The sequence below is a fragment of the Lemur catta genome, chromosome 1, assembly GCF_020740605.2.
Source record: "Lemur catta isolate mLemCat1 chromosome 1, mLemCat1.pri, whole genome shotgun sequence".
Lineage (NCBI taxonomy): Eukaryota > Metazoa > Chordata > Mammalia > Primates > Lemuridae > Lemur > Lemur catta.
Window position 1 is genome coordinate 150,547,611 of NC_059128.1, and position 288,358 is coordinate 150,835,968.

The 288,358-nt window shown below is 38.7% G+C and overlaps 2 protein-coding genes across 3 annotated transcripts; one reads left to right on the forward strand and one right to left on the reverse strand.

Moving 5' to 3' along the window:
* The first annotated feature begins 17,250 nt into the window (after positions 1–17,250).
* GADL1 (glutamate decarboxylase like 1) lies at positions 17,251–145,970 on the forward strand. The gene is made up of 14 exons (XM_045555740.1): positions 17,251–17,418; positions 21,983–22,109; positions 24,387–24,477; positions 27,908–28,014; positions 28,746–28,861; positions 34,689–34,768; positions 34,889–34,943; positions 39,780–39,896; positions 45,232–45,296; positions 45,623–45,704; positions 75,795–75,994; positions 87,585–87,636; positions 96,610–96,699; positions 145,776–145,970. The coding sequence occupies exons 1-14, from the start codon at positions 17,266–17,268 to the stop codon at positions 145,947–145,949; spliced, it is 1,509 nt and encodes a 502-aa protein (XP_045411696.1). The 5' UTR covers positions 17,251–17,265; the 3' UTR covers positions 145,950–145,970.
* A 29,067-nt stretch (positions 145,971–175,037) lies between these two features.
* On the reverse strand, positions 175,038–261,684 carry TGFBR2 (transforming growth factor beta receptor 2). 2 transcript variants are annotated; one of them, XM_045537553.1, is made up of 8 exons: positions 261,203–261,684; positions 246,553–246,627; positions 224,864–225,032; positions 219,958–220,148; positions 197,758–198,557; positions 195,967–196,108; positions 180,577–180,704; positions 175,038–177,706 (listed from the first exon to the last, which is right to left on the reverse strand). In XM_045537553.1, the coding sequence occupies exons 1-8, from the start codon at positions 261,294–261,296 to the stop codon at positions 177,527–177,529; spliced, it is 1,779 nt and encodes a 592-aa protein (XP_045393509.1). In that variant the 5' UTR covers positions 261,297–261,684; the 3' UTR covers positions 175,038–177,526. The 2 variants fall into 2 exon arrangements, with proteins under 2 accessions (XP_045393509.1, XP_045393518.1); XM_045537562.1 differs by lacking the exon at positions 246,553–246,627 and having other exon boundaries at positions 261,203–261,676.
* Positions 261,685–288,358: the final 26,674 nt, after the last annotated feature.

Consider the following 288,358-nt stretch of genomic DNA (forward strand, 5'->3'; position numbering starts at 1 on the left):
TGCTGCCTTCTGAGTACTTATTTCTCTATACAAGCAGCTGTCTGCCCAGGAGAGATTATGATCTCCATAGGTAGAATGCAAATAGAAAGACAGTTACTGTTTAGATTCCAATAGTCAAAATAGGAGTTTCAAAGCACAAAAATAGTTCTATAAGCCAGGCTATTGCCTTGAGGTAGGGCTTTCTAAGTTCTTTTATTTTCTTTTAAGATGACCTACTAGGCCTACAGGATGAAATTGTGGAGTTTTGTTCATAATGCAGAGAAGATACTCTTGTGCACCTTTAATGGTTATCCATGAGGGTAGGGTTGAGGAAAAGGAATATTTAATGTAGGAAAAAACACTGAAAAATCTCCACTTCTGGCATAAAGTGATAATGGGAGAGAAAGAAAGATTGAGGCAAGAGAGGCAAATGCTGAAATACACATTCTTGATTTCCTACCACTTGGGATCAAAGCCGGGACAAGAGGACAATGGATAGTTATATGGTAGTTTATGGAAACAGAAAGCAACAGCAGAGATCTTTACCGGCTCCTCCTGGAGGAGGCCACCTTGCAGACTTGTCAAGGCCAAAGTGATGGCTCACTGAAGTTGGATGGAGAGGCAGAGCTGCACTGAGATCTTTAGGGGTGGAGGTGACTCAGAGAGACCCTCTTGTCCTCAGAAGAGGGTGACTGAATTGAGGACCCTTTGCCCTCCCAAGGGGCTTTCTCTGATGAGGATGAAGGCAGAAGCCATGTGATGGACCTGCTGTTCTGGGGAGCTAAGGCAGGATGTGGCATAAGCCCAGAGGGATAACCATCACCAAGAGTCAAGGTGAGACCACCTCATCCAAGGAGTACCCCCATCTCTGACAAAGATGAGAGAAAAGAGGCCCTGAGTGTGCCTGCCCCATGACTGCCAGATGGGAAAGAAGTGAAGATGTAGACAAGTGAGATTGTCTTCCTCTACCCTGAAGTTGAATGAGACACACTTTTCTCCCCATGCACCTAGAAGCCATCAAGAAGAGTATTAAAAGAAGAAGGAGTGAAAATCTGAAATATGAAGCATTTTACACAGTAAAACAGATCATTACCTAAAGGGACTATTTAATTTATTATATCTGATCACATTTTAACAATTTTGGACTAAATAAAATAAATTGTTACCTTTTTTTCAGCAATGGGGGTTCATGAAGAAGACAAGATTAGTTAGATACCAAAATAAACATACTATATATTCTCTTCATGCTTGAGTGTCATTAAGGTAATGGCACTAAAAATAGCCTTTAAACAAATGGAATTGGATGCTTTGGCCAGGGCCATTGCCACTGGCTCTCTGTTTGGGGAGTGTCAAAGGTGCATCTGTGCAAAGCTGGGTCTCAGTTCTGTTGATGTAGTGTCCCGTGGGAAGTGAGGCTTAGTAGATAAGTTTTCCATTTTTTAAAGAGGGAAAAGAGATGGGTGTCACATGTCTGTCAGTCCCATTGTAATTTTAAGCCAAAGTATTTATGCATTCATTTCTGCCTACAGACTCTTTGTTTAAGCAAAATACTATAGAGATGCTTGACATAAAATAGCATTTCTGTGCCTAAAGTAGGCTCCATGGGCCTACAGACCACCCACTAGTCTTCTCCGTCACTTCCTCCCCTGAGCCATCTCCATGAAGGTCCTAAAACATTTTAGAAACTGATGGTTCTGCAGAGCACTGATGAGGACCACTTTTAGAAAGGATGAAATGTGATTTTGTTAATTACATGAATAATAAATTAATTAAAAAATGGGCTTTAGCCATACAATCATTGTTTGAGTGACAAGGTCTCTTATAGAGTATCATTTAACTGAGAACATCATTTAACCGGCGAGGTTAAAGCATTATACTTGCAGCCACGAGCTACTTGATGCCAGAGTCAGGAGGGCTAAAACTCTCCCCAAAAGAGTGTTCTTTTTGTGCATATTGTCATGACAAATAATTAAAAGTTAGAAACCAACCCTGAAAAATACTGACCAAATCAGAGCTAGAATTTCTATTTGTTTCTACCAGGTTCTGGGATTTCTTGGTGCAATGCTAAGAACTTGAGCATTTGGGACATTTTAAATGCTAAATATTTCAGATAAGCTATCTAGATTACTTGATGTCAGTAAGCCACTGCTAAATATTAAAATCTATTTTGGTGATTTTAGCCACAACATTCACAAATCTTAAATTTCCACATTTCAATTTTTGCCTATTAAATATAGGCAAAAGTCAAAGTCAGTGTCCTCCCTTTGAGATTTTTAGCTGATAAGACTATTCCTAATTCAGCACTCTGCATGCTGTGTTGTTTGATCTCCTAATACTTTGTATTGACTTACTAAATCAATAGAGATTTGGTTGTTGTTTTATGACATATCTGTTTTTTTGGATGCTATGTGGGCTAAAAAATATACCCAAGCAACAAATTTTCTTCATATGCATTTTCATCATGGTATATTCTGTCATTCCATCCACTCAGTTTTATTTCAGTACCTAATTTGTATGAAGCAGTGATAGAGGAGAAAGAAAATCTATGAAAAATTGAATTTCCTAATATTAGTCACTGGCCTTATTTTTCAAGTTGATGGCACAAGAAAAGAGAATTTCAGAAAGTAATTGTGGAACATAAGTATGGTGACAGTTTTGCCCAGAAGTGTTCGATACAATATGTCATCTTAGCACTTAATTGTTCTTTTATTGTTTCATGTGTGTTAGTCCAATCTCCCTGGTGAGAGAAGCTGCATAGTTTAGTGGAAAGAGAAGAGACGTTGCAATCAATCATAGTTTGAATATTAGCTCTATTATATCTCATTCCAGCTATGTGACCTCCATAGAGTTAATTAACCTCTCTGATCCTCATTTCCATATATGTAGAATTGGGTATGATACTTGCCTCATAGGATGTTATAAAGATTTGTGCAAAAACATTTTACCTAAGTGCCTAGTACAGTGTCTGTTTGGTCAACTGGCATACAAAATGGTAGCCGCTTGTTAGATTTAGGTTTTCCAGAAGCAGACTCTGAATCAAGGGTTAGAGTGAGTGCAAGTAGTTTTTAAGGTGCTCCCAGGGAGACGGCCAACAGAGTATGCATTTTAAAGTAGGGTGTCACTGTGGGTAACTAAAGCTTAATCCTGCTGGATAACTCAGGGTAATAGTGAAGAAGACACACTTCAGTATTATCCCATATGAAGAATAAGAGAGCTAGATATTTATGCATTATTTTTATCACTTAATGGTTGAGGAATGCTGAGCTATAGGTATTTATTTTTCAGAGCTTCATACTTGCCATGTGAGTGAGCCGAACAGGTTCTGACCAAAACAGGAAGGCTGCAAGCAGAGATGTGGAGACGTTAGCACTTGGGAACTAGACAGATAGTTTGTGCATGGGTGAGACACCCAAAGAAATGCCGCACCCATTTTTGTTAACTATTATTATATTTTCTCATTGGCGAACTTTTTTCATAGCTTCTCACCCAGAGCTGTGTTGGAACCACCTCGTATTGGCTCATAAGAGTGTTAAATATTCAGAAATATTGTAAGCCAGTTTTTAAATTGTTGGTACCATGAAATTAGCATGATCAGAGTCTTTACAGCATAGAAATAGGCAAATGCTATCAATTATAGTCTTTCTTCTTCAGAACCCAGTTTATCGGTACATCACTGTCCCTATCCTGTCTCTTTCCATAAATGGAAAATAAGGGTTACAAGCATGGGCTAGAAAATCAGATAGATCTAAGTTCAAATCTGAGCTCTGACACTTTTTAGCTGTGTAGCACTGGGCATGTTACCTAACTTCTCTGAGTTTTAGTGTCCTCCTTTGTAAAATGGAGATGTTAGTGTGTAACTTGTACAGCTGTTGTGAAGATGAAATACAGTAACATATTGTATGTGAAGAGCATTATGGAGTAAGAAATTTATCATAGGAATTAGAACTTACACAACTGTGGGAGGAACTGAGGAAGAAGAAGTCCATAAGGGAGAATTGGAAATCATAGGAAAGTCAATAATCGGCCTTTCTGAGATGGCAAGAATGGTCAAGTTGGAGCTTATAGGAAAACCCAGGAATCTGGACATGTCCAGTTGCCAAAGTGTGACTGAAAAATGGGCTGGAGAAAGAAACTGTTCCCTCTGTGTAGCTGACATCTCTGGGATCAATAATCAAGCATCTAGATGAGAACGTCCAGAAGAGAGTGAGGATAAGCAGCAATACGCTGGCGGGTCCGCATCTACTCATCACTGCATTTGACCTCAGAGGGAGGCTGGGCCACTGCTTTGCTTCTGCCAGAGGGCAGAGCCACAGAGAACAGTGAATTAGAAAACCATCCCAGAGGGCAGAATTAGAACCTGTGCAATATGTGTCCATCTGGATTTCTGAACTGCTGTGGACCAGTAATTGCTCTGTGCCTTCTTTTCCTTCCTGGGAGTGTCTATGGAAGTTACCCTGTCCTGTTTCACTACTGTATGTTGCATGTGGCATTTGATAACTTGTGTTTTTAGTTTATGGGTCCCTGGACCAAGAGCAGCTATAACTGAGCAGCCCTTTCTATCTCTGTCTGTAGACCTGATACAGATCATGAGATCCTGGACTTCGAGCATACTTCTATAATGGACTACGATTTTGGGAGGTCCTGGAATGGGAATGAGCATATTTTGTGGATGAAAAGAATATGAGTAATTTGTGGTCAGAGGTTGGACTATGATAGGGTATAAAAATGGTTTCAAAGTTCTTCCTTCCTAGTATGTACACTACTTTGCAATATTATGACACTGTCTCTGTCATCAAGAGATGAGATTTTTTTCCTATATCCTTTAATCTTACTGTCCTTATGATTTGCTTTGACCAATAGACTATGGCAGAAGTAAGGATGTGTGACATCTAATCTGAAACCTCAAGAGGCTTTGTAGCTTTTTCCTTCACTGTCTTCAATCCTGCCATCACTTTGTGAGGAAGATCAGTCTAATATTTTTGATAATGAAAGCCCACATGGAGAAAGAGATTCAGCTATCTCAATCTTCCCAGCTGAGTTTAGCTCCCAGCCAAAGCGCAAGTTGGATGCAGCTGTGTGAGTGAACCCAGGCAAGGCCAGCAGAATTAACCAGCTGAGCCAAACAATTATGACAAAGGATACATTGTTGTTGTATTAAGCTCCTAAATTTTGGGTCCTATTTTTTTTTTTTTTGGTTTAACTATGGATAACTGATATACCCTCCCAGTAAATTATTTTTCTACTTAACCAGGTTGAATTTAATTGTTTATATTTTTAGAAGATTGTTGTGTTATATAAATGTGCTACTGTTTACAAAGAACTTGCCAAAAATCTGGCATGTAGTAAGTGATAAATAAATGCTACTTATGATTATATGAAATAGGTTCTAGATGCTTATGAGAGGTGGACTGTGTACAACCCTTTGGAGATCTGATAAGCCTGTAGAAAGGATTACACAAGCATTCATCAAACAATTTGTGATATTAAACCTCAGTTCTCTCAAATTAAAAATGAGGACATTTGCTAAACGATCTATAAGTGCTTGTAAAGCTCTCATATCCCATTATCTTACGAAACATCTTTGGCACATATTCTAGGTGATTCCAAACTCATATCTCAGTGGGTCTTAGCTGAGGAATAATCCATGCCAGTGTCTTTATGATCTGGTATGCAGTGTTCTGTGACTATTTCATTTGTCAACATGAGAGTAGCACTGAGATGTGTGGGCATTCCCCAAGGTTCCTATATATGCCACTCCAGGAGTACCATCAATAATTCAGTTTATGTCACTGTAGTGACTTCCAGGCAGATTAAAATTTTTAGAATATTTGCTCCAATTTTATATAGAGGTGAGGTTGATTCTGTGTAGCATAAAGTATGAGAAAGAAGACTGTGGTGGCAGCCTCACTCTCTTCTCTATTTTGCTAAGCAATACAGCTCTGGCCCCAAAGTTGCATACCCTACTCAGCAATGCATTTTCCTTGCAGGTAACAGAGTCCTCCCTCCTAAGAAGGAAGTTTAGGCCATTAATTTTTATTTTAAGATGGCCCTTGGAGAGGTCTTATTGCTATTCTAAGCAGCTTCTCGGTATATTTTTTCCAATAGCATTTAGTATCTCCATAAAGGAGTTTTGATAGATACAACTTTCTGCATCTGAGGGTGGCCACATGTGGATGTCACAGCATGTGTATTGAGGTGCAAGAGAGCAGAGAATAATTGCCCTCTACTTACCTAGAAGATGATTTGTCAAAGCCCTAGTCAGGAGGCAGAACCCTGGGCACAGATAAGCCCCATATCCAAGTTAATCAACAGATCATGCAAATGAGGCACCCATTTATAGCATTTATTTAAATTTTCATTTAAATTGCTGGTTAAATGGAATACATTTAAAATCTCGAAGTCAACACTTGAGCAAATTGGTTTTAAAACTATATATCAAATTGCAGCACATTGCAATCTAATGTGTATTTCCAAGATAATTGCTTATTGCTTTAGGAGTACCAAATATGTGTCCAAATAGTTTAGTGTGGTTGATGAGACACAGAAAACAATATTTTCTTGCTTGCATTCTTTTTTGGAATAAAGTAAAATGTGGTAATTGTTAACATGGTGTCTGGACTCAGGCTGCCTGGCTTTGATACCTGGCTCTACCACTTACTAGCTGTATGACTTGGACAATTCTCTCCATCTCTCCAGCTTCAGTTTCTATATCTGTAAAATGAAGTTAACAAAAATATTTTCATCATAAGTTTGTTATGAGGATTAAATAAAATAACCCACATAAAGCATGTATTAAGTATCCTCAGTACCTGGTTCAGTGTAAGTATCCATTAAATATTAACCATTATTATTATTGTTATTATTATTATTGCACTTTAAGTGCAGTAATATTTTGGTTTCTTTTGTGCCACGCTACAACTAGAAAAGCTAGCAGAAAAGATAAAATTACCCAGGTGGTTTGCATCTGTGGCTTGCATTGTATTTCTTTTTGGCAGTACTGTCCTGGACTCTTTTTGCTAAAACAGTACTATACCCATTGACCTCAAGCATCCAAAATTGTACATAGGTGAAATGTTAAAAGAAGAGAAAAAAACACCATATTTATTCTCTGATGGTAACTGAGCAATCTCCTAGTTTTGGTGAACAATGTAAATAGATGAGAAACTCTGAGGGTTGAGAGAGTATACTTAATAAGGTGTGTCTATTTGTTTTTAACTTTCCTCAATGGCTACAGAATACAAGTTACACAGTATCAGTTATGATTCTGTAGTTTCACAGAGCGTAGAATGACTCTTGTTCACTAAAAGGGGGATCTATTGGGAGGATCTTGGGAGGCTTACAGAATTGGAGAGAGAGGTAAATATTCGTCTTGAAAAGACAGGAACAAAAGCAACTCCGGAGATCCAGAATACTTGGGACTTGGAAATGCCCACAAAAGGGGTCTTTACTTAACTTACAGTGTTATCAAGACTGTCCTGGGGAAGTGTGGTTCCAGTTGGAATGCTAATTAGGCCAAAAATACCCGTGAGTAAACAAGCAAATTAAAAATGGGCATTTTCCCTCTTCAGCCTTAAATCTCAGAAAACACAGGAGTGACTGATAAAGCAATGAGTCAAACCTGGTGTTTCACAAGTAGAGACAATTACAGACAAGAAGTAAGAAGAAGGATAAGAGACGACAAACAGCCAAGATGTCCAAGGGGGAAAATGCCAACAGGAACTGTGACTGCCAGGGTGGTAGTGGCTGCTGAAGAGGAGAGAGAAGACACAGTGAGAACAGCCGCTGGGGAACATAGGGCACCATGGTGCAGTAGCTTCTGCGAGCCAGGTTAAAGCATACGATCCAGCAAAGTTCTCCAGCCTGGGGCTGAAGGACAGGGATCAAATGTACTGAATGGGTATGCCGAGTCCTGTTTTCTCAGAATGCCCACTTGTAGGGGAGAGTGTAAAATACATGCAAGCCTACCACCCTGTCTACTATTGAGTTCCCTGTCCTCCCTCTCCCAGGCCTGGATTGTTGCCATCCTCCCTCCCCACCACCAATTCTTGATTTCCCATCCGAGCTCCACAGCAGTACCCACTTCATCTTTCTAAAGCCTCTTCTTACCCATCAGAAGTTCCTTGTGGCTTCCTGGGGCCTCCGCAGCAACATCTAAGCTCCTCAGTTCCTGCGTAAGTCCCTGCAAGATCGGCCTCCTTGCCTCCTTCTCCATAGTGCCTTTCCTCATTTACAGACCCTGCCCCTCAGACAAACAGTTCTTCAGGTTTCCTGGACACACACACACACACACACACACACACACACTCTCACTCACTTTTCTGCCTTAGTTCATGTTGCTTCTTCTGTCATGAATGTCCTTGGCATGACCTTTGTTTCTACCCTGTTATGACCAATTCTAATGAATCAGTAAAATATCTTGGTCTTCCCATGCCCCAGACACACACTTGCCTACCTGGCTCTTTCCAGCATTCCCCTATCAGTCCTTACAGAGCTTCACCATTCATCATCTACTTCGTTGCTCAGACCCCAAAACTAGGAGTTAACTTAGATCCTTTTGCTTTCTTGACCCCTACATCCGCTTCATCAGCAAGTTTTTTCAGCTTTACCACCAAAATGTCCCCCAAGTTGCACCACCCTGCTCCATCTCCACTGCCACCCTTCAGACCCAAGTCCCCATTGTCTACTGCTTGGACTTCTACAGTAGCAGCCTAGGCCATCCCCTTTTTCCACCTCTGTTGCTTGACAGTCCTTTCTCTCTGTGATATCCAGAGTAACCTTCTATAAATGTAAACCAGATCATGTTACTCCTCCGTGGCTTCCTCTTGCTTTTGGAAAAAAACACAACCTTGCTTGATCTTTTCCCGATCGGTATTTGTAAATTTTGTTCTATTCATTCCTTGCCCTTGCCCTCATGCTTGGGCCACGCTGATCTCATTCTATTTCTTAAAGAGACCAGTTTATTGATTATTTGCATATTCTGTCCCTTCATCCTGACCCATTCTCTTTCTACTTCTTTTTCTGTCTGGGTCCTTCTTTTCCATCTCCATTCAAATACCTCCTCTCCAGAAACACTTTCTCCCAACCATGTCTAAGAGAGCTCCTAGTCCTTATTCTATGAAGTCATTCAGGTAATTTCCTTTGGAGCATTTACCAGAGTTTGCAATTATCTTAATTATTTGTCTGTCTTGTCTTCTTGTTCATTGCTTAAACTTGAATGCCTCACACAGTGTTCTCTACATAAGACGCACTAAATAAGTATTTGCTGAGTGGCTGAAGGAAGGTCCATCTCAAATGCCATCACCTAGAAGGACTTAAATTAAGTCTTTTTAATCCTTTTAATAAAGGCATTTGTTCTGTGAAGTTTGGATTTGGTCCAGGGGCCGTGCTTGGGAATCTGGAGGGCTGCATGTGGCCTTGAGGCCGCAGATTTCCCACCTCTCCAGTGTTCCAGTGTTTTGCACGTAGTAGGAATTCAATGAAATAGTTCATGAAAGTATAAATAAAAGATGTGTCTACTTACTGTGGATTTCAGCTACAGAGAGTTTAACTCCAAAATGAAACTAAAGAAATGATTAGAATTTTCTTTTTCTTCTTTGTCTCTCTCATCTGTTTATTTATTTATTTGCATTTGGATATTCATCTTCAGCTGCCTAAAGTTGTACGCACAGTTTTGCCATTTACTCCTTTGAATTCATACTTACAGGTTGTACTGTGGAAATTGTTCAATCCCTAAGCAGGCTCTATTATCCTACCAAGTCACGAGGGTGGATCCAGAAGCTAAGTGCTACATTTGTTGCCAGTACCCAAATCTTCAGAGCTTCTGTGCTCATTGCCTTGTATTATCTTTATTATATTTCTTAATATTTATTTATTTCCTGTAGTCTTCTTCTCTGTAGGTTGTTCACAGTTACCCTCTCATTAGCATGTTGTTTCTTTAAACAGCTAAGATGACTTAAAAACAATTGTGAAATTCAAAAAGGATGTATACAATCTATGAGGCTGGCAGTACCAAGTATATCAACTAAATTAGGCATCTACTCTTTTTGAGCTTAGGAGAGACACCTGACTTAGAAAACTCTAGAACAGAAGAATGTGTCTTCAGTTTTTTAATCTCAATTTTTCTTTGCCTCAGCTCCCTAAATATTCTCTTTCTAGACTTCTAGCAACTTGAGAACAGGCACTCTATGTTGTTTACTTCTATATCCCCAGACACTAGGCTGGGTGCTCTCATTAATTGATTAAATCATACTACCCTATCTCTTTCCTCAGACTTTGCTTCTTAGCCTTTCCTGGACTGGCATACTGGGCTCTCTGAGTCCTGACCTTCACGCCTCCCTTGGTCCCCAATGTCTTTGGACTGGTTTTATGAAGAGTTCCTGGGCCTCTCAACCAGATGGCTAGATTCAGTTTTAATCCGTTGTTTCTCCTTTTCTGTCCTTTGAAAGCAAATATTATTTTCCTATTACTAATTTGCACTTAACAATGAAAGAGTCTTAGATGGGAAACTTGGCTCTTACTGGCAGACTTTCTGACAAAAGCCTAAGACTGCTAATTAAAACTTCTACCTGAGCCAACAGTGTAATGTCAGTGCCAAAAGAGAGTTCATATACACTCAGCCACATTAATAGTTGCCATTTATTGCGTTCTTTACACTGTCCTTGGCACTTTGCTCAGTGGCTTGCATGCGTCACCACATTCAACCCTCTCAGAGACTCGATGCAACAGGGACAGCTGTTTTCTCCACTTGCCAGATAAGAAAATGGATCACGTGAAAGTCAAGTAACATGGGTAAGGTCACAGCAGCAGAGTTAGAATTTCAGCAAGGATTTGCCTAGTTTCGAGCTTTGGAATCCACTAGGGTGTTAATAGAAGCTTTATTAATGGAATCATGGTGATCAGAGGATGGGAAAATATGAGTTCACTATATTTAGAGTTGGTGAGACCATGCCTGGAGTTTTGTGCTGTGCCTCATTCTAGAAAATAAAAGTAAACTGGTGCAGACTCAGGACCATGGGCTATCAGAAACCATTGAAAAAACTGGAGCAGTTTTAACTGGAAAACTAAAAGATTTGGATGAGAGTTGATAAAAGTCTTCATATAGTTGGATTGCAGTCCTGTGGGAAAAAAATAGATTTATTTTGTCTATTCATTTACTATAAAAGCCTGTAGAAATGACACAAATACATATTTGGAGTCACTCTAAGGAGAAGTGTTGTGACCATTCCAGATGTCCGTCACTGGAGTCACTACTTCAAGAAGTGATGAGGTTTTAAAATTATTATTATTTATCACTGCATATATTCAAAGAGAAGACAAGTCTTCTAATTCAGAAGTCTTTCCTGACACGTTTTCCTATAACCCCAACCCTTAACCCTAAATGTCTACATTTTTTACATTCAAAACATTTTACTGGTGTCTTTCTCATGGCACTTGGCACCCATTATCTTCTGTTTTAGTTATTTAATACTCTGAGGCTCTCAATTACTGAGGGCAGAACTGAGTCTAATTTATCTTGCTGTCATTACTAACTCCCTAATGTTGCCTTGCAAGTTGTAGATACTCATAAAGCAGAATCCCATTGCTCCCTTGTAGAACTTCTGCAAGTATTTAGTATTCAGTAAAAATTTACCTTGGTTTCACTGCACCCTAGTCTGTGACCTTGGGCAAGTCAATTAAACCCAATTAAACCTCTGTGCCTCAGTTTCCTCATTTGTAAAACTTACTAACTGGAGTTTCTGTTACAACTAAATTAATTAAATGCTGTAAAACTTTTAGAACACTGCCTGGCATGTAGCAAGCACTATATACATGTCTTGTATTATTGTAACTTTTTAGCACCTAACTCCCTAGTGAGATTGTGTTACTCGGGAGAGGATCCAATCCAAGTGACTCTTAACATGGTGTGTGGCACATGGTATGTGATTGATATGTGCTCGTTGAAATAAATACATACTTATTAAAGGATGAGAGAGAGACTAGACAACCAAAGGTGTGAGGTTTTGGAAGGACTTTAGAGGTCACCCAACCCCACTGCATATTAAGTATATTTAAGTACTATTAGTACTGTATGTTTAAGTACTACTAGTATAAATTGGAGTACTTGCTAAAATTTCAGATCCTGGGCTTCACCCAGGAACAGAATCTTTTTTGTATAGGAATCCAGGAATCTGAATTAATTTACCAGAAATTCTATGGCAGGCAGTCTAGCACTTTCCTCAGATGGCCTCTTATTTTGCAGATGAGGAAACTGGGGCACAGAGAGGCTGCATTGTTTCAGGATTAGAGAGCTTGGGGCGGGGGGACCAAGCATGACTAGAACCCAGATCTCCTAATATCTAGGCCGCTGGGTTGTGGAGGGGATTTTTGGATTACATTAAAAGATTACATAAGATGACTTCCAAGATAATATATAGTCAGCCAGTCAGTCCTCAGAGAGCTGTTGAAAGCCAGTCACTGAACTCTGTTCTGGGATGTTCAGCAAAATGAGACGTGGCTCTTTTTTTTCTTAAGAGTTTACAATCTGGTACAAGAAATAAAAACTCTACACAGATACCACAGTGCAAGGTGGAAAGTGACAAGTGGGAGGTCTGGATAGCTGCTTACCCCATGTGGGCTGAACTACTTGGCTGCCATCTTCTGTCCTGAACGTTGTACAGGCAGTTCTGCTCTCTTCATGGGGGAAACCACCTGCCATTGTGGCCCCTCTTTTTACTCTTTCACAGGGAATAATTCTCCAGCCACTTGGTCTAGATTTATTACCTTGGCCATTTGGTCACTCTGAGAAGACCTCCCTTTCTACTCTCAGAGCTTGCCATTGCATGAAAATTTCCATTATGCATTTATGTATTTAAGAAATATTATTTTACCTACTACTATGAGCTAGCATTCATTGAGTGTCCACTGTATATCAGGCACTATTTTAAGCCTTTATCTGTATTTATTCATTTAATCCTGTGTCAAAGGAAAAGACCATCTCTCAAAATCTGAAACAACATTTGGAGCTGAATTTGTTGTTTGTTAAGCAAGGGAGAGCTGCATTTCTTCCTGAACAAAGCAAAAGTTGAGCTTATGTAGGGTTTTGGTAGGTATGGAGGTGAGGAATTGGTGACAATGACAAAGTAAGAATGTTTAGGGATTGACTAGCTTTCAAATTTGGAAGTGTGGCTCCTAGAGTGAGACTGTGGTTGATGGACTGACTTTCAGAAGTCAAATGACTACCAAAGGGAAAAGGAGAGAAAGCATAGAAAGAGAGGAGCTGTACTAAAAAGAATGGGGAGGAGAGAAAAATGAGAGCCTTTCAGCCATGGTTTCCTTTAATAATCCAGAGACCAGAAACATACATCTGCCTAGCTGACTCTGTTCCTGAGGCTCTTCTTATAGCCCCCACTGTCACTTCCCTAACCCATTCATTGTGTTCAGTGCCTCCTCTGTCCCTAGCCAAGGTGTGTCCTGCTTCATCAGGTCCAGGCTCCCTGCTGTGCTATCAAATCAGAATGGCGCACAGATAACCTGCAGTGGCATCTCAGGGGAGGGGGGCATTGCCCCTGCTTGGTTGAAGGAACCAGGGAGAGCTTCTTTCATTTAATAGTAAGCAAATGTTTATCAGACTCCTACAAACTGCCAGCCACTTTCTTCATGCTGCAGAAACAACAGTGAAACCAGTGGATTCAAACTCATGCTCTCATAGAACTCACCCTCTATCGGAAAGACAGGTATTTAAATGACTACATTAATTTATACAGGTATTATATGTTACATGGTAGTCACTAACTCTGGAGTCAAAGCACACAAAGAAGGTAGTGGAGAGAGGTGGTTGCAGTTTCATATAGGGTGGTCAAGGAAGGCCTCCCTGAGAAACTAATGTTTAAGGAAAGAATCAAAGAATAGTAAAGAGCCCAGACATGACAGCTGGGTGAGGTTGGAGGCTCACCCAGTAATAAGACATGAGATCTGAGGTTCGTGTGCTACTAGGGAAAGGGGCTCATCCAGAGCCTTAGAGGTCATTGTCAGCACTTTTGCTTTTAGTTTGATGAGATTAGAAGCCATTGAATGGTTTGAGAAGAGGAGTCATATGTGATCTGACTTATCTTTTCAAAGGAACATAGGAGCTATTATGTTGAGAATAGTCCACAGGGCATGAGGAGCAAGGGTGGAAGCTGAGGGTTAGCTGGGAGGTCACTGCAGTAATCTGAGCATTTGATGGTGGTTTGGGCTTATGTGGTAGAAGTGAGGGTGAAGAAAAGCAGTCAGATGCTGGATACACTCTTCATGGAAGATTCCTCCAATTGAAAGACTTCTTTAGTACTCACTATAAAGTCCAGCAGTTAGAATGAAAATCCTGGATATGCATCCTCAGAAGATCACAGCTTGACCTAGCATAGAATCTCCAGAGGGTCTTTGCCAAGTTGCAAATGCAGGGGGAGAAAGAGGCATGTTATTACATCTGGCTGTAAACATAAAATGTATCTATCAAGCAAAGAAGCATAATGTAGACTCAATTCTTTATAATTTTTATAGTATTTTTTCTTAGATAATTGTATGAATTATGGGGATTTCTTCAATTGATTGCTGTGAAGACAGTGACAATTTAAATTTCTGTGCTATTCTGGTTGCGAGTGGGTGTTTGACATTTTTTATTTCATTTGTGTGTGTGTGTGTGTGTGTGTCTCGCTCTCTCACACACACACATAGAGAGAGAGAGAAAAAGAGAGAGAGGGAGAAAGAGAGAGAGAGGAAGAGAGGGAGAGAAAGGGAATGAGAGACAGATACAGACTCTGAGCAGGCTACAGAGCTGCTGCTACTCCCTGGGCAATGAAAGCCTGAAATTCTGCTAATGAGGTCTAAAAAACTTAACTTTTCTGTGTGCTTAATAATAGCACTGCCTACTGACATAATCAGGGTTCCTGGAATAATTGCCCTCTTTCACACTTTATTTTTAAGACCTAAAAATTTGGGGGGGCGGGCAGGAAAGTACCTTCAGGTGAAGAACATCCAGCTAAAAGCCCAATCCTAGTGCTTCAGCATTTGCCCCTAAACCATGTTAAATGCATCCTTTTAAGTGAAAGTGAAGGCTGCACCTGAAATTCATCATTGGAACCCTGGATGGTTTCTTTTTCAGGGAGAGGATAAAGATTGATCCTTGCTGCAGACTGCATCTTTCCCAAATTGGGGAATCTTCCTGTGACATTTTTATCCTGTATCTTCATGGACACCATTTGTGTTTGCCAGTAACAGAATGAAAGGGTTTATAAAGGCACAGAATTTTACCAGAACATTTAACTTTGAAGAGAAGATAGAGTCTAAGGTATAATACACATTAATACTGTTAGAGCCCTCATTAAGAACAGAAATATTTGAAATACATGTATTTAGAAAGCTTTTTAATAGACCATCAGCATATTTAAGGTGGATTTAAAATGTAAGGTGCTGTGTAAGTGCAGTGCTGAAAAGTACTTTTAAAAATTGTTTGTGTAAATTTTTATAACTAAATGAACGTGTACATTAAAAGGAAGAGAGAGAGACTGATTAGAAAAACAGAATGCAATCTAATCAAAACTTGTGGTGGCAGATATTGGTTGAATATCTGGATTAAGTTGCCAGAATTATTTTTGTGGAGGGCTATTTTGGGTAGGCAGTAACCTTTCTTCTCAGATATAGATTTTCATGTTGACTTTTAACCTTTAGTCACTGATCAGCAGTTGTACAGTCCTGAATATGTCCTGTTCCATCCTTCTGCCTGTGCTTAAACTGCAAGTTTGAAAAGTTTAAAGGTATTAAAGATGGATTTATACAAACCATTATGCTGCTTATTTTATTTTATCATCCTTTCTGCAGGAAATGGCTGAGAAATTAGAGAGGGGCTCTCAGGGACAAAAGTGTGTATAAAACTCAGGGTCATTTAAGCATAGGCTGAAAGTGTAAAATTAAGATTAGTGCCATGTTTATATTGCTTGTTCTTCTTTAGGAATGATTTATTAAATGGGAAGATAACAGTTGTTCCTAAAAATTACAAGAGAGTATGTGTACAGGACATAGACATGAGCTTGTGTTTACAAAGATCTTTTTGTACCTGTGTTTGAAGCGTGTTTGCAAGAGTAAGATGGCTTTAATTTACATTTATTGAGCTCCTTCACATTCCATGGTGATAAACAGGATGCTGCAGGAATGGAAAATAGAACATTTTTCCTATTTAGACTTTGTAATCTAGTTCATGGAGAAATTGACCAACAGCTACATGCACCTGAAGGAAGAGGATACATACATTTAGAGAAACATATTCATGTGTGTCAGTCTTTCAAGAAGGAAGCAGCTAGCTCTCTGCCTTTGAAAATTTCAACATTTACTTCATTGGAGGTGACCAGATGATCCCTCTCAGTTCCTTCCATAATTCAGATACATCAGAGACATGGATCTTTATAAAATTCTATTTAGTATTCCAATCTGGAAATGTATTATCGGTTGAGGAAAACAATTTGTGCATGGCCAGGTGCTGTTTTCTTTATCTCTGCACAGAGCTTCATCCTAGGGCTCAGAAATGCTAAGTGAATTTGCACAAGGAAATATCTGTTATATGATTTGTCTACTCAGTGAACCAGATTCTGAAATTAGAACAACTATTACATAATTTATATTCCAAGGGGATACTTACAGCACAGAGGCAGTGTTAATCTAGCTAAAATTTGAAGGGCTTTTTCCTTATCCTTTTCTCCAAATGCCTAATTCCCCTCTTCAAACTCGCACTCTGCTATGGTGGAGTGAGGATGTCTCTAAGAAAAGGACGTGGTGGCAATCATTTAATCATTTGTACATGTGCCAAAGTGCCAGTGAATGTTCTACTCTTTCTTACGGATGATTGCTTTGTAAGCCATCTCTCTCATTGTGGAAAGCATTATTTTTTCAACTTCAAACACCATCTCACATGGGAATTAGTATATGCAAATGGTACCCTTCCTGCTCAGACCTGCAATTATACTGAATAGATGGTCATCCACTCTATGTGCTAACTCAGCCCAACACAGAGGAACATATATAATAAGGTCAATTTACTTAACCCATAACTTGTGAACTTTCTGAAGTTTTCCTTAACTCTACCATGCCATTGGGTGCTATATGAAATTGTCAGTTCAATGCCCCAAAGGATGCCTTCATGTATGAAAAGAAGGAGTGGCATTTGGAGCTGGGATAGTGATCCATTTTTCCCCCCTGTATTTTGGTGTGTGATGTAATTAGATTATCTCTCAAACACAATTTGTTTGTGTGCTTCCAGGAGATAATGATCAACAAGAGATGGTTCCAAGTAAGAAGAGCGCTGTTCTTGTGGATGGGATTGTCCTGAATGGCCCTACAACAGATGTAAAAGCAGGAGAAAAATTTGTTGAAGAGGCCTGTAGGCTAATAATGGAAGAGGTGGTTTTGAAGGCTACAGATGTCAATGAGAAGGTAACAATGAAAACCTATGGGAGATCCCAGGAATGGGAAAGATAGGTTTTTTTTCAAACCTATGTGACTGCATGTAAGGAAGAGGGGAAGCACAAGCTTTCATTTCCTCTATATCTTTGTCCAGATACCAAAGCTTGGTCCCTCCCTCACCCAGTCTGCTGTCCTTAAAGGGTTGGCTGCTTACTCTTCTAGCCATCATTTGTAGGAAGATTGGCTGAGACCCTAGAACTTAATCAGATAAGGCCATGAAGCACAGGGATGAAGCTTCCTGCCCTAGTTAATAATAAGGATTATAAATAACCTTTTGATCTGATTTATACACTCTCTAAAACATACTTTGCTTTCCATTTTCTTGTGCACATTCTTTATGTTGCTAGTGAAAATCAAGCAGAAGATAGAAACGAGTGTGAAAACTTTTCTTTATTTGTCTACGTGTCCTTACCAGAAGCCTATCTGAGCTTAGACTGGAAATCCTGGGTTGTTAAATCTGATTCTTGACTGGTACTAATTACTGGGTCTAGGTTTCAAATTCAGATTCAAATTGTTATTAGAACTACTATAATGCTAATAACATCTGTTCTTAAGAGTACTTACTATGTGCTAGGCCCTGACCTAAGGACTATTCCCTGTGTATTTGTATGTTTAATCCTTACAAAAACCGTAAGAGGCAGATACCATTTATTATCTTCATTTTAGAGCTAAGGAAGAAATTCAGGCACAGAGAGGTCAAATATCTTGCCTCAAATTACACACTAATAAGTATCAGAGCTGGCACTAAAATCCAGGCATTCTGACTTCGGATTCTGCACTCTTACCTAGGCCTTCATGTGCCTCTCAAAATCGCTAAATTATCCTTATTCTGACATTGATCACTTTTCATTTTGGAACTGGATCATCAAAAAATGGATGTATGGAAGAGAAATTTATCTCAATTATATTAGTCAGAAATAAATGGCATTTTAAAAAAGATTGTGACTGTGAACTGGTATTTATTCTGAATTTTTGATAACATACGTTCAGGACAGCTAATAGGAAAATAGATTGGCCTGACCCATGAACTCAGAATAGTTATGTTCAAGGCAAAAATCTCTGATGGTTCTTATTCATCCAGACTGTATATTTATAATTACATATTTTCTGCTCTTCTTTGTACTTGTGAAATACTTTGGCCTGCTTTCCCTTGGAGCACAGTGCTCCTTTGGCAGGTTTTTTTTAATTGGCCTTTATTCAGTCATTAAATATTAACTGAATGTTAGCTATGGGTAAGGCATTATATTCAGCCCTGGAGGATATAAAGAAAAATACAATAGAGGCCCAGCTTTGAATAGAATTTATAATCTAATTGAAAGGATAAGTTTTCATTAGAAAAGAGAACAGGGGGTCCCAGTGAGAATGTGATAAATGCCGTGAGATTGGAGCAGACTTTGGGGATTTCACAGAGGAGTGGGCACTTTGAGCTTGGATGTGGAATGTAAAGGTTAAGTAAGATTATTAGGGCAGAGAGAAGTCGGGGGTTGGAGTGCTCGTTTCTAGGGAAGAAAGCAGGATGGTAAATAATGGAAAGAGCATTGCAAAAGGACAAGATGTATTTGACATAGCAAGGGGACCATTTTGCCTGGAAAGAAGGGCTCACGCAAGGAACTAATGGGATATATTAATAAAGTGAGAGGAGGAGGCTTAAGATCCTAAGTTATCCTAAATTATCAATTAAGGAAACACAAGTCAATTGCAGCATGGTAGATGTGCAGGTTATCCATGTGAAGTTGGATTGAAAGCTACGCTGGGGTTGGGGGAGGGAAGTGTTTATAACACTAAACTTAGTCTACTTTGCCTGAGGTCCCGCAGGACACCGTTAAAATGTGACCTACAGATACATCCCCACGCTTAGAATATGATCACTTCTAATGCCCTGTCCAGCAGATATTGTTCATCAGGCTGTTTTTTAAAAATTGAATTATAATATACATTTAGTAAAATTTACCGCTTTTGGTGTGAAATTATGAGTTTTGACAAGTCATTTAACTATCACCACAATCAAGATTTATTAATAGAACAGTTCCATCACCCCCCAAATTTCCCTGTGCTCCTCTTTAATCAACCCCCTGCCCTTCTCTCTAGCCCCTGGAAACCACTGATATATTTTCTTTCTCTATAGTTTTTGCCTTTTCCAGAATGTCATGCAGATGGAATCATATTGTAAGTAGCCTTTTGAGTCTTGCTGTTTTCCCTCAGCAAAATGCATTTGAGATCCATCCATGTCGTTGAGTGCACCAGTAGTCATTCCTTTTGATTGTCTCGGGCAATTTCAATTTACCTCTGCCTATCATGGGTATAGCATCAGAGTTTCATTTCATATCACTTGCACAACTTGACATTTCCTCCTGCTTCCCCCGACATCCCGCCTCCCAGTCTTCTCACTCCCTGACTACTTCCCCATCTCTCTCCTTCCCTCCACAGCCAAACTTTTTAAAGATTGTCTACACTTCCTCCCTCCCTCTATTTCTTCACCTCCTACATCTTCGCTTCAAGGCAATCTGGCCTCCACCCCCACCTCTCTAAGTCAAACTGCTCTTGCCAAGAACATCTCCTTGTTGATAAATCCATGAGCACTTCAGTCTTTATCTAATTTGGCTTCTTAGCAGTATTTGACAATGGTGACCATCTTCTCCTTCTTAAAACTTTTTTTTTTTCTTGGTTTTGGTAGAACTAAACTCTCTTAGGATTCTCCCTACCTCTCTGGCTTATTGTCCACAGCATAGGTGAGCTCCTCGCCTTTGCCCATTCCTTAAGTGTTGGTGTTGCCTGGGGGAGATCCTGCACCTCTCCTCTTTGCTGTAGGTTCTCTCTGAACCACATTGCCCATTCACTATTATATTATTATAGTGTATGCCTGGAACTCTGTCCCTGACCTTTCACAAGAGCCTCAGACCAACTATTACACCCCTTTTGGATATTCTAAGGTGCCTTGTATAATACTAAATGTGGTCCCCCAAAACTCATCATCCCCAGCACACCCCCAACCATATCCTTCTCCTGGTATTCCCATTGCCACTGTCAAAACTTATGTCTAAGCTAGAAACCTCAGGATTATTCTTGGCTCATCCCTGTCTCTCTGCCTCAACATCTAATTGATTTCCAAGGTCTATTGATTCTGCATTTTAAATAACTGTAGAAACTATATACTGCATTCCTACAGCATCAACTGTCATCCAGAGCACCACCTCTCTTGCCTGGTTTATTACTGTTACCTCCTATTTCCAATTTTACTTGGAATCTCCACACAGCAACTAAAGTTGTTGTCCCAAACACAAATAGGATCATTTCATTCCCTGTCGTAAACATTTCAATGGTTTCCTTAGAGCCAAATTCAAACTCTGTGACATGACACATAAAGCCCATCATGGTCTACATGAACCTTGTTTATTTCTCTGCTTATTTAATCATTTAGTGAACGTATCTTTACTGAACACCTGTTATGTGCAGGCTCTATGTTAGCTACTTTTGATAAGTGAGCAAACAGACCAAGATCTCTGTTCTTATGAAGATTATGTAGTGCATAACAAAGAAATGGATAGCAATATGTCAGAAGGTGATACATGCTTTGGGGAAAAAGGAGTAGAAAAGATTGATAGAGATGGGGTAATGGGCAGATTTTAATTTTAAGTAAAAGATTCAAGATTGCTGTCATCGAGAAGGTGACATTTGAACAAAGCTTTGAAAGAAGTGAGGGAATTAGCTATAAGCGTATTGGAGGCAAAAGCATTCAAGGCAGAGGACACAGACAACACAAAGACCCTAAAATGGGAACATGCCTGGTGTATTTGTGGAATAGCAAAAAGGCCAGGCTGGCAGGGGCAGAGTCAGCCAGGAGGAAAGCACAATAGTGCTAGGTGAGACTGGAGAGGAAGAGCAGCCAGGGGAAGCAGATCATACAAGACCATTTTATGTCTTTGTAAGGACTTCAGCTTTTGCTTTGAAGGAAATAGGGGGCCACTGGGTGTATTTGATCCGAGGAATGACCATGGCTTCGGTATAAGAGGATCATTCTGGCTGCTAGGTTGATAGTAAGTAGACTCTCCAGGACAGGGTACAAGCAGAGAGAAAACTTAGGAAGCAACTTCAGTATTCCAACTTTATTTTTGCTTCTCCCTTTCTAAAAAATCCATGTTCTAGACATACCAAACTTACTTAATTTTCTAGATATGCTATAGCATCCCTTATTCTTAAGCCTTTGTTCATTCTGTTACTTTCATCTAGAAAACCTCTCGTATCACCCCATGGCCTAACCTTTGTTTGATTCATTCTGTTCTTATTTTATATAACAACTTAGATATCAGTTTCTCTAGGAAATCTTTTGTGACCTTGCAAATCTAAGATGGAGCCCCTCATTTGTCCCATTGACATCTGTGTTACTATCATAACTGTTTTCGTGCTGAACTCATGAATGTTTAAATCCCCCACTTGCCTGGAAGCTTCCTAAGGGTAGGGTCCATCGACTCACATCCTCTCAATACCTGGCTCTAGTGGGTAGTCGACGAATTACGTGTTGTTGCTGAATCTCCAGGTTTGTGAATGGCGGGATCCTGAACAACTAAAGCAACTTCTTGACTTGGAGATGAGAGACACAGGCGAGCCACCCCACAGGCTGTTGGAACTCTGTCGGGATGTCATACACTACAGCGTCAAAACTAGTAAGAGCTTTCATTTACTTCCTTGATCTGTATCTCTGACAAGTTCCTACATTTTAAAGCATTTCTTTACCTCTCAATAAAGCTGAGTACGACAAGGTTTGTGGGGTGAGAAACCTAGATAAAAAAATAGTGGTTCTCATGTTTTTACAATGGTCTGTTTAATCTCTGATCCAGATTCCTTGTCAAAGTCAAAGATAAGTTGCTATGAAAACTGTTGGTGTTAGTGTTTGTACGTAAATATTGTCTTTGCCTTGCCAATCTCCATCCTCCATTTACAATTAAGACCATATAGTATAACTTCTACTTATCGTGTCTTATGTTGGTCCAAAGTGGCACATAATATTTTGATTACATAAATTTGTTAAAGGATTTTAAATCTTGATGGCCCAGAATATGCCAAAAAAATTTCAAGAGGGTATCTTTAATATGATTAATAGATTTATTTGGAAGACACTGATGAATTCTTGGCAATTGACAAATTTTAAATTATCTTATCAAATCTAGCAGGATCAAAAAATAAACACACTTAGGCAGATATAAGAAAAATGAATATGTGGTAAGTTTTTGCTGGGATTGTTCACAATAATGCCATAACCACTGCAGTCTTTTGTAAATGTGGTGATGGGCTGTCGTCAGTCTTACACTGAGGTACTATTCCAACTTGACTGCTAACATTCTGTTCACCCAGTGAGCAAGTTTCAAAAATGGAAGAATAACTTCCCAAAATATGCATTTCTCAGTGTGATGTAAAGGTAATCTAGTGCTTAAGACCATACAGGCATTATGCTTTGTGAATTTTGACACCAGGCTAAATTTAGTGGAAAGAACATAATAAAATTCTGGCTAAAAATAATTGGATTATATTCCCTCGAGAAAGTCTGGTGTATGTATCAAAAACCCAGTTAGCATTTCAAAAGCAGAGATACATATCTTATTATTATAGTGCATGTCAGAAGTGTAGAATGACATTTAATGCAGTAGATTTTTCAGTTTACTGGATATTTTCCATAATGTTACCATGGAAATCAATCATAAATTAGCACAGAACTACAAAAAAAAAAAAAAAAAAAAAACTCTTATTAAAATTACTCATAGCAATGCCTGTTTTTTTTTTTCCAGATCATAGGAACTTTTCCATGCTTTAGTTGAAAATACATTTTCTTTTGAGATTTTTATCTTTTATTGAACTCCTAGTTTAAAGAGGAAAAAACAAAACAAAACTAAAACCAAATGCTGTGAGTTGTAATGAAAGGTCACCAAATAAAATGGTTCTCGAATACTCAAATGTAGAAATAGACCTCCTGCCTCTTTCTCTTTTGTCATGCTGGGCTTCCTGAGACTGAGAATGTTAAGTCAGTTAGCCTGGTGTCTGGTGTGAATATTCACACTGTGGAAAGCCAAGAACCCTTAGGAGCCTTTTTATATGAGGGGGGAAAATTTAAAGCTGGAACTAGCAGTTGTTTGAGTCTTTAAAGCGACTGCATTTGAAGTAAGTTGAATCAGAAAGTGTATGTAAGCTGTATAATGAGTCACATCTTACTCCATCTACAAAATGCTAATTGTACTGGTCCAATTTGAAAAATGAAAAGGCCACTCATTGCCTGTAGCCTGAAGTGAACCCTGTTGGTGAGTGAAATGTATTTGAACTGAGGAAGTTACGACTGATATTTTCAGAACCAATGGCAGCAGGCTGTGATACCTACATACTTAGGCAAACAGTGTTCAAATAATCCATTTCTCAGGGGTTCTGGTTTGGGTGTGGCTCATAGAAAAGAGAAGCCGGAAAATCAAAGCTTTTAAAAGAGTGCTCATGTTTTACTTAGAAATATATATTTCAGTAGAAATGGCTGTGAGATGGGTCTTCAATATTTTTTCTTTGTACATAATCATGTTTTGAATTTTTAATTGAAGTATAATTTAAATCTCATAAGGTGAACAAATCCTAAGTGCTCAGCTGGATGAATTTGTACATATTGGTACATAAGGGGCCAGTACCCAGATAGAGATACCAGCCATTTATTTTTAGGACTCCAGAGGCTCCTTCCAGCCACTTCCCCATAGATAATTCTTTCTGCAAAGTACCTAGAATTCCAATCTCTATCTCCATGGATAGCTTTGCTGATTTTGAATGTTGTATAAATGGAATCATGCTATATGTACTCTTTTGTGTCTGGCTGCTTTTATTGTCTGTAAGATTCATTTATGTTATTGCTACATCAATAGGTTTTTTTTCGTTATTATTGTTGCATAGATGAATATACTGTTTTAAATTTACAGACCACCCAAGATTTTTCAACCAGTTGTATGCTGGACTTGATTATTACTCCTTGGTGGCCCGATTTATGACAGAAGCATTGAATCCGAGCGTGTAAGTGCCATGATACTGGAATTTTACACCAAACACAGATTTGAGATATTTTTAAGTGCAATTTTATTTCATAAATTTCAATTTAATGGTTTCTTTTGCATAGTGTCATCATAAATAATGGAATAGTCTTATGACACTTAGCAGTATTTAAAGAGCTGTTTGATTTGTGCAGTGGTACAAATGTGAGGTGGATGAGACAGGCATTGTTATCTCCATTTAACAGAGAAGAAAATTGATGAGGCTATTTTTTATTAGTTCCTGTGTGAAAAGCCATTATCTATGCTAAGTGCCTGAGAGACATTTTGAATATAAACAAACTTTGACTCTGCCTTCATGGAGCATGAAATCTGGAGAGAGAAAGAGATATGCTAATCAAAATGATCCACACAAATTAATGTAATATTCAAACTCTAGCATGAAGAAAAGGTGCACCATGTTATAGATATAAATGGGGCAGTGTTCCCTAGTGGGAGCTCAGGAAAGTGTACTCTGAAAAAGTGACAGCAAGAGCTGAAGCATGAGTAAACGGTAACTAGATGACAAGGGGAGGGATGAATTCCAAGTAGACAGAACAGCATGTATAAAGGCCCTGTGGCAGGAGACAGCATGATAAACTGTGTGAACTGAAAGGTCAGTGTGGGTGCGGCTGATCTGGAGACTGCAGTGGAGAATAAGACTGGAGAGACAGACGGCAGCTAGACACGCAGGGCCCAGGGAACCACGTTCATGAGTGCTGTGGAAAGCCACTGAAGGTTTCTAAATCGTTGGGTTCCATTTGCTTATTGAAAACATCTCTGGAAATATGGAGAGTTGATTGGAGGGGACCAGTAAGGAGGGCATTATCTTAGTCAGGTGACAGATGACAGTAGCTTGGACTTAGACAAAAGAAGTACGAACAGAAAGAAAAAAATGTATTTACAAGATAAAACAGAAAGGACTGGATAATATTCCATCTTGGAAATGAAGATAAGAGGGAGAATGTTTTGGCATGAGGCCTGAGTTTCTGGCTTTCATAGCCGGGGTGATGGTCATGTCATTCATTGACATAAGAAGCACAGGGAGAGGGGACCAGTTTTCAAGTATATGTTGAAAGAGCCAAGATCAAGAATTCAGTTTTCAGTTGTGGGCATTTGAATTTGCAGTGACTTCAAAATAGCCAAGAATATATATGAACTAAGCTGAGAGGTATATGGGCCTGGAATTCTTATTTCAATATGAAAGGTATAAATTTAAGAGTTATCAGTGAAATGATGGTAATTGAAATAGTGGGCATGGATGAGATTCCCCAAGTCAGTGATTCTCAGCTCTGACTACTCATTGGAATCATCTGAGAACTTTAAAAAACTATTGAAACCTTTCTGTGGGCATGTCCAATGCATTGATATATTTACAAAGCTCAACACGTGATTTTAATGAGAAGCCAATAAGAGGAATCACTGCCTGGGGGGCAGAGTATGGAGTGAGAAGAGAAGAGGACTTAGGACTGGGCTTTGAGGACATCTAACATTTAATGGTGAGGAGGACCAGGGTCACCTACAATGGAGAAAGAAGGAGAAAATCAAGGAGGTCAGCATGGAAGCCTTGAGGAAAGTGTGTCTAGTGTCCCATGTTGAGTATTCAAAGACAAAGACTAAAAAATGTCTACTGAATTAGCAACATGAATGTCACTGGTGACCTTAGAAATGTTTTGGCGGAATGATGAGAGCAGATCCCAGGTCACAACGGGTAGAAGAGGAAGTGGTAGGTAAGTCAGAAGAGAGTCCAATGACACAACTCTTTGAACCTTTTTTTATATATCCTCGGTTTTCTAACTCCTCATTTAGGTTCTTTAATCTGAAAAATTTAGAGGTTTTTGAAGAACTAAATCATTGCTAATCTGAACCATACACTCAAAATGTGCCCAGCCTATAAGTTCATTCTATAGCTTCCTCTCCTCTGCCTTCAGGGCTACTTCCAGGTTTCTATTATATTAATAGTTGAGCTAGTTTTCAAAGACAGGTTTAATACTAACTTTTTTTAATTACAAAAAAGTGAATGATTATTTTATTTGTATTTATAGGTGTACATGAACATATATAGTTTTTTCATAATTTTGGCTTGTGTAAACTGGTTTCATACTATGTTTGAAAACAGAACCTATCTAGGTTTTAAAATGATGTAGTATCTGTAGAGTGCTTGATAGAAAAGTAGGTGATACATAGTAAGTGTCCAACTTTTTTTGCTTCCATCCCCAAGCTTTCCCTTTCAGATGCTGAAATAATTGCATTAAATTCTGTGACTGTAAATCTAAATGTTGCCGCTTAGCTTATGTATTTGCAGTATGCATTTATTCAGATACATTTTAATGTAGTCTCTTAATTGAGAAGGAGATTATAGATATTTAGTCACCCTCAAGTTTTATCTGGAGAGAAGAGACTCAAACATTACAAAACAAGGCACGATAACTGTTGTAATTAGGGTTCCCAGAGAAGCTGCACTAGATGGAATTTAGTGAGCAGGACGTTCATTAAACAGCACCCTTGGGATCAGCTTGAGTGACCTGGGGAGTCAGGGAGGAGGATCCAAGAGCGTGTAGGAATGGGAGTCAAGTGGCCGTGTAGGCTCATGATGACCTTAGCTGACCCCATGGAGATCTCTGGAGCTACAGTGGCTCTGAAGAGTGGTCCGGAGCTGGGTCCAGATGGCCAGGCCTTTATACCTCCAGCTCCAGCAGTCAGCAGATGTGGACTGCCACAGGAAGGGGCGTGACCTTGGAGGAGGTGAATCCCTACAGCTGGGGCAATTCCTAAAAGGGCTAACACAGCAGTGCTCTCTGAAAAGAGCATTCTAGCCTGGGCCCACAAATCCTTCATTGACAGGGGATCTGGATGGTGCTTGATAGTAAAATTGTCACATAATAAGAGATATCCCACAGAACACTTCCCATTTATACAAACACGGTGTGATAGAGAAAGTCCTGGTTCCGGACAGGTAGTTTCCGTGTACAATATCTAGAACTAACTGTTAGCATACTCATGGCAGTAACCTAACAAAACCTGGTTACCATGATAATGGATTTACTTTGACCAGGCTCAGCATCCAACAGAGTAACCAAAGCATCCAAAGAGTGAAGAGCCACTGCTCATGGCTAATACAAAGAACCCAGATGCATTGCCTTTATCTCTCCTCAAGGAATTGAAAGTTTCCTCTAAATTAAGACTGCTGAAATAGCCTGCATATCCCTCAATCCACCCGCTATTGGCATTTATCTAACCATGAATAGTACTGTCACTGAAGAAGAACTTCTCTATTTCCAATGGATAAATTTCCAAAGACTACCTACACTTCAGCAGTCACTTGGTTTAATAAAATTCTATGTGCATTTCCTGGGACACCAAAGGGATGTTTTGACTCTAGTCATAGAAGTGAAGTGTTTTTTATATCTATCTAGTTATACGTATGAGGTGTCCCCAGTGTTTCTGTTAGTGGAAGAAGCGGTTCTGAAGAAAATGATTGAATTTATTGGCTGGAAAGAAGGGGATGGAATATTTAACCCAGGTGAGTACAATTAGTTCTTGTCATCACCCTTCCACTATGAGCATCTAAAAATGTATTCATATGAGGAACAACTCCTTGCAGATTTACACATTACAAAATGTTGGATATTAATAATGCCACTTGGTGAGAATACAGCTTGTGCCTTTCTCTGGAGTGATAATATTTTGCATTAATGCTAAATAAATGACACACATGCTTGACAAATAAGATGTCTACAATTTAGAAGTCACATCTAACACAAATGAATTTATCTGCTGTTGAGACTTTGAAAAGTCTATAAGTCCTCTAAATTTTTAAATCAACCTTACTTGAGAAGGTTCCTGAATCATATTTATTTATCCTGCAATCCTTTTTTGGAGCCAGAGATGAGCATGTGATATCATTTCAATTTTATCGATCAGGTGACAGAATATTATTAACCTTGTAGACTTAGGTACTGACCCTAAGTCCAGAGCTCATAGATTGAAACTTTTGGTTTGAAAAAACCCTGGGATGAAAGAGTAGTTCAAAATTTCTCTCTTTGCTGAGATTAAAAGTTCTGGAATTAGGGATTATGTAGTGTGTATATGGAATATCCACAGTAATGGGTGGGGGTGGTGTTTGGATGCCTTTCCCACTGATTTGTCATTCAGCTAGAGCAGCCATGGCCATTCATGTTTTCCCCTGTGTTTAGCACTTAGTGAGCTACAACTTCATGCTATAAATATGCCATTTTAATTTTGTTTTTGCAGGTGGTTCAGTGTCCAATATGTATGCAATGAATTTAGCTAGATACAAATACTGTCCTGATATTAAGGAAAAGGGACTGTCTGGGTTGCCAAGATTAATCCTTTTCACATCAGCAGAGGTAAAAAATTATTTTTGATATCAGATATAGATTTTCTGAGAATGCATATTTAAGATGGCATATTTGTTTGAGGACTCCTGATGTGATTTTATCCTATCCACATGTGACTAATGCTGACATGTAACATGGTATTTTATTCCAAAGGAAATTCTAATAGGTTTGATATTATAATACCTGGCTACCCAATTTTGTACATCACCTTTATTTAAAATTTATAGTCTATAATATTTTCTTTAAAAAAAGAGAAAATTTGAAAGTGCTGTCTCTTTCTCTGAATCTCTTTTTTGAGTGTCTTACTTGCTAGAAATTAAACGATCACTACTAATCTTGGCTATGTCTTCTACTCACATTTCCTTATAAAATTGATTGCTTTGATTGGCTAATATAAGGGATTTGTGTCTTCCTTTTTAAGGGTAAAAGGTACTATTTAATTACAATGAACACAACACACACACACACAATTAGATATTGTCACAATTCCCTATTTCTCTTATTTTACTCTCCACTAAAGTAGATGTCAGATTGTGGATAAGTGCATTGGCTTTGAGTCAGGCTGCCCGGATTCAATTCCTGTCTCCATCCCTTACTATCTGAGTGACTTTGAGTAAGTTGGTTAACTTTTCTGTGCCTCAGTCTCCTAATTTATAAAAATGAGTGTATCAGTTGGCTCTTGTGTCTAACAAATTATCCCAAAACCCAGTAGAATACAACTATATATACATTATGACTTACAAGTCTTGGGCTAGTTGGGCAGTTCCGCTGCTCTTGGCCGGGCTCCCTTCTGTGTCTGGGAGTTGGCTGACTGATGGCTGATCTAGGTGTGGCTCAGCTGGGATGACTCCAGTGACTCCTCTCTGCCCCATGTGTCTCTCATGCTCCAATAGTACAGGGGTGTCCTCATGGCAATGGTGCAAGTAAAAAAGAGCATGGAAACACCCCAAGCCTCTTGAGTCCTAGCCTCAGAACTGGCCATGGTCACTTCTGCCTCCTTTTCTTGGCAAAATAAGTCACATCTGTGGACCTATACCTAAGATGTGGGAAAATAGAATCCACCTCCCAAGGGGACCTGCTACACAGTCCCCTGGCAGAGGGTGTGGATATGAGGAGCAGTGGACAATTAGGGCCGTTCACACCATCTGGCAACCACATAGTGGTCATTGAGTAGTGAGTTGTTTAGATGATTGAGTTATTGCCTGTAAAGTGGCATCTGGCACAAAATAGACAGTCAAAAATATTGGATGTAATTATTAGCAGGAGGAGAATGATCCAGCTATAACAAGGTGGTTAGAAGTAGATGGCACGGCTTAGGTACTGTCTTTATATGGAAGAAATCTTTTATTTTCCTTTTCTATTTTTGTGTGACACCAGTGGGTGCCGCTGTCCAGTCTATCCCTGCTTCTTCCCCAGGTCTCTGGCAGGAAGAGTTTAGCTTCTTACCTTCTGTGGTAATACCAGGTTTCCTGTCAAAAATGTGAGGTGGGCAAAATCTAAAAGCTCTCTGCTATTTCCAGCTGGGGTTGCCTGTATCTATCATTTTCTTCCAAAAGCAAAAGTTACTTTATTATAGCAAAGGAACAAATTGCACACTCATTTCTCCTCAGTGGGAGAAAACCCGACCACTCCCATGTTTTCCTCCCGCCCTGTCTGACCCTTGCTTCAGTTAGTTCAGCGCTAAATGGAAAGTGAGAGTTGACTAAGGAGAGGCACCTGGGAGGAATCATCTAGTCTGAGATCTTAGCCATTTGAGGCTCTTCTTCATAAGACATTCTTTCTGTAGCAAGAGAAGAATGTCTGTAATGTAGACAGCTGGGAAAAATACTTGGTTATTTGGGATTATTGTGGAATAGAGTTTCTTTGTCTGAGTTGCAGCCTTGGATATTTCAGTCTAAGAACCTCAGTGGATCAGAGATGGAAAATTCCTCCTGTGTTTGGACTGCTTGTTCCAAGTCTGGGAAAGCTGATTAAACAGGGCCCTGGTTATCAGCTCAATATTTTTCAATTTTTTTCTTTTTCGTTCTTCATTTGATTTCAGACTTGCTAGAGTTCTTTTTTTGGAATAATTCCCCTGGAAAGGGAGAAGCCTAGAATAAAAGCAATGCTTGGGCAAGATCGATAACACAGGAGGGGCTGGTGAATTGGGAGTGAAAAGAAATTGAAACCTCACGTAGTTGTGAAACCAGAACTAAGTGATTTTTTTTTTTTAATTTCCAAAAAGAGGCAAAATGTATGCCTTGGCTAACATGCTAGGAGAAGTTGAAGCCAGAAAAATCAAGAAATAGATGTGAATTCCACAGAAAAATGCCATCACTTTGAGCACACTGTGTCCTTGAATGTACGTTTTCACCACACCCATCCAGACCCCGCTCGGCAGCTCTTTGCTTTCCCTGCTCTGCCAAAGAGACTCAGGTCATAGCATTTGCATCATTTAAATTCATATTTTATTGACCACCTTCACTGCTTATTGCAACAAATTAATCCATTTAGGTAAAAAAGAATTAAAGAAGCTTGTGTTTACTAAACAGTCTTAAGTCCAGTATTAGTCTTTTTGCTACACCTTCCTTGTTTTCTTTTAGGTGTTTGGTCCAGGGCCCAGTCATTATTTTCCTGTATGGTTTTATTAAGTGATCTTTTCCAAACTACCCCAAATTACTCCATCTCTATTTTGTACCATCAACTGCAGAATGTAGGCACCCACTGAAGTATGCGTTTTTGCATACTTCAGGTTTTGATTGTAATTCTACTATTGATAGAGACCTGCAAGACCATGACAGAGACCACTGCACTGTCCATATATCCTAGGTAGCCTCTCCAGTGCTAAGTGGGCATCAAAGAAAAGAGTATTTTTAGAGAGAAATAATAAAAGTAATAAATCTATGGCTTGATTAGCACTCAGATATAAATTCCTTGGGTGTGCAGAAATCCTAGGTTTGTAAAGTTCCTGGCTAATTCAAATAACTTTTGGAATCAGCATAAAGTAGTGATCATTATTTGCCACTAAAAAGAGAGGATGAAAAAGAAACTCTTACCTCCCAGGCCAGTGATCAGTTGGCCTAGTTGCTCTCTTGGCAGGGCCAGGGCTAGGGAGAGGCAGGTGAGACTTCTGGGGTGCACATCTCAGCGTTGTGCTCCCTTAAATTTTGTACCCTGGGTGCCTCATTCACTTTATCATGCTCTCCAGGTGAGACTGAGCTGGGCTGGTGGGTTGTCGTAGGCTTCTCGACGGGCAAGCACATGCTCCTTAGGAGGTCCTGCAGGCCATGAGGCTGGGTTCAGTCTCTCTGGATTCTGGCTCTGGCCTCTTTAGGAATTACATCAGCTGTGTGTTCTTGGAGAAGTCTCATGGCCATTCTTTTACTTGATTCTCTAAGATGTAACATTTATGTATCCTGTTCTCCCTGCCAGCTAATTTGAGCATCAAATTAGTCAGCACGACAAGGAGTCCAAGTGTCCAGGCCACAGTGTACACTGAGTGGAAAGCAGCAGCTTTATTGAGAAGCCCAAGGTCATAGAAAAAAATCCTTGTGGAAATTGGAAAGTAAAACTTCACCTCGATTCTGTGTTTCATGCAGCCACTTGCTATTTTATCTTTATAGAAATGAACACCCTCTGAGGTATTTTTCTTGTCTTCTGTAGATTTATGAAACCTATGGGGAGGTTGGATCTTAGAACAACTGACACCTTTTGCCAAGTGACAGGAACAGCCACCGTGTGTTTCTAAATGCAGTTGTTACTTCTGAATTCCAGCCTTCTAGGTTTTTCCTTTCCTTGAAACTACTCAGCATGTTTGAAGCATCACCCTCTTTTCTCTCCTTCCAGGGCTCTTATCCTTCTCTGATGCTTTCAGATGTTTAGACTTCAGTTTTGCAGACTTTTGAAAAATCTGCCCTTATCTATTTAAGATTGACATTGGGCTGCACTTTGCCCTGAGGTACTTAAAGATAGCTCTATGGTAGCTGTTATTATTCTGATTACAAGTTTTCTATTCGGTGTACCCATTGGTGTGAGATACCTACTATTTCTCAGGGGGAAAGCACCAGGATTTTCCTTACAGTCAGATGTCAGAGAGATAGGTCAGCATTTATCATTATGAAATCAATAGATGTTTGGTTGCCAGAGACTAAATCTCTGGTGAGAAATAATACACCTTAGCTATGTCCCCTTAGCTATGGCAGGGATGTTACCTCCTATCAGCATAGGTTGATGTAGCAAGTAGAAAATTAATTACATTTTTATATACATTATTACTCTTCAATATGCATATGTTCTTGTAACAATCTGAAATAAATGCATCCTATAGGCATTTTGAATGTGTCCTATTTGACATTTGGAAATTGATTATTTAGGATGGTTTCATTTTTCCTTCTGCATTTATTTTTACAAAGTTAAAAAAAGAGCTCTCAATAAAACTCTCTTGACAAAAGAAGGAAAAAATTACCACATTTGAGGGAATATATCAAGTTAAGTGTGAAGGCATGACTACTCTTTTAATATATTCATACCTACAAATTAAATTACCAAGGTTTTTTTGGTACAATAATGTCCTTTAGCACCTTCATTTTTCTGGCACGAAAAAGAATTAATTGACCACCTGTCCTCACTAATGTGTAAAGAGAGACATCTCCAATGTTTGAATGCTAATTATTTTATGGGCTTTGTGTAGTGTAGAGAAAAAGGCCCAACAATCTAAAGCATATACTACTATTTGCCGATAAGAAACAGACCAGACCTAATCCCAGAACCATCTATTAGCCTCATGCATGCCATAGCAGTTTGTCTAAAAATTATTATTACTTTATTCTTATGATTTTAACCACATTCCTGTGTATCTAATTTCAGCCTTACATTCAATATTAAACAAGACTGGTCAAGTGTCTGATCAGCATTTATAACCCATTGTTTGCTCTTGGAAATAATTAAATTCTTCTCTAGTCTGTGATTGCAATCCTTGAGAAAGTCTTGCTCTCCTTAGAGGGTTTTGAGTCAGCAGCGGACTAGACTCTAAGTTTCCGTTAATACTGAAGCTTATTTGTATCATCAAGAGAAACCTTTTCAACATTGTGGAAAGCAGTAGCCTCCAGTGACCTAGTCTGTTCCACGTGCCAGACTCTGTGCTAAGCCCCTCGCATATATTAACCCATTTCATCCACTGACAAGCAGATGGAGGCCGGGCGCTGTGGTTCACGCCTGTAATCCTAGCACTCTGGGAGGCCGAGGTGGGAGGATCGCTCAAGGTCAGGAGTTCAAGACTAGCCTGAGCAAGAGTGAGACCCCATCTCTACTAAAAATAGAAACAAATTAGCTGAGCAGCTAAAAATATAGAAAAAAATTAGCCGGGCATGGTGGCGCATGCCTGTAGTCCCAGCTACTGGGGAGGCTGAGGCAGAAGGATTGCTTAAGCCCAGGAATTTGAGGTTATTGTGAGCTAGGCTGACACTGTGACACTCTAGCCCAGGCAACAGAGTAAAACTCTGTCTCAAAAAAAAAAAAAAAAAAAAAAAAAGAGGCAGATGAAACAGGCATTATTGACATGACCTCTTTATAGATTAGCAAACTGAGGCTTGGAGAGTGCACATTATTTGTTCAAGATTCTGTAGCTGTAACTGGGACAAATTGAAGTTAAATCCTGGTTTCTGTGACCCCAAAGTCAATGTTCTCAACCACTATACTAAGGAGCCCAATTAAATTGCTTTTTTCTTTTTCTTTTATGCAATGATGACTCAAAGATTGTGCTCAGCCATAATGACTTACACCCACTTGGATAATAAGCCATACTTTTTTATGCTATGTATTGATATTTCTCCCTTCCCGCTGTCCCCTTTTAATTCAGTGTCATTACTCCATGAAGAAGGCAGCCTCCTTCCTTGGGATTGGCACTGAGAACGTTTGCTTTGTGGAAACAGATGGAAGGTAATGGGGACAGGATCCGGAAGCTTGGTGGGTGGTGAAAATTCATACTGTTTAAAAAGCAGTTACCATTGACTGTTAACTACTAAACATAACTGAAAGTCTCAAATCTGTGTCCCTTAGAGGTAAAATGGTACCTGAGGAATTGGAGAAGCAAGTCTGGCAAGCCAGAAAAGAGGTGAGAGGGGAGAAAGAAAGAGGGAGAGAAAACGTGTGTGTGTGCGTGCGTATGCGTACGAGAGAGAGAGAGAGAGAGAGAGAGAGAGAGAGAGAGAGAGAATAACAGGGAGAGAATGCAAACAGCCAAATCCATTTCTATGTGTGGGAGAGAGAGAAGAGCACATTCGAGTTAAAATAGGAAAACTCATTTGCAGATGTTCTATTTCCAGGTACTTGGCTCTCCATATTCTGTGGAGTTTCTCGGATGTTCTCATTCCCAGGTGGCCGGAGCCTATTAAAACACTGGTATCACTGTATTCAGGATTCTGGCTAGAATAAGCCCTAAGGATGAACTCAGCGTCTCCAGCAGGGTCCCAGAATCTACTCTCCTTATAAATCCTTTCTCTGAGAAATCTACAGGCCGAACCAATTGTCTCTGGGCTGCATTCAGGATGATTCCTGATTTCTTGGTCAACCTATCTTTCTAGGTTACCTCCAACCCAAATCCCATCCGTCACTACTGATGTCGAGTCTGGAACTAGTGTTTCAGTGGCAGAATGTCCTTTCTTCCTTAGCTGCTAGAATATGTCACAACTGAAATGCTAGAGAAGGGAAGGCGTGGCCCTGGTCGCCTGCTGTGCTGCAGCTGAGGCTGGCCCTGATGCCTGCTTTTTATTATAAAAAGGTGTGTCATCATTTTAGTGCCAGTCATTTTGCTTTTTGGACCAAAAGGCTGCTGGATTTGGGGCACCTACTTCACTGCTTCCCTCCTGCCCCACCGTCACCTCTACTGCTAATGGAGCTTCAGACCATTCTTCAGCAACTTTCCAGTAGGTAGCAGCAAAGTCAGGCGTGACTGCTGAAAAGTGAAACGCCCAGCTTCTGAGCTGGGATGTAAGTATATTTATCCTCATAGGAGTTCACACTCTAAGAAGGATGTGTTTTTAAATTTAAGTTTTAATATGACACTTCTGTTGTTGTACTCTTTATTTTTTTCAAATTTTCATAAAAATCACCTTATCCTGGGGCATGCTAGATCACTATATTTGGTTCGCATTTCTGTACTTAAAATTTCTGCCATTATTGCAGATGTATTGGCTTCAGGTGTGTGCCCTTAGATCTAGATTTATCTTTATCTTTTTTTTTTAACATTCCAATGACAAGTGGATTTGATAGTTATCTGGTGGTCGAGATATCAGATTTCTTTGACTGGTAAAAATCTGTATAACAACTTGTAAGGAGTTTGTTCTGTGAATTACAGATATTGTTTTCTGGTTTTAGTTTCATCTTTTTTATATACAAGTTCCTATAAAAAATAACTTTCGTTATGCTTGTTGGTGGGGAATATTGATTATGTTTTTTGTATTACTCATATGATTCCTTCCTTCCTTCTTCTCTCCCTCCCTCTCTCTGTCTCTCTCTCTTTTCCTCTTTCTTTCTCTCTCTTCCCCCTGCCCTCCCACCTCCTATATTTAAATTTTTCATTATGGAGTATTTCAAACATACCAAACTAATATAATGAATCTCCATCCATCCAGCCATCCATCCACCCTGAAACTTCACCCATCCTTAGCTCATGTTCCTTTCTATTTCATCCATCCCCCGTCCCCTCCCACCACCACTAGGGTAGGGTTTGATGCATACCCTAAACATCACATCATTTGATCTGCAAATAGTTCAGTATATCTGTAAAAGATATGTATTCGCTTTTAAAAAAAGTAATACCATGATTATATCTAAAAATAGTATTTTTTATATTATCAAATATTCAGTCTATATTACAATTTCTCCCATTGCCTTTTTAAGAAGAGTTGGCTTGTTTGAATAAGGATACAAACAACAGCCACACATTGTATTTGGTTGATATGTCACATAAAACTTTCTAATTTATAGCTTTCTCCTCCTCTGTTTTCCCTGTCTACAATTTATTTGTTGAAGAAATCAGGTTGTTTGTCCTGTGGAGTTTTCCATGTTATAGATTTTGTAGATCACATCAAGAGCTTGGGACTCTAAGTGCCCCCTCCTGTTCTCCATATTTCCTGTAATTTGGCAGTTAGATATTGAGACACATGAGATTTAAGTTGGATTTTTTTTCTTTTAACCAGGAAGGCTTCATGGGTGGCATTTTGTCCTGCCATTGGGAGACATCCCATGTCCCTTTTTGTATAGCATTGAGTCTGGTATTGTCAGTCCATCTATTAGAAAGACCTCAGTCGCCCTCTCAGCTCATGGGTTTCACTGCCATTGATGATCATTGTCCAGACTCATTATTCCTTTAAGTGATATTCTAATTCATTCTCTCATTCCTTCTTTATTGGCAGACATTATACTATAAAGAAAAATGTCCCTCATCCCTATTTGGTTTCCCTAAAGAAATAGTTTACACAGGCAAGGCAGGATAATGTTTTATTTTTTCCTTTTATTTATCAGTTTTTAAAATAGTGAGTTTGTTACGAGGCATCCCCCAAGAGCCCCCCCTTTTTTTTTAGTATCATTAAGAATTCATGTTTCTAGTTTAGTGGGTTTTATTCCACTTCAGTCATTATTATTTTTGTTGTTCAAATTTTTGTTTGTTTTGACAATGAAAGTACATGAAACTGACATAATCCTAAAGTTGAGAACTTGAAAAAAGAAGTTTTTATAAAGTAAAAGTTGCTGTAGGCACATTTTAAAGTAGGGCAATGGGGTTAGAGTTGGTGTGTCTCCTCAGTTTCTTTCAAGGCAGTTAATACCAGAACCTGGATTCACCAAAGACAAACCTTGCATCCACTGTGAGATAATAGTATGTGATGACTAGTTTATTTTTCTCAGTAGCTTCAAATCTAGTTGTTTTGTTGCAAGCTTCTAACTCATATTGTTTCAGATGTAAGGAATAAGGACATCAACTTTTTTCCTGCTTGGATTAAACTCCCTGGCCTTGACCATCCATTAAAAAACTGTTGAATAGTGACCTTTATTTGACGCTATTGCAAAGATGGTGAAAACCACAAAGCATTAGAGGTTCTAAAGTGCTTATTGACAAGCCCAAACTAGAATGACAACTGAATATCCAGAGGTATTTTTGCGTATGAGTGTTTGAAATGACAAACTTTCTTGGGGAATATAGCTCATCAGCAGCATGCAATCAATACTGTCTCTACTGAATTTTCTCATTAACAGCATGTGATTTGGGGAAGAAAAATATCTGGAAGGTTAAATCCAGATTGCAAAAGTTTAATTTCTGAGCCTGATATTTATGGCAAGATTTTTTAAAAGGTGAGGAAAACTCATTAATAGGCTATAATAGCTTGCCTGGATATTTTCTTATGACTGTCAGGATGTCATATAGTTTATGAAGAAAAGCCCAATCATTAAAGACACCTTAAATGGTTTTAGTAAATTATGTTTTCTATTGCTTTTAATGATTGATGTAAATCTGGTCTCATTTCCTTTAGGTCACTGGCACGATAAAGCCATAATCTGTTTGTAGTTGAGTGCAGAGAAGAATTTCCAAAGCCTGTGGTTTCCCAGGGGCTCTGAGAGGTTTGGGCACACTGGATTCTATGTGTCACAACTGTTTTTCAACAAGTCAAATGGATTTATTCTGCACCATCTCATTGATTCCTATGCATCCCAACTTGGAGATGTGGACCAAGTATTCTTGTTCTCCCTCACTTTCCATTGAGAAACAACATCTTTCTGTCAAAAGTCAGTTACATGGGAATGAGTTTGGTTCAAACACAACCACCTCTGACATTGAAGGACATAAAACATATATTGCAACAATAATGAACTTTATGATAAAACTGAGGGAAAAAATGTCTCCATGCTAAATGGAGATAAAATGACCTTTGTAGGCAGTAAACACTTTTGCCACTTAATTCCTCAGGTGCTCTAGAATTTTAAAGTCTTAGTTGCTTCCCCACTCCCCATGTCCCTGCAGGTTTTCCCTCCAGGGCACTTCCACAGTGAGCAACACATTTCTACCACCATATCGGGCTAGATCCATTTGGAAACAACCTCATGTACTCTTCCTCTACCTGGTTGGCACAGGGTCCTTTAACGGGGCCAAGGTGTCTGGCTAGCTTGGCTGGGATTACCACTCATCTCTGCATATACTCCCACATTCTCCCTTTTCTCTCCCATTTTCCACTGGCACCTGTTTGCTCTGTAAGATACAGCCATCAGCTATATAAGGAGGGATAATCACAGTAGGAGGGATGCAGGTTTTCTTTTTTAGCACGTTCCAATGAATTCCTTTGTTGGGACACCCATTTGGGACAATGTATCCCAGTGAGGTTGCCTTGTTACTTCTAATGCTGAATTTGTACCTGAGCACATTCTTTGTTTTATAACTGCACTTGCTTTACAAGGAGACAAGCAGACAAGCCTGCATGGTTTACCTTTGGAGCTGGAAATTTGTCTTCCAATCTTGTTCTTTTTTTGTTTTGGAGAAGGTGACAATGCTGGCATTATGAAGGTCCAATATATTCCTTTGGGAATAAATTAGGAATCATATAGAATGTCAGTTTGCATTGTGGTTGAGTTTATTCACTTTCTATCTGGGCAACCTATAGAACAGAAAATACTACAGAATTTCACAAATGAGAGTAATAATAATGAGGATGATTACTGAGCTGGGACAAAAGACTGCTGTTGTAATAGGATTTTCTTAGTTTCCCAACCTATTTTTATAAATAGTGTGGCAAGAGGCCACATAACAGGTAAGTTTAAAAACATCCATTGAATGAATGATTACCTTCAAAGAGACCAAATGACTCTCAGGGTGCATAACACTTAATGTTTACCAATCTATCACAGGACCAGTTTAGTGGTGAGAGTAACTATTCTCTTTATGTGTGTATTCTTCTCACAGGGGGCAGCACCATTTCTTGTCTGTGCCACCTCTGGTACAACTGTGCTGGGAGCCTTCGATCCTCTAGATGAAATAGCTGATATTTGCGAGAGGCATGGCCTCTGGCTTCATGTGGATGTAAGTTCATCTATGTGCACACATCTATTTAACTTTCTAGTCTTTCATAGCTTTGGTATAGAATTTTTCATGTTCTCAGAATCTGTATGTGAAGCCCCCTCTACTTTTATTTGTGTATGTTTCTAATTTAGGGAAATAAGTATGTCATTTTCTCTAAGGTATAAAGAAAATTCCAAGACTTCATGCAAATTTTGTATTAGTTTTCTGGATTCCATTTTATTTTCTCCTCTCTTGTGGACCAAATTCTTTGGTCCCTGAATCTACTGTCACTGAAGCAGTGTGTATAGGACACATTTTGGACTAGGGAGCCAAGGGGCTTTGATTTTGGATTCTAATATGCCTCTTCATTGTGATCTTAGCCCTTGGACGTCAGTTTCTTCATTTGTAAAGAGGGAGATGGTGGATGTGGTCTGCAAACTATCTTCTAGCTCTAAAATGATATGATTCCAATCAGCTGGAAAATGCAAAAATGTACATTAACTAATTGTGTGCTATAATTAAAGCAAGTTTTATCTGGGTCTGTCAGATAATTATTTAAGAGGGGTTAGGATAACATATTGTTCAGAATTTCTAACTTAGAGAATTGACTTTTTTTTTCTAATTAATTTTATAAGTCCTGGGGTTCTTCATAGTAATTTTTTTCATAAAGGTAACTTTTAAAATTCTGCTTATCCAGGGTTAAAATGTTAACTGCAGCCAGTTATGATTGCTTGTTAAACATTTTAGTTTTCTTTTCTCTTCTTTTTTCTTTTTTCTATCTTTCTTTCTTTCTTTCTTTCTTTCTTTTTCTGTGAAACCGGGAGGTAATTAGTTTCATTCTAACCAAGAAAAGGGATGAACATGCTATTAGGGAAATTTCCTCCAGTGGGCAAGTGGTTCAGATCCTCCTTATGAGAAGAGATATTTTTTGCCTTGCTGAACAGAAGGTAACTGAGCTTTTGAGGGGTATACCTACACATAATTTTGTAGTTTGGATGATTTTATGCATTCAAGGTAAAGTGTCCCTGATATGATTCAAGGTTTACGTTAAATGCATGCTAATATTTGGTAAAAGTAGTAGTAGTACAAAGCCCACTGGTGTTATTGACTCTACTGGAATGCCAATGGCAATATTTCAAGTAGATCATTTGTGACTTCTTTAACTGGGATTTTAATATCTGTATCTGTTCACATTCAACTTATATTTCATTGATTTTTATAGACTTAGGAGCACACTAATACATTATATCCTAAACGATAATATGAAGTGAGCACATTTATAACTGTGGAAATAAGAGGAAAAATCAAATACATCAGCAGGTATACTTAAATATTCTACTCTCATAAAAGAAACATAAAATATGGATTATGTAGTTGATATGAAACAGAGAAAAGTAAATAGTATATGTAAAACAGAGTTACTACAGCAATTTCTAAATTAGGAATGATATTAAGAGATTTATGGAACTTAGAGAGAATTGTAACTTATAAGTATGAATGAAAACATCTCTAGGTTCTCTAAAAATTAAAGATTTCATATTTGAAGAAAACATTTTTTAAAGGAAACATTTAAGCCACTCCAAATTATTCTATTTGTGCGTAGTAGGCATCTGGAAAATGCCTACAGAATTAGATCAAATTTGACAGCAGCCTATCTGACCTGTAAAGACAGTGTTCACCTGTCTGTGGTATTGTAAATGTCAAGTGGATAAAATGTTATTAATATTACAGGAACATCTAGCTTATCTTGAAGAAACTTCTTACATCATTGGTGGTTTATTTTTTAAAAATAAAATGTTAACAAAATTGCAGTAATTGCTTTGACCTGTTGGAAATCTTCTAAAGGAATCTTCTATAAAGATCTTTAAAAATATTAAAAACTGATATTTACTTTATCTCATTTTGAAAGTGAAATTATGATTACTTGTTCTTCTGGGTTTTCCATAAAACCAAGTTGCCCTGCATACATACTATATTTTAATCTAAGATGCACTTTTAAAAAATATTTTTAATATCTGAAATTGGCATTGTGATGTCATTTTTTTCTTTCTTAGTGATATACAAAAAATGGTGAATATTATATTTGATGATGTCTTAAATTTGGTTAATTATAGTGCATTTTTAAACAACTAAATAAGAAAAACTTTAGTTTTGCCTTCTTTTGCCTTCAGTACCATTCTTTCATGAGAGCAAATGGCATTTTAGCCTCTGCCTTGGACGAGAATGTCAGGTCTGGTCCAGTTATTATTTGAAGCAGAGGCTGTGGCTTCTGAGAAGCCTCACATTCTCAGCAAAGCTTCCCGATCTCTTACCCACTCTTCATGCCAAGTCTAAGAGAAGGCAGTAGTAACATTGTGTTTAAAATCACTGGCTTTTCATAAAAAAGAATGAAATCCTGTCATTTGCAACAATATGGATAGAACTAAAGAAGGTTATGTTAAGTGAAATAAGCCAGGTACAGAAAGACAAATCTCACATGTTCTCACTCATATGTGGTAGCTAAATATTAAAAACAATTGATCTCATGAAGACAGAGAGTAGAATGATGGTTACCAGAGGCTGGGAAGGGTAGCAGGCAGCAGGGAATAAAGTGGGGATGGTTAATGGGTGCAAGAATATAGTTAGATAATTAGATAGAATGAATAATCTTTAATAGCACAACAAAGTTGTGCTTATAGTCAATAATAAGTTAGAGTATACTTTAAAATAACTAAAAGAGTGGAATTTGAATGTTCCTAACACAAAGAAATGATAAATGCTTGGGGTGATGGATACCCCAATTGCCTTGATTTAATTATTATATATTGTATATACCTGTATCAAAACATCATATGTACCCTATAAATATTTACTACTATTATGTATCCATAACAAAAAAATAAAAAAATTTAAGAATAAGTAAATAAAAGAAAAATAAAATTATGGGCTTTAGAAGCTACCAAATCTTATTTCCACTTCTGCTTCCACCTCCCTTTCAGGATTGGTTCTACTATTAATTTATTAAATAATTAATTAAAAAGAAAAAATATGTCAAATGGTTTACCATGATGCCTAGTATATGATAATGACAGTCCTTATTAAGATGGAAAATCAAGTTTCTTGATCATTTAGATGATTGGTTTAATATTTTTGCATGTTCTGGAGTTAGGAACTTAGCAAGTAAAGCAAATTGAAGTAGGACATTGACATCAGAGGTATGTTTTTTTTTTTCTTTTTAGAAGAATAAATTTGTGGATAAGCTGTCCTTAACCCTGTCAAATCACTTTGTAAACCAGTGAACGAATGCTTTGAAAGAATTAATGTGACTTTAAAATTTAAATCCAGCTCACTAGGATGGGAAGAATACTCTTTCAAAGAGGAAGAGGAGGCAGAGGGTAGTGCAGGGGACATGACGGAGTAGAAGTCAGGGTATGGGGCAGGTGGAAGGAGTGAGAGAGTAAATGGGTGTGGCTGAGTCCTATTAACTAATCTTTCCCCTAGTTGTCACTGGTAGGTTCTCAGTGAGGTTGGGGGCTGAAAGAATTGAGAAAGGCAGGCAACTTAGCATTTACAGTGTGTGATGAAAGTAAAAAAACCTAATGTAAGTCATCTTAATGTTTGAGAGAATCAAGATCTCAAAATCCAGATCTGGGATCCTCAGTGGTAAGGCTAGAATAAAATTTTCCTCAATGCTGAAGGCAGTTGCCTTTGCAGCCCTGCCTTAGTGGCATGTGGTGTGTTGTGAATCCCAGTGGGGGAGAGAGTGCAGCAAGAAGGGAACTTGACTGGCAACTCCAAGTCATCAGTCCTATACCTGGGAACCTTGGGGATTTGCACACACACCAACCTTGAGAAACATCAGAACTCGCAAGCCCTTGGGGACTCCACCATGTTGCTGGAGACGCTAGTCCATGGGAATCAAGGCTGGTGCTAAGGTGAGGCATGTGGGGTTCCTAAGGCTTATATTTAAAGAAGTATTCACTTTGGGGCTATGCAAGAGTCCAACTCTGAGAGTGAGCTCCTCTTTAAATTGTGCACCCTAGTGACTCATTCGCCTCACACTAGTCTCAGCTCTGAATGAGAGAGTTGTTTTTAAATGAGATGTAAGGCTACAAACTGGCTTGTGCTGTACTTTCTCTTTATTGGTTACCAGTGGTCCCAGTTTTTGTAGTACTCTGAGGATCATGAAGATGTTTCATTTCCTTTACCTTCTATGTCTGTGGGGCATACAATCATTGCACTTCTTTCTACATAATATTGGTGTCTACCTATCTTTTAAAATTCTATAACCCAAAATAGGATAGCCTTTGCCTATACCTTAGGCAACTCCTAAACTTACCTACTTCATAAAGCATTTCCGTCACCCTCGATTTGCCACACCGTACTCCCCAATTTGGTCAAATTGTCATCTTCCTTAAGTCATGATGTTATGAAAAGAGAATGGGCTTTGAATCTGAGTCTTATTTTTATTACCTGTGAGACCTTGGACAATTTACCTAATACCTTAGTTTATGTATTAAAAATGGAGGTGAAAATCACTCCATTCTCAGTGGGATTTGTAAGGGTAAAATAAACAAGGAAAGCATTTAATATAGCCCAAGATATTCTCCTCAGATTCTCTCAGGGGAGTCATCCTTCATAGTCCTACAAATTAATATTTAGAAGTCTGCTCAGTTTTCAAGGAGCAAACTGACATTTGTATTTCCTACATTGATTCCCCCTTCCTTCCCTCCAGACTTGTTGACTGTGGGATTTCCTTTCTTCTCAACTCCTCTCTCCTTTGCTCATAAAATTTATCTCTTTAATGAATAACTTCCTTATGTCCCAAGCTTCCTCTCTCACTCTTCCATGTTTGATTTGCAAATATTTCTGAAAGACATTTGGCTAAAAGGATTTAATTTTTCATTAACAGGAGATTTTTCTAGCTAGTCCACCCTAGTTGGCCTTCTACCCACCTTGACAATCATATGCTTCATTCATTATATAGAATGTCAGCCCATGTCTCATCACACAGTGTGAATGGCAAAATGGCAACATTGTGAAGATGTTGTCAGTTATAGAGTCTAAGCTTCAATAGGACATGGACTTTTAACCTATTTTCATCCACACACAGCTCAACTGGTTAATATCCCAATTTCTTTATGATGTGTGAATTTAAATTCTAAGGGTCAATTGGGGGTCCATCAATTGTGATGAGGTTCTGGTTGCCTGAGTTGAGTCAGTCATCAAAATTTCCTAGAGTACAAATTAGTTAATATGACATAAAACAAAGTATCAGATAACACAGATTGAGATTGCCACTGTGGGTTTTCTATGACAACCTGCTGGAAAACAAAATTGAAATAACATTGTTTTGATTATATAACTATCTCAACAGGCTTCTTGGGGTGGCTCAGCTTTGATGTCAAGGAAGCATCGCAAGCTTCTCCATGGCATCCACAGGTAAATGTAGATTCCCAGGCTACAGCTGACTTTTATTTAGGCAAAGGGATCTCTTTGGACATTGATCATCCAAGTAATATTTTGAAAATAGGCAAAAACAAAGTAATAGTTTTGCTTAAACAAACAAACAAAAAAAAGAAAAAGAAAAAGAAAAAACCCTCCAAATTCACCAAACCACTCAGACAAGTAAATTTTGCAGAATGGTAACTTATATATGAGTACTGAATGTGGATCCTCCTAATGGTAGTGTTTTTTTCTGTAGAAATTAATTGACTCCTCTCCCTATTTTGTTTTTTTTTTTTTTTCCTCTTTGTTTAACACAATAGGGCTGACTCTGTGGCCTGGAACCCACACAAGATGCTGATGGCTGGAATCCAGTGCTGTGCTCTCCTCGTGAAAGACAAATCCGTGAGTTTTCCTCTTATGGTCCTTAGACACTGAGGGTGTTAAATTGCCATGTTTGCGGAGGACTCCATTTTTGCCTGTCCTTTGGTGACTTGGGCCAGATGTAGATGAAGGTCTTTGGAAAGTGTTGATGGTCTCCAAATGAAAGATAAATAATCCCAGAAAAAAGATTTAGTGTTTCTGCTCAGGTAATTTTGTGGATTTGATTTAGGAATTATATAATCTCATTAGTTACAGCAAAATGGTCTCTCTCGCCCTCATTTGGATTATATTTTAAAACTCAGTTTTAAACATTGCCAAGATTTTTTTCTCCTTGATTAAGTCTGGGATTTAAGTTATCTTGAAACTTCTGCTCACTGAGAAAGTGGAACAGATGTGCGTCATACATTAAATTGAATGCTTAATATGCTTAGCTAGAGCTTAACAGCCCGTTTATATGGGAAGATGTTAGTGCAGGGCTGATCATCGAACACTGATTTATTAAGGGATTGCTTGTCTCAAGTGGTTGGTACATAGCTTCTTTTGGAACATGGGGGAGAGTTAAAAACTAGTCTGGATTACTATGAAGCAAGTGGGAAAAAAGTTGTTGAGGTTTCTCTTGGCCAGAAGCATAAACTCTGTTTTCCATGGGTTAAATCAGGATCCTTGTGGGAAGTGGCCCAGGCTGGGAAGTGCTACTTCATTCTTAGAAATGCCTCCTCAAGATCTGTGTTCAGCATGTGGGTGATCTTTCTCAGCCATCTGTTTACATTTTTTTTCTTAGGGGACTCCCTTTGCCAATGCTAAAGTCATTTTCTGTTTTTAAGGAATTTTATTTCAAATGAAAACCATATTTAAAACTTGAAACCTAGTCTTGCATGTGTAGATATTTACAACTCTTCTTTTTAAAAAAAAATTATGATATTTGTATGTTAGTACCCTGTGTGTTTTGACATGACCAAACAGAATGCCCATCAGAAATAGATTTTGCATCTGTAGAAATAGACACTCTCAGGAATATGAATCAGTTCCTTAGTATTTTATTAGGTTGGCTATAGCTGAATATAACCAATATAATTTAATGGTTTTAATTTAAGTTTTAAAATTGTGTTGTGGCTGTATTTACAGCTGAAAGGTAGTTTAGGGTTACTGTTTCATTGGTGACCCAAAGAACATGATCAACTTGCCCACAGGTATGTATTTAGGGCATGACAGAGATAGGAGTAAATTAAAGGAGTTGTTGGTCTAAACATAGGAACAAAAACGCATCCAGCATCCTTTATGTGCCAGGCAGTTTACATTTGCTTTCTTCCTAATCAGCCAATCTGAATGACAAACTCATCTGTTGGTGTGATGCTCTCAAGAGTGGAAAAATTTAGAGCAAAAATTTTATGACTACTCTGTTAAATAACTTCTTAGCTTGGATTCACTTTTTCTTGTTGAATGATATCTGAGTGATTTAGCCAAGAATTGATTTACATTTATGTACTTGAGGCAATTTAAATTTTTCTGGATCATATAACTCCTTAACAGGGGTTAAAATTTTATGTTTTTAAAATAATTCATTCTTGTATCTCGATGACAACAATAATACCCATGTATACTCTCATGGCAGGAATTAAGAGGTTAGGAGAATTGCATTCACTGTGCAAACAATTGTGCACTTTCAGAAAATTGTCTTTTTTTGATGAAAGGACTGTTTTTAATTTAAATGGAATAGAAAGCTGAACCATGAGAAATGAGATACGGCAATCAGTTTTGTGTTGGCGGTTCTCTGTTTTGTACTTGTTTTCTGATTCCATTGTTCTCTTTCATAATCATTCATTCATTCTTTCAATCAGTACTAACTGATCTATGTAGGTCAAGCACTGTGCTGATTCTAGACTTACAGCAGTGAACAAGACAGACATACTCCCCATAGTCAAAGAGTTTATAATCTCACAGAGAAGACAATGAACAAAAATGTAAAATTTAATTCTTTACTTGCTGCACCAAAGAATAAGTGTACCAAATACTATCAGATCCTGTTGATTGTAAAGTCAACCACCATTTCTACCTCCTTTTCTTGCCCAACTCCCAATACTCACCTAACCAGCCTCCCTTGTGGCCACTATAAGACGCAGCTCTGGTGAATGTGATGAGAAAGATTTTACTCTGTGACAGAGGTGATGTACACAAGAGAACATTCTTCCCCCATTGTTCTGCTTTGATTGAAGTTATGTCAGAACATGATGCATGGATCTCTGACAGCCACCTTGCTGCCATAATGCAGTGACCCTAAATTTAAAAATGAACATGCACAGAATGGCAGAACAGACAAGGGAAAGTCTTGGTCTTGGATAATGATTTTGAAATGTTGCCTCAATGCTGAAAGTGCCTAATTCTGGACTTTTTGTGATATGAGGTAATTAAAATTAAATGTTTTTATTGTGAAATCCTCTCCATTGGGTAATCTGTTTCTTGCAGCCAATGCACCCCTATCTGATACAGAGAAGGATATGGGACTTTGAGAATACATAGCAGGAAAACCTAAGATGTACCAGGTGGAAGGAACAGCATGTAAAAATTCTCTAAGAAAGGAAGTTCCCCCCTTTTTTTTTTAATTTTAGAAACTGAAAGAAGTCTATTGCAGCTGAAACACAGAGAATAATGTGAAGACTGACATAGGCTAAGACTACAGGATTAAGCAGTGGGTAGATCGTGTAGAGACCATCCTAGTGGTATTAGACTTGATCTTCAGAACAGCGGAAGAACATTAAAACTAGGGAGTAATTTGAAAAGATTTTCATTTAAGACAATGAATGGGAGGGGAGAAAGAATGGAAGCAAGAGTAAGAAAATGTTTTGCGGTATCTAAGCAAGAGTTGATGGCAAGGGAGATGGGAAATTGTGAAACTGAAGATATATTATAGTTTAGCTGCCAGCTAGACAGGGCTGAATTACTCATTGTCTGTGGGAAATAAGGGAGAAGTAGGTGTCATGGTTGAGACTCTGCTTACTAATACAGCAGCTGTGTGAATGGTCTTATTTAGGGAGTGGAGATCACTGGGGGAGGAGAAGAGTTGAGAGTGAAATATCTTTATTTTAGCGTGGCTTAAACTAAACTCAAGATTCCCATGAGATATTCAGTGAGGGGTCATGTAGGCTGTTGACATATGGATCCAAATCTAGGAAAAGAGGCCTGGGCTGGAAAAGTCTTTAAGGAATTTTTGACATATAGATGATACCTAGGTCATAGGATTAGATTGGATGCCTTGGGAGGAACTGTGGAATGAGAAGAAAAGAAAGCCTAGACCTTAGACCTAAAGAACTTCAGAGTCTAAAGGTTGGATAGAAGAGAAGTAGCTCCCTGTGCAGGCTGAGTCAGAATGGCCGGAGAGGCAGCGGAAAGACCTGGAAAGAGTGATGCCAACCAAAGTGAGAAGAGAGCATGTAGAGGAAAAAAGTAGTCTATTTCGACCCATCACAGGGGTCACAGCTGACATTCCTATATCAAAAGACAGTTTAAGAAGAGAAAAGCGTAACAAATTTATTTAGCCAACGTTTCACATGACATGGGAACTTTCAAAAATGTAGACTCAAAGACCCAGGAAAACTGTATTTTTATGGATGGTTGTGCAGACGTGTGATTGAAGGACAAAAGGGTCTCCTCTAATGACAATAAACAGTGGGGGTGCTCAACAAGGCCCGTTTGTTCACCTTCTTCTTGGTCTCTGGGTATAGGGCAACCCCTCTGGAAGGAGGATCTTAGGACGTCCTTTTAGGGGAAGTAGGTCAGAGAATATTTTATGACCATGCATCAGGGAAGGAAGGTGAAAGAGGGTCAGAGAATGACCTCCAAGGTACTATATTTTGGGATAGTGTTTTCTGAGTCCCACAGAACATGAGGAGTGTGAATAGCTTTCATTCTTCATGTGACAGCTTAAATGTCACATTCTCAAGGAAGAGTCTCCAGACTTACCAAGGTAATGGGCACCTCCCCATTATTCTTTCTCAGGCTCTGTTCCCTCCTCCAAAATGTTTACAGTTACACTATTTATAATTATAATTTCTCATGTAACATCATTCCCCCCACACTAGAATGTAAGCTACATGAAGAGAAAGACTATGTCATTGTATTCACCACTTTGTCCCCAGTGCCTAGCCAAGTATTCATTCAAAAAGGAAAAAAAAAACTAATATGCATTCAAAAACTTAGTGATTAACTAAATACATTAAAAGTCCTCAGAAATATCTGCCTTCATGTCAGCAACAACTAAGAGTTTTCAATTTTTCCCTTGCCCGAAATTATTCCTTTGAGAACTCTGAGATACAATGATTAAAATTATGCTTGAACTCTATTGCCTAACACAGGGCTTGTATTAGGACAGTAATTGATGAATAGTGATTTTAATTTGGACTAACATCTCCTGTTGATGTAAGAGGATAACTCTAGTTAAAAGCAAACAAATTACTTAATAAATATTACTGCTGTTAAAGGAAAACTAATTCCCTAATTTGTACCCTGAAAGCCCTGACATTCACAATGATGTTTTTCTGATTGGCTGGTAGTGTTTCCATTTTTATTTCCTGTATTAGTAAAGAGGACTGCTTCAGAAACAAAGTATAGCTATTGCTCTGGAAGTTGTACTATCATCAACCCTCTTTGCATCTTAGAATTAAAAAGAAAATCAGAAATTAAAAAAAAATCTGTGATTATAAATAGGTTGACTTCAGATGTAAACGTAAATGTTGGATCTACGTGGGTGTTTTGGATCAAAGACAGTTTTGATGCTTTGATCTAAAATAAAGAGCATTATATCCTAAGAATCAGTTGCATAGAGAGAGAAAATTCTAGTATCAGCTTTTTAATTTTTAGTGTTTATTAGAAAGACTGTTTTAGTCAAAAAAACCCAACGGATACATGAGAACAGGAAACATGCTAATCAGGCTTTTCAACTGTAGATTATTCCCCTCTATTTATACCTATCATTATCATCCCATTTCAATTTACAAAGCCTTCCTGTTGAACCTAGAAGCTGCAGAGAAGTCAAGTGAAATATTTTTTTTTAAGAAAGATCATGTTGACACTATGGATTTTTAAAAATCGTGTCCATTTTTATATTTTTATTTCAGAAGTAATTCATGTTATCATAGATGAATCATAAAATTCAGATAAAGAGAAAGATGAAGAAAAAGGAACATAGAATATTAACACTTGGCCTTTTATATATTTCCCTATGCATACATACATTTAAATGTATACATAGGCACTGTACCTAATCTACAAAATTTGTAGGACATTTTGCTTTTAGCATGCATTTTCTATTTAACAGAACTGTGAACAGTTTTTCGTCTCAATATGCATTCTATTCAGTTTTTAATAGCTGCATAATATCCTGTCTTTGTGAAACAGTATAATTAACTTGGCCAACCCCTTATTACTGGCTAATTAGATGATTTTAATTTTTGGCTGTTACAAATTTGGTTGCCGTCTTTGAGGCTAAATTTTGTGTCCATCCTTTAGTCTTCCTTTAGGATAAATTCCCAGAAATGGAAGAATTATGGCTAGCTTTCTACTGGTTTCCTAATTTTTCTTCAAATAATTGTTTACATTCTCACTAGCAGAGTATGAGGGTGTGTTTGTGTGTGTGTGTGTGTGTGTGTGTGTGTGTGTGTGTGTTTGTGTTTTAGCCTTTTATATATCGCAGGGATATTTAGTTTCATCAATTTGATAGGCAATACATTTGTACACTTAAAAACATAGATGCAAACATTTTCCCTCTAATTTTACCTATTGGTATTTTATACCTCCTTCTCAGGGATCTTCTTTGGCTCGGGTTATTGACATTCAATTCCAGGCTACCTAGGTTTTAAATATGAGGCCTTGGAGATAAGCTTGCATTTTTTTTCTTTTTATCTTTATTTTAGAGGAAGCTCAGGATGTAGACCCAATTCTTCTTTAAGAGGAGTAGCCGGAAGAAGAGGAGTAGGATATTCATTCAATATGTAGTCAATGAGGATGTGCTATGGGCCACACACTGTGATGCAAAAAAAATAAAAAAGAAAAAGGAGCCTAGTGTCATTTCCCATTGTGGTTCCCACAGGGAAAAGCAAAGAATTTTTGCTGGAATACTACACCTGAGAAATGAGTCACTTCTCAGCCCCATTCTCATTTCTAATTTGAATGATAATTGATACTGCAAATAATAACTGTTACAAGCCATTTAAAAAACTGTGCAAGAAGAGAAAATATATTTTTTTATCAGAGAAACTGGAGCAAATCGTATCTGCTTCTGTGAGGATTTCTTTTTCAGTTGCTGCTTTTCTTCATAGAGTTCCCATGGAAGTGCCATTAGGTGGTTTGAAAATATTAAACAATCTGATCATCAAAGAAATCTTTTTCTTTCATGCCAGAGAGCACTCACACTTTCTGTATACATGTACATTATAAATTTCTTTAGAATGACAGCCTCCTACCTAATGTAGCAGAAAAGGTGAAGGTGGATGTTTAAAACTGATTGGAAAAGGGAAGCATCTGACTCGTAGGAGAGATATCAATCTCTTGTGCTTGGTGCTACCAAAACCATTCTCTATATCTTGAGTGTTCTTGCTTGAGCTGAGAAAATTCTTCCCAGACCTTTGAGTAAGGCTGAGAATTACATCACGCCGACAGAAATCATTAAATGCATGATTAGTAAATATCCCTTTTCTTTTTTAATTGCTGTGCTTCTAAAATTACAATAAGCAACAGTTAATTTTTTTCATGAGGCTTTTGGAAATTTTGTGTATATGTGGGTGCATGATATTTAAAAAAATGATGTTGCCAGGAATAACATTTCTGTCATTTCTGCTTTCCTTCTCTATGGCGTAAAGGAATATAATAATGTTATTAATAGAATCTCATGTGTTCAAAATCCATCATATATTTCTCCATCAAACAAATCAATAAAATTGGGTTTTAGGATTTATTTCTTGGTATTATTATACCATTGCCATTAATTTTAACAAGGAAATCTTTACTTTGTTTTACATCTATGCTCCATATAGCTTAGCATATTAATTCTATTGCTGACTATAGCTCTAAGAGATGTGTTATGATGTAATCATGATGGTACCACCTGATTTCCATTATTATTAATAGTTACCATCTAGTTGTAAATGTGCACAGGTCCTAATGTAGGGCTTGAGCAGGCCATCCTCAGAGCCCTTTCCACGGGTCTTGGAATCATCTATGTGGTAGACTGTGAGCTACTTGGGAACAGAATTGTCTTATTCACACTGTAGTCCCACTACTGAGTACAAACTCTGGCACTCAAAAACTGTTTCCTGAAGTAACTAAATTTGTATCTCTTTCCAATACCACCAAATGGTAATATGTTTTAAGTTTTGTTACCCACAGTGGGAAGTAATGTGTCCTTTATCATGCATCCTGATTTTTCAAGTCTCAAGGAGTGTCCCTTCTTGCCAGTACACAGGGATTTTTTTTGATAGGGTATGGAAATTATTGTTTGTGCTATCCATATGGTTTAATACATCCATTACCTCCTTGCATCCCATCTCATGCTGGCACTTAAAAAATCTTTACTCTAGGCTGTGCCAACATTTGGCCTTTTATCTACATGCCTTAGAGACCAATAATAAATCAGTGACTCATGCTTTCCTTTTTCAGAAACCATATTGTCTTTCCCCTAGGAAGTTATTTTTGTTTTAGTGTCTAACGATGCTGTTCTTTATTGGAGACTGGACAAGCGGAAGACATACTTGCTTTTCTAAGGTTCCCTGGGTCCTCTCTTGACCCCTTCTAATGAACAGGATGACATTCACAATCTGCCAGTTTGCTGGCAATGGCTGTTAGTAATATTGGATCCAGCATCTTGGCCAACCGTTTCCCAATTTCATCCTTGAGTTCCTTCAAAACCCTTGGGTGACTGCCACCTGGTCCTACTGATTAAACTACATTTATTTCGTCAGTTTGGCTCAGATGAGTTAGGTTTCTGCCCACTATTGGGTTTTATATTTTTTGCCTGTTTCTGGAGAACCCTGAGGGTGTGGGGAATCTCTCTAATGCCCTTCCAGGGAAAGAATTCACTCATCTTGGCAGTCAGCCCATTTCAGTATAAAACTTCAAATTTTGCTTCTCTGCCAGTCTCACAGAAGACCAAAAAAAAAAAAAAAAAAAGGAATTCTATCTTTGTGTCTTTTTGTCATCTTTGATTTGACAAAATCCAGTAGTTGAAATATATCCCAGAGAGAGGCTTCTATTTACAGACTGAATTTTTTCCACTCTACCTCGTAACAAAACTGATTAGGGTTCCATAATATAGGAAGATTATATAAATTAAAATCTAAAATAAAAGAAACATAAGGGTAAGGGCATAAAAAGAAACCTGGAATGAATGTAATGAAAAAAAATTATGCCATAATTAGTGGGCTACACCTGTCTCAGTGGGTAGGCTAAAATTTGGTTTTAGCATTTTTAAAGGATTCCAAGCATCTGCCTTTTTTCCCTTTTATTTTACTATTAGCTTGCGGCAACAAAGCCTTCTCTTCTATTACTACTCTCTGGTATGTTACTTGAGGCTCTTTTAACTTCTTGCAGTATATCATTCCATTTGTTTTTCTTTGTACAATTCTACTTGTCATATTGGTTTTTTTACAAGGAAGATTTCTAAAAGCCTACCTAATACTCCTAATTAGGCTTTCTAGCCTTTTTGTTTCAAGGCAAAAAAATTTCAGGGAGTCAATTTTTTTCTGGATTTTTTTCTTGCATGGTAATTCAAAGTGTTCAACACAAATACATGTGAATAAAAGAAGTGTTCTAATTTTGTAACTAAACCAGAAATGGTAAATGTAAATTTATTTCATATAGATTTTTAGTAATTGTACTTAAATACTAATTTGTACAGAAATTGTTGGTGGCATATAATAAAGAAATTAATTATGATGTGGGTAGAAAAATGAAAACTCTATAAAATAGCAAACTTATCTTTTAGGTAAGGATCCCAATGCCTACAGAAGCAATATCAGAAAACAAAAGTGGTACCCTGGTCTTGAACCTCTTGCTTCCAAGATGTGAAGGTGCATATAATTTATGCAAATAAGCACATGTGCATGCATCCTCATCCAGCAAACATACTTGCTTTTAGGTCATTATAATGTTGATGGAAAATTATAATTAAGAGAGTTTTGTTAATTGCAAAAAGAACTCAATATATTCCCTAGTAGTTCATTCTGAAGGCTGCTTAGGAGTTTGGAAATTGTTGGCTTTTCTTTAAAATTAAAAATTATTATTAAATATAAGATTGATATGAAAGCATGCATAAAATATAAATGACCAGCTTAATTTTTATAACATGAATAAGAAGGTCATTTCCACACAGATTAAAACTAAAAAGAGCCAGAAACCCAGAAATACTAGAAATACTCCATATGTTCCTTCTTAATATTGAATTTCTTGCATTTCTTATTAGTTTTGTTCTATAGTTACACATTCCCAAATCATAAAATTTATTTTTCCCTTTTTGAATTTTATATAAATGGTATTATACAGCATGTATTTTCTTGTGTTTGGAATTTATTTGTTTTTGCTCAAGCTTATTCTGTGTTTTTAAGATTTATCATGCTGTGGCATGATCTGATTATTTATTTTCAGTCTTTTATACTATTTCATATGAATATATCACAATTTGTTTATCCATTCTATTGTTAGTAGGTATTTGAGTTATTCCAATTTTTGGCTTTTACCAAAATGTGCTATGAACATTTTTATGCACTTATTTTTTTTTGCTTGGTATAGCTCTAAGGTTCCATCTGAAATCATTTTCCTTCTTGAAGAGCATATTTAGGAATTTCTTAGTGGGTCAAATGGGAGCATAATCTGTTAGATTTTGCTTCCTTGAAAATGTCTTTATTTTTTCCGGAAAAAGAATACTGTCAGTAATTTTCTTTCAGTGCTTTGATGATGTATTTCCCTTTTCATTTTAATTTCTTAAAAATTTTATTATTAACATTTATTTATTTATTTTGGTTTTTGGTGTTGTGTGTAACACCTTGACTTCCACACTAGGAAAAAAAAAATGTTTTCCCCTGGGGCCACAGTATTTTATTAAAATAAAACAATCCTTTCTAATTTGTTATTTTTTACTATTTTCTATGCATAAGTTATATGCAATGCAATCCACATTTTTAGAATTAAATTGTCAATATTAATTGTAATAATAACATCAGCAAGTAAGATTTTCATGAACCAACTGCAGAGTTTTGCTTCACAAGGTCCCAGGCTCAAAACTAGCGTGAATTAACTACAACTCACATGGCAGTTAATGTGTTTAAATGTTCACTATTGAACTGTCATTTCTTTGATGGTAAAATGACTTTTGCTCTCTGGCTTCTTTTAAAATTTTCAAGCTTTATTTAACTTTCTGCTGTTTGACTATCATGTTCTAAATATGAATTTTGTTTAGTTTGCCTAGCTTTAGCTTCACTGGGCTTCTTAAGTCTGTGGATTTATATGCTTCATGTTTTGAAAATTATTTGTTTAATTATTGCATCTGCTTCCATTTTTCTCTTTTCCTGGCACTCCAATTAAATGTATATTAGACCTTATTCCTTTCTTTTTCCTCTTACTCTATTTTGTATGTTCCATAAGTTTTTCTTTCCATGTTTCATTGTGTACAATTTCTTCTGACCTATCTTGAAATTCACTAATTTTCTCTTTAGCTGTATCTAATCTGCTGTTAAATCCATCCCTTGAGTTCTTACTTTGTTAATGTCTTTCCAGTTTTATAATTTCTAATGGATTCTTTTTCACCTGTGGAATGTCTCTAGGTTTTTGTTGACAATTTTAAGATTAGCTTTTATCTCCCTGAACACTGTAAACATAAGATTTACAATCTGCCTCTGTTAACTTCAATATCTAGACTCCCTTTCCTGCTCTTACTATTGTTTCCTGGGTTTGTGATTCCTGGCTCTCATATTGTCTAGAAAGATACTTATAATCTTTAATGTTTTACTGAATATCTTATTTGAAAATTTGCTTGTAAGGATAATTAGAGACAATCAGAGGTGAAGTTATCTTTCTTCATGAGGGATTTTATCTTCATTCTTCTGGGCATTGGAGGGAATTAGAAGTTCAGGATCAATGCTTGAAATTTTTCTGGCTCTCCAGGGTATAACCTGTACCTCCATTTCAGGATGGAGATCTTTGGGTCCCAACGAGAGAATGGATTGCTTTACTAGCCTTGACCATGAACACCTTTGAACTCTATTCCCTGAAGCCCCTAGGATATCTGCTGGTGAGAAGAAATAATACACCAGGTCCCTATACTTGGTGACCACGGAACCTCAGTCCTAGTTTTCTCACCTCTCATCATTCTGGTTCTTTTCTGACTGTCCTCCCCAAGGCCTGAAAATGTCCTAGGGTAGAAACATCTATAGTTTACCTCCTTGGGCTCCATTTCTCTCATTGTACCTCCCTAGTTTATCCTTGTCTTGTTTAGGTCTGCTATGCTTTTCATTAGGAGCAATTTTTATATTTTGTTCCAGCATTTTTTATTGGCTTTAGTGGGAGAGTTTTCAATTCATCTAGTCCTTTATTAGTAGAATCAATATGTGCTGGACTTTGGATTTTTAATAATCAGATGCTGTTTGGTGCTGCCAGTGAGGATAAGCATTTGTTAATTTATTCATCCTTTCATTCAACATGCAAATATGTAAAGTCTAGTATGTGTTCAATGAATAAAACATGATCTTTAGCCTAAGTTAGCTCAAAGGCTAATAGGGGAAAGGGATTTTAAGGGAACAATTAATATATAATTGTTATATAGTAGAGTGAAAAGCAGGTGTTTGTGGAATGTGGATCAGATAAGATAACAATGCTAAAAAGACTGGTCAAGAAAACTTAGTTGTAGCAGATGTGCTCTTTAAAATATCAGATATGGATATTTTTCCATATTTAAAAAGTAATAAGTGATAACAGTAGCAAATAGAGTTAAGTATAATGAAGAACATAACAATTACTTGTAATCTACCAGCCAATGTTAAGTCATTTAAAATTTTCTTGATAGATGCATGTTAATATATTGATATGTATTTTGCTTCCATAACCAGCATCTTGCTTTCTTTACCCACTCCTACCCCTTCTTGTGATCTAAGAAACAGAGGCTACTTGGGATTATATAATCTTAAAAATATCTGTTTAATCATGGCCACCATTACCATGGCAACAGCTAATCCAGCACCCTGAGTCCAGCTCAGCAGTGTGCATTGTATGAAAGTCCATACATGTTTTAGAAACCTTTTTTCTACTGAAAAATTTATAATACTTCTTCCCCTACCCCAATTTTCATCCAGACACCTCTTACAACCATAGCTGTTCAGGTTATCAGTGATTTTGTTGAAAAGACAGGAAGTTAAACCTGTCTCCTTCAATCAGGAGATATTGGTACTTGGAAATCTCATCTGGCTATTTTTCTTGTGGAATTTTGTCATCTTTTCTTGACATACATTAAGTATTCATCTATAGAGAAAAGTTTCCAAGTGAAACTAGACTTTCATGTGAGCAAGTCATCCCATTAGATGCACCAGATGAGACCTGACATTGCACAAAATCTATATATCAACTAGAGGAAATATGAAATAGTCTAAAGTGAAAATAGCTTTTTTTAAAATATAAGGAATTTCAAAATTCTAATAGTGCATAAACTGGAATATAAAAAGTAGCGGAATGTTAATTAAGGTTCAGAAGATTCAGTAAGGCAGGATCTAACTCGATATTCCATTTCTACAATATTAATAGCTCCATTCACCATTCACTAGATTGAAGTGCTGTTGATTGTTTTGCCAAGTCCACATTGCTGTAATTATTAATATTATGGCTTCAGAGTATGTTTCATCTAGCAGGATAATTCTTCACTCTTACAAAATGGTTTATTCTCATCTGTTTACTCTTCTGAACAGTTTTTGAAAACTTTTTTTTTTTTTAAGTTTAAAAAACTGACACTGGGATTTTTGCTTAGGGTTATATATATTAAACCTATGAATTAACTTAAGAAGATTTAACGTCTTTGTATTATTTCCAGCTTTCCATCTAGGAACATTTATTCAGAGCTCTTTTATTTCACACAAAGCTTCTTTTTAACTTTTTGTTATGGGAAATTTCAAACATATACAAAAGCAGAGATGAACTCCCATGAACCCATCACTTGCCTTCAATAAAAATCAAATCACGGTCGATCCAGTTTCATAACTACCCCATCCTTCTCTTCCCTATATAACTAAAAAAAAAAAGAAACAGCCACAGACATCATTTTACCTGTAAGTATATTTCAGTTCCACAGAGTTTCAGTGGTTTTTCTCAGAGGACCTGCATTTATTTTGCTAGAGTTATTTATAAGTGTTTATATTTGTTAGTATCATTATGTACAGTGGATTTATATTTAAATTTTAGAAACTTCTAACTGCTAATGCTGGTATAGAGGAAACCTTTTAAAGTACTTACTTATATTTAACTACCAATTTCTTATTAGTTCTGAGAGCTTTAAAGCTATTCTCTTGCATTTTCTAAGAATATAATTATATCAGGATAAATTGTTATTTTGTTTTCTTTCTAATATCTAAGCTTTATGTCAATTATACTGCACTGATAGAATTTCCGAAAATATGTTCAGTAATAATAGTGAATAGAAAACATTCTTGTCTTTGTGATTTTATTGAAGTTGCCTTAAGGCATACATTCTTTATAAATCCTCTTGAGAAATTATCTCAGAATGAGTATTGAATTTTGCCATATTCCTTTCTATTATCTAATAAGGTGATTCTATCATTTTACTTCTTGAACAAAATTAAATATATGTTAATAGATTTTCTTCACTACTGATTAACCTCACTTTATTGCAGTAAATTTTGTTTTAATGTATTGACAGATGTGAATATTTAGATTTCTGCCTCTCCCTAGGTATGATTAATCTATTTTTTGTGCTTGTATGTTTTATCTTAGTTGGATTATATTTTGAGTGCCAGTTTTAAAATGTCTTCTTTGTTTTAAAATAATTACTATAGCATAGGAGTCATCAGTTTTTGGAAATGCTCAGGAAATTTAATCATAAAATTTTCTAGCTGAGAAATTTGAGGAAAGGTAATTTTTTGATTGTGTGCTCCTTTTCACATTTTTATTGAACTATTAAGAATTTCCTATTCTACTTGAGTCAATTTTAATAATATATTCTTTCAAATATTTCATATATTTTGCTAAAATTTTCAAACATATTAGCATATTATATGTCATTTCCTTGTCATTTTTATCTCATTTTTGTCCTATGTACCTGCCTGAAATCTTAATTTGTAAATTTGTTTTCTATTTTTTCCTGATTTAGCTGGCTTATCATTTTCTCGTCATGAGGAATCATTTCTTGTATTTATTTTCCAGTTCATACCCTTATTAAATTTACTCAATTTTTCTTCATTTTCTCCTGCTTTCTTTATAGTTTGGTTCTATAAGAATGATTTTTTACATTTGAGGGTAGTTTTGGCTCAGCTGCTTAAATTTTGTTGTGGAATGTTCTCATTTAAATTATTTTCCAATTAATCTATAATAACGGCATTAATTTATCCTTTGAGCAAAGAGATTTTAATCTTTCAAGACCTTAAGTTATGTTATGAAATTCTGGTTTGTTTTACTGTAGTCAGATAATGATCAGAAGGAAACCAGAGGTCAAAAGTGACACATTTTTACATTTTAAACTCCAAAGCTACTCTTGAGAGGCTATCTTATCTTCCACAAACCATTTTCTGTTCACACTCTCTTTCCCAAGTAGATAAATAGTCTTCAGAGTTGTGGAGAGGAGAAGAGAGTCTGAAGAGGAAGCAAGTGTTCAGTATGAACATGCAAACCTAGCCAATCAAGAAAGAATAGAAACTCCCTGTAGGGGTAGGGCTACATGGGCTCCTTCCTCTCTTGACTCAAGTTCTAGCTGAGATTCAGAATGTTGGGAAGCCTCCCCTTCCATCTCTCATGTCTATATGGTAAAGTAGAAACTAAGTAGAGCTGTCAGAGGGTATATCTAGGCATGGAAGTACCTGAAATAGCCCCCATTTCTGCAGGCTGCAGAGTGGCTGGTGGCAGGGGGGTCATCCAAAAGTGACTAAAAATGAACAAGAAGACACAAAGGAGTCTGGAAATAGAAGCAGAAAGCTAGGAGCATGACTCATATGATCTGGCAATCAGAGGCCATGGCAGATCTTGAGACATAAGCAGGAGGATGGAAAAATCATCTTGGGGCAAGCAAGGGATGGAGCAGGTGGCCAGCATGGAGAAACAGATTTTAATTCCTAGTATAGAGTTGCCAAGTCCAGCAAATAAAAATATAAGAGGCCCAGTTAAATTCAAATTTCAAGTAAACAACATAAAATATTTTAGTATAAGTATATACTAAATATTGCATTGAACACACACTAGTATTTTTTTGTGAATTTATATGAAATCAAATTTAATGGGATAGTTTATATTTTAACTAGTAACCCTTCTCAACGGCATTTGTGAAATTCACAATAATATTAAATAGAGAGCAAGAGGAGAAAAAAAAAACTCTTAGAGGAAAAATCTTTATCAACCACGGTTCATGTCTGAATGGTCTGAGAAATCACTCAATTTGAGTTTTTCTAGAAGTGATCAGATTAGGTATTATATGTTAGAAATAATGGTAGCTCCAAATCAGAAATGTTTTTAGTTAAAGAAAAACGCAATGTCATTTTTACAAATCCAAGGTGATATAATTTTGAAACTTGTAACGGTTATATTTGCTTTTCAGTTCATGTGACAAGCAAAATGTGGCACCTCATAGTATGGTGTTTACATTTCTGTCCTAGAGACCAGCACAGGCTAAATTAGAATCCCCCAGTGTTAATTCCAAATGTCTAGTCTTCTCCATCTCTGGTCCAGTTGGCTGGGACCAGGGGGACAGGGTGGAGGAATGGTTCACTGTGCCCAGCTCCACGGATGAGAAGGGAAGTACGGGGTCATTGTGGACTGGCAAAGAGCCTAAATTCTGTCTACTATAAACATCTTCCATCTCTTGCTGTGACAACTTACTAATGGATTGCTGATTTTTAAACCTGGTCCAGAAACTGAAAAGGAACAAGAAAGATGGGTTGTTAACTTCCCCGTTTCTAGTTCCGTAGCAGTTGTCAGAAGTTCGTGGCTTCTTTTTTAGAGGGCTACTCTCTTCCCAGTACATTTCATTATGCTCTTGTCATGGAGTAGCACATGTCACTATCATATGTCCTTTGGATCTTATCTTGACATATTATTCCTCTGTTTTATTACCAGTTTTAGACAGCACCACAGTGCAGATTAAACCCTCGACATCCACTTACAGAAATACCGATGCATTCATTTAGAGCACTGTCAGAACCTTCGTGCCTTTTCAATATCCAACTTGCCAGAGATGTAGTGAAATGCAATGAAATACATAGCTGTTTTCAGAGCTTGTGAGAACAAAGAATTTATATATAACAAGAAAAAGATTATTTTTGCCTGTGAGGTAGCAACATCAAGTGTTAGAGAGTTAGCCACTCTAATAGGTTTCATTCCCCAGTTTTGAAAGTTATAGGGCCCCTTCACTTAAACGGTTCAATTGAAATCCAAAAGGAATATTTCCATGTCTCTTTTGTTTAGAAAGATTGTGATTGAGGAAATAACTCACTCATGATTAGTGGTGAAGTTAATGTCATGGAGCCAGAGTCATAAGTATGTTTTGGAGTCTGATATTGGCTTTACAATATAACAATAAATTAATGTGAACCCATGGGGGTTAACTTTCTCTGTATGGGGATATTTTCTCAATGCCTCTAGCTTTAGGCATTCTTAGGAAACATTGTCACTTCTAATCAAGGCATTTATCATAACTATTTAGAACTAAAAATGTCAGACATTGGTGCTGGCTAGATGAGACCCTGGAGAAGACGTGTTGTTTCTCATCATTGTAACAGTTTGATGGGTTTTGTGAGGCGACAGAGAAGGAAGATGTCTATGGTTCATTTTAGGTCACTGTGGGTGTGGTGCACTGTGTCTGTCAACCCATGATGACATTTTAGAGGGTATGCTGAGCAGTGACAGGCTTGGAGACTGTGTTAGTGATTGGATATGGAGCAGGTGTAGGGGTGTAGTAGCCTTCACCCTATGATGCTGTAAAATACAGTTATTCCCTGATTTTTGATAAGCACTAAACAATTAGAAATTGGGGATTATGGACTGGGGGTTGGGGATCGGGAGAAAGGTGATGTCCAGACAATGACATGTGGCAGGTGTCTGGGACTGGGGAGCGATGTGCTGGCAGTGGCTAGGAAGCAATTTCAGGTTGCACATGGGGGGCTTTGAACATCATATTAAGAGCACATTCATTTTCCTATAGGCAAGTTGCTCCCTCTGTGTGAAAAACCAGACACTTTCTTTTTTGCCTTTCTGAGTCCTACTTTTTCTCTTACAAAACTCAGCTCAAGCATCAACTTTTCCAGGGTGCTCTAGAGTCCTCTTCTCTAGCCAAGCATTTGCTAAGCACATAGCACAAAGTCCTCTAATGGTGGAGCCATTAGCCTGTTGTCTATACTGAACTAGAGGTTCCTTAACCGTTCTCATGTTCAATATAGGCCTGGGAAGTTCAATAGACAGATAAATGAGTGGATAAATGTAGTAACCCATTTAACCCACATATCCATCCCATCAGGTAGGGATATTACTCTGCCCACTGTACGGATGCGGAACCTGAGTACAGAAAGCATAAATAACATGTACAAGGCTACAAAGCTAGGGAGGGATGGGACCGGGATTCAAGGCCAGTCAGGCTCACTCTACAATCCATGTTTTTAAACACATAGCTCACATGTGCCTAAATCAAGATGTCAGGTCATAGATAAACCTCATTTCCTGCCTAAAACTATGAATTTTAAAGTTGCAATGATACACAGAAATGAAAATGTTGATTGTTTAATCCCTTTAGAACCTATACAAAATGAAATAGGAATCTAATGATTTTGCTGATTCTAACTCATTTCCACATACTCAGCCAGGCTGGTTAAACTGACCTATAAATTTCCTCCTAACTCAATTTGACCCCTAGGACCTAATCTGTGGGTTTTTCTCCTTATACTTTTCCTCTTCCAGCCCAGCATGTACAGAAATTCTGTAGATACAGTCACTCTCCCCCAGGATTTGCAGTCATGGTTGTTCTAAATACACCTAGTTCTCTTGTCCTTTTGGGACACTTGTATTATAGTTCACCAAACAAAGGTTTTCTTGTTTTGTTTGGAAACTATAATTCTCACATCTAGAGATCTACTAGGGGGCCAAAGAATCCTAGAAGTCATTTCACACCCCTGCTCCTGGCCCACCAGAGAGCCTTTCTGTCTGCCTTCCCTCCCTCCTTTTCTGCTCTTTTACCAGTAGTAGCTTCTACGTGCTGTTTGCATATAATGAGCTTTCAGTTTGAGATTCATAGTCCTTTCTGCCACATTATTTCAGCAAAGATCCATTACAAATGCCAAAATACAACCTTAGCATAAAACAGAAAGTGAACCCAGGTTTAACCAGTTTCATCACAGAATAATTTTTTTTTCTTCTTGGGGTGTTGGGGCAACCATGAAAATTAGAAATTATAAGCCATTATGTATCTAGATTTTCAAATACCATTCCCTGTAGAAATTGTATAAAGTGTTTCTCAAAACCAAAGAGGAAAATAAATCATGGCAATTTTATTTTCCAAATTTAAGTATCTTTGTTAGAAGCTAAATATTTTCTGTGCAAAAGGAATTAAAAACTTAATGAAAATGAAAGATAATTTCCTGTTCTTTTTTTTAATCAAAGAAAATGTCTCTGGTTTTGGAACCTCTGTGTACATGTTCAGCTTTTTCTACCTGTACAGATTTGGAAATGGTTGTCTTACTGTGTCTCCTCATGGATATGTCTCAGAACAGGAGTCTAAAACTTATGGCCTTTGGGTTAAATCTAGCCTGTCAACCTGTTTGTAAATAAAGTTTTATTGGAATGCAGCCATGCCCATTCATTTAAATATCTTCCTTGGCTGCTTTGGTGCCACAACCACAGATTTGAGTAGTTGTGACACATGGCTTGTAGAACTGCAAGTATTTACTATCTGGCCCTTTACAAATATTGCTTGCCCATCCCTCTTTTAGAACATCCAGAGGTGTGGGCTTTGTCTTCCCCCAGTCTTTAGGACTGTAGTTTGAACTAGGAAATTCTGGGATTAAGCTTGATTTCTCAGTGGGTAAACTAATCTATATGGACCTTGAAACTCAGGGAGATTTGTGTTTAAATTATGCCTCTGTTTGGGACAGTTCTTTGTGACTTTGACAGATTACTTAATCTTTCTGAACCCAATGCTTTTATCTGTAAAATGGAGACACCACCTATGTTGAAAAACTGTAATATCAAATGAGATAATGTTCAAAAGTGTTCAGTGCATTGTCAGGCATGTAGTGAGCACTCAGTGAATGTAATTTCTTTTTTTCTTGTTATGTCCAAATGAAGAAGTCAGCCACATGTAACTGCACATATTCTTTTGTCTGAACAAATGTCCATTAATATAATGGAAAGAATTCTTTGTCATTTTAGCACATTTCTTTATTTTATCATAAGTCTTTCAAAAAAAATACTATGGTCCACTATAACTTTGGTTCTATCCAAAGGTTTTGCCAAGTACTTCCTGAATTTTAAACTATAGATCGCTACCATGGTGATGGTAATATCAACAGTTTCCAACAACTCTTCAATGGATTTATACAAAGAAAAGCAGGAAACTCAGGTTTCAGAAATTGCCTTCTTGCATAGCATTTTTCTCTCTATTTAATCAATCTCTTACCTGTACTCCAGGCCTCAGAGGCCAGATCTCTAGAGGATGCTCAAACTCCAAGAAATGTAGGCCAGAGGCCTTGTTGCTGAATGTGTAAAATTCCATTTGAGAAGAAACCAGGCCCTCATTAACAGCATCACAATAAGCTAGAGACATAGATTGGTTTTGTTAAATATTGTGCTCTTGGTGTGGAATTGTTCTTCTAGTCTCAGTCCAAAGCAGCACATGCCCTCCGTGCCTGTTTTGTCCAATCTGAATGACAGCATTTCCATACATGTCTGCCTATCTGTTTTGGAGAGGTGCAATTAATCTATCTAGACTGAAGAAATATGTCTTGCATTAATAAATATTTTTCTCAGGCATTTAGTCAAAGGTTATACCACAAATAATCAAAATATCCCCAGGAGGTGGGCTATAGTGTAACATTACCCTCGATTTACAGATGAATGAAAATTGTCAATTTTCATGAAGCAAAGTGACGGAGTTGACAGTTACATGGTAAATGCACAGAGTTCAGAAGCAGCAAAAAACTACTGGATGCCTTTGCTGTGTGTTGGTTACCAGGTGTGCCAAAAAATTGACAAATACTATAATCTGTCTCCTTTCATCCCCCTTCTACTGTGCCTTTTGTGTGCAGACATCACGCCAGGCTTCCTTGCATTTTCTCTTGGCTTTGACCTCATCTCTTCTGCTCCACTTCCTCTTCCTTTTCTTTTTCCCACCTCTGTCTCCCCCACCTCACCCTCCCCTACCTCCCCCACCTTTCCTCTCCTTCCTCTTTTCCTCTCCTAATCCTACCATATTTTAAGCCATTTTAAATTTTTTGCAACAAAGTAAGATATAAATAAATATATATCAGATAGAATCTCAGAGACTCAGAGTTGTAAGTAATGTAGGAAGAGCAAGGGTACAGTTCCTCCCATCAGAGTTAAGTGAGCAAAGTTTTCTCAAATCCATGTTGATATGATAAACTTTGGAGAACAAATGATTCTTTCCCCATGTCACAAAAACATAGCAAATCAAAAAGCTGAATAGATTAGGGTTCCTGGTTTTGTTTGCATGTCACATCCATGCCATAATCCATGGATATATGTTTCATAGCTTGGAGCTTTTCTTTCCCCCTCTGATTAACACTCCAGAATGATCCACATCCAACCCACATTCTCTTTATTTGGGTGCATGGGATAAAATCATTGCTCACTTGCGTTCACACACAAATAAAACTCTGAGATTGGGCACTAATAACAGACACAAAAAGTCAGGTAATAACTTGGTTTATGAGTTCTCATAAAAACTTACCTTCAGACTTTTCTAATACCATCATGAATATAATGCTGACTGAAATTTCATGATTAGGATTCTTTAACGTGTTAGTAAGTTAAGACCCCTCAGAGCAGTGGTCTTTGCTGTACATTAGCGTCACCTGTGAGCTTTAAAGAACAAAAATAAAAACATTTTCCTTACCCCATATCAGAAATTTTTATTTTTTTTAATTTTTATTTTTGGTCTGGAGTAAGAACCTGCATTATTTTTCGGAAAAAACTCTTCTGATGATTGTAATACTATCCAGGGTTAAGAACCACTGTGCTAATTGGTCTTGAGTTATGCAGCCAGTTTCAAGCCACACCAGCTTTTTTTCCCTTTTAACAAACAGAAAAAAATAGAATGGGATAGAAAATATCAGCATGCATTCCATGTAGTAATGATGTGCACTATTCCATGCAACATTTGTTTCAGTTTCATGCATGTTAGGGTAGATATTGTGTCACTATTTAAAAATAATTTCTTACTATGGGTTGTATTCAAAGTTTTTAAAACACTATTTTAGGTAATCTTTAACAGAGAAGGTGTGCTGATAGTCGCCTAGGGAAAATTGTAAAATCTCCATCTGTCCTAAGAGAGAAGCCCAATTGTACTATTTTTAAATGTTTGTGGGGCATGCAGAGGTATTGGCAAGTGATCTCTGCACTATCAAATGTTTCTGACCTATTTATGGAATCAATTACACATGCTCTGAGAAACCGAGTCCAACTTTCGTCTCTTTTTTCCACTGTAGGCAGTGTCACAGCTTAAAATTATTAAATTGCATTTCTTAAAAATATCTTTTAGCTCAGGTCTCTTCATTTTCAAATTAGCTGATTCTAACCCTTAGTTAGGGGTATTTAAGGAAGATTTATACTTCAGGAGAAAATGTAGGATATCAGATCTTGCACTAAAATACTCTATCAGTTCCCTGGAAATTCTTATTGGTTCTGCAGGCCTGAAATGTAACAAAACTTTCTGGAATCTTCCAGGAGGCTATCTGGAAGAAGGGGCAGGGGGGTGGTTTTGGTATTAACAGCAAGTACTCAAATATTCCAGGGTGGTCAGTGATTTTTACAGATATCAAACTGATTCAGTGTCTATGATCTCTTAGCTGTTCATGTGCTAGTAATGTATCAATGCCTATCAAGGAAGCGGCTGCTCCCAGGCCTTGCTGCCCTGGGCCCTTGGAGAACATGGGGTGACGCTTCCCCTCCCCATCCCCTTTCATCTGTGCTGAAGGCTGTTGTTTCTTCCAGATGTTTTGCAGTGAAGCTGCTGTGGAGCAACCCGGAGGAAGAGTAGCCGGGGACACAAATGCAGAGAGAGGGAGGTGACCCAGAGCAGTCTGCGGCCATAACAGGGCTGGACTTTCCTCACCTAGGGGATCACCTGGGGACTTAGGGGTGGGGCTCACCGCACCTGCAGTGCCCCTTCCTGCCCCTTCTGCCTTGAGCTGGGCAGATCTGTAGGATCTATTTGATAACTTAAAACAATATACACAGTGGGAAAGTGATGATTTTTGAAAAATACCTCAAACTCATTAAGGAAAAGAGAGACTGAGCTGAGCTCTGCAAAGCAATTTAAGAACTCTCAAGAGAATTATCAACCTGAAGGAAAAAGGCGGAAGACAAATATAAGTATATATCATGTAAAATTTTTCTTTCATAGCTTCATGAATGCAATGACGATGTTTTCTCAAAGAATATGCCTTCCTGGATTACTGGGAAGTTAAAAGCATTATGTCAATTAACTGAAACAGGACAGGAAATCACATTTTGATGCAAGCTTAACACATAATACCCAGAAAACTTCTGGAAACAGCTTGAATCAGGCAGACCATTGAGCCAGTTTGGGAAGAGGGCTGACAGCACAGCAATTTTTGAGAAACTGGAGGCTGACGTGAACTTTATGAAAGGACATGTTGAAATGGCAGGACAGCAAGCTCAAATATGTCACTGTATGGCACAAGAGAGTCAGGCAGACTGTTCACCAGATCTTCAGAAATTCAATCACAAGCACTGTAACTATAAGCAAACTTCTATATCTAGCATGTTCCAGAAAATACAAGCAATGAGGAGAAGGAGGGGAGAATTGAAGAACTAATTAAAGACAAAAGCAGAGATTGATCTGTAGCTGCTGATACCAGTGACTGAGAAATGCTTGAATGGAATGGGAAAGAGAGTTGAATCAATTGATCAAAAAAATGATTCAGAGTTGATAATAGAAGCCCTCACATCAGGATTTGAACCTCCTGCAGATGTTGAAATATCCAGTGGAGCACAATGTGTCTGAACTTAGCATTTCAGATTGCAGAGAAGCTAAGAACTCAGATTTGGTAGCAAGTTCAAAGAAAAATTATGGTCACTTATCAAAAATAATAAGCTTTTTTTTCAAGCTGGATATAACACCAGATAATTTAAATAACTTTCTACTCTGACAGAGAATGAAAAAGCTACAACAGAAATAAAATGAATTAAATAAATAAATCCAAAAAAGACAAATCAAAGAAATGCCATAGGAACAATGAAAGGTGTTTGAAGAATCCACAAACGAAAGGATACCTGCTTTGGATTATAGGTGGACATAAATAAAACAAAATGTAGAAATACTGTGTGTATGGGCTTCTCTGCTGCATCCAGGCCCAATCCTAGCCCCACTTCCCTGGGAACACACCGAGTATGTATGTCCTGAGAATGAAATGGAAAGAAGTGGAGATGAAATAAAGCATCATCTTTCTTAGAAGGCCCAAGGCTGGGCAAGGTGGGCTACCTCTCATCCCATGGGAATCATGCAGCTGACTGATTGGGCACCGCCACCCCACCGAGGGTTGGTTCCCTTGTTGGTAGAAGACGTGGCAGGGCAGGTGGGCCGGATCATCATGCCTACCCAGTCACTGAGAAAGAAGCATGAAGAAGGAAACCCTCACATAATGGATCCCCAAGAATACTGTCCTTGATGAAGTGGGAAATGTTTCTGGGTGAGAAGGTTGACCCAGAAGAAGAAAAGTCTAGTCTAGTGAGTACAGGTTCAGGAAAATGAGAGCTGGCTGGTTAAAGTTGAAGGCAGATAACCAAGAATAAGCGAACAGATCTTGCAATAGAGTTGTGTGTATGAAACACATACTCCACCATCAGTTGATGCCTGTCTGGGCATGCAGTAGTCTGGGAAAGCTAGATGGAAATTACACAGAAGAACAGAGACAGGAGAGTAAGGTGAAGATAAATGCCAAGATTGTGATATTGCAAATGATTTGATGACCAGCTCTCATTCCTACCATAGAATGCATAAAGTGTTTTGTACCTTTGAAAGCCAGAAAGCAGGACCATTTGTGATGCTGAAGGAAAAACATAGAGAAAGACAAAGGTAGTGGACATAAATTTAGGGAAATAAAGATGGAGAGTTATATTCCCACTTTCCCAGTTCATAGACTCATGTCTATTTAGACAACAATGGCAAAATATTCTGAAAGATAATGGACTAATGTGAGAATCTCAGTGTGTTGGATGACAAACCAAATAGTCTTCTGGTTTCCACAAGCCTCAAACACACCCATTTGAACAGATGCCTCGAACTGACCTCTATTATAGCACTTGAAATCCCACCTTAGAATATTTCCATATTGTTCATTCTTTCTCTCTCCCCCTTCCCCTCCTCCTCTCCCTCCCTTCCTTCCTTCCTCCTTACTTTTCTTCCTTCCTTCATTCTCAGACTATTCATGGCTCAGCCTAATACACTGACTTTTTCCATGGTTCAGTCTGATTTGCTTCTTTTGGGGGGAAATAACACTGACATTATTGTCCTCTGCTTACTCTCCTCCCTCTGCCCTGCATCAACTAGTCAGCAGTCAGTCAACATAACCATTTTTCCCCTCTGAATAAGGTAACTGAAGACAACCAGACAAATTACACCTGGCAATTTTGTGGCTCCTTGGCCCTCAGTCCACCTAGTGTATGCCCCAGCCCACTCTCATTTCACACAATGCCTTTACTGTCTTCCACTTAAACCTGGTTGAGACTTGTAGAGAACCACAGCATCCAAGAAGGCCATCAGGTATGGGAGCTTAACTAAGGTCAGGCTAAGCTCCATTTGGAAGATGAAGAGCACGAATAACTCTTCCTACTGCTTTAAGATCTCTTGTAATAGCCTTGATATGTTCTGTCAACTTGATCTACTTCTATAACTCTATAACTGGCAAATACATCCCACTAAAAAGGGGAGGTAGGTGAGGGTTGTAATTTTCTCCTTTCATGAACAGTGAGAAAGTCTAGACCCGATATTCTATTCTGCAGCTTGCCTGGGGAAATAAGGAAACCAAAGGAAGAATGGGTAGTGCCAGCTGGGAGGGGTCGGGGGTACAGAAATAAGCAGGAGAGAAGGAGCATTGGGTAGGATTTTGGCCAAAGACTCAAGAGTGTTCCCAATTAACATTAGTTCATTAGATTTTCACAGTATTCATGTATGGTGGGTAGAATAAGTAACATCATTTCCATTAGGTTGATGAGAAAAATGAAGCTGAAGATGATAAGTGACATAATTTGAGCTTTGACACCAAGTGACTAAATCAAAAGTAGAATCCACATCTGCTGATTCTCACTTTATTCTGTCAGATCAGTAATGAAGTTTCAGTTGTAATATCTGTATGAACCTGTGAAGATTCCGTGACTAATCATTCCTATAGTGGCATTTACCATTCTTGGTGACTTGGCAACTTTTTACCTTTTCTGCCTGCACTCTCCAGCTATGCCCCACCTCACTTTCCTTTTAACTAGCCTCTCCAAGGACTCTTAATGAGTATGTATGGGGCACTCTCTTTCACATGTATTTAAGCACCCAATGTTGATACACGGAAGCAGAATGGGTTAGAGTTCAAGCTCTGAATCCAAGCATCTTTGGTTCGAAACCCAGCCCTACCACGAAGTAACTATATAACCTTAAATAATTAACTTGCTGTTTTGCAAACATGTACAATGGAGTTGACAAAAATAATAATAAATGGGTTGTAAGATAGAAACAAGTACACACACACACACACACACACATATATATATATATAAACACACAAACAGTGCCTGGAAAATAGTAAGAGCTCAGTAAATGTCAGCACTGGTCATTATGTGCCAGGTTAGATGTTATGAATGCAAAGAGTGAAAATGAAAGTTGTAGTTTCTTTACTCAAGTAGTGTGCTTGTCATTTGCCTGTTCCTCTTTGCTGTATAATCTATTCTTTGCCTTCCTCTGCTTTGTTCTACAAAGGGGCCAGACTCCTGAAAGCCACATTTTCCACACTCATTTGCCAGTTGGCTTCCTGCTAGGTTTGGCCAGCAGAAGGTTCAGATAAGAGATTGAGGTTGGGTGGCCATGGGCCTTTCTTCACGTGGGTAATGTTAAAGAAAGCCAGAGCCGGACAGTAGTTACAGTGGTAAAAACTCAATTTATTCAGGAACATTGCAATATGGGAAAAGAGACCTCAGTATAGAATTGGGCTCAATTCTGAATACAGCATGAATACGTGGGGATTTATAGCCAAGGAGCAGGTTAGGGGTTAGTGGGTGGAAAATTGCCAAGAAAACATGAGGAATGAAAGGGAGACACAGGTTACATAGATTTCATGGGGTTCTTGCTGAAGGCAGGCCAAGGTAATCAGATACCCAGGGCGAGGGATGAAGAATTTGGTCAGATATCAAGGGTGATGGGATATTGAAGTGGAGGGGGATCTCTCTAAACTCACTCAACAAGAGTCTTGCTATAATGGGGCAATACAGCCCCTACAAAGATAGATGCCATGGTGAATGCCTGGAGGGCTTAGAGGAGCCTACCTGACGTTTAGTCAAGGAGAAGACCTTCGTCAGTAGCATCCGCAGCAGAAGCTGTCTGTTCTCCACTTCCCATCTCTCTCCAAACAGAGCCTCTCTCCATGCTCACAGGTTCTACTTGGAAGCCCCAGTTCCCAGGCTTCCCACAGGCTTTCTGCTTAAGGAGTAAGGTCAATACAGAATACAATAGAACGAGAAGAAAAGGCAGATTCCTGATGATGGATGTTATTTAATCCTGGATTTAACTCTGCTTCAAGATTATATATGACTAGATTTTTAAATATATGAGTGTAAAAATACCCCCTTTTGCTTAAGCTTCTTTCACTTGCCACTGTACAAGTGCTAATACCATGTCTACTAATCCCTGAGAACAGTTTGAGTTAATATCACAATATAAAGCAATTTGTATTGTCATTGAATATTTGTCTCTGGAATCCATATAACTAGTATTTATTGTCCTGCCAGGATTATGAGTATGAAGATGAGCAAGATAAATATGGCCCTTCTCTTTGATAGCACAATAATAACTAATTAAATTTTTTCAACAATGTTAACTTTTACTATACTTATTCCAAAATGTGGTTTTCTCTGGAGATCTGAGCATCTTCTCTTAGTTGATGTATATCTTAAAACCAAAGGACAGCTCATCCATTTTAGTACAAGGATATAAACTAAAATGCAAAGCAGAAACTTTAGGAGGAAGGTTCATTTATTTTTGATAAAGTAAATCCCCAGCCTCTAGTTGTTGTTTATGAAACCTTCCCAAGGCAGGAGGATTTTTCAGTGCAATGAAATTAACTATGTCACTACTACAGGACAATCGCTCATTCTGCTATGTGCTTCCGTGGCTTTCCTCTTCTCTATTTGCCCATGATGATGTAATTTGTCTTCTGATAATGGATGGGCCTCCTCTCCCTTTCAATCACTACCATAAGCCTCTGAAACTTACTCAAGATATGTGCAAAGTTCATTTGCTTTGGGATTTTTTTTTGTAGTCTTTCATGGTTGATAAAAGTAAATTTATAATCATGATGCAAATGCATGTGTGTCGGTGTGCACCTGTGTTGTGAATGTGTGTGCCTGCTTTGTCCATAAGATATATGCAGTGGCCTTTTAATATTATAATATATGGTCAGACTGTAGTTGCTAGGGAAACCAACAACTGAATTGCCTGACCTTTGAGGGTAGGTAGATGCAGTGGTGGAAGGTGCAATCAGAGTATAGAGACCTAAGATTTAAAAATAAGGGGCTTTTCCTATGTTAATGTTCAGGTTGGAACAATCTACTCTTCCCTTGTCTCTACCAAGAATATCCATCAGAGCCAGGCTGGAAGTATACTAGCATTCCTTTCATTATACTTTAGACTCAGGTTATTGTGGATACTGAATGCATGAGATTTTTGGAATTCTTGATTACATTTGGTATATAATTTTTTACATAGTATAAAATCATGCTTTTAGTAATGGAATACGTTTAGATCTAGATTAGTGTCCGTATAAGACAATGTTGCTATTAAGACAGCAAATTTGTGCTTTGGTTTGGAATGTGGTACCTTGAGATTTTCTTTTCATTCTTTAAGCACAAGCTGATCACTCAAATGAAGCACATTTAATACATTCTCTGATTAGAAAAGACTATTTTCTAGGACCCCCTATGTCTACTGGGAAGTCTCTTTGTAGCTGCTTGTGCAGCACTAATAGTTTTGCATTGCTAAGGTATGGAAAATGCACCCAATGAGAAGCTCATGTGCCTGTATTTATTCTATTCATACCACACATCAGGGGAATGGGAGAGAACTGTGATATATGGAGGGTGGCATCTTTGTCCTGATTGCTTAATGAGGGTACTCTGTGGCTGGTACAGTGTTAAGCTCCAGGGATGGAGATGGATAGGAAATGATTCCTGCCCTTTAGAACCTGCTTAGTGACACAAGGAGAAAATACATGTTGTGAATTTTCACTGAGTGGGGAAATCACAGGAGCGAGGCCAACAAACACAGCCAAACATCAAAGGAAGAAGTGAGCCCAATAGGATGGGCAGATAAGGAAGTTGAAGGGGAAGAAAAACTTGAGATGGGACCCAATAGGAGGGCAGACCTAGAGAAAGAGGGAAGCCTGTGTTTAGTGTCAGTAAACATCACAACTTATAAATCAGCTATATGCATTCTTTGGAATGTCTCAAATATTATAATAAAACAGAGACAAGCTGAAGTGAATGGTGTGAGCAAAGGTATAGGTGGGACATGATCTAGTGGTTCAGGGACATTGACTAAATCCATTATATTGGGGAGAAGAGGGTTCTGATAAATATTTTCTTGGAGTGAAGGTGCTCAGGGAGTGGTGAGGGCTGTGAATGATAGGTTAGGAAATCTGGGCTTTTGTAAACATCAGATGACATTGAAGGCAACATGCCTTAAACTCTAATAATTTGGGGTCAAGGTGAAGACCCTGTGGTGGTAATAAACAAAGTAAATTGTCACACACTTCTTGGTGAGAAGTAGCCAACCAGTAGATGCAAATGGAATTTGGTTGCAAATAAAGCCAATGTGAGACAAACACAAAAGACCCTGTGGGATTGTAGCTGACAATGCTTGTTTTGTGGTGGTGAAAACTTGATCTTATTGAAGTCTTCCATAGCTCTTTCCTTCAGCTGTCATCCCTGGGTTACTAACATGTCTGGCTTTTTCAAATGGATATTAATTGAGAAGAAGGGGGTTTTAAAACCTGGCTTTTTTGTGTGTGTGTGCTTATAAAATTGCATAAAGTATGTAAATATGTCAGGGGTTCTTTTTTTTCTCCCAACATGGAGCTTTGAGTGAATTACAGACTTATCCATCTTGAGAAACTTGTCCACCTTGATGTCGTGGAGATAATGAAAGTGAAATTCTCATCAGTGAAATTATGAAGATGGATGTGAAGATGCTAGCATTGTCAACTCTGAGAGTTTTTTTTTTTTTTAAGAAACAAAATGAGTAATCCATATCTCAAAGTTAATGTATACCAATTGTGTCTGTTGGAGGGCAGTCAGAAAGTAAGATATACCCTTGGCACAAGTACTAGAATATCATGCAGGTTTTGTTTATGTGTGTATGTGTTTTAAAAATCAAATACATTGTAAAAATAGACAGTAATCTTTCTTTTCTCTTTCTTGAAGGATCTTCTTAAGAAATGCTACTCTGCCAAGGCATCTTACCTCTTCCAGCAGGATAAATTCTATGATGTCAGCTACGACACAGGAGACAAGTCTATCCAATGTAGCAGGAGACCAGATGCATTCAAGTTCTGGATGACCTGGAAGGCCCTGGGTACTTTAGGCCTTGAAGAAAGAGTTAATCGCGCTCTTGCCTTATCTAGGTACTTGCCTCTCTCTCTCTCTCTCTCTGTGTGTGTCTATTAATAGAAAGACCCAATGAATGTAACATGTGCAAAGTCTGTACCTGTTCTTTTATTTGTGCGTTCCTTCTTTCAACCAATAAACATTTTCTCAGTACCTACTATCTGTTAGGAATTGTGGACAGAGTAGTCCTACCACCTGCCTTCCATGAGCCTACCCTCCTAAGAGAAATATTTAGGTGAGAAAGCAAATAAAATACAAGAGATCCTCCTTTTTGGTAATGGGAGGTCCATGGTGCTCCAAGACCACTCAGAGGGGCTCCCCAGTGTGTTCTGGAGGTGCACGGGCAGAGCCTTCTTGCAGGAAGTGACATTCAACTGAGACCTAGTGAAGAGAAGGGGAGAATGATTCAGGAAGAGAGAGTACCAGGTCCAAATCTCTGGATGTGAGGCGATCCAAAAGTCTGCAAGTCTAATTTTAAAGACCTGAAAAGCAGATCTGTAAAAATGTGGGGACAGCATAAAGGCTTAATGGGAAAGGTAATGTGGAAATAGCATGTTTGCTTGCCTTGTAGTAACATTAGAGACAAAGCTGTTGTCACCACTTTCAAAGACATTGGAGAAGCTCTTGAAATATAGGTGCCAGACACGTGCCACCTGAACAGGGCTGAACTGCTAAACTTAGATCTGTGGGTGCAAATGGACAGCCCCCCACCCCTGGCCAAATTTAGTTTTCAGTGTGTTTTGTTTGGCTTGTACTGCACAGGGTTAACTTTCCTGCTGTTAAAAATTCAAACATTTAAATATTTAAAATACTTTAAAAAATAGGGAGTTTTCTCTGAAACCTAGATTTTTGGCTTTTCTCGAAAGATTGGAAGGCTCACAATCCCACATGGCAACGTCAGCTGAACGTGATGATGCCTGACTCTCTGGAGAACCATAGTCCTCACCACTTCCTACTTTTCGAAAAAATCTAGCCTATTTGACTATAGCACGGGGGTGCAGACAACCTGGATTCAAGACAGAGCAATACTGTTTACAAGCTACGTGACCTGAGCAAGTTTTTTAACCTCTCTGCACCTCATTTTCATCCCAGTCAAATGGACAGGATAATAGCACCTATCTCAAACTGTTTTTGTAAAGTATATATGATATATGATATCAAATATATGATATATTTGATATATGTAAAACACTTGGAATAGTGCCTGGCATATGCTACATGCTAGATGAGTATTTGCTATTATTTCTTACTTTGGCCATATCAGATTTTGTGATTTCTGGTTTGGACCATCTTTATCTCTTCCCTCCCTATTTACATTTTATTTGCAAAACCCTAAAGGATCTCCTTAGATATTTATAACAATTTCTTCTTCCTATACTGGGAGTGGTATGGGTCCTTTGAGCAACAAGCTATCTGAAACCTAGTGTCTTAAAATAATAATTATTTATTCCCAGAGGTCTACAGTTTGGCTACCATGGTTCTACCTCATGCTATAGTGACTGGAGGGTTTGGATCTACTTTCCACGTCTCTAATCTTCCTTGGACCAGTATGCTAGCCAGCACATATTCCTGTAATGGCCATGACTAAAGCCCAAGAAAGCAAGCCTAATTATACAAGCCTACTTAAAACTCCTGATTGTATTATATCTATATCTGACTGCATTAAATTTCAATGGTCAAAGCAAATCACATGGCCAAACCCAATGTCTACAGGCAGAAAGTACCCTTTACCCTTTTGGAGGAAGTACTACAAAGTTGCATGGTAAAGGGCTTGGAATTAAGGATCTGTAAAGACAGTTTTGACACTTTCAAAAGACTTTTAGAAGTCAGAAATTCTGGTGATTATAGTTTAAGAAATAGTTTGAAAAATCTGTGACTATTTTATCAGGACTCTTGGTGGTAAGTGACAGAAACCTTAATTCAATGTATTATAAACACAGGTAATTTATTACCTCATGTTATTTATAAGACTAGTGTAGTGATGACTTTGGGAATGGCTTGGTCTAGGTGCTTAAATAATATCATCAGTCCTCAATCCCTCTCCATCTTTCAGCTTTGTTTTACTTCATGTGGGGTTTATTCCTATTTAGGAAGGTGGCTGCCAGAGTGTCAGATTTATATTCTCCCAGGTTTAAGTCAAGGTCAAAAGGAGAGAGTTCTTCTCTCTCAACAATCCCAAGGAAAGTTTATTTGTGAGTGAGGCAAATGTCCATTTCTGAATCAGTCACTGTTGCTAAGGCAATATGATGCTCTCATTGGTCATGCTGAGTTACATGCTCTCTTGGCACTGGGGACAGTATCAATTCCTCCTACAGAATATGTACTGATACTGGATGAGGAACTTGCCTTTATTAGAAGTAGGGTTAAAGTGCCTCTAGTGGAAGTGGGAAAATAAAAACCCAGTGGTTAAAAAAAGAAACTGTTTACCATAAATTTTCATAGTTGCCCACTAAATTAGAAGCCCAGCAAGCTCTGTTCCCTTTTTTGTATTTCCCTGTGCCATTTAAGTATGGTAAAATCTCTGTATTATTTTGTCTAAGCTTCAAAGTAATTCAATGACAGGTGTCTTCAAATAAGGCTAGGTATAAATATTTTATGATTGTATTTATTATGAAGTTAACATTCATCTCAGGGTGGAATTTAGTTTATAGTCTAAGAATACTTTCTAATTTTTACAGAGAAATATCACAGGAGGATAAATGTTAACATTTCAATTCAATTCAACAAACACTTATTGTTTGTAAATGTTTGTCAAGTTGAATTGAATTGAATTAACATTTCAGTGAGCATCACTGCAGACTCTGTGACCTATATTTAAATATTTGAAAAATAATCCCTCTTCCTTCCTGCTGTTACTCATAATAGTATTCTTGCCTTAACTTTCCAGACTCTTGATATCCAACAGTCTATTCGTGGGGTGGGCAAAAGTCATCCTCTTCTCCCACCCCCAAACCTAAGAAAAAGGTCAAAGTTCTTTTCTGCATGTCTGTTGGTATGAATGTGAAATTAAATATTTGGAGAGAGTTTTTCTAGGATTAAGAAGTATAGTAAATTAGCAACAGAAGGGCTTTATTTTCATGATTTATTTCTTTTCAAATTCACTAATTGATTTGTGGTTCTGCTCTTTAGGAAAAATAGAATAGTTCCTCAATTCTGGGATCTATTCCATTTGTTGGAGCCGACACACAGTGATGTGCTGGTAAATTGGCTCTCAGGAGGAAAAAAAAAGCTCCAGTTTGTAGTGTCTGCCCATTTCCATGGTGTAAATATTCCTGTCATGGAAAATTGCAAGATATCAACAGTTGCAGTCTGCAAAATTTCTGAATATTTAACAATAGGCTTTCATTAGCTGCTAGAAACTAGTTCTAGAACACCACTGATTATGTTAGTCAGCATAATCAATTCAAACCACTGGCTGGAATAGTTAGGATACCATTTCCCATCAAACCCACTGACCCATGACAACTTGCTTCAGAGTTTACCACATAAAAACAATTCTCATCCATGATCAGAAGGCTCTACCTGGCATAACTTATAAGTATAGTAACATTGTTTTGTTTCTAAGAAGTATAATTTCCTTCAGTAGGTAACAACTCTAGCAAAGTAAATCTGCATGGGATGATTGTGTTACTATTTGGGGAGCATATCTATTGGTAGGCTATTGTAGCTAAAATATCCATTTCCCTAGGCCCTAGGTCAGGTCTTTAAAATACTGGAAAAACTGTGCAATTCTTTTCCCCTGACATATTACAGGAGGGACTGTAATATACATTGATTGCACTGATTCCATAGAAACAATGTTTCCATGTTCCTGAATCTAAATGAAAGTTAATTTTGAAATTTATATGTTGACCATAAGGTTTAAAGACCGGATATTAATAGACCAGGGATCACTACCCTGATCAGATAGCTCTCTCCCTCTTCCCCTGGGAAAGTAAGAGCAGGTGCTTTTAAGAGGACAATGATTCTGATTTTGTGGATTGTCAGAAATCCATCAAGAAGGAAAAAAAATCGTATGTAGTAGACCTCTAAGGCTTTCCCTAATTTCCACTTAACCATGTCATTCCAATTGAAGAGAGAACATTTCTCTCAGGAAATATTCATGACTAAAATGCTTTTTTCCTTTGGTTTTTTTTAAAAATCAGTGACATCAAGAGCCCAAAGTAACATGTGATTATTGTGTATAATTGAAACCCAGAGTGTTGCGGTTTAAAATCACCACTTCTGGCACACAGCCAGTGATTGTGCATTTCTGATATCTGCATAGGGAAGCTGAAAATGTTTTAGCGTACCCAGGGTTACTTGTTGCTGAGGGCACCTTCTCAGCCTTTGTTATGGCATTCAGGTTAAATGGATATCCACTAAGGGGTAATTTTTAAAGCAGGCCTACAAGAATCATGTGTATAATTCTTTTCAACAATAACAAACAGCTCAGGTACTCCCATTCTGCTACTTTGTTTGGTCTCCAGTGTATCATTTATCCATTCCCTTGACACACAATCTCTGAAATCTCTCAGATGGAATTCATTTCACAGACTTGCATGAATACTGAGGGATTTATTGTTATCAGTATGGAAAAGGTGAGCAGTTACGCAATGGTGCTTTTGTGCTAGTGTATTTCTCTAGGTGACAGGAGAGACAGAAGCCAGAAGACTATGGAATAGTCAACATTCTAATTTTTTTCCTTGGATTGGTAATTTTTTTAAAAAAGATCACAATTGCAGTAGAATAGAGCACATGGGTGTCTGTGGTGAATTACGCAAACCATGTGATACGTTCTGATACATGCTGAGCACACAGAAAGCAGATGGAAAATCTCAGGCATTCTGGGAGGCTCAGTGCATCAGAAGAAATTTCAAATGAGAACATGAGACTGGGAGGGAAACTTGGTCCTGAGTGATCCAGGGAGACTCTAAGTGGCTGGTGAAGTAGAAAAAGGAACTGGAAAGGCTAATATCAGAAAAGAAACCATGTCTTGCAAAAAGACAAGTGAAATCTAGAAAATTGAATGGACTTACATAACAAATCTGAGAATTGAGGGTCTCTAATGTGGGAAGCATATTTGTAAGTAAAGGGAGAAAAACTGTTTTGGAGCAAGTTTATTATTAATGTATACTTTAAGATCAGAATATTAATGTTTTTACCCCATTAGAATGAGTTGAAAACTCTTGCTAATGTGTATTTTTTCTCTCCTTTCTTTTATGCCAAGCTTAGTGGAAGGGACAATGATGAGTTCTATGAAGTTATTATTGCTTTTTGAGTACACTTAACCTGGATGTCTTTTGATAGAAGTAGTTTATGGTTTCTGCATTATATTCAAAAATTGAATGTACATCTTTTTTTCTGGCTTCCACCATATACGAACAGTTTTTAAAATGTATTTTATCTTTAAGCTATTTCCATCTCTTGAAAAAAGAGTTGTGAAGAATAAATCATCCTCATGATAGGCAGAGGTGATACAAAATTTGCTTGGATTTCCTCCTAGCAACTCATTTCATTTAAGCATTTATTTAAGAAGAGGGTAAGGTCTTCCTATAGAAGAAGCACTTCTCAAGTAGCATTTATGAAAGTATGCTCTGTGGGATAATAGACTTCCAGGAGATCTGAATAGATGATCTTTTGAAAAATGGTTTCATGGTCAAATATGTTTAGGAAATGCTAACTGCTATATTATTCGTCTCTTGGAAATTCAAAGTGCTCATTAGGGCATTAAAGGCTTTGAGATGGCCTATAACATAGAAACATTTTTAACATTACTTTAATCAGTATGCAGATGCTGTTCATTGCTCACCCAAGCACCATTGTCTCTTCTTCCTTGCCCACAGAAACTTGGTTTTGTTTAGGTAGCAATGTTCTAGCTGGGAACATTGCTTTAGCCAATCCCCTTCCCCAGCAATTAGTTTACCAGGGAGAGGAGTGTACATGACTCATTCAATAAGATGTAGGAAGGATTTTGTTGGGAAAAATATTCATACCTAAATAGAGAAAGGCATATATATATATATATATATATATATATATATATGTGTGTGTGTGTGTGTGTGTATATATATATATATATATATATACTTTTGCTCTAGACCCCTCTAATCCTTCTTGGGACACTGTTATGTAAAGATGTGATGTATGGAGCTAGGGTAGGCAGCCTGTGAACATGACTGGCTGAAATGACAGTAAATACCTGGTTCTTGGTGACATTGCTGAACAATCCAACCAGCTCAATAAATGGCCTTGTGAATTAAGCCAAATATACTTCTAAGTATAGACAAAATCAGTCTAATTTGTATGGCTAGCAGTGCCAGCCGTTTTACTTGGAAAACCTATTAACATGGTGTACCATGGGGCATAGTTTGAAAACTCTGGAGCTAGACATTTGTTATCATAGTCATAGCAGCATCCCTTCTTCCCTCAAGTCACCTCTACCCTTAACTCAGTTGGAGTGTTGCTCTGGGCCTGATAGCTCTGAGAGTGACTATAGTAGGGACATTGGGCCCAAGATAAAGCCCATGTCTACATGGTTAGCAAAAAGCAGAGTTTTAACTGAGATAATGCAGCCCTGTTTTAGGATACCTTTCCCCCAGGAGCAGCTTTAGCCAATTTGACAGAGATATTTGAAATTGAGACTATGATTAGTACGTATAAGTTTCATACAGTCATAATCTGTTAGGGAAGGATTTTACCAATTTTGTTCCATGTCTCTATTAAATGCATAAGGAAACGGAGGCAGGCTCAGGGCAACTAAGGAATTTGACTAGAGTCACAAAGTTATTTAGCTGCACAATTAGATTCTTCTACCCTAAAGTCATTCCCAAGATTTCTGGAGAGGCAAAGCCTTTCTCATAGCCGCAGGGTGCTCGGAATGAAATCACAGCATAGGCTTTGAGTTAGCAGATTGCCAATACATTTGTGCCTGAGAAGGTGAGAAAAAGGCTGGTTCAGAATCTGTCCTCACATAGGTTGAGCTCGTGTATGTCTATTTGTCTTGTTTTGCACTTTACATGTTTTTTCTTTCATTAAGTTCCTTTTCAAAAATTACACAACTAACCACACCTATGAAACTTTGAAAAGAGACATAAAAAGAGAATTGATAACTCTTAACCCCATTGCATCCTCTTTCCCCCTCCCGCAGGTAAACATTAACAATTTATGATGTGCCTCTCCATGCTTTACTCTGTGCTCATGTATATGTGAGGCTAGAGATTACCTTTGTTTTCTTTTTTTTTTAATTTCTTTACAAAATGGAATCAAATTATCCACATTTCTCAATATCTCACTTTTATCTCTTGATAATACAGTATGAGCATCCCTGTGCATTAATTGAAAGAGATATAATCCATTCATTTTAACAGCTGCAGCATATTACATTGTGTTGCTATTATACATTTTAATTTACCATTCACCAATTTCTGGATATATTTATTTTGTTTCTGGTTATTTTGTATGGAATGCACACACACACACACACACACACACACACTCCACAGAGTTTTAGGTACAACACTACATATGTGCATATATAATATATATCTATGTATCTGTAGTCCTGACTATTTTTTTTCCTGGAAGACCACATTTCAAAAGTGATTTGTTTGACCAGAAAATATGAGTATTATTAATTTTGAAGGGTTTATAACAATTTCCTACATCATTCTTGCTAGCACTGGATGTTGTAACTCTTTAAAATTTGTTTCCAGTATCGTTTGGGGATTGTGGTTTAGGACAGGCATACCTGATTTTATTGTGCTTCATTTTATTGCACTTCAGAGATATTGTGTTTTTTTTTTTTTTACAAATTGTAGGTTTGTGGCAACCCTGCATCAAGCAAGCCCATCAGTGCCATTTTTTCCAAGTGCTTTTGTTCACTTCATGTCTCTGTGTCACATTTTGGTAATTTTCACAATATTTCCAACTTTTTAAATTATTATTGTATCTGTTACAGTGATCTGTGATCAGTGATCTTTGATGTTACTATTGCAATCATTTTGGGGCTCTGTAAACCACACCCATAGAAGATGACAAACTTAATCAATAAATGTTGAGTGTGTTCTGACTGCTCCACCAGCCAGCCATTCCCCCATCCCTCTCATTCTCTTCATGTCTATTTTCTGAGAAATACCAATATCAAAATTAGGCCAATTAATAACCCTACAATAGCCTCTAAGTGTTCAAGTGAAAGGAAGAGTCGCATGTCTCTCACTTTAAATCAAAAGCTAAAAATGATTAAGCTTAGTGAGGATGGTATGTGGAAAGCTGAGATAGGCCGAAAGCTAGACCTGTTGTTCCAGTTAGTTAAGTTGTAAATGCAAAGCAAAAGCTCTTGAAGGAAGTTAAAAGTGCTACTCCAGGGAACATATGAACAATGAGAAAGCATATCAGCCCCATTGCTGACATGGAGAAACTTTTAGAGATCTGGATAAAAGATCAAACCAGCCATAACATAATCTAAAGCCAAAGCCTAATTACATAACATAACATAAGATAACATAACAGTGCAGATGAAGTAGCAAGTACTGATGTAGAAACTGCAGGAAGTCATCCAGAAGATCTAGCTAAGACAATTGACGAAGGTGCCCACACTAAACAGATTTTCAATGTAGACAAAACAGCCTTCTGTGGGAAGAAGATGCCATCTGGAACTTTCACAGCTAGGGAGGAGAAATCAATTGCTGGCTTCAAAGAATCAAAGGACAGCTGGTGACTTTAAGTTGAAGCCATTGCTCATTTGCTATTCTGAGAATTCTAAGACCCTTAAGATTTATGCTAAACTTACTCTGCCTGTGCTCTGTAAATGGAACATAAAGTCTGGATGACAGCACATCTGTTTACAGCATGGTGTACTGAATATTTCAAAGGCACTGTTGAGATCTACTACTCAGAAACAAAGATTCCTTTCAAAATATTATTGTTCACTGACAATGTGCTTGTTCGCTCAAGAGTTCTGATGGAGGTGCATAAGAAAATTAATCTTGTTTTCATTCCTGCTAATACAACATTCATTCTGCAGCACATGAATCAGGGGGTCATTTTGACTTTCAAGTCCTATTATTTAAGAAATACATTTTGTAAGGCAATAGCTGTCATAAATAGTGATTCCTCTGATGGATCTGGTCAAAGTAAATTAAAAACCTTCTGAAAAGGATTCACCATTCTAGATGCCATTAAGAACATTTGTGATTCATGGGTGGAAGTCAACATATTAACAGGAGTTGGAAGAAGTTGATTCCAGCCCTCATGGATGACTTTGAGGGGTTCAAGACTTCAGTGGAGGAAGTCACTGGAGATGTGTGCAAATAGCAAAAGGACTATAATTAGAAGTGGAGCTTGAAGTGACTGAATTGCTGCAATCTCATGATAAAACTTTAATTGATGAGGAGTTGCTTCTTATGAGTTAGTGAAGAAAGTGATTTCTTAAGATCGAATCTACTCCTGGCAAAGATACTGTGAAATTTGTTGAAATGAAAAAGGATTTAGAATATTACATAAACTTAGTTGATAAAGCAGCAGCAAGGTTTGAAAGGATTGACTCCAATTTTGAAAGTTCTACTGTAGGCAAAATGCTATGAAACAGCATCATATGCTACAGAGAGATCTTTCATGAAAGTCAATTGGTGGGGCAAACTTCATTGTTGTCTTATTTTAAGAAATTGCCACAATCACCCCCACCTTCAGCAACCACCACCCCAATTAGTCAGCAGCCATCAACATTGAGGAAAGACCCTCCACCAACAAAAAGATTAACAACTCACTGAGGGCTCAGATAATCGTTAGCATTTTTTAGCAATAAATTATTTTTTTATTAATGTATGTACATTGTTTTTTAGAAATAATATTGCACACTTAATAGACTACAGTATAGCATAAACATAACTTTTGTATGAACTGGGAAACCAAAAAATTTGTGTGACTTGCTTTATGGCAATATTCACTTTATTGTGATTGTCTGGAACTCAACCTCCAATATCTTCCAGGTGTGCCTGTATTGTTGTTTTAATTTGCACTTCTTTGGTTACCTGTAATTTTGAGCACTATTTCCCATGCTTATTGAGCAATGGAATTGCTTTATTTTTTTCAAAAATTAGGCAGTGTGTTAAAGGTTCAAAAACTTTATAGCGATATAGCATCTCCTGAAAAAAATATTCAGGGAAAGGAATATGTAGAATATCAAATACTTTGTGAGTATGTGTGTGTGTGTGCCTGTGCTTCTATGTGTGTGGTCACAACATTATGGCTCAAAATAAAGGATCCATATTACTAGTTAATACTGGTAGAATTTTTATAAGATTTTGCATATTTCAAAGATGATATAATCCAAATACAATCACTAATATTTAACCTTATGTGAAAAGCTGTATAAATAAATTTGGAAAAAAGAATCACATCTTGTAAACTAGTGTATTCCATATTCACATTACAGGATGGGCATTTAGCAAATGATGGAATGAAAATAACCCCCTCTTTCCAGTTTGTAGTCAACAATTTTTCATGTTTATGATTTTATTTAATATTTTTTACAACAACCTTTTCGGATTGGAAAAGCAAATTACAGTAGTCCAGCTTTATGGGTAAGGGACTTGAAGCCCAAGAGGAGCCTTTTTGTGTGTCTTTAAATATTAATTGAATATATATGATTTAGTGATATGATTATGGTACAATAATTCCATAACTAGAATATAATTTTCAAATGCAGTCCTTATGCTGGATGTGATGTTTCTTTCTCTGCTTCTATTTTTTTAAATATATTACATATAAAATCACAATAATTGCTCCGGCAAACATATTTCTGCCAGCACCTCTTATCATTTCCTGACATTTGACACCTAAATTTGAAATACTGGGTCAAGTGCTGTGAACTTTTTAAGGGTAATGATTAAATGACTTGTTTTCAAGGCCAAGCATTTGAGACTTTTCTTTTTATATAGACCAAAACCAAGCTGGGAAGAGAGGAGTCAATGTTATTATTATGTAGAGTACTATGTTTTCAGTGTTATTTTAGTCTTTTCTTAATCGTGTTCCATATCTCATGTGTCTGAGGCCTTCACTTATCATGTGATAATTCTCTTTCCCCTGACATTGGATATGACCTCATAGATAGTCTATCAATGGCTACAGCCCACTTGGAACATGATACTGATTATCAGTCCTCTTCCCTGTGTGCTGACCATACAAAAGATATTGTTGATCTTCCTTGATCTTAAATGAACTTACAAGCAGGATTACACACCAAAAACTCTTTCCTCCAAGCTGGCTAGGTAATTTAAGTATCTAAGCTAAATCCTCATTTATGAATATGAACGTGAAACCCACATGTTCAGAGTTGTATATCCAAGCTACTCTATTTGGCTTTTCACACTGAGGTGAGAATTGGATGCTAACATGTGAGACAGACACCATCTCATCAAAAAGATGCATCTTTTTGCTCAGTCCCATGGGACTGCAGTAAATCAGGAGCATCTATCTGAGTCTGCCTTTACCTGAACCCTTATCTATATCTTGCTTGTTTCTAAGCCCTGTCTATGCATCAGAAATAACAGTTTTGTCATACATTCATAATGTTCCTGGCACTTTTAGATTGCAGATTATAAATATTATTGTGCCTTTTAATTTTAGGTACCTAGTAGACGAAATCAAGAAAAGAGAAGGATTCAAGTTACTAATGGAAGTAAGTGATTGCAGAATTGTGCTTGTGATTTTGTCAGTCAACAGTGATGAAGGTGGTAATTTTCTAATCTGTTATATTTCACTGGTTTTTGTGCTGCAGACTTAGAAACAAGTCATTAGCTTAATTCATAGAGTCCATTATGTTAATTTACTCTATTAGTGAGTAGGAAAAATTCCTTTGTCGGATTCACAGGGAATACACTTGCCTTTAAGTATTGAAAATTAAAATGCTCAATAATAATTACTAGGGATAATATTGAATAAATTATGACCTCTATCTTGATATATAAATTTCATAATGATTGTACTGCAAATATTCAACTGTGCCTGCATGTGAAAAATCAATTAAGTGAATGTACAATAATGCATACAGTTTTCTCTTTTTATAAAATCCTGAGAACACGCTTGAAGCTCTGACTCGGGGGGATGGGTGGTACATGGGCAATATATATAATCTGAACTTTTGTACCCCCATAATAAGCTGAAATTAAAAAAAAAATCATGAGAGCATATTAGCTTTCGGGCATTGGGAAAATAAGTCATTTTGTTGGTGATGTTGGATTATTTGCTATATATAAGAAAAAAGATGGTTACAAAGGTAGAGAATATTTTTTCTAAAACATATTAGCAAATATAAAAATATTATTTAATTCTGACTTTTAAGAGATATAAAGTATGATGTCATCTTAGATTTTGTTATAGTATATATGTTACAGCAGTTTTTAACCTAATGTAAAAATCACCTAGAGATTATAGTGTAGAAATCTGTGCTATATATAAGCAATCTAGTTAATTTTTGGTATTATTTTATTCAGTAAGATGTATTGAACAATTATTATGTATCAGGCACAGTTCTAGGCACTGTGCCTAGATAGGAAATGTCACTTATGGTACTTATATTCAAATAGAAATTGAAAGGTAATTAACAAGCAAATTAATACATATGAAACATCAGGTAATGAGAATTCTTAAGAAAACAACAAAACAGTTTCATGACATAACCTAGTATACAAATAAATAATTAGACAATTATAGATGTGGCAAGTACTATATTGACAAAAAAGGCTAAAATGGGGGTGGAGATGGCTTGTTTGGTTTGGGTAGTCTTGGTAGGGGATTTTAAGGTTATCTATAAGCTGAGACTTGAATGATGATAAACAGCAAGCCATGCAAACATGTGAGGGAAGGGCATCTAGGCAGAATGAATAAACAACTGCAAAGGCTTAAAGGTGAAAAGAGTTCTATGTGTTTGAACAGTCAAAAGAAGATGCATTAAACTGAGAGAGAAGTACAGCAGGTAATGTGGTTGGAGAGGTGGAGGCAGAGAATAGATCAGGTGGAATTCAGGTAGATCAGGGTAAGACATTTAGGTTTTATTTCAAGTGTAGTCATTAGAGGGGTTTTAATAAGACAAGAGTCTGGGTTCCATTTTTTAAAGATTATTTGGATGTCAAGAGAAAAGAGGAATATGACAGGGCTGGTGGTGAGGAGTGGACAAGAAAAGAAAAAATGAGACAAATTCGGAGACTGTTGCAGTAGCCCAGGTGAGATATGATAGGGGTCCACAGGTAAGCCTGGGAAACGCTGCTCCAGGGAATCCAGACCTGGCTTCCACCGCTGTCTAGAAAGGAAGTATCGGATTAGAAAGTTATAAAATTCACAAGTTCCTGAAAACCAGAGATATAAAGGAACTTGTATGCATACCAAAATCATCCACATTTGAATGACTTTCTGGTAACAGTATAAAGAAGCAAGAAGGCAAATTTAGAATGTGCGAAATTATATAGGACAGCTGACTGGGTTTCTTCAACAGGTTAATGACATGAAGAAAAATAAAGGAGGGAGTTAGGCTCAAAGAGACTGAAGAGGCATAACAACCAAATGCAGCATATGGACCTGGTTGGAATCCTGATTTGAACAAACCAACTGTAAAAAATAATTTTTGAAACAGGGAATTTTCAATATGAACTGGTTATTAGATGGTGTGACAGGATTGTTGATAATTTTGTTAGGCATGATAATGGCTGTATAACTATGTAAGAAATTGTCCATAATTTTTAGAACTGCATCTGTAAGCATGTAAGGGAGAGACAGCACTTACGTGATTGACTGGATTTGTGTTCGAGTCACTTTTTATATTTTCTTGAGTTTGAGTTATCTATTTTATTAAAATTGAGTTGCCTTATTTTATCTGGCAAGGGAGCTGTGGTGTTTATGGAAAGTCCTGCACACCTTGGAACTGCATAGTCTTTTGATAGAGCTAAGAGAAAAAGTGATGAGAAAAAAAGATGAGCTGATTAAAAAGTTACTTATATATTCTTCCTATAGGCTTAGGAAAATGAAGGAGGAACCTCTGTCATATTTAGGGAATTAGAAACATTCACATCCTTGTAATGAAAGTTAAGGTGGGCTTTAATCATTAGGCAGCCTTCTTCCCCCAGATATGTCATCTATGGGAGCCAGCTGGCCCATGAACAGTGAAGGCGGCTTCCTAAATGGTCTTCCAGAATTCCTACTATAAGGATTTTTGTGTGTGATCTTCATTTGTCTCTTTTGTTTTCTCTTTATTCTGTCTGAAAAATTAGAGTAGAATTAGACCTTGAATTTCACATGTAAGTGTCAAGTTGATAAGTCAGTTTTTGCTAACATATATGCATATATTATTTGTTATATATTTAACATATATTTAAATATATATATACATTAGAGAGAGAGAGAGTTACTGTTGTTTAGCAGATAGTAATGAGAATGTTAAGTGGAACACTGAAAACAGTAAATGAACATAACAAAACAGAGTGCCCAGTACTTCAATACCTTTTCCTGAAAAGAGCAAAAATAATGCATATTTTCTCAAAGATGATTGAAAGTTATCATTTCAAATGAATTCTGCATTATTCATAGACCCCTGAAAATCATATCTCTCTTCTTCTGTGTTGTATCTAAGATCTAATAGATATTTTCCCAGAGGTATATTCATTCTTATGATATCATTCACATATTTTATTTTGATCTCTTGGGAGAATCCTAATGATTCAACATTTTTGTTTTTCTTTTCCTGATTTCTACATTAGGAAAGTTATTTATGTTTCATAAACTTTCAGAGTTATAAAAGATTTTCAAGGACATATAGTCAACTTCTTGCCCAATGCAGAAACCTCTCTTGACAGCACCTGTAACAGGTGGTCCATCTCTGCTTGAACACTTCCTATTGTGGGTAATTCACTAGTTCATTCCTCTTCCAGGTGGCTCTAATTATATTAATACATATTCTCATATATATTGAACCTTACTATTAATATGTATCAAGCACATTGTGATTTATCTCACACTGTTACCTTGTTATATAGTTTTATTAGATGACAACGACCTCCTAATTGCTAAATCCAATGCACAATGTCATCTTGTTGAACTTCTGCAGCATTTTATGCTGTTATCCACTCCATTGCTCTTGAAACTGTCTGTCTTGGTTCCTTTGATTTCCTTTCTCAGTTTTTCTCCTTTCCATGTGAAAGGAAAGTCTCTATGTTATGATCTCTTTATCTAAGTACCCCTGAAATGTTCTTCCGCATACTTTTGTCTTTGGCCTTTTATCCTGTCCACATACTCTCCCTGAAGTGTCTTCTGCACATCCAGAGCTTTGCTATCAATAGCCTCAATATATGTCTCCATCCTTGCCTTGTCTCCTAAACTCTGGTTCTTTATATATAGATATATCCGGAAATTTTTACACAGACTCCACAGGCACCTCAAATTCAACATTTCCAAAGTTGAAATATAACCATTTTCCTTGCCAGGATTCTACACTCCTCTTTAGGTCAGTAGAGCTGTGGTCCACCCAAGTAAAAATGTTGATGTTGTCTTCACTATCTCCCTTTTCTTTCCCCTAAGTCTATCTTGTGTACTTAGTTTTCTCCACTCCTAAAGCCACTGCCTTCTTTCAGGATCTCCTCACCCCTCAGCTTAGCACTGCTTTTTACCTTGTCTCTCACTTCCGGTCTTAGATCCCTCCAGCCCATCCTCCGTGCTGCTACTGGAGTGGCCTTCCGGAAATGAGTCTGTTCCCTAGAGGAAAGCTCTCCAGTGTCTCCACATTGCCTCTAGAATCAAGCCCAAACTCCCAAGCATGGCGTGTGAGGAGTCCCTTCATAAAATGACACCCATTGCCACCAACTCCACCTGTCTTCAGTACACCCTGTCCTCTATTCATTCCAGGTACAGTGGGCCCTCCATATCTGTGGGTTCTGCATCCCTGTAGGTTCCACATCTGCAGTTTCAACTAACCGTGGATCAAAAATATTAAAAAAAAAATAAAAAATAACTATACAACAATGAAAATTAATATAAAATCCAATATAACAACTATTTACATAGTATTTACATCGCACTTGATATTATAAATAATCTAGAGATGATTTAGAGTATATGGGAAGCTTGCGTAGGATATATGCAAATACTACACCATATAATGGGATCTTAAGGGGCATTGCCTACATAGGATGGCAAACATTTGCATATATATATTCTACACACATCCTTCTGTAGACTTTTAGTCAACTAGATTACTTATAATGGCTAATAAAATGTAAATGCTATGTAAATAGTTGTTATAATGCATTGTTTAGGGAATAAAAACAAGAAAAAAAGCCTTACATTTTGAGTACAAAAGCAACCATCCTTTTTCCCCTCAAATGTTTCTGAACCTCAGTTAGTTGAATCTGCAGATGTGGAACCCACGGATATGGAGAGCGGGCTGTGCTCGCCATTATCCCGAAAACACTGGCTGCTCCATGTGCAGTATAGAAGCATTCCTTTTCCCAGGAATATTTTTTGGGTTACAAGAAATTTCCTTTTTTATAATTCTCCTTCCATTGTGTTTAACTGGCTGTACCTAGCTCTATCACAAACTGGTCTCTGAGTCTCTGGAAGTAAGTATATAGTGTAAACCATTTTCTTATGTCAATGCCTAGTTCAATATACATAACATATTAAACTTTGTTTATTAAGTTAAACAGTTTGGTTGCCCCTCTTTGGAGACTATAATTTTTTAATGTTCCCCTTCAAATATGGTACCCAGAAATTAATACAGTAATGTGTCTCTCTGGTACAGATTTTAATGGCACTATTAACCCACTTGAAAAGGACATCTCTTTCTACCAATATAGCCACAGATAATAGTCACTAACCTAATAGAGTGCCTGATGTGTGCCAGGTGTGGTAATGAATATTGGAAATAAATTATCTCTTTACTCATCAAACCAGCCCTGTGGGGAAGATAATATCACCTCCATTTTATAGTTTAAGAAGCAGAAACTTAGAAAGTTTGACACTCATCCAAAGATCTGATGAAGTTAGAATTCAAACTCACATCCTGTGGCTCCAAAATCCAGGCTTTTTGTGCTATCCAATGCTGCCTTTGAAATTTTTCTGTGCTTGAACCTTATGTTTAAAACCTATAAGCTTGAAGTCAATTAAAATTCACCATGCCAGCTTTTCCTTCACTCTATATTTGCATGATTGATTATTTAAATCTGTGTGCTAGATTCTGCATTTATACTTATTAAAATGCACAGTGCTAGCTTTGTTTTTTATTGTTATTATTCTTATATGATGACATTGTAAGCAAAGAAGATTAATTTCTTTTGATATGACTCAGTTTTAGGGAACACGAGCTGCTACCTCTTGGTGACCACTAATTTCTTTCCCAAGTGGTCTTATATCATTTGCTCAATAATTCTTCCTGAAATTCACATTAAAGCACCTTAGAATATATCTCTTTTATTTGAAAATCAGGATAGAATGTATGCATCTTTTCCTTAATGTCATGCCTCCTCTTCTTCATGAACTTTTTTAAAGATAATATAATGGCCTTTACAAAGTTTTCATACCTTCACTAGACATTTGGATTCTTTTTATGCCTTCCCAATTTTATGTTTTTTTAGAGAACATAGACTAACTGTATTCCTAAGACACCCAAGAGGTCAGACTTCCATATATATAGGGAATTAAAATTAAGTGGTGTATGAATGGTTCTACTCTGAAAAGTACTCATTAGTGCTTTGAAGTCTCTTGAAAAAAAGTCATTATATAAAATACAAGATACAGAGGCAGAGACAGGAAAAATTCAAATATATTTTTTATGAACATTCAAAGACATGTTTTTATCAACTCAATAATTTTGGTAATGACTAAAATGAAGATATTTCACCAAATGGAGCATCAAATTTCCTCCAATGAAATGAAGTGTCAGAAGGGCTTTACAAGTTTTCAAGTGTTATAATACTGAAACCATTCCATTCTGAAAGAGATTGGGCAAAAGGAGTTATAGATATGTCACTACCAAAATATCTAAACAGAAACTTATTAAAGAAAAGAAATTTAAAAGGTCTAGCAGATAAAGCTATTGTGAAGTGTTTTATAATGTTCCCATGTAAATGAAAAGGAATAATGGATTTGATTATGTATTAGGGTCCATTCTGAAGCTAAAAACTACACAGTAATTTAATGTGGGAATGTGTAATATAAAGAATTATTAACAGGGAATTGGAATCATGGGGGATTGCCTCATAGGAGAGAAAAAGAACCCTAAAAATACTCAGGAATAGCAGTTATAAAGAGCAGCCACTACTCCTAGAACTGACAGAGAGCACCTGAGGAAGAGGCCACCCCCTCCCAGGGCTGAGACCCAGACCTCTTCAGAGAGAGCATGACCCTGGCTCACAGGATGGCGGAGAAGTTCACGGAGGTGTCGCATTGGTGGGACTCACTAGAAATCCACCCTCTGGGGTGTTGAGGAAAGCCATCCACAGGGACGCGCTACAACTTGGAAATGACTGCAAGCTACCCACAAGGGCTGCCAGAGAAGTCATTTGAGGCAAGATGCCTAGCTGTCGTCACTCCCCTATGAAACCACCTGAGCGGGATATGCCAGGAAAAGCCGTTTATGGACCCCATCTGCTGGCATTCTGCTGTGATGCCATCTGAGGGGTTTGTGCTGGGGGAAGCTGCCAGGGGGCCACTTGCCACGTGCCACCAGTGCTGCTGAAAAGAGCCACAGATTCTGTAGGACACCCATAGGTGAGCACACCAAACCCGAAAGAGCTACCCCTTCCTTCTCCAGTGCCCCTCCAGCAGCCTGTGCTGACATAGCCTAAGATTGGACCAGATGACAAGGGAGAAATTTGCAGACTCCACCTCCATTATTACAGAACACTAAGAAAGGGTGAATTTCCACCTGAGAGACAATAAATTGACATAAATGGTATCTGGAAAAAAAAATGTCTTTGATATAAAGACATGAATTCCTAGAATCTAGTGATGGATAATTACTCTATTTTTCTTCTACTTTCTAGTCAGTCATAGTTACTTTACAAAAATTCACATTAAACGCTCTAAGAATTTGAAGCTCAGTTTGTTCTATCCTAGAGAAACCAAATCAATTATAAATCAGAAATCCAAATATGGATTGTGTAGATTTGTAAAAGCTATTGTAGTCTCATGACAAATGTTTGTGGAAATTGAGTTGAATTACATAGTACTTCATTTTTAACTACTCTATATTTTTTTAAGATTTTTAGCTCTTTTCTTGTCAAATCCAATAAGAGTGTTCAAAATTTCAAAGATGAAAGGATGATCAGATCAAGAACTTATCTTGTTGAGCTGGGAATGTTTCCGGGCATTCACTTGTGATTTAAAATCCATTAAAATCAGAACTCTATATAGTACAAGGCTTGATTTTAAGATACAAGATGATAGCTCTTTCCTCTTTCTAAAATAGTTTAAAACCTTATACCCACACTGGGGCAAAATTCTGATGGTTATTGAGAACTATTATAACAGTGGTAATTACCTACAAACTATATTTGTTGTGCAAAATGAAAGGCATTTCAAATTCTATCAGTGCTAAGCATCAAATAAGGAAGGTAGGTGTGACTCATAATCTTTCCTGGATACAATTCCCATGTGCCTAATTTATGAACCCCCAACATAATGTTCCAAATCACCTGGTCATTGAGTACAAGTCATATGATTGCCTTTGGCATGGCATGTCCTATGTTTTTGTGTAGTGAGGACAAAACCTTGTCCTTGTGGCAATGTCTGGGCTAAAGCCTGATAGAATGTTTTCTCATGTTTAACCAAATCATGTCTGATAGGAAAACAGATTAGTGGGGAAGATGACTTGGCTATGGCCACTTAGTTTACATCAGAGTTTCTCAAACATGGAGCATACACTACCCACTTCAGAATCACTTGACATATTTCATAAACTGCCAATTCTTTAGCCTTTTCTAGGTGGACTTAATCAGGCTCTGGGCATTCTGAGCACAGGAACTGAGAATCTACATTTTGAACAAGCCCCCTAGTTGATTCACATTTTACTGATGTTTGAGAGCCGTAAGTCAAGGTGATGCTCTTCCGCCCCTCAGCAGTATTGGCTAGGGTCCCAGCAGTGCTGGTTAGTGACCCTTAAGTATGCCATGCTGCTATCAACTCACAGGTAAGCAGGGCTTTTGCATTTGTCAGGTGTAGCTGGTAATAAAAGCCAACTTTTGCTGCCTTAAACAGAGAAAATATTATTGGAAGTGTACGGTAGTGTAAGAAATAACTTAAGGATCAGAGTTGAAGAGGGAGGAGCCAGGGCATCTCTAAGCACACTTATAGCAGGAGCTAACTGATGGTCAGAGCTGGATTGAGTCAGATTCAACATCAATATGTTTTGTCCTGATATTTGCTCATTCTTGATCTAGAGGGAAGAGAACCCTCTAGGTGTGCACAATGGAGAAGAAATTTTCCAGCAGGCTGTTATCAGAAGTAAGGTGGAATGGATGTCTATTCTATAAGATTCTGATTTGTTATCAAAGTTATACACACATGATAACTCTTAAAGAAGCTAAGAGTTTAAGAAATATGTATTTAATTGTATTCTAAGATAAATCTTAGGGTAACAAAACAACTTACAAATTTTCTTAATCCTCAGCCTGAATATGCCAATATTTGCTTTTGGTACATTCCACCGAGCCTCAGAGAGATGGAAGAAGGACCTGAGTTCTGGGCAAAACTTAATTTGGTAAGTAAGAAGTAAATTGTATTTTTCTTTTTTATGAAATGCATTCAATGTCTATTCTCTGTTGATTCTATAAAAATGGTGTACTTGTTAGAGCCTCTTGAAGTGGTGACTCCTAGTACATTAAAAAGTAATGTACAGACAGTTGTAAACATTGTTTATATTTAACAGATTAACACACTTGACATGTACACACAAATTCAAAACAATTATGCTGTTTGTAAGATAATTACAGAATTTATTAGAAGTTCTGATGCACAGTGCACTTCAAAAAGTTCCATCAGATCATGGGACACAAGGTTAGAGTTGTATGATGAGTGACTACTTCTTTCAACTCTGCATGTGCATCTGTGATTCTTGTATCACATTACTTGGAAATAATGTTAAAAGTGTAAGTTTGATACCCTTTGTGAATGTGAGACCTTCTGTCCTCTTCACCAACAAAGTCTCTGCATCTTACACACAAGGGGCTTACATGATAAAAGAGAAAACAGACGCTAGCAATGGGATTCCGCTGATCTTGGAATAAAATGTGCTTGGAAGTGTCTTCACACACAGCTGTTGAGGGCTGACGATCCAGAGTGAGGAGAAGCCCCAGGCTCCAGGGACTGTCAATTACTCCTTGCCTAGCATGGCCCTGCCAGTTATAATCCTGCTACTAATCCAGATTTCCAAGAACTATGGAGTCTTATGAGTGACACAACTTGATCCCACTCACCTGCTATATGAATATAATATATATTGAACATGAACCCATAGCAGATCCCCTGGGGATTATGAGGCCATGACATGTGGAGTGCAAGTTCTCAATGGTTGGTACCATCAAAGTTAGGCAATCCCCTACCCTTTGCAACTTCCTTCTCAAGGTAAGCACAGCTGACTTCATGACCCTTAGCTCTGACTTCTCCCTACCCTCAGTGGGGAAACAATGATTCTTTTAACAGTTTTTATGGTCCATATCCCTTCTACTTGTGCTTTAGAAGACAGAAAAAGCTTCCCAGTCAGGGAAGCAACCAACATTTATGAGTGCTCACTGTGCTATACACTGGAAATACGATCATCAAAAGGACTTGATCTCTGCCCTTGAGAGGCTCATTCTCCTAGAGACAATGAGTAAGGGGACAATCACAAGGTAACCAGAAATGTGTGACCCTGTTGCCGAGCCTTGAACAGTAAGTAGATGCCCTTCAGGGGACAGTTGCAAAGAAGCAGATTTTGGGAAGAATCACAGCATGAATACTCAGAGGCTCAAGAGAGGAGAACATGGTTGGAAGTCCACAGAGATGCAAAGGAGCAGTGATGGAGGTGAGATGAGAGCAACAGGCAGAGGGAGGGTCATGGGCCCTTGTCTTCCATGGCAAAGAGAATTTTTGCCACAGCCTAATGAGGAGGATGAGAGCAGAGCATGGCGTATGAGCCATGGCCATTGATAGCCTCACCTGGCCCTAGGTCCTTTTAGCCTCAGGTCATTTTCTGTTTAGTCATGGCTCAGTAAACCTCCTACACTGTGACATAACAGATGACAAATATATAAATAGTCTACCTCTTATCAAATCTGACATCAGGAAGCAAAGATGGGGAGAGATGGATGGTGTTGTCTGTGCCCTTGTGGAGACAAGCCGTTCATTACCCGTTTCAGGCAGTTAATGTGGACCTTGGGATCTGTGTTGTATTTTTGTCACACAACCCAAATAGCAAAGTGCTTAAGAATACATTTCAGATGGTAAGTAACCCATAAAAAGAGACAGAGACTGGACGATGATGAGGTTTGGAGGAATATTTTTCACTGATGGGATTCAACTGACAGTTTTGGTGGGGTAGGGAAAGAAACTGTTTCAAGTTAAGAAAGACATGGTTGCCATTTTTCTCCCTAAGCCAGAAATCTCTTTTTGATTGTTAAGAAAAGCAATCGAGAATGTGATGTTTGTATACTGACTCAGTACTGTTGCATAGATGGGGATCAGAGTAAGTGGTTAGTCTTATTATGTTTGGGGATATTTTGGACTTACTCTTTGTTTACTTTTTATTCTCAGAACATTTGAAATTGAGGATGGATATATTGAGCTAAACTCAGATAATTCAGAATATAATACACTTTTCATCTTAACTGAAAATTGAACATGAATTGGGACATTCTTTTTTAGCCTCAATATTTGCCAACATTGACTCTCTTAATACTCAATATCCATGGCTCTCCATTCCTTCATTTTGGAAATGCTTTTTGGCAATTAGAACCATGGTTCCCCTTGCTTGATCTGATATCATACAACTTTAATTGCTATGGTTGCCTCTGATTAGTAAAAATGTATGCTGCAGACAAACTATCATTGGTCCTGAGGTTCTTAGTTTCCTCTGATTCCCTCTCTGTGTGGGGGTATGAATTTGGCAAGGGGGAAGGGAGGCATACATATCTATTGTTGATCTATGTGATTTTATGCTTACTGTAGTATGAGAATGCAAGTATATGATTTATAACCTGGAGCATACTTAAAGCACACTAGAAATTTATTTCAGGGTTTATCTTGGATAGAGAATCACAAACAAATAAATAAACCGAGTAAGACTTTGCCCCTCTGATTCAGACTAGTGTCAGGTTGAGCTGTCAGATTTCTGAATCAGTGATGTGGTAAGTCTTCCTTTGGTGGCAGAAGGGGAGAGCGATTATTTTGTAATGAATTATTTGGTTGGATGGTGTAAGTGTGTGTGTGTGCTAGCAAGTATGTGTGCACACGTATGAGACTATTTTTGAGAACACAATCACTCTGTGGCCTCTCAACACTATGACAGTCACTCTTCAACACTCTATTCAACCACTGAGTTCCAATGCTCTAATTGCTTCCCATTCTCACAGCAGCAATTTTCAACCCTGTCAGACCCAAAGACCACTATTTATGATAAGTATTATATTAGAATACTTAGGTGAGTAATGTATCCTTTACTCTCCTAAAATGAAACCAATAGAAAATATGACATATCTACACACATAATTTTGTAAAAGGCAACATAAGACCTTAACATGTAATATGAAGGAGAAATTAGTTTATAATAAAAATGTTTCATTATATAAATTCCTGGGCATGACAATATTGGAAGACATGAGGAAGTGATAAGATTCTTACTCATATTCTTAGAAACAGGTGAACATAAGCCATATACAAATGCAGACTATTAGAAGTAGGTGATGTTGGTGACACCGATGACAGAAATGGTGAGGTATTAGTGATAACATTTTCAAAAAATGGTATACAACTTTTGGTAATGCTCTGAAGAAAATATTTTCCCCTAGCTTTACATGATAGTAGAAAACTTCATGTTTATTAAAAATGGGCACACAGTATTTGGCATTGATGTGTTAGATTCTGGGCTTGAATAATTATAATCAGACTTTTCACCTCATACATTTTCAACTAGCACATTTGAAAGTCGTGCAAGACATAGGACAGTTCTTCATTGCTCAGACCTGCTCTACACGTTGCAGGTAGCGGGCAACTCTGGTCCCCACCTACTGCCAGTAGCAACCTCCCCAAGTCATGAAAACATCTACCTGCGTTTCCAAAATACTCTTTTGTATATAGCATCATTCCCTTTGAGAACCGCTGGCCCCCAGGATAAAATCTAGTCTTGTCTATTTGGCATCCAGATCCCTCCATGTCTAATTCTTTTTTTTTTTTTCAGCTCATAATGGGGGTACATAAGTTCAAGTTATATACAATGTCCATGTCCTGCCCATCCCCCTGAGTCAGAGCCTCAAGCGTGTCCATTCACCAGACAGTTCGCCTGGCACTCACCATGTAGTCATACTTCCATCCCCTCCCCCCACCCCCCACCTCCCCGAGTCAGCACCCTCAGGCACTTTTCTGACTCAGTCTATTGCGACTTCCCCTGTTGAGACCCCTGCGTGGAGTAAACTGAGACAAGGAATTTCACCAGTCTCCCTACTAGATAGGAAACATGCTAGAAACTAGGTAACAGATCCCTTTCACTAATCAAATTGGAATAATCACTGTCACCCCTAATGTTGATGCCTAGTGTTGGTGAGAGTGTCAGAGGACTCCTATTAGTTGCTTATGGGTACATAAATTTGTACCATTTTTCTGAGAAGCAGCTTTAGAAAACATACCAAATATCTTAATTTTGTATGTATTTTCTTTTAGTGATTCCACTTCTAAAAAATGTATTCTTTGGAAATATTAATAGTTATAGAATTCAGGGGAGAGAAAAACTCAGAAGTTCATAATCATTATGTAAAATAGCAAAAATTATAGAAGAAAGTAAATATTCAGCTACAGGGAATTGGTTAAATTTTATATACACAATTTATTTACAAATTTATAAAATGCAGAACATTTGTTCCAAAATAATATATTTATTATGTATTATTAATTTAAAAAAGGTTTTTTAAAAAATAGCCACTATGGTATGACAGCAATTTTGAAAAATTATGTTTCTCACTTAAATACATATAAAATACTGTGTATATACTTAGGGGCAGATAATTACAGGTGATTTGTCTTTTATATTTCTCTGCGATTTCTTGGTTTTCTACAATTAATATATATTACTTTTGTGAAAATAACACTAATACTAATAAATTATAAAATTATAAATATAATAAAAATAAAATAATAAAAAAATAGAGTAATTGACACTATGAAGCCATAGATTTCCTTGAGTGCTTATCTAGACAAAGGGTTATCCGCATTTTGACTGTGTACTTTTCACAGTGTTTTAAAAATTAAGCATTTATCCCAATATAGTATGTGTTTTTCTGTTTTTAAAGTATCTACATTATACTTTGTAAGTATAGCATATACATTTTAAAAATACACAAAGTAAGTTTTTTTAAGGATGAATTTTAAATTTTTAAATATTAATAGATGTTTTCATCTTTTCATTTTGTACCACTCTTTGGAGACCATGATTATACAATATTCGATTAATTAGTTTGCAGACCATTTTCTCCCATGACATTTTCCCAGATATGGCATATAATTTGTCATCCCTTCCCATTTCTCTCTCTCTCTCGCTCCTCGTTAAAATACTCACAGTATCTACACTGGTTTAAATTTAGAAGCACTGTTTCTGGTGGTCATAGTGAGATCTTCAACAGACTTCCCAGGTTTCCCTGAAAGCTTCCAGCCTCGTGGTAGACTTACACTTAGCTTTCTAAAGCAGCTGCCTAAAGTAAGTTAATGTGTGTTTGTTTCCTCTGAAGCTGTCCCACAGTGATCAGATATTGAGAACGAGGAAGTTGGGGGTAGAATGCAAAGATGAACCGGGAAACAGAAGGCCCAGGGAATGCAACTGACCGTTTCACTAGCTTGTTTTGCCCCATCATTTCTAAATGTTCTGATGAAGAAGATCTCCTCTTTTGTGGATGTTTCATAAATAATTCTACATTATGCCAAAAAAATTTACATTCTTAAAAGTAATTATCAAGCTGTCTTTTTGTACTCATGCATGGTCATTTCAGCTTTTTTGAAATTTGCCGACCTGCAGATTTGTGACTAATATTATTTATAACTGTCTCCTCAATAGTAGAGGAGGAATAAATCTTTTAGAATCTAGTTGATGGGTTTGTTGTTTTATTGCTTATTTGGTGATGTGACTTGATATGATATTCCAGATATCTCTAGAAAGAATTTAGTATTTTCCCTGGCAGGTTTCTGATTAACAGTCCTTGAAGATGAAACTGGATAATCTTGAGTAGAGTGATGTGCTTCTGTGGAAGCCTCACAGCGAACACACCCCAACAGGCTGCTTCTTGAGATTCTAGGTAGGGTTTCAGTGAACCTTGCCTTGCCCCATTTGTTTCCGGAATGTTCTTTTTCACATTTGACATCTGGACTCATTTCTAGCCACTCTGACAGCAGTTTTGTATATAGCATCTTCTGGCTTCTTTGGAGGGGGTGCATGTGCGTGTGCACACATGTACATACATGTGCATGAGTTCATAAAAATGTTGAGAGCTTCTGTTTATTTTTGAGAATTCTGATTCTGATTGTCTTTTGATCACCATCTATGACATTAGCATATCCAGTCACTCATTTTTGAATTATGAATTTAAAATGCCTGTTTCTTTAAAGGTGCAGCAGTTTTTTTAAGAAAAATATATCTTCAGGTTCTTTTTAAACCTTGTGTGATAGAATTTATAATACATTCTATAACAGGAAACAGGAAAAATCCTGTCTCCTAGTAGATATCACTCATTTTCAAGCTTTACTTTCTTTGAAATTTATATTTAAAAAGAGTCTAATATAGAAGTGCCTTTTAAAGAAAGTATTTCTAAATGTGATTTGAGAGGCTTCCCCTGTTCTGATAGTGGATGGATGTAGATTTCAAAAATGCTTAGCAAGTGGATTTCCTATGTTTTGTAGATATTGTATGTTCTTTTCCCAAATGATTAAGAACTGAGATAAAATGTTCTTTTAAGTATTTTCTCGGGTAAAGATATTATTACATACAATTTGTCAGTCTAGTTGTAATTAGCTTTGTTCTTGTGTCATTCTGCAATTAAGGGTCAAGGAGCCACTTGGGTACTTCCCACGTAAGTATGGCCTTCTTCAGAAATCAGCTGAAGATGCTAGAGTGTTCCTTCGGCTGAGGCTGAGTGTTTTATCGTTTTTATGTTCATCTCTCTTCCCCAGTTATTTAGTTATCTTTCTGAAAAACTATACTCCATTGGATTTATAAAATTTCAACCAACAAAAGGTTCCAACAACATTGTTGTTGTATCTGCATGTACAATGAAGAAGTTCACAGTGAGTTTTCCTTCATATTTAATAGCACCTTTCAACATATAGATAAAATAAATTTTAAATTGTTGTTATTAATTACTTTACTTATTTACATACTTATATTGTTTTTTGCTCTTTAAACATTTGCAAACTCATAAAGAAGAATTTTTTATGGATGGTAACTTGAACCCCCCAGGAAAGCCAGGCAAATACAGATGTCCTCATAAAAATTTTTTTTCCTTTATTTTTCTTTGCTGAGTTTAACAGTCTCCTCTCTTATTTCTGTTGCACTGTTCTAATTTGCTGTGGAGGAAGTTCTGAATTTAGCCTATCTGGTGAAAATTAAAATAGAGCAGAAAGAAGCTGGCATCTCTGCAGGCTGAGGCTGAGCACATGGGCCTGAGGTCAGGATGAGACTGGTTCTTAAAGAGGGATTTCCATGAGGGTGGCCCCCAGGAGCCCACTCACACCGGCAAGCACCTGTTCCCTTATGACTGACTCATCCATTGGGCACACTCGATGACAGTCATGGAAAATGAGGCCAAGGAACATAGGTAAATCTGCACTTGACAAACATCTTTTTGCATGCTGGGTCTACTGTCCTGGATGCGCGCATGAGGCACGAGTGTACCCTGCTCTCTGCTGGAGTAGCTCTGGCCTTGTCTATAACTTGCACATGTGAGCCAAGTTTATCACTTAAATCTTCCCAGTTTCTTTAGTCTCTACTCATATACGGTCCAACTGAAATAATTCTGAATTTCCGAATATGTCAGGGTAAGTGTTGAGGAAAGGCAAAATCTTAATTAATGCTTATGAACCACTTACCACAGTGTCTCTGAGTATAATCTTATTTAGTTTACTCAGTCAGGGTTGCAAACCTAAATACCTATAGAAGCTAGACAAGTACCATAAATGAGAGAAGTAAACTGGGTGCAATACAATAGGGAGTGGTGGGGACTATGGTAAACTGCAAAGCACTGGCCCCAGCTAAAGGGAGCAGCCTCAACTGAGCTCCTAATGATGTCCTCCATGCAGGAATGCAGGTGTGGGTTGCCAGGTCTTCTTATTTTTTAAGAGAAGCTAGATATAAAGATGCTTATGTGAATGGTCCTTTGTTTTTAATGTTTTCAATATTGGCAAATGATTGAAAACCTTCTGACATACATTTGTCAATGGGATCTGGCCTTCAGGCATCTAGTTTGCAATTCTTACTTAAATCCATCAATCCTTGATCACCTGCATCTGTGCGTATGTCACTGGAAGCTCCTTGAGATGAGGGTGTGTCCCTTCTTTGTCTTTGCTCCTCCATGGCAGCTAATCTGATGGTCACCCCTGGCCCATCATCAACTTTGAGGGATGCTCGAGCTCTATGCCAGCTACCAGAAAAAGAAAACTCACTGTCTCATGCTGTCATACCTGTAAAACAGGTGCTTTAAGGGAAATAACCTTGTGGCAAATGCGGCAGCACAATTAAGATAAATGGATGTGGGTATATTTTGTTCTTGTGGTTCTCCTTTCCCTATTCTAAGAATTAGACAGGGCCCCTGGGCTTCATGTCTCTCCTGAGGTTTGTGTGGCTGCACATGTCCATCTTCCTAGATTTTCTGAAAGCCTACGCTGGCCCATGGTGAGACCATATAAGAAGCAGACAGGCGGGCACAGGGGAAGGAGGAAAAATTTTCTGCAAGCCAAAGGAGGGGTGCAGGAGTGATTCCACAGGTGCAAATCGTTCTCAGCTTCCCTGCTTTGGGTTCCCTAGGGAGATGTCTGGGCCTGTGTGTGTGTGTGTGTGTGTGTGTGTGTGTGTGTGTGTGTGTGTGTTCCAGACATTGGAACTTCTTCCCATACCCTGACAGGTAAGGTTACAGCACAGACACAAGTATACCAAGAAATCATGTTGGTTCAGATCATAAGTAGTTCACTGGTGACAAGGATGAACCAATGACCTAAACACTGGCATTAGCTAAGACTCCTCATTACCTCTTCAGGAGTCTTTGGGGCTATGGGAGCTGTAATAATGACTGAGATTGACTTTTCAACCTGGCCTAGTAGGACGGTGGCTTGAGGTTGGACTTAATTTTATTCAAAGGAAATAAAGTACAATGCTGTGACATTTCTTGTGCACCTGAGTTTATGGAGCAAAATTCGTACCCACAACACAACCATTAAGAAAATTGCTCTGGACTTGATGCCATATTTATTGTTGCAAAACAAAGAATGGACCCTGTGCTGAAAGAAAAAAAAGATTTTTTTTTTTTCCAGTTATCTTTGAAGTTTCTTTGCCAGTACCAAACCTGCCCCCTGGTGGCACCTTTGCTCAGTTTTCCTTTCATAGCTGGGACAAGACACACTAAATGCTGACTGAACAAATGCTGTTCAAAGGTTATAGAATTATAGCATCACAGGTGTCAGGACTACTTGTTTCTGCCAGACCAAGAAAGGCTCACCTGAATAAGAAAGTCTCAAATGATCATATTGTTCCTTTTCTTCACTTCAAACATGTTTCTGTTTCTCTTTCTTCATCTTCACTTCAGAGGGAAGTCATGTGTCTCGTCTCTACAGCAAACTTCTGCTTTTTCCTTTGAGGCTCCTTTTCTGCCTGGGACATCATTCCACCGCCAATCTCACCACTTTCTTCCTTCTCCTCCCCTCCCCTGCCCTCTTCTCTCTCCCTCTGCTTCTCAAATTTTCATTCTCTTTTCCTCTGATATTTTGCTCCCTTCAATGGAGTAAATATGTCCAGGCTTTGACAAAGGAAACAATTCCATAATTTTCTTTCACTATTGTTTTCCCCTCAAGCTACTTCACTGTCTCTTTCCCCAGCCCTTTGGAATAAACTCCTGAAAATGAAAGCTTAAAACGTCTTACCCTATATAATAAATAGTCTCCTATAGTTTATAAAACCATTTTCATAATACTGGGTGTTTAGGTTGTTTCCAATATTTTCCATTATGAACAATAATATATGAATTTTTTTTGCTTACTCCACTTTTGCTTTTGTTATTTTCAGAGGTTAAGGTGTTCAAAATGTAATTGCTGATTATGAAAAATCAGTGTGATTTTGAAGTTTGATTAGTTATATATTACTAATTTTTAAGAAGTTTGTATCCATTTATAATGTGATCAGCAAGAAATGAGTACACAGGGTTCAGTCTAACTGTGGCAACATTAGGTGATGCAGGGGTAGGGTTCAGAGGAGAAATTTCCCTCAAGGCAAAGGAGGGGTATGGAATTAATTAGGAAGGCAAAAATCCTATCTTGTTTGCCTTGCTTTATATTGTTTTATGTATATGTATATATTTATTAATTGTTGGTAAGGTAAACAATTTTTATTTTTTTCTTTTTACTGATTATTTCTCAATGTATTCACTTTTTCCATATTTAACATATTTATATTTTGAGATCTGGTGTTTTCCTTATAAATTTGAATGAGGGTAATATAGTTTGGGTTTTAAAGCTCTCTTTGTCACATGGAATGCAAATATTGCCCTCAGTATAATGTCCTTTTTATTTTAGTCTTACTGTTTTTTCATTGTACAAAAGTTTTAAATTTTTTATGTATTCAAATCTGTCAATCTTTTCCTTCATGATTTATTCCACTGCTTCAAAGCTGAAGTTACTGTTTTTTCACAAATCTGATAAATATTCTATTCCATCTCCTGCTGGTTTTTCTGTCATTCAGTTTTTGTATTTAACTCCTTAATCCACGTGTGGGTTATTTTGTGGATCTATCATTTCCCCAAATTGTTATGCAGTTATTCTAATTTGACTTATTAAGTAATTATTCCTAATACTTTTATTATGGGAAGCTTGTGTTATCATGTGTTACATTTTAAAAACCTATTCTATTTCTTGATTTTCCAATCTGTTCTATTGATCTGTCTCTGTGTTTGTGCCAGGAACCAAAGGATTTAAATGATATTGCATTATAATGAATTTTCAAATCTGCTAAAACTCTACCCTCCTGGCTGCTTTATAAAATGGCATTCTTTAATATTATATATTTTTAATTTTGCATCTGTGGTTTAGAACTTTTTTTTAAGTTAAAAATACATATTGTCAAGACTTTTATTGGCATTTAAATCACTGGTTCTGGAGTCAAATAAATAAAGCCTCTGCCACTCAGTGGCTGTGTGACCATGGTAAATTCCCTTCACCTGCATTTTTTCATCAGTAACATGGGGGTATTAAAAAGTGCCTACCTTATAGGATCTTGGTGGGAATTGAATGATATAATTCATGTAAAGTGCTTAGCACAGCGCCTGGCACAGAGTAAATGCTTGATAAACATTAGCTTTAATTATCATTAATCTTGTTACCTCATGACTATATGAGCCCCAAATGCCTTCTTCATGCCTTTCTATTTGTCCCTCTCCGAAATGTCTTATGCACTATGACAGTAATAGACTTCCTAAAAATCCAACCCTGATTATGTTATTCCCTCGTGTTTCCCCTTGTCCCATAGGAAAGAGTCTATAAATCATTCAGAGACTGCAATGATCTGATTTAACTAAACCTCCTTACCTGTCTCTCCTGCTAATCCTGTTCATGTCCCCTGCACTCTAGCCAACTCAGCCACCTGCTCCTGTCTTTACTTGGAAAGCCAGCACACCACTGTCATTGAACACATTGGCTTGGCAGTCAGAAAAACCCAGGTTCAAGTCCTGGCTTCATCACTTCCTTGTGGTGTGCCTTTTGGCACGTACATCACCACCCCATGCTTGCTTCCTCATCCATAACATTGCAGGAATATGGTATGCTGTGGATTTTCAGGGACTAAATGGGATAGTACACACAAACCACTTTACACAGTGCTGAGTAGGACTGGCTACATAATTTGCAGAGCTCAGTGCAAAATAAAAATTCGGGGTCCCTTTTTCAGAAATTATCAAAAATTTCAAGATGGTAATAGTAGAGCATGACCAAGCATGGGGCCCTTGTGAGCTTGGGATCTTGTGTGATGGCACAGGTTGCACACCCTTGAAGCCAGCCCTGGTGCTCAGTGTTGATAACATGGGGTGAATATTAACATTCTTATTTCCTTGCATTTTCTCACAGTGCTCACTTTATCCCGGGTGTCTTGCTGCTTCCTCTACCACCTCTTCATTCTTTAAGGTTCACCTCATGTGCAACCTCCTCATGTATATATATACTTGTTTCCTCCTCTGAAGGACTATAGCAATGATTCCGTCTTTTTAAAGCCACTTATAGCTTTTAACCTGGTATATAGTGAACTTTTATGTTTGACTTCACCTTAAAATTAGACTGTCAGCCCCTTGGCTTGCCCAGAAAGTATTTCCTGACGCCCAAGTGTGAGTACACTTTCCACATACTCCTGCTACACATTTGCTTCCGCTGTCTCAGCAGGTACCATAATATAGCAACATTTTGGGGAGTTGGAAAAGATGGTGTTAAGTGAGGGATAAGAGAAACAATGAGAAATTACCATAACAGGAAATCGCTAATGAGTTTTTGCACAGGGACGAAGCATTGCAATCCCATTATCAACAAAGATTCACTCATTTGTATTAAAGATACTGTTGATGGAAGGGGAAATGAAGATAGCAAATGTGTCATACTGGGGTTAGTTAGGCTTGAGCTTCAATTTTCCAAGCCTGGCTAGCACAGAGTCTAGTGCAAAATAAAAATGTGGGGCCCCTTCTTCCAAAATTATGCAGAATTTTAAGATGGAGATGGCAGAACATTAAATCAAGCATGCCCTTCTGAGGACACAGGTTACACACCCATGAAGCCAGCCCTGGCATTGACTGTTTAATAATGAGGTTGCTTGTTAATATTTTTACTTGCTTGTATTTTCTCATATTGTTACTATCACATAGTAGATGCACAATAAATATTTGCTGAATGAATGAATCAGTGAATTAAGGCATTAACTTATGTGTTACCCTTTTGGATGACTGGCTTATGTGCTTATAGTGGTTTTCTAGAGACATAGTGGGTTTTACTTTCTTTGCCCATCATCTCACCTATATAAGCTTTATATAATAAATATGACTGCTCATCCTGAGAGTGTGATTGGATTGGTCTGCAGTGAGGGCCTACGGTCACCTTTTTATCTGACTTCTGATGTGCAGGAAGGGCTGAGAGCCATCGCTTCTTCTGAATGATGATCCGTGGGGGAGATTTCTCAGGACAAGAGAGGCTTAATAAAGAAGATGTCTTAGGAAGTTGAACATTTGAATGGGGACTTTTCTGTTTTGTGTAAATCTAGCAGAGTTGGCATTGTAAGTTACTGTCTAGTTGTGGTTCTGCCGACCAAGTCATCATCAGTTCAGAATTCAGGGAAAAAAAAGAGTTGTAATTTACAGGTATGACTTAAGAGGACTATACCTCCCTCTGTCTTCGTCCAGACTTTTCCTACTATCTATCCTTGGTTCATGCTTTGTTTCTTATGAAAGTGTCCCCCTATCTAGGATGTCCTGCAAATGGCAGCATCTCTTGTTTTAGGGGGTAGGAATAATTTAAATGCTGGCAGCACTGTAGCAGAGCTTGCTTCAGTCAACTGTAATATCGACTGCCTAACTCAGAGTGGAGATTGTCTTCCAGTACAACCTGGGGGAGCCGATTGTTCAGGTGGTACTGAAGTGGACCAGAATATTGTGGCCAGTGAATTTGGTACCAATCATGTCTATCACATGAATTAACAATTCTTAAGTGTAAAAAGATGATCAGACACACAAAATTCTCATTTGAATTTGCCCATTCATGTAAAAAATATATATTTAGCAGCTATTGTGTGTCAGGCACTCTTCTAGGTGCGTGGGATACATCTCTCTTGTTGAGTCATTTTTATAACAAAATGTTCATCAGCTTGCATAGAAAAATTATCATTAGGGACCGGGGCTTTATGAAAGATTAACAGGAAAGATAAGAAAATGTAACTACTCTGAATCGCTCTTCTTCAGTTTTTACAAAAGAAATCTCAGTTTGGTTTTTTGTTTATAATGCAGTAGTCCTGCAGTTTTATTTTTCTTATACATTATTCTTCTCATATGTTGCAAGTGTAATCTAACAGAAATATTGCAAAACCGAGCTATCATTTCAGTTATAGGAACACCAGGATCTATCAGATCATGTCTTAGAAATTAGTTTCTACTGTGTATCTTCTTACAGTTTGAGCAAAGAAAATGCCTTGGGTGTAAAATATACTATAACTCTATTAAGAAAATTTTTTCCTTCATATCATCTGTTATTATCTAAGAGAGCTACATTTTTAAATGTCTTGCAAAAAAATCTTTCTTTTTTTATTGTTTTGGCATGAAGTTTAAATATAAAATTCCTTCACTAATTATTAAAGATAAACATTAATATATTAATATAAATATAGTGTATAAACATATATTAAATAATTACATCTTTATAAATATTAAACATTTTATGCTATTATCACAAAATAGCATCAAAATTTAAATTTAATTTTTATCTTGTTAAAATTTTTATGCTATTATCATAAATTAATATTAAATATAATATTTTAAATTTTGTCCTCATTAATAAGTTTAAAGTTAATTTAATTGGAATACCATATACAATAAAACTTCAGTTTTTTTGTTATAAAGAAAAAACATATCAATAGAAAGGTATTTTCTTTTGTATTATTGAACTTATTTATAAAGTAAATAAGATTTTCCTAATATATATAACCAAATTCTACATCATTTCAGAAAAGATATTTTTGATACTCTCACATTTCTTCATTTGCTAAATTAAAATTTTCTGGTCAAATGCTGACTAAAGATTATATAAGGTATAGATATAGATATAGATATGATGTAGTTACAATGGTTAAACTTGCAATTTTTTGACTTTACAATGATGCAAAACTGTTGCAACTGTGATGTAATATACAATACTCAATAAATTACATGAGATATTCAACCATTTATTATAAAATAGGCTTTGTGTTAGATGATCTTGCCCAGCTGTAGGTTACTGTAAGTGCCTGAGGATGTGTAAGGCAGGCTAGGCTAGGCTATGAAGTTCAGTAGGTTAGGTGTACTAAATTCAATTTTGACTTACAGTATTTTCAATTTACAATGGGATAGTCAGTATGTAACCCCATCATAAGTGTAGGAGCATCTATATGCATATAAACACACATATACATACACACACAAACATATGATCATTTGAATGTGTACATATACATATATTTATACACATATATAGAGAGATTATTTTTAATTGCCACATAATAATTATGGGTTAGGTAGAGAGATTTTTTTAATGACAAAGGGTATAAAGTGTATTAAATTTTTAAAAGTTTATAAGCTTATAAAAGTTTTTTTGTTAAATTTTAATCTCTCATTTTGCAGGTCAGTTTTTGAAGTATAAAACTCAGGTATGTTTTGTGTATTTTTTTTCATGTAGTGGCAATTTGGAAAAATAGAAACTTTGAATGGAAGCTTTGAATTTAGTCTTCCACAGGAACTTTCTATTCAAGTATTGAGTAGAAAAAGAAAGCTCTTGTAAACCTATGCCCTTACTCTTCTTTTCTTGCCTAGATTGCTGCCACAAACTATCTCAACCTGGACCCTGTGCTCCTAGCATTTCCTCTGCCCCAAGCCTCTCTTCATGCTGTTAATGGTCATGTGTAAACAGCCATTGAATCCTTTTGTTCCTCCTTCTACAGACCTTCCCACTTCTCTGTAAAACACAAGTTCCTAAGCAGGGCAGTCAAGGCATTTGGTGACATGAACTTCGCCTCCTCCTGCAGCCACATCTCTCACCTGTCCAGGTCACATCAGCAAGATCTGTGCTCAAGGTCTCAGCTGTCTCTTTTGTGCCTTAGTTCCAAATGTTCTCTTTTCTTAGAGTCTCACTTCTCTTGTGGCCCCAAATATTACATACATATAATTCCTATGCACATATACAAACTTCATGTTATATATCATGTGAAATGCAGCATTTTAACGTGTTGTACTGTTTCAAAATTGTCTTTAAAAATGTTAACCAGAGGTTTGAGCCTAACTGGTAGTGGTCCTGAGTGGAGGGGGTGCTCTATTGTGAGTATGGTGTAGAATAAGTGCTCCATATGGTTTTTTGAGTCACCGCTGGCCCAGTAACATCGTTTTCTCTCTGTCCACTTCCCTCATACACACACAGACGCCCCTGAAAGTCTCATTCCAGCTTTCTTTTTGATCACTACAACCTGCTAAGGATTGATATTTTCAACTGGATAAAGTTTGGTCTAGACTCAAAGACTTTTTGTGTAAAGAATAAGGGTCAGCTACAGAGTCAGGGAAGGAATCTTACCAAAAATCCATTTGCACAAAAAGTGTGGCTGGTGCAGGAGCTAAAATATACCAAGCAGTAAAAATAAACATAAATAACCCCAGGTTCTGCAGTTAATGGAATGTGAAAATATGTGTGTGCCACTGATACTGGGTGCCTGGAAGAAGTCTTAGCCACTTGTTTTGTCAATAAACCCCACATGTATTTGGTAAACTTAGTTGCTGTTCATGCCTAGAATTCACCAAATACTCCCTGAGTCAAATTTAATTGAGCAGTTTTGTAAGGAGCCCTCGTAGGCTCTAGCTGCCTTCTCCTTGGAGGCTTTTCTCAGAATTCTCATTGCTGTCCATGCTGAAACATCTCGCAGTAATGTAAAATGTGAGAAAAATTCAGCCATATTTAGGGGAAAGGTCATTTTTTTAATGAGTAAATGCAGCATACAACACGAAATTTATATACACGATCTCTTTAGAGGTTCTTCGTTAAATGCCTGTATGAAAACTGATAGTGTTAGAACCTTTTTGAATGGAAAAAGAAATCTAGTTGCAAAATATTTTTGTGGGCTGTGTTCTGCATGGTAAATTTTAATCCCCATTTTGCCAATTTGAGTTAACATTGCTTACCTTTTTTTTTATTAGCCATTGATTTCTTTAGTAGAACAGTGCAGGATATCAGCCTTTTTTGTGTGTGAATCAAAGTGGGAATGGCCACAGTTTCCCTATGTCTTCTCCCTTCCAGCAAATGATTTTATTTGGTAAATCTTTTTTATTAGTGTAGGTGAGGCTCCACCTTCTGTCCATTGTCACCCTGCCCTCAATTCAAGAAAAATGTGTAGAGTAAAAGTCCCTAAATGAGAGAATGCATTCAGACAAAGTCACATTACCAAGTCACTCTTTGCTATATAAAAATGATTCCAAACAGTAGTCCTAGCTACTAGAAGGTCCTCTAACCTAAACAATTCCTGTGGAGTGCTTATTAAGGCCACCACTCTTTCAACTGCACAGTATTTGGTGAGAGAAAGATAATTTTTTTTAACTGAGATTTTGTGTATGGGTGGCCTGGAAGATGGTAAATGGAAAGGGGAAATGGACAAGTAAGTTTGAAGATGTTGCTGGATGTGGTTGGGGAGTTTTGTATGGAGATATTAAGAGGAATGCCAGCTGGAGATGGTCCGATGGTAACTAGACCTCAGTGGCTACGACTTAAGGAAAAGTTTAGGGCTAGAGAGAAAGTTTGGGAGTTTTCCACAGAGAGTGGTAAAAGTTCCTAAAAATGGTACTTACAGAAGAGAAGAAAGCTGAAAGAAAAGAAGCAAAATTCTTGAATAACATCTATTGATAAGGCACAAAGAGTCGTAAGATAACATTACAAAGTAGCTGGGGCAAGAGCAATGTATATTGCTATAAAAATGAAGGCGATGAGTCTCAAGGAGGAAGATGGGTGTGAAGGAAAGGGGATGTGTTAGAGGAAAGTATTAAACTTCATACAAGAAGGTGGCTTCTCTTTTCTAATACATTTAATTTTCTTTGAAAGAGAGAATTTCCTTTCTCATGTTCAAGAAACATGACTTACTGCTACAGTAATACTGTGAAACAATCCCAAATTTTTAGTGACATAAAATAGTAAGCATTTATTGTTCACACATCTGCAGGGAAGGGGGAGATGTTGGGTGGCTAATTGAGGTTGGACTCAGCTGGGGGTGGCTCTGCTCCATGAATCTCTTATCCTCTTCCTTGAACTGCTGGACTATCTGAGGGATGTTTTTATGGCAATGACAGGGGCACAAGAGCACAAACACAATTGCACAAGAGCATTTCAAGAGTCTCTGTTGTGTCATGTCCACCAACATCTGACTGGCCAAAGCAAATTGCATAACTGAGCCCAACATTAAAATATGGTGGAGACTATACTCCACCATCCACCATCGTGGAGCCAGATATAGCCATGTGGACAAACCCACAATGGTGCAGGGAAATATATTACTCCCATGGAAGTGAAGAAGTAAGGATAAATATTTCTGAAGAATAACCTAATCTACCAGAAATAAAGATGGTCACTTTTAAAACTAGAAACTTAGGCATGATTTAACAAGATATAAAATGTGGAATAACAAAACCTAATTCAAAATTAGGCTTCAGCCGACCACAGTGTCATTGCGGGAACCTGTCTCAGTTAGATTCAGCAAATGCTTCGTGCCAAGCACTGGGCCAAGCACATGGGAAAATCAAAGATGAAGGTGACATCGCATCTTCCATCAAGTTTCCAACTTGAGGAAAAGATAAATGTATGTAAAGGTCACTGCAATAAAAAGTCAAATGTCACAAGAATTATGGGCAGGAACAACAAGAAGAATTCCTCTTCTAAGTAATTGCTTAGAGATCCAGTGCAGAAAATAGAATGTACTCTAGCTAATTTAAGAAGAAAGAGATTTATAGAGAATTAGAGATTTACGTAATCATTGGGAAGGCTAAAGGGACAAACGTCTCAAAGTCATGCGCCAGCACTGGGCTCTCCTGGGAGCTGAAACCCCTGCCCCATCTGAAGTGGCCTGTTGCCTTGTGAACCTGCCACAAGAAATGCCAGCAGTAGATCCAGCCACATCTTCACCGGCAAAATGGATTCCTGTCATTATACTTCTTCTCCCACTTAGCTCAATTTTGAAGTTATGGCTTAAGTGGGTGCATATGGTTGGCTAAATCTCAATCAGATCAGACTCCTGAACTTGAAAAGAGTTTTGGAAATGTGTCAGCCTCTGCAGTATAGGAAGGGACTTTAAAGGGAGATTGTATAGATGTCTTCCTCTGGAAGCTCAGGGAAGCAGACATCATCAAAAAGGTGACATTTGTACCAGGTCTTACAAAGTAAGGATGGCACAGGATTCTGTTTAGGAATGTGTTTTATAAATTGTGAAGCAGCAAACAAATATAAAGAAGACTTGCTTTATGGGAATACAATGGAGTCCTCTTGAAGGCGGTCACTGCGAAGATATTTTTCTCAGTAATAAAAATCCAGAAATAGTTTTAACTACCTCCTTCCACCAAATCTATGTTCATGGAAGGCCTGTGTTTATTTTTGGACATTTACTATGTTATCTTAAACTGTGCTAAGACTGTAACATACATAATTTCATTAAGTCCTCTCAGCCACCCTCTCTGAAGCAGATTCTGTTATTACCCTCACGGAGGGTAAGTTAACATCTCATGCTGGGCAGTTAGTGGCAGAGCCAATCTGATCCTAAAGTTCTCAAGCCCAGCCACTGTGGTTCTTTGCTGAGGGGATGGGGAAGGGAGGAAAAAAGATAAAAGGCAACATGAAGCAATATGTAGATTACGGAGATCTGATGGAAGGCAGAGCTGGGAGAGGCTGCAAACAGTGGGCTGGAGAAAAATCGTCAGCTAAGAGGGGGCTCCTTCAGGGAGCTGAATGCTCTCCCAAACTTTGCCAAGAAAAGGGATCCACAAAGAGAGATGAAACACTTGGTTCATGCAACTGTGTATGTGATAATACTTGGCAGATGGCAACATGTTGCACAAATATATCAGTTTGAAAGGCAAAGAATGTTGGGTGGAGCCAATGCTTGAGGTTTAAATAGTTGTGGAGAGGGAAGTTCTCCAGTGTCCTCCAGACTTAATTCTGCTCTTGGCTTTGCAAATTACTGGCTATGAAACTTTTGGGGCAAGTTACTGCATCTTGCCAAGCCTCATCTGTACAACAGATTTAATAGTACCGAATTCATGGAATTGTTGAAAAGACAAATTTGAGGTGATGAATAAACACCATGATGCTCAGTACATAGTAATGTGCTCAGTACATTTTATCTGCGTTTGCTGGTACTGGATACCTGGCCTTCCTATCTTAAGCTCAGATATACTTTTTGATTTTTGCCGACATGTTGATAGTCTGAGCAGCTTTACTGCTGGTGTATTCTGGCAAGAAAGAAGAGGAAGTCTGGGGATCCAGAAGATAAAGTCTAAAAAGAGAATTGTTTGAGCAAAGGTGGGGATATATTTGTAGAAGTTTAGAATGCCTTCAATTTTTTGTAATTTTGTGACTCTGATCTACTAATCATGAGAAATATTTGGATGATTGGAGTTCTAGGTCCTCATCCTCTGTTTATGAATACTCTATGGGAGAGGTCATGCCCTGGGAAATAAACAAAAGGCAAACATAAGGCAGAAATCCACTAATCCATGAGTCTGTAATTATCTCAGAATATTCACTACTGGCCTTACATTAGCCTTGGCTGTATATGGCCAGGGTTCTGTGAGCAAGGATATACTTACTCATAAAAAAGATTTTGACGGGACGCTCTCATCTCATTTTTAATTCCCTTTCCACTTTCCATGCAAATTTTCCTAAGCATTTATAGTATTTATAGGCTTCTGATGATCTAGCCTCTGATCTATTGCCTTTTCCACTTTTGCTAACTAATCCCTTCCTGCTTTCCTGTATCAGCTGATTTTTAAATGTCAGACTGAGTAGGTTGATTTCAGAAGCTATATTTAAAATGCAACCTGTCTGTGTATTTGACTCTTTATTGAGGCAGCATACTTAAAAGAGAGATTTGATAGGGTCCAGGAGGTCATTTCTTGTTTTCTTTTTTGACTGCACCTTGGAAGCACAGTTACAGCCATTCACATACTGTTCTGTGAATTAAGAATAGTCTCTCTGTTAAAGCTTTCAGCTTTAGCCCTGAGATCAGCCAGAAGTTGTAGCTAAAACCACACCCTGGAAATGCTGAAGGGAGCTGAAGGGAAAAGCTGAAACATACAGTTGTCATTGATTCTTAAGAACCGTGCATTGTCTGCCCATGTTACCCCTCCTTTCTGGACATGTTCCCAGAGAATCTGGTTGAAGGCTATAATGCTGTATCAGTTAGCAATTGCTGCATGACAAACTACCCCAAAACTCAGTGGTTTGACACAGTAAGCTTTTATCATTCCTCATGAATCTATAGATCATGTAGGTAGTTCTACTGGTCTTGACTGGTCTAGCTCTCATCCTGTAGTCATCTATGAGTCAGGTAATAAGCTCTGCTGATCTTGGCTGTGTTTCTTGCTATAAGCTGGACTAGGATGGCCTCAGCTGGGGCAACTGAACTCTCCTCCACATGATCTCTAGTCCTCCATCAGGCTAATCCAGGCTTGTTCTGGCAGGGTAGTTTCAAGAGAGCAAACAAATATATGCAAGAGCAAGTATCTTGAGGCCTCAGTGCAGAACTAGCACACAGTCACTTCTGTTTTCTACAGACCAAAGCAAATTGCAGGACCAGCCTAGACTGGAGAGGAGGTAAGGTGGAGGCATAGATACCACCTTTTGATGGAAGGAACTTCAAAGTCACATTGCAAAAAGTTGTAGAGGGATAAGCAGTACTATGTTTGTAATCATTCTACTACAAAGAAACTTTTCTTTATAACTTTACGCATTACAGAGTGTTTTATGGCTTGACAAGGATTTCCACATCCACAATCTCACCTGCCTTGCCTAAGAATCCTAGAAGGTCAACTCATTTTTGTTATCATTGTCATCTTACATATGAAGAAACTGAGGCCCAGATCAGTTAAGTAGCTCAGAGTTGCCAGACTTAAATTTAGTTCTCTTGTTGCCAAGCTCCATGTTCTTTTCATGATCTATGAAAACATGATTATATCAAAGGATGAAGTGAAAATAAATGTTTGTTGACATAGTTAGATCATATGTGTCCCAAGAGTGGTGAATCATTTCATCTCTGCTGCTACCGTTTCCCTGCTGCCACCGTTTCCCTGCTGCCCAGGGAGTGTGTGGGGCAGTTGTCTCCTGTACAATCCTGGGTCTCTCCTGCCAAGCCTAGGTGGGTAACTGTGTGGATGATCAAGAAGCTGAGGTCTTTACACACATACAGATATATAGAAGGTGGCTTGTATTATAGCAGTCTACCAGTGACATAGCAGTGGCTCACACAAGGGAAGCAACCATTTAAAGCTGACTAGGGACTATGTATATGATTGTTGTGCATACAGATGATTAACTCTCATTCTCTTTTAGTAAGAAAAAGAGTATTTTGGCACATGTTTAAGTTCTTTTCTATCATGGCAAAGCTTTGTGGACATTTACCTTTTATTTCATTCACTCATTCATTTACCAAATATTCATTTGGCATTTCCAGTGTGTCAGACACTGTTCTAAGAGGGATCCCTGCCCTCAATGAGCTTATAGTCTAATGGGGGATACAGGCAAACATAAAACATATAAATAACTGTAACATTAACCACCACTTGGTGAGTATATATTCTCTACAACTGCACACCCTAAAGAAAAAAATGGACAATTTTCCTGTCTTCGTGGTATTGCAAAGGAGATAGCCACTCTAGGACAGGCCCAAGAAATTCCCTAAAGGGAAAAGTCATCATCTGTCCTTCAAGTTACTGTATTATATTTTTAATCTGTGAATAATCACCTTTGTATATATTCTAGTGCTGGCTTATAGAAATATTTTGCTTATTAAAAATTCTTCTATGCAAATATTCTAAATTTTTGTAATGGTATCTTCTTCTAGGAGGTAGCTTGAAATTATCCTCTTTCATTATTGCTATTTAATAACAAGAAAAAGAGTCCAGGTTCCTTAACAAATCAGGATGATGATTTCATCATGTAAACATCTCTGTATATATCTTCAAGTCAATAAATAATTGTCTCCTGTTGTACACAAGACAAATATAGTTGAGATATAATTGGAAGTAAGGTAAAGGTTAGTTTTTGGTAGAAGTGCTAGTCATCTGCGTATCTTGCTAGATCAAACAGTATTCTTCATCCAAAATCCTCTTCAGAGATGCTTTAATGCCTAAGTGCTTCTTTTTGGTCTGGTTTCTCAGTGAAAGTCTCTTGGTTTTTTGTTTTTTTATTAATATATATTTGACCATTTTATGTGACTGAAAAATTTTTTAAATTCTTTCCAAGTAGATGAGAGACTATTTTCCAGAAAGGAAAAATAAGAAAAAGGAAAATAAACCAGTGCCCTGCAGTTGTTGCTCCTTCATAGTACAGGGTTAAAATTCATTTTTAGAAAAACATGCTGGGTAATTACATCTTCTACATTTGCCAGTTTATCTCTGTTAAACATAGTAAACATCTCACTGCTTAATTTGCTCTGTCAGCCACAGCTTTTAAAAAACTGAAGCTCTTAGGCAGTTGAGATTTTATGTCTGCAGTATAATTTCACAGGCAGTTTTTTTTTTTAATTTTGTATTCTTGGTTCATTTACAATCAAATATCTTCCACTCCATGAAGCTTAAATATTTAGCCACTGAGTTAATACACTCTTTGTCATCTGTCAGCTCTGCTGTGGAATCTGTACTCCATGTTCTTGCTGCTACCAGGCTCCTGCATTTTCAAGAGTCTGTCATGGGCATTCTTGGGAGGAGATTCTTCCATCTCCCTTTAGGATTGAGGCTTTGTAATGTTCATCATCATGACTGAATAACCTCTCAAACTGTAGTCCCAACATACTCCTTTTTTCTTTCCTGAAGCAACCTAAAAGATAGTATTACTTGATAACTTTTATTTCATCAGTTGGATAGAATTATAGTTTGTTCCCCCAAAAGGCTTATATGGGCTCCTCTTTACACATCTCGATAAAAACAAAATGGCAGACTTTCTGCCCCTACAGTACACTGGACTTGTAGCCCGTGGAGAAAGCAAAAAAGGGTGGAGCCATACTTCAAAAGCAAGTCATTACACATTCTTTTCTCTTTTTATTAAAAGGGTTTTTACTCATCTGAAGGTCACATTCGCAATCAGATGCTGTTTCAGAGAGGCCTGTGTGTCACTAGGTGAATTTATCACTTGAAGGTGGAAGATAGAGAATACAGTTGGTAATGCCAGTGGCCCTCAGTCTTCCTGGGGAAATTCTGTAGGTGGCCATAACTTTTAGCTTGCTCCTAACAAAATACTGATGTCATGTTATGCAACTTGCTTCCTCTTCTCAGTCAATGTTCTAGTTACCTTATTCACAGGACCCACTAAAACAAAGGTGCTAAGTGAGGAACCTCATAAATGGATTTAAACGTACAAGGAGCTAGTCTGTGTTCTTGTAATTTATGAATTAGATAAAGCCTACATAGAAAGACATGTCTTTACAGGTTTAATGGTTAAGAAGCCAATGAGGTTTTCATTATTTTTTTTTTGTTCATTTATATTTGGGATTCACATTGGTTTCCTCATATTATTACCAAATGTCAGTTGGCATCCCCTGTAAGCCTCATCCCACAAGTAAACACAGAGTTAAAAGAGTGAATTTAAATATTGCTTGCAAGGCAGACTAACAAGTTACCCTTTGAGGTCTGTTGGTCTTTGGTGGTTTTGTTGGAAGAACTCAGTAGTGAGTAGGGAAAAGGGTTTTTCATTAACCATCCTTCTACAAAAAAAATCCTTCCTTAACAGAAGTATTATAATTTGTTTTTTTCTAGATTGAAAAACTTACTATATGAGATAGCATAATATTCTGTTTTCCCTAAAAATTAAAATTAAGAAAAATTTAAAATAAGCAATAAACAAAAACCGCAATTACCAAAATAAATAAGCAAAATGTATATTGTGCACAAACCTGTCAAGGGTAATTTTAGAGATGTAGTTGGAGCTATGATTCAAAATACATCTTTTGAAGAAGGATTTCTGAATCAAAGGAATAAATGTCAGAGAAAAAATGCAGTTGTGTATAGAGCGTGTAATGTAAATTGGAACTGTCTCTGTTCACACAATCTGAAGGGAATTTCTTTCCACTTGCCTGCAGTCATGGGCGGGGTCTTTGGAGTGTGGTTAATAGTTCACACGATTACTTAGAAGATTGAAATCACAGTGGAAGTAAATAACTGTCTCACTGATAAGAGAAAACATTGCTTTTGTTTATTGACAGTGACAGTATTTTGTTTTTAAAGAGAAGTTAGTTTGAGAAGATGCCTATTACGACTCTGCTTTAGGAATCTGAATATACTCGAAATTCGAGACTTAAGTATGTACTGATGGCGTAGTGTTCAAAACTGATTGAAGGTGAGAATGAAGATTCTCTGTTCTCAACTGAGTTCAGGAGACCTATCAGTTTGTTGTCCCCTTTTCATACTGGTTTGACTCCCATTCACACTTTTTGGCAGTTATTTTTTAAGAACCTGAGAAATAATCATCCTATTAACTTAAATAAACAAACACTTTAATGTCTTCCGACAGTCTGGATTGTTTTAACATGTCATTTACATCTCTGAAATGCTAACAAGCAAATCTTTGGACTCATCATTTTCTAAATACTCACAAAGAAACTAAGAGATGAGGAAAGTCCTTCCAGAACAGTCATTCTGCCCCTTCTGCTACTGTCCTGGTGCCGTGGATTGTGCTCCAGTGATTATTTTCTTGTAACTCTCAGATGTTTAAGGGGAACAGGTTAAAAGAGAAAGGACAGAGTAAGATACACTTATAACTCCTTGAGACTGGGTTTTTTGAGCGGTTCTGGTGATTTAAAGAGCAAGCGATGTCCCCCAGCATCCTGGTCTCCAGGGCTAGCATAAATTTATAGCAACCGTGGTCACTGTTAGATGCAGGTCATTATCTGAAAGCTGAGACTGGCTGTGGCACAGACTCCATTGTTATTCCTGTCCTCTTTCACCACACATTTCTACACCTCCGTGCAAAGCGCACCACTTAAAGGGATTTTGTGCTTAAACTGCACCTTGTAACTGTCAGTGAGGCAGAGGTAGGCCCTGCAAAGTCTGAAATGAAAGTTAAGCTTTCTTTCATGCCAGCCTATGCTCGTACTCGGTTTGTGCATCTGGTTGCCTTTAAATTTAAAAGAAGAAAAAGCTGTTGATAATAACCCAGAAATTATCTGAGAAAACCTGATGAGCAGCATGGCATCAACGCTGCATCTTTTGCTCAAGTTTCTCAGTGAAGTACTCAGTCAGGTGCCTCTTTGTGTGTGGAATGAGAAACCACAACCGCGCTTTAATGAAATAGGTTTTGGCAGATGGGCCTGGGTGGCCTTTGGAAGCGTTCCGCCTGCTGGGTTTAATTTCAGAATCTCGTCCTATCTTATTCAGACAGCCATCAGCAAGTCTTTTTATTTTTTTTTATTACTCTTTTCATCCTTGGCTTCATTACCCTTTGCCATTCACTTGTTGAGGAGAGAGGGGAACAAAATTGGTTGGGGAATGAAGAGGAAAGCTAGATTTAGCTTTGCCATTTAATCCTACTTCTGTGTCCAGCCAGGGACAAAAACCTGTGCAAAGTTTCCAAAGGGCTTTCCTCTAAAAACTATGAGCCGTGAAATGGTAAGACCATTGGGGGGCGCCAGTGCAACAGATATCTAACTCGGTTTCTCAGAGAGTGTATCTTACTGTCAGTGGGACACAACTGTATTAAACACTAGATGGAGGAGCGGGTGGGTGGAAATTCTCTCTCACAGCATTTGTCTTTACATTTATTTTTAATTTCAAAATATTAAGAGGATACAAATGTTTTTTTTACATGGCGTGAGTCAGGGTTATACGTGCGCCCATCACCTGGATAGTGTCTACTGTACCTGTTAGGTAGGTTTTTGTCCCTCCCCTCCTCCTCCCCGCTCCTTGATGTCCCATGACTTTTACTTCCCTCTGTGCACACGTGTGCCCATTGGTTAGTTCCAATTTACTAAAGAGTACATGTGGTGTTGGTTTTTCCATTCTTGAGATACTTCACTTAGGATAATTTTCATACTAGCCTATCTTCCACGGATACCTCCGCTCAAACTCTGGGGGGCTATTTTTTCTGTTCCGCTGGATGTATTTAGTTCGCCTGTGAAATAGCTCTATATTTCTTTCTTTCAAGGCACTTCCTTTTACATTTGCTACAGAGGTTGACCTTGTGGTTCAGATAATGTCCTGTGTCTTCCAAAAATATGTAAAATACATAATGCTCTATTATAGGACCTAGCAGGGCCTAATGTTTGTTGTAAATAAAAAATGAGCCCTCTAAGTCAGGCAAATGAACTAGCACCTTTTGAGTAAAGCAGAAAGTAAATTAGTTTGAAGAAGATATGAATTTAAATTAAGTAATAGGAAACTACAGAATGAATTACATGTATGTATGTGTATATTTTGTGTATGTATGTGTGCATTGCCAAAATGGGCAATTAGTTGTAGCAATTGTGTTAAAAGAGTGTCTGCAAGGGGAAAGGAAGGGAGAGATGGGGAATTTTTATCCAGCAGGTTTTTCCATCATTTGAAAACATCAGTTGGTACCCTCCCCATGGCCACTATGGCATTTCACACAGCCTTAACTTTGGAATGTCATTTGGGCATCTCAGTAGACCTGGTGTTTTGAAAACCTAAGCAGAGGGAGGCTGGCAGTGATAGTGGTGCCAGTGGATGCTGACAGTGCATCCTGCCCACTTATGCCACTCTGCACTGTTGCAGCATTCATATGATAAACTGTTGGTACATGTCTGGTGACTAAAGAATGTATTGCCCAACTCAGAACAATTCTGAAAGTGAAGAAGATACTATTAATAGTCACACCAGAACAACACACAGAAATCAGGACTCCTCTGAGCAAACCAGCATCCGTAGTTATGTAATCTTCTGATTGTAATGTTCACTCCTTCACTCCCATTCATGAAAACATTGCAGAGCAAGAATGAGAGGGATATTATAAGGGGATAATCTGCAGAATTCCCTAACTTACTTTGAAGAAGAAGAAAGAAGGGGTTACTTGCAAATTTCTATACTTTAACCTGAATGATAATAACTTGCCTACACAACACACAACTGCTTGAGTGCCAGTGAAATCTCCTGACCTTAGTCTAAAGTAAAAAATCTCCTGCTCAAAGCATTCTTTTCTATTGATCCTGATTGTTGGCTGTAGAATACCATGTCTTAAGTCTCCATCACACTTTGTTCTTCAGTTATGATAGTTAACCCATTTTATTTCATATTATGGTTGTTTTCATGTTTTTTTTTCCCTTTGCCCCTCCCTAAGCATTGATGTGTTACTTCTAATCAGCTCCTCAGTAGAGTGCCTCAGAGGCTTGTTTGTGTTAGGTGCTGGGCTAGAGCGAATGACCATGGGCTGTGGAGTTCTGAACCATTAAACAGAGGCCTTCTGCCTGCCTTCAGGTGCTTCTTGGGTGTTGCCTAGCAGGTTGAGAATTTATTGCCAGGTTAAACTATTCTTCCCTATCAGAATCCCAAAGAAATTTAAGGAAAGCACTGTTGAAATGTTCAAACCCTCTTCTATTATCTAAGTTCAGAGTAGGTCTAATTGGTCTAAAGTATTGGCTTCTTAAAAAAATCCTCAAAGATTCACCTGTTAAAAATAGGCATGGATTAGTCAGTGCATTGTTGAGTTAAAGATAGTGACAGGTAAATTAGTCATTGGTCAAACAATGGAAGAGTTAGAAGGAGAAAGTGAGAGAGAGGTTAAGCATTCAGGTCAGTCTTCTTTTCTTCTGATTAGAGAGAGAAGACCAGGGGCACGATAGGAGGTCACTATCTTCCCCGTGGCCTCTAGCTGATGCTTTGGGACCTGAGGCTTCCTTGCTTCACCCAACAAGGAACATCTAAGAACCTAAGCAACACACATACAGCATTTACTGCCATTTACAACTAGCCAGAATCAGTCACTCTTGGAGACTAGGATACCCAAAATGGCAGGCTGACCATGTGACTTCAGAGCAACAGCTACAAGAGATGCAAACTTCCAATCAGGAATGGTGTAGTGACCTTTTCTCAAAGCCAGAATAAGAGGAATGAGGGCAAGATTAGTTAGGGGATACTGATAATTAATTGTAGTAAAAGTACCACAATATTGAGTTTCTGGGTTTTGTTGTTTTCTTTTGTCTTTTTCCCCTTCTGTGGGCAGTTTAGAGGCAATTGTGTATCATTTATTCAATGCTAAAAGCACATAGGTCAATGTCCCAAGGGGTGTGACATTGAAATACGGAGTTGAGAAGTTCAAAAACTAAATAAATTGAGGACACAGTTTTATATAGAAGAATTCAAAATGTAATGGTTGAATTATATTCAGCTTTCTTCCTGGGTTAAAAATTCTAGCTGCCACCTCTAGGTATTGAACAATGGTTATATTCATTGAGTGCTTTTTGTGTGCAGCACACTGTGAAATAGGTGCTGTTGGTACTGATTTTCTAGTGATAAAAGCTACTCAATTCTATAAAGTTTTTAAGTTTTTGATAGCCAAGGCCTCTTACACATACACTGTTTAACTGAAAAACACCCTGGCTGGTAGATACATGTTTGAAAATCTAGTGCCCTGACATCATTCTTCTCAAACCCTTTGGTGCCATTCTGGATGCTGATATTCTGACAGAAGGAAACTATTGATTACACTGACTCTGTGGGGCACTTCTTACATTCTTACTGTAGTCAATGGAACAGTGCTAAGAGAGGAAGCTGGCCATTCGATGCCAAGGCAGGTGGGATCATTAGCTGATTCTGATCTGTGCTGGAGTACACACTGGTCAACCTGTTTTTCTTTTCCCCTAACTTTAAAAAAAATCACCATTATTCATTTCAGAACCATTTAAAATAGTCTGAAGGGAAGCGTGAAACCAATTGAATCAGGATTTGACTTGAGATTTTTCGTTCTACATCCATGCACTTCCTCAAATCCTTCACTAGATGGTGTTCCAAATCAATCCATAGTCTCTATGCCATTGATTTGGTCAGGAGGAAAGTGGAAAAACACAAAGCCATCCCTCTCTAACTGACCTAACTTTCTGCCTCTGGCTTCAAGAATGACTGGACTTTTCACCACTCTCTGATGAGTAATTAGGTGTGCACGCTGTTGAATTTTTTTGTAGGCTGTACTTGTAAATATTTTGGGGGTAGTTCTGACAGGAAGCATTTTTAAGCCATTGAATGGTTTCATGTGATTGGCAGAGAGCTTTGCTAACCCCATCATTAGTGGTCCTAGTGATCTAGCTTGTGCTGTGAATTGGGAACAAATTCATTTTAATTCCCTGGTGAAGACAATCAGTTCAAACCACAGGCCACAATCCTGACAGCAGCTGGAATCAGGTTTGGAGAGCAGGGTGAACAGATGGGTAATAGAAAATATTTACAGAATAAAATAAACCAGTAAAAGTAGATAAACCCTGCACTCTGCTATTTAAACCTTTCTTTGGTCCACATTCTGTTAGATATGGCCATGTCTAGAGTCTTCATTTCAAAGGAAATGATAAATTAATTTTTAAAAAGTTACTGAAAAATTCATTTGATTCAGAAAATATATTGGAGACTGTTTTTTCAAAAGAAATTTAATTAGAGGATTCTGCAAAAATGTCCAAAGAGATATATGAATAGATGTGAATTTATCCTTTACCAGAATTACTAAGTGTGTCTGGTTTCAGACTCTATTCAGTTTCACATTTCTCTCACTCCCTCCTACCCTCCCTGTTCTATTATTCAAATAGTCAAATGCACCATCATTTTGACAGATATATATACAGTTGATTCATTATTGGCAGTAGCCAAGGAGACTGAATTTTTTCGTGACATATTTGAGGTCTGGAGGCAGCCCCATGGAAAGAACTTACAGACAACCCGAGGAGCTGGATGCTAAAGTCCCTGGGAGGGAACAACGGCCTGGTTATACTTGTGACCATTTGGCTGTTGACATGAACAAAACAGAGCCTGATTCTAATTGATTGGGCTGGTGATGTGCTTCATGTGCAAATCATTTAGTGCAGCCCTGTGATGATGAAAATCATCTGAGAACAAAAAGAAGCATGCAGGCACCTAAAAGGCACCATGTTATAGAGACATCCCTATATGTCTGCCATAATCCTACAAGGTACCAAAAAGGGTCTGTGAGAATACAGAAGGGACACTTCCTGGCCTAACTTGCATTCTTTCTCCAAGGGATCTCTTACGATCCTTCTGCCCTTGATGCTCAAACTCACGTGATTTCGTTTTCACTCTCTTGCATTGCTGACCTCAGGAACACCCAAATACAACACTGAATTTATGGAAAATGATTCTGTACATAAGGTAGATATGGTTATTTTTTTCAATTATTTTAATAGAAATTATTATTGACAATTATCTTAATGTCAATTTTTTTTCTTTCATCCTCACCTTATATGTCATTTGTATGTGTTGGCATTTCTGTGTCTGAGAAATGGCCCAGGATTAGGTATTGCCTCAGCTGAGATAAAAGCACAAAGTAGAAAGAAAAGGAAACATCTCCTAAGCAATGTTTGCCCACCAGTCACCTTGTCGCCCAATGAGATATGCCCTGGCACTATTTTCCATGCCCCCATGAAAATATTGATGGCAATGACTATTTACATCTCTCATGTTCTTCATGTTCCTTTAATAAGGGTGTTCACATACTTGGTTTCACATTAGAATCACAGGGAAATTTGGTAAAAATTGTATTTCCAGGCCCAACTTTTTAGAGATTGGTGGCTCAGTAAGTCTGCAGTGAGTGGTACTTTAAAGTCTGTAATTTTAACAAGCATATCCAGGTGATACCAAGGCAACTTGTCCATATTCTGGAAACACTAGATAGGGTGATTGGAAGCCTGCTGCAAATGCTACTGTCTCTCCCCCCCACCCGCCGACACTACATGTGAATTGTGTTAACAAGAGTATTAAATGAATATAAAGTCATTTCCCAGTTCTATACTCCCTTCCCCACGTGTTTATTCAAGCACATAACCTCAGAGCAATTTCACTCACCCTAAAAATCTCTTGTATTCTGTGAATAAGATAGAACTCTTCTTGAGCACATACCCAAATTTTACAGAAGAATATTTCTACCTTTCTCTTTACACCAGTTCAGGAGGGAGGTGCTCACACCTGGCCCAGTGTCTTGTGATGTAACTGTGATAGATTCGATGCGTGTCATGTTGTCCATCTTGTGGACACAAAAGACATTGTGAGGTTGTTATTAATAATAATGTTGATCATTCGGGAGGCTGAGGCATGAGGATTGCTTGAGCCCAGGAGTTTGAGGTTGCAGTGAGCTACAATGATGCCACTGCACTCTAGCCAGGGTGACAGAATGAGACTCTGTCTCACAAAAAAAAAAAAAAAAAGTTGGTCATTATTTGGATAATAGGGGAAATAGAAAGAATGGGGGAGGCAATTTTGGTATTTTAGGACAGGGTGAACTCTGAGAGGAGGCCTGGGAAGATAAATTTAAAATGTTATGTCAGACAGAAAACATATTAGAAAAATAAATATACTTTTCTCTGGTGGAATTTAGATTTAGAGAGTAAAAGGTGGTTCAGGTATCTCAACAATTGTCTCCATGACCCATGCACCAACGATGTTGGATATCGGCTAAGGGCTCCTGAGCTTGTTTAACACTAATTATTTATGACAGAAGACATTTAACAGAACATAGAGCAACATATTGAGATTCACTAGTTTTTGAAAGAAAATTTGACCTCTCAGTCTGAGTTCAATAAATAACAAAATTGACATCTATTTAATTGAGCAGCTTCTTCATATAGCAAATAGCATTAGGGTTTTATTTTCTATCCCTTGTCTATCCAGGACAGAGCTTTAATGCATGACTTTGGGAATTTCATTATTTTGGTGCAGAACACAGATCATTATTTTTTATTATTCCAAATATACCCCAGCATTAAAAATAAAGTATTATTTCCATGTCAGATCAATATAATTAGGGATATAATAATGGACATGCAAATCATGACATATATTAGTATTTATTCTTCATCATCATAAGTTTGTCTGACCAGACCAGTTTCTCAGCAAATGTTGACTCATAGGATTCTCTGCTTCACCTCATTTCTATTTGACCTTTTCATTACCTTGGCATGCATTAAATAGGCCTTCATTGAGAATCTACTCTATCTTAGTATAGTATACGAGGACAAAGAAAGCAGAAAGGAACTGAAATTCATTGTGCACTCACTGGCACATTATATGTAATTCCTACAAAAAATCTTATGAAGTAGCTTTTACTATCTCTATTTTTTATATGGAAAAAACCAAGGACTTATCCATGTTCTTCAGTGGTTACCATGTAGTTTTTAATGTTAAAATACTATAAACATGGCTGTAGAACATTGACCATTAGCCTTGGCTTTTTAGAGATTTGTGAGTTTTTTTCTGTTTTTGTTTTTGGCTGATGTTGGTGTCTCTCATGCTACAGCAGGGGTCAGTCTACAGGCCACACCCATTCCATTGCCTATTTTTATCAGCCACTATCATGTGTTTTGTATTACTTATGGCTGCTTTCACTTACAACCTGAGTAGTTGCAATAGAGACTGTATGGCTGCAAAGTCTAAAATATTTACTATCTGGCTCTTTAAAGAAAATTTTTGCCAACCCCTGATCGATACTATCTTGCTATGTTTCCAAACCACTTTTATGATGACAAATATTTGTCTAATTGTTGCCTTGACTTTGCCTACGGAAATCTAAGTGCATGGTATTCCCAGGGTCTGAGGGCTTTAGTCTCTTGTGTCTAATGTAGAGAAAATTATTTAGAGCCAAACTTTCAAACAAACAGAAGTTATCTAGATTTCCTCTAAAGAGGAACTGACTTGGTTCCACACCTTAGTCTGAGTCACATGAATTAGGTTTCACTTAGTCACGCTGCAGCAACAAGTGGGCCCCACCTCCCCTCAGTCCCTTCTCCCAGCCAAATCTCAACGGTTTATAATACGAAGGTTTATTTCTTGATCATGCTTCATGGCCTGAGGGTCAGCGGCAACTGTGATGTGCTCCATGGTCCTCATGCCAACATGGGGGCTGAAGGAGGAGCCCCTGCCTGGGACATGCCGTTCTTGTGGCAAAGGGAAAGGAGAAAGAGGCTGGCAGAAACACACAGTGACTTTCAGAGTTTCAGCTCAGAATTGGTCACGTAACAATGGCATGGTGATACGTACTCCTCCTACAGGAGACACTGCAGGTTACAAGGCAGAGGCAAGGAGGACGGAGGACGTTTGAATAATGAAGAACAACAATAAAATCTACCATGGGCCATAACAATCAGTCCCCCATTTGCCAAATAGAAGACATCCATCCTCCTAACCATCCACTGAGGGGATCAGAGTGTGTTGTACAATCTCAGAGTGGCTGCTTTCTGTAAGTGCCTCATGATCCCACTCCTCTTCTGGGTGGGTTATTTTTCTGTGTTTTCTTCCAGCCACCCAGACTTACCTCATCTCCCATACATGTGTTTCTGTTTTTCTTTCCGGGATGAGTGCCTATGACTTGACAAATAATCAATGGTGAGGTAAAAGCAGGTCTAGCTAACAGCTTTTGATTTACTTCCATCAATAGGTTCGCACTCTTCTGAGGCACTTCAGTTATTCCAGATCTCTGCTTTCTATTTGCTGAGGTTTTAAAATAGAAAGTAAAATCATCTAAAATGCTGCTTTGTGATATAAGTTTCAATTTCCTTTTTAAAGAAAGCCAACCCCTTTGTGAGCCCGAAGATAAAAGTTGCCTGTTAAATGCAGATATTTCTGGCTATTCTGCCTGGAGGTCAGTGAAGTAGAACAAGATATTAAGGATACTCTCCCAAACTGGGTCAGAACTGTGTTAAAAGATGAGAGGATTATTTCAGGAAGCCACACAATAATCCACTCACACAGGTTGAAAAAATTTATATAGCATTTTTGGACTCTGAAAAACTGTCTGAGGAGATGGATTAGTCAGCCAGTGTGGCACACAATATCATGCACAGGTTCCGTTTTTATTGCTTCATTCAGCAGAACACCATTATTTCAAAAGCTAAGCAAAAGCAGGCTTTAAAAAGCAATTTCATCATTTTCTCCCTATCTCTGAACAAGTAAATCAAAAAAGGAATCCAAAATTACTTCTCCCATTTAAATGGAGCAAAAAGCGGGGGGGAACAACATTACTTAGAAATTTACTAAAATACACACACTGAGTGACCTTCAAAATTAATATTAAGGCTTGGAGGTTATCTCATGGTTTATATTATTTTGTTTTCTTAAAGGATGTATTAGATTAATATGTATTAAACATGAAAAGCCTTCCATTAAACTCGGTAACAGATTAGGAATGTTCACCTTCCCTGCTTTGAGTTAATGTTGTTCTAGCAGTGCTAGCCAATACAATGACCAGGAAAGACATGTATTTTAAAGTATTTAAAAGGAGAAGATCCATATGTGTCCTTTTTAGATTGTGTGATTGTATATCTATAAAACCTAAAGGCACCAAATAAAATATTTTTAGCAATTGAATATAGTAGATGTATGCAGTTGAATATCTTTAAAAAAGGTTTTTTTCTTGCATAAAGAGTAAGAAATTAGGAGCTAGAAAATTGAAATTTACTTGAGAAGGTGGCTTTATAGTCAGAATAATTTTATCACCATAATCACAAAAAATATATTAAATAACTAAGAGTTAAGTTGAATAAAACTTTAAGGCCAAAAAAAAAAAAAAACCAGTGTTCTAGTAACAATTTCTGTTTTACAAATTACTCCAAATGTGGCAGCTTTAAGCAGCCATTTTATTATGCTCATGGATTTGTGGGTCTGGAATTAAGACAGAGCACAGAGGGAAGAGGATGTCTGGAGGTCTGAAGCCTCATCTGGGAAGGCTAAAATAGCTGAGGCTAATTTACTATCCGGGTTGAAATATTCTGGAAGCATCTTTACTCATAGATTTGGTGGTTAATGCTGGCCCTTAGCTGAGACTTCACTCAGGGCTGTCAACCAGAGCACCTACGGCCTCTCCATGTGGCCTGTGACTCCTCATAGCAGTGGGCTCAGGAGAGTTGAACTTGGAAAAAAATCTGTGTCCCTGAAAGCAAGATGGACACTGACCCACCTCTCCTGACTGTGCCGTGGAGGCCACACAGTGTGGCTTTCGCTGTATCCTACTAGTAATTAGCATGCCATGAGCCCTCTCCTATTCAAGAAATCTCATTGAGAGGAGTGCCAAAGTGTTTGCAGTCATATTTCTAAAATCTACTCATTTCAAAACTGGAAAACACCATAATTCTAGGTGAGATGATTAATTTTTTCCTAATTAATATATGGGCTTAATATAATTCAAATCATATTAATTAAAGGATTTTGGTTTTTTTTTTTAAAAAAAACTCATCAAAGTGTTTCTCTAGATATCACCTAGGAGACTAGGTTCATAGTAATAGGCAAGAACATTTTGGGAGGGATTAATAGTAAAAGGGCAGTTCTCTTCTCAAGCAATTTCCATATTATAGAACTATAATAAATAAAATTGCTTGGATTATTCTAAGAATAGACAGATCAATCTTATAGAATAGAAAAGTCAGGCCCAAATATTTATAGGAATCATACATGTTCCCAATACATACTGAGGAAAGGCAGGCTTATTCCATCAGTGGTGTTGAGATTGAGACTCCTAGTTAAATGTGGGAGTATAGGGAGTGTATCTCTAATTTATGCAAGGTACAAATGAAATGTTCAAATGGATTAAAAGTTTAAGTGTCAAAATCAAATCAGAAAAGAACACATATTTATTTAATCTTACTATGGACAGGACTTTTTAAGTATAACACCAATGTTGGCATATATATATGGTATATATACACACAGTGTTAGCATATATATGGTATATATATACACACACATATATGATAGATTTGGTTATGTAAATATAAAAAGTATTTAGGGAATAACTAAAAACAAAGTTAAAAGCAGATAACTTGTAACATGTAAAGCAATCAGAGTGTTAATGTTCTCAGTAATAAAGGGTTCTTCTAAATCAGTAAGAAAAAGACGATCACCCAAACTAAAAATGGGCAAAGAACATGAAGAAGCATTTCATAAAAAGGCATTCAAATGGCTGGTGGATAACTTGAAACCCTGGGCATACATATTGGGAGAGTCAGAGTGTAAGAATTGAACAGTGATTATGAGAAGCAAAAGAGCCCTTTGATTGGAAGGTGATAGTGCTTTGTTATGTAGCCACCTTCAGGATAGAGGTTCAATTATGTGAAATCACCAGTTATCATTATCATTACTCTATTTGAACACAACAAGCAACTTTCTCCCTTTAGACTTGACATGGAGGAAGAATTCCCTTAGCCATCATCTTGAGGACTATTTTCCAGATATTTCAAAATAAAGATCTTGAATAACAACAATAAACACATTACCAATCTAATTCAAACTTTGCCTTTTTAAACACCAGAGCACTTTTTGTCAAACTCTCACGTAGAACTCCAATATGTAAAACAGGTAAAGCAGATCTTGGTTAGGCAGAGAAAGGCCCTGCCTGCTTCGATTCCTTCTTGCCCACTGTGGTATTTTGGGATGCACTGGAGCTGAATAAAGAAGTGCAGTGAAACATATGAAAAGGAATTATAGAGATGCAAAAAGAAGGTATAAGGAGAGGTAGGAGCACATCCTATGCATGCAACTAACTTTGGGCAGATGATGAACACCTGTATTCAACCAGAGAAAAAAATGATCAAAAAGACAATTTAGTCTTCAGTTTATTCCTGAAGCAAATAATGACTGGGGGAAAAAACTATAAAGAAGATAAGAATTCAGGTGCATGGGTGTAGGCAGGTGGGCACAGGCAGCAGGGGCCAGCAGGTAGGGCAGGTAGCTAGTTGCACAGGAAGGAGGGTGCAGTCTGGTGAACAGAGGAATCTCACAGAGGCATAATTCGAATGTCTTGGCAGCCTGTGCAGAGCAAGATATCTCTCAGGTCACAGCAGTATAACAGGATGGGGTCATTTCCTTTTTCACCCCCTGCCTCATCAGGCCCCAGAATCTACTGTAAAAATCAATAATTGTGCAACTCAGTAAACTAAGCCTCCCAAGCCTAATATGCAGGTTCTACACCTTAAAATTATTGCTGTGCCAACACTGGGACCGCCTCCCACATCTGTGCCTACACCACTAGGTGGGGGTTTTGTTTTTATGTCCCGAAGAGCCTCACTGGCTGTCAGAAGCTTGTTAGTGTGGAATAAATAAAAGACAAAATTTCAGCTGTGAATTTCCCCAAGCCAAATACTGAAAGGGAATAGGATTCTCAGGGACACTTACCCTGAGAAAACCTGTGGGAAAAGGAACCAGAATTTTCAGCCACAATAGAGTTCATTTCAGGGGCTCCTCTTCTCACTAAGTGTGTGGGTGAGGTGTGAATACAGTATCCGTGTGGCTAAAAACTCGTGGATCTGATGCGCTTATTGCAGTAGGTGGTAGTGCTGGGACTAAAGCACTATGTCCTTGCTGAAATGGCCAGACGCAACATTCAGAAATACTGGACCACTGCCCATAGGACTTAGAGGGAAACCTGGGACTATACTGATCTTCTCCTCTCGGATGGAGTGATGCTCATTGAATATGTTGAGAATCTTTGGGAAACAATCTGAAAATCCTTTTAAGCTCTTAGGATCCCATTTGCCTTGCTCTGGGCCAAAGCAAGGTTACTGACTCCTGAGAGAAACTGAAAAGACCCAGAGGTGTCAAGGCAAAATGTGGAGGTTTCAATGGAGACCGTGGAGCTCCTGAAAATTGTGTCTCATCAGAGAGACTATTGGCATTTAGGGCAGCACAGTTCTTCCTTGTGCAGGTTTATTTCAAGCATTGTGAGGTATTTACACCCAGGATCCTCGGCCACTAAGTGCAAGTAGTACCCCACAGCCATTGCAACAATCCAAAATGCTTTGACTTATTTCCAAATGCCCCTGTGGAGTTGGTTTCACCTCTGGCTGGGAGCTGCTGAATTACTCCATGTAGGGAGCAATATAGGGATCTCCCAACATAGGCTAAAATTTTGGAGTTGGCCCACAACAGTTGCTCAGGAGCTATTAGCTCAGATGGCTGCTGCGACACAATTAGGTATTAAGCTTTTGCTTTATAGAGTGTGTAAAATGTTTATTGTGTCCATTCTTCAGCTAAAGCTTTCAGTTCAGTTTGGTTTGTTTTTATGACTCTTCATTTCAGCTGCCTTGAATATATGACTGACATTAGGTTTATTGGAATTGCTGTCATCGTCATTTCTACATTGTAAACACCAAATGTGAAGCTCACTGTGTTCCTCGGGCTTTCTGGGATTCTAAACTCTTTGTTTCTGTGGCTTTGCTCATCTGTATTGGAAAGAGCATGAGTGGGGCAGTTCTTTTATTTTGTGCATGTCTGATTTTCAGATATACTCTGAAGGAAAATAAGAGTAAAAATCCATATTTGAAAAAGGTATGTCCAGTCAAAGTGTGGATTATTTCTCCAAGTTCTGCCAAGCTGAAATGATCTCTTAGATGCATATGATTTCATGGGCTATAGACCACCAATTTTACATAATTTAAGCTTGAGAGACTTACACTAATGCATCTCACCTCTAAATTATGGGGAAGAGATATCAGGGAAAATAAGTAAGTGTCATGTAAAAGAGTAAGAGAAGAGTTAGAAAGTAAGGAATGGGAGAAAATATATTGAAAAAGGAAAATGCATTCTTTCAGCAATCAAAACTAAAAGTCTCATTGTTTTCTGGCCTCATTGTTTACTTCCTTCCTTCCTTCCTTCCTTCCTTCCTAATTTTTTTTATTTCAGCATATTATGGGGGTACAAATGTTTAGGTTACATACATTGCCCTTGCCCCACCCGAGTCAGAGCTTCAAGCGTGTCCATCCCCAGATGGTGTGCACCGCCTCCATTAGGTGTGTGTATACCCATTCCCTCCTCCCCACTCCCACCTGCCTGACACTTGATGAATGTTACTACTAAATGTGCACATTAAGTGTTGATCAGTTGATACCAATTTGATGGTAAGTACATGTGGTGCTTGTTTTTCCATTCTTGTGATACTTCACTTAGTAGAATGGGCTCCAGCTCCATCCAGGATAATACAAGAGGTGCTAGAACACCATTGTTTTTTGTGGCTGCGTAGAATTCCATGGTTCACTGTTTTGAACACTTTATTGGGTTTTGTGATTAACAAAAACGTTGACTAACAACTTCTTTGAAGGTCACTGGTTTATTTTGTTGCTAAATTGCCATAAGCAGTACAAGAAGAGGAGAGTCCCAATTTCCTCTCCTCGTCTCTGTCAAAATTGCTTTTCCTGTCCAAAATACCTCTTATCTCCCACCTAGACACTGCTCTCCCCAATGTCCTAGTTAAAAGACTGTCATTCTCCATTGTTTCCGAAACTTACGTTGTGGTAAGAGGCATTACAGTTGCCTGGTGAATATACAGACCACCAGGCCTATCCTGTTGAAATTCAAATTCAGCTCCTCTGATTGGGGCCTCAATCCAGGTGATTTGTATCCCCAGGTACATTTGGGAAACATCAAATACTGCTCTTCAACCTTTCTTTGACAAAAATACAAATGGCGGGGCAGCACAGGGAGACTGCACAATTCTGGAAACAGGCTCATGAATTTTAAGTATATGGACTTTTCACATGTCCAAAGAAAAAGTAACTTTTTTACTTATAAAATATTTCTGTATTCTGACAACTTATACAACAGGAATTTCTAGAATATAATAGAAACTCATCCCTGCTCACAACAAATTTTTACAGAAAGCTTCCCCCCAAAAGATCAGCCAAGATAATCAATGACTGTATTACTTTTTAAAGGAAAAAAAAAGTTAACTTTATCAATGTTGAGGAAAAAAGCCCTAGAACTTAAAAAATTAACATGAGGTGCAAGATTTAATTTCTAAAACTGCTAACTCACAATCTCTCTTAACAAATATTTAAATACAGTTTGGATGTTTTGGAGAGAACGAATAAATTACAAGTCATGCTTTTCACAGTTCTTGCTAATGCTCATGTCTCAAGAGAAAATGATGAAAAAGTGTAATAAAAGACCAGATGTGAGTGTAAATTGATGAAAAACAAATTCATTTTAAGAAATAAATACTAGTTCCTCTTACTGAGAGCCTAACAGATGGCAAGCACTGTGCTCACTGTGTTCATACATTATTTTACTTAGTTCCTGCAAGGGGTCACCAGTTCTTGAAAGAAGAGGAATAGGATTCCCAGAGGGGTCAAATATTTGCCCAAAGTCACATAGAATTTCAGGATGGTCCCAAGTCAGTCTAAACTAGTCTGCTAGTCTACATAAGGTCTGTCTAATTCATACAACATGTCACCTGAACTGGGACACTTACAAGAATAAAAAGAGTATTATTTATAAGTACAGGAAAGTAAGTATAAACTGGGTCTGTCCTGAGGAAACCGGACATTTTGCCACACTAGTGTGAACAGAGCTAGTTTATTTAACTATCAGGCAAAATAAGCATGGGAGGCATAGGAATTCAATAGGGGCATATAAAAATTTTTGCTAGTTGTGAAAAATGGCTCCAAAATACAAAAGGAAAACTAAAAAATCAAATATAACAAAAGGTTATGTTAACTTAGTCAACCATAACTCAACTGAAATCTTCTGTAATTATATGTGAATTACATTTTATAAGTATGGTGGGTATATTTAAATATACTTGACCTGATGTATAGTAGAGTCCCCAAAAAGCCTTGAGCCATACAGTTTCCATTATTTTACTCTGCCTATTGTGAAGAAAAACTTCAATTTCCACTGTGTCCAAAATACCTTCATTCTTTGCACTGAAGAGTGGTAGAAACGCCCCTTCTCATTTTTAGACCTACAGAAATTAAGTGCCTTGCTTAAGGGAATGCAATTAGTGGTAGAAATAGCACGAAACATCCCAATTCAGCTTCATTTCCTTCCTGCAGTTTGTGCTCTAGATTCTTCTTGAATAAGAATATTAATCTCCATCATGTGCTGCCTATTTGTTCACAGCATTGCATGCTTCACCTATAATATCATATTCTACCTTTAATCAATCCTGTGAACAGACAGTGCACTATTATTATAATCTCTTGCCTAGGAGTAAGGAAACTGAGGCACTGGGAGCTTACATTATTGCCTGATCTCATGTAGCTACATGTCCTCTCAGAACCTCTTTTGTTTTCTAAATTAATTCATTTATTAACTTTTAATTTGCTTACAGGTAAAAGTTACTTTTTAATGTGCACATCTCTGTGAGTTTTGCCATGTGCCTAGTGTTAGGCACCGGTAAGGCATTATATTAGGGTCTGAGGGATATAAGGAAAAAGAAGCCAAAGGCCCATCTTTGAACAGAATTTGCAGTCCCATGGTGTATCTGTACCCACTGCATAGTACTGTACAGAACAATTCCGTTAAGTTCCCCAAATTGCCTAGGACGCGCATTGGTAGTCAGCCCCTCCTCTCAGCCAAGGCCCTGGCAACTACTCATCTCTTCTCTATCCATATGATTTTGCCGTTTCCAGGATGCCACATAAATGGAATCGTCTAGTAAGTAGCCTTTTGAGTCTAGCATCTTTCACTTAGCCTTATGTATTGGAGATTCATCCATGTTGTGATAGTAGTTTATTCCCTATTATTGCTGAGTAATATCCCATGGTATAGGTATACCACAGTTTGTTTATCCATTCTGCAGTAGAAGTATATTTGTATAGTTTTGAATAAAGCTGTTGTAAACATTCACATTTCTTTCGTTATTAAGGCTAAATGCAAAATGCCTATTTAAAGAAGAAAGAGAGCCAATGTATTTGATAATTTCATTTGATTTGGGGCTTTGAAGAAAAATGTTCTAAATTCTTCATTGACAAACAATTGCCCCAGAAAGTTAAATTGTTCAGTGTGATGCCTTCTACACAGTGCAATGAGAGAATCGACTTTCTCTATTGCACTGATCAAGTAGTTATCAACAAAAGATGGCATTCTTTTGCTATTTTCTATTCCAAAAGGAAAAAGTGTACCTTGATAAAATGGCAGAGAAACAAGATCATTTTACCTAAGAGTAAATCAGAAAGAAAAAAAAAGACAAAGCAGAGAAATTTTGATGGTACCTGGACACAAACTAGGCAGGTTATAGTTTTTCCTGCTTTGAGTTGTCAAATGCTCTAAGAAACTTATATTTGTTCTGGCAAGTATGGTTTCTTCCTTGATGGAGGTGGAAACTACCTTTATAAGGAGGCACAACCAAAATTTCTACTGTTATGGCTTTGGACAAAAGCAAGCTGTACTGGGAGGGCAAATGTCTTATACATAGGATGGTTCATTTGGGGCAAGAGACAAATTACTCAGACATATTTGGAAATACAAAAGAAAAGTTTCTATATTGTGAGCTAGAAATTTTTTCTTTTGCATCAGGTGATACATTCAATTTATCTACATTTTAAGGATATAAAGCTAATCATTACCACAAAGTAGTTTTTATGTAAGACTTAAAAAAATCACTTTCTCCTTTGCAGTATAGTGTGTTTAGACCATAAGGAAACACTTTCTTTCAACAGCTATTCATTTAACAACAACCTCCCTGGGTGCCGTAGAGGTTACAAACTAGAGGACATATATTTAGCTGAATTCAAAACTAATTTCAACTCTGTATGTTGTGAGTTGTATGTGTAAAGGAAAATTCAGTTCATATTTATGGCCAGAAGACACCCAGATATGTAGTTCAAAGATAAGATTGTTCATTTATATTTTAGGAAGTTCTTGTATGAGACATATTGTTGAGCTGTTTCATCATCAGAAACAGACAGAATCCACTTTTCCACTGAAGAATATACATTTTAAAAAAATTGAAGCTAAAAGAAAAACAGAGATGTAAATCCATAGTTGAGACTGTGATCCAATATGGTTCTTCTGACCTTAAATTCACTAGTTCATGAAAGGGTAACCATGATGCTTTAGTTATGGAGATAAATACTAGAGAAATGAATAAACAAAGGAATTTCATGCTTTCTCACATGTCTAATTTTCTGTGTCTGCAGAACTGGGCATGCAAGACTGACTGGGTGATCTCCCTAGGTTGGTTTTTCTCAGATGGTTAATTAGCCTGAAGTTTTTAAGGACAGTGGCTACTCTCTCTTGAGCACAGCGAGGCAGGGAACACTCTGCTTCCTAGACTGCCACTGCATTGGCCTGCACTCTTCCTGAAGGAGAAACGGATGTGCAAGCCCATCGAAGTCTCCCACTTGTTTCCGCATACTAGTACTTTCCTTGGACTGGAATTCTTCCCCTTAAGTTCTGCCTCTTGATGCTGGGGTGCTGTCCATGCCCTGCAATCTGGCCCCTACCAGATCATAGTGCACTTCTACCTGGCCTCAGAAAATCTGAGATGACTCTAAACTATAGAAAAAAAGAAAAAGAAAAAGGTGACTTAACGGGGAAGGAATTAGGTTAAGTCCCAGAAACAGTTTTGGGTTGGGTGCCAGGTACAAACTGTGAACGTTTCCTGCTAACTTTTTCCATAAACTAGATTTTAATATCCTACTCAGGAGAACCCTCCTCAAGTTAACATGAAGGGTGGGGGATATTTGGAGCCCAGATTATTTGGGAAGAAAGTATAAAGCAAGTTGCCTTTTGTGATTGTTCCAGAAAAAAAACTGTACTGGAAACAAGCCACAGTAACAATCCCTACTCATCTGTGTTAGCATTCTGTGATAAGAAAACTATGGAAATCCAGAATTACCATTTAGAAACTTTTGTAGCAGCTTAATTTACTAACTTTACTCTTGAATTTAAAAATGAAAAACAAAATTAGGTTTGTGTTTTTTTATTTCATGTTTCTATTAATTAATTTTTATTGTATTTTACAAAAGTATTAGTCTGTAGTGCATTGAAAAACATAAAACTGATCCTTCCTCACAATTAGTTTCAAAAACACTTTGTATGTTAAAAAAAAAACTGTTCTTGTTAACATTATGTATGTAATACATTCTTAAAAAGAAATGTCATTTTGTGGACGTTCCCATTTTATTTTAATCAAAGGCTATGATAGTGACTGGTCAGTTGCTTTTTATCAAATTGCTGTACTTGGCCAGAGAGAGTCATTTTAATTTTTTTTTCTTGGGCTTAAGCAAGTTTTAAATATCAAATACTATTTTGTGTTGCAATGGTGTGACAACAAAATTCTGTTTAAATGACTAAATCATTCCTGGAAAGTAATTTAAGGGGGAGAGACAGAAATCCTACAGAAATGTGTAGATTAAGTCTTTGTGCAACCAAATAGAAATGTCAGGATCTTCCTCCACTTAAAATGCAGGGCCCAGTGCACTGAGGCACAAGAAAAGAATTTGATTTACAATTTGAAGGAAAACCAACAGTAAAATAATTGAGAGCTGGAAAGCAATCTCACTCCTGCCAAATTGCTTTCCTCCATGCATGCTCCATTTAAGGGCAATATTCAGATGCTTGCATTTAGTTCATGCATATTTTCTTTCCCCTGTGACTATTCCATCCTGTCAGATTAGGACTGTTTGTCTGCTGTGATCAGCAAAAAAAGAAAATCCAAATTACCCAGCATTGGATTATGCCTGGAGCTTTATAAAAGAAAATAGTCGATATTTTAAGTGCAAAGGTGGCAAGCTGACTGTTAATTAGAACATTCTTGGTTCCTAAATTGCCAAAACATGGGTTCTTTTCAAATAAGCTTTAATTTGAGTTTATGGGAATCAGACATGTGAAAAAACATTGCAAATTGTAAAGGACTGGCAAAATATTTGTTAACAATAACAACAACAGCTACTACTACTACAATAATAATTTGTGATAGAGATGTGATGAATATCGGCTTTGGTGTTGCTTATGGCTTTCTTTCCTGTGAAATATTCACAAAGGAGATATTCCCATTTTGCCTAGTAGTAACTGCCTCTGGAATTAATCTTATAGCTCATGGATACGTAACTAAAATGTTCGTTGTACTGTCAAACCCTTGTTAGCTAGTTCCTCGAGTCACATAGACATTCAGTCATTTCTTTATAATCTCAGAAAGTCAAGGACAAAATTTGGCTTAGAAGTTTGGTTCTCATGCCCTGTGTTTTGCCCATGGAAGCACATTCTCTTACGCAAGAGCAAGAATTTAAACATCCAGAGGATCTTTATTAAAACATCTGAGGTGCCCTCTTGCTTTTATCTTTCTTGTTCACATTGGAAAATATTTCTGGTTTTCCCACAAGCAATACAAACCTGACAGATTCATTTTGATGACTGCCTCATTTGAACCCCAGACACATTATGAGCTGGAATCAAAATTCTAATGCTCTCCAAAGGTAAGGCAGAAAATACAATTTGGGGGCAAAAAACAGAGGTATTGAAAAGTAAACAGGAATAGACTATGCAAATTAGACCTTAGCCAAGAACATGCCTGTTTTAAATGTAAAATTGGCTATAAGCCAGATCCAGTTATACCCTGGTACCTGGAGGACAATGGAGATGAGTATGAAGGAAGTTTTGACTTCAAAAATAATATCACCAGACCCACAAGCAGTAAACTCCAAAACTGATAGTCTGTGGCTCTTCTGGTCAGATATTTGGCTCATGTGAACTAGGTCTTCCTAATATTGATTAGCACCGGCACTGTTGTGGTTTGTTTCTCATGGCTTTGGGTTACATTGAATTAAAAATGTGCCTTTGTCATGAGCCTAAGTCAAACCATGGTTTGCATTGCTCTGTGACCAAATAGGGACATTTTAAGAGCAGTGAACGACATATGATGGGTTAGAAGTTTAAATTGCTTGTGAGTGTGCACATTCCCATGGACACATACACACATGTGCATACACACACATGTACACACAGACCCATTTATATCCACATATGCCACGAAATCTCTCCTACCTAATGTGATAAGGATTGGCCAGTTAAAGCAAATAGTCCTAGAGAAATTGCAATGCCTTCATAACCTAAATATTTTACATTTAACATATGTATTTTTATACTTAAATATTTTCACATCAGATTTATACATCTACATACATTTATTTCCCCACCTTTTGATGGAAAGGGTTTTTTTTTTCCCCATCAAGTGAGAATGTCCAAATGTTTTCCAAAAAGTAAGTAAGGCTTTTCTTGAGTAGAGGTCTGAAGGTTAGATTGCCCTCCACTATTCTTGCATAAACTACACTGTTCAAGAATTATGTCATATCCAGCTTGGATTTCTTCAAGTGAGTGAGTTCTCAGACACCTGTGTAGCAATCGGAGTGCAGAATCAGTCTGGACGCTGAAGATTTTGTTTTAAAAGCATTTACAGTTCTCTTACCACACCTAATTAGACAGTGATGGTGTTTAGCCATCCCTATTTAGTCTTTCCAAAGGATTCAACTTAGTTTTTGTGAAAACCACTCTCTTTTGGCACTCACAGTTCATTGAATTACATATTATTTTATTACATTTTATAATTCTAATAACAGATGCTACTTACGTAGACAACTTTGGAGGAAAAAGTCAACTGATCCATATGAATTCAAGGGGTTTCAAGCAGATATGGATAAGCACAGCAGAGAGTGTTAACTACCTTCCAGCTTTCAGCATCCACTGGACATTGTCACTAAGTTCTGCAAAAGGAATGGAGGGTGTTGTTTAACCCTATTTTTCTAATCTCTAGAAAGCTCAGAATAAAATGTGACACATTTCTAGAAATTTATAGAACCTGATGGTCCACATTTTTTCACTAACTTGACCTCTGATTTCATCTTCCTTTCCTACATTGTTTTACATTCATATATTTTTCTTTTCACATCTTGTTATATGGAAAGAAACCTCCGATCTTTTGCTAGGCTTGTGATGTAATGTAGCTGAATAGCTGTCTGTTTTTGTTGTTGTAGGCATGGTGTAGTCCAGGTTTTGCAAGACTTGGCTTCTAAAATTAGCACATGTGGAAAAAAAGTGTTGAGTTAAAATTACCCTTGAACATCCCTTGAGAGGGCTCTGCGGTTAAGTTCAACACTTTGTATCTCCAGAAGTCAAAAACACCCAATTTTTCCATCAGCTTTGGAACGGATCAAGATTGTGTTGAGTGTCAGATGAAGTAGTTTGGCTTGCCTTCAGGGGGCTGTCTGACAAAACATAGTCATGTACAAAAACTAGAGTGATGTGGGATGGTCACACTCTGAGAGAGAGGGGCTCTTGGGAACTGAGATTAATGCCCCTCATCTAAGGGCTTTCAAAGCACATTCTGCCTGGTGTTATTTATATTCAAATTCCTCCCTTCTGGATGAGCTAAGTCTCATCTTCCTGAGAAGACAAGGATTATATTCCCTTTCCACATATTCACACAGGATGTACTCAAAAACTTTTGGAGTTAAAATAAAGTTCAAATGGAAAAAGCTTTGCTTGTATTTGTAAGCTAGGAAGAATGCCTTCTTAATTTTTTAACTTGCTGTTTCAGAAATTAACTTCACTGTTTTGAAAGTTTACAGCCTAGCTCTTGGTCACATGACTGATTTGAAAATGGACCAATTTTCCATGTGCTTCTTAAATTGGACTAATTTCTTCAAACATTAAACTTTTAGAGAAATTTGTGCATTTGGATTATCAAGGCCTGTACTCTTATGTCAGCTATAAATTCTTACAATGTGGGCTTCCTAATTTTGTTACCACCTTTACACCTCTTGATAAAAGACAGTGTTTATATTTCATATATGAGGATAATATCAAACTTTCACTTTTTTCTAGGGCCTTTACTTTAGCCATATATTTTCAAAGCACAATAATTGACAGAAAAATATAGGCTCCTATTAAGAAACCAATAAAATGTTAGTCTTCAAAATAGAACTGCATGCATTATCCATATTAGTTTTTCCTTGGCAGACCACAGCAAGGTTTTCTTTTTTTCCATCTTTGACTGATTTTCTTTATTCATGGTACCTGAACTGAAGTGCTTTTCAGTTAAGATAAATTTGGGAATGTAACATTTGAACTTCTGGGACTGTGACTCCTATGCACCCTTGATTTGTTTTTAATGAAGCGGCATTGCATAATGATTTAGACTTCAGAGTATGGGCTTGGGGTGGAGACTGCATGGGACCTCCAGATATTTATTTAATTTCCATGTGCCTCAATTTCTTCATTGATAAATGAGCATATTAGTAGTATCTCCTTCATGGGGTGATTGTGAAGATTAAATTAATTAATAAGTCTATAGCACTTGAATCAGTACTTATATGCCATAAAATCTCAATTAATTATTATTATTAATGTCAACCTTGTGTACATGAGAAACGGAATCTATACCAGTGGATGACCAGTAAACAAGTGGCTGGTTGAAATGAAGTTGGAATGCTTTGGTGTCTGGCCTTTCACCTGCCCCCCTTCTCTCCCCATGCAGGTGGCCCCAGCCATTAAGGAAAGGATGATGAAGAAGGGAAGCCTTATGCTGGGCTACCAGCCCCATCGGGGGAAGGTCAACTTCTTCCGCCAGGTGGTGATCAGCCCTCAAGTGAGCCGGGAGGACATGGACTTCCTCCTGGATGAGATAGACTTACTGGGTAGAGACATGTAGCTGTGGCTTTTGGTTCCCCAGAAGCACAGATCCTGTCCTGGGGAAAGTTACAGATCCAGGAAATCTGGAGCCACATAGTAGGTTGCAGCCCTTCTGGTGAGAAATAGGAAATAACTCCCAGTCTAGGCCAAGCAAGTAGTATTCATGCTAAACAGTAGTAGTAAGTACTCTTTAGCTGCCTGGGCACTGTTATTGTTATAAAGGAGGATGTAAAAAAAATGATCTTCTCAAGGATTGTCACTAGGACACAGCCTTGAAGAGAGTTTAGTAAATACCATATGGATCCTGGATTCTAAGCTTACCTTGCTCTTTAAAGACCATATAAACTACCAGATTAAAGCAGTGGTTCTCAAAGTGTGGTCCCTGGACCAGAAGCATCAACATCACCTGGGAACTTAAAATGCAGATTCCCAGGCACCACCCCAGAACAACTGAATCAGAACCTCTGGGTAGGGGTCAGTATTCTGTATTTTAGCAAGCCCCTCACCCAGTGATTCTGATGCAGGGTAAAAACTGAGAAACACTAGTTTAAGAAAAACTTTATAATAACTGAGTACTCATTTTGAAGTTTTGCCAGCAAAGGAATATCTAATATTTCAGTAGCCCCTGAGCCAGTCTTTAGAAAATATAACTATGGCATCTGTTGCACAAATAAATATTTAAGGGCATCAGAAAGAGGTCAAAGCTATTTTTTAAAAAATAAACTACATAAGATGTTTATTTTATTAAGATGTATATTTTATGCAGGCTGAACATTCATCTCAAAAGTTAAAATTAACAATTACTATTCAAATTTATCTAAATTAGAGATTAAGATAAAAGGAAAACACTTTGTAGTGTATCCCATTCAATCAATTAGTAATAGTCCTAATTCACTTCCTGAAATCATTTGTGTTATTAGCTAGGAGTGGACATTTTATATATATGTGCATGTATGTGTATGTATAGATATCTACATATACATTTATGTTCCTATGTTTCTGTGTTCCTCTTTTAGCTTGAGGGCCCATTTCTTATCTTGTTCTCTGCCTCATAGGGAATACCTAGAATGAAGTTCAGGGTTGTACAACATTCCCTTTCCCAAGTTCAAAATGTCAGTGTAGACCATTAAGTGGTTTACATTAGGCAAAGAATCTGGGAATAAGAGGCCTTTCAGAGGAAATGTTTCCTCCATTTATCCTGGAAGTGGATGACTGTAATTCTATCTCTGATTCTGGTCCTACATTTCTAGGAGAGTTTTATTTGACTAAGAAATTGACAGAATTCAGAGGTATGAGTGTAGAGTTCAACAAGATAAGATTATAAATATAATTAAAGTTCTGCATTAAAAGGTGAATGATTGAAGAGTGTTCAAGTATTTGACTTAATATGTTCAATAGCCCTTTTGTACTCCATTGTTAACTCATGTCATTTAAATTTTGAAGAGCAAAAAGTAGATGTATGCTATTTGCTTTGATTGCATATTTTCATTTTAGCATGCTTGGTTTCTCAATATCTTCATTAGTCAAATAATATTTAAATCTTTCTCTGAATTACTTATAATTTTCTGGTAATAACTATATTGTGTGATTGGCATTTCTTATTGCCTTTCTGTTTTAATGTCTACATAAAATGTTACTAAAATTGATGTTTTCAATAATTTGGATTTGTGAAATAAAAAGTAATGCTAATAGACTTAGCGTTATTGACTTTTCTTTTTCTGTCATCCCTCTTTATTGGATTGTACCAATACATTTTAGAAGTGAACCAGACTCGGTTGACATTTTAGCACAATGGTTGAGGAAGTAAGTTGAAAGCTGTCTGTTTTTTAATAAACACCTGAATAAAATGGAAAAATCAGTCATAGTAAAGTATAAACTGCTTGTCTCTTGTTTAGTCTTTCTTCATTTACTAGGCAAACCATGGGAAACTCAATAGCCACAGCTCAGCTCCTGATGTACTTTTTTATAAGAGATGGCAGCTCCTTGATTGATGAAAAAAAAAAAAGCATTTCATTTCTACCAGATATTTTGAAATTCTATTATTTTTTCTTGAAATTTTTAGTATATACTGAATCAGGTATTTCACTGAATGGTCAAAAATAATTTTTTGATAAAAGGATACTTAAAATGCATTCATTTATTAAAATATTTATATTGTGCCCACTATGTTCAAAGCACTTATCTAGGTGCTAGAGATATGCAGTGAATAAAACAGACAAAGTCTTTACTATTCTAAAGCTTTTATTCTAGTAGTGACAGATAATTAGCACACAAATACATAACAAGTCAGGTGGCGATAAGTATTTTGAAGAAAAATTAATGAAAGTAAGGGGATAGAGTATGGAAGTGAAAGTAGTGTAAACTTTGGTATTGTGGAAAAGTTGTTTAAGCAATTCTGTTAGGTGATATTTGAGTGGAGACTTTAAGTAAGGGAGAGGGGCATGTGGGGAGCTAGGGAACATCTAGAAGGTAGGGTAAGTCGGAGGCCTGAGTAGTTGCATTCATGGTAGGTCCAAGGACCAACCTGGAGGTAAGTATGGCTGGAGCAGAGTGAATAATGGAGTGAGTTGTAAAGGATGAAGTGAAAAAAGTACTTGGGAGCCAGTTACACAGGGTTCTGTAGGTGGGGACTTAGATGAGAACACATCAGAAAATTTGAACAGGGTATTGACAATAATTCAACTTTTGTTTGAACCAAGACCATATTGATTTCTGTTTAGAGAATTGGGTGTACATGGGACAAGAGTGGATGAGAGAGACCGAAGAGGAGGCAACTGAAATAGTTCAAGCAAGAAATTGTGGCAGTTCTTACTAGAGTTGTAATAGAGGAAGTAGTGAAAAGGAGTCTGATTCTGGAGGTATTTAAAGTTAGAGTTGATAGAGTTGGCTAATGGAGTAGAGAGTTGAAAGAGAAATGAGGAATTAAAACTAGTTCCATATACTTTGGGCATGGGCAATTATTAGAAAGGAGTTGCCATTTACTGAATTGAGGACTGTAAGAAGAGTGGTTTTACCTAATGTGAGCCATGTAAAATTTGTGCTGTCTATAAGTCAGCCAACCACAGATGATATATCTGAAGTCAATTATGAATTTCAACTTCAGGGAGGAAATTGGAACTGAAAATATAAATTAACAATCCATCAGTGTAGGGATGTTATTTCAAATTATGGGATTGGATGATACATAGAGAGTGTTTTTAGATAGAAAGGAGAATCAGGCCAAGAATTGAGCCTTGGGACACCAGCTCAGGATGAGAGACCAGCAAAGGAGCCTGAAAAACAGCAGCCAATGAGGCAAAGGAAAAACCAAGAGAGGGTGGTTACCCAAAGTCCAACTAAAGAAACATCTTTCAGAAAGGATGGAGAGATCAACTCTATCAAATTCTGTGGATGGGTCAGGTCAAGTAAGAACTAAAATTTACTAGAGTTGGAAATGTACAGGCTATTTATTGTTGAAATGTTATTTGCTGAAAGTAAGAATTTAGAAGATAGTTTTTAATAATTCTTTTAGTAGTCATCAGACTTTATTCAATCAAAAAGATGTTAAATTCCCTTTCTGACTTTTTGACTTTTAATAATACTTCTTCTTTGGAAAAGGTTTAATAACAATAAAGAGATTTAAGCTTAAGAAATTATCATATTACTAATTGGATCAGGTTAAATAGGATGAGGTCTAACAGCATGTAACAGAATACTCAAATGACTGTGGTTTAATAAAAGAGTTTGCTTTTCTTTATTCAAAATAAGTCCCAAAATAAACAATCCAGAGATGGTATCTTACATTTGGTTACCCCACAGGCAGACGTGAGAGAAGGATTTGAGAGCAAGTAGCCTATTTGTTTGGTGATACCAGGAAACCTATTTAGAGTGGTGAAGTGAGGGAAGGAAAGAAAATGAGCAGATTATTAGCAAGCAAATTAGTGTTGGAAGCAACTGAGGCTCAATCCTGTTCATGGACTCTGGGAAGGGGTGTAAAACATTCCTTATACATGTCTCATCTACATGGTATACATACCTATATATAAGATATAACATACCTTATAGATGTCCCATCTATGAGGACTGAGGAAGATGGGGTATTAATCCATTGGTGGATAAATTGATTGATGACCGATCCCTGGGCCATTAGCTCCCTGGCAATCCATACTTTCATGGTCCTTGGAAGCCTTTGGGAAGAGAATACAGATGTTTGCAACTAAGGTCTTCAGCAGGACTGGTGAGTGCTGAGACTTGGGAAGGGCACTGACAGCTTTTGAAACAATGGATGATACCTGCACCATATAATCAGGAATCCAGGGTCCTTCTATATTTTTGCTCTGCCATCCTTAAAGATTGATTAAATCAAGAAGTTTTACTCATAGTTGCAATCTGGTGGTTCCAGCCATCTCTACCACATTTCAGGCAGGAAGAAATAGAAAGGAATTGTCCACATCCCCCCCACCCCCCCACACACACTCACCCCATTTGCCACATTTCTTTTCAGGAAAGACTAGAAAATGTGTTTTTTTGTGTTTTGTTTTGTTTTAGCTAGAGACACTTATGCCCACAACCATATCAGTAGTTCTGTTAGTAATAAAGAAAAGTATGAAAATGAAACACTAGCAGTCAACTCATAGTCTTCACCACCCTGACACAAGCATGGAGTGACAGCAGTTTTTAAAGCAATATTTTGTATTTTCAGACAGCTCAAAAATTAACCTGGATTGGTAAAGTTTGATTCCAATTGAATTGTATAGAATCTAGCCTGTCTTGTTCAAGCTGACCACAGCCAGTTTGCCTGGTTCATGATTATCTATTCCAACTGGAAATGGACTGATACAACTTGAAATATCTTAATCCTGCTGACTCAATTAGAGACAATTTTGAACTGGAAAAAATTTGATTCAATTCAAGCTCTTCATGACCAGTTTGGTTCCTCTTAATTTAAACTGGTCTGAACTAGCTTAGTATGATTTGAATTGTCCTGATTCCAGTTTGATATAATTCTATGTCTCTCTGCTTCAATCACACACCACTTGAGCTAGCTTGATTTTGTGGAAATTCATTTCAAGTAGAACTGGTTTGATTTGTGCTAATTGGCATAGAATGTTTTAGAATGTATAGAATGTATAGAATGTTTAGAATGTATAGAATGTTTTAGAATGTTTTATACAGCTGAACCAAAGAAAAATTGGATTAAATTACTTACTCCTACTGGATTTAGAAAGAAGTTTCCTTTTCACGAAGCTCTTGGCTTTAGCGGCAGCAGTGCAGTAAGGGGACTCTTGACCAGTTCTTCAGAAAAATCTCATCTAATGGTACAAAGGCAACCGCAGGTTGAATTGGAGTCACAAGTGAAGAAAAATGAGAAGTCTCAGTCTTCCTTCTTTCTTCCACTTCCTCTCTACTGGCATGAGATTGATCATTCAAAGCACTGGATACCCAAACCCTTAAAGACAAGACCCATGGAGTTGGGAGTGAGTTCAGGTGGGGGTATGAAGTACAGTAGCCAAAAGTAGAAAAATAGTGTATCTTTCCTGTTTCCTTAACCCTTTAATTATGAAGGTATGGCATTTCTCATGGCTAAAATTTTACAAACTTGAAAATTATTTAACATAGGAATCCAAAGATGATTACAACAATAGCCAAGGATGATTATTGAGTCCATACTACATACCAAGTACTATGCCAGGAACTTTACATGGACTTATTTACTTCTCACAAAACACTATGAGGTGGTAGTTGTTATTCTCCTAAATTTACAGTTGAGGAAACTGGGGCTCAGTTTAAGAAAATTTCCCAAGATTATCAAGCTAGCAAGTGGTGAATTCAAGAGTCAAATCTAAGTCCACCCCACCCCAGAGCCCAGGCTCCTAACTTTTTCACTTTATTGTAGCTATGGAGAGGAAAGACCAATTCTAGCAATCTTACTGTGTCTTGCTTTCACAGTTACTTAGCAAACAAAAGCATCATGAGCCAAGTTAGTCTCAGAAAGCAATAATTATATCACACTGCCATGACAACTTTCTCAAACCAGAATACAGGAATTTTCCTTTCTGCTGTTTGACACTAAAGCTGGAGGGCAGAAGCATAAAGGGCCTTTTGAGTTGAAATATTAGGAAATTTAAACAGGAACCACAGTAGAGGTGAGAATAAATATTTTCTGAGTATTCAGCCATTGCTTTGTTTCTCAGACCTTTCCTGAGCTCTGTGACCCCATGTCTAAATGCTTACTTGACAGTGCTACTTGAGTGCCTCAGAGACACCTCAAACTCATCATGTCCAAGACTGGCTCATGATTTTCTACTCCCAACCTCACATTCCTCCCCAAATATTCATTTGTCCATGCTTTCCATCTCAGTGAATGATACCATTTCTATCTGATTTGGCAAACCAAAAATCCATAAATTCATACTTAACACCTCTATCCTCCTCTTCCCCACTGTTGACAGGCCTTGTTGGATTTACCTCCAAAATGCATTTCTAATCCATCCATTTATCTCCACCTCTATTGTCATGTTCAAGTTCTAAGCTTCTGTCACCTTTCCCTGGACTGTAACAATAGCCTCCTTACCACATCCACACATTGATTCTGTGCTTTTTCCAATCTACTCACCAAACTGCAGCCAGGTTAAAACACAAAACTGATCCCATCTTTCACATTCTTAAAAATCTTTAATGGCCTTTTGTTTGCTCTTAGGATTGGCATCTACCAACTCTGCCAAAGACCACCAGAAAATCTGTTGATCGAGCAAAGTTAAGTCTATTAATCCTAGTACAGTAAGAGAAAAGACTGCCTTGAATGAGTCTTAGTAGTTTCTCAAAAAGGGGAAAGATGAGCATATTCATAGGCTTTGGGTCTGGGCACAAGTAGCTTAAGGTGGGTCTTTCAAGGCAAAGTGATTGGGATACAGTTTGTCATGTAATAGTTTAGGACTGGTGATCACAGAGTGAGAGTCTTGATGTGAGTGTTGATAAATATGCTACCATTTGATAAGCAAGCTGTTTCCACAGGCCAGTACTCTTTTCTCCTGATGGGAGAGAGGAGTGAAGTGTTTGTTTGGATAAACTGGTTGGCAGGAATTTCCTAAAGCAAACAGTAAAGTTATTCATTGATTTATAACCTTAACTTTCTTAGCAAGAATCTCCTGGAATAAACAGTTAAATCATATTGGTGTAAGTGATCTCTGTTCTCAGTCCTGATAGTTAAACTATATGGAGGCAAGTGATTCCAATTCTCAGGATAAAGATCAAATTCTGCAAGTGGCTGCCAAGGCTCTGCATCCTTCCAACTCCCATGAAGTTTCAGCTTTATGTTTTGCTGCCTTCCTCATGCTGAGGTCCAGAAAAGTCAATCTTCTTTCAGATCCTACCCTTCTTCTTTCCCCTGCATGTCAAAACCTTTGGATGTAGTACATATGCCCTTTTCCTCAAATGCTATTTTCCCCCTCTCTCCCTTAACTAAATTTATGCTTACAGTTCAGATTTCAGCTTGATCCCATTCCTTAGGGATGGCTTCTTTGTCCTCCACCTACCCAAAGGGTATCTGCACCAATATAAGCTCTCTATACTTTTTCTGAAATATATGTATTACTATTTGTAATAATTTTTTAAAAATTTGACTATAATATTCATAGGGAGCTTGACACACAATAATTAATTGCTCAATAAATAATTGTGTAAGTAAGGAAGACTGGCAGATGGGTACATTAATTTGCATTTGGAAATGACTTTTTTTCTTGGGGGAGGCATTTAGGTACATACATGTAAAACAACTAATCCATTTTCTTAGAGAAAACTCTGAAGTCACCTTTAATTTCAAAACACATGTTACAAACTGAGACAGTTTCAGACTGGTGTTCTGGTTGATAAATGTACCCCTACAGAAAAGGAGAAAAGTTTCTTCTTAAAAAATGAATTTAAATTGGCATAGCTCAGAAAATTTTTCTTCTTGAGATAAGCATGATTTTGATTTCTAAATATTTTCTCACAAGACAGTGTAAGACTAGAAGGCATTCGCTTTAAGACATCAGAAGTCATGATTGGATTGGTTAACATTTCACTAACACCGCATAGTGCAGACTCACTTTTGAAATATTCTGGAACTTGTAATTCCAACTGATTGCTGATAGCAATGTAGTACACAAATAGTTAAAACTATGGTTCATGTGAATAGTGAGTCCTAAACAATTTTTATCTGTTATTTGAAGGCTTTGAGGTTTCCTTGGGTAGGTCATGTTCTGCCAGAGATCAAGAGATGAGAAGATTGTTAAACCATAATGGAAACACAGCTATTCTCTCTGCAGGTGTAATCCCTTCTGCTGGTGGGCTGGTAGGGAAGAGGATGAGCAATGAATGTTTGAATAAATTTTATTTCCTTCTCAACTCCCTGATCTTGAGATACACTTAGGAACTCATACTAAATCTAAAATGATGTGTTTCATCTCATACACAAGTCAACATGTAAGTTGAACTTTTAGTTGAATGATTAGGTCAAGTGTTCAAGAACCAAAATACCAAGTTTTTCTAAAGCCTCTCATTTGTGTGTATAGGAGAGAATTTTCTTATTTTGGGACAACCATCTCCAACTCAGTGTTTTACCGGCAACTATCAGGAGCCTGTGAGTAAATTCTGATATTTTTTGAGTCTTTGAGGGCAGAGCCATACAACCTGACCTGCATGGCTTCTAGGGAGATTTTACATTCTTGTTATAGGGACTTGCTGGTTTGCCAGGCAAGAGCACACATGTTTTGAGAATTTTTAACTCTCTTCAAGCTTGGGATGTCCATGTGTAGCTGTGGCTGCATAACAAAGTCTAGGTGATAATTTCTGCATCACTTCTCCTAATGTCAACAGTCAAGGGTGAAGAACAGACCCTGGAGATTACCCATAAACTGTGTACGTGGCACCCAGGACTGCTCCACCAGCTAGCTAAACCACTGAAATCCTACATATTCATACTGTAGCATAATGTCCCCCACCTGTATTGGTCTGTGTTCTAAGATCATGGAAATGCTAACTTAGTGGATGTAGATTTAAGACATCGGCCCTACTTGCAGAATATGATGTATGTGCACAGTTATAGGTTGGGGACTGGATTACAGATTGAAGATGTGATGGTTATAGGGCTGGCACTGACTTGATGAGGATGTTGACCAGTGTTCAGAGAAGCCAGAAAGAGAGCAGAAGAGTTTCAACTGGCGTGCAGTGATGCAGCAGCACCACTATGCTTTATACCTTGGGATTGAATGCTACAAAGGCCAAACCTAAACAATAACATCCAATTAACAAGATGAGGAGTAAGGCAGAGTTAAGCATTTTGATAGAGCTGCAAACACTTGACTTCTAAATGAGATCAAATTGATACTAAGGTCACTGACTGATCACTAGTTGATGTTTGAGCTCCACCTTTACAAGTCAGCAGTGAAATATATGCGACATATGTGAATTCTACTATTCTAAGGGGCCAAGGTCATGGTGCACTGTTATGAGTAAAGGCATTTATAAAAGACTGAGGCAAGTCTTTGACTGTGGGTAAATGGAAAAAATTGTTGTCATTACCAGGGAAATTTAGAAGGGAGATAGTTAAGGTCTGGCCTCTAAGGGATATAATACAATTCAGAGAACTGAAACATGCTAACAATCATAAATTGACATTGTATAGGAAAACTGAAGAAAAACTGGGTCACTAGCCACTGTGCCAACTGCTATCTTATAAAAAGTACTTGGTAATTAGAAATCAGTGATTGGCATTTATGCTGCTGCTGCTGCTGATCTCAAGTTCCACACTAGCTTAGTGTTTTGTGAGGCTGCCTGCTGTAATAACTGAATGTATTAAAGTCTTAGGCCTGATCCTATCTAAACGATTGCCTTTGGTTCTTATTTTCAAAATTTAAAAAATGTTCCAATAAATATTTATCAAAGGGTTTGCTAAATTAAGAGCAGTAACTGGATGTTTGGATGACTTTGGACCCCATCACGAGCTTGATTGCTTACTGATGGTTTTCTTAATTTGAACAGTAATGGTCCCTGAAATCCCTTCTCCCTCTTTTCTATCCAAATAGCCAATAAGTCCTAAAAATGAGGAAAAAAGCACTCAGCAACAGTTACTCTGGATCACAGGGGGATCAAGCATATTTTAGGTCCTCCCAACATCGTGTATCAGTTTCCTTCCTGGTAGAGAGTTGACCCGAGTGAGATGCAGAGGTGAAGTGGGGCATCAAACTCAACTGGTTTAAGCTACTATGGGCTCCTCAAAAACTTAAAGGCCAGCTTGAATGACTGGAAAAGAAATGGAAAACATCCACACCATACTGAGAGAAAATGTATTTGACCTCACAGAATCACCAACCCTTCCAATTGTTGACATAACAAAATTGTATCTTTGTACATTGTATGTCCAAAAGCATAAACTAATAATTCTTTTAAATATGTTAGTCTCTTAAATTATATAGAAAAAAAAACACAGAATTACAAATCAAAGTTATAATATTAACTTTTAAGCTAATAATTGTTTTTTAAAATGTATTAGTTTCCTAAATCATATAGAAAACAAAAAGTGGAGTAACAAACTGAAGTTATAATAATACTAACTTTTATAATTTACCATGAGTTTACCTTTACTGATATCCTTATTTCCTTATACAGGTTCACGTTACTGTGTATTGTCCTTTCATTTCAACCTACAGGACTTCCGGTAGCATTTCTCGCAGGGCATGTCTAGCAGTTACAACCTCAGCTTTTGTTTATCTGTGAATATCTTCATTTCTCACTCATTTTTGAAGGACAGTTTTGCTGGATATAGAAGTCTTAGTTGGCAGGTTTCTTTTTTTTCTTTTAGTACTTTGAATATGTCATTCCATTGTCTTCTGGCCTCTAAAGTTTCTGATGAAAAATCTCTTGATAATCTTACTTAGGATCTCTTGTATGTGATAAGTCACTTTTTTATTGCTGCTTTCAAAATTTCTTTCTGTCTTTGACTTTTGACTGTTAGATTATAATGTATCCTGATTTAAGTCTCATTGAGTCCACCCTGCTTGGAGTTCATTGAGCTTGTTGGATGTTTACATTGTATTTTATCAAATTTAGGAAGTTTTCAGCCTTTATTTCTTCAAATATTTTCTCTATTTCTCTCTCTTCTCCCTCTCCATATACTCTACATTATGTATGTTGATCCACTTGATGTACCACAATCTCTTAGGCTCTGTTCATTTTCCTTAAATCTTTTTTTTTCTATTCTTCATCCACAGTAATTTTCATTGTCCTATTTTCAAGTTTTCTGATTTCTCTCTTTTGCTTGCTCAAATATGCCTTTGAATCCCTACTGTGAATTTCTTATTTTAGTTATTGTGACTTCCGGCTCCAGAATTTTCATTTTGGTTTCTTTTTAGGTTTCATATCTCTTTATTGATATTTCCATTTTGTCATGCATCATTTTATTGGCTTTCTACACCTTTCTTCCATTTTTTTAAATATCTTTAAGACAGTTGTTTTAAAACCTTTGTCTACTATATCCCATCAGGTCTTTTTCAGGGACAATTTCTGTCGGTTTATTTTTTTCTGTTAAATGAGCCATTCTTTCCTCTTCCTTTATATGCCTTGGGACTATTTTGTTGTTGAAAACTGGATAGTAACATCTAATAATGTGGTAAGCCTGCAAATCAGATTTTCTCCTTTTCCTGGGAATTTGTTTATTTGTTATTGTTATTTTATTGTTGTTGTAGGCTGTCTCTGTGCCAAGAATCAGCTTCAGGTGTGACCTTAAGGTCTTCTCAGATCTTTTCTTAGCATGTGCCTTTCCCTGGGCATGCATGGTGACTTTCTATTTCCCTCATATATGCTGTTACTTTTGAATGTCTTAGTCTTTAATTTCTGGCTCTCAAAAAAAGAAAGAGAGAAAAATGAAGAAGGAGCACTAGCCTCTTAAATCCCCTGGAAGTCACTTCAGCTGGAGGGAAAGTGGTTTGCAACAATGCTATCACCTCTTTGTCTGCACCTCTGTGATCAGAAGCAGTAATCAGCGATAAGAGCACAGATCCCCGATATTTGGAGGGTAGTGTTCATTTTTCCCACCCTGGCTCCCACAAGCTGTGTGTAAGCTTCTTTAGGAGCACTTGCACAGCAGCTTGCCATGGGACTGAGGGGTAGAGGATGAGAAGCTACTGCTATTGTAGGAGCTGAAATTGACTGAAATAACTGCAACTTACTTTCTAAGCCTTCCTCTGGATGTTGCAAGCCTTCAATAGGCTCCAGAGTTCCAAAGTAGTTACATCAGACAGATTCTGCCATTGTAATTGTCTGTTGAGGAGACATATTTCTCATGCTTCATACTCCACCGTCCTCCCAGCATCCTCTCCCTCCTTATGGTTTCACTTTGCATTTCCCTAATGACTGATAATGTTGATATTCTTTTTATATATGTATATTTTATTTGGTGAAGCTCCCATTCAGTTTTTTACCCATTTTTAAAATAGGGTTTTTATTTGTTTATTATTGAGCTTTAAATATCCTTTATGTAATATATTCTGAACACAAGTCTTCTTTAGGTATATGATTTACAAATATTTTCTCCCAATTGCTGGTTTATCTTTTTTATTCTTTTATCAGTGTCTTTCACAAAATAAAAGATTAATTTTAATTAATGACAATTTATCAAATTTTTCTTTTTTGGTGTCATATCTTAAAAAAAATAAATAAACCTCATTGCCAAACTCAAGTTCACACAGATTTTCTTCTATAAGTTTTATAATTTTATACTTTCTAATTTATGTTTATAACCCATTTGAGCTAATTTTGGTATAAGATGTGTAATATGTGTTGAGGTTCATTTATTTTGCATATTGACATCCAATTTTTCTAACACCATTCATTGAAAGGACTATTCTTTATCCATTGAATTGTCTTTGTACATTGTGTAAGAGTGAGCACAAATCTTAAAAAAAAAAAAAAATTCCCTCATGCCAAAAGGGAAAGGGAACTTCTACCCCCTTCTTTTCTCTTTAGCAATTTCTTTAGAAATATGACATTCTAAATAATTTCTCTGTCTTTTTAAAGTGTATTTAACTCTCTTTAAAAGCTAAATAAGCTTCTTGCCAGTTTTTCATTTTAGAGAATTTTTTCCTTGGGGATGTTTGGGCCATCCAAATGTATTTGATACCAAACCAGGCTCATTTTTGCCCATCTCATAGTGTGTCAATCTCTGAAATCATGAGTTTTGCAGCAGAGAAAGGGTTTATTCTCAAGGCAGACAAGAGAGGAGATGGGAGAACGAATCTCAAATCTGCGTCCTTGAAGACAGGATTTGGGGATATTTATGAGATAAGGGACCAGAGTGGTCTGAAGCATGGGGGAAGGTGACTGGAGGTAAGAAAGCTGGGGTGGTGGTCTGTGCAGGCATAGTCAAGCTTTATGGCTCTTCATAGGATGCATGTTCAGAAAATGGCAGCATTAGTATGATTTGAGGGTGGAGTTTTCGGCCCTCCGACATCAAAAGGTCACCCACTGGACACTCACACAGGCCCAGTAGAAGGGCTGGTGGCCTCAACCAGCTTAAATTGGACATGAGTTAACTCCAGGTTCCTGAAAAACAACTTAGGCAACCATTACTATAGTAACATCAGAGATGTTATTTATAGGAAAGCTAGTGGGAGTTTAGTGATATATTGCTTCTCTACATGACTTTTAGCTGTATAGCTTCTAAAATCAACTAAAAGCAAGAGACAAAGGTTAAGTTTGGCAGGCCTAATCAGGTTAGCCTTTGGTTTCATAAGCATCAAGGAGGATGATCCTGGTTTTTCTTGTCTCTGTGGAAATTTTAGCCTACGTGCTTGGTTCCAAGTTGTATTAGTAATTTCCTACTTGTCACAAAGATATGAGAAGTTTTATTTCTCCTTTTATAAAGATAATTAACATATATGTAACAGATTGTATCTGCCGTGCTATACAAAATGGTGTGACTTCTTTCTATCTTTACAATCCCCTTAGCTGATTGCCTGTGATGCACCTGACATTCTGGTTTAATGCCTTTTTTTTTTCTTTTGAGGCAGTATCTCACTCTGTCACCTAGGCTAGAGTGCAGTGGTGTCATCACAGCTCACTGCAACTGCAAACTCCTGAGCTCAAACAATCCTCCTGCTTCAGCCTTCTAAGTAGCTGGGACTGCAAGTGCATGACACCACACCTGGTTAATTTTTCTATTTTTCGTAGAGGTGGGTCTCGCTCTTGCTCAGACTGGTCTCAAACTCCTGGCCTCAAGCAATCCTCCCGCCTCAGCCTCCCAAAATGCTGGGATTACAGCTATGAGCCACTGCGCCCAGTCCAAATGCTTATTGAGTAATAAAACTGTTTTCTTTCTCTCCTACCTTTGTGGAGGGAGAAGTTTTATGAATTAACAAGATATTTTATTTCATTTCTTGTATTTAAATTTCCCCAATTATCAAAACTCAATTATTTATATTTGTATTGTCCATTTCTGGGCTTTTTATTCTGATGACTGTAGCTTTATAGTACATCTTGAAATCGGATAATGTGAGCCCTCTGACTTAATTCTTATTCAGAATTATTTGGGCTATTCTAGTTCTTTTGTATTACTACATAAATTTTAGAAAATCCCTGTTAGAATTTTGTTTGGATTACAAGAATCTATAGATCAAATTGGGGAGAATTGATGTCTTAATATTGAGTGTTCCAATTCATGATCAGAGTTTAATATTCTATTTATTTTTATCTTTTATTATTTCTTTCATCAGTTTATTATAGATTTCAGCATACAGCCCCTGCGCCTATTTTATGAGAGCTTAAACTGGTAGACTTACTCTCAATTTTAAGTTTACAATTAATTATGCTATTTTCTACTCCTTATGCTGTTTCTTCACTAGGTATATTCATCTTTACTTTTCTATGAGTTTTATAATCTCAATTGTTTTATTTCTGTTAATTAACCTTGATATTTTATATTCTAATAAATTAGATCAATTTTATCTACTTGGCACTTTGTAATTTTAAAAAACATCATTAAAACACTCAATATTTTTGAGTAAAGTGAATAGAGAGATTTTGTTATAGTCATGTGATAAACATTGCATAGCAAATTACAATGAATAAATTATACTGAAATGCATCCACATAGATGGATTTTGAAAACATAATTTTAAATGTTTAAAAAAGTGGGAAAGCAATATATACAGATTTCCATTTATATAAATTTAAAAGAACATATACGAAAAGTAACCCTCCAGATTATAGATACATGCATGGACAGGAAGGCTCCACTCTTAAGCCATAAAAGGGCTGGGCTCTGGGAGAGTCAGTGGACACAGGACCAGGAAGCAAGGACAGTTACTTAGATGTTATGTGTTTGTACTATTTTGTTTCTTTTTAAATGGAAGGCTGAGTTCTGAATCAAACATGACAAAACATATTTATTAACTCTGGATGTGTTATAGGACTGAGTATATATCAACTTTTAAATTTTTTTCTTAATAAAGTAACTTAGGATGAAACAAAAACTGTTTGAGAAAACAAAAACAAAAATATTAACAGTCATAATATAAAAAAATTTTTGGAAATAAAAAACACACATTAATTAGAAATAACATTATCTACAGCAGACTTGTACTGATATCTGAATAATAGAGCAAAATATTTCAGAACAAAGTTCTATTGCAAGGACAAATATATTGCCTCCTTAAGAAGTAACACAAGTCAATAATAAATGAAAATTTCTTATCTTCATCTCTACATTAAATGATGTGAGGGAATTTGTTTAGCAATTAGAAACATGTAAATAATCTTCCATCAAGGCCACACTATATACTGGAATAAATTCTGGAGATAATAAATAGTTAATTATTTTAAATAATGTTATAGAAAATCCTTAAGAAAATAGAATTGGATATTTATTGGATCTTTCAACAGATAATTCTCTTTTAAATATGAATGCAACAGGAGAATTCATAAGGAAATAGAATGAGTGATTTTATTCCATATATATTTTAAAAGTTGGATGTTTTAAGTACACACTAAGAAAATGAAAAGACAAATAAAAGTCTGGTGATGGGGTTCGGAATGTGCTACCTACCAGTATTTCACTTTGACATTTGAGGAAAAAGCAGAAGTGGGAAGGCTACACTCACCTTTCGCTTGCCCTTCTCCCCTGAAGCAAGTCATAAGACCTACAGAGATGTCCTCTTACTATACCCCGAGAAAAGGAACATCCTTATCTCTGAAGACTCAGGGGCACAGAGAAGAATCTGAACAAATAGGCCTTGCTGCGTTCCCCCTAGTTTATTAACATTAGTTCACACCCCCTTAGTTCCGTCATACTTCTGTACAACTGTCTACTCTTCATCAAACCTAAGCATAAAAATGCAAAGGTTTCCCTGTTTCTTTGAGTCTTCATTTCGGAAGGCTCTTGTGCCGTGTAAAATTTATAAGTAAATAAGTTTGCATACTTTTTTTCTTGTTAATCTATCTTTTGTTAATAGGCGCCTCAGCTGTAAACCTAGTGATGGGTGAGAAAAAAAAACCTTCCCCCATACATTGGGAAAGTGTTGTGGAAAATATTATAACTCATAAAATCATGTAGATATTATAAGCAAATATGTAAAGGATTGTCAGGGCTCAGAATATGATACTACAAACTATGGCACCTTGACACAGAGTACTTTAAGCTGAAGGAAACTGACAAAACCACAGAAGTAGGAAGGTCTGTCTCTGACTTCTCCCATCTTTCTCACTTGAAGGAGGCCATAAAGGAATTCCGGGACCTACCTCCCCTGAAGTAGATCATAAGACCTTCATTCCAGAGGGATCCTGACCTATACCTGGAGGCCAAGAAGACTCTGAATAAACAGGTTTTGCTAAGCACCCCCCACCAGTTTATCACATTGGATTACACCCTTTGTCTTCCAATCACACTTCTACACTCCATAAAAATACAGTTTTCCTCTGTCTTTGAGTCTTCATTTCTGAAGGCTCACGTTACGTAAAACTTATATTAAATAAATGTTATGCCTTTCTCTTGCTAATTTCTTTTTGTTATAGGTAACCAAGAATCTTGCAATGGATGAGGACTACCTTTTTCTCCTTACATGACATGACAGATAATTCTAAGCAGTAAAACTATAATTTCTAAACAAATATATGAAAAAAAGTTCAACTTTCTATGAATAAAAGGGATGTAAGTAATAACAATAATGATGTATAATTGTGAAATATTCAATTAACAAAAAATTGATGGTAATATGTAAAGCTGGTAAATGTTCTGTGAAATACGTGTTCTCATGTACTGTGGGTGGGAATAAAAAGGAACACACCACTTTTGAGAAATAGTTTTGCCAGAGACTATAAGAGCCATAAAAATTCTCATAACTTCTTGTAGTCTATCTTTCTTAAGGATATGACAAAAAACATACAAATACAAACTTGTATGAAGATATTCTTTGTAGCAATATTCATAGTGCTGGAAATAGAAAGCAATCTAACAAATAGCAATGCAAAAATGGTAGATTAATGAGCATACATAAGTGGGAGTAAAGGTGTTATATCTTTACTCCTCCACCATAAGGGTCATAGCTGATAACCCTATAACAAAAGACAGGTTAGCTAGAGAAAAACATAGCAAATTTATTTGATCAAAGTTTTACGTGATACAAGAGACTTTAGACTGAAGACCCAAAGGCACAGGACAAGTCATCTGATTTTATGCTTAGGTTTGATGAAGCAGGGACTGACAGGGATCGGGAGAACCCAGCAAGGTCTTTCTGTTCAGATTCTTTGTGGCTTCTCTGTGCAGCATGGCTTCCTCCCAGGTATTGGGCGGAACCCTCTCTGGAATGGGGTCTTACAACCTATAATCAAACAAGGTAGGTAAGAGAATTTCTTTACAGCTGTTTCTTACACAGAAAGGTGGGGGAAAGTTAGAGTAATAATTTTAAGCTTTATAGCTGGCTTTGAGAAAAAGGGGTTTTTCTATGACCTGTCTTGGGGAAAAGGGATTCTAGTTTCTATGACTTACCTCAGAAAAGAATGAGGCTGAGAGACAGGAGGGCAGGAGAGGGTCAGAGAGAATCTCAGTTTCTGAGGCTGTTTCTGATGCCTTCACTTTGGAGTATCATTTTATGAGCCCCATATACATGTGTTAGATATAATTTTTTAAAAAAAAAACAGGGTAAAATTGTACGTTTAAAATTATTCTTTTCAACTTAACGTTATATCATCAGAGCAGTCTACAAAACTTCCCTACATGATTAACCCCTGACTGTAATTTACTTAATCACTTCTATATTATTGCCCATTAAAATTTTGAGTGTTCAATGTCTAAATTTTAACTCATTACTAGTATTTTAAGAAGCTACATTTAATATCTATTAGTGAAGATTTATAACATGTAAGTGATTTAATTTCTTACCACGATACTGGTATGTGAATGATTTAATTTCCTAACACAATATCCATTTTGTTAACACAATACCTGTCTCATAAAACAAAAACCATAAGGTATGGCCTACATTAACAGCTTTTTCTTATATCATTGTGCCAACAGCAGAGACATTCCTTGCAGAAATGATGACTCATCACAGTCCATGGGGGAGCTATCGTGAAAAGGCATTTCAACAAATCTAGTTCTGTTCCAAAGGTAAGGTGTAATCACTGAGCAGGAAGAACTGGAGAAAAAATACTGCTTCCCTGGTTTTGAAAGAGATTTTCATCTGATTCCATTCAGTCCCAAACAAGTTCAAGTGTGAAGGTTGAGAAGCTGAGAGGATTTCATCTAAATTCTACCACCCTTATTCTTCTAGGTATCCAGTGCTACACCCTCCAACTCGAATGCCTCCTGAGTGCTCTGGGGAATTGAAAAGGGACTTACGCACACAAGACCTCAGATAGTGAATTATAGTCTGTAATTTACTTTCAAATAACTTAGCATATACATTTGATATACATGTGTGTATATGGTAGCTTTAATGTACATTCCTAGAATGGATGGCTTCTTCAATCTCAAAAATACTCCAGGAATGGTCAGTTAATATATTGTCAAAAGTCACACTTCAGAGACTGTTACTACAAGCATTTCACCTACTTTTATTTATCAATAGCAGAGGTTTTGTTAATTATCATAACGATTTACAAATGGGTGGTCATTGGTGAAATTACTAGTGTTTGAGATATGTCTTAGTCCATTTATGCTGCTATAAAGGAATACTCGAGGCTGGGTTGCTTATAAAGAAAAGAGGTTTATTTGGATCACAGTTCTGCAGCTGTACAAGAAGCATGGTGTCTGTCAGCATCTGCTTCTGGTGAGGGTATCAGGCTGTGTTCACTTATGGTGGAAAGCAAAGGGGAGTTGGTGTATGCAGAGATCACATGGTGAGAGAGGAAGCAAGAGAGAGGGGAGGTGACACCAAGCCATTCATGAGAGTTTTGCCCCCATGACACAAACACGTTCTACTAGGCCCCACCTCCAACACTGGGGATCGAATTTCAACATGAGGTTTGGAGGACAAACATCCAAACTATAGCAATATATGAATCGGTTAGAAGTAGTGTGAAGATTCTTTCCATTTTCACATGAAAAGAATCCACCTATCCCAGAAGTCTTGATCTTTTATAATGGTATATGGGGCCTTTATAGACTCAGTTCTTTGGGGCTCAGAAACTGAAACCCAAAACGTGGTATTTTTGACATGCTGAACTGAAGAAGCCTCAAGGTCTCTCTGAACTTCCTCCAGCCCCTGCAGTCTCTCCCAAAGCATAGGATAAGTTATTCTCTGAAGTTCCTCTATTTTCTAAAGTCTGGGTCCACTAAGGAGAACAATTGTTTTTCCTTCTCCTTTCTGTTATCATATTATGTATTGCAGAAAAAAAAAAACAAGAATGTAACCACGTTATGCAAGACAATGCCCATCTGTCAGACTCATTAACATTCCAAAGAGAACTATTTACTAGTTATTCTCTGTTCCCCATTCATTCATTCTCCCTAGTAGTCATTTATTGGCCCTCAGCACAATTCCTCTTCTCCCCCTTCCCATAACTTGTTTTGGGCCGTACTCTGAGCCCACATTCTTTCTGTAATTTCAAGATAGACTATAAGCTTCTATACTCCATTGGAATGTTGGGTCTTTATTCTGAAGGCTCCCCTGTATATACCTTAAATAATTTTATATGCGTTCTTTCCACTTAATCTGCCGTTTGTGAGTTGATTTTTTCAGTGAAACTTCAGAGGGCAAAGGGGAGTTTTATTACCAAAAATTCAGCACTTGTCCCCAAGGCTGCATCAGAAGAATGAGGACAAGTTGTTTGAGGAGAAGGAAGGAGAAGTTTATTAATTTGCCAGCAAATCAGCAAATGAGGAGGTCAGCAGACTCCCATCTTAAAGTACCAGTGTCCTGCCTCTGAGCAGAAGTACAGACCTTTTAAAGGTTCTGATTAATCCCATAATCCTATCTTTGGCTAAGACAATCTTGTGACCTCCGCCTGGCAATTCCCCCCCCTCAAGCCATCTTGTGGCACAAAGAACAAATGACACTATCCTGCTCCTCCCAACCACTGCCTGAGGCAGTGATGTGGTTTTAGTTCTCAAAGACGGTGAGGGGGTTTTGAAGAGGCAGAAAACATTTTTACCCTTTTTCAGGCCATTCTTCCTGTTACAGTTTCCCTTGGGCCCTACATTCTGAAACAGTACCCAGGGACAGATTTACTAAATTTTAGTCATTGGATACCAACTGTAAAGTGCTGCACCCCAACCTCTAAAATATCTTTGCTTTTGTCTCAACTGTGAGATCTGGTGATATTTCTTAAAGAGAGAGAATTGAGACTTCTTTGAGATTATGGAACAGGTTGCATGACCACTTTTTTGCAATCTGAGATTGTTTTAATTGAAGCCTGCCGGTGAGATTCTTGGGGAGGACACCTGTAGCCTTAATCTACTTCTAAGCATTAGAAACCACCAATACACAAAAGAAAGTAATAATTATGACTGGAAAAACTGAGTTAGGTTAATAACAGATGAGGCCTGAGAAGTCTCTGGGGCCACTGGAGCCACTATTCATAAATGTTAAGTTGTCAATAAGCTGCTATGGATGGGGGCTTCTTACCAAATGCTAGTGTAAGAGACTATTGCTGTCATTCCAGGGTGCAAGAAACATGATTCTCACTTGAATGGATCCAGGCAGTTCTAGAGTTTCTGACTTGGAATCCATACTGTTCCCATTCCCATGAGCTGACAATATAAAGTGTCACTCTAATGGGAGTTGGGTTTTCCCTAGACTATGACTTAACTTCAGTCTGCATGGTTCCTCCAGGTCTGCAGCACAATAGTCCCCAGTCCCAGGAACAACTTATTTCATCATAGTTCCTTTGTATCCCTTTGACTGAAGGATTTTACCTAGACTTGGCAGTGAACGGAAAAAGAAGACTTGTTCTGATTCTTCTTATCTTCTTCCTTGCTTTGAGTCTCCTCGCAGACGCCTCTTGATATTTAGAAGCACAAGCTTTTGAAATTTAAAAAGGCCTTTCCTGGTTTTCAGCTTTAACAATCCTACCTTAAAATCGTCATGCCCCACAATACAGCCAGAATGGTGTGGGAAACAGAATATGCCACTCCAAAATATGACTGTAAGAGACTAGAATACACCATACCAAAATATACCTCTTTAGCATAAGGATGATTTTGAGGTGATTATTTTGAGAAATAGGAGACAAAGAAGATGCTCTGGAAACAGTAGAAATAATCCTTTTCTAAGGGAAATTTACATTTATAAAGAAAATCTCCATTTATAAGGGTATCTCCCTCTCTGTATCAGGAAGAGAAGGATGGATAAATCACAACAGACTCTCATCGGTGGAGAAGGCATTGACTTACATCTACCTAATAAAACTTACTCTTGTTTGCTGTACTTTTCCTGGTCACATCCCTAGAACTTATCTCCCCCATTCTTATCTCTTTTATCTTTAGCTGAAGATGGTATGTAAGCCTGAATTACAGCCACCTCTTTGAGAATTACTAATGTTTCCATGGGTATCTCCCATACATACGTGAGGTATACATGTTAATAAACTTGTTTATTTTTCTCTTTTTAATCTTTCTTTTATTATTAAGCCCCCAGGTGAGAATTTAGAATGGTAGAAGGAATTTTTTTTCTGCCTTTGTAATGGGCACATGAAAAATATCATGAATAAGAAACATATATATGAATCTATATATCAATATGTGTATATCTGTCTATCTATCTATTTATACCAAACCCTATCCAAAACACTGAGAGTTAGATAGGTTTGGAAATCTAGAATTGTGGGGGATTTTTAGAAAAACAATATGATAGATATTATGTGTATAGAGAAGCTTAAACTTTCTCTCTGAAGTCTTGATAATTGAATCTGCTAAAATAAACTGACAATATACAGATTAACAGGAAAAAACACATACAAATCTATTAACAGGCAAGTGCACAGGAGTCACAAAAAGTCTGAAACTCAAATAAGAACCAGATGGTTGCACTTAAATTCCCTCTTCATAGTGGAAAGGGAAGTGGGGGATATAGACAATTTTAGAGGAAGAGTAAATGATTTTTAGGGGAGATAGATGAGCTTGAAGAAAAGACGATAGCCTGAGACAAAGTTCCTCTGGGCTCTGAGTGTGGTGTCAACTCTACTGTTCTTTCCTAAGAGTCAATCTTCTCTGTTTGATAAGATTCTGTGGAGGAGGCCCGAGACAACTGCATTTCTCCTGAAGGAACTTCCCTTAGTCAAATAAGGGAACCCTCTACATTTCCTGATCGCCAGGTGGAAGTCCAAAGTGACTTCCACATTTTCAACATGTGACACCCTACAGCATGAAGTGACACTCCCATAATCAAACACATTAAAATTTCTTTTATATAACATGTAAGTATTCACTCTAAAAGAGATAAAGACTGTTAAGTAGCATCACATCACTCAGGTCAGGTTTAGAAGCCAAATGATCTAGGAAATTTATTTAGATTTTCAGAGATTTTGAAGGTGAAACAGCATGTAAAAATTACGGACCTGTATTACATGATCCCAGCAATAACCACGAAGTCTGCAGTTTTTTCTCTCTTTGGCATTTCTTCAGTGTCATCAGCCATGAAAGAGGCTATTCTCCCATCAGACCCTGGAGATTTAGGAAGTAGCTGAACACAGACTCAAGAAAACTAGCTGATGGAAGTGTAATTTACTTTATTAAATTGGGGAATATGTAATGCATATAAATAAGCTTGATGTATCCTTTTGTAGTAGGATGTGAACATCACTCTTATTCTGGAAAAATAATTATTTGGTCCTTCTTCCCTTTCTATGAAGCACTAGAAAGATGGAATGCAAATATTTCCTTCTCCAGAGAACGTTTGAAGACTAAGTGAACTAGTTATTTGGTTGGCCATCACTCAAGCTCCGAGTTGATAAGCTATCAAGATGTGTTGAGAAAAGAGCAGGGGTATAGCCTGGGCAAAGCCAAAATCAGAGGGTATAGAATCCTTACGACTTGAAGGAGCAATAGTTGTGGTGGTCTCTAGAGGAGAGGGCACCTGCCTACTGCTCCCAGGCGGGGCCCTGAGGACATGGGAGATGTAACCGAGTGGCATGTGGGGCACTAGGAAACAAGCCTAGATTGCCAGCACTCTGGGCTCTTCCAAGAATAATGCCAAGCTCCCTACCCCCAACAAGGCAAGGAACCAGAGGAGAGGCAGACGTCCACAAACCGAGCAAATGGGGGTAATGGGCATGTGAGTATGGTCAGGTTTCATGGATAACTGAGAACCAGAGCTCCTCAACCCCTTGCCCCTGTCCTGAGTGCATGAGACCTAGAAGAATGGTGAACCCTCAGGAGTTGGTGGGGAATGTCATTCCACAAATAAAGGGCTATATTATCTGCCAACTCAACAGGATAGGGGATGAGAATCAAAATTAAATGGATTTATAGAAAAATAAGACATTTTTTTGTGCATCTGAGTTTGTAATCTGAGGTCAACAAAAACTATAATTTAATTAGAATATTAAATATAAAAATTTAATTAGAATACTTTATAATATGTTTAGTTATAATGACAACTGATGGCTCCTAAAAACAAGATTCCATAATGTCTTTCTGGCTTAATGTGAGAAAGATATTCCAAGATGATGTACTGGTGGGTTCACCACACATGGAGATACAAACACACAGAAAACAACTCTAAAAACATAAATATATAAAAAATTGGAAGGCTACTGAAACTGAGTTTTTTCCTTCTAATTTTATATAATACAATTATTTTTTAATATAAAAGAAAAGAAATGGTGTATACATGTTAATATGAGTACCTACAAATTAAGATAATTAAAGGAAAGTATTCCATAGACTATAAGCACTAGAGAAGACTTAGAAATGTAGTACCATTTTACAGATGAAAATGAGACTCACATAATGTAAATAAAGTACTTGCAGTGGTTTGAAAACATTGTTCCCAAATTCTTTGTCATGTCTCCTATTGAGAGGTAGGGAGCTATGTCCCCTTGCTTTGAATTTGGGTGACTTGGTTCAACAGAGTATGGGAGAAGAGATATTATATGATTTCCGAGGCTGTGTTATAAAGAGCCATGTAGTTTTGGTTCTACTGGTATGGTACTGCAGGGAGTCAGATGCCTTGTCAGAACTATGGCCCTCGCACTGCCAGCTGGAAGGCCCATGTGTAGGTGTTCTAGATGACAGCCACACCTGGGCTCCCAGCTAACTACCAGCATTAACTTCCAGAGTGAGACATCTTGAATGTCCAGCCTAGCTGAACCATCAGATGATTTCAATGGTAGAAGAGACTTCCAGTGAGAACTCTCCAGCCCAAGCCTTTCCCAAGTTCCTGACCCACAAAATTTGAGCAAAATAAAATTGCTGCTTTAAGCCACTAAGTTTTATAGTAGTAATAATTGGAATATCCAAGGTCATAGAGCTAACAGACTTAGTAAGAGGACTTGGGCTAGAACCCAACTTCCCCTTCTCAGCCAGGTTATTCCTGCGGCCCAAAGTAATCAGATGGGACATTGAAATAAGACACATATATATAGTTACATAGTCATAGTTTATTTCTAACTTTGGCACTGTTGTTAAATTCCATAATATTGTTTGGGTACCATTCATTGCTCCCTGTACTATGTCAGGGGCTGTAAAACACGGGGTGGCATCAAAAGAGGATACAAAGGGTGAAGAAAAAATTGCCAACTTCACCTCATTCCGTATTCCATAATCATAACTGCTGGAAAAATGATAGAGGTACAAAAATTATGTGAAATCATTGAAAGAAAGAGTATGATATTTATATGATATTTTAATTATTATACAGCAATGGTGGCTATAGCACTGTAGCCACATGGGCAGATGTGGGACAGCAGCCAGGCTCACGCTTGGAGTTTCTCCAAAAAAGCCGGGCATTTTTAGCTGTAGGTTGTTTTACTCCAAGAGACATTAGTGATTAGGACATCCTGATCGCATGCTCTTTGTTTGTATGGGTCTGTCTCCTTAGCTGGATCATGGACTTCTAAAGGCTGAGAGCCTTCAATTCTTTCTTCAGTGAAAATTTGTTGAAAGACTGTTGTATGTTCCATTCTGTGCTAGATGCTGGGATAAGATGCAGAGGAACCCATTCAAGATGCCAGCAAACCTTGGGTGGTACACCACTTTGCATTCAACTAATGTTGGATGGAGGAAATAAATATGGCTAAAACAATTTTAAGTAGTGGACAGTTTTGTATTGACAGAGACCTGGGTTCAAGTTGTATAAACTTGAATAAGATAATTTCCTTAACTATAAAATGGAGAAAATAATATCTACTTTATAGGGCTGTTAGGATGATTAGCATATGTATGAATATATGTCACACATAAAATATATTTAATATACTTCAAGATACCTGTAATGTTCCTAATGAATGAGTATAATGTTCTAGAAAAGTCTATAGCTTGCATTAATGATATTTTAGTACTTTTTCTATGTGTTTTAACTTACTATCTCATTTGATTTTTTCCCCAGCTTTCTAATCTAAGCAGGGCAGGGATAAGTCTCAGATGGGGCAGAAGTGCAAGAGACCAAATTCATAGAAGTAGAAGGTGGTGATAGAGATAGACAAAAACCTGAGACTTCCTGTCTCATGGGGCCCTGTATTTCCCACCACAGCCAGGCCCTTCACTTGGATGAGACAGCCCCTGAAGGAAAAGGGCTGGTCTACTCAGTTATAGGATAAACACAACTCATCTTCCTCAAGAGTCAATTTTACCCAAAGATTTTTGGGAGCAATATATTCTTAAAATATTATAACAACAGCTTCATTTCAGAGAGTGCAAAAACTTAACAATAATAATAACTAATGCTTATGTGCACTTGTCTCTGTTCTAAACACTTTTAAAAATAGTATCTCATTTAATTCTTATAATTTTCCCAAATAGGTCTTATCATTGTCCCCATTCTACACGTTAAGGAACCAAGAAATAAAAGCAGTTAAACAGGTTCCAATGTGTAGGTGAGCTAGATAAATATTTAGACAATTCATTAAGCATATTTTGATGACCCTAGGGTACCAGGGCTACAGTTATTTTATTCTGTTGTCTATCATTGTGGACATGGGACGACTTTGAGGAGAATTTCAGTAGCACTGTGCTACATGGGCTGTATACAGAAATGATATTTAGGGATCAAGTGTGAGTGTGTGTGTGTGTGTGTGTGTGTGTGTGTGTGTGGAGAAAGAGAGAGAGCAAGAGAGCAAGCATTTCACAGTGTGTGCAATTTTAGCTTAATTAGAATAGGAAGACTATTAACAAGTTATTTTTAAATGCACTGAAGATCAGGAGGTATATTAGAATTAAATTACACTGTGTGAGGCTGATTGGCATGCCATGGAATGTGGGCAAGTTCACAATCTTGTTTTTATCAGCACAGTTTGCAAAGTAGGCCTGAAATGCATGGCCCCAAACCCATAGAGTATGGAGCTATAATTATTCAAGTAAAAAAAAAAGAAACTAATTGGGAATGTGATAAGCAATGATTAGGCAGCCTATTTCAGGAGGAAAATGAACAAAATGAGCAGATGCCAACTGTGGTGGCTTTAGTAAAAAAGGATAGACACACTTGTTTAAATGAAAAGTTCCCCGTCTGTCACCTAAAGAAGGAATTTCCCGCAGGACTGGACTATTAGCATGTCATTTGCATAAAGAGCTTGAAACAAAAACAGACACCACAAAATAGAAACTCTTGGGCACAAAGAAAACCTGCATTCAAAGGATGCTGACTGGTACAAGGGACTGAGTCCCTGCTGAGGGCACTTGGGGACTAATTGCCAACTGGGAATGTTCCTGACCTTGCAGTAGCAAGAACTGAAATAACCCCAGCAAAACAGCCTGGCTGGAGGAGAGGGGTTAGAAGACCTTGGCTCCTGTTTTGGCTGAAGCTCTTGGGCTGGAGCCCAGAGCCCATGTGCAGGGAGCCCAGAGGAATGACTTTCCTTCCCTGGGCTCCCTCATGGCCGACCACCTCCCCTCCAGTGCTAACTGCGTCTACCTCCTCCACATTTGGACTAGTAAATCTGACCCTGGAACCCCCAACAGGCTCCGTGTCATTGCTGCCTGACTCCAGCTTCATCTCGTGTTCAAGGTGGGAGTCTGACCTCTGGAGTCCAGCTGCTTCCGTCCAAATCCTGCAGCTAACCGTGGGTCCCTTAGCAAGACCTCACTCTGCCTCGGTTTGCTCATCTATAATATGGAGGTAAGATTGTTGTGAGGATTAAAGCAGATAAAGAAGGTAAAACATAGAGAATTGTGCTTGGTCCTTACTGTGTGCTCTCAATAAATGTTCCTTAAATGCTGGCAATTAATATGAATTTGCCTTTTTGGGTGGAGCTCTCTAACTTCAATCAGTCATTTTCAGATCTCTTGTAGTTGTCATAAATAAGTACCATTATAGATTAATGTATTTTAAAAATCAATTAAATTTTTTTTAAAAAACCAACCATATTTCAAGCAATATTTGTGAAAGCCCAGGCTTACTTTGTTAGAACATGTATTGAAGGCTTTCCAAGTTCAAGACACAACTTCAGGAGCCTTGTGTGTAATCTTTATCACAATGGTATCTTGTACATGATGAGGTTCATAACATCCCATTTTACACATGTCACAATTGACGCATGGAAAGGTTAATTTCCCCAGATAACACAGCTGGCAAATGGAGGACCAGGTAACTACTAAAATTAGTAACTACTAACACTGTACCAGTTATGATAGGACTGTAACTAATGCTCACAGTACGACCACATCATCTGGTTCAGTGACTCTCAGCTGGGAGGGATTTTCTTCCAGGGTACATTTGGCAAAGCCGGGATAAATTTTTGGTTGTCACAGCTGTGGGGTGGGTGCTACTGGCATCTAGTGGGTAGAAGCCAGGAGTGCTGCTACACATCCTACAATGCACAGGACAGCCCCCCTCCTCCCACCAAAGAATTATTCAACACAAAATGTCAGCAGTGCCAAGGTTGAAAAATCCTGACGTAGGCACTAGTACTGAAGTCACAGAATCTCTAACATTCCAAAACGGGTAGCTTGAAATGCATGCAGAAAATCTCATACACTTTGTCACAAGAAACCCTTTTAAACAATGACCTGGAGCCAAATTCAGGCACATTCATCCTGCCATCAGATAAGTCAATGAAAAGCACTAAGTGGGAAGTGGTGGCTGGGTAGAAAGGAATAGGGAAGCATGGAACACGACAAGAGTAAAAAGATAGCCAACAGCCTGCTGGTATGAGGAATGGAGACAAAAGGAAAAGCAAGAATAGCTCTTAGCAGAAGCGCTGGCTGTGAAAACCCCTGGGACAAACAGCCACGTGCACAGAGGCAGCTCCTGGGGCACACAGAGGGGCACATGCCAGGACATCGGGATAAGGGGCAGGCCACCAACGGCACCTGGTTCACACCACATGATTGAGCTGTGATTGCTTTTTTTTTTTTTTTAAAAAAAAGGCCTGAGACTGTCAGTCGAAGAAGACAATAAATATGAAAAAGTTGGAGATTTGTCTGGTGACGTTTTCTGTATAAACTGCAGAAGAACGAAGTGAGTCAAGTGGGCTTAACTACTTGAATAGGAAAAGGAGGCAGGAAGCTCACCTGAGTATTTTTGCTTTATTGAATCTAATAAACATTTTATTTATGTAAAAGACAAACAATGCATAGAATGAAAATAAGTGCTTGAGACTTTTGATATAAAAAGACTATATAGCATTCACATTCCTGTTTTAATAAATGAGTACAGCTGAAGTGTTCCATAAAAGAATAAAACTTTCCCTTTATGTATAGTAGTGAAAAAAAAGTCAGTATGTTTAGGAACTACAGAATGTTATTCCTTGGTCTTTTTCTTGAATAAGGAAAAAAGAAACATAAAACAAGCCACAGTATCATCTGACACTACATTCCAGTTTACACTGATGATAACCCAGAAGTGACAATACTTTTTTGAATCTTGGAAGATCCCATGAATGGACCAGTATTCTAGAAACTCACCACTAGAGGTCAATGAGCAACAGCTATTGGGATGGCAGAAGCAAGCCCAAAGGTGCAAGTGGAATTTCTAGGTGCTCCCATGGTGTTGCAGCCAAACTGTCCTTAACTCTCAGCCCACCACACTGAGCAGGGTGCCTAAAGTTTCCACCTAACTCCGAACTTCTCCACGTATCCTAAAACCTCAATGACACGAGATCTTCCAAAATCCAAACAAAGCTGATTTGCTCACTGCCAGTCCCTCTCTAATATTCCTATTTGGCTGAAAATAAGTAGCTTCAAAAACATTTTTTAAAAAGAGATTACTTGCAGCATTAACACTTGTTTGTGGATTAACAAGTTTCCTATGGAGTATTAAAGCCCATTCTTTGTTCTTGTCCATGTGGACACAGATTTCTTAACTTCAGTTGGGACTCTGGTGTCCCACATTCAAGTCCTCGCTCTCAATTTCTGCAAAGTTGGGAAGGCTGGTGTGATGGAGACACTGGTCATCATGAGAAAAGCTTGGAGTAAAGAGCTTCCCTCTCTGATGCAGAGGGAAAAACTATTAACATACAAGCAAAGAGACTCCGGTTAACTGGACCCACTTAAAGGAGGTCCCCTTTAGTCCAATAAAAGGTCAACTTCAAATCTTAACATCAGAGAAGTAGTCAAAAATCATACTATGTAGCCAGAGAATGACTGCTTGAATGCACATTTCTTACAAGGACCCTGGTCAGGGGCAGTTTAATTCTTGGACTGGGGCGGGGGTGGGCAGTGGAAAGGGCATATGTTTACAGTGAGAAGTGAAACAGCTTTATAAGTATGTCCACACCTTCATTTTGTGAATGGGGACCGGAGAGAACTGGAAACCCTCTGCTATTCTTACCTGGGGATCCAGATTTTTCGGCAAAATCTCCAAATATTTAAAAAGTGGCGTAATTTTTTTTTCAACACTGTGCTGGCCAAGAAAACACATGTCCGGAGTGCCCAAGAACAGTGGCAGTATTGAGCCACTAGTTCAAATCCTTTCCAGTAGGCCAAACCATGTTTGAGCATTTAGGAGCCCAAAAAAGATGGAACCCACTGGTGTTTGCACAGAAAGCTAGAGAGTCACACCAAGTGTGATAAAAAGTTAAACACAATGAACCCCAGAGCAGAGATCTGTTCCCTTTTAGGGAAGGATAAAGGCTGCAAGTGGAGAATAGTATTATAGATATAGGGGTAAGATAAAAAAAAAAGAGAAACAATCTCTCATTAGTAGATGTGTGGCAATTTCATGGGTGGGGAAATTTGACCTTCTGATTTTTCTGCAGCCAGTGAAGGTAAAAAATGGGGCTTAAAATGTTCATGCTATTAGAGATGGGGCGGTGCTTCTGAACTAGGATGACAAAGGTTGTTCATAAATTAGATGTGGAGCTTGGAGCTCAAGTGAAAAGTCCTGGAAAAACAATGGCACACAGGAACCTCAGGAACACTGGTCCCCGAACAGTGCCACTGCATTTAGTTCCACGGCCAGAGGAGAACCCCTGTGCAGGGAATGATTGTTTTGCAAAAGCAAGTGCAATGTGGCCATGGCAGGCTCTGAGACATGGGGCCTCTCTCCTAATTCAAAGTCCCCCGTCATATAGTCAGAGAACCACCGCATGTGTGATTGTCAAGTGCTAATGCTGTCATGGGTCCCTTCCTCGTCTGCTCGGTTCTGGAGCTCTCCAATAAAACCAATTTCCTGGGAATATTTGATCTTTTTCCTCGTCTCTTTTCAGAGTATGGCTATAGATATAGACATATATAGTTATATATAAAACATAGCTATTCCATATTTATATACAGGCATTAATAAAGTGCAAATGTTATTGGCTATTGTAAAAATCAATCTCATTTCCTGAGGAAGTGCTAACACAGCTTATCCTATGACAACGTCAAAGGCATAGAATGCTTTATGTCACCCACTCCCTGCTGCTGTGGTTTCTGCGCGTCCAGCAGCTGACAGGGAGGGGAGTGACCCCCTTGGTTTTCCAGGAAGCATCAGTTCAGGGGCAGCTTCCTGCTGCCTCTGTTCTTTGGTGAGCGGGATGGCCTCTTTGGACTTGACCCAGCCTGCTCTGGAAGAGCTATTTGGTAGTGTTCAGGGAGCCGTCCTCGGGAATCTTCTCCTCAGAGCAGCTCCTCCCCGAGAGTCTGTCCACGTGCTCCAGCTCGCTGAAGCGTTCTGCCACACACTGGGCCGTGAGACGGGCCTCTGGGTCATGGTCCCAGCACTCGGTCAGCGTCTCGCACACCATCTGGATGCCCTACAGTGGGAGAGAGGTCAATGGGGCACCATGAGTTGGGGGGCTCTGCAGAGGGCACGGTGGCCTGCTGACCTTGTTTGTGCAGGGAAGGCTAGGTCCAAAAGAGCCTGCGCACTTCACAGGTGCTGGCCGAGTGCCTACTGCGTGAGGCCAGCCGGTTCCCTGTGAAATGAGGGGTCTGCAGGTGGCAGCTGCCCTTGACACCTGCCATAGCTGTTCGCTCTGGTCCTATCCAATCACAATAGGTCCAGACAGCACAATGACCCTCTGCTGGACTTCTGGGATACAGTACTATCCCCAATACCTAAAAATTCCCCATGAAGAGGCCCCTAATACCATTTTCATACCTTTCTAGTTTATTCAGAGCAGTTTAGGTACATGGCAAAATTGAGTGGAAAGTAGAGAGTTTCCATATACTCCCTCCCGGAACACGCACAGCCTCCCCCACCTTGACATCTTGCTTCTATAGGATACATTAGTTATAATCAATGAACTCACATTGACACGTTGTTATCAACCAAAGCTCATAGTTTACATTAGGGTTTCCTCTTGGTGTTATACATTCTATGGGTTTTGACAAATGTATGATGACATGTATCTGCCATTATTGTATCATACAGAGTAGTTTCTCTGCCCTAAAAGTCCCTTGTGCTCCACCTATTCCACCCTTCCTCCCCCTGCCCCCAAACTCCTGGCAACCATTGATCCTTTACCGTCTCTGTAGTTTCGTCTTTTCCAAAGCGTCACACAGCTGGATCACATACACTGTTTTATTTTAAAATGGCTGAATACCCCGGTTTCATTCTGTAAAGTCCACATGTTTCCTGGCACTGTGATTCAGTAGCAGCTTCTAAGAGCGGCCAAGGATGGCCTCTGTGATGCCCCATTCCTCTCCATCAGCATTAGGTTGAACCCTGAAAACAGCTGTCTTTGTAGGTCAGATGTGCTCGACTCTAGGCCATTTCATAGGGTTCATACTCACTGTAAAAAAAGCCCCATCCAATGAACCCACCCAGAAAATCCTGCCCAGGAAAGTGGCAAGAGTTTTCTCTCATTGGCTTAATTTTTATTTTGGAATGCAAATACTTTTGTTACCATTTCAAATCCTTTTTGGGAATAAAGCAGGCAGGAATTAAATAGATAGTCTGATAGGTAGAAATAGAGTGTGCTCCTCCCAATTAGAGGATCAATACTACCAATGGTGACCCCTTCCATAGGTGGCTGGGGTGGGACAGATAAATCCCAACACTGCCTGGGAGAACGGGCACTTTCCCTGCATGCCTTCTAATACCAACAACTTTCCAACACACCTAGGAGCCTCCCTCTCCCTCCCCACCTTGTGAGTTCATGATGTTGAATTAATTGCATAATTCACCTAAATGATGGTATTGATTGATGGCCCTGTTAAGAGTAGAGTGTTATTGTTGGTACACAGGTAACATTTATTTTATTCTGGCACTGTAATTATAGGCAGTAAATTAAATTAAATATTAACCATTAACTTGAAATCAATAGGGCAACAAATCTCATTATGAGAAAAATGTATTATGCAAATTCTTTCCAGAATTTTATCATTATGAATAATGGCTTCATTACAAGAACTGTACAGCAGAGGAGGCAACAGAGTTTGAAAGAAACATAACACTCTAGCACCATCTGATTTCAGAGTTTATGCAAAACCGTCTTGCATTTTTAGAGTCAAAGAGGATTTGCCCCAAACCTCGGAGAAGCCCTTGACCCAACACAGCCTGGTTCACTGCCGCCACCTCCCCACCCTGACTTTATTAAGGTCTGTCCACTGCAGTGGCTCCGGGCCAGGACTGGCTCAGACCAGGCTTCCTGCTCCATTTGTCTTCCCGATTGCGCCTGACTTGTTTCTGTTTCTTATCTGAACTTGCCTTGCCCTTAGGAAAACCTACAACTTAGCCTCAGCTTTCATGGATGAGGGAATTCATCCAAAAGAGGCAATAAAACCTTTTAGTCAGTAGAAAGAACACTTTTGTCAGTGAGATAGGAGTACACTGTTCTCTCTCCTTTTTTACGAAGGGCTCTTTCCTGGGTGTGTCAGACCTAGAGACAGTTCTTTCTCACTCACAACATATCATTTTTTTTACTTTTTCTCTGACCATTGCCATCATCGAAGTGCCCCCAAAGCAAGAATTTGGACAGGCCTCCCTGTAAGTTAAAACCACTGCCCTGCTATGCAGCCTTAGCTACCCTTTCTTGAAAAAATAAGAAGCCATTAGGATGTTCCCAACAGACAGGCTTCCTGTTCCTTCACTGGCACTCTCCTCTTCCTTGCTTTCCCTCACTCCTGAGCGAGGAGCTGGCCTCCTCTTTCCCATGCGTGCTCACGCAGGTCTCTCCCAAGTCTGTGTGCACAGCCTGCAAACACCTGTGCATGGCCCTCTGCACGCGCAGTCCCTTCTCAGTCCAGCTGCCCGACAAACCCTGCTTGTTTCACATCTGCTAAGTATTTCCTTCCGGAGCTGAAGAAGATTCCCAGCAGAAAACATTTGGAACCCAGAGGGAATGAAATGTAAACTCCCCATGTTAAAGCATGGGAGTGACTAGCAGAGGCTGCAAAGAAAATATTTTGACCCAGAACTAAGGAGGCTTAGAAAAGAGGATAAATGCCCTTCAAATGATTATCCATTGAGTTTTCTTTGAATGTTGTACATACCTGCTGGTTGAACTTATAATTAATAGCACCATCCACTTTACTGACATTTTCTTTATAAACAAAACCTAACAGGGTCATAGATCACCAAGGGACCTGCCCTCAGATTTAAGCCCAATATCCCAGAATTCCTTCTTTCCTAAGAGGCTACTTTGGATGAATCTTACTCTTCTAAATAGTCACTCCTTACCTGGTGGTTGAGCCAGAAGCTGGGAATTTCTGGTCGTCCTCGATCTCTCAACACGTTGTCCTTCATGCTTTCGACACAGGGGTGCTCCCTCACCTTGGAACCGAATGGAGGCTCATAATCTTTTACTTCTGAGAAGAAAGCAGGCAAATACAGGGTCACTGAGAATGGTGTGTGCAGCTGAGGGACATGAGTGTGGTGAGATGCTTGGCTCAGTAGCATGAGGCACTGAGTGTCAAAATACATGTGATTGGGCAATTTTTTATAACAGTGGCTTCAAGGAAGAAGGAATAAGTGGTTAAGGAAAGAGCCTGAGAAGTATTCAACAAATGGTTGTCGAATGCTTACTATGTGCTAGGAATTGTGCCACTAGCTGGGGACAGAGTGGACAATAAGACAGACAGGATCACGGAGCTGACATTTTAATGCAGGCATTCTCTACAGGGGGATATTGCCCCAAACGGGTGAAACGGGTTCTTGGAAAGTTGGAAACATGTTACAGTGGTTTGTGGCCCTCCAAAGTCCCATAGTACACAAGCCAGATTTAATATGTGATATTAAATTTCATGAGCATATTCAGCCATAAAAAGGAATGAAATTCTGGCACAGGCTACAACATGGCTGAACCTTGAAGACATTATGCTAAGTGAAATAAGCCAGACAAAAGAACAAATATTGTATGATCTCACTCATATGAGATACTTTGAACATGTAAATTCATAGTGACAGGTGGTCGTCCGGGGGCTGGAAAAAGGGGGACGAGGAGTTATTCTTTAATGGGTAAAGAGTCTGTGGAAATGAAAGTTATGAAAAAAATGGGAAATAGTGGTGGCTATACAACATTGTGAATGTACTTAATGCCAGTAAAATCAACACCTAAAAATGGTTACAATGGTTAATTTTATAATATGTATATTTTACTATAGGGAAAAAAATCACAGGCAGTAGTGATTAGGAAAATATTCTCTACACAGGCTTCTTACAATAGCAGTGATGAAAAAAAGGTTGAGAAATGCTGTTTTAGTGAGATGAAGGAGGGGATGCATTAACAATAATATCAACAAGCAAAATTTTAAAATGATAATTTTTCTTTAATGATACCTGCTATAAAGAAAATAACACAGGATGATGTAACCCTTCACCCAGGGCCCGGGGTTTCAATTAAGGTCAATTTCTTTACAGAAACTTCCTTGAATATCCCTCAAATCATTCTCGGTTAGAGTTACTGGACAGAGCTTTATTTTAGCATGTGTCATATTTTAATAGATTCACCTGCTTATTTGTCTCACTCAACTGAATGGTGAGCCCTTAGAGGCAGGTTAAGTGTCCCTTTCTCATCCTCGTATTCCCTGAGCCAAGGACAAGGGCCCTCCCACACAGCAGACTCTCAGTAAATGCTCTGTGAGTGAATGAATGAATGTATGAATGGGTCTTAGATCTTGCCCAAAGTAGCAGTGCATAAACATTGGATGAATATTAAAACAACACACGACTTTAAATGAGCAGACTAATATACATGTCAATGGAGCATAAGGCAGTTTAAAAGATAGAAAACATCCTGATACTATAATAAAACATGCCTGGGCTGGAAGGAGAGAATGGGCTGGATTTAACATTTTTCTCCAAAGTAAGTAGGATCTTTGGCCTTTGGCTTTAAAATGATCTTGTTTCATGAGTAAAACTTTCAATAATTTGCACTTCCAGGGTAAGAATCGAAGCAGCTTTCATGGCAAAAGGACATGTTGAAATGAGATGGCTTGTTTTTGTTCTTTGTTTGTTTTCTCTTTTCCCCTTTCCCAGAACCCTAATTGCATATTTATCTTCTTCAGCCTCACCCAAATAGAAGGATATTTTCCTTCTGCCAGGATATTTTCTTTTTTTATAGTTTTAAATACAGGGAAATTGTGATGGAAGCATCACATTGAGACAAGCACAAACTAGCCTCTGTGTGTCTGCTTTTGCCTTCATGTGCCCAAGCACTTAATCAACACACTGTTCTCAGGCTGAGATCTGAATTTTGATTTGCCTAACATTTATGTGTCTTATTTCTTTTTTCCATTCCCTATCTTCCACCAAACTGTAATTTTCTAAGGCCTGAGGCAGAGGCTGAGTTTTGTCTTTCAACTCCCTTCTCAGTCCCTAAAACTGTGCCTTATACATAGTAGGCATTCAATAAATATGAGTTGGGTTAAATTCAAGCAAAAGCAGAAAACTGGGAATCCAAGCTGATTCCCAGTACGGATTTATGCTGACCTACTTCCTCTCTTCTATAAAATGAATAAACTGAACTGAACAACCTCCATGTTCCTCCCCAGATTTATTTTGTAATCCAATCTAATAAAATAATATGATGTTCTTTAGTATGTGTAGTATAATATAGTATTATAGGATAGGATAGAATTTGTATATGATACACATTGCTCCTTGGATAATGTACAGTTCACGCACTCTCCATTTCCAACCGCTTTGGCTGCTGTGGAAGTTGTCACTTGTGCCTGCCCAGTTTCCCTTTACCAAGCCAAGCCTAGCAGACCTCAGCTGCCACAGGTGTTGGGTCTTAAGAACTCACACCTTCACTATTCTCTGAGGGATTGCCCATGGTTGATGGGAGATGCCGCCTGGAGATTTCCGGACATGACAGCCTTGCTTCCAGGGGCAGCCTGTAGCTGATAACAAACTGACAGGTGGAAGTTTAACAGTCCAACCCTCTGGGCTCCTGGTGAGATAACTCTGCAGTACAATTCAAACTCTAGAGCTTCCTGTGAGATCAGGCTGAGGCTAGACCGCTCCCAAAACTACAGGTTTGCTTAAACTCCTTGCATGCTCCTTCCTGCTTCTCTTACTTCCTTTTCCTGAGACCTTATTCTTGTCACTGCACAAAAATCTTTGTGTTACACTCTCCTTCTAGCAACGCTGGCCAAGACAACTGCCAAGAAAGTGCTTTTTCCTTTCTGCCCAGATCTCTGTGTCTGCTAAACTGCACCGTCTGATTATGGCTACAAAGCCACCTCGAGGAAGTCTTGATGTAGTCCCTTCCTCTAAAGCTGAAAGTACTAAACCAGGAAGAGCATTCAGAATTGCACACTGTATTACTGTTACTCTGGTGAAACTTTTTTGCCTTTTTAGGAAGCGTTCGTGCTTTCTCTTTTCCACCAAGCCTTTCGGAGAGTTCTTTCTCCCCTGACCATCAACAATTCCCATAGCCACACCCAGAAGTGAAGAGGAGGGCATGACCAACATCAGAGGAGGCAAACGCTGGGGTCAGGACCAATCCCAGCTGTCAATCTCACAGCGGATAGCCTTTGAGAACAAAGGAAAAGTTTCCATAGTTAACATTATAATCCAAAGCCAATTTATTCCAAGTCCTAATCTTCAAAGTCACATAAGCCACAGCAATTTATTTTAATTTTGTGAATTCTGTGTGGACCAAAGCAGGTTTCCAAGGAGAATGGGAGAAGATGGCACTGGGCATATTTCTATTTAAAGGAAAAGTAATGAGTGCTCCTATGGGGAGACAAAAAAAAGATAAAGGTATTAATCCTTTCCCAGAGCAAAGAGATTTGTAAATAGGTTACTTTCTACTTTTCCTAAACCGTTGGAAAGCTGTGAGATTCCCTAGTATGCCCAGGGGATACAAGGCCTGCTTCCCATCTTTGATTTGTGGGGATTTCATAGAGGAGGGAGTCAAGGTTAGTCTGCAAGGCACTGGCAAAGGGACTGACTCCTTGAGCCACACTGGGAAGATCCATGAATTCTCTGCCTCCTTCTAAGTTTAAAATAGACAAATGTGGGAAATCATCTTTTGACCCAAACTAACATACTCCAATCCCTTAATATTAAAGTGGTTTTTCAGATTAGGAATGGGGATGGAGATTTGAAGTGTGTGTGTGTTTCAAGCTGACCTTTCTTTAACTCCTGGGAAATGTCATATTTATATAATATATATACTCCAAAATAGCCACATACATGTTTGCTTTTTTTTCCTATTATGGATTCTTGTGATTCTTCTTTCTTTGCCCTGCTCCCAACATTTTGGACATCCTACTCTCGGCGCTATTTTTCTCATGCCCCGCAACGTGTAGGAAGGCGACTGACTTAAGGCTTGGCAGCATGTACACATTTGCCTCTCAGTCAACAGCTTTGATGTTTGATTGTAGCAATCAAGCAGTTTTTCTTGTTTTTCTCTTTTGTGGCGATTAAGGCAACATCATTCTTGGGGCCTCCATTAGGACTTGAAGGATGACCATTTACAGACATTATGGTGGAGGCCATTCTCTCCTGGAGGGCATTTCCTAGCTGCTCCTCCATTATTCTAAGTATCCCTTGGAATGTCAGAGATATTTGCTTTGACTCAGCAGAAGAGGGTGTCCACAGACCCCTGGGTGGAAGCCTGAACCCTGGTAGAGGAGATTAGAGGGCAGGAAGCCCTCTGCCAGCTGGGCAGGTACTGATGGTCCTTCCTAGGAAGAGACCTCGCACACCCAGATAGTCCTAGAGAACAGGGCAGAGTCGGTGACCAGCAACAAACTGGCGGCCTGGCCCTTTGCATCTCCAACTTCCTTCTCACAGTTTCAGACAGCTAGAAGCTGAGATGCTTCATCCACTTTTGCAAAAATCACTGGGCCAAAATGGCATATCTTTCATCACTACCTATCTGCATTTCATGACGGTGCTTAAAATATTTTGATTTTAGAAACTGCATATGATTAAAACAATGAAGTTACTAAATAAATGTGTATAGAGAAAAGTAAATCACTCTGGCACTCCTAACCCCTAGTTTCTTTCACAAAAGTGGCTTGAGTTGAATTGCAGGATTGAAAGTGATTTAAATTTTTCCCTTATTATTTATAAATGAGCACTTATCAATTTATTTTTTATAAAAGACCAAGTGTTTTGCCCTAAATTCACAGAAGATAAAGGCTTTAGTAAAACACAGTAGAAATGAATTACAAGAAAAATGAATTCCACTTGGGTGCTGTGGCAACATCAACTTGCTATTTAAGTTACTCAACACCTACTCTCAGTTTCTGTCCTTATCATATTGAAAATCTGAAACAAACAGTTTGAGAACCAGCATCTTCCACAGACCATACTTGGAGCAGCATTGTTCTGAATGTTTCAGGAGAAATATGAGTTGTATCTTGCCAGAGGAATAAGAATACAAGTTATCAAATGTATTTTAAGGGTTTCAAATGAGTCAGACAGAGAATGTTGAAGAGTAGTCTTTAGAGATGTGATCAACACCCTCAATTTACAGTTTAGAAAACCGAGGGCCAAAGAGTACCCAGGATTCTGGAAAGAATACTTAGAATTACATACTGTGTTACTGTTACTATGACGAAATCACCTTCCATTTTTAGGATGCTTTCATGCTTTCTCATCTCTGCCAAGCATTTTAGTGAGTTCTTTCCCCCTACCAGAGCAAGGACAGCTGAGGCAGCCCCCAGTGTGAACATGCCGGTCACAAATTTGACAGGTGTGTCCCTCTCCACCTTGGTGAGGCCTCCCCACCATATAATCTTGAGAAGGGGAAATTTATGGAATCTGTTAGATGGCTATCATTTGTAATTTCTGAACAAGCCATGCAAAAAAAACTTATTACAGCGAGCAGCTCTCTCTTTAGCTGCTATTATTTACCCATATGAAACACAAAGACTGTCCTCTCTGAGTTTAGGGAAGTAGGTGGGACTGGTAGTGGGGGACAATGGGAAAGAATGAGAATGTCTCACTAGACCAGGGCATGACTGGCAATAGAGTTACTGCAATATTTTCTAGAGTTCCTCTTTGCATGTTTGTTCAAATGATGCCCAACCTCGGGCCTCCCTCCTGTGAAGAACTGCAGAGAAAGCAAGTTAAGGGGTGAGTGGGTTGAGTCCAAAGAGAGTGCTACACCTGGCTAACCTATGATAAGAACCACCTTTTAAAATAATTTGGAATTGCCTCTAAGAAAATAGCAAAGAGCTTAGCGAGTAAGACTAAGTTGAGTGCTTAGGAAAAAAATAGCACTAACAATATGCATCATAAGTAGCAGCATTACTCGTTGTTTTTGCCATGGCTCCTTCATAAACCAGATATGAGGACTTGGAAAAGAGATGTCAAGACGTTGGGCCTCAATTTCCACATCCAGAAAATGAGAATAGTTCCATGTGCTCTCTGCCACTGTTCAGCACAATGTTACAGGGCCCTTTGCACAGCCCCTGCATTTGCTCTTCCTTTCATGCTGGCCCAGCTACTGGGGGCAGGCAGGGAGTGCTGTATAGTTCACCCTCCCAACATTGGCCCTAAGAAGCCCTCCACCAAAGACAGATGGGAGCTGGAAGATAAACACCCAGTTTCCTTTGAGCCAGGTGGTATGACACTGAGGCATGTGTTCTATGCTGCATGCACTTACACTCCAGTAGCCTGTGGTGGTAACCCACTTGGTAAGATATCCTTAAAATACCTAGGAATATATTTAACCAAGGAGGTGAAAGATCTCTGCAAAGAGAACTATGAATCACTGAGGAAGGAAACTGCAGATGATGTAAACAAATGGAAAAACATATCATGCTCATGGATTGGCAGAATCAGCATTGTTAAAATGTCCATACTATCCAAAGCAATTTACAGATTCAATGCGATCCCCCACCAAAATACCAATGTTATTTTTTGCAGATCTAGAAAAAAATAATTCTACACTTTGTTTGGAAACAGAAAAGAGCCAGAATAGCCAAAGCCGTCTTAAGCGAAAGGAACAAATCTGGAGGCATCACCTCACCAGACTTCACGCTATACTAGAAGGCTATGGTAACCAAAACAGCATGGTACGGGCACAAAAATAGAGACATAGACCAATGGAACAGAACAGAGAACCCACATATACAACCACCCACATATTACCATCTGATCTCTGACAAAGTAGACAGCAATATACATTGGGGAAAAGAATCCCCATTCAAAAGTGGTGGTGGGGAAATTGGATAGCCACATGTAGGAGAGTGAAACAGAATCCATATCTCTCACCACTCACAAAAATTAATTCAAGATGGATAACAGATTTAAATGTAAAGCATGAAACCATAAGAATTCTGGAAGAAACTGTTGGAAAAAACTCTTCTAGATATTGGCCTAGGCAAAGAATTTATGAAGAAGACACCAAGGGCAATCACAGAAACAACAAAATGAAATAAATGGGACCTGATTAAATTAAAAAGCTTCTGCACAGCCAAGGAAACAATCAACAGAGCAAACAGACAACCTACAGAATGGGAGAAAATATTTGCATGCTATACATCCAATAAAGGGCTAATAACCAGAATCTACAAGGAACTCAAGCAAATCAGCAAGGAAAAAATCAAACAACCCCACTAAAAAAATGGGTAAAAGACATGAGCAGAAACTTTTCAAAGGAAGATAGACTAATGGCCAGTAAATATATGAAAAAATACTCAATGTCAGTGATCATCAGAGAAATGAAAATCAAAACTACAATGAGATATCAACTAATCCCAGTGAGAATGGCTTTTATCAAAAAGTCCCAAAACAATAGATGCTGGTGGGGATGTGGGGAGAAAGGATCACTTACACGTTGTTGATGGGACTACAAACTAATGCAACCTCTATGGAAAACAGTATGGAGATTTCTCAAAGAACTAAAAGTAGACCTACCACATTTGATCCAGCAATCCCACTATTGAGTATTTACCCAAAAGAAAAAAAAAGTCATTTCATCAAAAAGACACTTGTACTAGAATGTTTATTGCAGCACAATTCACATTCGCAAAGATGTGGAATCAACCAAGTGCCTATCAATTCATGAGTGGATTAATAAAATGTGGTATATGTGCACCATGGAGTACTACTCAGCCACAAAAATGAATTAATACCTTTTGCAACAATCTAGAAGGAACTGGTGACCATCCTCCTAAGTGAAGCATTGCAAGAATGAAAAAACAAATACCACACGTACTCACTGTTAAATTGGAACTAACCAGTCAGCACTCATGTGCACAGATGGACATAAAACTCAATGGAAATCTGGCAGGTGGGAGGGAAGAGGAGGGGACCGGTGAATTCATACCTAATGGGTACAATGTACACTATCTGGGTGATGGGCACACTTATAACTTTGACTCAAGTGGTACAAAAGCAATCCGTGTAACCAAAACATTTGTATCCCCCTAATATTCTGGAAAAAAAAAAGATATCCTTTACTGGCTTCCTTCCCTTTCCTGACTCATTTCCCCATTCCACCGCTGTCATTTCCTGTGATCTCTTCCCAAATAAACTACTTGCACTCAAATTCTCAGCGCAGGATCTGGGGCACCCAGCCCAAGGCAGATGTCCACACAGCAGACTCATTTAATCAAAGCAAGTTCCTGTCTCACTCTCAGACCACTTCCCAAGCCAGGCGTACTGAGGTGGAGCACCTCAGTCTTCCCTGGAGTACCCCAAACAACATCTTTTCTAAGAAACCTCCTTATTTCATTGCTTGAGAATGACTTTCTTCCTTCTTTTCCCCTTCTCCTCCTGCCTCTTGCTGCAGTCTTTTCTCGGATGGAAGCCACCCACAACTGCTGGCTGGCCCTCGCAGCCTCTTTGAATTTGTCTCAGGAGACTTAAGAGAAACTATGCCTGCCTCTCTCTCCCCAGTTCTGCGACACTCCCAAGGCAGGGCTGCGAGACAGCAACGGTATTCCTCGGAAAGTCAGCATCTGGTGCACAGCTGTTGTTTTGATTATAGCTCCAACTTAACAGGGCGGCAAAACTGTCCACAGTTTCCCCCAAAGCAGTACCCCTGAGTCTTCATATCTGCTTTCTAAACTGTGCTCCCCTGAAATCCAGGAAGATGAAATGCTCCAATCCCAGTCTCCCTCTCCTCAGCCTTCTCTACTACCCCTCCCCTTTTTCCTCTTTCTTCCCGCCATCCCCTTTCCTTTCTTTTTGGTTCATTTGCACTTTTTGTCCACCTCACAGACTGCAGCAGCCTGACAATACGCTAAGGAGCCATTCTTGGGGTTGTGTTACTCCGTTCAACACTTGCTCAGCTGGCTGCCGTGTGTCAGCTTCTAGTCAAAGGCCTCAGCGGCAAGGGATTTGGAAGTCGGTTCGCTGGGGGCCACGCTGGCTGGGGATGACGTGAGTATTGCCCCTGCTGTGTTCAGCAAAGAGGACCTGAATAGGACCCCGCCTTCGCCTCCCACACACCACACAGACACTTGCATGAACACCAAACAAACCAAGAGCCTGGGACAGAGATTTCTTTGTAAAAGAGAGTCAGTCTCCAGGTCTGCCCTTGCCTTGCTGAATGGTGATTTCATGACTTTGCTCCCTCTTCATAAAACAGTAACACGCCATTTCTGTCCTATTCTTTCTTCAAACAACTCTGAAAGACTTGTGTTCTTGGTTTGCCTTTTGTATTCTTTCAGAGGATTGAAGTGTCTGAAATAATACCCTCTGCCATTATGTACCCCCTACAGCTACTTTATTTTTCTTTCTAAAATCATCACACCCACCTTCCATCCCACCCCCAACATTATATTATAAATCTCTTTGTTTATTACCCCTCTTTCTAGATTATTAGCTCTTCACTAGATTCCCTGTCCCTTGGGGAAAGACACTTCTTTCAAAACTGCCGTATCCCTGGCATTTTGAATAATGTCTGCCAAACAAAAGGTATCTAATAAGTACTTTTTTGAGTGAATGAATGATGGATACATCTCCTGAGAAGTAAGAATAAGCAAGTTATCTCAGACTTTAAGGCACTGATGCTGTGACATGCTACAGAAATGAACAGCTTTGGGATTCTGTTAACAGGGATTCACCCAGAGAAGTGAGGCCATCACTGGATGTTCCTTCAGTGTGTGACAGCCTCACCACGTCTGCTAGAAAGGCTTCACACCAACTTCCAGGATGCACAGAGTAGCTCTGACTATCCCACTCATAATAATAATGGAAATCACAGCTACTATTTTTTAAACATGTTCTCCACTGGTCAGGCCAGCACTATACCAGGAAGATTAAGGCCCATGGGCTATAAAGTCAGACAGCAGGGCTTTGATTCCTGGCTGAATAACTTTCCCACATCTTGAAGCCTCAATTTTCTCATCTGTAAAATGGGGTTAATAGCAGTACAGACTTCAAAGAGTTCTTGACACATTAAATGAATTGATCTATGGAGCAAGTGCTCAAGCAATGGTAGTTATTATTCCTTTGTGGCTTGCTTTATTGGGACCAAACCTACTCCCGATAGGAACCCTTTTTATTTTGACTACTGTCTTCACTTATTACAACCCATCTCTTGAGCTCTCCAGTGGAATTTAATGCTAAATGAAGCTGTACCACCTGGCTTCAGAAGGGCATTATTATTATCTGTTTAAATTTTCTCACCCAAGGCTTCTCTAGTATAGTGCCGTATCTTTCTCTGTTTCCCTTGTGCTGCTTTGCACAGAGGAGAGGCCAGTAGATAAAGAAGTAACTCAGAAGGACACCCCTGAGTCTTACTCTTCCTTTAAGAGCCAACTTAACCCTCCTTCCCTGACCCTAGCACAGCACTCCCTTTAGAGCAGGGGTCCCCAACCTATGGTGAGTTGTATAATTATTTCATTATATATTACAATGTAATAATAATAGAAATAAAGTGCACAATAAATGTAACATGCTTGAATCATCCCGAAACCATCCTGCCCTCAACTTCCATGGAATAATTGTCTTCCATGAAAACGGTCCCTGGTGCCAAAAAGGTTGGGGACCACTGCTCTAGAGGACCTAGGCATTCAGTCCCCTGTGCCCACTGCCTTCCCTTGCTGCAGCATTTATCACAAGGGCATTTCACTTGCCTGTTTAAAAAGTCTATTTCAGTGTTCCAGTGCCAGTAAATAGCATGAGACCAAGCGCAAAGGAGAACCTAAAAGACATTCATATTGATGAATGCAAAGTAAGAATACTTTGGAGATGTGCCTAGAGTTGGGGTTCAACATCCAGGTAAAGAGTTTAGGCTCAACCGTATGAACACAATGGAGTCACTTAAAGGCAGGAGAGGTGGGATTTCACATTCTTCTGTGAAGTCTTCTGTCCCCTAATGCTCAGTATCCTGCTTCATTCAGGTAGATGATCTGCTACTTAGAACATTTTTTTGAAGTACTGAGTAGTGTAATGTTAACATCCAAGAAAGTAAAAGAACTAGTCACCTCTGAGGCAGCTTATTAACAACTGCTAACAGACAGAGGTCAATGTTCCAGAGCTTAAAAAAAAGTATCGATAAAATTGTGGCCCCCTTAACTATAGGATGGGGTGCTGTATCCCTATTACCAATGATGGTCACCCTAAGAAATGCAAGCAGCCACAGCCACCTTCCTTCAGGGGGCAGATCCACTGTAGTTGTCACATAGATCAGCTACATTGTCACTGGAGACTCAGATCCAACCGTCTTCCTACACATGGTAGAGGTGCATTGTACCTCCTGAGGAGGCTTCTCTACAGGTGCTTGGTAGGTGGCTCGATGGGCCAGATAATAGGCCTTCCAGCTCATAGCAGTGTCCCTGAACCATGACCCCATAAGCATACACACAGCCAGAACTACAGAGATGACCCCCAAGATCTGGTTGCCTTCACTGTCCACATGGTTGTGAAATAAAATATTGACCTATATAATTCATCATACTAAGGTAAGCATATTCCACGCTTCCTTTTTTGAAATGAGACCGGCAGTAAAAAACAATAAGGACAATAAAAATTGTGTGTATTTCAAGCCGCAGAAAAAAGAAGTTTAAACTTAAGGAAAAAACTTCAACATCCCTTCCTCTTCTTTATACTTTATAAATGAAAGTCTAACATCGACTAGAGGGATTTAGTATCTCTTTTATTTCTAGGGTAAGAAACATATCTGCATGTATAAATTTTTTAAAGACAAAGGAGAAAAAAAATAAACGCCTATTTCCAGTTGACTACAGGCTTCTTGGGGTCAAGGCCTGTCCTTGCGTCTGTGTTTCCACCGCAGGGGCACCAGGACGACACAAAGGCTCACGCTTGAAGGAAACGCGGCTGCCTTTAGGCTTCGTGTGCTTTCCAAAGGACTTTTTGAATGTAAAAGAAAAGTCTCTGAAACTAAGACCAGGCTAAAAATCTGTCTTTAAGGTTTTTAAGACATATCAAAAAAAAAAAAAAGAAAAAACAAAAACAAGGATGCTTTTAAAAGAAGCAGCCACAGGCGGGGCGCGGTGGCTCACGCCTGTAATCCTAGCACTCTGGGAGGCCGAGGTGGGAGGATCGCTCAAGGTCAGGAGTTGGAGACCAGCCTGAGCAAGAGCGAGACCTGTCTCTACTAAAAAATATAGAAAGAAATTATCTGGCCAACTAAAATATATAGCAAAAATTAGCCGGGCATGGTGGCCCATGCCTGTAGTCCCAGCTACTCGGGAGGCTGAGACAGTAGGATTGCTTAAGCCCAGGAGTTTGAGGTTGCTGTGAGCTAGGCTGACGCCAGGGCACTCACTCTAGCCCGGGCAACAGAGGGAGACTCTGTCTCAAAAAAAAAAAAAGCAGCAGCCAGGAGGTGAGGTTGCAGGCTCAGTCAAGCAAAGGGCTTTGTGTAAAGGGAAGATGGAGAGATAACATTGGTGTCTGCAGCCTGAGTGGGGATGGGAGAAACAGCACCGTGGGCTTATGATCAAACACAATGAGAACCAGGATGGACTCTTTCCGGTTCCCCCAGAGCCATCTGTTCTTATCCTAAAGGTTATGAAAGATTTTTTTGAGACTAGCTGAACAAACCAGAGCCTGTTCCTTCCTTGGGAAAACTTGTTTGTACTGTATCCGTTTTTAGACCTCGTAAAAGTTGGTGAACTTGGTTCTTCCCTATTAGCCTAAATTCTTCTGTACTCAGCAAATACCAACAGGAAAGGGCTTTAGTCAGAGATAACAGGGAAAACGGGGAGCTCACCTAGGGCCTTAATAAGCTGGCTGCACTGACAGGGGGAAAGACAGAGACACGATCTCCAGCTCATGTTTATAGAATAACAAGTTTGAAAGGATAGGAGAAGATACCGAAATCTAGGTAAATTTATTCTGACAGTGACACAGCATTGTCTCTGACACAACTCATACCCGTCTGAAGATTCATTTTGGAACTGTCAAAGGTTTCAAGCAGAAAATTATTCGCAGTCGCTGAAACTTGCTTAAACAAATTTCTCTGTGCAAGGAAAAACAAAGTTACTTTTGGAATTGTTACGGGGGAAGAAATCTCAGGCAGGAAACCAAGAAATAACAGCGTCAGCCAGATAGGAAGTGCCATCCACGTAAAGGGGCCCAGGAAAACAGGTGATGGTTCAGCAAGATGCAGGGTTGGAGAGTGACCTGGACCCACCCTGGCGAGTTGGCTAAACGTGTTCTGAACCGGATGAAGAATCAGAATCAGCAATGCTGCCAACTCAATCTTCCCTGGGCAAAACACTGGGGAGTTTGGCCCAGTGACTACAACTGTGGCAATCTGAGTAACAACATAAATAGTGACAACATTGGATACCCTTAGAATACAATAAATTTTCAAAATTCCATATTGACATAAATACATAATTAATAAATAACAAGGGTTAGTAAAAGAAGGGACAGATCTTCCTTACAGTTAAATGCCTATTAAATGTAGAAGGAATAAGAAAAATAGAAAATCTTCATTAAGCAAACATTATATTAATAAGTGTTACAGGCAAAGAATTATTGATGGATCCTTAAATTAGTGGATAAAATTATGAAAAGTTTCTAGTATCTTTACTAAAGAAGTGTTTAGTATTTTTAGAAACATGGCCAAGTATCTTCCCAAAAGGCATGTGTTAATTACAAATGGATAGACAGTATCTTTACAGGGAAGAAATCTGGCTGGTCCCACTGTAACCGAGTGATCAAATTTAACATCAATAATCAGACATAAGGGCATCTTGTACCCCCCAGATATCATGCACTGGGAAGGGCCCACCATCATTTCTGTGGTATTCTTGCTCAATAATCTCAGTCTAATCATGAGAAACCCAAAGTGAGAGACAGTCTATAAAATAATTGGTCCAAACTTTCACAAGTGTCAAGGTCATAAAATACAAAAACAGACTGAGGAACTGTCACGAGGTGAAGGAAACTAAGGAGGCATGCACATTACATCAATTTGGGATCCTGGACTGGATCTTGTTCCAGAAAAGGACATTACTTGGGACTTGGAAGTGCAAATAAGGTCTACAAATTAAGAGCAGGTACCAATGTTAATTTCCTGCACTATGGTTTAGGTTGGATGTTAACACTAGGGGAAGCTGGGTTAAGAGTACATGGGAACTCTCTGTACTATTTTTGCAACTCTTCCACAACTTTAAAATTATTACAAAACAAAAAATTAAAAATAGAATTGGGGTTAGCTTGGCTTTATTTGGCAGCCAATCGGGACTAAGGTGGGATTCATACATTTCTCAGGTGAGACCTAAGACTCTGATGGAAACTACTGACAGGAGCATTAGAAAAGGATACAGTAATGTAGATCTCAGCCATTCTCAACCTCCTGGTTAGACAATCCTCTCTAGAACAAGGGTCTTGCTCCTGCACCCCAGGTGTTGCCAATCCTTATCTACATTCTCACAGTCAGCAGCAGGAATAGCCTCTAACAGTGAAAAGGACTCAGTGTGCAACTTGCAGAGAAGATGGAGCAGAGGGAATCTGGGAAGCCCTAGCAGTGTTGTCAGGGAGAAATGACTCTAGAAGAGAAAAAGAAAGTAGGTGGCTGAACTTGGGGGAAAAAAGAGCGAGCCAGATGGACCACCTTGGGTTTGCAGAGGAAAAGCGGGAGAAAAGTAAGTCTCCCAATCAGTTGTGGAGGCTTAACTAGAGAGAGAATGACCTTCCTCAATAACCTCTTTACTAGATTTTTCAAAATCTAAACAACGACATCAAACCATTCTGCTTGTTTTGCCCAAGAAAAGAAAGTCATGTCCATAAAAGTAAATTTTGAGTCAGATCCTTTTCCCAGACTTTATAGTTTAGAAAAACCTTAAAATACAAAAAGAAACAACAGTCAGATGCTTATCTGAATACTATTATCCAGTTGATAGAGATGATTCTTATAAATATTATTAGTACTCATCTCTTGCCAGATACCTAAACAACTCTGGAGAGATGTGTCAGAGAAGAGTAATTATGAAAGGATTTATGAAAAGTATTTATGAAAGGATATATAGAGCTTTATGCTCCAAACATGGCTTTCAGCTTAGAAACCTAGACTCTTTAGCATAATCTCAAATAACTCCAGAATGGTTGTATAATACCAGATCTCAACAAGCTCTTATTATGGAGTTAATTGCTTTGTAACCCTGGGGAGAAAACAGCATGATATTATTTTGAAGATGAGTCTACCACTACACCAAGACGGCGGTCTGTACATACCTCCCACCGCGTTACAGCGAGATGTCATTTCCCAGAGCACCAGAGCCATGGAGTAGACATCAGTCTGCTTGAAGGACTCAACATTCTCCAAATTCATTCTGGATTCTAGGACTTCTGGAGCCATGTATCGTGCAGTTCCCACCTGTAGCAAAAACAAACAGTGAGGCCCATTATTTAATTTCAGCTGCAGTTTTGCTTGCATAATATAGCTGATGCTTGTTCCTCACAGGTGCAGATGATCGCCTAAAAAAATCACAGTGCTGTTTTAAATAAAGGGAACTGCACAGAAAGGTACAGCATAAATGGTTATTTTAAAAAATACGTATTCTCTGCCTGGAAACCCTCTAAAGACTATAATTAAAGCATGCCAAAAATAAGGAAGTGCCAAGTCCCAGAGCTGCCTTATCTAGCCCCAAGATACATGTTATCACATTTTTCAATAACATCCTTAGAGATAACCTGGGAGATAATATTTGTGATATTTTAGATGTTTCTTTTTGCTTTTGAAAATTAAATATTTTTTCACTCCTAGTACTCCAAGACTTATGCTAAAAATAATAATTGCAATCAGTTTTTATCAGTTAAGGATTGAGTCTTAATCTTTGTTTACCGCACGGCACACTCCAGTGATTTAAGGATATAGTATAATTTCATAAAATCTCTATGAAATTAAATTGCATAAAAGTATGTTCACAGTAAATGATCAAATCTGGATCACTTTGTAACTATGATGGGTGTGCCATGTAGTTTTATTTTGATGTTTAGGCCTGTACTAATCTCTGTGACTGATAATATGAAAACAGATCCATAGGAAAAAGGAAAAAAAAATATTTCTAGGGAATGGATCACTTAAATATTTGATATTGTAGTATGTATAGATCAACTAAATAACAATAAAGTCCTACCTTCCCGTCTAAGGAAGGCCAAGCAAGTTGATTTATCAATCCAAGGAATGTTTCTTATTGGCATGTATTAGAAAAAATTTTTCTTTTTAATGGCTCATTGCATGACTCACCACTCTGGCACATTAGTCTCCCTGTGTTTCAGTGTTTACCCCAACACTGCATGCGCTGCCATGGACACAGAGGTGGTGGCTGAATGCTTCAGAAGCATGCCCTGCCACCTGGCCACAAACAACAACGGTGCTCTGGATGGATGGCACTGTGTGAAAACACAAGGCCTGTCATTTGTAAAAGATGTCATGGTAATTTCCAATCACTTTCCAATAGTTCCTTAGCCAAAAAGGCTTCCATTTTTATCCATGAGAACGTTTCAGAATGCAATTGCTCACTCGCGCTATGAATACCTATTGGTCACTTTCACTGTTCAAGGTATTGCGATATATATCTTGGGTGATCATACGGACGTAGACTTGGACTTCAAGGAGATTGCCCTCTAGAATGGTTATATTAGTTTCTTTGTACCATAGTATAGAGTAGAAAAAACTGAGTACAACCACAAGAGAGTGAAAAAATAAAGTACTAACAGTGTTTGAAACAAAGAAAAAACATTTGCAAATGGAAAAAAAATGAGGACTGGCTCAGGGAGAAAAATGCCTCTCCTGAGTTGGGAAGGATCTGAAGACAGGAAGAGAAATGCTATCCATTAGCAAAGGTATGTAGGCAGGAGAGAGAGAGGTTTGCCCAAGGTAGACTCCGTACTTTGGCCAGATTCCCGAGACAAGTGCCCGGGGGGCAGGGCTGTTTGAGACAAGAGGCAGTGGATACGGATCAGGAGGCGAAGGAAGGCCAGGGTCAATAAAAACAGGATCTAGCACCAGCTCTAACTTACCTGCCCACTGTTAGCCAGGTCATCCACAGACAGAGTAGGGTCCAGACGCAGGGAAAGCCCAAAGTCACAAAGGCAGCAGGTCAGGTCATTTTTCACGAGGATGTTGGAGCTCTTGAGGTCCCTGTGCACGATGGGCATCTTGGGCCTCCCGCACGGGGTGTGGTCACTGTGGAGGTGGGCAATGCCCCGGGCCAGGGAGCTGCCCAGCTTGCGCAGGTCCTCCCAGCTGATGACATGCCGCGTGAGGTACTCCTGTAGGTTGCCCTTGGCGTGGAACGCGGTGATCAGCCAATACTGTTTCCCTAACTCTGTCTTCCGCTCCTCAGCTGTCAGGAACTGGAGTATGTTCTCATGCTTCAGGTTGATGTCCGAGAAGATGTCCTTCTCCGTCTTCCAAGAGGCATATTCCTCATACGGGAAGATCTTGACGGCCACTGTCTCGAACTGCTCTGAAGTGTTCTGCTTCAGCTTGGCCTTATAGACCTCGGCAAAGCGACCCTTCCCCACCAGGGTGTCCAGCTCAATGGGCAGCAGCTCTGTGTTGTGGTTGATGTTGTTGGCGCACGTGGAGCTGATGTCGGAACGGTCATCTTCCAGAATGATGGCACAGTGCTCGCTGAACTCCATGAGCTTCCGCGGCTTGCCGGTTTCCCAGGACGGGCTCAGCTTCTGCTGCCGGTTAACACGGTAGCAGTAGAAGGTGATGATGACAGCTATGGCGATTCCCAGTGGTGGCAGGAGGCTGACACCCGTCACTTGGAATATGACTACCCACAAGTCAGGATTGCTGCTGTTATAGTCTGATATGGAAACAAAACAAGGAGAGGAGGAGTTGGGTTCAGTAGGCAAACACTATCAGAAAATGGGTCCACGCCTCAAGCATCTATCCAGCCTTCCCTGCCTCTGGCCATCCACTCAACATTTCCTACTCTCCCCCCGACTTTCAGCTTAAATGTCACTCCCTAAGGGAAGCCTAGAAAAACTTGGAAAAATGTCTTATGTTATACATCTCATAGCACCATATACTTTTCCTATGTAACAATGCAGCACAATTTAAACTAAATAAGTATAACTCCACTTACTGGTTTTGTATCTGACTTTCCTTACTCTCCCCAGCCCCTGCAGACTGGAAACTCCACACTGGCAGGGAACATGTCTTTCTTTTTCACTACTGTAAACCATCCTTAGCACACAGCAGGTCCTCAATATTGTTGAATAAATAAACAAAGCATTTGCTGAGTGTTAACTAAGCCCAAGGCATTGCAGGAGGCATTGGGTATATAGAAGAAATGACACAGCTCCTGCCTTTAAAAAGCTGGCATATATGCTATCTGGTAAAAATAAAGAGACTGCCACAGTTCTGCCCTAGTCTTTGTTTTTTCCAAGCTCCAACTTGTTCTGCTCTGATAAGCATCCAGGCTACCTTGGAACATCAACTCTGCACCTATGGGTGGTGGGGGGAGGAGTCTGTGGAAAGGGTCTCTTTGGAAAGTTGTTTTATATCCACTCAATATTCCTCCTTGCAGCATGCATGCAATTTGTAGTTTCATGGAACTGAAATATCTAACAGCAATAATGGAAACACTGCTGCAGAGGGTAAGAGCAGTTAAAGATGGCAATGCAGGCCGGGCGCGGTGGCTCACGCCTGTAATCCTAGCACTCTGGGAGGCCGAGGCGGGTGGATTGCTCGAGGTCAGGAGTTCGAGACCAGCCTCAGCAAGAGTGAGACCCCGTCTCTAGTAAAAATAGAAAGAAATTATCTGGCCAACTAAAAATATATATATAGAAAAAATTAGCCGGGCATGGTGGCACATGCCTGTAGTCCCAGCTACTCGGGAGGCTGAGGCAGTAGGATCGCTTAAGCCCAGGAGTTTGAGGTTGCTGTGAGCTAGGCTGACGCCACGGCACTCACTCTAGCCGGGCAACAGAGTGAGACTCTGTCTCAAAAAAAAAAAAAGAAAAGAAAAAAAAAAAGATGGCAATGCAGCTAGTGTTATGACTTGGAACACTGAAGCAGGCCCCTGTGGGTTGATGGAGATGAATCCTTGGCACCAGCTTCTAAATACAACGTCTTGTACATCAAACTTTGGTTCAGGTGCTAGCCTCATTGGCTCTGGTTAAACAGTTTTCCTCTAGGGAAGAAGGACATGAACAGAAACATACAGTAGGCAGGAGATAGCAAAAGACAGTCATAGTTTAATGAAAGCTTGTGCTGGGCTGCTTCGACTGGGCAAGAATGCCAGAATTTTATTACTTTTGTGTCATCCCACTTGCCCTCAAAGGCATCCACTGACAAGCAGGCCTCACACTCAGATGCTAGATTTATTCATTAAATACATTAAGACTGAGTGTCTATGATGGGCATGGCACTGCCTTCAAAGAGTACCCAGTAGAGGAGTTAGGGCATATACACAAATACCTAGAATATCCAGTATCTGGGGTGGGGGCTAAATGTGTGGCACAACCTAGGTGTTGGTGGAGTGTGGAAAAGCTTAGAGAAACAGGGAAGGTGCAGTGACAAGTACTGCCTTTGAATTGGTCTCTAAAGAAAGGGCAAAGTCAGTGATGGGTGGAAAGAGTGTTCCGTTAAGGAGAAAGAACGTTTCTCCCAAGCTGACTCCTCTGCACGGGAGAATAGAAAAGAAAAGGTTGGGTAGGTGATATGGAGCCAGACTTCATTTCAGAGAAGAGTTTTGTGATTACTCAATTGTGGGTTTTCACCTACTGTAGGTGTTTGACCAAAAAAAAAAAAAAAAGAAAAAAAAAGTGATGAAGTTGATGAGGTGAGGAGAGTACATTCCAGGTGGAATGAGGACAACCATAATCTCTTGCAGGAAACCCATTACCTACATGGTATTTGATACCATCACTTAACAAAACAGTGAGAAATGAAGCTCGTACATGCCAATCTGGAATGTTTACGTTTAATATAATTCACTACCTTTTCTTAAGGTAAGTTTAAGTGGAAATGGCAACTTGCACTGACTGTACATTCTAGATGAAAATCTTAGGTCTTAAGTCAACTTGATGACACTAAAACTGGAGAAGAAATTCCAAAACATCAGAATTTCAGCAATCAAGAGAAAAAATACATTTTTTGAAAGATATATTAAAATATTTTAAAAATAAAGGGAAAGAGGTAAAAGTTGGATCGGGACACAGAAGAGGCAGGACTAGGGATAGAAGTGGCAGTGGGATAAAGCAGTTACAGAAAGATCGGAATGCAAAAGAATAAATGCTCTTGTGGAGATGTACACACTGTCCCTGCTCTCCAGCAAAGTATGACCCTGGAGAGCAAAATCAAGGGGACAGAAGAAATCATGTTCAAGTGCAACAGCAGGTCACAGTGTTCCTCCCTGAAACTCCACCTCTGTTATCTGAAGTATCCAGTGAATGTGTTTGCTTAAAGAACACACTTGTTTCAATTCCCCAAGTCTGTAACTACATGAAATGTCTTACAATGATAAATCGGTTTGATGGTTGACCGATTGCTTCTTTCATGACAGTCAAGTCATGGCCAGGTCTATTTTGATCACCATGATACATGCAGCACCTGGCACAGAATGGGGCAATTTATGGGACTCAACAAATGTTTTTTGTAGAAGTTAAATGTATGATTACTTATGTAGAGTAATATTCATCAGATTTTTTTATGTTCTATAGCAGGGATTGGCACACTATGGCTTAAGGGCCGATGGCCTGTTTTTGTATAGCCCTGTTGACCTAAGAATTATTTTGTTTTCATTTTTAAAGAGTTGTGTAAAAGAAAAAGAACTAAGAAGTTCATGCAATAGAGATCATATCTGGCTTAGAAAGCCTAAAATATCTGCTACCTGGCCCTTCACAGAAAAAGGTTGCTGATCCTTGTCCTACAGGTGTTGTTTTAATAACCTATAATACATTGGCAGAATTTGGAGAGAATTCACTGGTCAAATGTGAATATTTGGCCAAATGTGAATGTGCTTTTTCACATATGAGGAAAGTAATTAGAAAATTTTAAATATTAACTGCATAATTACTTAGCTGTATCTCCAATTCATTAAAACATACAAATGACTTGTTCATTTATCACAATAATTTTGTAATTCCTTGCCATATTGAAAAGGATCTTCCTTGCTAGTTTATGTTCCTTTTCAGGCTAAGGGAAACACAAGAACAAAAATCCCCTGAAGTTTATGTGCGGCATAGACTGAACCAGATTTTAGAAATCCCCAGTTCAATGTCAGAAACCAAAGACTCACTTTCCCCTCAAATTTCCTGTGATTTCTTTTTGAAAACCTACATGTAAAAACTTTCGAGGGTGGGCAGGAATTATTGAATAACATCTGTCAATCATGAAACTTCAAAGAAGTAGCGAAAAACCCCAACAATAACAAGCCAGGCTGGAAGGAAGCTTTGGGATGTGGCTTTATCTAAACAGGAGCCACCCACACCCTGTTGCAGTATTAACCCTTGGGCTGCTGCTAGAATAACCAACAGCTGTAGGTGCAGGTACACGCTGGCATCTCCTTTACTCAGAGACCAACGGGAGATATGTCTTCTTACGAACCCCCAATTACAGAGAAACTTATAAACTGAACCTTTAGTATAAACCTGGTTGTATACTAAGGATTTTACATGATATGTAAATTTAATTGACAGAAAAACCCTAGGATGTTGAAACTGCTATTATTATAAACCCCATCTTACAGATAAGGAAGCTAAAGATCAAACAGTTTAAATAATTTCCCAAGATCATAAATTTAGGCAACAGCAAAGCTGACATTTGAAATTATCTCTACCTGACTGGAAAGACCCCTGATCTCAACCCCACGCCCGATCTCTAAACTTCACACTGTCAAATGTCGACAGCCAATTAAGAATGACTTCAGGCCGGGCACGGTGGCTCACGCCTGTAATCCTAGCCCTCTGGGAGGCCGAGGTGGGTGGATCACTCGAGGTCAGGAGTTCGAGACCAGCCTGAGCAAGAGTGAGACCCCCCCCCCCGTCTCTACTAAAAAATAGAAATAAATTATATAGAAATAAATTATCTGTCCAACTAAAAATATATATACAAAAAATTAGCCGGGCATGGTGGCGCGTGTCTGTAGTCCCAGCTACTCGGGAGGCTGAGGCAGTAGGATCACTTAAGCCCAGGAGTTTGAGGTTGCTGTGAGCTAGGCTGATGCCACGGCACTCACTCTAGCCAGGGCAACAGAGCGAGACTCTGTCTCAAAAAAAAAAAAAAAAAAAAAAAAAAAAGAATGACTTCATGTAAGCCCTCAATTTGATAAAGTTGTTTTCTTTATTGGGCAGGGGCTGGACTAAGCGATTTTATAGCCATCCAATGAGTGATGTTGTCAATTCTTGGAAAATGTGTCTACAGTGGTATATTCTCGGTGTGGAGACTATTTCTGTTGGTTCATAACTAAGAATGACAGGTTAGTGGTGTTCTTGCAAATGTGCATCTTTTCTCTGCCTAGGAAGAAAAAGTTTTACATGAAGGAGAACCTGAAAATCTTTCTCGTTCTTTCCTCAGGGCCTATCTCAGGGCCTAGAACATAGGGGGACTCAACACATAATTGTTGAACTACTGGAACTACTTCTAATAGTGACAACATCAAACTAGATACTAATACTCTGAAGAGTATTATCAAATAAAGGTTGAATTTCTCCGAGGTTCATAAAAAATAAGGCATTACACCATAATAGTAAACGTTGTTAGCCTGGGCTCCGTAAGTAGAGTTCAGCAGGTCCGTGAATTTAAATAGGCAAAAATTGCATCTTTTTATTTTTTCTAACCTTTAATTAAAAATTAACATTTCCAATTATTATCTGGGCCTGTGGCTTTGTCACCAACAGAAACCACAGCATTTCCATACCGTATTATATCTGTTGTAGATATCTCAGCATACTTACCCTCACCACTTAGACATTTCAATTTTTTTATATCTGCTACTGTATCTTGTTATTGAAAGCATTACTACAGAAACACATATTACTGTATCATGAATTCATTTTAAAAATATTAGATCACTATATTTCAATGTAATTGGTTTTCTTTGAAATACTGTACGTTATACTTTAAACGTTTAGAAACATCACTCTGAGAAGCGGGTTCCACAGGCTTCACCACTTCAAGAAGTCCATGGCACACGCTCAACAAAAAGCAAAGTGCCCTTGCCAGAGTGAAGGCATTTGAGCTCTGGTCTCTTTGCCAGGATTTCCTAGAAGAGATTTTGAGATTCGTTCCTTTCTTTGGGAAGTTGGTAACTTGTGCCTGTGGGAGATCCCTCTGTCTTAACTGTGTTGTGCTCCACAGGGACAACAGTGATTCCCAGAGCTTCTGCCCGGTGTGAAGGGAGCTCTGCAGTGGAGAATGATGGGAAGCCCTCCTTTGAAATCTCTTAACAGTGAAAAAGATAACTAACATAAAATGTCCTTTACTGGGTTGCACACTGAGCGATTCTGGGTTGCAACTGAGCAATTCATCTTCTAATCATCTTACTTTATTTCTCCAAAACTCCTGAGAGTCAGATGCTGTTATTACCCCTATTTTACAGAGGAGGATACTGAGCCTTGTTTACTTCTACAACATTCTTGTTTACTTAGTAAATAAGTATTCTTACTAAGTAAAAGCTGTCCCTAGTAGGTGCTCAATAAATGAATGCTGTCCTTTTAATGTTATAATTAACACAATGACTTGAGACAGGAAGTTCTTCCTTTCCCTCAGCATATCTCTCTTTAGCACGATTTCCTTCTTTGGATCTCAGCCAGTTGCACATATATTCTGTTGCTTTAGGTGAACACACTGGTGTGTGAACACCTTGTGGTTAGAGCTTTACTGTCAACTTCACAAGAATCTTTTGGTATGTGATGTTCCTTTAGCATACCAAGGCACCAAAGTGTGTGGAAAACTATCATCTGTGTCCCCTTCTGTTGCTCAGATAAATTAATATCTTAGTAAATTTTTGCCCTAAGCTCCTTTATTGAATGGAGGAGTTGCCAAACTAATTCAAATATTAAAGTAGGAGTCCATCTCTCAAATTCAGCTGTGTTGATTTGGTTTTTTATCAAGATGCATTAACTGACCCACTTTGGCTTTTTACCATGTTGGCCTTAATTTAGTGTCTTTTTTATTATACCAAGTGATTTTTTTATTTAAAATCATGAATTAGAGAGGTTCAGTTTTAAAATCCTTTTAGAAATAGTGTTGGCATAACAAAGGATTTGAAAGAGGCTGGGAGCAACCTGTTTTCATTGGCCCCTAGTGTGTGTGTGTGTGTGTGTGTGTGTGTGTGTGTTTGTGTGTGTGTGTGTGCGCGCGCACATGCGCAGGCATGCATACACCCATGCTCAAGTTAATATAAGGCAACTTGTTTACTTTTCAATCAATCTAAAGCAAAGTATACCATGGGATTTCCCCGTGAGGTTTTCTGCCAGTGTTTTTTTTTTAATGGCATACTAACATTTATCTTTGGGAAACCAAGAGAAAAAAAAAAAGGAAAGAAAGAAAGAAAAAAGAATTTGACATTTGTCTTTAAAAAAATATTTATTTATTAAGACTCTGACATTTGCAAATGTCTCCTTATTTTGCAACTAAGTCTGGCCTCTCTATGTGAGACATAGGTGGTTGGAAATTTTCAACATTATTAAACAGAACTCTAGATTCACTGTTAGGCAGGCAGCCTGGTGGTATGGAAAGAACAAAAGCTTTGGAGCCATTCAGACCTGGGGGAAAAGGGGCTCCACTTGCCAGCTGGGGGCCCCTGAGAGAATCACTGTAACTCCTAATTACTTACCCCTAAAATGGGACTGATATTTGGAAGGCGGATCCTGAGAATGAAATGAGATTACACATTTTAAGTTCCTGGAACATAGTAGGTGCTCAAAAAATAAAAAAGTTAGTTCTCCCTTCCTCTTTCCTTTCTCCCAGGAGCATCTGAAATCATATATTTAGCCCAGGAGCAAGGCATGGCCTTCATAAATTATTATTCTGATTTCTTCCTTGTAGAGAACCAAATTCACTCCAAAATAAAACACAGATACAGAAAAGTACATAAAACAAACGTCTGGCTTAATGAATTATTATAAGATGGACACTCTTGTGACTACTGTTCAGGTCAAAAAATATAACTTGGCTGGCCACCCTAGAAGTCCCTTCAATTTCCCCAACTCAATCACAGACCCCTCCCTCCCTCCAGAAAGGAACCACTATTCCTGACTTTTATAGTAATCACTTCCTTGAGTTTTTTTTTTGAAATGGTTTATCATGTAAGTATGTATCTGTAGTTTCCTTGGTACAAATAATATGACTGAATCTTCCTACAATAAAAACACCAGTAAAATCCTATAAAAATATTTAATCAGAAGCTAATCAAGTAGGAAACATCAGATAAATACATGAAGTCCTTCTACAATATAAATGAAATGGCCTGGCCTGTTCAAAGTCAATGTTATGAAAAACAAAAAACATACTAAAGAAGCAAAACAATCAAATTAAATTTGTGGTCCTTGACTGGATTCTGAATTTAAACAATAGACTCATAACTTTGGGGAAATTTGAATGTGGACTGTAAGATATATATATATATTTATGTGTATATACATGTGTGTATCTGCGTCTGATACACAGATGGTGTTTGTATACATACATACATATACACACATACACATATATAGAGAGAGCGTGAGAGCCAGTGAAAGAGAAATCCAAGCCATGACACTATATATATGCTCTGCAACTGTAGAGTTCAAAGATCTCACCACTGTTTTCTGCATCTTTAAAAAGTTTTGTTGGCCTGTCGCAGGAAGAAGAATATCTTGTTATTATCTTGTTGAATATCTGTTATTCAAAGTGTGGTCACCAGACCAGCAGCTCAGCCGCAACAGGGAATGTAGTGGAAATGCAGATTCTCAACCCTGTCCTCAACTAGCTGAATCTGCATTTAGAAGTTTGTTAGGTGATTCATTTACGCATTAAAGTTTCAGAGGCACTGCTTTAGCAAAAACAGAGGCTTGTTCTTTGGTACTCTGCCACAGAGAAGCTTCTCTCTTAAAAATAAATTTCTTAGTGGCATTGTTTGCAAAGCTCTGGTACAACTGTCTTCAGTACTAGCCAGAGAGAAAATGATCCCTGAGAATGTTCTAGTCAATTAACTGGTGGAGGAGTGCAAAATGAGATATGATTCCCCATCCGTCATCCCAACAGAAAGCAAACAAACTCAGGCAAACAATAAAAAATCGTTTAAATTAAACAACACAAGGGCAGTGAGTTCACGGGGTATACAGGATTTAATTTAACTTTCAGCACATTGACAGTGCTGTCTGACATTCTGGACAGATTTTGAAAATATTTTTTCCCCAAATGATGGAAGAAGAAGTCTTCTCTCCAATCAATGTGATTGTTTTATTCCAACTGCACATATTTCAAAACTAAGCTATTCTTTACCACTCCCAATTCATTCCACAGTCTCTTTTGTATTATTTCCTTCCTACCTCTCTCCCCAACAAAAGAGTTTTACATGTAGTCTCTCACCCAGCATGACAACCTCTTCTGGAATATTCCTGAGAGGTAGGGGTAAAATCTCTGGCTGAAAATGTTACAATAGAGGGACACCACTCCCCTGTTATCAAACCATAATCAAATTTCAATATAGCTAAGTGCAAATCTATTTGGGTAAAGTCTAAACTTTGGGGTATTTAAAAAAATTATTCCTTATATTAAGTCAAACATAGCTTCATTGTAGCTCTACTTATTGCTCCTCATGCTGCTCTCTAAAGCAAAAGACAACAAAATTATTTCTTCTTCTATGGGATGAGAGCTCTTAAACTCCTGTTGCACATTAAACCGATATCCCTAAATCATTTCTTTTTCAAGTGGAATATCTATGTTTCCTTTAATTACTTTTCAAAAGATATATTTATCAGACTCTAAAGTCGGATGTATTTATCAGACCCTAAAGTCAGCCTGCCAAGCATACAGCACCCAATAAATGCCAGGACCTTTTTTCTAAGTATACAGTGATCTATTCTCTGAAACCATTCTTGCTATTTAAGATTCTCCATGATGTGTTTTGCCAGACTCAGTCACAACAGTTAGAATGTAATCTGTGCAGCAAAGATTACAGTGAGACTCACACCTCCTTTTCTACCAAGTGCAGTTTAAGAACATTGACAGTTTGTTTTTTTGTTGTTTTGTTTTGATTCTTTCAACCAGATCATCCTGATTTCAGAATGATCTTAACCCACCTCTAAACCCCTGAGTCTTTATCACATGAGCAGATGCCAAGCCAGCTTTTTGATAAGTGCTCCTTTGCAATTGACTGTTGACTTTACATCTATCTGTGAAGTTTCAGAAAACTGGTCATTTCAGGCAATTAAAACCCTGATTTGGCCTTTGCTGGGTTAGGCATCCCTTCCACTGTGCTTTTCATCCTTCCTGCTCTTCTCCAGGATATAAATTCCTGCTACTTCTGTTGCTCTGACTTTAGAAGGAGGGCCCAGCATTAACAGGGTGCCTACCAGATGCCAGGCTCTGTCCAGGAGAGATGGCACATCTGTCCCTTCACAGACAGAGCCTCGGGCCTGATATATGGTCTTTGGAGCACAATTTTTTCATTTTCTTCTCTGTGTTACAGTCTCCTGACTACTAAGCTTGAATTTTCTTAGGATCCCCCACTGGCCCTGATGCTTTGATTCCTTTTCTGGCTGCCTCTCTGGATGGTATCTTATTGTCTGTCTAGAGGCCCTCACATTCTCAGGAAACCTGAAAGCAGAGATGTATTTCTCATTTCCGCATCTTCTCCAACAGGGAGACTAGATGCTTAGGAAAAGCACATTAATTATTCACACTATCAATACCTGTTGGGCCGCCAAAATACATCCTCTCTTTTCTTCTGGCTTTCGATGGGAACCAAAGGTTTCTGCGGTGCCTTCCCCACCTGCGTATCTTCACCTCCTAAAACCATGCACACTGCCTCCCTGGTCCCTGCCTTGTCTTTGCCAACAGCGTGGCCCCCAAACCTTGCCATCTAACCTTTGGACACACTAAGGTTTAAAATGTGCTTTCCCTTAATGTAGAGAATGAAATTGGTTTTAAAACCTGAGATGCCTATTCCCAATGAGGCCCTTGACCTCGTTCTGAAGTAATTGCTTGTAAATTGTAGAAAACACAATAATATCCTGTAGTAAAGAATCCTGTTATTCCTCAGGGATGGGGTAATATCGGTGTGTGTTTGGTTTTCTCCTCTTCTAACCTTAGAAGGCTGAATTTCGGCTACTTCCTGTGTTGGTTGCCATTCTCTAATTGTTACCTTCCCTTTCCAGGTTATATGGGGAACACGGTGAAAAATATAAAAAGATTTGGCAGAATAAACTGTCTTGAGTACAGTGGTTTCCACTGTTGGCTGCATACTGGAATATCTTGGGGAATTAAAAAAAAAAATCCTGATACCAGGCCCCAGACCAATTAAGTCAGAAAGTGTAAGACCCAGTTAATGAGTAGTTTTTAAAGCTCCTCAGGTGTTTCCAATGCGCAGCCAAGGCTGAGCATGACTACATTAGCCTGGCGGGAGAAACAGGTATTTTGACTAGGATGGGACCCAGAAAATGGAAGGAATTTTAATGATTGAATTTTGGATCAATTGTTTTTAGCATTGAAACCAACTATATCCTCTCATGAGGCAACAAAAGATACATATATTTTTTAAAGTAGAAAAGCAAATATAAATTATTTCTTTGAAGTTAACTTTTTAAAAATAAACATAAGAATTGATGGTAAAATTGATAATTTACATAGCAGGCAACATACAAGAGTGAGTTAGGGTCAGAAAAGATTTTCTAAAGGCAAGTCAGCCAGATGTCCAAATGGTGGTGAATACAGCCACAGGAGTTTTTAAGGGTGAAAATGAAAGTCAACCTCACAGTGGCTAGCTAGCTCCCTGAGGTTTTTCCTTCTGGTGGGACACTGGAACACTCACAAAGTAGCAAAAAGTCTCGGTAGACCCTTTTTGCCATTGCCCACTGGTGTGGGGTTTATGGAACACATGGGAACCGCAGTGGCAGAGACATGAGACTGCAGAGGAATCCCCAGAACCTCACCGCAATGCCAGCAGTAGGCAATCCAATTGCTTCATTGGCCACTCATAGACAGTGGATGGAATTCAAGACAAACTGTGTCCACACTGGATTTCCCTCTGCCATGATTCATATCAGAATGAGATTCTAGAGGATAAACATTCACAACCAGAAATCACATCTGGTCTCAGGACATCTTTGTTTACTTTGCTGTTTAAGGGGAAAAAAAAAAAATAAAAAAAAGTGAGTTGCTTTGCCCTAAGTCACTTCAAATACAGTCTGAGTTTCACTTGACTGAGTCACAATGCCGTCTAGCACGCACAAGCTTTATTATTTCCTTGGCCAGACACGGGCCATATTGACGGAGTCAAAGCTTGCTTTCTAACTAAAGTTTGTTCACAATCAAAGGCTCCTTGAGCTCTGAGTCATCACCTCAAATAACTGATTTCTCTTCCCTGGAATGAGACTAGTGACTTTAATCCACAATTTTCTTCCTCTTTTAACAACTTTTCTCAACCATATTTCCACACTTATTTTTTTCTTCTGCATTTAGACCGGAAAGTAAATCTGGTTTGTTTCTTTTGAAACAAAAATGCACAGCTGGCAAGCCAGCTATTTTGAGGAATGAGTGCACAGTTCAAAGGCAGCACACCCAGACTCCTCCAGAGCTGCCAAAGCACCATTTATTCTATTCATTTCTTATATACAAGAACCAAGCGTTTCCCCAAGAAGTGAGCTCCCTGATGCTGGAGCTGAATAAACGCAAAATGAGATCTGGGAGAAAGAGAGCATTTCTAAGTCTTCCCTTATGCAGAAAGCAACATAAGTCAACAAAATGTGCAAGGCATGTGATCGATACACAGAATGGATCTGCCGCATGGTATGCAGCAATGACATGAAGGTCACACGGGCCCAGAGGGAACCAACTAGCTGAGATGTTCTGCTAGCAAGTTAAACATAGACAGGAAACCGCGTGTCTGATACTGTAAAAAAAAATCATTTGTCTTCCTGCCAGAGTCAGGCTTGCAAACCAAAGAGGCTGCTTTCATTTAAAAGAAATTCTACAACAATGAGAGAGGGAGGAATGAAACTTTGTGGCTACGAGAAGTCCTCTTCTCCTCCCTTCTCTCGGCTTCACAGCTTAGAGAGCGTGCGTCACCATGCTGACTGCTAACACCTGCACGTAACTTTCAGGTCAGCAATGCACACCACTGGGTGACAGCGTACATCTGATGGTCTGCTTCCCTATTTAACCACATAGGTTAAAATTTGAGGCAGAAGTGGTTTCTACAGTCCTGGTTTCTAAGCTAGCTAGTTATAATTGATGTATTTGCTTATAGTCCTATCCTGTTACAAAAAAGAAAAAAAAAAGACATTAAAAAGATCTCATGCAACCTACAAATAGACACAGTGAAAGAAGATAGAGGAAAAGTCAAAATAGGAGCTGGAATTATAACAAATGGGATATAAATGTGAGAAAGCAGGGGTAAAAACAGACAACCAAGCAAGGGTGATATCAGTATACAAATTGCGGGCATACATACCTGCTAGAAGCATGACTCAGGTTTGACCCTAAGTTTTTCTGATAGTTAGAGTTTAAGAGGGAAATACAAAACACAAAATTACCTCTATCAGGGATTGGCCCAAGACCTGTTTTTGTAAATGCAGCTGTATTGGAACACAACCACGTCCAATCGCTTACATACTGTCTGTGGCTGCTTCCACAGCAGAGGTGATTAGCTGCAACAGAAGACTCTATCCCCTACAAAGCTGAAAATATTTATTATCTGGCCCTTTAGGAAAGAATTTTGCCAACCCCTGCTTGATATGCTTCAAAGGGTCCTTAAGATCAGAAGCAAACAGGTCCTCACGAGGAGAACATCTTTCTAAGACAGAAAGTTAAAAGAAACTTCTCCTGGCTTCCTCATGAAGATGACGATACAGTGCAGTGAACAGCACCCTCAACATTCTTTACAGTCAGCACGTCACTCTGATTCACAGGACTGCTTATGACGGATAGCACCTCAACACCATTCACATGGAGGAATTTTCAGGAAGGAGGAGAGTATGTGATGTTGGTACAAAACTCCTCACTCATCTAGCTGAAGCCAAAGATAAGACATTTCAATCTAATGGAATAACAGTAACTATTTACTGCCAAAATTTGTTGAATACTTGCTCTGTGCCAGGTACTGTGATAAGTTCTCCACACAAATAAATTCATTCATCCTCAAAATAATCCTATTTAAGGTACTCATTATTTCTAACCCCATTTTTCAGAAGGGAAAACTGAGGCAAAGTAGTTTACCCAAGGACAAAGAGTTTATGAATGGCTGAGTTGGGATTTGAACCCAGATAATCTTACCAGTGAAACCATGTCTTTAACCCCTACCCTATGTTGTCTTCTCAAAAGATGAGTGTCCTGCTGAGCAGCACGTATGTCATCATTCCTCACAGACACAGGAACAGCGTTGCTGTTCAGCACACAGAACCGGGAGCCTCTATGTAAGGAGTGCAGCCTCCTGCGGCTGTAAGACTGATCAAAAAGCACACACACTCCGGCCATGGGAACGTGGAAGGGTCAGGGTATTCCTTGAAGAAGACATAAGATTCTCTGATTCTTTTATGGATCTTCTACGGACAAAAGGTGGGGAATTCAAGCTATTCTCTGGAGACCCACTTCTTTGTCATTAAAACGAAAAGCTTGGATAAGCCAACTTCATGAGTTTCATTTCAGCATAAAAATGTAATAATTCCATGAAACAAAACAACACACCTGAAAGTGGCTAGCACAGGTGAACACATCCAGAGTAGGCTCCAATTCAGGGCCGTGATCATCACCTACTGTAGTTCTGTGAGTACCCACAGCCTGGGCCACAGGCATGGTGCCACCTTGCCTGAACTTCAGTTAAGGAAGGGGTGGGCTCAGGGCCCTGCAACGCAACTGCTGAAAGTCCAGGGCCAAGTCCAATGCTAATTCTATTTCCTACACGGCCATAGGGCCTCTTATTTTCTACAATAAGCAGCTTAGCTCTAGGTTAGAGGAATGGTAGATGGCCAGGATCCAGTCATTAGGGAGTTGGAAGCAGTCCAAAAGCACTTGTCCCTGAATCCTCCATGGGTCACCATCCTGTTTTCCATCTCTCCAACTCCAGCAGACAATTGTAACAAACAGCTGAGGAACAAACTGACTCAGGACAACTCTTAAATGCCACACTGTTACTCCTCCAGGGCTTCCCGAGGGCCACCAAACATCTCCTTCATAGATCCAATTCAGAACAGTATCTTGTAAAATGCATCTTGAAAACATTTCTAAGTGTCCTCTTGCTTTGGGAAATATTAAAACTAGTACAAATACAATAAACTAATATGAACATGATCTGGAAACAAAAGAAATGTTTACTGAAAAGGTGTCTTACTTTCCCTACATCCAGATTCACACCAGAACAAGATTTGTGGAATATATTTAAAAAATGAGCCTTACTATCACTGCTTAATAAGACTCACCTATCACCGGAGGGTTCTGTAACATGAGCAGACTGAGTAAAATATATTTAGATCATTTCCAAATGGCCAGATTTAAGACCAAATGTATTCCTCATGAGCCTATTAGTTCAGCAAGTTACTGGCATAAAGTTACAAGACCCCAATCTCTGGTTCCACCCCTACCTTGGTGAGTTCACACCAGTGCTTCTCACACTTCAGTGTGCAAACCAATCACTGAGGACCCTGTTACAAGCAGTTGCAGATGCCATAGGACCAGGGGGGCCTGCGGTTGTGCAGTTCTAACAAGCTGCCTGGTAACACCGCTGCTGCTGGTCTGTAGACACTTTGAGGAGCAAGGGTTTCCACCATTCAGAAGAGGGGTGTTCCTGGGCGTAGAGAGTTCTCCCTAACCAGGGGAGGAAAGAGTAAGGAAGGAGGCAGCCTGCTGGGCGCCAGCCACTGTGCTGGGCGCTCCCAATCTCCTGGATCCTGCAACGACCCGCAGGTACCATGATCGGCCCTAGTTGGCCAACAGTGGCACAACTGTTCAAAGAGAAGGCCTCGTGGCCCAAAGCAAGTTTTCCATGGAAAAAAAGAAGAGAGAATGAATCCCTTTGGCAAGTACAGAACTGCGATTACCCTAATCACTGATCTGAAAGGCACTTGTGAGTCGTTGCAGTTTTATTTAGCTGCTTCCTGCTGTGATTCTGAGTCAAAACAGGAACAACGTGCCTAATTTGTAATATTATCCAACAATGTCAGGGATGTGGTTAGCTTTGATTAGAAATTCTAGACCCAGCATGCTCCCCTTGCCTCTGTGAAGGCATGTGGAGAGAAAGAGAAAATGGATGGGGCAGGGATTAACACGTTGACTGCCACATTAGGAAAAAAAAGATTTTTTTCTTTGGGGCTATGGTGTTTTATTCCGAAAGTAGAATAAAAACTTCAAAAACAAAATAGTCCTTTCTAATTTAATGAAAAATTTGTTATTTTTTATTGTTTTCCGTACATGAGTTATATGCAATTCAATTGTCAATATTAATTGTAACAATAAGAAGAACATCAACAAGTAAGATTTTCATGAACCAACCACAGGGTTTTGCCCAGGGGGCCACCCATCATGTAACACGTATGTTACAGCATGGCAGCGTGAGTTGACTGCACACCATGTGGCTGCCAAGGTAAGGAGACATGTGAGTTACGTATGCTTCATGAGGCCCCAGGTTCAAAACTAGTGGGAGTTAAATACAACTCACATGGCAATTAATGTGTTAAAGCAAAGCAAGCCCCTCCAAAACACTGCGGTGTGATACCTAGGTATCTGAACGTTCTGCTCGTTTGCCATGGTCGAAACTCAACTACAAACCCTCAATGTTGGAACAAACCTAAGGCTAAACAGGTCTGGCTTCCTGCAATTGGACAAGCATAAGCCCCAACCCTATAAAAAGCCCAAATACTAGTAACAGCTAGCAGACAGTGACCACCTATGATGTGCCAGGCACTGCTGCAGGCACCTTACATGTATTGATCTACTCAATCCTCACAACACCTCCCACTCCCTCTGTAGTTCCATTTCACAGACCAGAGGACTGAAGCACAGAGATGTCAGGTCAGGTCACTGGCCTAAGGTAGCAGAGCTAAGTAAGCAGTGGGATAGGCCTTAAATCCAGGAAACCACCTCTGGCTCTCATTCTTGAGCATTACACTAGACCGTTTCTCTTACCTAAAACAGCAGAAATCATCTCCTTGCTCAGTGTTCCACAAATTAAATGTCTTTACTGCACTTGGAAGCCATTTATGAAATGAACACAACTGAGTGGCTGTGTTTGATTCTTAAAGGTTCAGTGAGAGATCAATAACCATATCATGTCTTTGCAAAGCAGGAATGTCATTTGCAAGCAAACGGCAGCTGTTTGCTCAGGGTCCTTTCCTCTCCCACGTCCTGTGCTGGCTTCAGGCCTGGTGCCTCTCAGGACTTGTCTGACTGACAGCTGTCACCAGGCCATCAATCATGATCGATCCAAACACTCTCTCTCCTAAGTGGGATTTTATGTGTTAGTGGTGAGTACAGGGGTAGATTCTGACTTGCTCAGCATTCTACACAAAATCTTTTGGCAAGAGGAACTCTTCAGAGACAGGAAGGGAGACGTGACTGCTGGAGAGCAGCCGTGAAGGCAGCGTTTGTTTGATTCTAGTTATTCCCCTACTCTGCCTGCCCTTGGCCACTGCGGGGAGGCAGGGGACCAGCACAAGGGGGAATTCAAGGGCAAGGGTAGGTACTTGGTTCAAAGACAAAAACAACAAGCCTTATTTTAACTCCTTCATTCTAGAACAATGGTTTTCAAACTCAAGAAATCTAGCAACACCTTTCTGGAATGCCTATGTTCTGCAGCTCAGTACACAGGGCAAGTAGAGGAGGGCTGCCCCATCCCCTCACCCTCAGTTCTGCAGAGCAGCCCCTAAGGCCCCTTAGAAGGCAGCTTTCAAACCTCTTACTAGCGAAACAAGCCAGCGTCGAGTCTGGAGACAGTAAGCTGTATCCCCAGCTTGCCACTAACTAGCTGAGAAATGGCAGGCAAGTCACTGAACTTCTGTGTTCCGGTTTTCCTACATCATCAACTCCAGGTAGTAATCTAATCACCTTTTGGGGGGGGCTTAAAAGGATTATCTCAATGCATTTTCTATACATGTCTCGTGTATACAAAACAAAAGTGCCCCAACAAAATGCACAAGACCATAGGCAGATAAGCCACTACTGCAAGCTGACCTCCAGAATCCTGAAATGAGTGGAGACGGGAAGGCCTAGAGCCTAAATGCAGGCCCATCCTCCCACCAAACCAGCTGCCAGGCCGCACTATCACTCACTGCATGGTATACAGACACGCTACCTGCAGTGGCAGAGAAAATTTGTGGTAAATGGTGCAGAGATTTAATATTTGTTCCTCTTTTTTTGATGTTAGACTAGGCTTGGGTGTCTGTAGAGGCAGGAGAACACAGTAACATCTTGGCCTCAGAGGCTGGGGTGCATTCTTCAGAGATGCCCATTCATCAGAGGATTGAGGTCATGTCCTTCCTTAGCTAAGTATTTTAATTGGAAATCACAAAATACAGAAAGAAAACAAACAAATTTTTTAAAAAACACTAAAAATCCCAGTGGCAACCACAAAAGGGCATGAGGAAACTTACTGTGAGTCACAGAAACACTCTCTATCGACTTGTGGTGGCAGTTGTATACACTTGTCGCAATTCGGCAAACTGCACTTCTTAAAGGGGTAAATTTTATTTTATGTATGTTATATGCCAATAAATCTGACTTTTAAGAAACCTCAGTGATGTGCTTTATCAAATTCTGGATGTAACCATAATTTCATGCAGAAAAATCCCTCTGGAAGAATGGATGATCAACTGTTAACAATGGCCCTGAAGGACAGGGAAATTAGGAGATTAACTGGAAGAAAGATTTTCTTTTCCTTGTCCTTTATTTTGTGGCACTTGAATATTTTTTCATGTGCATATATTATCTGTTTAGAAAGATGGAAAAAGCAACATAGAGAGAAAGAGAAAGAAGGAAGTAAAAAGAGGGAAAGAGAAAGAAAAAAGGAAAGAAGGGAGAAGGGAGTTGCAAGGGTGGGGAGGAGGTTGGGGGAAAAAGAAGGAAAGAAAGGAGAAAAGAAAACCTTTTCAGGTTTCAGTGCCATACATAGCCTATTATAAATCCTAGCTCTCACACTCTCTAGCTGTTTGATATTGGACAAAGTTAAATTTCTCTAAGTTTGGTTTTCTCGTGCATAAATGGGGATACCAACAGTGCTTACCCTCATGGGAGGGCTATGAGATGAACTGAGGTCACGGCTTAGGAAGGACTGAGCACCCTACACAGAAAGAGTAGTTTTCTCTGAATACCGGCTATCATTAATGCTGGCACCAGAAATAAAGATCTGTACTTAAATCTTGTGGCTCAACTTTTCTTTCTGACATATTTAAGAAAAATGGAAGATGTACATGATTATCATTCATGTGTGGCTGCAGATCAGAAATCTGGCAATGAAAACAGTACTAATAATAACGAATAATAATGAGTACTAAATAATAAAACAGTGCAACACATTCTACAGCCTTTGTGTTTGCCATCTTGTTTGACTTGCAGTGGAGAAACAAAAATTATTTCAAGAGTTTTCATTCCTTAGTATAAAGAAGAGATGGTGGAAATAAAAGGAGAAATGGAACACAAAAGGTTGTTCCTAATATCTACTTTTTTAGGTGGGGGAAATATCCTACCACACAGAAGAGAGATGCTTAAAAAGTGAACACCACCCACCCTGCCACCCACCCCGGCAGCATTTTAGAAGACTCTGAAATCACCCAGACATTTGAGTCATCAGCTGTGTGGGGGTTCCTGAGTTGTACGATGGGAAACTGTCTTCATGCTGATTGTCTCACTTCATAAGGAAAGAAATGTTAGTCTGAGAATAAATAAGAGGGAAAATATGATGGATGCCCATGATTATCACGTGAGTTGAAATACTCTGAAAACCGAAGTCATTAATAATTTGAAGGGCTTATAGTAAAATATATATATCCAACTTGCAGGCCATGTATCAACTTTTATCCTTTTGGATGAAATAAACTCTTCCATCGTAGACAAGCTAGTATACAGAATGAGAAAAAAGTTTCATAGATGGTAGTTAACATGCCTGAATATTCTACTATTAGAAATTAATTCCTTTGGCTTAGCACGGGTCTTCTTTTAAAAGGTGAACTATTTGAGGAAAGCTGACATGTTGAGCCAGGTTCTCAGGTGTTACCATGCTTGGTGTGATTTAATCTATTTACAGCTTCCCTCCTAACTCAAATCACATACAGGAAAATGAGAGAAATGGACGATTTATAGTACGAGAAAATAGGAAGGAGGAGAGATTTAGGAAAGTATTGTCCTGACAAGATGTGCATACCTGCCTTCAGTTCACTGAGAAGTTGGCACAGGTAAGGAGCTGGATAGGAAGAGACAGAGAATGGCAGTAGGTGAAGGACACACAGAGAGAAAGAACTGGATTTGCAGGGCTGCTGAGCACCAAACACAAAATATGAGAACTTACCATTTCCCACAGTTGGGACACACATGGTAGCAGGCATAGTGTGTGGACTCAGCACTTGTGTTCCAAAAGGATTTTTTATTACATCAGACCTATTTTCGACTAAACTAACTCTTCCCCATTCTGAATTCACATTTCCAGGTCCCAGAGAATATTATGTACACTATCAGACTGGCAAAATTGAAAGACATATTCATCTCCAGTGTGGGAGAAGGTACATGGAAATACACACGCTCACATATCTTGTTTGGCAGTAGAATAATTTAGTAGTGGTTATTCAAATTTAAAATATATATAACTTGTAATCCAGAAATTTCACTTCTAGCAACCTATCTTGCAGAAATATTAACACAAATATGTATAAGATATTTTACAAAAGTATTCAATGCAGCATGAAGTGGAAAACTGGAGATACCCAAGTAAGCCACCAACAGGGGAACAGTGATCAATTATGGAAGATAATATATATCATGGAATTCCAGACTACAATTAAAAGATGTGCAGTGTATCTATATATGCTATCTTGTTAGGAAGGAAGTGTAAAACTGGTTGGGTGAAAAAAGTATTGCAAAATAGCAGTCATAGTATGATCAAATATTTGCACTGAAAGATGAATGAGTGAAGGGAATGGATGGAAAGATGGACACATGGATGAAAGGAAGGAAGGAGGATGGGAGCAAGGGAGGGACTGGGGAGGGCGAGGAAGAAGGGAGATATAATAGGAATGAATAAAAGAGACGTGTGTACATCCAACGAACTGTCAATATAGATTATCTCTTGGTTTGGGAATGAGGGGATGAGAGAAATGTACTTTCATTTTTAACTTTCACTGTTGGATTGTTTGAATTTTTTATAAGGAATATATACTACTTTTGTAATTAAAAACCACTGAACAGTTTTCTAAATTGAAGGAACAGTGTGTGCCTTCCTTTCAAGCAGAATGAAAGCTGAACTTCAAGGATGGAGGTTAACATCTACTCTAGTCTTCCCCTGGCTCCAGGAGTAAATTCTGGTTCATTATTTTCCCTCTGCATCTCAGTTATTTTCTCAAATGGGACCAATGGTAAGTACACTAAGAAAAATCCTAGAAATATGTATATAAAACTACTTCAGTTATAAAGAAAGTCCCCCTCTGGTATCAAACAGCCCCCACCAAATCTCTAGACCAGTGGTTCTCAAATTTTAGCTGCATCAGAATCACCTGGAGGGCTTATTAAAAGACAGTGTTTCTCATTTAGTTTGAGTGTGGGACCCGGCAACCTGCATTTCTAACAAGTTCCCAGGTGATACTGATGCTGGCTGCTCCAGGAACTATACATTGAGAACCACTGCTCGAGGTGAAAGAAATAATTTGTTAAGGACAAGTGATAATGTGAGCCCAGTAGCCAGACCAGAACCAACCTTGCCATTTCCTAAGCATCAATTTTCCCCAGGCAAATGGGTTCCTAATCCAGTCTCCAGCATCAACCACAGGATGATGTACCCTATGAGACTGCAGACCAGGGATGCAAAACATCTACACAGAAAATGTCCAGCCCCAGTCCCTTAAGAGAAGAAAACTCACCTTCTGAGAAGATGATGTTGTCATTGCACTCATCAGCACTACAGGAACACATAAAGAAAGTCTCGCCAAACTTTTTTTTTTCCTTCATAACGCACTTTTTAGAAGCAGCATCTTCCAGAATAAAATCATGGTAGGGGAGCTTGGGGTCGTGGCAAACTGTCTCTAGCGTTATGTTCTCATCATTCTTTCTCCTAGAGTGCAGAAGTTCATTTGGTGGGATGTGGGTGGGGGAAAAGAGAAAGAGAAAGAGAGAATGAATGACATGGTCTCTGGACAGAAAAGCAGTCTGGACTATTTTCCCTTCATGAAGCTGTTCCTAACAATGGCAGCTGGTTCCTGTTCTCCAACATTAGCAGGTTGTCCTATAGTCTCCTGTGCATTTTCTGCTCACTTATGTTTTCCATTTGCTTATTCTCAGAAATCACTACGATTATAAATATGATGGCTTTCCTTGGGAGCAGTCTTGCTGGAGAATTTTGCACATTAAGTCTTAATTAAATCATTAAAGGGGAGGGCAAGAGACAAAAAGAACATTCGTAGGTACTCAGAATGATTTTAAACCTTCCATCCTAAATGTACTCCAAGCAAGGCTCTCATCATATCCCTAGTTCATTTGGCAGAATCTGTCCTGTCTAACTAAACTGTTCTCAAAGAGCATGCCTGAGGAAGTAGTCACAGTTCCTCTTTTTTTGTTTGCTGGGCCCCAGCAACAAAAAAGGGGCATATTCCATGTCAGCAGCTGGTTCTGCCAAGAAAAACGGGAAGAAACATCCCAGATAAAGAAGTGCAGTTTCCAGAATTATAGAAAGGAGCAATAGAGAAAAAAAAATTAAAACAAACGGGAAAGAATCTCAGTGTTTCTTCATTAACAGTTCAATGAAATATTTTACACTGTCATAAACTGATTACTTTTACATTTTGTATCCCTTTGCATCACATATTTGGAGACTAATTCAGCTAAGGGCTCAGAGAATCTCCCACAAAGTATTTTCCTCGGGCCCTAGGAAAAAGCTCAGTTGGCTCTAAATATACACTACATTTTTAAATGACATGATTGATGTGCACTACAAGTGCAAAAGCCAAAATAAAAGTCTGATATCCTTGGAAAAGGGCATCACCTCTCTACCCACGTCCCTCTGCTCCCTCATGAACATACAATCCTGGATGACTCTGTCCAACACCAAGGTCAGTCTGAACATTCTCCTTCTCATCTCTGCCCTTTACAGATGCAAAAACCTGTTGTCTTGAATGGCATTCTCTATATCTAGAGGGGGAGCTGAGGGAAGGGCTAATTAGGTTCAGTTTTGCTAGTGTCATCTTCCATGAAAAGGATTCTGAGCCCAAGCATATGAGGGCACACACGGGCCAACACATGCGTGTGCTCACTCACCACCTCCGCCCCCCAACACACAAGCTCACTGCTCACAACAAAGAAAGTGGAAGGCAGACTGGCCACAAGAGGCAGCTAAGACACAGCTTTTACCTGGAAATAAGTGGGCCATCCCCATGAGAGAAAAAGCGACTCTGACTACTAGTACCACCTTCTTAGGGCTTAATTCAAGGACACTAAATGACAATATGTCAACAAGGAGATAATAAGAGCAAGAGTGTGGGTGAGGACAGCCCAACCAGGAATGGGGCCAGTGTTTATGGTATCCCTGTGGCTCAGAGTTGACTCTAGCAAAGGCACATATGCCCATTTGTGAAAGAGCTCAAGGACTCTTGAACTAGAACTCCAGAAGGCACAAAAAGAATAAGCCCTCGCTAAGTAGGTCCCTGCTGTCACAGGAAGAATGACAGTCAGAATGCTTATCCTAGACTGGCTATCAGGGCACCAAATGAAACTAAATGAAAGTTGATACGATCATACAACAAATGATGTATATCTTAAAATCTACTGATTCTTAACCCCAAAGCTACTGGGCAGTCTTTGCAAAAGTTGTGGCTATAGAACAAGAGCACCTCTCTCCCTGCCCCCAACAGTGTGTCTGTGTGTGCGTGTCGGGGGCTGTACGTAGGTTGCTTTTTGTTTCTGGTAATAAAATGAAGGCATGCTGAGTCTTCTACACTCCCAGGAAAAAGTATGGTCCCTTTTCCTTGTGAAGATTCTAGAGGCCAAAAACAGGAACTATGAGCCATGAAGTATAGCTGCTCTGTAATTACTGGGCAGTTCTTTCAGAGCCTCTTGTTTTCCACCTCCTAGCTGCTTAGAGAACTAAAATTGCAGAGAGAAAACAACTATAATCCCCAGGCCTGGGTAAAGTCTGTAACTGCTTTGCCTACTCACTCCTGTAAGAGTGCTTCTTGCCAGGCAGAGCTAACTTTTCAAAGCATCTTTGGATACAGCTGAGCATAGTAAAGGATAAATATAATGAAGTAAATACAGACTTATTTTTTGTCCTGCAATATTTGCTCTGAGCCATTGAACAGGTTCTCAGTATCTATGAAGAGAACCACCATAATAAAATTAATTTTGGTTTTAAAATATTTCTATCCTTGGAAGAACTTAAGCATTTTACATGGAATGGGTGCACAGTTGACATTAGATAAATGAATGAATCAGTCAATGAATCAAGGAAAAGAACACTAAAACTGATAAAAACATTGGAATCCACAACCAGAGTACAGCCTTTTGATTTCGACCTTTGGCTATTTTTATAATAGCTGCTTGTCTTAGTTTGGGTTTCCTAGAAACAGACTGAGGCTGTGAGAGTTCTGTGCAGGAGGTTTTCAGAGACGCACCCATGAGGGATTGCAGGAAGCAGTATTGCACAGAGAGAGAAGCTGAGCTGCAATGCAGGTTGTACCGGAAGCCTCAGCTGACCCCCAGGAAGCTCTGAAACTGAGATAGTTCTTCAGAGTTTTCCCAAATTGAAGCAAAGTGGCCACAAGATGCTGGCTGCCCATGAAGAGGGTCCAAGGTGAATAGAACAGCTCCCATCAGTGGAGGGGAAGTCCCTGCTGAGACTTAGGGGTGGGTGATCCCTCAGCAGCCAGCGTTCCTAGGGAGTGAATGCCCCAGTCCTAAAGAAGAATCAAGGAGGCACAGCACAGCACGCACGGCACTTCCCTTCTCGTTAGCAACACCCCTGCCCCGCAGCAGAATTTGCCTTTGCCAAGGCAGGTCAGAAGGATGCTCACCGTATTTACTATTTATAGGTGGGACACAGGGGAGACAGGGAAGCTTCCTTTCTCCCACATGTTCACATTTTTTGAGATTAGCAAAGGCTCTATTCCAGAGAGACTTTATCCACATTCAATTCAATTTGGACTGGTATTACTGGTTAGGAAAAATATATCTTAATTAAAAGAGCCTATTTTTGGTAGCAGAAGTAAGTTCTCACATCACAGTGGGCATTTAAGTAACCATAGAGGGAAGTGTCGAGGCCCCCTAGTCTGGTGTCTCAGTCTTTCCTGCACTCTGGCACGCGGTGGTTCAGCCTCTCCTGAACTTCACTTGACACTTCCAGAGAAGGAAGCCTGTTCTCTTGGGAAACCATGATTGTGAAAACGTTTAAATTTATGCTGAGCACATGTCTGTCCTCTTGTAAATGTTACGGATCCTCCCTTATCCCTTCAGAGTTATGCAGAACATGCTTATTAGATTTTCTACCTGAGAGCCTTTCAATTTCTCTCAACAGAACCCATGTCCTTTCTTCACTGCACTAACCATGTCTAATTGCCTAAGCCGTTCCTCAGACGGCATGCTTTCTGAACCTCTAACCACACTGGTCCCTCTCCTCTGAATATATTCTTTGTCAAAGTCTCTTCTTCAAAAGTGCTGCCTAGAACTGGACATGCATCAAGCAGGCAGGTACAGCAAGCTGTCACGACAAGTCTTTGCTGTTAACATTCCTTTAGTTCTTAAGAAACCAGTTCATCCCCTTGTATGTAAGGAAACTTGCACGGTTATTAGATCTATCAACAAGGCTAACCCTATGTGGTCTGAATAAAGTCTCAAAAGACTCAGTCTCAAAAAACAGGAAGGGATATTTGGATTTATATTCTTGTTTGCCAACTGGCCAGCAGATACATAAGCTAATTTTTTAAAAAAATGCCAATAAATTAAAGACATCAGAATAAGACTGCAAAATGTCATATCTAATTAATGAATTTATACATTTTTATAAAATTGGGACTCTTTGAATGATCAAGGTTATCTCTTGCTCATGCTCCCAATCCATAACTGTGAATTAATCAAATGATTCATGAGCACCCACTGTGCATGTATAAAGAATTATTTGAGATGTTGTGTATGTGTATGGGTTGTGTTGGAGGGAATGGGGGGTGGAGAGATTGAGATAGAGAGATATAGAAAAAGAGTGGAGAATCTGACCAAGAGAAATATGTAATTCTGACCAAGAGAAAAATGTCATATGTAGCCCAATGGTTATATGAGTGACTAAGAAATGAATTGTTATTCTGGTTCTCCTAGCAGCTTCCCCATTTGGGGGAGGTGATTTTCTTTTCCAACAACCAATCTTTCATTTCCTCTCCTTCCACAACACAGACCTGAGATTGCCTCAGAAGAACAAAGCTCCTGGTGTCACTGTGGGGTATTGAGAAGATGTCAGTTACGTGAGCAGTAAGTGGCAGATCCCTCTTCTTGATACAAGAAAGGGATATGGATTTATTATAAATACTAAAGAGAATCTTATATATTGTCACACATACACATGTGTGTGTGTGTGTGTGTGTGTGTGTGTGTTTAAGAAGGTATAGAACATCCCTGGAAACTACATTTAATAACTGAAAGAAAAATGGTCCAAAGGAAAGAGAAATGGCACAGGTGTCTACTACATTTAGAGGATGGAGATAACACCAACTCTACAAATCTCGAGCATGCATTACTTATTAACATAAAAGGAGGAAAAGAAAGAACGATTTCTTAAAAAGGCTCCCTTACCATACTGCCACACAGACTTCTTGTGGCTTCTCACAGATGGAGGTGATGCTGCAGTTGCTCACACACGATTTCTGGTTGTCACAGGTGGAAAATCTCACATCGCAAAATTTACACAGTTGTGGAAGCTTGACTGCACCATTGTTGTCAGTGACCATCATGTCATTATTAACTAGGGGAAGAGAAAGATATATTAAATAATTATCCAACTGCTAGGCAGCCTGCCAATGAATTCCTTGCTATGCAATTTCAAATGAATTTGATATCATGAGAATAATATGGAGAAAGGCAAAATAATTCCTTCACATCAGATTAGAATTCCCTCATGTGTGCAATTTTTAACAAAAGTCAATGTATGGTGGTGGGGGGGTGGAAAGGGGCTGGTAGTGATTGAGAAGCCTCTTGCTTTTGTCAATGGGTAACATAAGGCCTATTTTCCATAACCTTATCACTCAATAAAAAAACATAGATTGGCCCACTGCATAGTACTGGGTGCTGGGTGCATAAACAAAAGTACCCTAAAGGAAATTATAGTTTAGCTGGGGAAACAGACAAGGAAACAGACCAGGTAAGAGTAACCCAACATAGAAGGAAACACAAAGGATGTGGGAGCCAGACAAGTATCACTGCCCAGATGGGCAGAGAGAGGTCACAACCGAGTGGAGTCATGAAGTACGAAAGGTAGCAGGCAACTCAAAGGCGAGACTGTCGGGGGAGGCACAAGACTCTGGCATCATTGCCCTGACCTACTCCTGAAAGAGCTACGAGGCCTCTGTGCAAGGGACTGGTGCTACTGACTTCTCTCTGTCGCTCTGAGGAAAACTGGTGCATTCGCCAGCACTTTCTGAGAGCCTCCCAGACACAGTCCCAAGCAACCGTGAGGCACTGCAGTCCTGAAGGCAAGTAAAGGCTGATTCCACCTCAAGGATGTACCTCCTGCTACCTCCACGACTGCATCCTTTATCACCACCACCACTGCCACCACTGAGGTCACATGGGTCTTTCCAGGAAGCAGCCAAGTTCATTCCCTCCTCAGGCCTTTCACTTGCTATTACCTTAGTCTGGCTTCTTGTCACCTTTCTGGTCTCTAATTACATGTCACCTCTTCACCCTAAAGCAACCCGAAGGTAACTATCACGAGGACTCTGTTCTATCATCTGCATACACTATCTGGATCATGTACTTGCTTATAACCTATTTATCAAAATGTAAGCTCCATGAGACTTTATCTACCTTGTTTATATATTTCCAGTGCCAAAAAGAAAGCTTGTAATATAGAAGATATCCCAAAATATTTATTGGGTAAATGAGTGAACAGTGAATACACATGGGCGTGAACAGAAAGAGTTCACATTTGGCCCTTTATACCACGTGGCACAGGATATAGAACTTCATCACTCCCATTAGAAAGGAGTGTGCTTATAACTGTGATCATCATTCACATTCATTCAATAAAATATTGAAGACAGGCTTCTTTACAACACACATGTTGTGTGCTGAGAGACAATAAAAGAGATATAACACTCCATTCCCCATTTTTTCTTCAGTGAGATCCATTTCCACTGGTGATGGTGGTAATTAAAGAAGTAAGTTTGGAGACTCATATGAAGTAAGACAAGGCTAGTAGGCACTCAACCAACAAACACGAATGCTTACATTATATGCCAGACTAAGAAAGATTAAGCACTTGGACTGCACAGACACTAGACTAGTCGCTGGCCCTTGGGAACTTGGGAGATACTTCCCCAAGGCATCACCCTTGGGGAGGCCTGAGCAAAACCTCCTCACTTTCTCCCTGTGTTACATGCGCTCCTGCCTAGAGAGGACCAGCTTCAACACCCCTCCATGGGCACTCTCTGTCCTATGAATTTTAGGTTTGTCATTGATACTTTGCCCTTCAACTTTCTTTGTAGCTTAGGCATGGCACCTGTTTCCTGGGTCTCTAAAAATATAAACATACATAAATTTAAGATTTGCTTTCTTGTGGTAACAGTAAATATAGAAGAAAAAAATAAACCCATTCATCCCTCTCAGGCTTCAAGTTCACTTCAGGAAGTATATTTTTAGGTAGCAAACTATTTTGAAATTCTCAGTGTCTCCCAGACCAAGAGCTCTATGCTTAGCTAAAAATACAGGCAGAAATGCTCTCTGAATCTTGTGTTAAATTTGGGACTAACACAACAATGAATATATATTTTTTCTACAATGGTTATATTTGGATCCATTTGTCAACTAATTTAATCCTTTTGATTTCCCTATAAGATACTGCCAAAAAAAAAGTGAGGCCATATTTTGTTTATTTGATATGTATATATACATACACGCAGAGTTTGTTTTGGACAAACACTTATTTGCTGATTAGACAGTCTTGTTGTTTTTAAATATGAAATCAGACCTCTATGACTTGTAACTCAGCCTTCCAGCATCCTAGAATTTTAGCCTAGATTAGCGGTTATCAACTTTGAGGGCATGTTGGAATCAATCATCTGGGGAGCTTTAAAAAATAATGAAGCCTGGGTCCCACTCCCAGATATTCTGATTTAATTATTCCAGGAGGTGGCCTGGGCATCAGAATTTTTAGAAGCAGCTCCTTAATAAAGCTAGACATTCCCTTGTGAGACACAGGCACCCAAAGAGGGGCGATTAGCTTTTTTACACCTGAGATAGAAAGCAATCCTTTTCTGGGCTGGCCAATCCTTTTTCAGCAAAATCTTAGAAGTGTTACAGGAGTCAGCAGTGATAAGATAGAAATGAAAACAGAGGAGACCCACCGGTGGTAGCCACAGATCTATGCCTACAAAACACAATCAACAGGGAAGAGACAAAAAGGACTGTTGAACAAGAAGGAAGGAAAGAGAGAGAGAGAGAGAAAGTAGAGGCCACCAATTTGCACATCCTGGGTGCACCACCACAATGGGCCCTGAGATGTGCAGGTGTGCAGTGCACGGTGCCTTGTGGGGAGGCCCGACGAGAGAAAGCCTCTCTACTGAATTTTGGAAAAAAAAAGCCAAACAGCCAACTGCACTCCATCCTTGCAGGCATCGGCATACTGGGGGGAAGGGGCAGTGTACAACAGTAATTTACAAGTACTGAGCACCTGCTGTGTACTAGGAAAAGTGCTTACATTATAGCATATCACTTCACAAGTCTCCAGCCAGGTACTCCGAATTTTCTCCTTGTTACAGCAAAAGCTACCACTGCTGAGGCTTGATCAGCATTTGTTTGTTTTGAAAGCCTTTACATAGGGCATGTTCACCACTGGCTGGTGATTCCCTATTGGTTGACCCCAAGAATCTCCCCACCTTAACAATTCTGGCCAGGCCCTGAAGTCTCATAAATTTCCAATCTTTGCTTTACGCCAGTGTTCTCTTTCCTCTATATGATGTAGGCCCTCAGGTCCTTGGTGCTTTGTGTACTGGTAGGACACGTGGTTAGGTTCAAAGAGCAAAGCTACTCTGACCTTTGCTGGGGTCACCTAAGTTTGATAAAAACCTTACAAACTCATTCTGGGGTGAGGGGAGAGAAACAAATACAAACTTTTGCTCATCATTTCAGGTGGTTCACAGATTCCCCCAGGCTTATAAACTCCAGCTGAAGAATCCCAGGCCAAACCCAGAGTTCTCAAGAGTCACCAACAACCTGCTAAGCAGTTTGCTGCTAATCAGACTAGGATGGGGGCAATGGGGTGGGAGGGTGGTAGTCGCTTGCTGGGCATGCAACATTGCATCTGTGCACCCCAATCCACAGGAAAAGAGGGTGCCAGTCATGACCTCACATAACAAGCAACATCTCCTTATGTTTAGGACATAATGTTTGAGAAGCCAAAGGAATGGAGAGTAAACATATACATGTGAATAGCTAGGAACAAAGATACTACTCTAAATAACAATACAAAACCCACCTAATTAACAAACCCTAACCCAACTTCAAAATTACTTCCAATCCAGGTTGTTTAATTACTCTAAGTGTCTTCAGGCTAAGATGTCCTCATATTAAGGCAGTACACAGTCTGCCCTCTGTGTCTCTGGGTTCCACATCTGTTGATTCAGTCAACCGTGGATTGAAATTAAAACAAAAAATGGCTGTGGCTGCACCGAACATATACAGGCTTTTTTCCTTGTCATTATTCCCTAAACAAGACAGTATAACAACTATTTACATAGCATTTACATTGTATTAGGTATTATAAGTGTTCTAAAAATGATTTAGAGTATAGGTGAGGATATGCACTAACTATATGCAACTACTGTGCTATTTTATTTGCTTATTCATTTATTTTCTAATTGCCATGGGCAAGTGGATACCATGCCATTTTATATAAGGGACATAAGCATCTGTGGATTTTGGTATTCTTGGGGGTTCTGGAACCAATCCCCCATGAATGCCGAGGGACAGCTGTACTTTAATTCCTGCAGACCCTCTATGAGCAGCAGACCATCCTTAGGGAAGTTTCTACCTGTAACAGGAAAATTAGTTATTCATAAGTTCTCCAGAAATAGGTTCCAATAAGAATGCCTCTCACCTAGAAAGTATTCATTAAAGGAAGTGAACATAGGCAGTTTCTCTCAGCATATGATAATGTCACATGGCCCATTGTATTTCACTTCTCTTCAAACAAGCCCATGAGTAATAGCAAGACCTTCACTCTAGGTCATACTGCCTTCCTCATTTTATCTCACATTTTCCCCAAACTCACTGCCTACAGACAGAGGTTCCAAGTCTCGAGAATATGAATTAAGTGCTTAGCTGTGTCTATTTCTGGAACAGTGCTATTGTCTTTGAGGGTCAGATGAGCAACCTAATAAGGTTTAGACTTATTCCAGATAAAAATTAGGAATTTCGAATATGACTTCTTAGTCCAAATTTTTACATTGTTGTCTACTATTAGCTGAACCTTTAGGTAAAATCTCAAGATTTCACAAATAATCCTGATTACTTTGTCAGGAATACATTCATGTATCTTTGAATTCATGCATCTATCTATTGTTGTTTTCTGCTAAGTTTTGGAAGGACTTCAGAATTTATTTATTCCACAGACAGCTGTGGATGTCTTGTTTTGTACTATATAGTTCATAGCAGGCCCCCTGAAATTGATACAATTAAATGTAGCATCTTAAAGAGTAATCCAGGTCCAGCGCACAGAACTCAATGTGCCTTAGAGCAGGGCTTCTCAAATGTTAACATGCACACAGATCCCTTGGGAATATTTTTAACCTGCAGGTGTGGGGTAGCATATTGGCCTCAAGCAATCGTAGGGGCTGCTGGCAATTCTGAAATTTATAGGGCAGACTGGCAGGCTGGAAATTCAGACAGAAACCCATGCTGCAGTTTTAAGGCAAAATTTCTTCCCTGGGAAACCTCAGTTTTCGCTCTTCAAGCTTTCCAACTGATTGGATGAGGCCCACTCACTTTATTGAGGACAACCTCTTTTACTTAAATTCAACTGATCACAGCTGTTAATTACAGCTACAAAATACCTTCAGAGCAATCTCTAGGTTAGTAGGTACCAGAGACGAGCCAAGTACCCATAAAACTGACCATGACAGCCAGGAAGTGAGATGCTACTCCCAGGTGACAGGGAGGCCACCAGTCCACCACGCACGCGTTGGGTAGGAAAGCTGTGGAAAACCCAGTTTTGACCAGCAATTGTTTCCCTTTCTCCACTGATTTTAGTTTTAACAAAATTAAATACCTACTTCTCACCTTTTTACAGGCAATTCTCGTCTTACAGTTCTTTCCATCTGCTTTTCTCTTGAGCCTGACCTCCTAAATGATCACAAGCCCAGAGGCCCTGATCACCATATGGGCCCAGAACTGAAAGACTTGTTCTCTAAAAGAAGGTTTTTAATTGCAGTTGGCATTTCAGAGTCAGACACTGAGGCAACCATCTGGCATACAGCTGCCATGGCCTGTGATGCTGGCAAAAAACACCCACAGCCCTTGAGACCAGGCGGGACAAATCCATTGGCCGGTCACACGATTTCCCCCAGGCGGAACAAAGCAGCAAGTTAAGCAATCTAGGAGGATTCCCTGTATAATTCTTCATGAAAGAAAGGCATTCCCAGTCCCGTCAAATGCTTTGGTCAATTATTACAGCCAACCGACCAAACAAACAAACAAACAAAAAAAAAAAAAACACTTCATGATTAAATCAAAGATAAGAACATTTTAGGGATATTTCCCTTCTCTGGATATCTGCACATAGTAATTGGAACTTCTAATACAATACAATACCTTCTTTTTAGTTTTAAAAAATGTGTCCAAACTCTAACTCCCTATGTAATTGTAAGCATCTCAAGAGAGGAGAGGTGGGGCTTTCCTTCTTCAAGTGACGGTTCCAAACAGCCTCTGGGGCACCAGAATCAGTAGTAGAGAAACCGTCTCTCAGCTAATAGGGAAAGAAACTCTTGGTGTGTGCAGGAAAGAAACTCAGACAAGTGGCCTGAAAATACCAATTCTCCTTCTCATGCAAATGTTTTTTGTAGTAATAATACTTTTTTTAAAACCTTCCAAGGATGACATAATTAATACTCTAAAATCTCTATGAAATGGTAATGTCTTACAATCTTGCTTTGAAATGGTAAGTACTAAATAAATGCCAGAAAAATTAAAGCCATTTTAAATCATTATCAATGTTCACTGGTGACAAATGGTATATCCCACAAGTTCTCTACACTGTGGTTGTAAAAAAATAAAAATGGTGCTTTAAAAAACACTAGGTTCTGACCATGTCACCAGAGAATAAGCTTTAAAATCAAAGCATGCCAACCCCATTGCTAACAAGAGAAATGCAGATTAAAAATACATACCACCTAACTCATATTGAAAAAGATCAACCAATCAGATAACACCATGAGCTGGGCAAGGTGTGGGGAAACAGGCAGTTTCATAATGCTGGTGTGTAAACCAGTATAACTCCTCAGGAGTATTCATCAATGACATCTATCAAAACTACAAATGCAAATAGCCTTTCACCTAGCACTTTCGCTTCTAAGAATATATGATATGCATTGATAAATTCATTGCAGTATTGTTTATGCAGGCAAACAATTTGCAAACAACCTAACAGTTTATCAATAGAGGACTGGTAAAATAAATCAGGCCCTTCCAAATAAGGTATAACACGCAATGGTTAAAAAGCAGGAGACAGCTCCCTGTGTCTGTCTTTATAAGTGTTGATGCCCAGGCTATAGCATTCAAGAAAAAAAGCAAGGTGCAGACCAAGGTGTACAGTGACCTGGGCTGGATGTCTTCTACTATCCCTAGGGATCTACTCTCCACCCTTGGTCACCTGACTCCATCCCAGGAGGCTGATCTTTATGGACAACATCCACCAGCTCTCTGGCCCTCCATTTCCATTAAGTTTGGCCAACGGGGAAGCGTAGCAGCACAGAAGAGGAGCAAAGAGAGTCCATTTAAGGTATGTGTACCCTGGCTCCCTCCCTGTGGAACTTTCTCCAGCTGGCTGAGTCCCTCACCTGAAGATCACAGGTTCTCTTGAGGCAGTCGTTTCCAAGACTTACTTCTTCCCCCTCCTTGCTCCTTTGGGCCTCAAGACAGCAATCGCCAGTCCCAGGTTTCTGCATTATGCTTTCTCCACTACTGTGATGGTTTCCTTTGACCCTGTCCACACTTTTGTAAATAATCCCTTTACCAAACTCTTCCCAAATCTTCCTAATTCCTCTGTTTGCAGCTGGAACTCTGATTGACAGACCACACCAAACGGACACAGTTTGTGCTTGTTGTTTTTTAAAGAAGAGAACACACACACACACACACAACACATACACACATAGACATATCTATTTACACTTATATACGTAGACCATCTCTGGGAGTAGATCCAAGAATGAGGGAATCAAACATTGTTTGGCTCTATAAAAGGAAATGAATGGCAAGAAAACTGAGGTGGAGAAGAAACTTTTTATTTTATGCCCTTTTATCATTTTGGGATTTTCTATCATTTTTATGTACTTAAACATTGTTTGAATTTAAAATAAATGCAAGGCAGATTCTGCCATGGCAGATGTGTGTGGCTTTCATCCAACTGACAGTCCCACATGGTCTCTGGGGCACCAGGATCAGTAGTGGAGAAACCATCCCTTATCTGACAGGGTGACCATGGTATAGGTGGGAAATAGATAAGTGGCCCAAAAGCATCAATTTTCCTTTTCATGCAAGTGTTTTTGTAATACTAATACTGTTTTTAAAACTTTTCCAGAATGACATAATAAATACTCTAAAATCTCTTTGAAAAGTCAGGGAAATCAACTGGTCAAAAACCTAGTAAGAAAAGATACATATTTTTTTCCACACTGAAATTGCCTGTCACCTGGTCAACAATTAAGAATATCAAATGTATGTGCTATTCCCCACTCAACAAAAGATATAAAACAAACACCAGGCTGGTCTATTCCCTCCTGCAGCTTATAGTCTAGTCTGAGAGGCAAAATTAACAAATGCAACCTAATGTGAACCAGTTACTTGCCTTGAAATGGAAACATGAGGTCAGAAATGGAGAGAGAGTCAAACAGGAAAATGTCCAATTTCCTTGAAGGATGGGTGGTTCTGAGAGGCTGGGGAAGAAAGAAAAGTTTCTCCAGGTCGAGAACAGAGCTCACATCAGCAGGGATTGGGCAGAATGGGGAGCACAGTGATCTAAAGGTCAGACTCTGAAGACAGAGAAGCAGTCAACCCACACGCATCCCCCATTTTACGGACGGGAAGCCTGAGGCACAAGAATGTTTTGGGGGTGTACACAGTTAATAAAATTGGCTTGTCCAAAACTAGGTTTACAAAAGGCAAGATGAGTAGGCAAAGAAAAAGTCCCAGAATAGAATCTTAGCCTTTGTCCACCTACACACATAGTACAAGTCTTCTGCTCTAAAAGTGATCTACCTGAGTAAAAACTGATGCTTAGCCTAAAAACTTAACAGTCGAGGGCTGGCAAGTAAACCACAGAATCTGGGCAGTTGTAGACCATCTTAATATAATCCCAGCCTAAATTCACTATTATGGAGGCAATTACAAATGAACTGGAGAGGGGGGTGTGTGTGTATGTTTATGTGTGAGATTTTCCCCTGTGTGGACTTGTTCATCTGAGGAAGTCTAGCTTTGAGGGTTTGGGTTCAGTAGCTTTTTGGCTCATGTCTTTAATTATTCATTGTGATTGCTTTAAGAAAACTGCATAAACAGAAGTTTGTATTCACCAAGCAGTTAAAGTAAGGGATTAAGGAATGATTCCCCAAATTTCAAAGAAATTAATCCAATGGGGTACTTTAAATTGAAAACTTGACTGTCCCTTTAAAGTAGGATTTTTAAAAATGTAAATTACAAGAACTTTTTAAAAGTCATCTATAGGGCCAGGCGCGGTGGCTCACGCCTGTAATCCTAGCACTCTGGGAGGCCGAGGCGGGTGGATTGCTCGAGGTCAGAAGTTCGAGACCAGCCTGAGCAATAGTGAGACCCCCGTCTCTACTAAAAAATAGAAATTATCTGGCCAACTAAAAATATATACAGAAAAAAATTAGCTGGGCATGGTGGCACATGCCTGTAGTCCCAGCTACTCGGGAGGCTGAGGCAGTAGGATCGCTTAAGCCCAGGAGTTTGAGGTTGCTGTGAGCTAGGCTGATGCCACGGCACTCACTCTAGCCCAGGCAACAGAGGGAGACTCTGTCTCAAAAAAAAAAAAAAAAGTCATCTATAGAAGAAAACAAGCTATAGCTGAATGCAAAAAAGTAATTGGCTTTCTCTACTGACAAACATAAAATAACTGATCTGTAATTTCAATTGTATCCTTTCCTGTTTAACACTCTTCAGCCTCAATAACTCCAAATAACTCTTAAAAATGCATGCACTCTATTTTTATGCTCATCCTTGAATTTCTTGGATCACTGAGGAATGAAGTGCAGTTTGAGTTCCCCCAACACTTAATGAATTCTCCTCTCTTTTTTTGCGGGGGGAAGGCGATATATGTCCCAGAATCAGGTATCGATCAGGTCAGATAATAGGAAACAAAACCTAAACATTTAAAATGACTCTTAAACAGGTAGAAATTTTATCGTTGCCAAAGGCAATATTTCAGAATACTAGCATTCATTCCATATTCAAAAAGCTGGAACACTTTTAGCACTCTCAATCACATTCCTTCATCTTTAATAGGGATCGAGTGGGTAAAATACACTTCTGAAAGCTAGGGACGCTTGAGCAATTTGGAGTAAATACAGTCCTCAATACATGTTTTAGTTTTTCGTTGATAAAGCTGATTTTAACAGTGCATTTATCTGGCAAAGCCTGACTGTAGGACTGTGAGATGAGGCAAAAATCAGAATATAGGGGCTGGGGCTGAAGAAAGAGGAAGCCAGTTGAAAATTAATGAAGCCACATCAATGCAAATGGGTATCGTATGTCAAGTGAGGGAGCAGAATGGGGCACCGTTTCATGAACTGTCAAAATAATAACTTTATGCTGTGTTAAGAAGTGCTTTAAAGTTGGTACTTTCTATAAAGTGATAGCAACTGGGAAAACAATTCTCCCTCAGTTGAAAGGACTTGGATGGTGTGTGTAGCAACAAGGAAAATAACCCAGAGATTACTGAAAATGAAAGATGATTAAATAACTTTCTTGGTGACAGTCAAAACAACTTTGGTAAATGGCACAGTCTGACAGAGGCAAGCTAATGAGCACGTAATTTACAGAGTTTTATAACATTCCAATTCAACTAAATAACTGGTTACCAGAAAAGTTAGTCAACATAAACAAACAGGCATTATTTGCTCTGTGACAGCCCTCATATGAAACGCCTTAGGAAGGGTGGACAGTGTAAGACATGGTCCTTCCTCAAGATGCTTATGCTCTTGCAGGGAATTTTTAAAATGCACAAAAATGATTTTTATTAAAAGAACTTTGGAAATGGAAAAGGTCTGCATGAAGATGTGCTTTTTAATTAAGTTATTCATTTAGGATTGAAACAATACTTCATCTCTAAGTGCTGAGGCAGCTTAATGGAAAATGCAAAAACTAATACAAAATCTGGTAAGAACAGATTTTTTAAAAGGTAATGACTATTAGAGAAGCAGAAAAATAAGCCCCTGAGATGAGCCATTTGCTTCAACTAAGCATGGACTTTGGTCCAAATATCAATTTCCTGTGAGGTTAGAATTTTCACTGATAAATTTCTCGATGGAAGCTTTTTCCCCCAGGGTTCTGGTGTATGCCCAGGGCCTAAAAAGGTTTTTCAATTAGTTGTATTAAACAAGTGAAAATATTGGTCAAAACAGATGATTTTCTTTGGAAAAGGGCCCAAAGTACTACCATATTTGGGAAAGGCATCCCTTTAAAGGGTGATATAACCAGGTCCAAGATGCTTGGTTTCCGACAACCCCCAAATAACGGGAGTAGACAGGTGCCTGAGCTGGAGACAGTCCACAGGTTGTTCTGTTTGGCCTAAACTCTTCTCTTTTTAAAATGTGAACCAAGTTTTAAAGTTAGAAGATTGCACAGAAAAGATTTTCCAACTCTACTTAAGAAAATAAAAATATTTGGCACCAGTGGGCCGACATCATCCCATGACAACAGGCAGCTGGTGGTGAGGCGCAATGTGCCCCTGGAGAAGGTGTTTGCATCCTTCCTGCCCCGCCCCTGTAGCCACCTGAGTTTTTACAATGAATAATTGTTTAACCTACCCGTTCAATTCTCTCTTCTAATACTAGAATTTTAACTGGAATGTAAAAAGACATGATTTAACTCTCTAATATTGGTATTTGAAAATATGCATTCAATTCCCTAATGTGGATAATCACACTTCAGTTCAAGAAAAGGGGCCATCTACCTTAGAAATCAGATCTGTGGTGGAAATAATAATGATTACTATTATCACCATTTATTGAATGGAGACCAAATGCTTAGTACAGTACTAATCGTTGTCATGATTATTTCATGTACTCATCACAGCAACCATGTAATTTTGTCATCACATTTTATAGATGAGGAAATTAAGGGTCAAAGAGATGAAATAACTTGTCCAAGGTCAACGAGAGACAGCTAATGAGAGACAAAGCCAATGGTGACACATAAGCCCTCATCCTTCCTGACACTCTACAGGAAAATAGATATTCTCATTATAAAATTCAACAGCTGAGCTTTACACTCATTCCACTAGAAAGCAAAGACACTGGCTATGGCTCATAGGAGTTAAAGGGAGTGTGTAGAGGACCGGGAAGCAGTAAGTTTCTTATAAAAGAACTTAGATTTTTTGTAATTACTTCACTTATTTTATTTTATTTTATTTTTTTTGAGACAGAGTATCGCTTTGTTGCCCTGGCTAGAGTGAGTGCCGTGGCGTCAGCCTAGCTCACAGCAACCTCAAACTCCTGGACTTAAGTGATCCTTCTGCCTCAGCCTCCCGAGTAGCTGGGACTACAGGCATGCGCCACCATGCCCGGCTAATTTTTTTCTATATATATTTTAGTTGGCCAGATAATTTCTTTCTATTTTCAGTAGAGACGGGGTCTTGCCCTTGTTCAGGCTGGTCTCAAACTCCTGACCTCGAGTGATCCACCCGCCTCGGCCTCCCAGAGTGCTAGGATTACAGGCGTGAGCCACCGCGCCCGGCCTTCACTTATTTTAAGAGACACATAAGGACAGCTTGGTGAAGCCCAAGAGCTCTAGGTCAAAAACTTGAGCGTGGGTTCAGGCTCTGACAGGTACTAGCAGTGGGACTACAGACAAGCTACTTAACTTCTAGGAACCTCCATTTCCTGATCTATGAAACAGTACTTTCTAGAGTCAAGGTGAAGATCAAACATGCTTGAAGTACACGTGAAAATCCTCCAGACAGTAAAAAGTGCCACACAAGCACTCTCTCCTTAGAAAATTAACATTCTAGGCAATGCTCTCTCACACCCAAGAAAATTACAGGAAAGGAATGACAAGATAATTAAGAGTTTGGTGAATCTATTCCTACTCATCAATAGAATGCAGCAGTTTGATGACTGCTAAAAAATTTTTCAGGAAATTTGAGTGAATAGACAAATTGAAATATAATATTTTTTTGTTACCTCTGTGCTCCAAGGCTTTCAAAGACATAATGGAATCAATCATTGTTACAATGAAGTTCCCAAGAGTGCTTAGGATCTCTAAACAACCCTTCTAGAACCAAATAATCTGGTTTCAAAATATTGTTCATAACCAGTGTTAAGTCTGGCAAATAGGCAGTAACCTGAGAATCAGGTTCAATTTTCAAATCCTCTGCTGACTCCTGCACATTTATCAGGCGAGAGCTGATCTGCTTTGGCTTTGAGACACTTAATATGTTATTTGGCAACATGCTAATAAAATTAGTACATTTGACATGCAGAGATGGGGAGGCAATGAGGCGCCTTAAGATTGTGGAACTCTAAAATATTGAAATAAAACTGTGTTTGGCTTTCTTTCTCAAGGAAATAAAACTGGCATACTTTGATTCACAGCTGATGAAAGAATCAGAGAAGAAAATGAGCAACAACTTTATTAGGTTTTTAAGTATCTAGTTAAGATGTGTTCTATGCCATCCAGATATATGGAAAGCAATATGCCTTAATCTCCTCTCCTTGAGGTCATTTCCTCATGGAAAAATTAATTATGTAACATTGCTATGTGATTTCTCCTGCAGGAGAATTCACCATACTGGGCGTGGAAGCAGGTTGCAGCAGAGCATGCTCTGAAGTGACCCACAGCTGGCTTTGTGTTCACGGGCAGTTACTCAACCACTCTTCCGTGCCTGCTCTCTGACCAAATAGGTGGGCTAGACAGGATGATCTTTAAGGTCCCTTTCATTTTGAAAAATAGCACAAAAAGGACACAAAGGCATGTTCAGATTCACTTTGGCTTCTAAGATAACACCAAGCACTTTGAAACCTCCGCCTTCATGTTTTTTAAGCAGAGGAAGTACAATAAAAAAGAAACAAGTTTCAAGCATTGGGAAGGCTTCTAGAAACGACAACAAAGGGCAGGAAATCTGAAACGGAATCTGAGAATCTGCCCTTAACCTGGGCAATTTTGCTTGCTTTCTCAGAGTGCACTTAGATTAAAAAGCATAAGGGGTTTTGGAGCAAGACTCCAGATGGAAAGTGAGGCAACGTGGTCAGCACAGGAACTTAGTGGTAACACTGGAGTGCAATGTGGATCAGAAATAAGAGCCAGAGTGCAAGTTCAAGAAGGATTACTATCTTACTCAACACATTACTGAGCCATGTGGGTCCTTAACTTCCTTTATGGACGTGACAGGCCACAGGGCCCGGGTTAAATCTGAGGCAGGGCCAGCTATATAATTTGTGGGGTTAGTGCAAAATGAAATTGCAGGGTCCTTGGTCTAAAGCTAGAAAAAAAGTGCTATTAAAGGTTCTCAAATGTTAAAAAAAAAAAAGTATAAGGTTATTCTTTGCCTTTCCTGGGCATTATTCACTACTGTCATGACTTTAATGTTATTTACAGTTAACAGCATAAAGATCTCTCACATGGTAAGTAGCTGCGACTTATATGATGCTACCCTCTAAGCAGTAAAAAATCTACTCCCCTTCAAGTCCTTGCAATTCCATTAAAATTGGTGTTTTAGTCCCTTTGTGCTGCCAAAACAAAATACCTGAGAATGGGCAATTTATAAAGAAGAGAAATTTATTTCTCACAGTTCTGGAGGCTGGAAAGCCCAAGATCAAGGCTCTGGCAGGTTTGGTGTCTGGTGAGGGCCCCAGTCCCTGCTTCCAAGATGGCACCTCATTGCTGCATCCTCCACAGGGCATGAGCACCATGTCCTCAATGGTGGAAGGCAGAGGGCAAAAGGGCCTAACCTAGTTACCACCTATAACCTAGTTATATGGGGCTAATCCACTCACGACTTAACCACTTCCCCACAGTCCCCACCCTCATAATACCACCACAATGGGAATTAAGTTTCAGCACGAAGTTTAGAGGGGACACATCAAACTACAGAAGTTGGTGAGAAGAAAGAACAACATCTACATGATGATGTTGTGTGATTGTCAGTGGCTGTGGAAGAGTCCAGATAGATTCCAGCAGCAATTTTAATATGGAAAATGAGAATCACACACAAAGTCTCTGAGGTGCATTCTTCTAACATAGTACTGGACATAGTTGGTTCCTTCCATCTATGGAGAATGGCCACATTTGTGAAATGAAATAACACTTGGTACTAGAGATAAGAGTGGAATAAGTGACCTAAACTTTGAAATGTTTTGAATTACCTTTGGCTAGGAAGTCAAATTACAATGCTTTCTACTTCTTAAGAAAACTTTTTATGCAAGCTCTGGTATGAACTTAATTTTGGCAACTTCAATTTGCCTGTGCCGCCCCCCCCACCCCCCCACCCCCGACTCAAATAATCTTATTTAGTAAACATACCTCATGCTGGAGTGAGAGCCTAGATGTCTAAAATGCTCCATGGCCAGAGATGACTGAGAAGTATATTTTGGCTAGATTTCACAGTCTCTTATTTGTCACAGCCTATTCTTTTTACCAATGTAGTTGCAGACTGGCTCCATTTCTTGGGGAGTCCAGTGTAAAAATGTGTGTCTATAAATTAACTCTTTTAAAGAGAAGCAAATGAGAAACCGTGGAGGAGTTGGGAAGGGGGAGGAGATGACACACACACTCTGGTTTTAGGGCATTGTCCTTACTATTCCCTCCAACTAGATTGCTCTTACCCCAGAGATCTGCCCTCTTCATCCCCTGACTTCACTCCAATCTCTGCTCAAATAACACCTTATCAAAGATGCCATTCTTGACAACCCTTCCTAAAATCACAAACACCTACCATTACTCTGCCCTGACCCTGTACTTAACCCCTGACCTATTAGTAGAATTCGGTTTGTTAACTTGTGTACAAGGACTGTGTCTAATTCACTGCTGTACTTTCAAACATTGGCAGGCACATGGTAGCTGGTACTCAATCAACACTTAGTAATAGCTTTCAATTTCCCTAAGTCCTCCAAAGCCAAGTTTCATATCCCATCCTTAAGTTCCAAGACGAACCTTCCACCCTTCTGATCAATTCCCCATGTGTAAAAAATACTGCACATTTGCAGTTGCTGGATATGGAATAAGGATATGCTCACAGAGAAAATAGGACAATGAAAAAAAAAAAAAAAGACATGTTAAACCCAGGCATGGAGGGTGCAAACAGTGAAGAGCTTTAAAGAGTTAAAAAGCTCAATGTTTCATCAGTCAAAATTAGCAATAAACGAAATCAGTTTAGAAGTCAGAGAGAGTTTCTTCCTGGGAGGAGATGGTTCATGAAGAAGTTGGTTCATGAAGCCAGTTCGTGAAGGTGAGCCAAGGGAAAGGGCCTCGCCCAAGACATACTGTTCTCAAGTCAAGGCACAATCTGGTGCTACACAACAGCAACCAGCACACATGGCTTTTTAAATTTAAATTAACTAAAGTTAAATAAAATCACATATTCAGTTCTAAGTCACACTAGCCATTTTCAAATGCTTAACAGCCACATATGGCCAGGAAAAGAGACAGAATGCTTTCATCATCATAGAAAGTTCTACAGGACAATACTGATCGAAAGAAATCCAAAAGGACCTGTGTTACTCAGCTTCCAGGGAGATTTGAAAAGGAAGGCCCCGAGTGACCTGGAAGGAGAAGCAGGACACAGCTAGAAAGGTAATCCCACTGGGAAGGGACCTGCCCCTGGCTTGGCTGCCCTGTGTGATTAAAGTTCCATCCCAACTTCTCAGGAATGTGTCTTGCATTAATATTAAATGATTGGCTGTCTGTAGTATCACTGCTGAGGTAGGGACAGATGACAATTAGGGACACGGGCTAGCATTCCATGGTAAACCCGTAAGCCATGAGTGGCAGCAGCACAAGGTCCTAGAAGCAAGAGAAATGGACTGAACTGGGTTTGCAACAAGCTGAAACCTGTAAGGGCTCCAGTCAGCTGGCACAACCTCTCAAAACGCAAATCCCTGAGCCTGAGATAAAAGTAAGGCTCCTCTGACTCCTAAGGTATCAAATAATTCTTATTAAGCCCCATTTCAATGACTGAAACATAATGCAGGGCCCAGGCACACAGATTAAGTTTCCAGTCAAAGCCGACAGGAGCCTAAAGCAAGGAAATTAACATTTTAGGAAAAAAACTGACTCTTTTTTTTTTTTTTTTTTTTTTTTTTAGGGGTTAAGTCATAGCATGCCAAATAAGGGTGAGTTTCTAGAAGAACATAGCACAAAGGTGATCAACTGTGGGGAGAATTTATCAACAGGGGAAAATCCCAATGCCCTCGGGGAAACCACTTCTGCAGGACTCCACGTGAAAACTAAACCCAAATAAACGTATCCCTTCAGGGCAAGCTTTCTCTTTGAACACGTCTACCTGCTCCTTCCACTCTCCTCTACCCAGGATTTCCAGGAGTCTGAAGGGTTTACAAGCCCTACCGCTCCACGCCCCTAGACTTTCGGCATATTTTTCTCCCACAATACAATACTATTTTTACAGTCCTTTAAAGATTAAAACTAAAAACACAGATGCTAAGGGAGGCCTGGCTGGATCCTCCTACAATAAAATATTACAATTATAGAACATTAAAAACAGACTTTAATTCCAAAACACAGGAAGGGAGAGGCACAAATAATTTAATCTGTCCCACTACGATTACAGGTGCTCAGAAATGACCTGAATGTGGCTCTTTGGGGCTTGAGGAGACGGGGAACTTTGAGAATACCCTTTAACTGTCCTGTCCATTATGGCTGCCAATAGCCACATATGGTTATTGAAATTCAAGTTCTTTGAAATTAAAAAAAATTTTAAATTCAGTTCCTTAGTTGCACCTGGCACATTTCAAGCCACACGTGACTAATGGTTACCATATTGGATAGCACAGGTATAAGATATTATCATCATTGCAGAAAGTGCTATTGAACAATTCTCTTAGATGGCTACATCATTTGTCCCAATTTCATAATGGAGATTATGAAGCAAAAGCTCCTTAAATACCAAGTTTCTGGGCTACTGGCAACCTTCTCTACACTGGTGAACTCCCTGAGGTCATTTATATATGTTGTTCAATCACCCCCCACTCTTCCCAGTCCCAGGCCCATTAAAATGGCATTAAACGTAATAAAATGTACTCCACTGAGGCTCAGCCCAGTTGAAACCTAAGTTTCTTCAGAATTCCAGAGTATGATGCATATTTTTGTGACATCTGAAGTGGGGACATGTCAGGAAAATGTCTATAAGTGACACTCTGTACTAATCTGGAGGTGTTCTCAGGCTACTTTGTGTAGAGTGAGGTTTGGACAGAACCTAAGGATAGGTTGGGAAATACTGAAAGTCCTGGGACTCTAAAGAGCTTCCCCATACATGAAGGAACTATTGTTTTAAAAAAAATCATAGTGCTGATGATAGAAGCTGAGGCCCAATGTGGGATCAGGAACAAGAAGGCCCAAGCGCTGGCTTGATGCATGGGGAGGCTGTGGTGGGCTCCCCTGCCTTCTGCCAACTGCAGAGGCATTGTAGAAAAAGAAAAAAGGGATTCCCTTTCTTCCCACCAAAATCTCCTGGCCTTGCAGTGGTTTTATGATGTCATTCCCTCACTTAACAATTGGCCAGCGACTCACAGAATTAAACCTAAACTATATAACCTGGCATTTAAGGCCCCACAATCTGATTTCCTTTCTGCTGAGCAACTCTTTTTATCAGAAACTCTCTGCCCTATTAACTTCGTCTGCCTCCCCACGGCCAGAATTTCCACCTCCCCACCAGATCTACAGTAAGGCCAAGGAGATCATCACCAAGGTGGCCTGCCGAGCCCCCGGAAGGAGTTCAGTGCCTTCTCTGTGGGCTGTGAGTTTTCTGAGACCCAGGGAGGAAACTCCAGGAATGGCATCTCCAAGGATGCCTGGTGTCCAGTGCTGCCCCCAAGGAGTGGTCCAACATGGTGCACATGCTCATTGCCCACTTTGGCCATGGCTGATAGAGCTGGAGAGCTGCCTCTATGTGAGCTGTGGACACACATTCTGGGCAGGCACTGGCCAGCTTCCCTCTGTTTCCTTAAAGCAAGTGGAGAAGTATGGCCTGGGGGCTAACAGGTGGACAAAGGTGTCCCCTTTGAAATGTACCCAGCCTTGCAGACCCAGGTCAAGTGCTTTCTCTTTTGGAAAGTCATCCTTACTAACCCCCTCCAACGCACAGTGCTCTGTCTCCTTTGGTCTTGGTTTTTGACCATCTTTATTATGAAGTAGCCTTTTAGATGGGCCTGCATTTACCCCATTCTGCAGGTGAGTTTCCAAAATCTTCTAAAATCTTGCTCATATTTGTTATACTAGATTTAAACTCAACAGATGAGAAGTTATGAACCCAGTAAATGGTACTTTTTTGCTGTGAGGCATCAAGTAGGTACTCTGACCTCTGCAGTCCAATTCTTCACTTGTAACCTAACTGGGTTAGTCTAGATCAGTGTTTCTAAAGCTGAGTTCCACAATAGAATCATCTGGAGAGCTTTTAAAATGATAGTGATGCCAGGGACATATCCCAGAGCAATGAATCAGGACTTCTAGATGTTTGGCTTGGGCATTGGGATTGTTCTAAAAGCTCTGTGATGATCCTAATGTGCAGCCAGAGTGAAAAATAAAAAAGGACTTATTCTATAGGGAGTGGAGAACTAATAGGAAAAGACTTAGCAGTTAGAGATGGGGGCATGGCAGTACTGGACAGAGGTGGTCAGGCCTACAAGCAATGCCTCTCATCTTTGCCTTGAGCTGGCTGCTAGGAAGTTACAAACTGCATTATAGCAGAATCTTATTATAAATGTATACAGGTAAAATCAAGCCCAACTCAAATAATTTGCTTATATAACTCACACTGAATAAAATTTTGTGATGAGGCAGGGATCCTAAACATAACTGGCTCCAGGGCAGTGGTTGCCATTGTGTAAATTCTTCCTGAAAGATCATTTTTAGATTAATTTTACAAGTTCCTATCTTTTTAAAGGGTGGAAATCCTTTGCCAATCACCAAGGGGACAATAAGCTTTAAAGGAAGATCTGTTTGAAAGATCTTAGGAGCAGGTTTCCTGAGAAAGCCGAATTTCTAAAGTGCTTTGACCCTACAAGCCAACATGAATAGTGAGTTCAAGGAGACCAACATGAGAAAGCATATCTCCCTTTAGATAATCTAGCAAAGAAGTTAAGAAGGCAAATAGTTCCTTAGATAAGAATTAGCAGTTGTGGATAAGCTCTTCCTTCAGACTATCGCTGGGCTAAATAGACGTAAGACAAACAACATCAATTTTAAGATATCCCTGCAATTTAATTACTCTTCCTAGGCTCTGCAGTATTTTCCTTTTTTAATCCATTAAACAAATGAATGTTAAGCACCATTTATATGTCAGATATGAAGAAGGATTATTTCTGAAATGTTCAAAATTTGAGTATTTTCTTGGTACAATAACATCTGCTTCATTGGGAATCAGTATGTAAAAATTACCGTTTTTTAAAGGATTATATAAAAGGTATTATTCTAGAAGATTGACTGTGGAATCCCTCTTAGAAAGGAAATACATACAAAGGTAACACTGAAATCCATTACAGTTTGAAGAAAAATTTCTCCAATTTTAATAAAGGCATGAACCCAGTTACTGTTTAATGAAGCTCATCTTTGCTGGAAATTCTCCACTAAAGAGGAAGGATCACAGTGACCCTCAGTCCCAACTAAACCCCTTGGAAAAATCCTCCTAATGAATACTTGTGGAAAAGGAGAGAAAGAAGTTCAAATCATAGTGTGGGAGCTAATTTATTGCATTCAAAGTTAAATAAAATGACATCATGACTCCACTTCTCTTTTTATGTTGTGGGGAAAACAACATTTCTATAGTGCAAGTAGCAGGAAAGGAGTTTAAATTAGTTTTGCATGATGGCAAACAATGAATTTGCTGCTAATCAAAGTGATTCGTTTACCACGTTCTTTGAAAATGTCATAGTACTACAGGTAGGCTTTGATACTCCTCAATGTATACCCTCTTTTATATAAAAGCAATTTGACTACATATTAGATGTCTGTTCCTCATGTTCTTCCAGTCAAATCTGTTCTGTTCTTCCCTATATCTTTATTCAAACATCCATGTTTAAGAAATTCTGGGAAAGGAAACCAAAAATAATACCTAACCTCTATGGTCTATATGGTGAAGAAGTGCCCTTCCTATGTAAAGATGCCCATATGCCTGATTATGCTAAGCACCCTGAAGCTCCGGTAAAGAGCAAAACCACAGGACTGTAGCAACTGGTACAGCCTTGTATGAATGGCAACATTTGTCTACTGACAATGGTGACATAACCCTCAAGAAGGCAGACCACACAGTGTATAAAAGAGAAGCTGTCCCCACAAGAAAAGGGGAAAAGAAAAATGACTCATTCCATAGTTTGAACTCTAGTAAGACTGGTGGACAGAACCCTCAAAGATGTGTATCTTGAAAGAGGAAATTCTCTAGTCCTAAGTGTGGTTTTTAATGTTTAAGGCAAGAACAAGGCTCCTGATGTCCACCCTTCCATCGCCTCTTCTGCAATTCATCCATGAATATATGAAAATATGATGGACCATCGAATTTTATCTTAGATTTACTTACAAATGAAGTAGTGAGGAAGCACAATGACTAAAAATGGTAAAATGGATGAAAAGATTAATTCATAATACTTTACCATGTCTCAGTGGATGAACAGTCCTATTACAGCTTGGGCAGATGATTTCATCTTTCTGAGTCTCCATTTCCACATCTGTAAAATGGGATAAGTATGCCCATCTCAGAGAGTTTTTTCCAAGATTAAATATGACAAGCAAGTGAAACTGTTCTGCAAATAATGAAGCACTCTATTAATGTACGGGATTATTTTATAAGATTACTATAAACAGGCATAGTCAACATGTTTTCTTCAAAGTCTTCAGACCAGACTTTTTTCCACTGATGCTCTTTTGCCTGCATGTCTCAATGATAGTAAAATTATTGAAGTTACTTCTCTTTTCTGTTTTCCTGGCACTAGTTTTTTATCTGACTGGACATGTAGGCAAATGACTATTTTCACACCTTGTTTTTTTGCTCTTAATATTCACTTAATAGCTATTCTAACAATGAAAGATATTTTATATGTTCCCAAGAGGTATACACCAAAAAGAGCTGTGGGCAGAAATGTTCACTAAAATCAGGACCTTCCACTGCATATTGGTCACCACCAATAAAGTGCATACAAGTCCACAGTGAATCACCACAATGATCAGCTACCCAGTCATTCTCTTATAACTTCAAGACACTTCAATTTAGAGAGCACAAGAGCCAAGTTGGCCTCCATGGTCATCTTATGCAACATGGGAGGATGATTTGAGAGAAGTGACATCAGATCAATCAAACGTTCCCAAGCTTTTCAGGAGCTCACTCCAAAGACTTTCTTGAAGATAAATTTCATTAAAGTACTGATCATAATCAAAACAGTACATTGTATCAGAGGTCAAGTATTGTTTTTCACTTCCTTTCCCAGAACGTCCTAAAGATGAATGTTTGAAGACAGATATAGAGACGAACAAAATTGTTTTGACTGGCAGAAAATGACTTACATAGACATCTAATATTTAGTCAAGTTGTTTTTAATAAAAGAAGTTACACCATGGGAGTAGCAAAGCGAATAGACTTGGCTCGTAGGGGGTTAACTGTAGCTGCAACAGTTATTCAAGAAGCTAATATTGAATTGTTAAGAAATTGTATCTCTTCCTTTGCCCTGAAGATAACAGGCATCTCATTAACAAACTGATAATAGGCAACACTATGAGTTTGCGAAAATGCTTTGTAAAGTGGTGAATAAATGTAAGTGATTGTATAATTGCCACAAACATCCTCACCAATGTTATCCTTAAAATCTTGAAAGATAAATGTTTTCAGCAGTTTTGAAAGCTAACCAATGGCATGCCAAATTAAAACCATTCTATTTCAGCCATTTCCAATAAGTGCCACAGAATATTAAGATGTAAGAATATGAAAATTTTTATTTCATCTCCTTTTCCCCCATTATATAGAGCAGGTAGGGCATTGCTAGTTCTAATCTATGGAATGTGCTGAAGTCAGTGTTCACTCCAGAATTCCCATAGAGGAGGAGCTTTACGGCGATGATACGGCTTGAAGGGAAGGGCGGTGAGGAACATACCTGGAAACAGTGCTTGCACTGAAAGCCCAGTATACCTGGTGCATAGGCTGCATGTTTATTCTGGATGCCTTTGTAGGGAACTATAGCTGTAGACTATGGTGGATGAGAAGGCGAAGGCCTTCAAAACCTTCCTTGGAAACCCAACCCACTCCTATCAAGTGCCCACATGAGGAAGGTTTCATATTTAAGTCTCCTTAGCGTGTGTCACTTTGGTCTCCTTTATAATAGGAGGTACTTGCCCTCAGGCAGGCAGGTGTCCTCAGGCCTTCTCCACTGCATCAAGATCCCTTCAGCCACCCCTCCTTCAGGAATCTTAATGACTGGAGATAACCTATGATTCATAAAAAGGAAAGACGAGAGTGGCGAAAAATTGCCCTGCATCAGATGGTATGATTTACTTTATGACTCTGTCTGGCCTCTAAAGTCATAATGTGTTGGACCTTCTATAAAAAATTCAAACACAAGAGAAGAAACGAATCAAAGGCGGTAGACTGTGCTGGATGGAAAAACAACAGCCCTTAACACCCACAGACTGCAGCTTCCTGAAATTCACAGAAACTAAAGACTGCAGACAGGGCAAACCTCCACTGTAAAGAGCAACTCCCACAAAGCAGATCACTCAAGATTTCCCACAAGCCTACGGCCATGTCAAACAATACTACAGGTGGTTTGAAGCCATTGACATTCACACTCAGCAGTGAGAAGGGAAGCAAGCTAAGAGGAAAAAAAAATGCAGTTTCTCTTGCTTTTAAAAGCAATGAATTTTAAACAGTAACAGACACAACATATGAACAAACGCATTTAGCAAGTATGTAGGCTAAGAGCTAGGTCAGCATCAGACAGAAGATTCTCCCTCAGATAGGTTTCATTCTAGTTAGGGAGTTAAAACACAGACATATAACCACAGGTAGTTTGCCGAACTAGGCCAGTAGGAGTGAGGAAGCAGGGCCTGTTAGAAAGGCTGTGAACAGGACAAAGAATCACACTGAGATGGTAAGGGAAGACTCGACAGAAGGGACCTTCAGGCCCAGCATTATTTCAAAGGCTGGAGCTGTTGTAGGGCACAGGTAGAGAACAGGAAAATTTCAACAGTGGATAAACTAGGAAATTTGTAAGCAAAAAGGATGTGGGAGGCAGCCTCGTTCAAGTGGAACCAGAGCATGAGACATGCAAAGGGTGGAATGGAAGATGAGGAAGAGGCTTGGCCTCCTTCGTGCATGTAGTCAGCAAACTGGTCCTGCACCCCAGCTGTGTGCAAGGCACTGTCTTAAAAGCCAAGGGACACTGAGGTAGCTCCTGACCTCAAAGAGGAAGGGAAGGCTATGTGATCACCTAGGATTCACAGAAAAGATTCATGGAAGGCTTTCCAGCAGGGGTCCCCTATTCAAAATGATGTCTGGGGAGAGATTTAACCAATGGCAATGTATGTGTACTGACAAGAGAAGGGACAAAGAGTGATCACGGGCAAAAACCAACTAGATTCTTAAAGGTGACAGAAAATAACAGTTTAGGTTTGTGTCATGCTAGCATAATGCAAGAGCAAAAATGAAACCAAATGGTTATGCATTTCATGTAACTATTCGGATGAATAAATTGACATTTGATGCAACAGGAAGCAACATGAGATATGGGTTGCAATGGAAAGTTTTTGTTCTTCTTCTTTTTTTTTTTTTTTTTGCCAAGTATAGTCAGATGTCAAAAGCAAAAAAAAAGTAAGAAAATAAAATTATTTGGAAAAATCAGAAACTGGTTGTGAGAACTGGTTATTGTAGCCACTTTGTTACTTAAGGGCATTAGTAACTGACAGGGACTCATAATTCTAGAAGACAAAAGTAATTAAGGCACAAAAAGCTACCTTATGGTGTGTAAAATACAGAAGCCAATCAAAGAAAAAACCTAAAGTGGCAATGTCAGAAAAGTCTAAAATAAATGTTGAGCGATTTAAGAAAATTTAGTGGGTCCTCACTGAGCATCAGCGAAATAAGTTTCTCAAGACAAAGGAGGAAGATTAAAAAAATGTTGAAGAGTACAACCACTTCCTGAAAACCTGTCGTTAACTCATTATTAATTTATTGGGTACATAACTCTGTTTAGAGCAGAGTGCTACATATTTTAAGAAGCCCCAAGGTATAATAACTCCAGAATGAATTAAAGGCTACATATGTCAAGGCAAACTGTGATTAAATGCCTAATGAGGTAAACATGATTAATGTTGTGAGTTCAGCAGAGAAACGGATCCTTGGCTTCTATAGTTCATGGTCAAGGGACAAACAGCAGTGGATGAAAAACCTATGAAGGCTGCTTTGAGGAAACAGACTGGTTAAAAACTGACTCATTTAGTTGACTTGCCACCAGTGTGCTCTCTCTTTTACCAGTTTTAGTGTATTAGTTACACACAGTTAAAGCAGGCTATGTAGTTGAGAAGGTGTCGAAGGACTCAAATAACTAAGGACAACTCCACCTTGAATCCTCCTCTTCCTCACTGACGGAAACAAGCCTGATGTGATCCACTAAAATCATTACAGATCATTTGAGTCTTCCTTGGAAAATGTTTAATGCTATTAGAGCAGTGCTTCCCAAACTACAATGTGTACATGAGCCACCAGGAGATCTCGTTAAAATGCACATTCTAATGCAGTGGATCTGGGGAGGGTCCCACGATTCTGCCCTTCCAGTAAATTCTCAGTGATGCTGATGCTGCTGGTTCCTGGACTACCCTATGAACGGCAAGGTATTTGCACATCTTTAGTTGCTGTTATCGAAGATGACAGAAAAACCATCGTTTTGGGGGTCAGAATGCTTGAGCTCAAGATTTGGGCCTTGATGCATATTATAACTCACGAAATGCCAATGTTCAGGGAGGAGTGAGGATCCAGGAGTGACAACGTACAGTAAGAAAAGGCTGCAGCGGGAGGTGGTGGAAAACAAAAGAGAGCAGCAAAGGAAAAGACTGGCCCTTTGCTCCTTAGAAGACATAAATAGGTGATAAGAAAGGGGATAAAAATTATGAGAATAGAAATTTATTCTAATGATAGAAATCATAAAAATAAAAGTTAGGGTGCCCACGGGAGGTGGAGATTATTAGAAATTATTTTATGGGAGGTGGAGATTATTAGAAATTATTTTATAACACTATAAAACTTAAAGGATTCCAGATAAATGAAAATAAAATATGTTAATATTGTTTTTCCCTTCACATATTTGAAGGACAAATTATATCCTTTGTCTTTTTTTTGCCCAATACTATGAGCTTTAGAGTATACAACATAAATGTGATATGTAGCAACAATATAGTCACTCAAAGCAATAGCTAAACTACTTCTACTCTTAACTCTTGTTAAGTCTTCAAACTCTACAGAAATGTAATTATGGGACTCAGTAGCTACTCTCCTGTCTAAAACAGCAGTCTGAAAACTGCCAATCTGTAGCAAATTCTGTCTTTTCTGAGAATAGTTTAAGAAAAGTGGTGGAGAAATCTTTGAAAGGCAACAGAACACTAATTATGTCCAGACAAATTTCCTTTCTCTTCCCCCAAAATATGGAAGCTCCTTTAGGCTTCACTTCTTCTCCTGGGCATGGCAAAGCATTTCATAATTTTCTATTTTAGGAAAAACCTTCACAGACACTTTTACCCATTCAGAGGAAGGGGAGAATGAAAACACCATAATTAACCAAAGAGAAATGATCCTACCACCAAAAGCAAGTAAGCCTTTTCTTTAGCAAGAAGCAGTGAGTTCTAGCAGAAGTGAAATGCTACTTAGTCAGGATGTATGCTCAGACACCTGCAGTAGGAATTTTCAAAATAGCTATGGTTTCTTTCTTTTTTTTTAATAGTAGTCATCTCCAACAAACTCCAAATGGATGCTTATTTTTTGTTAGTTCTCACCTATTATGACTTCTGATAGTTTTCTATTTTGATTAAAGACAATGTAAAGATTTTCTAAGTCAACTTCAATAATTTCCTGCACTAACATGAAGAATGAAATGTTTCAGAAGAGAAACACTGAAAATCTTACCTAGTCCAATTCCTGTTACTGTATAGAAGCAAAGGGAGACCCAGTGGGACCAAAGGACTTAACCTGGTCACCCAGACACCCTGATTCCCGGCACAAGGTGCTCTAGTCTTGCCCAGCTCTCTCCTAGGCAGCATCTTTCTAATCTCAAAGGAAGGGTCAGATCTGGGTTACCTTTCATTCAAGATCAAGATTTGTGATAATTACATATTTGCAACTTCTTTTCTACTTGGCATGGGGCACTAAAGTAGAAAATGATGAAGGGTTTAGCTAAACCTAGAGGGAAAAAAAAGTTTTGGTTTAGTGAAATAACAATGCAGACTTCAGTCTCTGTTTGCCATGGGGGGGGGAAGGCATCTTTAAAATTTATTTTCTAAGCCAACAAGCAAATTCTACCATTAGGTATAGACTCGGGTCTTGTGGAATCTAAAACTTGTAAATTTCAGGGGCACTCTTTAAGAAAAAGAATAGAAAATTCAGAATAGAAATTTAGGTATGAAAGTGAGTATTTATGTAAAATTAAAATGTATCATATAAATTGCAAATTTCAAAAAGTTGCAAATACCACAAATATAAAATCTTTTTAAAGTATTTTTATTAATTAAATGAATTGCCATACCTCTGAAATATTTTTCCTACATTTTTTGGTTGCACACTCTTTGATCACCTCTTCCAATAATATTTTGCAATATTCTCTATTGAGAGAATAGAGAAATAATTCAGTCTTTCCTTTAGAACCATCGATCAGAATTTATAATTTATTCTTGAAAAATTTGGAAAAGTTTCTTTCAGCTTCATAACTCATTACAGGTAATGTCACATAAATTTTTTGGATTGTCTCAAAATTTAGGAAAACCTCCATCAAGTTTCTTTTATATATGAGCTGTAAGATTCAGGGCATTGCAAGAGTTCTTAAATATTGTTTGACTTGAGGACAATTGTTAACCACATTGCTAGGGCCTCTCCCAGGGTCAGAAGACAGGCCTGGACCAGGGAGGAGCTTTGAAGGTTAAGTTCCTAGCACTCCATCTTAAATCCACCTGGGCCTACCATATATGTCCCCAACATACCTGATGCATCTTTGAACTCTCCCAGCCCTTCCAAATAAAGTGCTCATTTTGCTCAGAGTACCTAAATTTTCTGATGGCATCACTGTTCCATGATTCAGCCAAAACAATATCACTTGATGTATATACTTCATTTTCCTTTTGTGGTCACAAGACAGACATGTGTGACTACCTGGTATATGAACCAAACATTATTTCACTAAGGAAATTAAATGGGATAATATATGAAGAATGCTAAAGCACTAGAAAAATGTTTAATATTATCATTATTTGTCTTAACCCCTAGTCTTTCAACACTCATGCTATACTGGACAAGTGGTTTATGTAAACTGAGGCAGCCTAGTCTCAGCATAGCATAACAGTTGGGGTCTAGATCCCCAAACCAGACCATCTTGGTTCTAATCCCAGGATAATCATTTGCTAACTTGGAGGTCTTAGATAAATTTCTTTATCTCTGGGGGATTTATAATGAGCATAACAAAACCTACCTCATAGAGTTGTTTTGAGGGTAAAATAAGATACACGAAGTGCTCAGCAAAATTTCAGTAAGCAAGTGGAAGCTACTACCAATATTGGGAAACTTGTCCATGAAGTCTCTTGAGTAAAACTACAGGGAGCATAAAGCCAATTCCATTTCCCTATGTAGAATAGTTTTGTAGTTTTAGTATGAGGGATAATCATCCACAAAGCAGCAGTGAGTTCTCTCCCATAGTCAAGGAATCCTTTGTAATGATATAAAACTTCAATAGATAAAGAGCCGCTGTAGCGTATGCTGAAATATGCACCCATCCCATATTTTTTACAAAGGCATTCATGTTTGTTTGGCCAAACCCCATTTTAGTTTTCTAAAATGCACAGTTTTGACAATTCTATACCTTCTATAGCATTGGGAGGGCTTTTTACTCTCTAAACTCTAAACAGACTGGGAGGCCCAAAAGCCTCTCCTCTTTAAAGAGGCTTGAGAAGGCCATGGATTGTGCAAATGAAATATTTACAATAGGAGAAAAAAATTCAGATAAGCTTCACCTTGCCCTGAGTGGTCTCAATACACAGGAAAAAATGCAACTAAGGTACTGGAAGATCTAAAAAAAATGTGTAAGTGAAACAGCAGATAGAACAAGTCAAATGGACACAGCTAAAGTTTTCTTCAAGACAACACGAGCTATAAAAAGACAAATTTCCCAAAGGAAATACAACACTATGGTTACAAATAAACTCTTAGCTTTTTCATTAATGTGCAATGATCTTGACTCGAGGGAAAATACGATAGAATTAACAAAAACTAATTTCTACCCAGCACCTCTGTAAAGGAAGTTGCTGAGGCCAGATCCACCTCTAACGGGGGAGGGCCCAGGGCAAGGGTACAAGTAGGGGCCCACACACCAGAGGTCAAAATCTTGCAAGTTACAAATCAAGTTAACAAACTGCTGGATGAAATAGGTTTTATCCTTCTACCTTGACTGAAAAATATATCTTCCCAGCCTCTCGAAAGACCAGGTACAACTTCAGAACTCTCACACACAGAGCTGTTCCTTGATCACCCCTCAGGCTGAGGGTGCACAAGCAGAGGCAATGAAGGCTGCAGGAGATGGATCCAGGGATCCCTGTAAACTGTAGACACTAGTTCAGGGCCATCTGGGCAGGGAATCTGAGGTTTCCATGCACACAAAACATGGTCTAAAAAAGGAGAGAGAGTACAGATTGGCAGGCCCAAAAGTCTCCTCACCCCATGGGCATGGGCCTCACCAGAGAAGAATCCTCTGCAGTGGTCCCCAACCTTTTTGGCACCAGGGACCTGTTTCATGGAAGACAATTTTTCCACGGGGTGGGGTGGGGCTGGAGGGGGCAAGCTCAGGCCGTGATGCGAGCCTGGGGAGTGGTTGTAAACACAGATGAGGCTCTCCACCCGCCTTCCTAAGTTTCACGGAAGACAATTTTTCCATAGACATGGGGTGGGGGTTTGGGGACTGCAGCTCTAAAGCTCAGGACAGAGGCCCCTTTTGCCCATATACTAGGCCTATATTTTAGTCATAGAGCTAAGAAATTTGGAGGAAAATATTCCATCAGAAAAGAGAAAAAAAGAAAAGTGCTGCATGTCTTGACCTTTCCCAGATAGAATCTCATCAGTGACAGGCACTGGCCCTGCAGCTAAACCCCTTCTAATACTGTAGCTTCAACCCTAGAAACAAAACACAGATGCTAGGGAACCCTTAAGAGCCTAAGCTGGAAGCCATAATCTGACTAAGTTGACTACACCCAAGGGGATAGTTGCTCCATGTTTGGTGCCAAGACCTAAAAAGGAAGAGACTCTTAACCATCTTCAAGTTTTCAAATTAACTGGACCTCAAAAGTCAAACTGTCCCCTTTTTCTTAGTTATGTTGGATAAATTCTGCTCTTCTTGCCTTCACCAGAAGTTGTTTGAGGCTTGTACCCAAATGATGGTCCTGCATGCTCAGAATTTGGGGTTTACAATACATATCTCTGAAAATGGTGCATGTCCGTCTGCTATAAAAGGTCAACCCATACGTCACCCGCAGTGGGAGCCACCACCAAGGCACCGTTATCAGAGTAGGAAATGTAGAGTTCCCTTGTGTAAAAAAACTCTATCTTATTTTTTCTGTGGTACAAAGCTAGAAAGGAGGCAGATCAAGCAAGCGAAGCAAATCAATTAAATCAGGAAAACTGAACTGATGATATTAGATGGTAAGTTTCCTCTCTCTCAAATATGACATCCCTTTACCTCTCCCCAGCTGCCCTCCCACACGGACACAAGGACACACACATAGACCATGAAAAAGAGCCTAGAAGAATGCAAGCAGGACGAGCTTACAACACACACACACACACACACACACACACACACACACACACACAGAGGCGGTATGCGACCTTAAGCAGGCTTCATCTTTCCATTTATAAAATAAAGACAATAAAACTTATCTTGCAAGTTTCTTAAGATCAAATTAGATAAGTAATGTTAAGTGGCTGGCTCAGGGGAGGTTCTCATATGTCAGTCTCCCTCTCTCCTTTCTCCCTCACTTCTCCCTGAAATGAGCCAACTTGCCTGTGTAGCATTCCAAACCCTTCTGACATACCAGGTAAATAAATATAATAGTCAGTATCCTATCTCAGTTAGAAGCAATAAGTACCTGTGGAACAAAATATTACCAGGAAAAGAGAGGGCACAAAATAAGCAGTGAGCATTCTTGCTGTTAGTGCACATTTGCTAAGACATTTCTACTGACGATCCTAAGTTAAATCTGCTGAAGCCGTGCATAAGGACTTGGAGAGTAGGAGCTAACAAGGTGAGAGAATTATGCTTTTACATGGAACTTAGCTAAATAATGCCATGTTGTAGCCAGGAAGTACATTTCCCTCGCACCCTATTTTAAACCATTTTGGTGGTTTGCACCAGACCTAAATAATATCCACACCGCTTCGCAGCAGACAGTGGTGGCTATAGGCCCACACTTCCCTTATACCAACTCTGCTTCACCACTTACAAACCAAAACATAAAACCCTGATGAAAAAAGAAACTTAAAAACTAAATTTAGATTTCATCACTTCATCTTTAATAAAAGTCTCCTTCCGACAACCTTCTAGAAAGAAAAAGAGGAATCAGTACTTACTGAATAATTTCTTTGGTGAAACTTTTTAAAAGTTTGCAATGGCTTTCAATGCCCTATGCTAGTTCAAACTTTATTTAACTAAAGGGATTGGGTGAAAACTTCTAGCAGCTTTCCACCATGTTTGTCAGAAGTTGAGACATCTTTTTCCATATTTCGTCAGAATACAAGAACCAACTACATAGTATAAAAACAGTCAAATTGCTTATTCTGTTCAGAGCTAAAACTATTCTAACTGAAAGTAAAGATTTTACTATTCAGACTAAACACCCAATAAACAGTGACTGGTTGTTAAAGGCTCCACTTCAGTTGCACTATAACAAGTAGGATGAATCGGAGACTTGGTTTAGCATTTCCCAGGTGCTAAATGATGTTCTGGGCACTTCCAGAGACCTTGGGGATAGAGAACTGAATGAGACATGCCCCTTGCCTTTGAGAGGCTTAAAGGTCTAATGGGCAAGGGAGTCACATAAACATATAATTTCAGCTTGCTATTGTTACCACCTGAGAGAGAGGTCTGTATCCAGGAGACATTTAGCTCAGCCCAGGGAATTCAAAGCAGATTTCCTAAAGAAGGTGACACTTGAGTTGTCTTAAAAGATGAGTGAAAATTAGCTAGGTAGCAGGAGTTTCAGGTAGAAGTTACAGATTGAAGAAAGGCACAGCTGTCTACTGCTCAGAGCATGTTGTATGCATGGTGATACTGGGAGTGACTGGTGAGTGAACTGGGAGAGTACAGGCCTTGGTGGGAAGTGAAGCTGCAAAGTCAAGAGGGAAGCAGGTCACCGAGACCCTTCTCAGGCCTGGTTAAGGAGTTACTAACAATAATAATATTAATAGAAGCTGGCTGGGCACAGTGGCTCATGCCTGTAATCCTAGCACTTTGGGGAGGCCAAGGCAGGAGGATTGCTTCAACCCAGGAGTTTGAGGTTGCAGTGAGCTATGATGACGCCACTGCACTCCAGATTGGGCAACAGAGCAAGACCTTATATCAAGAAAAAAAATAACAACAACAACAACAACAGAACCTGATATTTATTGAGAACTTACTATGATGCAGGCACTATGTTAAACACTTCAAAATCTTATTTCATTTAATCCTCATCATAAATTCCATAATCCTTATTTTACAAATGAGAGCACTGAGGGCTAGAAAGTAAAGTAATTGCAACAGATTACACAGCCAGTAAGTGAGAAGTGGGTTTGGAACCCAGGACAGCCTGATTCCAAAGCTTATCCATACCCTACACTCTTCTACCTCCAGCCTATCCTCAAAGAAAAGACTGGATGAAGACATTTGGTCCACTATGCTGGCTACAAAATGGTGAATGCAATTAAATATGGCCCAATTGGGGGTCTGTTACAAGGCAGGGATAGAAAAGTAAGAATAAATCAATATAAAAATTCATTCAGAGTGGCTGAGAAGGAAACATTCAATATGTACACCCTCCTAGAACACTCAACAAAATAAATGGGCTTTTGAAAATGGAGTCTAGAAAACAAAACACCAGTATTCAGTAATGCTTCCAAGTACAAAAGGTTAAAATATATATCCTCTCTTTGCTTGTAACACCCTCCCAGATGTCAAACTCTATGAGGGCAGAGACCAGGTATCTCCCACAAATCCGGGATGGTGCCTCCAGGTCTGAATACTGTTGAGAAAGAAAGTAAGTAATGGCCACTTTTTACAATGACATCAATGAGGTGCCATTCTTGATTGGAAAAACAGAGTTAAAAACTAAACTTACAGAAAAAATTAAAAAGTCATGTTGATGACTGAGGCACTGTAAACTGAAATAGAAAACATGTAGCAGTTAAGCTGACTGCACAGGTAGTAAGGAGTCATCACCATGGGATGCTACATTGAAAAGAATGCACTTAATTCAAAATGTGGTTAGTACTATGTATAAACCATAACTCATTAAAAATAAGGTGTTGTTAAAGGAAGTGGCCTAGAAGAGACATGTGCTGTATGGGGGGAGGAGGGGGGAAGCAAGCAGACCAAAGATTAGACTCTGGGCCTGATGATTTCTAGTTTCTCACCCTAACAATATAAGCATGTCATTAAAGTGACTTTAAGAACCCGTATCCCTATGACACTATTTCCAATGTTTAGTCCTTAGCAAGAATCTCTTTTTAAGTATCTGAAAAGCAAAAATCATATTTTTCAGATCTAAAGAGTTTTCAGACATTTCAAAGTGTTCCCAAAAAAGTAATTTCTTAATTTTGAGCATTTAGGAAGAGTGGATCTATTAAGTCAAAAACAAAAATAAAGAAAGTTTTAAAACATTTCTTAGTGAAATTTGTTCTTATACTGAAATCCTTTGCCCACTTGTCAAGCTACTACTAAACAGAAGATGGGTTTTTTTTTTGTTCGTTTTTAAATGACCTAATAGGAGGTTGTAAACAATCTCATTCCCTCATATCCTATCTTATGTTAAGATATTCTGAAAAATATTTTCATTTTACCAATTACATTTTAAAAATCCTGAAACTATTTACCTACATGGAAAATTAAAATGTAAGTGGAATTAGGTTTCTCATCTTCACTACAGTTATCTTCAACATTCAACCATCTTTGAAAATTTAATATGAATCAAATGAATACAAATTCAAAATGATTTCTTAGTTCAACCATTTTAAAACTTTAATTCCATCAAAATATGAAATCTGTGAACTTTGTAAAACTGTTTAAAAACCCAAATAAAAAACCACTAGGCTTTCAAGCTAATAGTTTAAAAGTGTGTATACAGATGAAGTGAAACTGACTCATGAACTATTAAGTCTGGAATTTGCAAATACAAATCTCATCCTTGTAAACAGAACTCAACTAACAAAATCAGGGCCTGGTAATTTCCTTCTTTCATACTCTGAAACAAAAGTTGTAATGATTTTTAATGTACACAGAAAATTAAGGGTGCCATTTTTAATATTTACTTGCAAAATATAACTCAGATTTTAAATCTCAAGTAAAATGAGAGACAGTTGAACATTCTGGTACTGCAACATAGGAAAACAGCCAAGAATGAAACACTAAGATTTTATTAAAACCATAGGATTCAAATTTGTATTAAGACTTTTTGCTTGCAAGAGTGCGTCTTCCTAATTCTATTAAAAACTTCCACCTCCATGCCACTTTCAATATAGATTACACTTTTTTCAAAGTTCCCAATCCACTTCAAATACTCTGAAATTTACAGCTTAGACTACGATGCATATTTTTTCTAGACAAACATAAAAGTAAGTCTGCCTATGCCCCTTGGTAAATAAAATGTGTGCCTCAGGGTGATGCGGACTGTGAAATCCTCTACATTTCATCCAAAATCTACACAGGGCATCTCCAAGTAACTAAAAGCAGCTTGGAGCGCGGTGGAGGGTGGAATGCGGGATGGGACACATGAGATGTCAAAGATGAATCAGGTGATGTGAATTATCGAAATTCAGTCTTGTCATTTTACAGATGAGGAAACTAAGGCCCAGAAAAGATATATGACTTGCCCAAATACTCAGTTATCCAGACCACAGCTGCAGATACTCAAGTTATGTGGATCATATAAATGCTACAATTCTAACTTTTGAAGTCTCAGGGGTTTTGCACTTTCCGTAACAAATAGTGAAGAACCCAATTCTGCACATTTTTTTCCCCTGAAAACATCTTGAGACAGTGATCAGGTGGGCAGCCTACTTAGAATTTTAACCCTTCCGTTTCCACCAAACGGTAATGTCAGAGAACCCTCAACACCCTAAAGCCAGGGCTATGTTGCTCCAGGCAAAATCTTCAGCACCTAGCACCTAGGAGGCACTCGGTAAAGACTCCTTCCGCCTTTTCCTATCTCCACTCCCTGCCCAGGCAGGACAAGCTGTCAGCAGAGCCAGATAATTTTCCTTTGGAAATCGCTTCATTTCTTGAGAATTGTGTCCAACACCTCCGGGCCAAGAAGGCGGCCCGAGGGAACGTGTGGCCACTTCCAGGAGCTAAGGACTGAATAGCCGGCTTTGAGGGGGTGGCTCGGAAGGGACTGGGTGGGCACGCAGCATCGCCACGGACCGCGGCGGCCCAGGTGTGCGGGCGACCTGGCGCTGTGCGGGCCGCCCCGGGCCGCCGCTCCCCGGCCGCGCTCGGATAACCAACTCCTCAAACTTCCCTTTCCGGGGGTGGGGGTTCGCCTCGCTCGCTCGCCTCGGACGCGGCCAGCACTGCGCCTTTCCTGCTCGCACAAAGGGGACCCAACGTGCCCCGAGCCCCCTGCAACTGAACTTTCCTTCTGTTTTTCAAGAACTCCCACATCCCTGCGGCCGCGGGGGTCGGGCTGCGCGGGTGCCGCCAAGGGAAACTTTCCCCGTTTCCGCCCGAGCGCCGAGTTCTCGCGCCGACTGTCAAGCGCAGCGGAGGGGCGGGGAGCCCAGCAGACCCCTGGCGCCCCGCGGAGCCCGGGCTGGGGGCCACTCACCCGACTTCTGAACGTGTGGAGGGATCGTGCTGGCGATGCGCGTCCACAGGACGATGTGCAGCGGCCACAGGCCCCTGAGCAGCCCCCGACCCATGGCAGACCCCGCCGCTCTTCATAGACCGAGCCCCGAGCGCAGCGGCCGGCTCCTTCTTGGACCCCCGGCTGCGCCTCCGCGCCGCGCCCTCTCCGGACCCCGCGCCCGGCCGGCGGGGCAGATGTGCGGGCCAGCTGTGGCGCCCGCTCACCAGCTAGGAGGGGTCCCGGAGGCCGGCGAGGCACGGGGAGGCCCCCGGCGGCCGAGGGGAGCTGCGCGGGAGGCCGGCTCCTGCCCCGAGCGGGTGCGCGCGCGGGGGTGTTGTGGGTCCGTGCACGCGAGTGACTCACTCAACTTCAACCGGGCGCTGCGGGGGAAACAGGAAACTCCTCGCCAACAGCTGGGCAGGACCTCTCTCCGCCCGAGAGCCTTCTCCCTCTGCTCGGCTTCCAGCCCTAGCTCTCTCGTAGCTGCCAATCACGTCCCCTAGACCAGCCCCTCCGAGCGCTTTGGCAAACTTTCCGCGGCCCCTCACCGCCCTCGCACACCACTCCGGAGTTCCTCGCTCCGAGTATTTACTCAGGAGTGACGAAGTGCGCGCGTTTCACAAAGTAACTGAACACAGAAAGGCTCTCCACTTCGCATAGCATACCACTAACATCGTCCCCTCCCCATAACCTTCTTTCGATTGTTCCTAGGTGCTTTAGAGTTGCGTTTCCAAACTACAAGTTGAGACCCATGAGTGGGTACTGAAATCTGGTTAGTGAGTCGTGAAAACATTTTTTTTCCCAAATAAAATAGTAACGGTGAGTATTGCTTCATTAAACTTTTGCTTCAGTTGTGTCTACATATTAATACATGTACGTATGTGCATACACTGTTAAATTGTAAAATGTTTTTCTTCTTACTATAGGTCAAAACCCAGAAGTTTTTCTCAAACTTTAACGTGCATACCGATCCCCTGGGAATCTTGTTAAAATGCAGGTTCTGCTTCAGTAGGTCTAGGAGGCAGCCTGAGATGCTGCATTTCTAATGAGCTCCTAGATAGTACATCCCATTTTGAACTGCCTCTTCCTGGGGGTGACTCGGTGGGTAATTGTAAATGAGTTGCTATCATGGAGCTATAATGGTGGGAAATGTTATTTGCAGAACGTATGGAGTATAGCAGAAAACGTAAAAATAAAAATGGCTTGGGATTCAGCTAAATGCCTGCGTGTGCGTTCCAATAAATGCAGGTGAAGATGTGCAAAAGAGCTAACAGTGGGAACAGAACAGTATAAACGTTCAAAGTTCCCTTCTTGCTAGGGTAAACAGACTTGCTCAAGACAATCTTGGTTTATGTTTGTTTTGCAGTTTAAATATTAATAGAAACCCCCCCCATCTTTTTCAGATGTGTCCTGATAGAACAATAAATTATCTGATCACCCTACTTCTAGCTCTCAAAGATCTATATCTGTATCTATGTCATCCATATTCTGTTTAGCCCTCTGGTAAGATCTTCCAGCAATTCATACAATGAATTCTTTTACCTGAGAGAAAGATTGTTTGCAGAGGCAGGTGCCAAGTTCACAGGGAATAAAAGCAAATAGCCCTCCCCCCAAACCAACCCCTGAAATCTTCTGTCAGTCTAAGAGGATCATTTACTTGATCCTAAAATTTTAACTCTTTTTCCACCTAGCATCAAAACTGCCTCTGGATGTGTCTTTTAAGAAAATGCCATTTCCCAGCTCTCATGTTTAAGCTGAAGGAAGTGCAGTGAAATCAGTTAGCACTGGGCATCGACTTGCCCACCAACAGCCTTGCCAAAGCTGGAGCCACTTTAGCAGTGGAGGAAGATTCAGTTCAAAATCTGCTTCTCCCCATTTCCTCCTTGACCATGCCACCCATGCCACTGCCATCCCTTGAGCAGGAGTCTTAACCACTCACTCTCTGTGAGGGTCATTCTAGGCTCTTTCACTCAGTTTCTCAAACTGGAGCTGAAATCAGTTTTCCAAAATGCAAACCTAGTTATACTAACCCTCTGATTAAAATCATTTATTGGCTTCCCACTACTCTTGAGATAAATAGAAGATAGAAACCAGATCTTTGAACATGGCTTCAAGCCCCCGACTCTCCTGTAACCTTTCATTTGCTTCTCCTCCTTGACTACTAAGAGCCTTCTCTAAATTCCTTGAATGTGCCTCGGTATTCCTCCTGCACATAGCCTTTTCTAGTGTGGAGTTCCTTTTCTCTGCCCTGCCCTTCCTCTCCACTGGGCCAACTCCTCCTCTTCCTTGATCTAATCACAGCTTTCTTGATGGGCAAGCTTTCCCCGACCTCTGTGAGTAGATCTTTTATCATAGGTTCTCTTAGTCCCATAAGCCTTTCTTTTTTAGCACTTACTACAATTGTAATTTTATAATTATTTATGTCATTCTTTAATTTCTATTCGTATCCCCCGCTGAACTCCAAATTTCTTGAGCATAGGCATTATCTCTTTCTGTCACTTAATAGTGTATCCCCAATAGCTAACACGTAATAGGTGTTTAATAAATATTTGTTGGATGGATGAATGAATGAATGAGGTAATGAAGATTTGGAAGAAATTGTACTTAATTGTTCAAGTTACTTAATAACTCTGGAGAAGACATTCTGTCATCTAATAATTTGAGCTATAAACAGATTAGATTTTAGCTGAGGGTGATGTCACCATTACTTCCTTTTCTTAAGAATGGAGAAGTATGTGTGTTTCTTTTTTTCCCCCTTTATATTGCCCAAGTTCCTCTGAACAGCATACATGTAGTTTTTTACTCCCCAAAACACACTGAAGGAAACAAATGCCCATTGAACTTAAAAGGCTCTTTTTTTCCGTAATTTTCACAAAGGCAGATGTTTTACAATGTTAGAGGGTAGGTTTGAGGTACTTGATTCTATTATGAAATGTTTAACTGGTGGTCCCTGTCATCGTACATCACAAATGTTGATTATAGTTTGGTTTGCCCTTAACATTTCTGATTTAATCCTCAATCTCTTGTGAAATCAAGGAGAATCTGAATTAACATTGCCAAGTGCAAACTAGTCTTTCAAAAATCAATATAATAAAATCATAGAGATGTAAAGTCAATGCATATTACAGTGTGATAATCTTGAAATTTGTCCAGTGGTTGCAGTGGCTCATGCCTGTAATCCCAGCACTTTGGGATTCCGAGGCAGGAGGAATGCTTGTAGTCAGGAGTTCAAGACTCACCTAAGGAACATAGTGAGACCCCCATCTTTACAAAAATTTAAAAAAATTAGCTGGGCACTGTGGTGCACGCCTGTAGTCCTAGCTACTCAAGAAGCTGAGGAAGAAAGATCCCTTGAGCCTAGGAGTTTGAGGTTGCAATGAGCTATGATGATGCCACTGCTCTCCAGCCTGGGTGACAAAATGAGACTCTGTCTCAAAAAAAAAAAAAAAAATTGTCAATATGCCTGTCCTTTTGAGATTCTCATTGAAAGGGAACTCTGATGTCCCCCATCAAGACACTGTTTTCATACATAGTTGTATATTTGGCTTACTATAATGTTCTATGTATTCACATTGGCAGTTGATCTACATATGCAAAAATTAGGCCATTTCTAAATGGAAACAAAAAATAAAAGCCTGACTCAGGATTTAAAAAACAAAGAAGATAATTTTTAAACCCTTACCAAGTTGAAAAAAATAAAAATCAACCTGGACTAAAGTTAAATAACTTGACGTCTTTATTTTTCCAGTTTTACAAATTCGGCACACATACACAAACAAAAAAAAGTGTGGTTGATTTAAACCCTGCATTTCTCACTTGTGATGAAGGAAGAACTTCCTACTCCCTTGAACTTTTCGACATGCAGCTGTTGAGGTTACTGGCATCTAAAGCAGTTGACAGGGAATTCCTCTTCTTGTAAATCAATCATTCTGCGTTCTGACCTCTTATCTCTTAACCAATTTTCCTTCTATTGTGCATCAAACCAATAAGTACTGAGACAATAGTTAATTTGTGAGGGTTACCTACCCTTTACGAGCCATCTGTGATTCTAGCTCCTTCAGGAAACATTTTATGATGTTTCACCTAATAGGATCACTCCTCTCTCAAGGATAACCCAGCGAGCATTTAGTTTATGTAACCTATTTTTTAAATGTTTGTCCTATTCTGACATGGAATGCATTATTGTTATTCATTTATTTTTTAGAATTCTACCACACCAAATGTAAAGTCCTTGAAAGCACAAAATATTCCTTTTTCAACTTAGAACCTCAGTCTGTGCCCTACAGATAATAAGTACTCAATGTGTGTTTCTTGTCTTCAGTAGAGGGAAAAATGAGAATATCACTTTTCCTAATTCATTTTTTTGTTTGCAGTTCTTCACAGATAGTAATAGAACCTGCAATTATGCCACACATTTACAGAAAGCATTAATAGTGTCTTTTTGAAAAAAACATAATTTTTTTAAATTACAAAAGTGATATATGTTAATTATATAATAGGTAGAAAAAAATATGAAATACAGATAAACCAAAGGCAGAAATTAAAGCAGATCCTTAACTCTATTACCCAAAGATAATCCTTGTTGAATTTTGGAGCATGCCCTTGCAGTACTAGTCTAATCTTCGTTTTGCAGATGAAGAATTTGAGGATTAGAGACATTAAGTATTTGGCAAAGTTCACATAGTCAGTAAGAGACAGAGCCAGGTTTGGATTCAGTCCTGTCTAGGTCCAGAGTCTACACTTTAGAATAAGTTGATCAGCTGGTAGATCTTAACCACCTGACCAGTGAAGGAGTTCAGGAAATGCCACCCCAAAATATGCTGCTTTGGTTTACGGATCACTTAAAGGCACTTGGAGAGCAGCAAATGCAGAGAGGAGGTTGACAGATATGTGACACAAATGTGGACCCAACCTCCTGCTTGAATCCAAGCCTAACCTCTATCAACCAATCTCAAGCCTACTGCCAGCCAACCCAGAGATATGCAAGTAAGAATAGATGAATTCTGTTTAAATTGTGGAATTCTGGGGTGTTTTGTCATCAGAATTTTTGAGGCATAGCTAAGAGATATAAGAGATGTGAAAGATGAAGAATCATGGAAAAAATGAGGCTAAATAAATATTCAGGTGGTTAAGACCATGGAATTCTTATAGGTAAAAACTATCATGGGGTTTGTTATGTGGGCTGGAGATGATCAAGGCAGTAGGCCTCTAATTTAGACTCTTTGGTTTATGTACAAATTCACTTATATATACAGTTAAAGAATGTCGCCAATATCATTTCTTGCTTACCTAAAATCCATTCTCTCCCACCTTGTTGTTAGGAATCTAATTTTGCTTAGGACTTGGCATGGCTCCATCTTAAGGAAAAGGCCTATCCTTGTCCAAGGGCAGATATGTGATCCAGTTGTGGTAAAAGAGATGCAAGAAGAAATCCTGTGGAGGCTGTGGGCAAAGTTTTTTTCCCTTACTTGATAAGAAATAAGTACCCAAGGAGAATGATTCTGTCACTCACTTCTGTCTATTTCCTACCTTTGAATGTGATTGGAGGATAAAATAGTTTGAGATGCTCCAGTCACCTTTCAACAATGACAGGAAAGCCGTAAGTATCACAGAGTAGAACCACTGAGTCAAGACCAGCAACTACCTAAACATAGGCATTATTTGAGTACAGTAGTGTGGTCTTTAAAGATGGCTATTACGTCTTTTTTTCCATTGTATTCACATGTTGGTCCTCACATTGAGAGGTGCGATAGAGTCTATTTTCTATGTTTCATTTCCTTGAATCTAGGCTAGCTTTGTAACTTGCTTTCACCAACAGAATATAGCAGAAGTCACATAGTGCCAATTCTGGGCATGGCCTCAAAAATAAACTTCCTTTCTCAGAAACCAGTTACACCAGGCATGCTGGCATGTGCCTACAGTCCTAGCTACTCAGGAGGCTAAGGTGGGAAGATCGCTTGAGCCCAGGAGTTACAGTCCAGCCTAGGCAATATGGCGAGACTCCATAAAAAAAAATTAAAATAAAAATAAACCAATTACCAAGTAAGAAGTTCAAACACACAGAAACCATGGTTCTGTACAGAAGCCCAAGCTAGCCAAGTGAGAGGCCACATGGAAAGAGAAATGATGCCCAGCCAGCTATCAGATATTCCAGCCTCCTATATAAGGCACCAGACACGTGATTAAAGAAGCTATCTTGGAATTTCCAGCCCTAGCAAATGCCAGGGGGAGAAGAGCCAGCAAGGCCAGCAAAATGATCCCAGTCCAGATTGTAGAATTGTGAGAAATAATTAACTGATATTGTATAAATTGTTAGTTCTAGCCAAATTCATTTCTAACTAATACAGAGAAATCCACTGATAAAATTGAAAGAGAAAGATGTTCCAGTCACCATATGGCTGCCAACCTGTGTACCAAATACACAGCCACATCAAATATGAATTGAGAATTGTATGATTTCTCCAATTATCTTGTGAATCGCTTAAGTACATATATTTTTATATTTATGTTTAAAGTGATTATATGTTACAAGCATGTAAATGTACAAAGTTTTGTGATTTTACTTTACTATGTACTCCTTTTTATACACTAATGAGGAATCTCAACACTCAAGAGTGGCCCAGAATAACTGAAGCTCTGAGAGGCCCTGTTTTTCATTTCAGAATGTAGACAATAAAAAGGTATGAAAGGAGATTTTGACCACAAGAGGGAGAGGATCAGAGGTAATCAGATAAGATTTTCAAGTCCCTGATAAGAGAATCTGGTAGATGCATCCAAGAGCCTAAGACTGTCATAAAAACAAGTATGAAACAACCAAAGGCTGGACCAGAGTCATGATTGTGGGACTAGACGGAAGTCAATAGATAAGAAAGATAATAAGGAGCTCAGTTTGGCCAGAATTGGTGTTTGAGTTGACTGGGGGAACACAGAGGGATACTCTTGCAGAAGATATTCTCAAAGCAACCTACCCTTAATATGATAATTATATTGAACATGTCCAGCACCTTTATTACCATGTGCCACACACTGTTCTGTATTTTATATAAATAAATCCCTTTGGTCCTCACAACAGTCCTGTGAGGTATGTAGTATCATCAGTCCCATTTTATAGGTGGGGAAACTGAATCACAGAGAGGTTAAGTGATGGCAGAGCCAGAATTCTCTAAGGCAGGTTCTAAGCCACTCTGTCATCTGCTGCCATTCTACTGGCCACCTCTCAGGCTCCCCAAACAGGCTATGATCTCTTGAGGCAGGGACTGTGTCTTTCACATCTTTAGCTCCTTGTGCCTGATCCATATTTATTGATCAATATATACCAATGGATAAGAGGATGATTCAGTGAATAAACTCTATAATCTGTAATATTCAAGAGCTGGGACTTTGAAGGTTGTGAATTTGGTAAATAAAATCTGCATTATCCTCAATGTCTGACTACAAAATGAGGCTGGTAATGCTTATCATAGACTTCAAGCACCAGCACAAACTTCCTCTGAAAATGCTGAAAAATGCTTCTTAAAGGTAAAAATGGTACAAACAAATAAGGATAAATTTCGCTTCCGAAGAGAGAATTTATATCTTTGACAGTTACATTAATCAATTTCACTCTGGTAAAACATTCATATCTAATTCTTAATTTTTTTAAAAAGGAAAATTACAACAAAAGAGTTTTAAATCTTTTTGTCTAACTCAGTATTTTCTTCCTTAGAAATGTGAAATTGTTACAGAAAAATGTCATAGAAAAATGATGACAGCAACTATTTTAAAAGCTACATTTAATATATATGTACTTCAAATCCGTGGTATTACACATCTTAGAGCACATAAAATGTATGTGTGCTAATTAGATTCAATGAATACTTGAGATTTGCTGGTAAAAATTTTGTACCCTGATCAAGATAAATATTTCAAGGATGTGGTAATTTTTGGAAAGTTCTTATCAAAAGGTTGCAACCTTGGGCAGCTTCTGCCATTGCTTCTGTCATCTTTATCTTCTATCAACTCCAGAAGGCTTGTTAATTGGCATACTGGAAGTCAGAAATAAATTTTCATTGGTGAAATGATTGGTGCTCAAAATATGTAGATTGACTCAAAGGATTGTATAGCCTCAAGATATGTAGATTGGCTTAAAGGATTGTACAGGCACTCCTATTGTGGAGTGAACAGGGCGTAAGATCTTATGTCCTTTCAAGTGGACTTACATACCCAGTCCTATTGGTAGGGTGGACCGTACGGGCCACCAAATGTTAGGGTTGGAAAAGCCTAGTAGGTGCTCATGACATAGGTGGAGAAAGATTTCTCATGCGGAGATTAAGATATAAAAGTAAAAAAGTTTATTTTACCCTTTAGAAGGACAGAGAGAATGAGAGAGAGAGAGAAGGAGGAAGGGGGGGAAGGGAGCGGGGAGCTGGCAGCATGGCATTCCAAACAAAGAGAAGGGAGATGCCAGCAGCAAGGCCAAGTGGTTTGCTGCTTTTATGGGGACAAAGAGAAAAATAGTAATTGTGGAGTAATTAGCAGGCAACTGTGAGACATCAGATTTTCTGGTCTTTCTTGTTTCTTCTGTTCCTGGAGACTTGGTTATCTCAGAGATGTAGTCAGGCTTATCACAGGGGATATGATTTTGCCCCTGAGACATGGCTTTGGGCAGAAATTTGCCCCTCTGCTGTCCGTTGAGGAGCTTCTCAGGAAGTCCTTTAGGCTACAGAAACAGAATCTAAAAGCTGTGAGCTGGTTAATGTAAAGAGGAAGATTTACATTTCCTTTGGCTCTTTTCAGATGTTTGGAAAAACTGAGTCCCTCAGGGTACCTGCTAGCTTGGGAGAGAAACAGCAGAGAGAGCTCATAGGATTGATCTTTAGCTGTTATTAGAAAATTGTGAGATTAGATATTTTCTTGTTATTTTAGCAAGTCTGTCCTTACACCTACGTTCAGCCATTTTTGTAAAATTATGACACCTGATTTCACTTTGACTGTATCCTGCTGCTAGAAAATTTCACATTTTCCTGGAATGATGATTTCCTACAAAACACTGTCAGAGCATGTGAAAGGACCAAGAGCAAAGTCTTCACTTGGTTTACAGAAGAGGTCAATGCTGGTTAGCTAGTAAACATTTGTACATGTGGCAGAATTCAGTCTGAGGTGTACTTTCATGGTTAAACGTTACCTGGTAGCAAGGATGTGGGGAGACCTTGAAATCTAGCCCATTTCTAACTTCTCTTGTCTACTCAATTTAATCAAATATTTGTCAATGACAAATGGACTTGGTCATTTCACAGCAGCTCTCTAAATGTAGAGACTTTAGATTAACTGCTAAGAAAGATTGCAAAGAATATTAGGTAACAAAACACTTATGCTTTAGCGTATCAGGGGTGAAGCATGCACAGTGTGATGTGTGCTCTTGCATAATCATTTGCGCAAGTCTCAAGAGGTTCTTAATGATTAACTCACGGAATCATTAGAAAAGCATGTGCCACTGGGCCTTCAGGCATTTCAAAGGGTTGCCTCTTTCCTGGAGTTGACAATAGACTCATTGGTTATTGTTTAGAATTGCCATGGTACATACTTATCTCCAAGTCATAATAAAATTAAACCATCTGCTCCTCACTTAGTCATTCCTCACCTAAAGGCTATCAGAATGCTATCAGTTCTTTAGGCTCCAGAGGAAGTAACTCAGAGAGGCTGCTTTTGAAATTTATCATTATCATTTTCTCTCCACACACAAAACAAACTTCTGAAAGAAAATTAAAACATTGAACTATTTTTACAACACAATGTTTTAGTTGACTGATTTTACAGACACCTCTTATTATGATCTACGTTTTTCCATCTCAGCCATCTGTTCCAATGAAACATATTTGCTTTTTTTTAATGGGGAATACCCATGGTCCCTAGGACATTTTTTCTCTAAGTAGAGAAAACTAGATCACGATTATACCACAGAATTTTATAGGCATTCATATCAAGTTCTTTACATAAATTTATTAAAAAAGTAACAATTCTGTACATAAAATCCTACTCTAACTGTATAATCTCTAGCTAGACCTAAAAAATAATATTAGTATAGTGTTTTCCAATTCACAAAAAGTCTCCACATATATAATCTTATTCACTACATGCAAAAACCACATGATGTAAGAAATTATTATAAAGATTATTATCATTGTTATTATAGCCATTTTACAGATGAAGAAATTGATAATTCTAAGATAGTGACTTTTCCAAGACTACACAGCTAGTAAAAGTCAAAATACCAATTGGTCACCTATTTTTTCATCTATCCCTCATAGCCTTCTTATACTGTCTTTTCTGTTGGCTTACATTTCTCTAACTGTAAGTTAGGCTTTCAACTCTGTTCCCAGCTTAGGTATGCTTAAGTCCATTCCCAAAGTACAAGCAATGTTGTTTCCTTCCTATCCAGAAGGAGCCCAGAAGTGCTCTGGAGCCAGAGTGCTCTGAGGGCATTGCTACAGCACATCCAGCATGGTGAGCATCAATCAGCATGTGGTATCTATACACACAGGGTAGCCCAGTAGAGCTGCCTGCCCAGGACAGTCATCCCTGGGGGCAGCATGGGTAGGGGTGTGGGAGGACAGGGGAATCCTGGGGGTGAGTTTCTGTCTTCTGTTGGCACTCTCATGATGCCACCATAGTTGTCCTCTCCTCATACATGGTCTCAGAGCCTCTTGATCCTGAGATCCACTCTTGAACCAGTAAATAACCTTTCAGAATGTGATTCTCTGCTGTAGCCTCATAAACGTGGCTTTTCTCCTCCCTACATACAGGCCTACAGCATGCTTTTTTCCTAAAGAGGAGATTCTAACCTAGAATTCATGGGATTAATCCAAATAATGTGCAAAATTTTATATGTATTTACATAAATCTATTTTTCAAAAGAGAGGATGCTAGCTTGTATCAAATTCTCAAAGGGGTCTGTGGTCAAAAAAAGAAGTTTATTAATAATATTTATAGTGACTGATAGATCTAGGAAAAAAATTCCAGCCATCTCACACTAGAGTACTTATTCTTAACCCATTTGCTTATTTTCCACCTTCTAACTGGGTGACCTTAAGCAATTTATTCAACATTTCTGAGTCCAGTTTATTTTTTGATGATCATGCCAGACTTCTGTTTTCAGGAAGATGGCATAGACACATTTTTCCCTATTCCTCCTGTTAAGTACAGCTAACACCCACAGACATTACGTAAAAGACAAACATAAGAAGATGATAAAAGGTGGAGAGATAATGGCAGACCAGCTTGGGACCGCTGGACTTAAAGAAATCATATGGCAGTGATTTCCCTGGACTTTCTTTTTGCTTCATACAGCCCAGACATAAAGCTGAAGAAGCCAGAAACCTATAGATACCAATTGGTAAGATGAAATAAAATAAAATAAAACAAAAAGCCCAATGGAAGCCTGTTTTCTCTAGCCAAAAGATTAGGAAAGAGGCAACGTACCAAGGCAGGAAAATTTTAGACAATAACCTCTTCAACAAAATACCACATAAATACTGTATGTATGGGTAGTGCCACTCCTATCCATGCCAGCAAAGGATGAATGGGAGCCTAGATTACTACCTCATAAAGTTGTAATGAGGAACCCTAACACCTCCACTAGGGTAGTGTCAGAGAAGGCCAAGTAAAGAGGCAGGATTTTCATCCTTTTTGGCCAGTAATGAGATCCCCACCCTGTTCCCCTTGCCTCCACGGTGTCAGTGAAGACCACACAGACAACTTGGACTTCAATCCCCATCCAGCAGTAACAAGGTGTCCCTATCCCTCCTCACTGTGGTGGTATCAGAGGAGACCTAGTGGAAATTTAAGACTTTCACTATTGGTCAGAAATAATGAGGCCATCTGTACCACCATATCAGTGGCTACCACATAGGGATCTGGGACTCCAACCTTCACCCAGGAATAATGAGGAGTTTCTCCCCACTCCCAGCACTCCAGTGTCATTGGAGCTCAACCTGGGCTTCTACCTCCACGTGGCAGTAACAAGGTGGTGCCTCCCACCTCACTGAAGCAGTGTCAAAAAAAATTAAAACAGAAGTTTTTCATAAGATCTTGAGTGTTATAATATAATACAAAAATGTCCAATCCTCAATAAAATATGACTCATCATTACCATGAACCAGGAATATTTCAAACTGAATGAAAATGATAATAAATGCCAATACCAAGATAACATAAATGTTAGTGTTATCTGCCAAATATTTTAAAGCAGGCATGATAAAAATGCTTCAACAACCAATTAGGAACATGCCAGAAACAAAAAAATAAATAGCCTCAGCAAAGAAATAGAAAATATAAAAAAGAAACAAAGAGATTTAAAACTAAAAAATAAATTTAAAAATAGATTTAAAACTGAAATAAAAACTTCAATGGATGAAATCAATAGCAGATTGGAGAAGACAGAGGAAAGAATTGATGAAGACAGAACAATGGAAAGAAATAGGAAGGAAAGAAAAGGCCAGAGGCTTTAGGTACCTGTGAGACTATAAAAATATATCTAGCATTCATGTTATCAGAATCCTGAGAGAAGAGAAAGAGTGCAGAAGTGAAAAAATTCTAGAGGAAATAATGCCTGGAAGCTCCCCAAATTTGGCAAAAGACATAAACCTATAGATTCAAGAAGCTGAACAAAGCCTGAAGAGAATAAGGCAAAGAAGACGATGCCAAGACACATCATAGTTAAAATTTTGAAAACTAAAGACAGAAAAAATGTTGAAGCAGCCAGAGAAAAACAACACCTTACCTATAGAAGGAAAAACTTAGAATTACAGTAGATTTCTCTTACAAAACTATGGCAGTCAGAAGGAAGTGGCACCATATTTCAGGCACTGAAAGAAAAACTGTGAATCCATAATCCTTTTTTTAAATAAAAATATCCTTGCAGGAAAAAAAAGAGGAAATCAAGACATTCTCATATAAAAGACAAGAGAATATATTTCCTGCAGACTTACCCTAGGAGATGTTCTTTAAACAAAAAAGGAATCATTCTGACAGAATAACTAGACAAAACCAAATACATTTTCCTTATTCTTTTTAGTTTTCTAAATCATGTTTTATTGTATAACACTGTCTGATGTGGCTAAATGCATGTAGAGGAAATATTTGACATAAATACGGGAAGATAAAAGGTGAAAAGACAGGTGATATTTCTATATGTAATTCAAACTGATAAAATAGTGACTCTAGTAGACTATAAGTTATGTATAATATATAGCATGAAAAATCACTAATAAAGCTATACAAAGAATTGCACTTAAAACACTATAGACCAATCAAAATAGAATTTTAAAAAAATTGTGTGTAAGGAAGGAAAATGTAAACAGAGAAACGAAAACACTGAAGAAATAAGTAGGAAAACCAAAGTAGACGTAAGCACTAACATATCAATAAATACACTGAATATAAATGGTCTAAATACACCAATTAGAAGACAGACTGGAAGAGTGTGTTAAAAAACATGGCCAAACTATATACTGTCTACAAAAATTTTACTTCAAATATAATGATATAGGCAGGTAGAAATTAAAATGCTAGAAAAATATATATTATCCAAATATTAATCTAAGAAAAGCAGGGGTGGCTGTATTAAAATCTGATAAATAGACTTCAGAACAAAGAAAATTACTAGAAGAAGAAAGGAACATCATTATATAATGATATAGTGGCAATACACCAAAAAGACATAGCAATTCTAAATATATATATACCAAATAACAAATCTGCAAAATATGTGAAACAAAATGGACACCACTGAAAGGAGAAACAGACAAATAAGCAATTATAGTTGGAGATTTTAACATACTTCTCTCACTAATTGATAGAACAACTAGACAAGAGTCAGCAAGGATAGAGAAGAATGCTATTACCCAACAGAATCTAATAGACATTTATATAACACTCCACCCAACCGCAGAAAAATATAGATCCTTTTGAAGTGCTCACAGAACATATTTCAAGATAGACTATATCGTGAGCCATGAAACAAACCTCAACAAATTTAAAAGATTTAAAATCATGCAGAATATGTTTTGAGACTGTAATAGAATCAAACTGGAAATCAATAACAGAAAGATAACAGAAAAATCTCCAAGCACTTAGAAACTAAATGACATACTTCTAAATTATTTTGAATAAAAAAGAAGTCTCCTGGGAAATCAAGCAATACATTGAACTGAATAAAAATGAAAATACAACATGTTAAAATTATGAGATATAGTTACACAATGCTGTGAAGAAAATTTATAGTATTAAATACATACATTTGGAAAAAGAAAGTCTCCAATAAATAATCTAAGCTCCTACCTCAAGAACCTTGAAAAAGAGAAACAAAGTAAACCCAGAGCAAGCAGAATAAATCAAGCAATAAAGATAAGAGCAGAAATCAATGAAATTGAAAACAGAAAGTCATAGAGAAAGATCAATGAAATAAAGAGCAGTTCCTTTGAAAAGACTGATAAAATTGACCCAACTCTAGCAAGACTGACAAAGAAAAGAAGGAGTGAAGACACAAATTATCAATATTCAGAATGAAATCGAAGTGCCTCCACAGATGTTGCAGACATCAAAACATATTGGAATATTATGGACAACTCTACATCCATAATTTGACAACTTTGATGAACAGGGTCAATTCCTTGAAAAACAAACTACCATAACTCATTAAATATAAAATGGATAATGTGAATAGATCTGTGACTATCAAGCAAATTGAATTTATAATTTTAAATCTCTAAAAAATAAATTTCCAGACCCAGATGGTTTTACTGAAGAATTCTACCGAACATATAAAGAATTAACACCAATTCTATGCATTCTCTTCCAGAAAATAGAGGAGGAGGGAGCAGTTTCCAATTCATTTACTGAAACTGCATTGTCCTGATACCAAAACCAGACAAAGACAGTACAAAAACAAACAAAAAAAAACCGTAAAGGTTAATGTCCTCATGAATCTAAATGCAAAACTCCTTAATAAATATTAGAAAATGAATTATATACCATGATCAAGTATGTTTTTTTGTGTAGATATAAGGTGGTTCAATATCAAAAATCAATGAATATAATCCATATTAACCAGCTATAAGAAAAATCACATAATTACATCAATTCACATAGAACAAGCATTTGATAAAAGTCAATATTCACTCATGATTTTAAAAAATACTGTATTAAAAATACCAATAAAACTTATTTAACTTGATAAAGATCATGTACAAAAAACTTGCAGCTAAAATTATACTTAGTGGTCAAAGCCGAAATGATTTTCTCCTAAGGCAGAGAACAAAGCAAGGTTTCTACTCTCTGCTGTTCTTATTCAACCTAGTGCTGGATTTCAAACCAGTGCAAAAAGGCACAAAAAGGCATACAGATCAGAAAGGAAAAGGGAAAACTGTCCTTGTTTGCGGATAACAATCTACAAAAAAATCTCCTAGATACAATAGATGAGTTCAGCAACGTCAAGGCTACAAGATAATATCATCGTATTTCTATACTAACAATAATCATATGGAATCTAAAATTAAAAACATAATACCATTTACATAGCTGAAAAAAATGAAATACTTAGGTGTAAATTTAACAAAACATGCATAGAACTTGTGTGCTAAAAATCAAATAACATTGAGAAAGAAATTAGGGAAAGTCTTAAATAGAGAGACACACCATGTCCACAGATGGTAATACTCAAAATAATAAACATGTCAATTCTCCCCTAAGATGATATACAAGTTTAATGCAATTGTTATGACAATTCCAGCAATATTTTTGTCGATATAAAAAATATTTTAATATAAAAATTGATTCTAAAATTTATTTGGAATGTCCAAGGAACTTAAATAGCTAAAAATAATTTTGAAAGAGAATCACAAAGATGGAGAAATCAGTCTACCTGCTTTTAAGCTACAGTAATCAAGACTGCAGTATTGGCAGAGGGATAGACACATAAACCAATGGAACAGAATAGAAAGCCCAGAAATAGCCCCACATAAATTTGCCCAAATGATTTTTTACAAATGTACAAAGCAAGTCAATGAAGGAAAGATAGACTTTACAATAAATTGTGCTGGACCATATGGCTTTTGGATTTCCACATGCAAGCCCCCGCTCCAAGCACAATAAAAAAGAAACCCACTCAATCTATTTCTCATAGATTTGTACAAAAATTAACTTAAAATGGATCGGAGTCTTCAATGAATGTAAAAAGTACAACTAAAAGAGTTTTAGAAAAATAAACATATGAGACATCTTTGGGATCTAGCTGTGAGTTCATAGTCTTGAGAACAAAAGCACATTCATAAAAGAAAAAAAATCAATAAATTGGATTTCATAATTTTAAAGTCTACTCTGTGGAAGGCCTCATTAAGAAGATGAAAAGCCAAGCTACAAAATGAGAGAAAATATTTGCAAACTACAAATCTGATAAAGAACTATTACGTAGAATATACAAAGAACTCTCAAAACTCCATAGTGCAAAGTAAACGATTCAATTAGAACATGGGCAAACAATATGAGAGGACATTTCACCAAAAAAGACAGACATACGGATGGCAAATAATCACCTAAAAAGTTGTTCAACATCATTAGGTATTAGGGAATTTCAAATTAAAACCACAGTGAAATATAACTGGATACCTATAAGTATGGCTAAAATAAAAAGTAATGACCTTGTCTTTCTGTGCCTAGGTTTTTTCATGTAGCATAATGTCCTCTAGGTTTATCCATGTTGTTAAAAATAATAGGATTTCCTTCTTTTTTAAGGCTGAATAATATTCATTGCATACTCACACACAAACACACACACACACATATACACACACACCACATTTCTTTATCCATTCCTCTATCAATGGACACTTAGGTTAATTCCACATTTTACCTATTTGTGAATAATGCTGCAATGAACATGGGAGTGAAGATATCTCTTTGAAATACTTACTTCATTTTTTTTTTTTTTAGATATATACCCAAAAGTGGGACTGCTGGATCTTATGGTAAATCTCACTTATATGTGGAATCTAAAAGTTGAACTTATAGAAGCAGAGAGTAGACTAGGGGTTTGCTAGGGGCTGGGAGATGGGAGAAATGTTGATCAAAGAGTACAAAGTTTCAGTCATGCAGAATGAATAAGTTTTGAAGGTCTAATGTACAGCATGATGTCTATAATAAGTAATACCATATTGTATACTTGAAATTTATTAAGACAGTAAATCTTAAATGTTCTCACTGCACACATCAAAAAGGTAACTGAGATAATGAATGTGTTTCTTAGCTTGGTAGTGGTAATCATCTCACGATGCGTACATATAGCAAAATATCACATTAAACATCTTAAATATATACAATTTTTATTTGTCAATTATACCTCAATAAACACGGGGGGGGGGAATAATGACAACACAAAATACTGGTGAGGATATACAGAAACTGTATCACTCAGACATTACTGGTGGGAATGTATAATAAAATGTTACAACCACTCTGGAAAACGGTTTAGGAGTTTCTTAAATAACTAAACAAGCAGCTACTGTATAACCTAACAATTTCATTCACAGGTATTTATTCCAGAAAAAAGAAGATATATGTTCCCACCAGAAAATGGACAAGAATGTTTAATAGCAGATTTATCTACAATAGTCCCTAACTGGAAATGACACCAACGCCCTTCAGCTAGTGAGTGGTTAAGCAGACTGTGATACATCTACTCCATGGGAATCGTACTCAACAATGAAAAGAAATGAACTATTGATACATGAAATAACCTGGGTAAATATCCAGAGAAATATGCTGAGTGAATAAAGCTGACTGAAAAAGTTATATGCTGTATGCTTCTATTTACACATAAATCTTGAAATGACAGAAATATAAAAATGGAGAACAAACTAGCAGCTGTCAGGGGTTAAGGAGGCAGTAAGGCAGTAGGGAGTGGGTGTGACTATCATGAGGAACCTTGTGCTGAGAGAAATGTTCTTCTGTAACTTGACTGTGTCAATATCAATATCTTGGTTGTGATACAGCACTATGTTTTTGCAATGCTCCTATTGAGGGAAAACTGGGTTTGGTGTACATGGAATCTCTCTGCATCATTTCTTACAACTGCATGTGAATCGACAATTATCTCAAAATAACAGTTTAATTTAAAAAATCATGTTTAATCATTCATGTTTCCTTGAAAATAAGTGATAATGTCTACAAAAGTTCTCTATAACTTGTAAGGCACTGATAAATGTTAATTTATATATCATATATAATTTATTGATAAATTTTAATTTACATGTATATATAATTAATTATTAACATTAAGCTCTTCTTTACAGATATTTGAATCTGGTATTTCATCAGTCTATTGCACTCAATGCATTTTCAAGCATTTGATTGTCAGGTTCTCGAGTGTACATGGAATGAGAAATAATTAATGAGTGTGCAGGCCTGATTCTCATTACAATGAGAGACAGATAAACACACTCCTGAGTTAACACACACAATGTAGCTTTTGTGTTTGAGGATATTGCTGCCAACAATATAATTAACTATCAATGATGCACCCGTGAATGGGTTCCAAAATTGGCCTCAAAAGTAATGGCTGGAGATCACTGGGCAACTTTCTCAAAGCAGGGTTGGGAAGATTACATAAGAGAATGTTTGTAAATAATTAAACTTAGTCTCAAGGCCACAGTAAGTGTAAAATAAGTATTTGTTGGCTGAATGAATGGCATACTACTAAATAAATGGTAGCATTTTGTACTACCCTTAAATTTGCATTACAATGTTCTGCAGGCACCTCATACTCCTCATATCCATTCCTGAACTGGGACTTCTAGCTCTGCAATCAAACCAGAAACTTCTCCTGCATCCCTGTCTTAACAGATGACACCAACATGCACCAATATTAATGATGTCATGTCAGAAAGCTTGAAGTCTTTCTAGACTCCTTTTTCATATCCCACGTCAAACTGGAAATCAAGTACATAGCATCTCCTTAGTTGTCTAACCTCTCTACCCTCACAATCTCTGGCTTCCTTCCTTCCTTGTCATTTATCATCTGGGAAATTTCACATTATCTCTCTCTTCAATGTTCAGAGTGATTCATCTTGTGGGAAGCTTCCCTGATCACACCAAGAGTGTTTTAGATACCATTAGTAACCATTTAGTGAGCTCTTGCATGTACCATGCACTGTGCTAAGCTCCTTTCACACACTAACTGTGAAGGTGGTATAGTAGGTATTTTGGTTGCCTTTCCAAACTGATCTGACCCATGCCCAACCACACCCTCAACCCCACACAACTTTTCCTTCCTTGATTTCCTTCCAGATTTTGTTCAAGTGCTTTTTCTCTATGTATCCACGTGTTCTGGAAAAAAGCTTCTTCCCTGTGTATTTCAAGAGGATGAACATTGATTAGTCCAGGCCAATCATGCTGTTTTACTAGCTTTGCCAGCTAAAGGTTAAGACATGGGCATATGATGCAATTCTGGGCAACTAAAAGGAAGTTTTGCTGGTAGTGGGTAGATAGGAGAAGAGTGGCTTCTGACAAGGAGTTTTGTTGCTCTTAAAACGAGTTGCATAACTTCCCTTTTGGGGCCTACTGCCATGGCTATGTGGAGAGTCCCCTGTAACCATCTAGCAAATATGAAGGGGTCACACTGAGGGCAAACACTAACATAACTCGAGGAAGCTTCATCCTTAATGATGTCATCAAGGCGCTGAATTAATCAACTTCAGCCTTCTCTAATGTGAGGTAACTGATGTTTTTATTGTTACAATAATTTCAGTTTGGTTTTGTAGCACTTGTAGCTGAACATATCATGAACAATAAAGTGCTTTACCGTTGAGGAAATGTGTCTAAAGCCTCGCAACTGTTGTGTAGCGGAGCTTGAAGCTCAGCCCCATATAATTCCAAGACTATGTTTCTATCATTCACAGTACTTATCACACAATATTGCGTCTATTGACCACTACACTCTCGAGTCTCCTGTAATTTCCTTATGGGTAAATTTTTTGCAATCTAATCTGAGTTGTTCCAGTCCAGGAAGCATATATTTTCATGGTTTTATAGGACTGGATATGACATTAGGGCAAGTCAATAGTACACTTTAGAAATATTGCTTTATCTGCTTTAGCAGCTGCTTCTTAAGGATTTGTTTCACCTTTTCCCCCTGAATAGCAGACATAAAGTTTATATGAGATTGACCACAACCCCAGCTCTACTGGTCACAAATGGCCCAAATCAATCAAGATAATCACATCCTTTTTCTGACATTTATGGTTTGAAGATGATAATATGATAAAGCATGATACAATCAATGTGAAGCTTTGGATTTTTAATTGATTGTTGGGATAACAGTAATCTTCCTGATCTGGAAGTGAAGAAGCAGCTCTGGAGCCCAGGAAATCACTGGCAGCCATCTTCCTACCTCCCCTACATGAAGGAAGCCAGCGAAGGGTGAAGAAAAAATACAGAGGAAGAAAAGGAAAGAATTGCAGGAAAATGAGACCTGATGACATTGGGTACACCTTTGGATCGAACCTAAAGCCTGCCCTAATTCTGAATTTTCCAACCTCATGAGTCAATATATTCCCTTATTATATTAATCGATCTGAGTTGAACTTTCTATTGCATGCATATAAAGAGTCCTCACTGATACAGTCTTAATTATATTTTAAATGAAAATCTGTTCCAGATAAAAGATTATACTGCAATAATGCAAATATAGACTCCAGTCTACATTATCTACACTATAATAATAGCATTTATTACTTATGCTCCTTTTTAGTTACATCCTTGAGGCACTGGAATTTTATATCTGATATTGCATTGTTTAGTATAAGCCATTTAAGAATTTTAGGAAGTGATCAGATGTTAATATTAACTTTAAAAAAAGAAAAAAAGGAAATTTTGCCTATGTATAATTAATTCCTTTTTGGATATTAGTCAAATCGTGATTTGGGCATAAATACTTTAAAGGAGAAATTGATGCACGAGGTGCCCCAGTGAAGGGAGGAAAGTCCCCTGAACTTGCCAGGTGGGTTCTTGGCTTCATGCAGGAATGAATTCAAGAATGAGCCAACTAGCTACAGGAAGGTTTTACTGAGACAGAGACAGACAACAGATCCCACTCCACAGACAGAATAGGGGTCCTTTCTCGAGCAGGAGGGGGACCCCTTATGGGGCACTGGTAAAGTTTTAAGTGTTCAAAAACCCCATTCGTGACCTGCATTGTCTTGAGGGCAGGCCACAAAGGTTAATCATAAACTGCTATCACAGAAAGATAAGCACAAATAGTTTGTAAGGCATCCGCCTTAGTAATCCATCTATCCTCGGGAGGTCCTGGACAGCAACTTGCTGGTGACTTCCTTGTTCAGGGTGGTTAGCATCTTGTATCTGTCAAAATAGCTGCAATTGAGCTCCTGCGACCTTCCTTTAGTTTCTTATCCTTACATTAAAATGAGATTAGTGTTTTATTGCAGCTAAGTCTGGGATTCTGAAATCATGACCCACCTATCCATTGTGGAAACTTAAATCATAACCCTTAGAGCTCAGTTTTCTTAAATAAAGTATTGTGTGAAATGATTTCTGTATATATATATATAATTTTGAGGTTTATATTCTCTTTATGAAGGCAGAAGTTTAAATTTTTAAGATCTTGATAATATATCTTTTGAATAAATAAATGAATGTGGCAAAGATTTTTGGTAAGATCTTTTGAGGGGGGCAGGGCACAGAGTCTCACATGGACTAGAATGCAGTGGTACATGGCATCATCATAGCTCACTACAACCTCAAACTCTTGGGTTCAAGGGATCCTCCTGCCTCAGCCTCCAGGGTAGCTGAGACTACAGGTGCACACCACTGCACCCACCCAGCTAATTTTTTCTATTTTTAGTAGAGACCACCTTGCTCTGCTGGTTTCAAACTCCTGAGCTCAAGTAATCCTTCTGCCTTGGCCTCCCAGAGTGCTAGGATTACAGGTGTGAGCCACCACACCTGGACAGATTTTTGGTAAGATTTTATAAAGAGTTCAAGAAGGCCTTAAATTCAGTCTATTTGGGGAATCTGTTTTTGGAAAATTGTTGGAGATGAAGAAGTGGAGAAGGAACTTAAAAATTCTGGTTCAAAAACTGAAATCTATATGCCATATATGAATGCCATATATGAAGTTCACAGGCAATGAATAGAGAGATAAAAGTGAAAAAATTCATTCTTTGACTGTTATATTCAAAGTGAGTTCAATAGTTATGAGACTGCTATTGAAGTTAGAGACACAATGCTGTGAAACAAATGGGCTCTTTTATTTGTCTTTATGAAAACTTGGTTGTACTCTTAGGAGGGTTTTACAATCCTTCACAATAAAAGTTTAACCATCAGGCAATAATATGACTACCTGGTCTTGCTTATAATCTGAAGCTTAATGACTTTAATGCTGCCTATCTACTTTTATCTGCTTTTATCTCTCTGTTTCTTCCACTTGACTTTGCCCTTTTGATAAAGAATTAATGTTTGATCAAGTCTTCAAAAGGAATGGAGCAAAAAAATGACTGGGGAGTGGTAGGAAATGAGAATACAATGGTAGCCAAAGCCAATCATGAAGGAGTTTTATCAAGAAAGCTCTAGGGAGCCTCTGAAGGAACCTAAACAAAGGAAAACCCCTTGGCAGTCAGGTTTGATTATTCCTTTAGTGGAGGCTGGTGCAGTTCTAAAAGAGATTTCTCCTCCTCCCTAAACTCATCTTTATTCCCATGTGGCCGGGTTTACTTTCCCTGTGCCTTATTCATTCCTCTACTCACTTCCATAGGCCAGGGATCTCCAAAGGTTTTTGGTTGCACACTTTTATTAGATTTTAAAAAAGTGACAATAAAATAATTTTTCTCATACATAAAATAAACCTGGGAATGGAAACTCCAGGGTCAGTGGGGGCTCCATGTTGTAGTAAGCTCCTTCTATCTTTCTGCATCCATATCCTATGCATGGCTTTTGTCTTCAGGGAGACAAGTGGAGCTCTGACCATCATACTTGGGCCCAAGAAGGAAAAGAAGGAAGTGTTACTGAAAACTCGGCACTTGTCCATGAGGTCGAATCAGAAGAACCAGGACAATTGTTTTAGGGAGAAGGAAAAACATTTTACTTTGCCAATAAAGGAGGAAAAATGGCAGACCTTCTCTTCTCAAAATCCAAATTTCCTGAACATAATCAGAAATACAGAGTTTTTAAAGGGAGGGCCCCTCAGTTCTAGGCTGTTGTGGTTAACTACTCTAATTATCCCATCTCTGCCAAGGACAAAGCCTATGAACTCTGCCAGCTACCCACCTGGGGGGCTCACACAACCTGGGATAAGAACAAAAGACCTTCTCCCTGCTCCTCCCTATCACTGGCCTGAGGCATGGATGCAGGTTTCAGTTCCCAAAAAGAGTGAGAGAAGTTTCAAAGGAACAGAAAATATTTTTGCCATTTTTTTCAGGCCATTCCTTCTGTTACAGAGGGACAGGGCCAAAAAGGCTGTACCCTATCTCACTTTTCTCCCTTTAAAGGAGACTTCCCAGGGGTTCCACCCAATACCTTTACCTAATTGTTCATAATCTAACCACTTCACCATAACATAATTGTAAAGGAGGCTGGGGATATAGTCTTTTAGCTAGGCACAATGCCTCTCCCAGAAAATATTACAGAAGAAGAGAATGCCATTTCTGACACTTTGCTTCAGAATCCTTGGTTTTTTTTTTCCCTAGTCTTAGTTGCCATAGTTCTTTTATAAAATATTCTTATGAATATATCATTTCTTGTACATACATCTTTCCTTGAATAATTTTCCAAAATGTATTTGTTCAGGTATCACAAAGGAATTTAGGAAATAACATAAGCTGAGACAAGTTAACACATCTATATTTTTATTCAGCTGTAAAGCACCTTTCCACATTGTGTGATTGGTTTCTAGTATTTGTCTCTTTTCTATCTCCAGAAATGACTTCCATGTGTTTTTCAGTTAATTCACTGGCAAATGCCTTTTAGTTTGTTGCCACATTGTTGCTTGATGTTATTTCAGCCATTTTTACTATGGAAAAAGGACATAGTCATTTATAATTGTTGAGTGGCATTTTGTAAAGCACTGGATTGAGCATATTATAACTTAAACTTCACTGGATATCCTGGATATTTGACGTTTGGTTTTCATGTTAAACACTGTAACCGGGCTCCATGAACAAATTTTAATGGCCCCTATATGTTTTTCATAATCCTATCCCTTAACTAGCTATTTAATCTTTTGAGTTGTTTCCCAGAAATGATGGATTTTCTGTAAGACATAGGAAGTGAGATTCCAAAGACCCCAGAGCAGACTCCCTGATGCCAGGACTCATCATCCCCCTCAACCTGCCCCAAGGCATGTGGCCCCTCTTTAAAAAGCCCATGATCTCCATTAGTTGGAGAGACAGATTTGAGGCAGTAGCTTTCCCTGTTCTTCTGACAAGAAGTCTGTTGTATTAAAATTCCTTTCTTCCTTGACAAACCACGTTGTCTCAATAATTGGATCTTTGTGTGATGAGCACCTGGACTTAAACTGAAACCCCCTTGTGGTTTGAACAACATCATGATGTCTTCATACTAATATTAGCTACAAATTCAAGTTGCCTCTCTTTAGAAATTTTTAGTATTAATATATTGCTCCAGGACTGGGCTCTATGTTACTAACATCATGCAACCCTATGCCTTAAATTGCTCAGATCAGTGTTGTTTAGTAGACTTTTAATGTAAGTCACATTTGTAATTTTAAAATTCCTAGTAGCCACATTAAAAATGTGAAAAGAAACGGGTAAGATTAATTTTAATAATACGTATTATTTAACCTAATGTATCCAAAATATGATTTCAAGACATAATCCATATAAAAATATTAGAGATAATTTTTTTATACTAAGTCTCAGATTTTCATTACATATTTTATGTTTACAGTACATATTAATTCAGACTAGCCATATTTTGAGTGCTCACTAGCCACCTGTGACGAATGGCCACCGTATTGGTCAACATAGGCCCAGATCTTACCACATCTCTTCACACGCTGGAGTTGGGGACATGGGTCTTGTGACTTCCTAAACTCAAAGTCAATTCCCAGTATTCCTTATCCCAGTTAATTCCTTCAAGGATTAAGTTGTTTCTTCGTTGTAATATAAGACAGTGGCAATGATATCTGGTCGTTTGACACAGCTCCTCGTGCCCTCCCCATTTCTCTCAATGGTCTTAAAGTTTCATTAGTGGATATGAATCCCGCTGACTTGGTTTAACTTCCTAGAATTCTGAGGTGTGTATGCAAATAAGACCTTAAAGAACTATATATTTAACATACTCTTAATAATACTTCTCTCATAAATACCCTTTGTCATTCACTGAGTGCAAGATCCCTTTGCTCTGTCTTATACTAGCAATCAAAGCCTGTCCTTTATACTTAGGTCAGGTTATGTACCTTTTCTGACCTGGATTTCCCAATCAAAGTCCATGGCCTCTACATCATTTCTTAGGAAGCTTCAAGCTACATGTACCAGAAAAACCTTATGTGTACTGTCTTCAAACATAAGAAACTGTACTGGTGCACATGATTGGAAGAACAGAGACAAGACAGGTGTCAGGTAAGCATGCTTTCAAGCACTGCCTTATGCTGTGTTCCCAAGAAGGAAAACCTGAGATAGGAATCTGGGCCTGTGTGATTTATGGAGGAAGAACCCTCAGGAGAAGGGAAGTGAGAGACACAGGATGGGGCAGTGGGAGGAGCTAAGCAGAAAAGTAATATCAGCTGGTGCTGGCGTCTGCCTAATCCCATGGGGAGGGAGAGCTCTGGAACATGAATTGCACCACAAAGCTAGTCCCACCTTGAGGCGAGACGATGGTCTTTTGGACCTTGGTGGCAGTCTGTCATGTGCTGCAGGTTATTCCAGGAATGGAGAGGGTGTGAAACTTTTGGTGGGGGTTGGGGAGGTCAGGAGTCTTATCCAAAAGGAGCAATTCTTTGGAGGAAAGGACAGCCATTAGCTGCTTGCAGCCAGTGCTCCTAGCAGTGGCATGTATTAGTGTGGTAAAGAGGGGCAGGGCAGGATACCCACAGCATCCACTGCAGCTGCGTGTTTCTGCCTTTCTCTTAGGTGTGTCTTTCTCTGTATATGGATTTTATTTTCAGCCTTTCTTCTCTCAAGGTTGTTATGATGACTGCCAGCAACCACTTGGAAAACCTGTTTAATTATGCAGATCCCTGGAGAATCAGAGTGTTAGAATTCCTATGAGTCTTTCAAAAGAGTTAGGAACATCTTCCCAGAAGCCCCTAAGAAACTTCTCCTTGTTGCTTATTGGCCAAAATGTGGTCTCATGATTATTCCTGAAGCTTTCCTTAGCAAGGAGGATGGAATTAGATTTATACCAATCCATTGTTCTGAGGTCAGTTCCCACTGAGGGAGAAGTGGAATAGACCATAGAATGTCAGCCTCAATGTACACAACTCACCTTGAGAGAGAGCCTGAGAAACTAATTTGTGTCAAGATATAAATAACTGTAATAGTTTCTAGGAAGGCTGTCTGTCACAGACTTTTTCTCTCTTGTGATGCAAAAAGGGGAGGATTTTGCCAAAGAATATTTTTATAGAACATATTGTCACATAGTACAAATGTAAGCTGTTGCAACTTTATTTTTCTAACAAGTTAGTAAAAAGAAACATAAATAAAAAGGAGAACTTACATTTTATATATGTGTGTACACACACACACACACCCCCCACAGGGGCAAGCTTTACAGTTAATGAGCTGAAATAGTCAATGGTTACCAGATCTCCCTAATATAAGAAACTGTATACCTGTACTTATGTATCTGAATGCACTTTTTCCATTTACTCTACAAAGTGGATCAGATTGCATCATGAATTAGAATCCTGGGATTTACTCATAGCTGCACCATTTACTAGCTGTGTGATTCTGGGAAACTAATTTAATCTCTCTGAATTTCACTTGTTTTGTTTCCAAAATAAGGAAAAAGATTTCTCCTGCTTAAAGAGGGGTATAGTGGCATAATGAGTTAATGGATATAAAAGTGCCTTATGAAAGATAGGTTTACATATTTTACTACTTACTACAGTATCATTACAAAAGGAATTGATTT

Coding starts and splice junctions, on each gene's coding strand:
- GADL1 (XM_045555740.1), top strand. CDS start 17,266: ATGGTTCCAAGTAAGAAGAGCGCTGTTCTTGTGGATGGGATTGTCCTG. Junction 34,944..39,779: donor TCTGGCAAGCCAGAAAAGAG/GTGAGAGGGGAG, acceptor TTCTTCTCACAG/GGGGCAGCACCATTTCTTGT. Junction 75,995..87,584: donor CGCGCTCTTGCCTTATCTAG/GTACTTGCCTCT, acceptor TTTTAATTTTAG/GTACCTAGTAGACGAAATCA.
- TGFBR2 (XM_045537553.1), bottom strand. CDS start 261,296: ATGGGTCGGGGGCTGCTCAGGGGCCTGTGGCCGCTGCACATCGTCCTG. Junction 198,558..219,957: donor CAACATCATCTTCTCAGAAG/GTGAGTTTTCTT, acceptor TTTCCATATCAG/ACTATAACAGCAGCAATCCT. Junction 180,705..195,966: donor TCGCTGTAACGCGGTGGGAG/GTATGTACAGAC, acceptor CTTTCTTCTCAG/AAGTAAAAGATTATGAGCCT.